Raw genomic sequence first — 288,358 nt, 5'->3', positions numbered from 1 at the left:
GGCTTACTTACAGTATTATGGCAAGTAATAAACTATTGCATGTAGACAATTGCCTTGTGATTGGCTGGCGACCAGTCCAGGATGTCCCTTGCCCAAAGTCAGCTGGGATAGGCTCCAGTATACCCCCGCGACCCTAATTAGGATGAGCGGCATAGAAAACAGATGGATGGATGGATGGATGGATGGATGGATGGATGGATGGATGGATGGATGGACAAATTTTATATAACATGTTCACTGGTGTATAAAGCATACCTTTGTTTGATGAAGTGTCTGATGAAGTATAACCTGCGATAACCCAACATGACTGTTTAATTGGTTTCATCATTCACACACACAGAATAAAACACGGGAGAAATATTTTAGGCAAACAAAAAATATTTGTACCAACACACTTTGGGAACAGTATTTAATACAACAATACAGTAGGGCCGCACGGTGGTGGAGTGGTTAGCATGTTGGCCACACAGTCAGGAGATCAGGAAGACCTGGGTTCTCCCCGTGCGTGGGTTTTCTCCGGGTACTCCGGTTTCCTCCCAAACGCATGTTAGGTTCATTGGCAACTCTAAATTGTCCATAGGTGTAAATGGTTGTTTGTCTATATGTGCCCTGCGATTTGCTGGCAACCAGTCCAGGGTGTACCCCGCCTCTTGCCCGAAGAAGTGCTGTAATAGGCTCCAGCATACCCCCGCAACCCCAATGAGGATAAGCGGTATAGAAAATGGATGGATGGATAATACAACAATATAAGTCAGTGTAACCATATCAACAAAACAATAAGTCAACAAAAGGTCAAAGGACTTATCTCCTGAGTTTGTAAATACTATACAATGTATAAATACATACAATATATTTAAACAACAAAAAAAAAACAGATTTTCTTTGGAAATAAGCACAGACGATAACGCAAAAATATAGATCACGCTAACATTGATCTGTTACCGATACTACCCACCTATCAATAATATTGATATTTGAATTGATTGGCCGGCCACACGGTGGTCTAGTGGTTAGCACGTTGGCCAACACAGTAACAGCCTGGAGATCGGGAAGACCTGGGTTCGATTCTCCCCTGGGCATTTCTGTGTGGAGTTTGCATGTTCTCCCCGTGTTCTCCCCGGGCACTCCGGCTTCCTCCCACATTCCAAAAACATGCATGTTAGGTTAATTGGCGACTCTAAATTATCCATAGGTATGAATGTGAGTGTGAATGGTTGTTTGTCTATATGTGCCCTGCGATTGGCTGGCGACCAGTCCAGGGTGTACCCCGCCTGTCGCCCGAAGTCAGCTGGGATAGGCTCCAGCATGCCCCCGCGACCCTAATGAGGAAGAAGCGGTATGGAAAATGGATGGATGGAATTGATTGATCTATCATCCTATCGATCAGCACATGCTAACCCCAGCTCAAGTTCCTGAACTGTATCAAAGGAAAAGGTCTATAATGATTACAAAGATGCTTGAAGTAAAATTCTATGTGTAAGTGTATGGCGATATCCATAAGCGAACCAATATGTAGTCATTTTGCTTTATCCATCCATCCATGGATGGATTCTCAAGGGTTGGTGTAGTAAGGAGACTAATATCTTGTCATGGCCATGGCAACCAAGCATGAACTATTTTGCCATCTACAATCTTACCAGCCTGGGAAGCTCCTATAGCACCAATGTTTATGTTTAGAGCTGTGTGCAGTGCTTTTATGAAAATGTCATCCCAAGACACAGATGATGCCATAATACCAACATGTTTAATCAGTTTTCTCATATTTTATAGTGGGAACCCATGAGCTGCTAGAAAATCCTTATAGTTGTTTTACAGGCACAGTGTGTTCATTAATTAAAAATACTTTCTTTGAATGTTCTCTCTGTTGGTGATAAAAAAAAGACCAGTGATCCAAGAAATATTTTTATATTTAAACATATTCTAAATAAATCATATGTTTACCTCTCACCATTCATTAAATACAGCTTTTATACATGCACAACAAACTGAATAGATTCAGTCTAGTCCAGTGTGTGCATGCATGAGGTACAGTATATACTGTACAGGGTAAGATGATGCTAATGGGACGAAGAGGCACTTTGATTGTGAGAGATTGTGACAGATAACGCGCTGTAATTGTAAGGGTCACAATTTCTGCCAATTGGAGATACAGGAGTAATCATACTGTATATTGACTGGGACAGATGATGGTGATTTTGCTGAGCTCTAATGACGAGGAGAGGGGAAAATGGAGGGAAATGACACTCCACTATCCCCACTTATGTGATGCTAATTGATCTTGAAAGTGAGTGAAGAGGAGCGCATCAGAAATCAGAAAAATTGTGATCGCTGATTCGTCTGTGAGGCAGGTTTGTTGCACATTCAAGTTGTAAACAACAGTCCTTATGTGATCATTTTGTCTTGATGATGCCTCCCTTCTTAAAAAAAAATACAGTATATATCTCTTTCCTGGTCTAATAATGTGTGTCAATTACTCAATGAAGGCACAGCATTGTTTATTCATGGTTCGCTTCCATATAAAAAACTTATATTTCCCCCATGCATTCTTTTTGCACGGTCTCTACTAATGCCATCACCTTAAGAGGAGATGGTTATACCTTGGCTACTACCTAGTCTTTAGAAGAGGAAAAAATGCAGAGCGTGTGGCTGGATGTCAAGAAATACATTTCTCGTACGGTATGTAATTCTATGACTCCATCACCCTAATTTGTGTACATTGTCTGTTGCATTTATTTTTTATTACCAGTAGATGCTGCTGTAACTCTGCATGAATTACCAGAAAGTAGGTGAGGGGGTGTCGTCATAGCTCTCTGTAAAGGGTAAGGAGATTGGAGCTGGCAGACAGGCTAAAATGGACAATAATGACAGCCGGGTTTGCAGCAGTGTGGCAATGAGATGTGAGGAAGTTGTTTCCCATATTTTCCATTTGTCCGCTCCCATGGGCCTTGTATTACAATCTAGCTCACAATACTCAGTTTTCAATTACTGTGCATCCTGTCATCACTATTATCAACACCAGCAACATTTACAGCTACTCTCCTTTCCATTAGCTAATAAGCGCAGAGAAATGTGTTTCTTCAGGTCAGGGCCAAAATATTGCAAATGCCTTTTGGCCTGTATTTCATTTGTAGTGTTGGAAGCACCGCATGTTGTCCAATTTCCCTTTTTAGTATTCCTGATACTTACAGTCCTCTGCATTCAAAACGAGCCATCCAATTTGAGAAATCAGAGTAAATTTTTATTTTATTTTCAAAGTATTTATGTATTTTTATATCCCTGTTTTATGATCTCTCTCTTCCCTACTGAGACTGCTGCCCCCGTGACCCGGACCAGGATGTGTTTTATTATCTAAAGCGTTAATACTCACTATCTACAACATTAGTTATACACATTACAAGATATGCATAAACCTGGCACTGAGACTGTCGGAGGTGTATTCATTTAAAATTATGTTTATGATTTGCAAAGAAGTAAACTGCATCATTTCATACAGATAGTGTGTCAAAACTGAGTATTATTGCCTTTGTAAAGGCAGAGTTTCTGAAAATCTTAAATATAGTGTTCACTGTGTGTCACTGATATATGCATACTGACTTCCCCTCCATTCAATTTAACAACCTGATATGTTTGCATATGAGCTATTTTACGCCCTAAGTGAAAGCAAGTGAAGTAATATTATACTTACTGCAGAGACTGCATTAGCAAATCATTAGGGTCAAGGTACTCATATTAGAGCTCATTAGCTGCAGAGTTGACCTACACTACCCCATTTAGAAACATTAGAACATTGAGAATGTAAGTCAAACCTGTCACTGAGAACTACAGTATAATAAGCTTTGGTGTATACTGTACTGTATTTTTGTGTGTAAACTTAGGCGGTCACAAATATAAAAGCAATATTATTCAATCTGTACATGTAATAAGTGAGCCTAAACATATTTCAATCTGTATTGTTTGCTGAAATCACTTGATGGATTAATAGATAGATTGACAGCATTTGCCACTATTTTCCATGAACTTAATATTGTACAGTTATTTTTCCCATTTTTGTGCGCCAATGATTGAAAAAGTTTTGAGTGCACCTCAACTTTTTTTGCATTTTAAATTTTGACCTTGTCGGCTTTTTAGTCTGCAGGTTCGGAGAACGTGTCCTATACCCCAGTGCCCGCGTGAGCCCTCTGAGCATGCTGTCACATGCTCCACAAACATAGCCATGTACATGGCCCTCATTTATCGCGATTAATTGGTTCCAGACCTAACCGTGATACGTGAATTTCCGCAAAGTAGGACTCTTAATTTATAAATGGAATGTTTAGTTATTGTTAAAGCATAGAAAACCTGTTTTTTTTATTATTAGAGCCCTTTAGACATGAAATAACAAACCTATAGTCACTTTTACACTCATATCACCCAATATAGACATAATAACAGAAAATAAGCCATTTGAGACATAAATAAGACTCATGCTCGTGTGTGCAGGGACTCCAGGGAGGCGAGTGACGAGTTCAGAGTTGAGTTTTACCTTAGTGTGGGTTACAGTAATCCGTGTTAAGGTTTTATTGTGCCTGTTGGGAGTTAATTCAAACGTGCAATAAAAGCCTGTTCTTTCGGCGATCAAGTCTGGCGCTTGTGTGTCTCACTGAACATTACAGTACCAATACTGACACTTCGTGACCAGTGTAAACACACGTATTCTTTTCCAGGGACGTAGCACCAAATTCTGTGTCTCCCTATTGTAAGCCTTCTGAAGCTAATTTTATTGGTCTGATTAAAACCATGGTATTTTATCAGTCATGCCGGGCTTTAACATTTGGACTAAACTAGCCTTCCTTTGAAAAAATATAGTAAGCATTTAGAAACCTACTTTGACCTTTCTTTCCCTCTCCTGCCTCTCTTTTCTCTTCTGGCAGCCTGATTTTTTTTTCTTGATGCTGCATCATTCAGAGCACTGTGTACAAATGAGTCGCTTAGCAATAGGCTGCAATACCAACCCTTAAGGCAGGGGTGTCCAAACATTTTCCACCGAGGGCCGCATACTGAAGCCTCAAAGAATGCGGGGGCCACTTTTACATTTGTTAAACTCACCCATGTACATGTAGTTGTTTTTTAAATAGTTTAGCCGTCAATATTCAAACTTTATGCTATTTTTGTCTTAATATTATGACTTTTTTAATGACTTTTTAAAAATGATTGCTCTTTTTTTTACATTTTTGCTGTTGTTTTTTTTTTTGTTTTGTTGTTTAATTGTATTTTTAGAATGTCCCAAGGGTCATTTAAAAAAAAAAAAACAGCCACGGGCCGTAAATGGCCCCTGGACCACACTTTGGAATCCCCTGCCTTAAAGCAAACTTTACCGTTCGCGCATTGCATTTTTGTAAGGTGGGTGATTAAAGCACCCTTATTATTAGACGGCAAAATTTAAGAAAAAAACATTTAAGAAATCAGCCTTCATAACTGACATATTTAAATAAAATCAAAAATAAATCAAAACTTTACAAACTTTACTGATATCAGTTATGGATCAATAATTCAATCTCAACTTTTCTTGAATAATGATTTATACATTGCAGCATCTTTCACAAGGCATTTAACATTAATAAGTTTATTGAATAATTCATTTGGTACACAGATGAAAACATTACCTTACTTGCAGTCTAATTTTCACTTGTACATTCTTTAAATGATGCGTGCCATCTGACTGCAGATCAGTATAGTACTTTCTGTGTGCAATGAAATGAAAACATTCTTCATGGCCTGATGCTGGCTTTAGTGAAGAGGTGGATTTGTTTTTATCACCACTTAGACTGGGTGGGTGGATGCTGTGAGCTAACTAGGAGCATTTTGCTGTGGTGGGAGAAAAAAATGAAGACATTATACAAGAATGTTGCATGGCTATACATACTATTCCCACTCTTTTGGTGGGAACAAATATTGTATTGTTTGTAATTAGCCTAAGATTAATAAAAGAAAAAAACATGCCTATACAAGGTCAGACCCTGATAATTGAATGCTGTAAATGTCTGGTGACGAGGGTCAAAACGGCACACCGTTTGTATATGTGATGTTTACTCATCTACTTCTTCATCAGGTACACCTGCTCAATCTAATGCTTTCATTGCCATTAATTTGTTAGGCTTATGCAAACACTTTGCAGAGGTTTGGGGCACAAGCCAAGTCTTTATGCTATTTTGCCTTAAAATGAATTTTTTTATATTGCTTATAGTTTCAGATATGTGGTTACCTTATTTTGCTTTATAAAAAGGACAGCAAACACTTGACAATGTGAGGCAGTGCAGTTCTGCGCCAGTGCAATTTGTTCTGCTCCACGTTCAGTGGTTCAACAAATTGAAATGTGGCCCATAATCGCAAGGAAAATATGGTCCAAATGTCTAACAAGAATGGGGCGAGACGGGTGAAGATGAGACAAGGCGGCCTGACATCAGCATGTCTCCTTCGTCGAGCTATCTGTGTTTTGCACGATTTGTCTTTTTTTTTTTGATAGTGTGCATCTGAATCAGAGTATGTTTTCTTTATGTTCAGTTATGCAGTTCTCATTTACATTGCAGGGTAACGACTATGGGGGAAATTGAAATAAAGAACAACCATTTATAATTAATTGGATAATGTTAATTTAGAGTCACAAGGTTTCTTGTACGGTGGTTTGTGAAGCGTCGAAAGCAACAAATGAACAGGGAGCACACGGTGGAGGCAAGGGGCCATTATAAAGCCATTTAGCAGATAGCTCCCTGCACTGAAAATATATCAGCTTGACAAGAGAAAGCTTTTTGCTGCAAACTTAGCTTACAACCTGAAAATTGAGTCAATAATAATTTGTTAATTCTGTTTAAAAATATTGGCAAGTTTTGAGTTCACCTCAAATTTAATCGCGTTTTAAATTTCGGCCTCCTTGTCAGGTATTTAGTCAGCAGGTTTGGAGAACTAGTCCTATATACCCCAGTGCCTGTGTGAGCCCTATGAGCTGGAACCCACTCCACAAACATGGCCATGTGCAGTAACGCTCGTTTAGCATGGTTAATTGGTTTCAGACCCGGCCGTTATAAGTGCATTTCTGCAAACTAGAATTCCTTATTTATAAATCAAATATTTCAGTAGTTAGCTTAGCAATCAGCATTGAAAACCTGTTTACAAACTTCTAATTACGGTTTTTAACATTATTAGAGCCCTCGAGACATAATACGCCACACTGATATTACCCAATATAGTAATCATGATAAGGTAAAATGAGCCATTTAAGACGTAAGACTCATGCACATGTGTGTTGCGATAAATGTATTCCCAAGGGGAGGTGAGTGGTGGGCAGACAGGAAGTGATGTCGGGGTTCAGAGTTGACTTTTAATCACACAGTAGCCTGTGTTTTTATTAGGGATTATTGTGCCTGTTGTGTGATAATTCAAAACTGCAATAAAAGCCTATTGTTCTGGCAATCAAGTCTGGCGTTTGTGTCTCTCACTGAACATTCCAGTGATATTACTGAGACCATGTGACCAATGTAGAACACTACATCTCATTGACAGGGTCTTTGAATGCGTCTTCTAAATGCCTTATGTATTTTAGTTCATTTAGCCATTTTTATGCTTGAAAATGCTTAATTTTGTGAAAAAAATATTTAAGGTTTGCTTAAATATGCATATTTTTGACTCATAATAAGCCACACTCAACCACAAAACAGAATGATTTTTGAATTAATATATTATTGAAAAACTGTGAAGTAGAGAAATTCAAATCGTGAAGTGAGCCTAATTTACACAGTCATCGCCAAAAACATTGGCGTCTTTGGCCAAAAACATTGGCATCTTTTGTATGCCAACATTTTGGGCATGACTATATGACTTTGATTTGTCTGCTGAGAAATCATGGAGACATTTGAGAGCTATACACAGCAAAAAACACGCCAGAGAGGAGCAACATATATCTGTACGATATGAGCGTCATTATTGACGAAATTGACTCAGCTTTTAAAAAAAATATATTGAAGGGCTTAAAGTTGACATCCCGTCATTCACCTGACGAGGGAATTAACATTTAAATTTGAGGTGCACTCAAAAGTTGCTTATTTTTTGCAGTGTTCAATGACTGCCACATCATAAAATTCTCTGAGTGACAGGAAGCCAGTGCAGAGACCTGAGTACTGGACTAATATGCTCATATTTCCCGGTTCTAGTCAGGACTTGAGCAGCAGCATTCTGGATGTACTGCAGCTGTTTTATAGCTCATTTAGTGAGCCCAGTGAGAAGGCACAAGCTACGCTAAAACAATGCGAGCGGTCCGCATCAAAGCGTGTTTCATTCGCTTGAATGGGTAAGTTTCCACCACCTCTTGGAGCAAGTTGGGGGGAATTCTCAAGTCATTTCTGTAGCCTCTTGGATCTTGCTTGTGAATTTTTGTTCATAAGAGATCATAATTCCCAAAGTGATGTCTTCAAATCAGCAATTCCCTCTCCCACACAGTCCGTGCCTCCTTTTTCTAGTTTATGCCTCCTTCCTGCTCTTTGCACATTCTATTTCTACAATTGCGAGATAACATAGACTTACTCTTTTTTTGTGCAATGAAAGCTTCTTGTCAGGAGTTTAACATCTTGTGGGTCCCTTGCAAATAGAGGAATTAATGAAGCTGGGGTGATGCCTGCTTTTTGCTGGACAGAGTGGGACATAAGGTTAGGCAGTGCCGGGCACCTGCTGCTGCTGGGCGGGACGTGTGCATTCTGTGGCACTGGTTCTCCCTTGGCCTCCCTTGTCCCTTGTCCTTCCTGTTCTGCTGCACCAGTTTACATACATATAGGACTTTGGGGGGTGGTCCACGGTCGGGCGTGGCGGGGGTGTGGGGTTGCCTTGCGGCAGCTCCTTTACCCCTGGCTTGCCTCTGACTCTGTCGCTCCTCAATTTTAATCGCACAATAGATACTTAGGGTTTGGGGGGGCTGGGCAGGTGAGGGGCTCACCATACCTCAGCTGTCCCCCAATTTTAATTGCATCATGAGCTATCATCCACATACATCAATATCATATACATGCACGCACATACACCCCTCAGGGACTCGGAGGCCAGCCCTTCAGAGCTATGCTCTTTTATTTCTTATATAATAGACACAATCTCATCCTATCACATACACGGGTGGAGTGGGCTGGATCGGGGTACCTCCTGCCTATTCCGCGGCACCTGTCCGCCGGGTGGAGTCGGAGCTGTGGCTGTGGACCTGTCCGCTCGCCGTCGTGGCGGCTTGGCCGGGGTGGCCTGGCTTGTTGGCCGTTTTTGTCTGGTTTGCGTGCCCTTCCTTGAGGTGGCCCATTAGCGCCAGTTGATGACGGGGCTTGCACTGGCGGGGGCGGCTTGCGGTGCTTCCCTTGGACTGACCTGGGCCGTGGGAACTTCTGCTAACCAGGGTGTTATTAGGTTGTTGGTTTTATTACAGTGATTTTGATATCAGCAATATGATTATAGTTATTACAATTGTGTGCATTACAGTTAGTCATTCTGTTCACTAGCATAGTTAATAATTTCATTACTACTATTGCTATGACTGTATGACTGTTTCAATGCAGTATTATGATTGTAGTTGTTGATATTATTTTGATATTATTGTAGTGTTGATATTATCTTTATAGCCGTCACAGACATTTGCTGATGTAGTGCTGTTAGTTTCAGTTATTTTGTTATTGTTGTCGCAATTGTTGTTGTTGCTGTTGTCCTTGTCTCTCTCTGAATTGTCCCCATCTTGTCCCCCTGTGTTCCAAATTTGCATAACAACAAAACATCAAAATCATAAATTCTGTATAACAGAGGAAGAGTTTCTCACACTTTTCCCTGGCAGAGCAAGTCTGTTGAGCACATAAGGGCTTTTAGATTAACAATAATATCTGCCATAATGGCTGGACAGGACAAAAAAAAAAAAAAAAAAACATGTAGTTTTGATTACACTGTCAGCTTAATGTAACATTTCTTTATTTATGATACTGGTTTTAAATTCTAAATGTTTGTGAGTAGAAAGGTCTATTTAGGAACATTCAAAAACTATTATTGTTAATTATTTGCCAGAATGCACCTTTCCTACATAAAATGTACAAATGAAAATAACTAAAACACATTTTACCTTTATACATAAATATTAATAATTATATTACAGTAAATATTAGATTAAAATACTATTAGTTAGAAATCCCACAGTTTTTGAATGTTTAATGCGAGCGGTGATTTGTCCTACTTTGACAGTGCTTTAATGCACCTTCTAATGTTCTCCCATGCACAGATGGGCTTCTATGATGTATTTTTCCCCTTTTTCTCTCAGCTCATATTTGGTCCCAAATGCTGATACTATGTGGTAATGCAAAAAGGTAAGATTTGATGACCTTATTGTGTGCTAATGTGCATCTTTGTGGTACACAACCTCTCTGAAAGACAAAGTCCACCAGGCTGGATGGTGGTTCTGTATTTATTTATCTGTGTTTATCTGCATTTAGTGCTTTTAATTATGCAAGATATGCAAGATATGCAAGATGGCGCCCTCCGTGGAAGACGTCTCTGTCTCACTCCGTTTTTTTTCTATTTTTTGCTATTTTATTGTTCATTTTGGACATTCAACGCACTCACGCAGTACATTACAACAGAGAGACACTCTTGAACATCGGCAGGGTTCATCATGATCTTTCATTCAGCCTCTCAGACTTTGGCTTTCTTCTGCGCCGGGAGAACGCAGCAGCCTGCGGGCCTGGTGAACTGAATACCCGGCGAGCAAAGCATCCGAGGCGGAAACGAGGCAAGCGAGCTGGCCTGCATGCTAGGCTAAAAGCTAGAGCGACTAGGCCACCACTACCAAGCCTGCTGCTAGCCAATGCCCGCTCTCTTGAAAACAAGATGGACGAACTAAGAGCACGGATTACAGCTCAACGTGAGATCAGAATATGAATATATATCTATATCTATATATATCTATATATATATATATATATATATATAAAAATAAGATAAATCAGATTGCTATAATGTACATATGGTTTACTGAGGTGTTGAAAATCTTTCCCTAGCTAGTTTGCTGCTAATGCCTAGTGTAGCGTCCGAGGTGTAGGGCGTATAGAGTCCCTCTTTGCAGAACAAAAACTCACAAACTTGTGCTCTTTGGAGAGGACGTGTCTGCTCAGTTTATTCAACACCACATGCCAGCCACACCGAACTACAACAGTCACCTCTCTTTTTTATGACATCATCTGTGCACCCCACTGAACAGGCATGATGAATCAACTTCCGTTAAATCCAACTGTTACATGCGTCCCCTCTCACAAAGAAATGTCCACATTTCTGCAGAAACGAAAGCATCCATAACATGAGTTATGTAGCCGAGAGCAAAAAAAAACCACATATAGATATACACATATAAACATATTAATATAACATGGACAGCAAATAACATACAGAACAGTCATTTCTCTTTTTTATAGCATCATCTGTGCACCCCACTGAACAGGCATGACCGATCAACTTCCGTCAAATCCAACTGTTACACTAGCACAGCTAATGCTATTTGCAGCCACTTGACTTCAGCCATGGTCGTCACATTGACAGCCCAAATAGCAGCTCACAGTTGCATCTAAAAAACACTCATTAGTTGGTACACTCGTATCCCAAGGTACCACTGTATATGGCAATAAAAACAATACCTGCACTACTGCAGTCTGTGGCAGGCAGTTTAATCCGTGATAACTCAAATCACAGCGACAGTAGGTACAAATAACTTTGGTCTTCTTGCAAGAGCCATCTGACAGGCCTTTGAAGCAAAATTTACCAATCAAAATACCATTTTCTTTCTCCATTTCTCATCAATAATGGTTCCGGCTTGTGGATACACAGTTACTGTGCTTCAATCAAACTACTGTGTGGGCCGAGGAGCAAACAGGACGTCTGCACGTTAATCGTGCGTCCAAAAAAATATTAGCGTTAAAAGAAACTTCCGTTAACGCGTCATTAACGTGTTCACTTTGACAGCCGTAGTTAAAACCTGTATTTAAAAGGTCGTACACAGGTTTTCTCTACTCCAACTCGGAAAATATTCCATTTATAAATAAGGCATCCTACTTTGTGTCCAGTCTGGAACTAATAAACCGCGATAAACGAGGGATTACTGTACTTCTGTAAATCTTGAGTATGTTGTGCAACTATGGATTGACATTAGCATAAAAATACAAACGTTCCGGTTTATATTAATCTTATCTGAAAGAATCTGTTGTGGTGAAGAGAGAGCTGAGCGAAAGACAAAGCTCTCAATTTACCGGCCGAGCTACGTTCATACCCTCACCTATGGTCATGAGCTTAGGGTAGTGGAGGACAAGGACAAGGACAAGATTTCGGGTACAAGCGGCCGAAATGAGTTTTGTACGTAGGGTGGCTGGGCTCTCCCTTAGAGATAAGGTGAGAAGCACTATCATCTGGGAGAACTTCTGCTCCTCCTCATTGAGAGGAGCCAGATGAGGTGGCTCGGGTATCTGGTCAGGATGCCACCCTGGGGCGTTGTTCAGGGCACGTCCGAACGGTAAGAGGCCTTGAGAAAGACCCAGGACAGGTTGGAGAGATGACATCTGTCAGCTGGCTTGGGGACGCCCTGGGATCCGTTGGGAGGAGCTGGACAAGGTAGCCAGGGAGAGGGAAGTCTGGGCTTCCCTGCTTATGATGCGACTCCTGTGACCCAACCTCGAATAAGCGGAAGAAGATGGATGGATGGATGGATGGATAATCTGAAGGAATGAGTTCAGCCTGCCTGAAAATAAAATTGTGACTAAAAGGTCACGGGTTAGTCCCAAAGTTATTTTTTTCATATACCCCAGAGTGCTAGCCTTGTAATAGAAAAATCCAGCATCTGTCTGAGTCTGCTAGGCGGCTGTGATCCATCAAAGCACGAGTGAATTTTCTAGTTGGGGCTTGAATCTGTCATGGAAGTTTAGTTTGGAGGTGTTTTGTTATGTCTTGCCAGCAGACAGACTTCCAGGAGGATAATGTGAGGAGTGAATCTCTCAAATGTGATGTCATCCAACTTCAAACTAAAGTCATAAAATTCAAGACTAAACCAGCTTGAAAATGAAGCTTTCTACAACATTTAAGTTTATAATTTTGAGATTTAGGCCTGACATGATTGTAAAAGATTTAAATCGTGGCAAAAATAGTCCTGTCATCAATTGCATGTCCATCTGTTCATCCATTTTCTACACCCATCCATCCGTTATTTGCCGCTTATCCTCACTAGGGTCATGGGGGTATGCTGGAGCCTATCCCAGCTGACTTCAGGTGAGAGGCAGGTTTCTGTTCTCTGTTCTTTCTGCTGCTGACAGGTCCGCCCCGCCCCAAAGCAGTCACAAGCTGTCTGCACACTGCGAGCATAGTGGAGCTCTACACATCCATGAATCACGCATGCATGAGGTGCGATGCTGCCGAATCTCGCCCTGTTTTACAGAGCGGGATCTAAAATGTAAATGTATCTTAATCTTCATTAAATTACTACTCATTGCACTCAAGCCTCATTCGGCCTCGGTTACTTACCTGTCAGTGTGCCAGAATGTGTGATGGAAGAACGTTGCGTGATAAGTTAAACAAGTAGTCCTAACTACAAGATAAAATGTGGCGGCTGGAGGTGACTCCGGATGTAATTATTACATTTTGAGAGGCACTGGCCGGGACAAAAAAAATTACAATTATTTTTATGAAGTGATGGCCAATTTTAAATTAACAAACCAAGAAGGAAATTTATTTGTACTTCTAAACATAATTAAGGTCTTTTTACTCACTTTGTCTCTCCTACGAGGGTATGATTTTTTCCTACAGCATCTCTTACAACACCATATGCAAATAATATGCAAATTAACCAATGACGTTATTTAGTGACTTCTAGGACAGCCAATAGCTGCTTTTCTTACTGAGGAGTTGGCAACAGTGGTTCAGTCAATGAGACAGAAAAAAACCCCATCTTGACAGTATGCTACCCCTGCGGTAAGCTATCCATAACGATGAATATGTCGCCTTAAAGAAAAATATCAGAAGAGAATAGAGAGTTTAATTCTGAATGGACATAATAATTTGCCTTGACTGCCAATGACGCTGACTTACCCACCAGTGTGATTGATATGTGGCGAGAAATAAGGAAACAACGTTGCAAGGCATTTTCAAAACAAGCACTCAGCTTTTTCTGAAAACCTCCCAACTGCAGATGAGCGTGATTTCGGAACTACTATGGAAGACTGAGTAGTTGTGTCAATGCTTTTAGCATTGTGTTGTGCGAATGCATTCACATAACTACAGCTGTTATCGCGTTGTGACTGCACTGAAGAGCAAAGGAGGGAGAAACCTCTCACGGATGGAGAATGAAAGAATCGTTCATACAAATATCACAGCATCTATTCTCCAATTTCAAAAAACAAACAATAAATTATTCAGAAAATGAAAGAAATGCTCCTCCCTGCAATGACAGGAGCAATAGAAGAGCAACATGAATCACCAGTAGGCAAATTGATGACATGAAATCAATGCAAGTACAGTATATTGAAGTGCCTGTGATGAGTCAAGTAATGCAAAGGATATTGAGCAGACAGCACTGATATGTAGACTTGTGAACTCCGATGGACTTTTCTATGTTAAAGTTGGCTACATTTTCTTTTAATTTAACACAAATACAGGTACGACTCAACAAAGCCTACATAGTTCAGTGTTGATTTTTTTTCAAAGTAGGCCTACGCATGCACTCTGCACTTCTGTGAGTGGAATTCTGTTTTTGGAACAGGTAAAATTTGAAAAAGATTAAAACTTTTAAAGGATTATAAGCTGTGTCGTGTTTTGCTGCTCCAGACCATTTTTCTTTAGTGGAAGAGGCGGCAAAACGGCTCTTTTGATGCTCAAGGTTTCCGACAGCTGCACTGGACACAAAAAGCAGAGATTTAGGGTGCCGTACCGAGCCAGTCAGTCTCGGTAGTGACCATTTGGCCACAGACCGGCCCATCTGGCTGGCATTCTGCCTGGTTGCCTGCCTGGCTAAAATGCACTACACCAGAACGCAAAGCTGGTCCCATCACAGCCTGTGGAACATAAAGAATTTCGGTCTGAAAAATTATTATAAATAATTACAAATAAAAACATCCTGATTAATTGAATTACGGTATGTCCCCAAACAACTGCATGTTTATTTTGTGTCGACACATACACAACATGTATGGTACCATTATACAGTACTTTGACAAAAACTTTGTATTTTAGCTTTCTCGCACATGCAGCAACATACACTTGAGCAACAGAATTACTTCAATTCGGATTCCTGGTCATGTAACACATTTGCTCATTTGTCTTTACCCTCTCAAACCGTGCACAGTCCAGTGGTATTCCAAAAATATTTCAACACATTTGCAACAGAAGCAGTATTCTAGACTCACAAGTTGCACCGCAAATCTGCAAAGTAGTCCATGTTATGATTATTATGTTATTAATATTGTGCAAACCTGCAACAAAAGTCTGGTGTTCCAGCGATCAAGTCTGGTTTTTGTTTGTTTTACCTACTGACACCTAGTGACTAGTGTACAATACTGTATATTGAATGCTTCTTCTTAATGCCTTAGATTTCTATTTTGGTTCATTTAGCCATTTTTTATGCTTGGAAATGCTTCATTTATGCAAAAAATACAAAAAATATGATTTGAATATGCGTATTTTTTATTAATAGGTTGTATTCAAACACAAAACAGCACGATTTATCAATTTATGATAAACTGAATGTGAAGCCCCAAAATTTGAACTGTGACGTGGCGAGAGACAACACTGTGAGATTCAAGTTTGCAACTGCATGGAGTTTCAGTGCATTCGCTGCAAAAACAACCATTCTTGAAAAAAAAAAAAAAAAGCCCAAGTTATCTTAAAAAAAGACAATGGGGCAAGCTAAAAAATTTGCCTGGCTAGAATTCTAAAATAACTAGGATGTTTTTCTTGTGACTTCTAAAAATATACTAGCCCACAATCTGTTTTTTCCTCATTTGAATTGATGAAATTTAGAGACTTGTAGGCATTTAAGTAAATCAGTCAGTTTCAGAGTTAAAAGGTAAATACAGTTGCACAGCATCTGCAAAGAAATTATTTTGAGAGTTTGTTTTGTTTTTCTTTTTTTTTTGGATGGTGGCTGAGTGGTTAGCATGTTGGCGGCACAGCCAGGAGATCGAATCTGTGTGTGGAGCATGTTCCCCACGTGTGTGGGTTTTCTCCGGGTACCTCCCACATACATGCATGTTAGCTAAATTGGCGACTCAATTGTCCATAGGTGTGAATGTTAGCGTGATTGGTTTGTTTATGTGTGCCCTGTGATTGTCTGGTGATCAGTCCAGGGTCTACCCAGGGTGTGCTGAATAGGATCCAGCATACTCCCGCAACACTAGAGAGGATACGCGGCATAGAAAATGGATGGATGGATCCCACTGGCAGTACATAGGCCAAAGAAGCTTTGAGGCACCCCACAAGTAAATGGGGATGCACAGCTTATATCGCCATCCAGACATCCCCAGAGAAGCCAGTCGGGTGGAGAAGGGTCTGGAGGAGGGTCTTCGAGCAGGTCGGCGTGGTGACCACGCCACAAGGCTTACACACCAGGCTTTTAAATTGCGTAAGCTCTCCATGAGCCTTCTGGGATTTGATTCCACAACAAGTGTTCTGTTTGGGCTGCAATCTCCAAACAAAAATTCCCAGACGTCTCTGCGATGGTCATTTCTGTCTGGTTCATTCTGTCACAAGGAGCGAACAGCGTAGTGAGTTTGGACCCCAAAGCAGACAGACACCAAGTAAGCTAAAACAGGCTTACTTGAACAAAAAGTGCACGATACACGTGAATACAAGTAGAGCCCAACTGATATGGGATTTTTGGGGCCGATACCGGAACGGAAATAAGTTTATATACGATATGTCAGCCAATAATATACCATATATTGGACGATACATGACAAGAGCATTGATATGCACAGAATATATATACACTGTCCATGAACATAAATTCTTATAACAATAAATAAGCTAATTTAATGAGCAACACTGTCAACATAAGGACATGCCACTTCATGATTTGTTGCCACAAACTTGTAGTGTTCTTTGCTTTGCTGGCGCTGGAGCCCTGGCTAACTTGCACACTGCAGTTGTTGCATCCAACAACACCGGTTGAGTTTTTTTGTTAAGTGGCTCCACAACCTTCTCTTCCCATCTCCCTGTCAAATGAAAATATATACATTTAGTGCATTTTGCTCATTAGCCTCGATACTATTGATAGTGATACCACTGTTGACCATTTTAAAATAAAAACAAGTGGCTGCATTTGGCTGGAAGTGATAATACACAGGCTAATGTGAGGTGTTTTTAAACCAATACCATTATGTTTATAAAAGGCTCATTCACAAAAAACATCTTACCAATGTCAATTAGTCATATTTACTAGCTATTGAAAAGTACCACCAAACAGCTCAAAAACAAATGCTGAAGCAAACATAAAAAAAGTTGACTACCAAAGAAATCACGTTACTAGACTTAACACAAGGGACTAAACTACGTTTTATGTAAGAATGTAGCTGCTTTCAAAACAGCCAATATATCAAATTACAGGTAAATACATTACTTTGAAAATTTTTAAATGATTTTAATGAAGACATTAACTTGTGAATGTATGGGCTCCTGTAAATCCTGCATGGACGTATGAAGTGAAGTGGGACGCTGTGTAGCCTTATATTAATGATGGACATGGGAGTCCACGCCTGCATATATCTTTATTTCACTTTAAAACGCTGTAGTCTTAAATTAGATAATGGTGGAGATATTTGGATTAACAGTTGCATCTGCCTTTGTTTATTTCACAAAGATAATTTACTTACCTTTCAAACGCTGCGTAATAGTCTTGGATAATGGTGGCCATGTGGATTAACAGTTGCATCGAGATGTGATGGAGAGAACCCAGGTGCTCTGGCAGTGGGCAGCACAGAGAGACACACAGGAACGAAGTGACAGAATCTGCGCGCAATAAAAAAAAAAAAAAAAACTTAAAATATCGGTTACATAGTCACCTAAATGTATTAATCGGTGAATGTCATAAACAGCCTGCCGTTAAATCGGTCAGGCTCTAAATACAAGCAAAAAGTACAACAAAAGGTGTCTGCTATAGGTTGCTATAGGGAAAAAAATAAATAAATAAATCACAGCACACTCTGGGGGCAAAGCCACACAAAAAATACAAAGTACAACTCAGGAACTAGACAAAAATACAAAAAAAGCTACTCGTAACTAGCAAAGCTAGGTAGGGCAAAACAAGGCAAAGAGCATGACTGTGGTAACAAGTGGCGCTGCATGGAAGTTTGGCTTGTGAACCTGTTTGAGCCTGATTACAAATTGCAGGCAGGTGGTCCACTCTGCAGCACAGCACACAGAGTCAAGCAGGCGTGAAACACAGTAAACAGGAGACAGTTGCAAAATAAAGGCGCAGAACAAGCGGCAACAAATCCTGTTCTGCGAAACATGACAGATAAAACAGAGTGGCCTAAGTTATGCTTTTTTATAAGAGGCTGCACAACAGAAGGAAAAACTACAAGCAAACACCAACATATTAACATGAGGGCTTTTTAAAATAATCTTTTTATGCCAATTTTTGCTGAATTTTACTAATAGAAAGATAAATGGCAGGATTCTATGTATTTGTATGTATTAAGAGCTCCAAATTAACTTAACATGTAAATCAGACTAAACCGCCACGTGCTAAAATGTATCTCTCGCCACATGTCGCCTCCACTTGTTGTTTACTTGGAAATTAAGTCACGACTCCCCGTGAGGGCACTGTTGCTTGTGAACATCTTATAGGGCACTCATTAAAACAATTACGTACAAGTTTCTTGTCAAACAAGGAAACTTGCAAGATTTTACATGTGTTTTTATTCTGCCTTTTTCACAAGTTGCAGTTGCAGTTATTATCATTATATTTCTGTATAATGGTATATCCTGACCATGTTGTTGTAGTCTATTAAGACTTATTTTTAAATCTCTCAGTTGGGATGTTTGTTGATTCGGGTAAATGACCAACAAAAAAAAGATGCCAAATGATACATCCTTACAACAGTAACACAATCATGCGCGTATGTGTGTATGAGCCGACAAGGATTGCATAAATACTTTATGATAACATGACAAGTTCCAACATTAATGGTCACACCACTGTGAAGAAACTCCTTCAGGAGAGAAAATAGTTGCACCGTGGGATCTGCACTTATGAACTGAGGAGGCATGACATGGATATGAAATGGTAATGACTGGAGACACATGAATGTGACTGAGACAAGACATTTATTCGGTAGTTCAAGTTAAGGTTGATGGGGCATGTGCTCAAGAGACCATATGTGTATAAATGCATGCACGCAAGCATGACCTTTGGACACAAAGCACAAAGTGCACTAGTGCATGGCTGGCTATGACTGCTGCAATATGTGTGCGTTTACATTTATTCAAGCCTAAATGTGTAGTTACTGCATCGAGCTGAAAGATGGTGCATGGCCTTTGTCTTTCTAAGCTTTAATGACCCAGCTGAGGATGTTAATTGCATTGGAAAACATAAAACTGTGCAGATAACTGCTTCAAGACCATCTGCAAAGATAATTGGATTGAAAGCTGCTATTGGTTGAATGCTGTAAAAGAACAATACACACAAATCAAATCAAATCAAAGTTTATTTGTATAGCGCCTTACAACATCCCAATGGTGCCCAAGGTGCTTCGCAAGAGTAAAAACAGATTATAGCAAATAAGAACAGGGGTAAGATCGAATAAGATCGAATAAAAACAGCTAAAACAAAATAAAAATACATGCACAGAATCACAACTAAAATACATATAATCATCATGTGTCAAAAGCCTGTCTGAATAAATTTGTTTTTAAATCACATTTAAAAACTGATAACGGTGTAATAGATCGGCGCGCAGGTGGAAGGGAGTTCCAAAGTGTGGGGGCAAACGGCCACATTTTTTGCATTTCATCCTGCGGACTTCTAATGCTGTATGTTGAGAACAGCGCAGGGCCCTGGAGTGGTGACGGACAGTTAAAAGCTCAGCCAAGTATGCTGGAGCAAGGTCATTTAATGGCCTTGAACACAAATAAAAGAAATTCATTCTGCACTGTACCGGGAGCCAATGGAGAGAACGGAGAACTGGAGTGATATGGGCGTATTTTGGAGCATTAGTAAGGAGGCGAGCAGCTGCGTTTTGTACCAACTGGAGCCTGCAGAGGGGGGACTGATTTACTCCAGTGTAGAGGGCATTACAATAATCAAGCCTCGAGCTGATGAAAACATGAATCGCTTTTTCAAGATCTGGACTTGATAAAAAGGACTTTACCTTTGCCAGGAGCCTGAAGTGGAAGAAACTTGCTCTGACCACAGAACTAATTTTCTTATCAAACTTCAGACTATTGTCAAAAACACACCCAGGTTTTTAACGGCAGGAGCAAAAAGAGGGGTAGGAGTGTTAAAATTGGGTTCACTGTGCGGTGAATCAGAGGTAAAAACAATGTACTCCTGTTTTCCTTCATTTTATCATGTTTGAGCTCATGTAGGCAGCGATGGAGGGGATCTAGTGCGTTCTTGTCACTGAGCATTACTGGTAGGTAGAGCTGTAGATCATCATATTGTGTCTGGAGATGACTGGTCCTAATGCATGTATAGTGAAAATAAGGTAGGCCCTAGGATGAAACTGTCATGATCTGTGTTTGTTGCTCTGCTGCCGCCTGTCTGTCATGTGTTGCAGTACACCACTTTGCCGGCTGGGGCGGAGCCGATCATACACACCTGCAAGCAATCCTCATCTTTGAGTATTTCAGCCTGGTGCCTGGATTCATTCGGTGCCAGATCATCTTCCCGTACACGCTTGTTTCATGTGCTGCTCTAGTCTTATAGCCTACCTAGCGTTGTATACCTCCTGGTCATTACCATGTGTACCGTGAGTATTCCTACACTGTTTGGCTGTTCCATCAGTGGTTGGTTCTGTCTCCAGCTACCAGCAATACCTGGATTTTTCTGGCAGCTTCCTCTGTCGTAATTGAGTGTTTTTCCCTGCTTGGCATTTTTACTGGCAGAATTTTTTGTTATCGTTTTTTGTGGCTCAGCCCAGTGTTTTAGTTTGAACCCTGTTTTGTGGTTTCCCTTTTTATTATTGTGGCTTCTACCTTTGTGGACACTTTTTCTATTAAAGAGTCATCTTTTCATTTTGGTGTCGTTCTCTGCTATGGGATCCAGACCCGGCTATCGCCGATTCGTCACAGGAACCCTAAGGCACGCCATAGGAGAGGGGAGCGGTTGTAGAGGAAAAGTCCTGTTGGTGAAATATGACATGCACCATTTAAGCACAGAGCCACGTAGGCCAACACAGTGTTCCAGGTGGGAGATGAGGACTGACTGGTCCACAGCATCAAAAGCAGTAATGTCTAAAAGCACCAGCACAATGGAGTTTTTACCGTCAAGGGCTGTGAAGATGTCATTGTGTACTTTCAATAACGCGGATTCTGTGCTGTGACGGGTTCTAAAGCCCGATTGAAATTTGTTAACAATATTATGGATAGACAAATATGACTGGAGTTGTGCGAAGACAAGTTTCTCCATGACCTTGGACAGGAAGGGCAGATGTGAAATTGGACAGAGATGATGGGTCTAGGTTCAGTTTTTTAGGAAGTGGTCTAACTACAGCTTGCTTAACGGCAGTGGGGACAATACCAAGCCTGAAGCAGCTATTCATTAAAAGAACAAGGCTGGGACCAATAGTATCTATAACCTTCTTCATTAAACTTGCAGGGATAACGTCTAGAGGGCAGTTGGCGGGGTTTAACTGTTGGACTGATTTTTTAAGAAGAGAAGTCGAGATTGGTTAAAAATTCTCAAAAATGTGTTTTACAGCGGGGTCAGGCAGACCAGCAGTTGAGACCTTTGGAATGGATTGTCTGACTGTTGCGACTCTGTCCATAAAAAAATTGTTGAAATGTATTACATGTGTGTTCAAAAAAATCATTAAAAACAGCAGTGACAGAGTAAATGACAGAATTAATGGTGCTAAATAACACTCTGGGGTAATGGCTATTGCTAGAGGTGATGTTTGATAAGTATTTAGTTTTTGCTTCCTTCACGGTTTTGTGATAAGTGGCAAGACTGTCCCTTAAGATGCCCATTGATACATGAAGTCCATCCTTCTTCCTTTTGTGCTCAGCCTGCCTACACTGCCGTCTCGGGGCGCGAGTGATTTCTTTCAACCACGGGTCAGGGGTGAGTCTGGTAGCTTTGTCCAGAGTCCAGGATCTGGGAACATGTCATATCAAGAATCACGTCTTCAAGGTAAAAGTAACATTAAATGTTCATTTTGTCACGTCATGCGTGACAGCTTACTTCTCAATGACTGTTTAGTTCTCAGTTCCGGTTTTAATGCCCTTATTTTGTAATTCTTCCTGTTTTGTTTCGCCTTGTTTTCTGCTGCTTTTACTTTTCTCCTTATGCACAACTGGCGCAAATTTGTGTTCTGATTATTTAGTTCAGCCAGTGGCATCTTTCTCTGTTGGAGCATTGCATGTTTTTGCATATGATGTCAACGTTTCGTGCTATCTTTGTGTTTTGGCTACATGCTTCTGCAAGTTTCCTTTTTTCTGCTCTGCAGTTATGACAGTTAAAGACCTTTTACCTGCAACGGGTTCCCGTCTCTGCATCTTGGGGTCAGCTCCACACTGACAGAATGCTCCAACTGCAAGATGACCTCATGGAGTACCACTTCTGGACCCAGCAGTTTTTTAAGGCGATGGAGGAGGAATGCGCAAAGTTCACACCGGAGGAGCTGGAGATGAGGGTGTGGGGGCCAGATCGCAGGGTCAGTCACGATGCAGACGCACGTGTTGGCCGGCTCCAGGGAGGGCTCCACGGCGGTCAAAGTTGCAGTCACTACGTCCTCCACGCCACACCAAACTGAGGCGCAGTTGCCACACGCTGTTTCTGAGTGCCAGGCCATAGTGCAGTTTATTACGGCCCCTGCTCAATGTCAGCATGACTTCCAGCTGCCCTTGTCATCAACACAAGTTCGGCCACCAGTGCAACGCCAGAAGGAAGTTGTTTCACAGTCAGCTGGGGTAGGTGCTTCGTTGAGAAGCCTGATGGCCTGTGGGTAAAAGCTGTTTGCCAGCCTTGTGGTCCTGGACTTCAAACTCCTGTAGCGTCTGCCTGACGGTAGGAGTGTGAATAATGAGTGTTGTGGATGTGTGCTGTCCTTGATGAGGTTGTGTGTTCTGCGTAGGACTCTGGTTTTATAAATGTCTTGCAGTGAGGGGAGGGCTGCCCCAACAATGTTCTGTGAGGTCTTGATCACCCGCTGGAGTGCCTTCCTATCACGTGTTGTACAGTTACCATACCAAACAGTGATGGAGGCGGTAAGGACACTTTCGATAGTGCATCTGTAGAAGCAACTCAGGATTGTGGTGGACATGCCAAATTTCCTCAGTCTTCTCAGGAAGTACAGTCTCCTTTGGGACTTCTTCATAATTTGTTGGGTGTTGTGAGACCAGGTGAGGTCCTCGCTGATGTGTGTGCCAAGGAACTTGAAGGTTTTCACCCTCTCCACCTCAGTCTCATCAATAAACAGGGGTCTATGCGGCTCCTTTTCCCTTGTTCTTGGGTCGATGATCATCTCTTTAGTCTTATCTGTATTGAGAAGGAGATTGTTATCACGACACCAAGCTATGAGGTCCGCCACCTCTCTTCTGTATGATGTTTCAACACCACCAGTGATCAGTCCGATGACTGTAGTGTCATCCGCAAATTTAATGATGCTGGTGGTGTTCTGGGAGGCCACGCAATCGTAGGTGAAGAGCGTGTAGAGGAGTGGACTCAGCACACACCCCTGTGGGGTCCCAGTGCTCACAATTCTTGAGCTGGATGTGCGGTTGTGGACTCTGACTGACTGGGGCCTGCCTGTGAGAAAGTTAAACACCCAGTTACAGAGGGAGGGAGACAGGCCAAGTGTGAGGAGCTTATCTGTGAGTTTGTGGGGGCTGACTGTATTAAAAGCAGAGCGATAGACTATAAATAGCATTCTGACATATGTGTCCTGGCCCTGTAGGTGAGAAAGGGCTGTGTGGATGGCAGTGTTGACAGCATCATCCGTGGACCGGTTCTGGTGATCTGCAAACTGTAGAGGGTCCACAGTTGCCGCCGGGATGCTCTTTTTGATGTGGGTCATGACTATTCTTTCAAAGCACTTCATTACAATAGGAGTGAGTGCTATAGGGCGATAGTCATTCAAGCAGGTCATGTTGCTCTTCTTGGGTACGGGCACTATGGTGGTGGACTTAAAGCAGGTCGGTACAGATGCTTGTGCAAGCGACAGGTTAAATATGTCAACAAGCACATCAGCTAGCTCTGATGAGCAAACCCGAAGTGCACGTCCTGAGATGTTGTCTGGGCCTGCTGCTTTTCGTGGGTCCAGCATACCCCCGCGACCCTAATGAGGAGAAGCGGCATAGAAGATGGATGGATGGATGGATGGATGTACAGGGGGTTTCGAAAAATGTTATATCATTTTGCAAGCTGATATCTAAGCAAATTCCCGTTCAAATATCTTCTCATTTTCACAGCATGTTTTTAAACAGGTCGAAATTTGATGTTTAATGTTTGATGGTTTTAACTTTACAGAAATAGATATGCTTTCTGGAATAGACTAATGATGCTAACTGTTTCCACTGTACTTTCATTCTGGGCTCTTGCTCAATATTCCTCATTTATGATAAGAGTCCAGCGCTGTAACCAAATATATCGCTCTAAAGTTTTCTCAGTTTTCTTGATTAATGAATGCATCTTTCTGTCCCTTCTGAAAGCAGCAACATGGGAGAATAAAATAATCACTGCTTCTTCCTACTCCTTTTTGGACATGTTGTATTGTGACTTGTAAACATGTCATGTTTATTTAATATAATTTTATTAAGCATGTTCAAAATAAGCTAAACCATTACTATGACCATAATCAATATGCCTTGTCCGATACCTCTGTGACTCTGACGCTCGAGTGTTTGATATGTAATTTCTTGTTTAACAAAGACAACAGCAGCATCGAGGAAAAAGAGTTGAAATGATTGTGTAGTAGGCCTGCCTAGTGTTTTTGTTGTTTTTGGGTTTTTTTTTTAATCTAAAAAAGATAAGTTGTGGTATCAGGATATATACTATACTGCACAGGAACAAGGTTAGTTTAGAATCAATAGTCTGCCATCATGTTGATTGATCATTACACTGTGTGTATTATTTAGTGTTGCAGACAAAATCAATACATTTATACACAGGAAACATGAGGAGTGTACGTACCTTATCTTTAGGCAAAATAAAAGACAAGATTAAAGTATGTATCAGGTTAAATCTTCTGCAAAAAAATCAATACTGTGCCTGAAATTTCTGTCCTTGCTAAACTGTTGAAATGAGACATTGCAACTGAAAATACTTTCTGCTGGTGTTTGTGGCTTACATACTTGTTGACTTTTCTCAAGAGTCTTCATGCACCTTTATGTACTGCAATGTGTTATGTAACTCATTAGGAACAGTTTAACAAATGTGTTAACAGAAAACATTAGGTTATGTTGGGTAGATGCTGCATTGACCCCGAAGGAAAGGAAGGAAGGAGTATATAAACAAAACAAACAAAACGTAACACTATATGATCCGTGTGGGCTCTGAAAACAACTGAAGTTTGGAAAAAATTATTTTTTAACTTTATGAAATATTTTCCCATGATAATTCTTCATCTACTACTTACTACTAGGGTTGGGCATCGTTTGAATTTGAATGATTCTGGTTCCAATTCCTCATTTTGATTCCGGTTCTGAACGATTCTCGATTCCGATGTTTGAGTTGTTTTTGGATGAAATGTCTGAACTTTTCCATGAAGTGTTTAATGATTATGAACTTTTTTTTTTTTAAATCAACTTTACAATGAATTTCTTGCATTATTTTCAACCACCATATAAATATGAAACCATTCAACTTGAATATAAATGTTATGAAATGTTATGAAATTTGACAGGAGCACACTTTCACAAAAGATGTTTATTTTTGAAAAGTAGTATACATTGTTTGTTGCCTCAATGTTGGTGTAAGTTATTTTTCATGAAACCCTTATTTTGAGAACACAAGTAAACGGGATGTAGCCGAAGCAGCTCTTATTTTGAAGGCCGGAAGTGTGTTGTGTGAGTTGAGAAGATCCCTTGACTGTTGCTAACAGAGACCTGAAAACCTGGCTTACACTGGCATGAGACAGACGTCATTTATTGTTTGACTTCCCAGATACTGACTGCTTAGAGGAAGTCCCACGTAGCACATCAAAGACGACGTACTCTGTTATTCCTACACCATGAATGTGTAAAGTGCCGATCAATCATGTTGATCATGCACCCTTCTCTGCATGATACCATTGTGTTGCAAATGTTGCACTGAGCCGAACGCTCTTTTTTTAATGAAGTTAAGCCAAACTTTTTAGCCGCTTCTTCTTCACTGGTGTTCACCAGTTTCTTCTTTGTTGTTCGCGGCTATTTGGTTGGCGAAGTGGGCATCAAATCTAGAAATCAAAATAAAATCATTTGATCTATCCGGAATGTTAGTCCCGTTTCCCACCGTACTTTCTACTGTCATTACAGTGAAACCTCTGAAATAATATATGAAATATGAAATGTGCACCTGTTAATTTTTTAGAAAAAATATGCCTCTAAATAAGCGCGCAACACAAAACCTCAAGGAGCAAGTATAAAAGAACTGTGCAGAGGTTCTGCTTTTTCTTTACTTTTATCCAAACAAGATATGTGAAGAGCAGGAGAACATGATCAACATAACATGTGGCCATACATGTTACTTGTCATCAAAGTGAAGGTAAAGCGTTTTTATTAAAGTTTCTTAGTGGTTCATTTTACACTTTGTGATTTAGCCCCTTTTAAGTTCAAACAAAAGTATTTTTTTAATCATGTGCTCAATATCAGTGATAGCAATAAAAATGATATATGTTTTAGTAGCTTGACAGTTGTTTAATGACTCTGCTTCATTAATCACCATTGTCTTAAATTTGCCCTCATAATGCCTCCTCTCCTCTTTGCACAACCTTTGAGACATTTTTTTTTAGAGCTGGTCTTCTTGTTTTGGCTGCATCTCTCCAGGTCACTTTTGCTCCATCTGCAAGTTTGCATATATAAAGCTCCAGACCTTGAATATGCAACAACATATTTTTTTCAGACTCTTTTTGTAGGGAAAAACACCTCAAATATGTGATTTAAGTAGCAATAATGTGCTCTATGTTAATACAGGTTGCCCATCAAGGCCATGACACAAACACAGATATTATCAAAAACGCACATTCATCTACACAGTGGCGTTTTAAAACTATGTTTGTCCACACGAATATGCATTCACAGGCTGTCATGCGCATACCAAAGTAATGCCGGCGCTGCAGCCATGGAGTGTGCAGCCTTAGCAATTTTAGCCAATCAGAAGCATCAATGACGTCATTTCCGTAGACGCACAATAACAAACATGCCGATTCTCAAGAGAAGATACATGTGGACTGCTCGTGAAGTAGTGTTACTTTTCAGTAGTTTTTTTCACATTTGTAAGCAAAGTGTATTGAATATACAACTGAAAATGTATGAAACGTATGTTGTTTATGAAAATGTAGCAGATGCCGATTATCACGACATTGCTGTGAAGTTTTACGTGACGCTATCATTGCTGAAATAATTCTATGTATCTGGCAAATTAGCCTTGTTTAATTGCCTCTTTGACAGTAGTTATGTAGCGCAAAACAGGCATATATAACAGGGAAGCTTTCAATGTGCAGGCGAAGCAGCTCAGTCAAAGGCAATCACAATGTCCTTGCCATTCAAACATTCTCACGCCATTCTTCCAAAATAACAGCACGTTTGTTGAAGTTGTTCCTCCAGCTAGAGGTCCGATCGGGTCTTGTCCCAAATTGCCGTCGTTGGCGGCAGCGCCGTAGCACTTTGAGAGCAAAACAGCAGTGGCAGTGTTCTCCGGAGCCCATAATGGTGCCTTTGTTCGTCAACGTAAAGCGAAAATAGGCACACACAAAAAGTCATTTGAGCATGCTTAAAACCAGCAATGTAATGTTTGCCATTGCACACATTAAATTATACTTATCTACTGTAGTGTGGAAATGACGGCACATGATTGTTACATCATTTTCCAAAGCTCAGTGTTTAAGGACAAACATTTATGTCTGCGTGTGGACGAGAGGCCAAAATGCACAGAATTTTTCTTTTTTTTTTTTATCCGTATTTGTGTGGACATAGCTTAAGAGGGTAACAAGAAAAAATATACAATAATGGTTCAAAAATGTCTTCAAATTCTTTTCAAATACTTCTTAACCCCATTTATTTACTTTTTATTACATGAAAAACATCTGTATTTAATCTACATGTAGCCTTTCCTTATATAGGAAAAGTTCTGATACTTTGTTGTAAAAGTCTGTTCACCTCCTGGTGAGTTTGGGTGTATAATCCTCTATATTGGGAGTCAAATTAATTCAATAATTCAGCCAGAGTATAAGAATATTTTGCAGTTGATTTGCTGCTCTCCAGCTGTCAAAAAAACCCTTTGACTTTTCCTCTCCATAGAAGGATGGCAGTATCAAGCACCTTCCATCCCTTCAGAATGAAGCGAGTACTGCAGGCACCTGCCATATAACATGGGAAATACATTTATAATACAGCTCAATTGACAAACATTCATATTTGTCTCCCCTGCCTGCATGTCACTGGTAAGTAGGGATGTTAAGAATGAGACATGAGGCACAGCTGCGACGCCACTCAACTATGTTGCTTCACCAAAAAAAAAAAGTGTTTTTATTGTTTTTTAATATTAACCATTGTTCATTTATTTTTGTTTATACCTGTATCACAGTGAGAGCGGACATGAATTCAGTTAATCAAGGTTTTGCCAGTTTGTCCCTGGAATGGATTATATTTATTCCCACTCCGTGCTGTGGGAAAAAAATATTTCTAAAGCCAAACCAATTTAGGGATCAACCAGAACAGATTATACCTCGTCTCCAATTATTTTAGTCAAAATTTTTTGTGTCTTTCATTCATTCTACATGCCTGTAATGTATAATGTGTTAATAGACATAACAATGGTTCACAAGTTCAACAACAAATAAGCAAACCTATAGCTTCTTTATCCCCAATTTGTTCGTAAAATAGTCAAAGGAATAAAACTCAGTGCCCCACGTTTTGTACAATAATCGTCCTTGTATAATGTTGATGGATTATGTTGAACAATACTGTACAGCAGGGCCTCATATTGTCTGAACCAATCTTTGTTTTTGTGGTTTGTTTCTTCTACCAAGCCCAGAGTGTATGCACCTCATTAAAACAACCATGATTAATAGATCAGAGATTGCTGTGGAAAATGTGGAATCCCATGAAAGACCAACAGTCTCTCATGTATAACGGGAAGGTTTATATATGTCATCTTCATTAAGAAAAATGAATGCAGTTCATCACTTACCGACATTTCCAGAAAGCTTGTATCGGTGTGGTTGAAGTTGTCATGGTGACCATAAATAGCTTATGCCTCTTGAGAATATGAATGAGACTGATGAAATCTTACCATATACCCAACTGATTAATGATAACTTCTCATTTTAAGCATTCTTTAAACAATGGAAATATGATGACTATTGACTGCATTCCAGTAAATAGACAGTAGCAAACAAAGTCAAGTTACATGTTAGCACAAAAAGAGAAGGCTATTGCTAAGATACAGTATTGAAATCTATCAATCACTTGAAGTATTGTTCATGACTGAGCTGAGGGTAAGATGGTGCATAGGCTATGCCAGGTAAAAAAGGGTTTCTCAACAGGATAACTGTTGTACAATGCCGGATAAACCATACCATGAAGTTCTCAGTTTCCTACTTAATTCCAAAGTGCCAACTTCAGGGATGCTTGGAGTGATATGAGAAAGAAATGGTGCAAGGACTCAAAGTACGTATGTTTTTTTTTCCAGAGATACTTTACCACATTGCACACTTTACCACAAAGTAAGAAGTAATCCAAATGCTCTCATAAGATTCCTAAATGCACATAAAATTTGCCTTTATAAGGCTAGATTTAAGCAAAATGCTTTTACATATTCTAGATGTAGGAGCATTATTCTTTAAGAGAGATTTTCCTACAGTGCAAGGAAGCCAAACTTTCAAGTGTGACTGCAAAAACAGCCACACTTGAAACAAGCCCAAATTATCATAAAATGAGACAACTTTTCTTATTTCAAGCCAAAAAATCTGCCAAAGGGGTAAGTAAAGCTTGCTTGGCTGGAATTCTTAAAACTAGAACATTTTTCTTGTGACTTTAAGAATATAATGAGTCCTAAAATAAGAAATCAGGTCTAATTTTAAGCAAGTTGTTTTTAATGACATCACTAGATTTAAATTAAGATTAAGCCAAATATTCTTATTAGATTAATACATTAAGATAAAAGTTACTTTTATGAGGCTAGATTTCAGCGAAATCATATTACATGTTCTAGATTTAGGAAGATTGTTCTTTATTGACAAAAAATGTGTGCTCTTAAAATAGTTGTTTTAATGTTATGCTTGTTTTAAGCAGAAATAGAAGGATTCCTAGATATATAAAAAGGAGATCAATCTAAAAATAGGACAACTTTTAAAGAGGTTTTCCCATTTTACATACTTTATTTAAACAAAAAACAAAATACAACTATGTTGTGTCTGTTAAATGGTTAACTCTGAATGGAAATAAATATACAGTATATTGTCATGATGTTGCATGGTGATTTGATGGCAGTGGCTTCAAGATGCAGAGTTGACCCAGTGCAGGTAAAAATATTTTTATCAGCCGTAGAGCAGAAACCAGAAAGCTTGCAGCAGGAATGTGTAACAAATGACAAAAAGCTAAGCAGATAACAGCCGTACGGCAAACAGGGACCAACCGCACACAAACAATGCTCCGACCAACTAAAGACTAAATAATAAGAAACCAAATTAGCCACACGTGTGTCCCAGCCAGCTGTTTTCCCCTTTCTTACATGGTTGGGTCCCTCAATGTTCTTCTAACGCTCCCTCAACAAGCCCCTAATGATGTCTGTTTGTTCATTTTTGGGTACCTGTTGGTTGCACCATGGTTGCAGTGGCAGGTTTTAGGTACGTTCTACGTTATTTGTTGGTTGTGCTTTTGGTTCTGCTGATTCAGACGTTTTCATGTCCTCATTTTTTCCCAGCTGACCTTAAAAAGAATAAGAAAGAAAAAGTTTGAAGACAAGAATAAATACATATTCACAAAATCATGACAAATTTGCAATTTTTCTGATCACCGCAATTGATTGAAAGATTTCAAATTAATTTCATATTTTGAAAATTCACCAACTGAGACAAATAAAGGAAACATTTTAAGTTTACCGCCTGTGTGAGGTGAACTTGATTGTTTCACAGATGGACTCCTCACACTCGACTTTCTTTCTGGCCGGGGAAATTCTTCTGACAGGTCGCTACAGTACAAAGTCAGAATGAAGCCAAGTTACACAACAAAACCTCATCAGTCAAGCTTGGCATGAAACAAAAGTATACAATAAACACTAACAAAAGTTAGTTTGCAACTTCCTGGTCATGAAAAGGTATTAAACTGGAAATGAAAAAGCCACTGTACCTTGAAGTGTGTCCAGAGATGTATACATTGGTGTATAAGACCTCTCCAATCCCAGGCGACTGGCTGCTTGGCAAACTGGTGTTTGAAAATATGTATGAGGGTGCGTGGTGTTGACTCATCTGAAAATGGATATGAATGTTGTTCAGTTCATTTATGGTCAACATGGTACCCATTCTGTTTGCAAAAGAAGAATCTATGGTGTTACATGAGGCGATACAAAAAAAAACGTAGGAGGTGGAGACACAGAAATCTGCTGAGCTGAAAAAGGCACACAAACACATCACAATTCAATTTATTTATATACGTAGTGCCAAATCACAACAGCAGTTATCGCATGGCACTTTACACATGTAGGTCACAAATTAAAACAGAGACCCAACTGAAAACCCACATGAGCAAGCACTTGGCGACAGAAGCAAGGAATCAGATCAGGAAGGAAAGAGCATACAATGTGCACAGTTAGGGAAAAGAATATTGAATTGTATAAATAATGTAGTCTGTACTGAAGAGGTCTTACTATCACTATAAGTCTGATGCCAACCTCTTTGGGCGTCTACGCTGCCTCGGTGTCGGGATGGTCACAGCATCCTCCATCTTCTTCAGTCTCCTCTGCCAGTTGTAGTTGTGGTTCTTGCAGCTGGTTCTGATGTGGAAGTAGGCACACTGATTCTTGCACACTGCTTCTGTGGCCAATCTCAAATTTACGGAGATTGGCCACAGGCAATCCCTGCAATGAAAATGAAAATAAAACCTCATGTGCGAAGATTTGCATCTCTCTGGATTGCATTGGAGCGCCCCGTACAGCACGTTGTTTTGCTCAGATCACTCAATAAGTCAACGTGACAGACACAGGCTTGACAAATATAACGGGAGGTGAATTGTACTGGCTGTACAGGTACAACCATCACGCGTTGTACAGGCACTCAGTCATATCAACAACCAGCGGCGTGAAAATGAAATGGTCGAGCTGTGCTAACAAGTCACATAATTATGCATGGAGCTCATACTATTTTTGTAACTAGTCAAATTGTAATAAACAGATAGAAGTCGCGTATTCCCAACATAACGAAGGATAGCAGATCATATTACAAATGGAGCAAATATCACTTATAGATGTCACATAGGCTACAAGAACATATGTAAATTCTCTTTTCTTTGTGTATATGATCATTTTGATGAGGGTTATCTATCCAGTTTCTAAAGCCAACATGGCACACACATATAGGGAAATCACACATTTAACATGACAATGGAATGTCTGGAATTGAATACCATTCCCAATGGTTCGCCTAGTCGTCCGGCCACATATACAGTACAAATAAGCAGGCTATAAAAACCCCTTTGTGCTCATTAAGAAGCCGATTTAAAACAGTAATTGAAAGATTGTAGCGAGCATCTCTTCTTGGCATAGTGTACAAGCCCTGCCCATCGTCTGGTGCACTCAGTCAGTTTCCGTGCACTAAATTAGTCAAATTACTGAAATAATTAAGCTTTTCTATTTTTCACACCTCATCTGGCAGAGCAAATCTGTTGAGAATGTAAGGGCATTTAGATCAACAATACTATCTGCCCGAATAATGAACAGGCCAAAAATAACAAAATAAAGCTACAGAGCTACAGTATGTTAAAGGCCGCGTTACGGTCAAAAATTGTGGGGGCTATGACCTAAATTTTGTCAACTAAAAATCAAATTAACGGCACTTCCTGACCTCTTTGGCAGAAGATTTTTGCCAGGCATAATTACATTTTTACTCTGTTACAGAGTGATGTTCTGCATTTCTATGAACACTTGATGAAAGATAATTGGACACCACAGCGTGTTAAGTGCCCAAACCCAGTGGAGGCACTTCATCACTTCCATCTGTGGTACTTCTGATGGCTGCTGACCAAAGGGCAGGCATTGATATATTCATCCTTGTCACATCCTCACCCGCCAAAATAGCCACAATGAGTGATTATTCCTCTGAGTTCTTTCTGTCTCTCTCACACACACACTCAAACACACACACACATACACAAACTCACACACAAATCTTTGCTAAATGTGGCTCTCCATCATCCCTGTCACAATTCAGGTCCTGAGGTTCTGCTGCTGGCTCTGTGTCCACCCCATGAGCCCAACAAGGCCTCTCCAAATGCCACAGTGAACCTCCGTACACTTTCAGAACAATGACAGCGGCTGAAAAGTTTAGTCGTAATTTTCATATAGCTTGTAGGTAACTGCCAATTCTACAATGTTGCACTGTGGTTTTATTCATTTAAAATGATGCATTAAGTAATGAGGAAGATTGAGCTCAACAAATATGCAGACCTCATAACTTGAAAAAAAAATACAGAAATAAACACGACATCGAGCCGACTGTGTGTCATAGAATGTGGTACATTACAGAAAATAAATATATAACATAATTGGCAGAGTGTTTGTTGCAGAGTAGGCTACAGTATATGTGTGCACATGATTCATTAGGGAAAGTCATATTTGGATATGGGCATGAAGCGCAGCTTTGGACTGTAAAGAACCATCAAGTGATTTATCATGAAGTATAGGCTCCAGGAAATTTAAATTAGTATCAGTTTATGTCTTTAGTGGCAGGTTCCTTTCAAAGATGAGGTAATTGATGTTTATTTGAAAAAACGAATGCAGGAGGCAAGCTTCAGAAATAGCTCAATAACTCTTACGTGTGTATGGCCATTATGCTCATCATTTCTAATTGGATTTGGGTCATAATGATGAGATTAAGTAATCATCTAAGCAGGAATGAGCTGCGTCTTGATGTAATTTAGTCAACCTTCTCATATGTCACTCTCCAAGCTGATCTTCTCGAATAAATCAACCTCTCTCAAACAAATTAAAATGGATAATTTTGCATTATCAACACTTAAATGAGTACACTCTACAAATGAGCTATCTTGGCTTTTTGTGTCTACAGTAAACTTACTACAAAAACACTAATTAACATTCGAGGGAACCTTCAACATATGTAAACAAGTATTCAGTAGCAACAGTTTATATATTAACTTATATATGAACAATATAACACTACTGACCAGTGTACAGTAGAATAATGAAAGTCTGACCCTCTTTTATAACTTTATTTTGACCTCATTCCTCTTCACATCATTAATAATCATTAACCTCTTTATTGGCTCATATGACGCACACAAATGACACAAACGCCTCCATAATTGTCTCCTTTCTTTGTGTTGGAGCAGCTCATAACTAACACTGCTGTCTGTGCTGGCCAGGGGCTGTTTACATTTACATGATGATGTCTTCAAATGCGCTGTATAACTCAATGTGGAAGTAGAATTTGCTATAAATACACTCAAAACATGTGAATTCAACTTAAATTACGTGGTGTCTTTGAAGGCAACCCCTCATTGCTCATAATAACACAGAGTGTGATGCTATAGTGTTAGGCAAATACTGCATATTGTAATTATAATTAGAATATACACGTATATAATCCTGTCCTGTCATTTCTCTTTCTGTTAATGAAATACAGTAAAATGGGCATATTTCACACATAGTTGCAAATGGATGTTAACCATGATTAAATAATTTGAAAACTGATGAATCTGATTAAAATTTTGTATCATTTGACAGCTCTATAAAATACTGGATCTAATTAGCCCTGTGATTGACTGTCAACCAGTCCAGGGTGTACCTCGCATCTCGCCCGAAGTCAGGCGGGATAGACTCCAGCTCACCAGTGACCCTAATGAGGACAAATGGTATAGAACATGGATGTCTGGATGGAGCAAACATCTGATTAAAAAGGTAAATTAATTCCTTGCAGCTTCCAGTGCATTCAACCATTCACTCAGCGTCAACATTAAATGAACAGTACATGACAAGCTACGGTAGAATACCACACAGAACAGCTCTCTCACACTCACACACAACCAAGACCCAAAAGTCCTGTTTATTTTAATTGTAGCTTTGACCTGTGCCTGCATACCTTTTCACTAAAAGCCATAACTAATTCCCAAGGAGACTGCTGAGCAAATCCTCACAGTGCAGCACGAAAAAATTACCATGAAGTCTTCTTATTTCCTTCAGCTTTTTAAGCTTTTTTTTCTTCCCCCCGCAACTCTGCACGACTACTACTTTGATCATATCACAAAAGCTTTGGAGATCAAAGTTTATTACCAACATGATGAAAACTGACTCTAAAAATGTTGAATATTTAAGCAGTTATTGATACTGGCAAAGAAAAATATATATATGTGTGTGCCTGGTAAAGTTAGAGATAGTCCAAGTCTAGAGAATCTAAATGGCGAGAGAGAGAAATTGTGATTTTAGTGAGTATAGATCTCTTCCCATATGTCTTGTTTCTAAGGCTCTTTTTTGAACAAAAGATCTTTTACAAGCACTACAGGCTCCCTGGGGCTTTTTTTTCCTTTTTATTCTCAGACAGATTCAAGTAAAGTTGTTTCTCCTGGTCTTCCTTCTTATTTTTAAAGCACAATAAGCCTCTGTATTTCTTGCTCCCTAAATAGCAGAATGACGTGATTATAAGAGAATACGTGTCTCAATGCGCATACAATTTAGTACAGAAAATTACATTGGATTGTCAGGGGCAGTTACCATAATAAGTTATCAGTTGTCATAAAATTGCTCAGTTTTAGCCGATGGTTGTGTCAAACTATGCTTTTTGTTGCTCAATACTGAAATATCAATACAGTAGTACCTCGCATAACATAAACCTCCTTTTACTTGTACATAAATTCCACTGAACATAAAGAATTTATGTAAAGTTTTTGCTTCGTATTACAGGAGAAATTCCATATAACAAAGTGTCAAGTCAGTGCAAGTCTTTTTTTTTTTTTTTTTAAATCAACTTTATTAATGCCTCAAGTCGGTGCAAGTTCAGACTAACACTTGGTGACGTCTTCTGACGCTTCACGCTCTCATTGGCTGATTTTCGAGGCACCGCCTAAGCTCTCATCTCATTGGCTGAGTTATACAGCGCGTACGTGAGTTTGTGTGAGAGACAGGCTTGTCCCTTCAACCTCCTTCCTCTTCGTAGTCCCCCTGAAACTAACTTAAACAATTAAGTTAAGTTACAAATGAAAATTTTGCACACAGCATTATCGTGTAGTGCGTGTGCGTTTGTCTGTGAGACCAGCTGACTCTTAGACTCTTTGAGTCGCATTTCGACTCAAGCTAGTCCTCCTCCTTCCTGCCTCCACTTGCGTGCTCCTGATCAAGACATCTCGTGAACGGTAGGATTGTTTTTGTTTTTCAGTTTTATTCATTTACAGTAATCTTATTTATTACCTTATTTTTATATTGGAATGTTACTGTACTATGTTTATGCTAATGTTTTCTTATATTTTCCCACCATATTTGGAGGACTTTGAATATTTTGAATTGCCAAAGGGCTGAGTTTGGGAAGATCTTGGAACGGATTAGGCTATTTATATGTATTTTACGCTTCGTATAACATAAAATCCCTATAACATAAAGGTTTTCGGAACGGATTATTTACGTTGTAGGGGCGTCTACTGTACTTCCGATACCATATCTTTATGTTCTAAAATTGATTCTCAAATCAAAATCTAGATACTTTAATGCTTCAGTCATTTGAGGTAATATATATCATTAACAGGAACACAGTGGAAAGTAACTTCATTATTCATTATTTATTTATTGTAAATTGGTCCTCTGGATCAATATACTTCATAGTTGAAAACAAATCAATTACTCTGATGTATGGTATTCTTTATGCTATGAGCTACGCTACAGTTTGAAACACACTACTTTAAAATTTACCAGACACTAAGCGACACCCAAATTTTTGGTATCTCTGACAGAAGCCTGAATTTTACTCAGTATCGGATCGGGAAGAAATCAGCGGTATCACACATTGCCACTATTACTTTACTTTAAGACCTTTTAACCACTCAGCCACTGCATCCAGAATGGCTATACAGGAATCTGAACAATATAATGTCTTTCATAAAGTATGCAAAATGCAAAAAAAATTCAGAGGTCGTTAGTTGATACAAGTGAGTTGCCATGTCCATAAATATTTACCAAGAATGTGGTAAATGATCAACAACTGCAAGCTAGGAGATCCGTGAATAACCTCTACATACACCTCCACCAATGCACCTCGAGTCTTTTCTCCCACACATTTGCCCGAGTGCACACAAAAACAAGGACATGCATGTAGTATACTTTGCAGAACTTCGGCATCTTTTAGCAGTAACAATATTTGGTATGCTGCATGAAACAACATTTTATATGCTCTCTGCTTTTAAATAGTAGAGCAGAGAAAAGTGATGCAATATAATGTTTTCATAGAAGAATATCTCGCAGCGGGTGTCACTAAAGTGACGACGGCCGAGGGAAATAATGCGTTTATAGAATTATTTAAAAGTTACTGTTATAGTATTCATCCAAACACATCTAATATTAGCATTCCACAAGCTTAGCCTATCAGTAAATTAGAGTAACCAAGTACCCAGAGTAGTGTGTCTGCTCTCATGCTAGGACAGCTTCAAACAAGCTTCAACCTCAAATTTTACAGGTAGTTCTATTCTGCAAGTCCATTTCCTGGTGGTCTACGTCAATTGTACTTGACTCATAGAAATTCAAGGAAGTTCAAAGGTGGGACTGAAAGTTAGCACCATGTCTTCCACCAGGAGATGCCTTCTACTGGTAATAAAAATATCAACATTTTTCTTAAACTAACAGTGTGGTGATGAATGATGAGTATTCATATAAAAGCACTGGTTGAGATTGATTTCTGAGAAAAGCAAAACTGTTTCAACAGAGTGCTAAAATAACAGATTGACAGATGTGGGCCTCCTGAGCAGAGTGAGAGGTCAAGTATGAATGATAAATGGTGAGTCAGCTGGATACAGACAGTATGGAAAACGTTCCATACAGAGTTAGTTGAAGTGGGAATGTGCCATGAAATGAGTTTCAGAGCTCGGGCATACTTAATTTATTACCAAGCCAGCAGGATGTCTTTTTTCCACTTCTAAAAGTAGCAGGGATGTTCAAGGAAAATTAAAGAATTACTGCAAGTTGGTAATTTAACTACAAACGTGTACCCTCATCCATCTATCCCTCCACCATTACACAAGCTGTTATGAGCTAATGATTTCTCATAAATACGATCTAAGTTTCATCTGTCATATTTAGGGTTGCGCATCGTTTGAATTTGAACGATTCTGGTTGTGATTCCGGTTCCTAACGATTCTCAATTACGATGCTTTTAAGAGGCAGGGTCATAAAAGTTTGCATGGTTTAAACGAGGACGCTAACCAGAGTTCGTTTTGGATGGAATGTCTGAGCTTCTCCATGAATTTTTGAATGATATGAACTTTTTTTTATCAACTTTACTATGACTTTCTCACAGATCTTTGTTTCACAGGAGTAGACTCTGACACAGTTTAAGGTGTTTTTCAGTTTATGTCGAAAATTTATGCCAAAATGACAGTACATTTTCCGGTTAGCGTACAATATGGCGCTCATCTTGTCATGTTATTAATACACTGCATGAGTCCAACTGTGGTCTCAATGTATTTTTTTTATCAGAAAACATACAAACAACAGAATGCTAATAAAATGGCAACCGGAACCGTAAGTCAGCTAGCGTCTATGATGTCATCAGCAGTGGACTCTCAAAAATGTCAAACACATTTTTATTGTTTTATGATTATAGTTTACATGCATACAAATGACGAATGAGGGGTAAATGAACATTTAAGGTTGCTTTTACCTTTATTGAAGACGTGACAGTTTCCAAAAACATGACGTGACAGTGAGATGAAGAAGCACACCAACTTCCTGTTTTGTCATGAGTTATTTTTGGAATTCACTAGTGTTTCTCACCTTCTTTCTTTATCAAGTGCTGTTACTTGCAACTTTCCTTGTCTCCATTTTGGGTTATTGAGGTGAGAAACACGAATGAATAAAAAAACAAAAAAAAAAAAAAAAAACTCATAGCAAAACAGGAAGGTGGTGTTGAAGAAAGGAGCATCTTGTCTCTGGGAACAGTCACGTCAAGAATCACATCTTCTATGAAGGTAAGAGTGACAAAATGTTCATTTATCCCTTTTATTTGTCATTTATATATATTTATATGCATTTCAAATTGTTTATCTGCATGTAAAACTATAATTGTACAGAAACACACTGACAATGCAAAAGAGCATGCTATTATCTGCACCCAAGTAGGCAAATGTTCCTGAAGGTGGAACAGTGATGAATGAGGAGGTCCTGATAAAGGCTGACAGAGACCACACATTATGATGCAGTCAATTGGTTGGTTGCAAGCGTGAAATTGCTCTCACAGATCCGTGGCTAACTAATATGGAGCAGCACATGTTAAAAGAAAAAAATCACACGGCTGAAATCGATGATGATGAATTTTTTAGCAACATGCACATTTCCTGATTGAGACATGTAATTGTTTGCAATTGTATCATTATCAGTCTCTGCTTGAAATGATCAGCAGCATGAAAGGCCCCTCAGCTGATTAGAAAATGGGGTAGAAGTTAAATACATTCAAAAGATGAATCACATCACACTCTCACTTTGGACACTCCATTGCAACGAATACAGACAGCACGTAAGAGACACATGATGAATCCATCGATTGGTTATCGCTTCAGGATGACTGACATGGTTGGCTTCTTCTTTCTCTAACCGTGTTAACAAAAGTGCTATATCCATCCATCTTGTATTCTGCTTATCCTCACTAGGGTCGTGGGGGTATGCTGGAGCTTATGCCATCTAACTTTGGGCAAGAGGCAGTATACACCCTGGACTGATCACCAGCCAATCGCAGGGCACATATAGACAAACAACCATTCACTCTGACATTCATACATATGGACAATTTAGAGTCGCCAATTAACTTAACAATTAGCAATTTTGTAATGTGGGAGGAAACCCAAGTACCCCGAGAAAACCCACGCACGAGGAGAACATGCAGACTCCACACAGAGATGCCCAACGGAGATCCGAACCCAGACCTTCCAGATCTCCTGACTGTGTGGCCAACATGCTAACCACTAGGCCACCGTGTGGCCCAAAAGTGCTATGCTGTACATAAAGTTTATTTTTATTGACTTCCCGTGTTTACTCTTTAACATTACAAACTCTGTTTTAGCATTTTCCCTTTCCTAATTTTGTTTTGGACAAATTAATCCTCAAATGGTAAACAATTCTGGAGTCATATGGGTGTCTGAGCTGTCATGAAGGAAGGGGGCAGCTAATAACAGATGAACAACCATTAATGCAAAATGTGTTATTAGAACTAGCACGGTCAATAGTATTTGTCAGCCAATATTATAGGCCGATGAAAATTTTCGCCTTTGGATTCTGGATTAAATATGCAATTTGCAAAGACTGCAAAGTGCTATGTTTTGCTCTTTGCGGCTCCACCTAAACAGTACCACTTGCTTTCCAGCGATTGCAAAGCTGCACATCACGCCAAACGGGAAACTGAAAACCAAAATAAGAGCACAAAACAGGAAACCTTCTGGCAAAACAATCTTATTCAGTTTGTTTGGGTTGGAATAATCTATGAAAATGAATGTTACACAAAGGAGTAACTGTAGGCCGTTTTCATTTTGTAAAAGTAGCTCTCACTAGAAAAAAGGTTGGTGACCCCTGTCACGATTGCTTCAATCAATTGCATTTATTAAAAACACTGATCAGACTTTCAGTTATTGTAATTGATAGACTTGTGTTTATTTGACATAACTAGAAACTCTTGGTTCATATTGTATACCAGCCATCACTAAATGGTGGACTTCGGTCCCTTGACGAATTCAAGTGAATGGGAAATACAATAATAACATATAATCATCCTCACGGGCTGATCGCAGCAGCAAATTGCGGGCGTAATGATGTCACTCCAAATGAACCAATTAAATCGTTTAGAATAAAAAATGAAATTGTTTTTTTGTGTTTACTTGCCGAAAAGGGAATGAGACAACCATGTCTAGCCAAAAGAAAAGTAAGAAAAGTTGAAAAAAGCGAACATTTCAAAGGGAAGGGACGGACAAATATACGTTCATTCTTCCTGAATCCAGTGCCAAACCACTGTGTCTCATGTGCTCTGAAACTGAAGCGCTGGTCAAAAGCACAAATGTGACACGACATTACCTGACAAAACACAGATCATTCGAGGGGAAGTATCCAACAAAGTCTCATGGGAGAGCGCGGAAAAGTATGAAAAACTCTACGAGAGTCATAACAGCAATGTGCAAATGAGTGTTCAATAAGGATTGTATGGATATTGGAGCAAAAAAAAAAATCCTTCACTGATGGGAGAGTTGTGACGGAGTGCTTTTGCTGCAGAGACCTTACACAAAAGGTAAACAAAAAGAGGAATTGTGTGACAAAAATCAAGCAAATCCCAATGTCAACTACAACAATAACAAGAAAATCTGAAACCTTAAGCGGATGTATTGTTGCCGCTTTTCTTTTAAAAAGACACTTGTGCAGTTTTATTTAACTTAAAAAATAAGCCTCTTGTGTTCATTTCATTGTTTATACAGTCAAACCTTTTATGAATGTGAAATTGGCTCCTGTTTTCTTTTTTTTATTTTAGCATTTATTTAACCAGGTTAGTCTCATTGAGATCAAAGATCTCCTTTACAAGGGAGACCTGGCCAAGAGGGCAGCAGCATAGTCACATTAAAAACAATAAACACCACAACATGAAAAAACTTGCTCACATAAAACACTGGCACACAGACAAGGTAGACTTTTAAATGCAATTTATGTGCCAAAAGGTAATTGGGTTGTACTGAAACAATAGGCAGATGTGCAGGGTTTCATTACATTTGATAGTCATATGAGCTAGTCTGATGCAATTTGAGGCAAAATGAGGTTCGGACCCTTGCTGTGAAAAAAACTGCATAAACGGACCTTATTCAATTAAAATGTAAGTGTTTAGTGTGTGTTTAGTGGATTAGTGTAAGCCAGTAGTTGGACTCCAATGCAGAGAGGACAAAAAACCAAGATGCAGTGGCAGAGCTACGGGGTGGGTGTGGCCACCCTTGGTCACTCTCCAGCCACCCCAGTGGCCACCCCCATGTCTGGGGGACAATTTTGACAAACGGGGGTCAGTTTGACTTTGACATGAAAAACTACCATAATTTTCGGTGTATAAGCCGCTACTTTTTTCTTAAACTTTGAACCCTGTGACTTATACAGTGTTGCGGCTAATTTTTGGCAAAGTTCTAATCTTGTGATATCACCTATACTGTACTTCCGAACTACTACTAATTATTTAAATACTGTGCCGCTCACAAGTCAATGAGGAAACGGGACCTCTTTCTTTCACGAGAGCCAATTACGAGCCAAAAGGGACCGCATAACGAGCTTGTCAACCCATCAAAAATCGCAGGAGGTCATTACTCAATATAGCAACCGGCCTCACGGACAGTTAAAAGTCTGTGAAATATTTTCATGAGCTCCCTGGCTGACGGACACCCGTGGCAGCTGTTGGCCAATGAACTGCTCTGCTGGGAATAATGCATTATGGGAAGAAGTCAAAATTGCTGTTGTTTTTCGTTTTAAACTTGTATTGGTACTTTTCTTGTATATTTGCTAGCTACCTTTTGAGTGTCAAGTTGCTGTGTGATGATTTTAGCTTCATATCTAAGATGACACCGTGAGTCAGACCGTTATATTGAGTAATGACCTCCTGCGATTTGATGCCGGGGCTTGCGGTGCTTCCCTTGGACTGACCTGGGCCGTGGGCTCCTTTGCGCGCTTGGGCGGGATTCGGCAGTCTCCGGGGGGCGGTGCCTGTGCTACTGGTGGCCTGCATGCCTTCTCGGCTCTGGTGCTTGGCCCCAACGCGGCTTGGGGGCGCGGCACCTCTCCTGGGATTTGCCGCCCCGCGGGTGTCGGCTGGCGCGGTGAGGTGGGTTGCCTTGCTGCTCGCCTGCTTGCTCATATGCTGGCTTTCCTCCTCGCCTGCTCCTCTGTCTGCCTTGCTGGTAACGTCCTACCGTTTGGATGGGGGGGACTGGGGTGTTCTTTCTCCATAGTGGTCCGCGTTCTCAGCGGCTCGGGGTCCCCTACTCCCCCGGGTCCCCAACTCCGCTGCGCCCCGGGTCCCCTTCGTGGGGTGTCTTGCTACAAGGTTTCCGGGCGTCGGGCGGTTGACCACGGTCTGTGTGTGTGCATGCGTGCTTTTATTTATTTATGTACTTATTTCCCTTTTTTTTTTAATGGGGATACACAGGGGTTATGGTTATGTCCAAGGGGGCAGGCGCTGGGTGTTACATCTCTACCACTCGGGCCCCCGTCAGGTGGGGGGGAGACGACGAGCATGTTGGCCCTGGGCGGGGCGGTCCTGTGTCGGGGGTCGGGCATGGTGTGGCCTGGGGCAGGCCGGGCTGGCTCTTGGGGGGCTGGTCTTGGTTCTGCCAGCCCCTGTGGGCCCGGTGGCTTTCTGGTGGTGGGGGCTCGGCCTGGTTGTGTGGGGCACAGCTTGCTGGGTGGTGGGAGGCAGCCCCTCTCCCCTCTCCTTTCATGCATTCTCAGTGACAATTGCACATTCACACATTCGCGCACATTTATATAGATGGAGGCATGCACACATACAGAGATACCTGTACACACGTACATATGCACACTCACAGTAGATACGTACTTCCCGACATAACTCACTGAGTTAACCAGGGTGATTGTTATCACTGTATATGTTGGTTTTATTACAGTGACGGTGATGTCGGCAATATGATTACAGTTATTACAATTGTGTGCATTACAGTTATTTTCATTGTGTTCACTGTCATAGTTAATATTTCATTACTACTATTACTACTAATATGTATGACTGTTTCAATGCAGTATTATGATTGTGGTTGTTGATGTTATTTTGTCCTTTCCGTCATGGTCTTTATATCCGTCACTGACATTTGCTGATGTAGTCCTGTTTGTTTCTGTTGTTTTGTTATTGTTGTCACAATTGTTGTTGTTGTCCTTGTCTCTCTCTTTATTGTCCCCCTCTTGTCCTCGCACTCACCCCTCTGTTTTCTTCTCTCTTCTTCTCTATCCCCTACTGCTCCGGTCCGGCCGCTCCAAATTTGCATAACAACAAAACATCAAGTCAAATAAATTCTGTATAACAGGGGACGTGTATGTCACACTTTTCCCTGGCAGAGCAAATCTGTTGAGCACCTAAGGGCATTTAGACCAACAGTACTATCTGCCCTACTGGACAGAACAAAAAAAAAAATAACTGATATTGTTAGAAGTTAGGATGATATGGAACTGTTAGTATATTAGTTTCATACCTGTTTTGCATACCTCTTATGCCGCATGGTGGTCTAGTGGTTAGCATGTTGGCCAACACAGTAACAGATCGGGAAGACCTGAGTTCGATTCTCCCTTGGGCATTTCTGTGTGGAGTTTGCATGTTTGGGGTTTCTCCGGGTACTTTCCTCCCACATCCAAAAACATGCAGGTTAGGTTAATTGGTGACTCTAAATTGTCCATAGGTATGAATGTGAGTGTGAATGGTTGTTTGTCTATATGTGCCCTGCGATTGGCTGGCGACCAGTCCAGGGTGTACCCCGCCTGTCGCCCGAAGTCCTCTCCAATTTACTTATACAAAACTTAAGAAAGTGTTTCAAACTGAGTGGGGAAGGACAAAGTAAAAAACTTAACACTGCCACACGTAATGAGAGGAGAGCCTTTTTTTCATTTGCTGTCAGCCATGGCATGTCGACTTGGCTCTGCTTCAACCATGTTCGGAACACCTCACCAGGGAGGCGTCCGGGAGGCATCCGGACTAGATGCCCCAGCCACCTCAACTGGCTCCTCTCAGTGTGCAGGAGCAACAGCTCTACTCTGAGCTCCTCCCTGATGACTGAGCTCCTCACCCTACCTCTTGAATCCAGCCACCCTACGGAGGAAACTCATTTCAGCCGCTTGTATCCGCAATCTCGTTCTTTCGGTCATGACCCAAAGCTCCTGGCCATATATGAGGGTGGGAACATAGCTCGATTGGTAAATTAAGAGCTTTGCCTTCCGGCTCAGCTCTTCACCACGACGGTCCGGTACAGCAACCGCATTACTGCAGACGCTGCACCGATTCCCCTATCGACCTCACGCTCCAACCTTCACTAACTCGTGAACAAGACCCCGAGATACTTGAACTCCTCCACCTGGGGCAAGACCTCGCTCCCAACCTGGAGGGTGCAGTCCATCCTTTTCCAACTGAGAACCATGGCCTCTGATTTGGAGGTGCTGAGTGTCATCCCAGAAGCTTCACACTCAGCTGCAAATTGTCCCAGTAAACCATCAGGACCACATCTTTTGCGAATAGCAGAGTAGATATACTAAGGCCCCCAAACTGGACCCTCCCTACGCCTTGGCTGCGCCTGGAAATTCTGTTCATGAAAATTCTGAACAGAATTGAATGGCACGTAGTGGCGGGCCACCAATCCCGGATGGCCGGAGCACCCCTTACAGGGTGCCATGAGGGACACGGTCGAATGCCTTTTCCAAGTCTACAAAGCACATGTAGACTGGTTGTGCAAACTCCCATGTACCCTCCAGCACCCTTGCAAGGGTGTAGAGCTGGTCCAGTGTTCCGCGACCAGGATGAAAACCATCAACAGGCTTAAGGAACTCATCGACCCCGGAGCTTTTCCACTGCAGAGTTTTTTTTTTTTTACTACTCCAGATATGTCAACCACGGTAATAAAACTGTCCGCATTCATGTCCTCAGACTCTGCTTCCTCTATGGAAGGTATGTCAGTAGAATTGAGAAGGGCCTCAAAGTGGTCATACTACACCCTCAGTTGAGGTCAGCAGGCTTTCTTCCCCACTGTAAACAGTGTGGACCAGGAGCTGCTTCCCTATTCTGAGGGGCCGGACGGTTTGCCAGAACCTCTTAGAGTCCGACCGAAAGTCACCATGGCCTCACCGAACTCCTCACACACCCGAGTTTTTGCCTCAACCACTGCAAAGCCGCGTGCCGCTTAGCCTGCTGGTACATTTATGCTGCTTCAGGAGCCCCACAAGCCATGCATCCTCGATAGAACTCCTTCAGCTTGATGGCCGCCCTGAACTCTGGTGTCCACTATCAGGTTCGGGGCTTGCTGCCATGACTGGCACCAACCACCTTGCAGCCGCAGCTCCAATTGGCTGCCTCAGCAATGGAGGCACCGAATAAGGCCCATTCGGACTCGATATCCTCGTCCTCCCCCAGAATGCAGGTAAAGCTCTGCCAGAGGTGAGAGTTGAAGAATCAAAAAAATCTATTTAAAAAAATATATTCTTAACTATCACACATGTTTGTTCAACTCCCACTTGTCATCAATATTTTTACGTCACATTTTGTTCAAATTCCAAATTGTGCTACCTTAGAGGCGTTCAGATGTAGAGGTTCAAACACACAAATGTTTCACTTTTGCAGCAAAGGAATCATAGTTGGCATAATGGCATGTACACATGCAAATAAATGGCACATTTATATAATGCTAATGCATATTACAAAACATTTATACCATACACTACATACTGTAACTGTATTATTCAAACCATTTGGAGTGTCTCGACAGTCGACACCTACATGTAATTGTCATCTGTAACGTTAATCAGCACTGTGATATTTAATATTTCAGCTCAATATACAATACAATATTTATTAAACAGTGGGTACGCTGTGCTGTAATTTTAATGTCCATCCCAGCTGGATATGTGCAATGCAATGAGCTTCCTCGGGTATCACTGGCTGCTGTGCGGTATTGAGGCAAGAATCATATGAAGCAATCACCTCTTGAGACTATTAATTAATAAGAGCTTTGCTCGTGAGGCCCTCGACCACTTAGGCTCTGTAGTGTCCTGAAATAAATCGATTTGTGTCTTTCCTGCTGCCTATGTGTCTGGCGGACATCTTTTAGCATCCTCCAGCCAGCACATCATGAGCAGTGTCTCTGCCACAAAAACATATTGTATACTGCCAGATGACACCTTCAGAGTGAAGATCACATTTCTTGCTTCCTATTAAAGTTGCATGGCTTAGAATAGATTGTGCTTCTATTAAGAGTTAGAACATTATTGGTCCTAATATCAGTGATCCCAAATTCCTTATGGAACAGTCCAGCGACACTTGGTTTCCAATCATGACCTTTGGTGTGTTGTTTAACAGTTATTGACTTCTGCTGATAAATGCAGCTGAAGCCACATTAAATGCTATTGACGCTCCAAACAAATGACAAAATCATTAAACTGCAAAGTAAGCAAAAAATCCAAGGGTAGGAAGAAAGTTTATCTGATCTTTGTTTAACAGTTTAATAAATAAAAACGCAGCAAATGCATTTCTGCAGATGAGGTGGACAAATTGGTGATGCTGACTAAACAAATCTTCCAAACATAGATAGTTTTGTTGTTTTTTTTTTATGTTACAATGCATGCATTGTGCATCGCCTTTCCAATCCACAGAACTGAATATGAGAGGATCTGGGAATGATGACAGTGATCCTATAAATAAAATAAAAATTAAATGAATAAAGTGAGATTCATGACCATGAGAGCCGATAATGAAAACAAAGTACAGCCTTGTTTGTCGCGGTTAACTGGTTCCATGCCCGACCGTGGTAAGTGAATTTTCGCAAAGTAGGATTCAAGATTAATAAATGGAATATGTTTGCAGTTAGAGCATAGAAAACCTGTTTATGACTTTCTATATACATTTTTTTCATAGTTTTTTTTTTTACCATTATTTAGAGCCATGTAGACATGAACATCCCTATAGTCACCTTTACACTCATATTCTTCTTTGTTTACACAACATTGATAATGCGCAGGCTACTGCAGGGACACATGAGACTGCCACGGCTGCATAGCATGCTAGCTAGCCTCCATTTGGGTGGCCTAGTGGTTAGCATGTTGACCACACAACATGCTCGGAAGCGGGAAGATCTGGGTTCAAATCTCCGTCGAGCATCTTTGTGTGGAGTTTGCATGTTCTCCCCACAAACATGCAGGTTAGGTTAATTGGTGACTCTAAATTGCATGAATGGTGAGTGAATGGTTGTTTGTCTATATGTGAACTGCGATTGACTGGCGACCAGTCCAGTCCAGTCTCGACCAAATTCAGCTGGGATAGGCTCCAGCATACCACCGACCCTATTGAGGATGAGCGGCATCGAAAATGGATGGATGGAAACTTAAGAAAGGGTTTTAAAAAGGAGTGGGGAAGAAAGACAAAGTAAGAATCCAAAAATTTATTTATTCATAGGAGAACTTTTTTTTTCCACTCTATCAGGTAAGACATGCATGACTGACTATGTGCAGTGTGAGGTAATGTCATGTCTCGTTTGTGTCATTACTGATGTCTAGTGGCCAGAATACTACATATAACCATCCATAACCAACCACCCCTCACCCTAAAACCCACACACGGGGAGAACATGATTCGAACCCAGATTTTCCTGATCTCCTGACTGTGTGTCCGACATGTTAACCACTAGGCCACCGTGCGGCCCGCTACATAAAACTCGCATTTTAATATTTTTTGGCTAATAATGCGTCAACCACGAACCAGTGATTATTAATGAATTAATATATTTTTGAAAAACCGTGATAGAGTGACGGAATGATAGTCGAACCACAATGTAGCGAGGGGCACACAATAGCATTGGCCTTTTGGTGGCCAAGCAGATAGATGCACATACTGAATTAGCTGTTTGTTAAAATGACTAATTTAGGATCTGGGCTGGTACGACACAGGAGTCTTAGTGCACAGTAGCTGTCAAGCAGATTGCAAGACAGATTTCTATGACATTTTCAGTGCTTGTAAAAATTCTGGTTTTGAAAAAGAGATTATTGTCTCAGACAACGCATATAAATTTAATTACCATAATTCTTCATACAAAGACCAGTGGTTATAATCGTGTTTTACATTGTGGTCATCATTGTTGTGATTTAATCTGTAAATTGATGCACTGCTGCCCTGCAGTATGGCTCTCTGCAAAATGCCTTACACTCTGTGTAAAAGGAAAATACTTGCCTAATTTACCAAATGTATGACAAGTCAGTACCATTTAAGTGTAGGGTGACTGTCACGTCTTGGCATTGTGTTGTTGTGGCATGACCCCAGGACGTGAGAGATGCGAACCTAAGTGCAAAAGGTAAAAAGTATTTTTATTATCAGGATCCACAGATGAGCTGTACACGACAATGCTCGCACAACCAAAGAGCGCGAACCAGAACTAAATACAAGACAGTGGACAGGACAGTGACGGCGTGGAGAGCTTCCTCATCACGGAAATCCAACCAGAACTGGACTCGCGTGGGGGTAAGTCGCTGTTGAAGTAGCACACTGCTGACAAGGATGTCATACCACTTCATGTCAAAAAATCCCTTTAAGTGCTAAATTCGAGAAGCTCAAATTAAGTTCACCTGTAAAGTTTATACAGTAGTACATTTTAGGTTCATCCTGAAGCGTATTTGAAATATCCCTAACTTCTTTTGAGTAGTATTTAAAATATTTTCCATTCCATTTTCCTCCGCTTATCCGGGTCCGGGTCGCGGGGGCAGCAGTCTCAGTAGGGAAGCCCAGACTTCCCGGTCCCCGACCACCTCCTCCAGCTCCACCGGGAGGATACCAAGGCGTTCCCAGGCCAGCTGTGAGACGTAACCCTCCAGCGTGTCCTAGGTCTTCCCCGGGGCCTTCTCCCGGCTGGGCATGCCCGAAACACCTCACCAGGGAGGCGTCCGGGAGGCATCCGGACTAGATGCCCGAGCCACCTCAGCTGGCTCCTCTCGATGTGAAGGAGCAGCGGCTCTACTCTGAGCTCCTCCCGGATAACCGAGCTCCTCACCCTGTCTCTTAGGGTGAGTCCCGCTACCCTACGAAGAAAACTCATTTCAGCCGCTTGTATCCGCGATCTCGTTCTTTCGGTCATGACCCAAAGCTCATGACCATAGGTGAGGGTGGGAACATAGATCGAACGGTAAATTGAGAGCTTTGCCTTATTTAAAATATTTATATATGTATAATATATATAAATATGACAGATTTTCTTCCTTTTTCATGCTCATTACACAGCATGTGTAATGTTTTCTTCCATTTTCCCTTCCAGTAGTTGTCCAATACTTTTGTCTATATAGCAAACAGTACTTGCAAATTACAGAAGTATTAATGACCATTCTTCACTCGATTAGCAAGGAGAATGAACTCAATCACACTTGTGAGTACATCGAGATTCTCGCTTTTTGCGGGGGTTAGCAAATGCTGAAAATCTACAGTAATTGAGATGCCAATAATAATGTCTATTTTTGATACACTGCTCCCTCCGCCTCCCCCTTCCAAACCCTCCTGCCAGCTCAAAATTGACGTTTTCTCAATTTCAGATAAACAATTGCCTTAAGAGTGACTGTTGTTATTATTATTATGTTAAATTCAGCTCAATATGCCTCAAACACTTCAAAACAGACACAGGCACATTTTAAAGTATAAAATGTACAGGTCTCACCATTAATGAATGGCAACGTAAGATGGCCGATAAACAGATGGAATGTGAGTCACGTTGCAGATATGCAAGTTTCACTTCTGCTTCCCATAGCGACAAACAAAGTGCAAAATCACAACACTTGATTGAAAAACATTGAAGCATAAAAGACAAACATGTAAAAATTGTGTGTGTGTGTGAGGGGAGGGGGGTTAACAGTGGTACATTTATGCTGTACATGTAGTCATGTATTTATAAATGATTACCGACTTAGGGTGAATTAGATGTGTTTTCTGCAGAAGTAACCGTATGTTTTCGGGGGAAAAAAATACCAAAAATCCACTAATTTGCGGGGACATTAATGTTAAATGGCCAATGTGTGGCAATCCACTGTATAGTGATTAGATTATTCTGTATTACCATGCAGTCACATTCCACTGCAACTCCCCAGTGAATAACGATGTTAGGTGTCCCAGTGGTATGTTTTTTACATCGGTACTGTGATATACAGTATTGCTCTAAAAGGGTGAACCTTGAAAGGAAAATTGCCGCTATTCAAATTGTAGAAAAGACATGTTTTTGCAACATTTCATCATGGACATTTGAATGCATGACAATCTATAAGGGACAACGTGAATGAAGCAGATAGTGATCTCTAAGGGTATTCCATGGAATGAAGTAATCTAAATGCATTTCTTGTCTGACACAGCACACTTTCAACTGGGTCTTCATTTGGTTTATAGAAATGTTGCTATTGCCAAAATGATCAATAACCCCATTAACAGAACCAAAGGAAAACACTTTCTCCTCCTCCCTCCGGGTTTCTCTTCTGCAGGCCCAGTCTAGGAATTTGAATGGATAAGTGTGTCCACTTTAAAATACGTAGGCTTCTCATTGCAAACCTTAATGGTTTCGGGTGCCAAAGCATTAACAGCCTAATGAAACAAATCACGACATATTGCAGTGTAAGCGGTGATAACATCCATTATTTCCTGTAGGTCCAGGTAAAGCAACTTTTTTTAGTTTGGCTCTTTACCCATCTGAACTATATAGTCTTTCTAAAGCAGTATTATCAACCAGTCATATATATTTTAAAATCTTCAACCTCTGAAGGCTGACCTCAAGATGTGTCCTCTCATACAAATACCAAATAGTTTGCCTTTTGACATTTTTCTGTATTAGCGCACATCAAGGTGTACAACAATAAGTGTCATGCTACCTAACAATAACTGAGTCTAAATCATTTTGAAGGTACATTGTCCAAAAATAATAGTATGTCTGCCATGGTTACAGTGACATACATGAGTCTAAAAATAATGGTGGTCTGATGTCATTACTTTTCAGAATTGTTTGCAGTGCTTTTACAAACTTAACCACATTAACCACTGTTCATTTGTATTTACCTCAGTCATTATATATGTCGTCACATCTAGGGATACAGTTAATCCATGTGAATGGTATCGGTATCAGCCAGTATTACTCATGGATTATCGGTATCAGAATCGGCAGCATAACCCTGATCCAAGCATCCCTAGTAACATCACAACAGTAGAGACAGACCTGGAGGGAACAAATCCTTCTCATTATCTCTCGGTGCTGAAAGATCATCCTGTCAGTTTTGCTGCATTTAGTTAAATCTTAGCACACGCACTTCAAAATCCGCACTCATTAAACACCAGTGACCCAGTTTCATTGCCAGCCGTGTGTACATTTTTATGCCACAATACCGCCCCCACTTTGTTTGATGAGTGAATGTGATTCGTGGGATTACGGGCTCTCCCATTCCTTCTTGTCAGTCCGCTTTTTCTTTCAGTCTGACAGTCTGGTACAAATAAATTTTTTGTCCAAAGCAGATTCACACTTACTTTTTAGATGCATTATGGTGACACCACTTGTGGCTCTTGTGGGACTTTATTTACGAGAAGCTGCACATTTTGTACCTACGCCTCCAGTAGGGGGCCTAAAGGACCCAATCCACCTCTTAATACCATCACTATTGCGTCACAATTATACAAACCATCAATAATATACATAAACGCAATATAAAAATGCATGGCATTACAGAATTGGCGAAAATACCATTATCACTAAACCATAAGGGTGTCACGATACACTCAGCTCAGGACGAGACAATGCACAATACTGCGTTCACCAGAACAAGACGAGACGATATTTGAACAACTTTAAAGAAAACTACAATGTAAAACCATTGGATTAGACTAACAGACTTTTTTCTTTAACTGACTCACAAAACAATGCAGGTACACTTTGAAGTGTTTTATAACTTTGCATGCATAACCTAAGCACGATGCTTTTGATTGTTGAACTTTTTTCCACAAATTGAAACAAAAACAAAAACATAAAAGTTAAAATAATGACAGCAGTTGTGGCAGATAGGGATGAGCGAGTACACATATCTGTATCTGTATCTGTTCAACCATCTAAATGATCTGTGTTCGTATTTTACTCGGAGTGGGTGGGGCATAAACAAGAAGTGGGCGTGGTTTAAACAGAAATGGGTGGGGCTTCAATCTGTACATTATTTTAAGTCTGAAATTGACATGGATTGTTCAGAAGTTGCTATGTTTATTATTCAGCTATATACTGTATGTACTGTGTATTGTATGTACTTTATTTATCCCACAGCGGGGAAATTTACTTGTTACAGCAGCAAGCAAGCAAGACAAGTAAAGAGAACAGTAAAGTAAAGTAAAGCATCGTGACTACAACATGGTTCAGGTGGTGCAGATGTTGTAGAGCCTGACAGCGGTCGGTATGAAGGACCTGCGGAACCTCTCCCTCTTACACCGTGGGTGTAACAGTCTGCTGCTGAAGGAGCTGCCCAGGGAAACAACAGTGTCATGTAGCGGGTGAGAGGTGTTGTGTGCAAGTGTGCAAGTTATCTGTAAGACTTTATTATTTAATTATTTTTTTAATGACTGTGTGAAGTTAGTGATTCACGCAAACATCTAATGATGGCAAACAGACAAAAAGACAGCGTTTTTAGTACAAGCAAAGTTTTCCAACATTATATCACTAGTCAATTATAAGCAAGCAGATGAAAAAAAACAAACTTGGCAGTGACTGACGCACGAGCCATATACTGTACAGCTGTCTTGTGAAATGCACCGTGTAGGTTACAAAACAAGTTTAAGATTGCATTGTGCATACTGCAACGTATTGAGAGGGGTGTAATATGTATATAATGTAGTATGTCATACACACAGAATGTTTGATGCAGCTGTGCAGGTGTACCTAATGTTGTGGCCAGTCAATGCATGTTACTGTTACCACTGTGTGTGTACGGCCAACTGAAAGCTCTTATATTGTAGGCAGCACACCTGTTTTATGATGACTTCATGGAATAAGACAAAAGTACATTCCAAGGAAAAAAGCAGTCATGCTACCCCAACTGAGTTGTTGCTCGTGTGACTGACGCAGCACAAGCCTGCACAGCGCTGTCTTGTCAAATGCACCGCATATCTACAAAACAAGTTTACCAAATAACTTTAGATACAAACCGAAATAGAGGGAAGCTGAGGAAACCCTAATAAAGTGGAGGCAGTGGGCAACGCCACAGGAGCCGTTTTCAACTTGCCAATTGCACCGTGTACGTGAATGAGGCACCGATCAGCTCCTCTGTGGCTGGCGCCTGCACAGGCTGTCAGGAGGGGCGGTTGCTGTGTGTGACTGGCCAATCGCAGAGCTTGAAGTGTGAATACATAATGAGGATTTTCTTTCATCACGATTACAGATAATGACGAGATGTACTCGTTTCATGCTCGTATTCGGCAAAAATGCGGATACTCGTTTATAACCAGTGGCTGATACTAGTGGCTGATGCTACTAATCATTTATGTTGATATGTGGTTATGTAAAGAAACATGTAAAAGAGAGAAATATTCATTCATTTTTTTCATTCATTTTCTGTGCTGCTTAATCCTCATTAGGGTCGCGGAGGTATGCTGGACATGAGATCTCGTGACACCACTACTAAACCAACAAATCAAGTTAAACTTCTGTCTTCAAATACATCATCTCTAAACAACTTAAAATCTCTACATTTCAACATCATCTGGAGCAGCTCAGGATTAATATTTATCTAATAAAATGGCAAAACATAAAAAAAAAAAAATCAAAATACAATCACACTCACAGAGAAGCACAGAAGGCTTTGCTGGCCCTGACGGCATACCAAAAGATATTTACATTCATGAACACATCTCTTTGTTCTTTAAACTTGAGCAACAATATGCTCTCCTCCTTAGAAAGGTCTCAACTTTGCTGGGTGAAAGGATTTTGTTTTAAGGAAATAATTCTGTGATCATCCACTTTCCTTGTTTTGTTTTGCTTTTGGAAGATGCTGAGCTCACTAGTGGATTACTTTTATGCTTTTCTAGGCAGACTGCTGTTTTTCATTTGGGAAACAGCAGCTGAGTGATGGATACTCAAGTGCCTGACAAGCCTATCTAATTAGGAAAATAGTGTGAAAAACTAATGCAATTGCATGGTTCACTGCAACTAAACAGACTATGTAATGGAGACAGCGCAAGCTGAACTGACTTGCACAGACAATAGTTTTAAAAGTGATGCAACTTTAAAACAAGCTTTCAATCACCCGTAAAGACACCTTCTGTAGTGTACTGTGTAAGTTGTGTGCAAGAAGTGGTGATTCCGTAATGTCCCTTCTCAGCTGCCGTAGTGTGCGCAGTAGAGTTGCGCAGTGTTGTACGAGCACATGTGATGAAGCAATAAAGAAAGATGGCTACCACCTGAACTCACGCAAGACATGTTGTCAGTACCGCCACATCACTTTACATGGTGTCAGAAGTCTAAGAAACGACCGAACAACTACAAAGAAGCAGAGAAAGTAATGGCGTCTTCACAGTTTGACTACCCGAAGATTGACTGGGAAGCTCTGGACCTATACAAAGAGTTTGAAAGGTTCCGCTAACAGCTAAAAGGAAAGCAGGCTGGCTTGGGACATGGATCGGTGAACAAGGTAGGGAAATCTACAAAACGCTGTCCTGGGCGGATGGAGAACAAGACGACCTGTCAAAAGTTTTGGACAAGTTCGCAAATTACGTCAGACCAAGAAAAAATAAAAGGATAGCCAGACATCGTTTCAAGCAAAGAAAGCAAGGCCCAAGGGAAACTTTTGACGTGTTTCTGAAAGACTTGAAACTTATTCTAATGGACTGTGAATACCTAGACCCAGATGACATGCTAATTGATGCCATAATAGCGGGAGTGAAAGAGAAGCGTGTGCAAGAGAGACTGCTTCATAAAGGAGAAGACTTAACGCTACCTAAAGCCATTGAAATTGCTTAGCAGTTCGAGCTCTCCCGAAAAGAGATGAGGATTGTCAGGGAGGAGGACACACGTGTCAATTGTGTCAACAAAGCCAAAGCACGTTGTTCCCACCAAGAAAATGCACAGCAAAAGAAAGCCTCACAACACGCAGCAAACACAAGTGCCAGTCAAGCATGCTAAAACCTGCACAAGTTGTGGAAAGGACCCCATGCACAAATGGAACCAAGGAAAATGTCCTGCTAAAGGCTCCATGTGTTCTTACTGCCACAAGCCAAATCACTGGATGACTATGTCGGAAGCGTGTAATAAATGCAGTGAGTGTTGAGCCAGAGCACTATGAAGAGGAGGAAGTACTAAATATAAATGTGACGCAGACTGACGATGATCCAGTTAATAAATGGACAGCTGCAGTGGATGTAATGTCACATGAAGTCGTGTTCAGAATAGACACAGGTGCCAGGTGCAACACGCTGACTTTGGACAGGTATCAGCGGCTTGAGCATCAAGGGGAGTTAAAACGCTCCAGTAAAGTACTCCGCTCCTACGCCAACCACAAGATTAAACCTGTTGCTGCAGTTAATTGTCCAAATTGACAAGCTACTAGCTGCTCCAACCAAGGCTGACAAGAATAACTGTGTCACATCCTCTCATGTTGTTCCAGCTGGCCTGAGTGAGTTTCCAGAACTAACTCGCACCACCGGAACCCTTCCAGGCACCTACACAATCAAAATTTATCCTGGATGCCAAGGGCGTGGTCCATCCTGTCCGCCGACAGCCAGCGACACTAAGAGAGCAGATAATATACAAATTAAAAGAAATGGAGAACGACGGTTACATCACGAAAGTTGAGTGGGTGAGTTCCATGGTTGCTGCAGTGCGCAATGGCAAAATAAGAATCTGCATTGATCCTAGCGACCTGAATAAAGCTATAAAAAGAGAACACCACCCCATGCATACCATAGAAGAAGTCATTTCTATGACCCCTGGTGCCAAAATCTTCACTGTACTGGATGCAAAGTCAGGTTTTCTACAGATCAAGCTGGGTGAAGCCGATACAGATGGCTGGAGGCTACCTTTTTGTCCTAAAGTGTGCACCAGAAATATTCCAGCGCATCGTTGATGGAATGCTGGAAGGCATAACAGGAGCCATCAACTGTAGAAGAACATGATGATGATATCCTGCATGGAACCCAGAACAACAGCAAGCCTTCAACACCTTAAAGGAACTCTGCACGCACCCCCTGGTGATTAAATATTTCAACCCTGACAAACCTGTGGAAATATTCTGTGACGAAAGCTGCAGTGGGATTGGCGCAGTCCTGCTGCAGGAAGGCCAACCTGTAGCGTACTCCTCAAGACCACTGACTGACGCTGAAACGCGCTATGCGCAAATTGAAAAGGAAATGCTCTCTATTGTCCATGCTTGTATCAAATTCCACAACTACATATTTGGTACACGTCACAGTTCACAAGCCACTTGAAGACATCTTCAAGAAACCGCTTCTGGCGACCCCCGTGCATATACAGAGGATGCGTTTGCGTCTACGGTGGTATGATCTAACAGTCAAGTACAGGAAAGGAAAACATATGGAACTCCCAGATACACTGTCCAGAGCGCAGCTTTCAGAGAGCTCACCAGAAATGGAAGGACTAGAATGTGTGTCCATGCACAGCTTCATTGCAGTCAGCAATCAGAAGTGCGCAGAGCTGCAGAAGTGCATGAGGGAGGAGCTAGACTGTCTCCGCCAAGTAACTGAGAGCGGTTGGCCAGACCACAAGCGTGAAGTGTCCAGTCGAGCACAGCCATACTGGGACTCACGTAGCCAACTAGTGGTGAGCGATGGAATCATCTACAAGGGTCTCTGCATAGTCGTGCCCCCCACCATGCAAGATCACATGCTCAAGCTGGTACATAAGTCTCATCTAGGGATGGTGAAGAGCAAAAGAGAGCCTGAGAAGTGTTATACTGGCCAGGTATGAGCGCACAAATTGAAGAGATGATCAGGAACTGCAGTAAGTGTGCTGATTTTCAAAATAAGCTACCAAGACAACCACTCAAGCCGACAGAAACACCAGATCTCCCATTTGAGGAAGTTGCGTCAGACCTGTTTGAGTTTCAGGGCAAGCAGTACATTCTAGTGGTGGAGTACTTTTCCAAATACATTGAAGTAGATGAGCTCAAAGATCAGCAAAGCCGCACCACTATAGACACCCTGAAGGCGCAGTTCAGCAGGCACGGCATTCCAGCCACTCTTCGAACAGACAACGGTCCACAATTCTCCTCAGAGGAATTCAGAGAGTTCTGCCAGTGTTACGGCATCGAACATATAACATCGTCACCACACACACCTCACTCTAATGAGTGAGTGAAGCATCGGACAAATACCTTGCCCTTTTGGACTATAGGACTACTCCATTGGAAGCAGTAGGCCTCTCACCAGCCCAGCTGCTTATGGGAAGAAGGCCGCGCAACAAATTACCAGCTGCACATTTGTTGCTCATGCCAAGGACTTATGACCCCCGCTCAGTGAAACGCATACTGGACCGAACCAAAGACAGACAGAAGTTCTACCACGATGTCAAAAGAGCAGCCAAACCCCGAGTCGCTCTCCAACCTGGTGATGAAGTGCGAATGCAGCCAGATCCTGGATGCAGTGAGTGGTCCCCAGCAGATGTCGTCAGAGCCCATAGTGCCCCTCGGTCATACATCGTCAATAGTGGAGGGAAGAACTATTGTCGCAACATCCAACATTTTTGCTCCAGCACGGCAGCCGCCAATTTACACCGACACAGGATTTGTGATGAAGACTGGACTGAGTATGCTGATGTGCCAGCAGACAAAGAGCCGCAGAACCCTGTTCCGGTTTCATCTGAGCTGCCACGGCCCAAAGGTCAAGAGGTCACCAGCCAGTGCAGTTCTTCTGGACATTACTAGGAGAGGCAGGGTTGTGAAGCCTCCTGATAGACTGAATATTTTGTATTGGGTGCGGTAAAGACACCGATGGAAGTGATGTGCTGGTAACCTCTTCTTCCTAGTTTAAAGTGTAAATGTTTGCATAATCACTGTTCACTTATGCAAAGTTGAGTAATTTAAAAAAAAAAAGGAAGCTAAAGAATGTTGAATGTGAATGTTAGTAAAGTGGTAAAGTTACAAGCTATAGTTTCATCTAGAGGGGGAGATGTAATGTACTGTGTAAGTTGTGGTGATTCCGTAATGTCCCTTCTCAGGTGCCGTAGTGTGCGCAGTAGAGTTGCACTGTGTTGTACAAACACATGTGATGAAGCAATAAAGGTAGATGGCTACCACCTGATCTCAAGCAAGTCGTATTGTCGGTACCGCCACCTTATTTTACACCTTCTAACTCCTCCCACGGGAGCGCAATTGTAGGTAACTAATGGCCCACGGTGATGTGCTGAGGTTCACAGTGCTCCCAGGGTGAGCCTGGCTGACATTGGACAGCTTTATAAGAATTCTCTACATTTCTTCTGACGTTCAGTGATGATCCAATGGTTTATGGTCAGTTCTCTTCAGAATATTAAGTGAAGTGGATTGGAAATGCGCTTGATTTCTTCTTTTTTATCTGCCTGGATTATTCATGGATTATAGATTCAGGGCCCACAATTTAAACGATTTCAAGTGTTTGTTTATTTTTACACAATTTGGGCTTCCAGCTCATAAAACCCATGAAAACAGGAATTCAAAAAATTTGAATACTGTGAAGAAATCACCATTTACTTCTCAGTTTTTGCAGGAAAAAAAAAGACAGAAATTAGGATCACATCAAATCAATCAAAATATGGTACTTTCAAAACGATATGTCAATCTTCAATACTTGGTTGGGTATCCCTTTGCCTTAATCACTGCCTCGATGTGACGTGGCATTGAAGCAATCAGCCTGTGGCATTGCCTGGGAGTTATGGAAGCCCAGATTTCCTTGATGCTTGCTGTCAGCTCTTCTTTGTTGTTGGGTCTGGTGCCCCTCATTTTCCTCTTGAGAATACCCCATAGATTCTCAATGGGGTTTAGGTCCGGTGAGTTGGCTGGCCAGTCAAGCACTGTGATGGCATGGGCATCAAACCAAGTTTTGGTGCTTCGGGCGGTATGGGCAGGGGCCAGGTCCTGCTGGAAGATGAAATCTGCATCTCCATACAGATCCTCAGCAGAAGGAATCATGAAGTCCTCTAAAACATTCTGGTAGACTGTTGCGGTGACCTTGGATTTAAGAAAGCAGAGTTTACCAACACCTGCACCGGACATTGCACCCCAAATCATGACGGACTGTGGATATTTCACACTGGACCTCAGGCAGCTTGGGTTCTGTTCCTCACCTGTCTTCCTCCAAACCCTTGGACCTTGATTCCCAAATGAAAGGCACACTTTACTTTCATTGGAAAAGAGGACCTTGGACCACTGGCCAACAGTCCAGTCCTTCTTCTCCTTGGCCCAGTGGAGATGCTTCCTACGTTGGCTCAGGTTCAGAGGTGGCTTGACCCAAGGAACCCCACAGTTGTAGCCCATCTCCCGGATGCGTCTGAATGTGGTGGTTTTGAAGCTGTGACTCCCGCCTCATTCCACTCTTTCTGGATCTCTGCCAGATTCTTGAATCTTCCCTGTTTGATAATCCACTGAAGCCCACGGTCATCTCTTTTGCTGGTGCATCTTCTCCTGCCACATTTTGCCCTTCCTCTAGACTTTCCATTGATATGCTTGGACACAGCACTCTGTGAACAACCAGCCTCCTTAGCTATGAACTTTTGTGGCTTACCCATCCTATGGAGGGTATCAATGATGGTCTTCTGGCCAGTTGTCATGTCGACAGTCTTCCCCATATTGAACCCAACTGAGACAATTGAACCAAACTGAAGCAATTTAATGACACCTGGGGAAGCCTGTGAAGGTGATTTGAGTTTAGTAGATGATTAGTGTGTAACACTCAGTTTAAAACATTCATGCCCTGCAAAATTTGGGCTGATTTCTTCACAGTATTCAAATTTTTTTAATTCCTGTTTTCGTGGGTTTAATGAGCTGGAAGCCCAAATGATGTAAAAATAAACAAATAAATACTTGAAATCATTTAAATTGTGGGCCCTGAATCTATAATCCATGAAAGTTTAACTTTTTGAATGGAATTATGGAAATTAAACAACTTTTCCATGACATTCAAATTTTTTGGAAAGGGTCCGTATATATACATATTTGAACAATTCTAAGCTTCCAACTTTGTGAGAACAGTTTGAGGAAAGCTCTTTTCTCTTTCAGCATGACTGTTCCAAAGTACACAAAGCAATAATGCCCAATTCTGATGTTTTTATTTAAATCAGATTTTTTATGTCATTGTTGACATTGCCAAAAAAATGTGACTTGTTAATGTGAACGCAAAGCATGTGGAAAGTGATGTGCATGCGCAAAACACAACGTCACGCAGTTCCGTGTGTTTACAGTTTACAGTATTTGAAGTATCAAAAGTATCAATATTTTGATTTTAGAATCAACTTTAGAGCATGAAGAGCTGGAATCGGAAGTATCTATATTTCACTAGTGAGGATTTTGGAGGCAGGAGTGGTGAGACATTGAAAAGAGCTGCTTCACTAACATCTTCTTAAAATAATTTTCGGATGAGAAGAACTTTTACTACATCGGTGAGTACCTCAAGAGTCCAACTCTCGCACGATAAACCACACTTTTTGATGACGTATATTGTATGTCGGATATATGCGACCTGACCGCAGTAGCATCGGATGCATGTCGGATTTGTATCTACATACAAGGCTTGAGTCTCATTTGAAAAAATCGGAATTCGGAAAGTCAAATACAGGTCACATATGAGCAAAAAAATCTTAATTGACCTGCAGTGTCGAACGTAGCGTAGGTGTCAGTAATGTTATTGTAATATTTGGTGAGACACACAATCATCAGATTTGACAACAGGCTTTGTTGAATGATCTCACAACAGGAACAATAACACTTAATAACACTGCAAAAACAGCCATACTTGAAAGAAGCCCAAATGATATTAAAATGAGACAACTTTTCTTATTTCAAGCAAACAATTCTGCCAATGGGGTAAGCTAAATTTGCTTGACTAGAATTCTTATAACTAGAATATTTTTCTTGTGACTTTTAAGAATAAAATTAGTCACCACATGAATTTAAATTCCAAAATAAAGAATCCAATAATAATAATTGTGTCCTGTGCTTAATATTTTTGCCAGGCAACATGTAGACTTCCTCGATTCACCTTTAGTTACATTGTGTGTGGACTACACTCTTTACGTTTAACAAGGAGTAATGTTTTGCCAGAGTTTGGTCAAAGTACATGTTTTGGAAGCAGCAAAATGCGTTTGGTGCGCAATGATGTGCTATACTTCGGAAAACACAGCAGCTGAAACATATCTTACACCGTTTTATTATTATTATTCTAATTATTATAATTATTGTAATTTATTTATTACACTTTTATTTACACTATTGATCAGTTTTACATGTCACAAAATGGTGATGTGCAAACAGGCTAAAATTGACATCTGATCATATTTTATACACAACAGGTATGAAGAAAGTATTTGACACCGTTTCCCCTGTTAAAGCATTAAATCACTGGAGTCTGTCCATCATGCCCCTCGAAGTGACGGCACATTCACTGGTGCCCCTTTCAGGAGAATCACCCTTATACAAACTACACTCAACAATGCACTTTATGACGGTAGTAGCAAACTGCACTTTGTACATTATGGTGTGTGTCAAAAGATTCCATGAGCAGTTCCTCTTATCATGACATTTACTGTAGCTTCTGATGTCAATATTACAGATCTGGATAAATTATAGTCACCTTTACAACAGCCCAACAAATGTATGTGCTGGAGACTACAAAACACTTTGAAATGTTCGAGTCAAAGTGCAAATGTAGCTGTATGATTTGACCATTTTTTGTTGGAAACAAATGGCATACAGGAACAGTTGAAACTATGATGCAAATATATGCCTTTGAGTATCAAACATACTACAATATAGATAGTAATCAGAGCAGGGTCTTATATGTACAGTATATATGACACATTTAACGAACCTGCAGTGATCTTTACTAGGATATTCTGTTCTATGTAAATTGTTAGTCATAGTTGAGATGGAAATTCAATGTTTGTAAGTGTTACATTATTGAGGTGATGATAAATTGAATCTTGGATAATGTTTGGTCTTTTCTTGATTGGTCATTTAATCCTGGATATTTGAAAAACAAACGGACACAAATATCATGGTTTTATTGAGTGGCTCTGATACATGTATGAACTGTAATTGCATCCTGTAAAATGATTGCAGTGGAAGTCATTATTGATGTATTGCTGTTGGGTAAATATGCAGAGGAACCTCGGTTAGGTCCGCTGCAATTAGTGTGTTTTTCTGATTTATGCCACAATTTAGCCTCGGTTTGCATGCATTCTCCGCTTACCGTACAATATGGCGAATGTCATTAATACACTGTGTGATTCCAACTGTTTTTTGAAGCATATATAAAATATCTGCACAAAATAAGACTCTTTTCTGATTATTAATTATAAAATCAAATTAAGAATTTTCGAATCTCTGTGGTACATCTCTGTGTGGAGTTTGCATGTAAATTGTCCATAGGTATGAATGTGAGTGTGAATGGTTGTTTGTCTATATGTGCCCTGAGATAAACCCCCGTGACCCTAATGAGGACAAGCAGTATAGAAAATGGTTGGATGTATTAGTTAAAAGTACTTCAGTAGCATTGGGTACCGTCATTAAATGTCTCAGCATCTTCACCTTGACGTGTTCTGAAAAAAAAAAGAACTTGATTATGAAAAAAAAAAGAAATGGCCTGACACTAATGTGCCTGGAAGGGTGGAAACATCAACCACACATTCAAGATTCAGCTAATGAAAGCTACTTAACTGTAGGTATAAAAGGGACTGATTAACAAATGACCCTGAGATGAAGTGAAGTCTTCGTTAAGATATTTCATTCCCGCTATGAGTGGACCTAATCTCTTAATTTTTTTTCAAGAATGTAAAAGGTATTTGCCTCTCGTGCCTCCTGTAGACAGTTAATATTCCTTAATTTCAAAATATATCATCAAAGCTCAAACCCACAGGTCGCCGATAGGATTACGCGATATACGATAAAAACTATGACAATTTGGCCTACAATAGAGATTTGTATTCCATCGTCCTATCGTGATAATGCATGTTGATGACGCAACGTAGCTGTGCAAAATTGAGAGCGACAAGCTGCAACACATCAATGTATTGGAGTGTTAGTGCTAAAGTTTATCCTTCCAGAGTGCAAAGCCTAAATTATTGATCCTCACCTCCAGCGCGGCTCTTAAGGTGTCAGGGAGTGAGATTTACCAATGTAGTTTCGCACAGCCGCACAAACTGATATTCGTTACACTCAGTAACAAATTAAGAGGTCTTCCTGGATCAAAATACCAGGTTGCACCCCAAATGATCTAACCCCATTGTAAATTCAATTTACAATTTAGATTTTCAATTGATGGGCAATTTAAATAAATACTGTGTGAAATAATAAATACATTTGTTGAGCTATTTAAACAATTTTGTCTTGTGGGTTTATTGCAAACTACTGCAAGTTTTTAAACTTTGCAAATATATACAATTTACAATGAGGGTTGTAATCTTTTGAGGAGGCATTTGTTATTAAATAATGGCACAATGTATAGTGTTTGTCGCACACAAAATTCTATCCTAATGGGACACAATTACTATTATATCAGAGCTAATCTGTGTGCAGAATTTGAAAATAAAGAACCATGATTTAAAAGTGAGTTTTCTAAATGGTGCTAACATCTCCATAATCCAAACAACAAATACTGTATAATTAAAATACATCACTCTTGGTGAAGAAGCTGTGATACATCTGGTTCTGCACATCAAGACCTTTCAAGTATTAATAATAAAACTTCACAATGCATTTGATTTCAACTTCTCACCAAGAAAAGCTGTGTGAATAAGTCCTTTTTCAAATATTTGCACCATCAGGACTTCTCAGTGCATTTATGCAACGCAATTCTCACCAATAGTATTTGTGAAAAGGGCCTTCAGTGGAGATATTTTTGCATGTGTTATGACACACATCAGTCAGGCTCTTCTTCTGTCCTTAACAGTAGAATATGACATTGACATAACCTAGACGGATGATTCAAATTGGTCGACTTTGTTTGAGGTTATGCAGACGGAGGAAGAAGACCTCCAATATAGTCTCTGGATGCTAAATCGAATCCACAGTTTAGCATGTCTCTGTTTCTGAGAAAGCTTGCAGAAAGGCATTTTTTTGCAGCAGCATGACACACTGAGTGAAGCAGAGGATAAAGAGGCTAATAATGTCAACGTAGAGCTTTCTTCTCTCCCTGAAGAAGACAGCACTTTAGTATTCCCTGCCCTGGCATTTAAATGGAAAGATGAGACTTGGGCCTGTTGAGGTACATTTCACAGCAGTTGTTACCCCGAGAGAAAGAAAGAAAGATAATTTAGCATAAGGCATGCTGCAAATGTGCTGTGTGTTTATAATGACCTTAAGAGTATGGATATTGCCAGCATACTAATCACGAGTGAGTGCTGATCTGCTGTTTTGCATTCAAATCGCTAGTGCGGCGCAACATATAAGAAGGCAGTGGGTAGATTAGCATGTGATTAAAACGTCATATGAGTCCCATTCAGTATACGTAAGTCAGTCGAAAAACGTACATATTACAACTAAAGTAAATTTTAAAATACCAGATTTTGAGTTGTATAGTATTTACATTATTTGGTATTTATTAGTTATGACAAAAATAACACATTAGGCGGTAGCTAAACGATTTAATTCCGTTAAAATGTTTAACGTAATTGATGCACGTGATCATGAAATAAAGATAATTACACATAATTAGTTGTGTACATAAAATGACTAATATGTCAGTGAAAATAGCTATGTAGCGTTCATGTATTACGTCCAGTTAGCATTTGCTGTACAATATTACAGATATTGTATACGCAAAATGAAAAGGATTATGCAAAAGACAATGCAGCCGCAGTCAAGGCAACATATTAAAAAGCTTTCAGCAATGGGTACCTTTTCCAATTCATCGTGAAATAGTAGTTTGACAAACAAACTTGGAGAAAACATTTCTATAGTTGAGTTCATGATGCGAAGCGCAGCCATGAAACCATTGAAAAAAACCCAAACCTACATGGCCCTGTGTGACAAATTTATGATTGCCCCCTAAACCGAATAACTGGTTGGGTGACCCTTAGCAGCAACAATTGCAATCAAGCGTCATCAACTTGCAATGAGTCTCTTACAGCACTGTGGAGGAATTTTGGCCCACTCATCTTTGCATAATTGTTGTAATTCAGCCACATTGGAGGGTTTTCCAGCATCAAGCACCTTTTTAATGTCATGCCACAGCATCTCAGTAGGATTCAGGTCAGGACTTTGACTAGGCCACTCCAAAGACTTCATTTTGATTTTCTTCAGCCATTCAGAGGTGGACTTGCTGGTGTTTTGGATCATTGTGCTGCTGCAAAAACTAGGTTTGTTTCAGCTTGAGGTCACGAACAGATGGCCGGACATTCTCCTTCAGGATTTTTTGGTAGACAGCAGAATTCATGGTTCCATTTAAAACAGCCCCAGACCATCACACTACCACCACTATATTTTATTGTTGATATGATGTTTTTCTGCAATACTTTTACGCTAGATGTAATGGGACACACACCTTCCATAAAGTTCAACTTTTGTCTTGCCACACCACAGAGTATTTTCCCAAAGGTCTTGGAGATCATCAAGACGTTTTCGGGCAAAATTGAGACAAGCTTCAATGTTCTTTTTGTTCAGTAGTGATTTTCGTCTTGGAACTCTGCCATGCAGGCCGTTTTTGCCCAGTGTCTGTCTTATGGTGGAGTCATGAACACTGACCTTAACTGAGGCAAGTGAGGCCTGCAGTTGTTTTAATGTTGTTGCAGGGTCTTTTGTGACCTCTTGGATAAGGAAGGTGCACCGCTGGTCCATGTTTTCGCCATTTGTGGATAATGGCTCTCACTGTGGTTCGCTGGAGTCCCAAAGCTTTAGAAATGGTTTTATAACCTTTTCCACACTAATAGATCTTAATTAATCTCAGTTAAGTTATGTTTTAACAGAGGGGGCAATCACTTTTTCGCACGGGGCCATGTGTAGGTTTGGATTTTTTTCTTCCTTAATAATAAAAAGTTTAATCAAAAACTGCATAATGTGTTCAGTTGTGCTGTCATTGACTAATATTTAAATTTGTTTATGACCTGAAACATTTAATAGTGACAAACGTGCAAAAAAATAAGAAACCAGGAAGGGGCAAACACTTGTTTGTGTCACAGTAAATGTGTTGTGGATGTCAGGAAGTGATGTCAAAGGCTCAGAGTTGGGTTACGACGACGATTATTATTATTATTATTATTATTATTATTATTGTGCCTGTTGTGAACTCATTTAAAATAAGTCTGTTGTTCTGTCAATCAAGTCTGGTGCTTTTCTCACCGAACAGTTTAATGCCCAGTGTAGAATACTACATTCACAATTTGAAAAGTGCTGAAACCAATGCTTCTTCCAAAACTCCTTCCTGAGCCACCACCTTATCGTGGTGAAGGAGTTTGCGTGTCCCAATGATCCTAGGAGCTAAGTTGCCGGTGGCTTTTACGCCCCTGGTAGGGTTACCCATGACAAACAGGTCCTACGGGAGAGACAAGACAAAGAGTGGCTCAACAGACCCCAATGAAGAGATAGAACTATGGACCAAGATTTCCCTTCACCGGATGCGGGTCACCGGGGAGCCAGGCCATGCAAAGCGGTCTACGCTCTGGCGTTCGCTAAGGCAAAAACGCAGACATGGGAGAAGTTTGGAGAAGCAATGGAGAATGAATTCCAGACGACTTCAAAGAGATTCTGGACCACCTTCCGCCATTTCAGGAGGGGTAAGCAGTGCACGGTCAACACCGTGTATGGTGGGGATGTTGTGCTGCTGACCTCAACTCGAGATGTTGTGGATCAGTGGAAGGAATACATTGAACACCTCCTCAATCCCACCGACACATCTGCCAGTAAGGAAGCAGTGCCTGGGGACTCCGCAGTGGGCTCTCCTATCTCTGGGACTGAGGTTGGGACTGAAGATGTGGTTAAAAAAGTCCTTGGTGGCAGGGCTCCAGGGGTCGATGAGATCCGCCCAGAGTTCCTTAAGGCGCTGGATGCTGTGGGCGTGTCTTGGCTGACACGACTCTGCAGCCTCGCATGGACATCGGGAGTGGTACCTCTGGATTAGCAGACCGGGGTGGTCTGAGTTTGGTTTGCATGGCTGGCAATAAGTCGGACCCATTTGCAGTGAGGGTTGGATTCTGCCAGGGCTGTCTTTTGTCATTTTGTTCATTACTTTTATGGACAGAATTTCTAGGCGTAGCCGGGGAGTTGAGGGGTTCTGGTTTGGCTGCAGGATTGGGTCTCTGCTTTTTGCAAATGATGTGGTCCTGCTGGCTTCATCAAGCCGTGACCTTCAACTCTCACTGGATCGGTTCATGGCTGGGATGAGAATCAGCACCTCCAAGTCCTAGTACATGGTTCTCGCTCGGAAAGGGTGGCATGCTCCGGGTCGGGGATGAGATCCTGCCCCAAGTGCAGGAGTTTAAATACCTCAGGGTCTTGCTCACGAGTGAGGGAAGGATGGAACGCAAAATCGACAGGTGGATTGGTGCAGTGTCTGCAGTAATGCGGACTCTGCATTGGTCCGTTGTGGTGAAGAGGGAGCTGAGCTAAAAGGCAAAGCTCTCAATTTACCGTTTGATCTACGTAGGATCTACGGTAGGAGGCCTTGGGGAAGACCCAGGACACGTTGCAGAGACTGTGTCTGTCATTAAACCTCCCTCAAAACTCTTTATCTGACGTGTTGGCATTGTTTAACATGAGAATACAACATTGGAACAACACTGATAGGTCAAAAAACAGAAAAAGCATAATAGGTCCCCTTTAAGTGATTTAGTCGCACCTTGCAAGCCAACCAACCTTGGTGTTCCCGGTATCAGTGACATGTGGCTGTTTTTTTCCATCTGAGCTGAACAGCTGCATGCAACTTGATGTTGTAGCTTTAGTAATTCTACATTTGATAAATTTTATCTAAGGTTTGTCAGATCAACCCACATAAATGTTCCGACTTGTCTGCACCCTTAATCACCAAGCAGCTCTATTGACGCTCATTGTATTTGCTCCAGCTTTCAAGCACCGGTGATCATCTGCTTCAGCACACCTTATACGTAGAAGAGATCCGTACTGACAATTCAGCAACATGGTCGCTATATTTAGCAAGTCAGGGTGCACATTTAAGTGCTTCTTGTGTCATGCATTTATTCAGTAATTAAATACAAGCAATCCACAAAGCTGAAGTATCCACCAAGCAGGCAAGCGGGAGTGAGCTCCACCTCCGTAACGCCTTGCAATACACGTCTGAAAGCTGTGCAAACCCCTCAACACTGCAAACCAGCCCTTGACCAACAGACTCAAAAAGGCAGAGCTTGGACACACTCGCCTTCTTGGCAAAACACGCATGGGCGTCAAAAGTGTGGAACAGAGGACATCTGTGGAAAGCCGTTCATTGCAGAAATCAAATAAACAAAAACCCAGCAAAAGTGGAAAAATAGAGCAAAAAGGCATAATGTAACTAGAAAAAGCTAAAATGTTGATACTAATAACTAATAAAAACAACGATTTGTCTTTGAATATATGTCTAATGTTTTTGTTTTTTTATCCAATGTAATCCAATCCACTTTATTTCTATAGCACATTTTATAAACACCATTTCCATAGTGCTGCATAGACTAGTAAAACAATGAATAAGAAGTAAAAGTACAAATTACTGCAGTAAAAACTAATAAATTAAATAAAAACAATGACATTTAAAACATTAAAATATTTAAAACAAGAAGTAAAACAATAATAAGTAATAAGTTCATGACTCCACTATAATAATAAGTAAAAATAAAAATAAAAACTAGGATAAATAAAACCTATTAAAACTAAAGAGAAAACAATAAAAGACACAGGACCACACAACTCACGCAGCGTTAAAAGCCAGACAATAAAAGTGGAGACGGGACTTAAAGCATTCAACTGTGGAGGCTGTTTTTACATGAGGGGGAAAGTGTTTCGCAGCTTGGAGTGACTACAGAAAAGGCCCTCCCCTGGTCTTAAGTCTCTTGTCTTGGGCACCACTAGTTGGAGCTGGCGTTCAGACCTCAATGTGCGCGCTGGAGTGTAAATTTGATGAGGTCCGAGATGTATTGAAAGGCCAGTCCATTCAACGCCTTAAAAACAAACAATAAAATCTTAAAATCAATTCTAAAACAAACAAGCAGCCATTGCAGGGAGGCTAGAATCGGGGTGATGTACAGACGTGACAAAATAAAAACGTGCATGACTTTATTTTAAAAAAACTTCTAATCTCCTTTAATTTCAACTGCAAACAAAAGTGGTTCACTACAAAAAGAACACGTCCATTAAAATAAATTGCTAATAAGCCCAGAACCACTTGAAGATTTCCAAATATTTATCATTGTGAACGGTGTCTATAGGAAACATTGATACATGTGTTGATTTTAAGATACTCCAACTTATCCCTGGTTGTTAATGTATTACTCATGGGTTTGAGCAACACAATAAGCAGTTTGTAGATTTTGGGTGGGCCATCATTGGCATTCTTTCAGTAGTCTGCTGGCTTCTCATTGAGTGGGAGATACATGAGGGTGGGGTAGTCCATCATGCTTCCCCTCTTCTGCTAAAAAGCTCTGACATGTCTCCCTGGAGGCCGACAAACAGCCTTGCACTCGCTGTATACAACCTAATGGCTGATGTCACTGCACAACTCATCCATAGCACGCTCAGCAGCAACCCAATTACCAGTTTTTGGTGGCATTTTTGATAAAAATGTTACATTTTACACAATGAAAATCAGTCCCCGCTCTCAAAAGCAATGGTAGTTAGAATACACCAGTGTCCTCACTTAACGTTATACAGCAAGAAATATGTTATGAATCCACACAATTATCAGGGGTGGGCTGATTGACCCAATTACCAATCGTATTAATACACTGTAAAGTCAATGACTAATTAGCTCTTAAAACTAGGCAAAATATTATATGTCCAGAAATATGATTTTAAACCTTGGCAAGTGGCAAATAATTTGCAGTGTACATTCCGAGGTCAGTTGCTTTATTGCCTCGATGGCTTTTGCTTGGCTGAAAAATCCTATTTGTTAGAAATGACTGCACTCCTAATAGCACTGAGCTGAGCTTGGTTTTCTCCCACAAAATAGCATGTTACAGCCAGGTAGGCATCCATGTTGATGGATATCCACATGTCAAAAGTAATGCCAACACCAGATACCTTTTCCACTTTAGCCTTAACCTTCTCTTCAGCTGACTCATACTTGGCCTCCACCAGGGCCTTCAGAGCCTAAAGGAAAAAAAATAGATATAGAACTGGGATCCAGTTTGGACAAAAATGTCCTGAATCCAAAATCACCCACAATACTAAAGGGCTGTGTATCTGTGTATCCTTCACCATGTGGCTGGTTAGAGAGAGAATAAATACAGTGTCTGACATTTTATTTATTTTATTATTTGCACAATAAACAAAAGCAAACATAGAGAAATTGTTTTAGTACATTTGTAATGACTTACTGTAGCTGGGTTAAAGGGGTAATTACTAGGGGTGTCACGAGATCTTGCAAGGTCAAAACGTGACAAGACTTCTCGTTTGGAGAAAAGCTGTCTCCCTAGAACAGGGCAGCCGGAAGCCTATCAAACTGAACTATTGCATTGCTACTATGAATGATAACATAATATGTAAGTGGCAGTGTCAAGGTATTATTGGAGCGACCATTGAAGCGAACATATATCCAAGCAGATGCTGTAAACTCTGAACTCTATCCAAACTCTGAACTGACCGCAACTCTTTATCAAAACCCCACATTTTGATTGTAGCCTAAGGGGTTTATAATGCTGTCAAACCTCGAGGCCAAACCTGACCCACTTCCTGAAGCAGTCACGTTGTGCAGCCGGGCAGCGAGGTTTTGGGCATCACCATTTCCGGCTCCTCTCTGAAATGAAGCAAATCTCGATATGCACTTCATGGAAACGCCCCCCACATTACTCGACACACGCCTCAAAGCCTTGGCACATCTCATAACATCACTACCTCTAAATTATAACTGAAACGAAACAACTGTTGTGTTTGCTTTAAATTTAACTAGTACTGATTTAAATGAGGTAAATTTAATCAACTCTCTACTGACTCTACTGTAATGGGAAAAGTGATGAGTGCTAAACTCATCCACTTTGTCATGTTAGATATTATGATTAGATAATGATATTATAGATTTATTGTAGTAGCTCAGTGTATTTTCTCTGTGTAATAGCTTCTCATAAAAGTCTTTGACACACACACTCACATAGTACAATCAGAGTTGCACAACACATACATATGACTAGGAATGGGTACCTTTCACATTTCAACCGATACTCAACTGTACAAATTTTCTGTAGTTTTCTGTGTGTTTATGTGGTAATAAATGGAAATTTACTCATTTAAATGTATTGTAAATTTGTATTTATCTGTCTGTATATAAACTTTAACAAAAACGTTAAAACAACATCCAGTTGTTTGCATTTTAACATTGCGGTTGTTTCAAAAATTTTGTCAACATGAAAACCCTTAACTACAATTAAAACCCAGCTCTATGTACTTCTATTTCTTTCCTTTCCCCTCTGGAAAAATTGTGTGATGGGAGACGATTGCAAATAAATTCAAAACAAATGAGGAAAAGAGGATAGAGTAAAAATAAATAAAAAAGGTACATTTTACATGCTGAAGTACTGTAATACAACCTCCAAATGAAAGTGAAGCAAACTTCTGTGCTGTGAGCTACACTACTACAAACACTAGGTGATTGTAGTCATTGAATGGCTTGTATGTAGAAGACGACAAAGTTACAGTACATGCTCTTAGCCGTAAAGCCTCCCTCGCTAAGGCCGTCGTTCTAACAGATAATCTAACTTTCCACAGCTCTTTCGTGTTGTCTGTATTGTTTTAACGTGTGTTTAAATGGCATCTGCTATGGTTCGTTTTGGTTGTGGTGGTCCTGAGAGGCATAGAAAGAAATTACCATTGGGGTAGATTAACTTCACTGGTTAAATACGAACTGTCTGCTACAAAGTGAATTATTTCTAATTGCTGGATTACATGTCAATGACATCTAAAATGTTGTATATGGACATTCCAGGCTTACTTTAAAGAATAAAGTAGTACTCAAGATGGGGATGTTCTTTTTGTTACTGTTGTTGTCTACTTAAAACTGACTAATGAAATATAGACTATACAGTCTATTTTAATTCATTTGTGAATTAAAAAAAATGAACTTTTAGTGGTTTGGTTTGGCGAAAATATGGCTATTTGGTCATTTCTACACATCAGGATGCATCCAGACATCATGTCATATGTTTTTAACTTCTTCCGGAACACTGACATTTATTAAACAGGTAAGTTTTATTGTATCCATATACACTCCTGATCGAAATCTTAAGAAAAGTTGAAGAATTGCTTGAATTTGCATTTTGCACATTTGGATCTTAATGAGGTTTTAATTAGAGCTACAATATTCAAAAGCAAGAAGGGGGAGTGAGACAAAAAGCATTTTGAAAAGGAATTTATTGAAAACAACAATTAAACTGAATACGGCTGTTTATCAGCTGATCAAAAGTTTAAGACCATCGCTCAAAAAATAACAAAACTCTCCAAACCATCCATCCATCTTCTACCGCTTATCCGAGATCGAGTCGCGGGGGCAACAGCCTAAGAAAGGAGGCCCAGATTTTCCTCTCCCCGGCCACTTCGTCCAGCTCCTCCCGGCGGATCCTGAGCCGTTCCCAGGCCAGTTGGGAAACAGTCTCTCCAACGTGTCCTGGGTCTTCCGAGGCCTTCTATCGGTCGTGAACACCTCCCCAGGGAGGCGTCCGGGAGGCATCCTGACCAGATGCCCAAGCCACCTCATCTGGCTCCTCTCAATGTGGAGGAGCAGTGGTTCTACTCCGAGTCTCTCCCGGATGACAGTGCTTCTCACCCTCTAAAGGGAGAGCCCAGCCACCCTACGGAGAAAACTCATTTCGGCCGCTTGTACCCGCGATCTTGTCCTTTCGGTCATTACCCAAAGCTCATGACCATAGGTGAGGGTAGGAACGTAGATCGACCTGTAAATTGAGAGCTTTGCCTTAGCTCTCTCTTCACCACAACAGACTGATGTAGAATCTGCAACACTGCAGACGCCGCACCAATTCGCTTATCGATCTCATGTTCAATCCTTCCCTCACTCGTGAATAAGACCCCAAGATACCTAAACTCCTCCACTTGGGGCAGGATCTCATCCCCGACCTGGAGATTGCATTCCACCCTTTTCCGGGCAAGAACCATGGACTCTGACTTGGAGGTGCTGATTCTCATCCCGGCCGCTTTCCACTCGGCTGCGAACCGATCCAGTGAAAGTTGAAGTTCACGGCTTGATGAAGCCAGCAGGACCACATCATCTGCAAAAAGCAGTGACTCAATCCTGCAGCCACCAAACCGGAACCCCTCAACGCCCTGGCTGCACCTAGAAATTCTGTCCATAAAAATAATGAACAGAATTGGTGACAAAGGGCAGCCCTGGCGGAGTCCAACCCTCACTGGAAACGGGTCCGACTTACTGCCGGCAATGCGAACCAAACTCTGACATCGGTCATACAGGGAACGGACAGCTTGAATTAGCTGGTCCGATACCCCATACTCCCGGAGTACTCTCCACAAAATTCCTCGAGGAACACGGTCGAATGCCTTCTCCAAGTCCACAAAACACATGTAGACCGGTTGGGCAAACTCCCATGCACCCTCAAGGACCCTGTTGAGAGTGTAGAGCTGGTCCACAGTTCCACGACCAGGACGAAAACCACACTGCTCCTCCTGAATCCGAGATTCAACTATCCGGCGGATCCTCCTCTGCAGAACCCCTGAATAGACGTTACCAGGGAGACTGAGGAGTGTGATTCCACGATAGTTGGAACACACCCTCCGGTCCCCCTTCTTAAAAAGGGGAACCACCACCCCGGTCTGCCAATCCAGAGGTACTGCCCCCGATGTCCACGCGATGCTGCAGAGTCGTGCAGACACGACTCTGCAGAGCACCCATGGCCTTAAGGAACTCCGGGCGGATCTCATCCACCCCCAGGGCCCTGCCACCGAGGAGCTTTTTGACAACCTCAGCAACCTCAGCCCCAGAGATAAGAGAGCCCACCGTGGAGTCCCCAGGCTCTGCTTCCTCATAGGAAGACGTGTCGGTGGGATTGAGGAGGTCTTCGAAGTAATGTTTCCACCAATTCACAACATCCCGAGTCGAGGTCAGCAGCACACCATACACGATGTTGACTGTGCACTGCTTCTCCCTCCTGAGACGCCGAATGGTGGTCCAGAATCTCTTCGAAGCCGTCCGGAAGTCGTTCTCCATGGCTTCTCCATGAACTCCTCCCATGTCCGAGTTTTTGCCTCAGCAACTGCCAGAGCTGCAGACCGCTTGGCCTGCCGATACCTGTCAGCTGCTTCCGGAGTCCCATGAGCCAAAAATGCCCGATAGGACTCCTTCATCTTGACGGCATCCCTCACCACTGGTGTCCACCAACGGGTTCTGGGATTACCGCCACGATAGGCACCAACCACCTTACGGCCACAGCTCCGATCAGATGCCTCGACAATACAGGCACGAAACATGGCCCATTCAGACTCAATGTCCGCCACCTCCCTCGGAACATGGTCGAAGCGCTACCGGAGGTGGGAGTTGAAACTCTTTCTGACAGGGGACTCTGCCAGTCGTTCCCAGCAGACCCTCACAATACATTTGGGCCTGCCAGGTCTGACCGGCATCCTCCCCACCATCGGAGCCAACTTACCACCAGGTGGTGATCAGTTGACAGCTCCGCCCCTCTCTTCACCCGAGTGTCCAAAACATATGGCTGCAAGTCCAATGATACGACCACAAAGTCAATCATGGAAGTGCGGCCTAGGGTGGACACCCTTATGCTTGAACATTGTGTTTGTTATCGACAATCTGTGACAAGCACAGAAGTCCAATAACAAAGCACCGCTCGGGTTCAGATCAGGGGGGCCGTTCCTCCCAATCACGCCTCTCCAGGTCTCACTGTCGCTGCCAACGTGAGTATTGAAGTCCCCCAGCAGAACAAGGAATCGCCTGAGGGAGCACTCTCCAGTACTCCCTCTAGAGACACCAAAAAAGGTGGGTATTCTGAACTGCTGTTTGGCGCATAAGCACAAACAACAGTCAGGACCCATCCCCCCACTCAAAGGCGGAGGGAAACTACCCTCTCGTTCACCGGGTTAAACTCCAACATGCCAACAAGAATTGCCACCCCTGCCCGTCGCCTCTCACTGCTGGCAATGCCAGAGTGGAACAAGGTCCAACCCCTCTCAAGAGGACTGGTTCCAGAGCCCTTGCTGTGCATTGAGGTGAGTCCGACTATATCTAGCCGGAACTTCTCAACCTCATGCACCAGCTCAGGCTTTCCCTACTAGAGAGGTGACCATGTCCCTAGAGCTAGTTTCTGTAGCTGACGATTGGACCTCCAAGGTCCCTGCCTTCGGCTGTCACCCAGCTCACTCTGCACCCGACCCCTTTGGCCCCTCCCGTGAGTGGTGAGCTCATTGGAGGGGGGACCCATGTCGACTCTCTGTCGACTCTCCAAACCAGAACAAAAAATGTTGTCAGTAGGACTCAGTAATGAGTAGCTCCACCGTTCTTGTTAATGACTTCAAAAATTTGTTTGGGAATGCTTGATGCAAGTGTTTCCAGGAGGCTAGTGGGAACATTGCTCCAAGTGGTGAAGATGGCTTCACGAAGGGCATCAACTGTCTGGAACTGATGGCCCTTTTTATTAACTTCTCTTGCCATCCATCCCCAAACGTTCTTGATGGGATTTAAATCAGGGGAACATGCAGGATGGTCCAAAAGAGTGATGTTATTCTCCCTGAAGAAGTCCTTGGTCAAGCAAGTATTGTGAACTGCAGCGTTGTCCTGTTGAATAACCCAGCTGTTCATTCATTACTTAATTTTGATCCATAAACCAAAATTAAGAACTAACTTATTTCAACACATGCAGCAGAGTGTATGAGTTGAGCTGTATGAGTGTATGAGCTGAGCTGAACAGCCTATTTCAGTTGAGTTTTTTTTTGTTTAAATTACAAGTTCCAAATGTTTTTGTCTCAGTCCCCCTTCTTGCTTTTGCATATTGTAGCTCTACTTAAAACCACATTAAGATCCAAATGTGCAAAATGCAAATTCTAGCAATTTTTCAATTGGTCTTAAGATTTTGATCAGGAGTATACCTAAAAATATGACTTACTTCAGCTTCTGTAGCTTTAACATGTCCCCTTGTTGGTGTAAACATTGCCCGTCCCTCTGGCTTTGTCTTCTTCTCTTGTCAGTTGAATGTTGTAAGGAGCAGCGCCATGACACTCCACGGAGACTGCCATTTTGGTACCGAAACATGGCACCTTTTGATTTTACATGAATCGGTGCTCAGTAGTACTGGTGAAATACAGTCGGTGTCAATAAAAGTGCGGTACCCATTCCAACATATGACTGATGAAAAAATACTGGGAGACACACACTAGATGCATTTATCTCACTCACACAAGCTTAACTCTCACTTCCACACAAACGTAATTTTCACTTTCTACAGGGGCGCAGCAACTGCAATATAGAATCTTTTTACTTCCATGCTGGGCTCTTCTTCAATATTCATCAATGATAGAGTCCAGCACTGTTACCAAATAAATGGATCTTATTTTTATATACAATTGAAAAACCTTTTAAATCGTGTGATCATTGACTACTTCACTGATAGCAATGCGGTCCAGAGAACCAGGAAGAAAGGCTAAAGAGAAGCAATAGCCTTTACAGTCACATGGATGCCGATCTTAAGAATGGTGCCTCTCTGCTCCACCCCAGTCACCAAACAGGAACTCACCAAAATGAAAGTCTGTTGACACAATTCAATTAATGAATATGCTTTTGCATATTGTCATTATTGTTTTTTGATACAGTTCTGGCTCTCATCATATGGTGCAGGTATACCTAATGTTTAGTGTGTGTACAGTATATCCTGCATAGTGTGGTGTGGTCCATTTTTTTTCCCTTTGTTTTAGGTGGTGTAATCCCAAACTCTGTGACAGAATGGAAGCTCCAAGGCAGCATTCAAGGTGCCTGGTAATCTTAAAATCACACTAAAAAGCAGACGAGAGATGTGAAATCCTGCCTTTGATGGTTTGGGAGGATAAGCAATTCTTAAGAAGAAAGCACAGAAGCCTTTCTATAAAGCTTTTGGAGTACACTTATCATGTTTAATGCCCCATTGGGTACAGTACATAAGGCACAACGCCCACTCAAGTGCTGCCCCCCATTGTTTGAAAACATTTTGAATCCCCACTAAGTCTCTGTATAGTATGAATGTGGAGGAGTGGGCTTTACCTTCAAATAGGTGCCATGGGGACTGGTGTGCAGAAAATCAATATCCAGTTAATTTCAAGCCACACTCTGATCCTTCAGCAATGGCTTAGTGATATAGAGCAGCTCTTGGGAGGCCAACTGTCGATGAGTTGATCACCTCCTGAGGCCTTGGGAGCAGGCCAGGACCCCAGACATGTTTTCACAATGCTTTGCTTTTTATTATCATCTTTTATTAGCTTTTGTGACTCATAATCTCACATGAACTGGATTTGCTGGTGCGCTTCATCCAATGTTTGTACCATGGTGCTCCATATATTGTGATTTACTATATCACTTCTTCTGCAATGAGCAGTTATTTTAAATGAAACTATTCAAGTAATTCAATTTAATTACTGGAGTGTACCTTAAGTATATTCAGTTATATCCACATATCATTTTATTGAATTTTGACATTTTATAACGAATCATAATCCTGATTTCTGTTGTTTGTGCAATATATAGACAATGCCAGGTTTGGCAAGGAGCAGATCCATTTACGTGGTCAAGGATGTGGTGTTTATCCTTGATGATAGACATCTCTGTTGAACGGGTAAGCGCAAAAGTGCAGCCAATATTGGTCGGCGTTTCTCCTCTCCTAATTTTCCTTTCCATGATGATAGATTTTCTTTTTCTCAGGCACTTCCACCAGAAGAGCCTGACTCATACACTCTGCTGCATGTGTTGAAATAAGTTAGTTCTTAATTTTGGTTTATGGATCAAAATTAAGTAGTGAATGAATTTACTACGGGGGTGCGTACGTAACCAACCAAAACGGCGAAAGTTGAAACGACATAACCTGAGGACCACCTGCATAGGCAAATGCTAATGGGCACCATGGCCACCAGGGGGCGCCCCAAAAAATAACTTTTACTACAGTAAAATACAGTATATTAAAATTACTGTAGTTATTTTTACTATTATATTATTAAAATTGAAAAGTTCACTGTGATTCAAACATAAGCAATGCCAAATTAACATTAATAGAAATTATGCCAAATAAGTCTGTCTTTGTGGTACATAGTTTTGCATATACATTACAGTAGTTTTATAGTTGTACTACAGATATTTTATATATCCTTTGTTGGAGTTATTTTTTTTGTAGATAGTTTAGTAATTGTATGTAGTTATGGCATTATTGTAAATAGTTTATGTATCGAGTTATTGTGTGCAAACTGCGTAGTTATTTAAATTGTTGCATGTTGATTGTTGTATTTATAATGATTTTAATTGTTTATATTGATATTTAGATATGCTACATTGAAATTATTTATATTTATCATATTTAGATCTATATTTTTATATTTATCATATTTATATATACAGTATATATTTGACAGGGTTTTTATTTTGTGGTAAAAGGTTTTTATAATGGTATTTCAGATCTTTGAAACATCTATTTGTAATTTGAGCATGTAAATTGGGTGAAACTTTATCTTACAAATTAAAGACAATGGTAAAAAAACAGCTAGATGAAGCAATTTCAGTACAAATTGGGTGTGAATGCTAAAGCCGAATTGAAATGAACAATGCATGTTGAAATATCGTAGAAATGTGTTGAAAGCTATTCACTGACTGAGGATCAAACCAGCAACCACCAGTTTGGAAGACAACCACGCTACAACCTGAGCCATGCCACCATGCACAGAAAAAGCAGCATGTTACATGTAATGTTAAATGTAAAATCAATTTCCACCAATAGGGGGCAACATTTAAATGGTCCTTTTATTTTCAATGGTAAAAATGTCACAGAGAATACAGAATTTTGGAAAATTAAGTCATGATAGATAGCCTACATGTCCAGAATGAGATGAACATTTTGATGTTGGAATTATTTGAAGCAGTTAAGAAATATGGGAAGAGTTAGCAAACAAAAAGTGAAGGGGAATAAGAAGAAGTAGAGGAATAATACATTGATGAAAACAGGTGTAGAATATGAAATGTTGCAATGTAAAAATGGAGAATGATTGTTGAAATGTTTAAATACGTTGAATGATTACACAAGGACTGAGGATCAAACCAGCAACCATCGGATAGGGAGACAACCAATGTCCCACCTGAGTCATGTAGAATAAGTGTAATGTTACAGTAATGGAAAATATAGAAATATTTTTCAGTCGGGGGCACAATTTAATTTGTCCTTTAGTTTTTAGCAGACTACAAACGGTGGAATCTGAAATATTGGAATGTAAACATGCAGACTGAATGTTGGAATGTAGAAATACATTTGAATGTGTCACGATCCATGAACTAGCCTGTGTGAAAGTTTAGTTTGTTTCCACTTTTATGCCTTAGTTCCTGTGTTATGCCTTTATTTTGTCGTTCTTCCTGCTTTGCCTTTCTGCTCATTCGCACCTGCTGCTAATTTGTGTTGTTAGTATTTAGCCCAGGGGCGTGCGCCATTGTGTGTCGGACCATTGCCGTATCAAACTAGCAACCATAAGTTTGAAAAACAAATCACTCTACCTCCTGAGCCATGTCACCCTGTATAGGTGGAACAAGAAACATGCTGTAGAATTTTTTATGTGCTCACAAAATGAAATAAAATTTATTGTATATAAGTGTATGTAAAATTGCTGATGGAGTGGGTAGCTATATAAAATCTTGCCTAGGACACCACATTGGGTAGGGCCATGGCTGGTTGCAACGGCATGTTAATGTAATTGAGTAAGTGTTGTAATTTATTCAATAACTATGCATTTGGAAAGCTAACTCAATTACATGTAGTAAAGACAGGGAATTTGGGATAAAAATGTGCATGTTTTCACTCTTTCACCACATTACCCGTTTTCCAGGTGGTTTAGGGATTGAGCCCAAAAATAATAGTTATCTGGGATCCCGAGCCTTTGGGACCTGTAAAACTTACCAAACAGAAAAAAAAAATTACTAAAAAGTTATATGCCCTATAATTGATACAAAAGTACAGTTTAAATAAATGACGCAATGAATCATTACAGAATTTACACTAAAAAAAATTTAGTTTAGTCAGACTTCTTTTAGTACAGTGGTCACCAACCTTTTTGAGCCCAAGATCTCTGGTCTCGGCCGTGAACCTGAATGTGCCATTGGTCCTAAGAAGACCCCTTGGCTGCTTTGCGTAGAACAAAAAAAAAAAAAAAAAAAAAAAAAGAAGTCTTCCCTGAACAGTGCCTGCACTAAATATAAATGTTTAATTAGGGAATTTACAAGAGCGATCAACAGAGCAAGTCTCGAAGATCGACAGGTCGATCGCGATCGATGGGTTGATGACCCCCGTTTTAGAACAATACAATTTACCAGGGAAGAGTTGAATGAAATGCATGGTGCAACAGAAGCGAATAGCCTAATCTGAGAAAAGCAGGATACAACTCAGCTGATTGCCAAGTTAAGAGCTTCTGGAACAATCACACATGTGAGATGGTTGACTTGGGTGTTGTCCAGAAAGTCATGTTATTTTTGACAGCCAGAGGGTAAGCACAATCTTCACACCCCAACCGAGGAAAGCAGTTCAGGGAATTGAGGCGGTTTGAGCTGCATCCATTATTGCACTTTAATTTGCCAAATGTTGTGTCTTGTTTTAGGGGTATGCCTCTAAGAATGCTGTGTTGATGTAAAATTCACTGGGTAAATAGTCCATCTAGCTAAACGTATATTTACATGGTCGTTCCTCACCACATTGCACTTTGAATTTCGCAGCTTCACTCACTGTTTTTAAAAAAAATATTAATTAATAAATAATGCTGTTTTGTGGTTGAAGACGACCTACTGTATTTTTAGTTTTTTAAAAAAAAAAGCATATTTAAGCAAATGTTAAGTATTTTTTGCATAAATTAAGCATTTTCAACCATAAAAAATGGCTAAATTAGCTAAAATACAAATATAAAGGCATTCAAAAGACATAATCAAAGATGTTGATGAATGTAGTGTTCTACACTGCTGGTGTTACTGTAATGTTGGGTGAAACACAAGGACCAGACTTGACCGCCGGAATAACAGGCTTTTTGAAGGTTTGGATTATCTCACAACAGGCACAATAATCTCTAATAAAAATTCCTAATAAAAACACGGCTACTTTTGCGGCTGTTTCCCACGTAAACCTGAAACTCAACTTTGAACCCCCGACGTCACATCCTGCCTGCCTCTCTTTCAGGTCTCATAGGGAACACATTTATACAGTAGTAACACACACCCAAGCATGAGTCTATGATTTAAATGGCTTATGTACTCTTATTTTATCTACTACGTTGTGTATTAAGGGTGGAAAGGTGACTATAGAGTGTTATTTCATGTCTGGAGGGCTCTGATAATGTCAAAAACCGTATTTAGAGGGTCTTGAACAGGTTTTCTCATCTCCAATCATGAACACATTCCAATTATAAATAATATATCCTACTTTGTGCCAATTAACTTATCACGGTCAGGTCTGGAACAAATTAACTGTTATAAATGAGAAATTACTGAACATACAAAGAGAACAGTATTTCATTGTTCATGATTGTCATTCATTTAATGCAAGCTCAAGGAGACTCTACTTAACTCACAAAACATAGTTCCTGTAACATTAAACACAAAAACCTTTTCCCAATTCAATATGAAACTGTACTGTCTAACTTCTGTAAAGTAAGTCCTGAGAGATGATGGCTGACATCAAAACAAGGCTTTCTGGAGATTGCGCAGACATGCCTGTGTCCGGACATAGTAACGTGGTCCACTGAAGGGTGGAAAATAATTCTGTATGGAGGTGGCAGGGTCGTGGGAGGAAGGATCATGAAAAGATCTTGACGTTTAAGCTTATAGTCCAAGGGGGCAAAAACAAGAGATGGCAGGCATGGCTGTTTCCTTTAGAGATTGGCTGTAGAGGCTTGCAGGCTAAATCAACATGGCAATTGTTATCAACTCTTGGCCTGAATTAAAGGACAAACAATCAACATGGATGGTGTGGCCTAAATGAACAGAAATCTTGCTGGAGTAAGTGAAGGTAGAAAATGGATAGTGACTGCTACTATGGCTACAAGGTGAAGTAATCAGACAATTAGGTGGATTATCCCCTCCAGTAACCAAACTTTAAAAAGGATACATTTCCAATAATATAACAAATCATTAATTATTTCACTTTCTCTCACAATGCCTTATTTTTATCATGTGGTATCATTAATCAATGACAGTTTGATGATCAACTTTATGGACAATTACTTGCTTTGGTAGATAACACCAGAAGAATGCAACTCCTTCTGTTTTGTATCTTTCTCTGCGATACATCTTATTACAGTAAATGCCCTAGATTAGCAGGTCATCCAGAATGACAAGCCACTTGAGTTTGAATAATATTGCCTGTCTGTCCCTACCGAAGTGTGAAAAATGGGAGTTTTTCCTGTCACCTCGCAGTTTCTTCATGACTTCTCATATGGAACTTAAAAATGGATGTTTGAATAAAAGACGTTGGGTTTTCCACTTTGTTGTTAGTGAGCTGACGTAAGAATATATGATGGTGAGACAGACAGTTTTAGTGTTTCTGCGAACCAATCCCACGACCACTATTTTTTCATTTTATTTTTTTAACAGCATTCACTGTTCCTTATTGTCTTGGACTGCCTGGATCAGAAGATAAGTCAAGACAACATTACAAAACGAAACAAAGTAGCTGGGGAGAGGGTAGTCTGTGCTTCCCTGCTTAGGCTGCTGCCCCGCAACCTGACTTCGGATAAGCGGAAGATGGATGGATGGATGGGTACTAACTAGTATAATTAAGTATGCCAGATACCAAATGCCCTGATACCATGCAATGAGCAACCTGATGCTTACCGCATGAGCCAATTAATTATAGTGTGTAGTTTTTGTTATTTATGCGAGATTCACACTTCAAATATTGCTTGAAATTTAAAATGGTATTTCATTCAAGTGTTGTTGCTATTTTTGTTTAAAAAAAAATTAACTATTGATGAAAAGCTCCATTCAGGTGTGCTGGCATGCACATGTTGGTGGAGGTGCTGTGACCCAGAAAGTAAGTTGAAGCTTTAGACTTTTTTTTTTTTTTTTACCGTGGTCAATTAAGTAATTCTTTTTTGGTGCAATGAACTATTTGTCTACATCGTGACACTCTACAATAAAATATTTAATTTATGCAACTATATGTACTTTGTGTGAATTACACCTTGACCGGACAAGAGTAAGCCACTACACTTTCAAGAGTAAAAAAAACAAACAAAAAACTACACAGTCTTTACTTGTGGAACGCACTTTATTTGGAACACCTCGACTTTGGAAGAGGACTTCGCTAAGGAGAAGTGAGGGCTCCTCATCAACCCAAGTAAGTGCTTCCATGAAAGACGGTGCATTGCCGTGGAAACTACTACGTGTCAAGTGGAAACACATAATGTTATGCTAATTAACGTCAATCGACCGCTAACGACTTCAAAGACCTGTGAATGTTTCTCTTTGTGGTGTGACTGTAATGGATATTGGAACACTTTGCTGTGTCAAGCTAACAGCAGCTAGCAAAAGGCTTCTAAATCATGGAGGATGATAAAGATTCAGCCACAGTGGAAAAGCGGCAGGTGAAACCCACAGTCAAGGCGATGGAGGATGCATTGCAAAGAAAAATAGGTGCAAGGACGTTTATGTTGGCACAACTGACAAGAAAAAGAATTAGTGGCTTCATTTAATGAATGATGATGGAAATTTGGAGTTGATAAAAACCAAGCTGAGTGCCAATTTTAACAAGCTCTTTGGGTTTTGTGAGCTGAACATTTCAAGAAATATTTGACGATGCTATGAACAGTGATCGACAGAATTGGTTTAAATCAAAGGCAGATTCATTCAAAGTCTTCATTAAACCGGTTGCTGGTTGGATGGAAGAGGTTTATAAAACATATGGAGCAAGCAAGGAAAGTAAATGAAAATGTTCACCCTTAAAACAGCATATCAGAAGGATCATTTAAAAAGGTCAAAAGTATCGAAAAGTGGTGGTGGTGGTGGTTCTTCTTCATCCTCTGCAACTTCAGTACGCCAAAGAGCAGAACTGGAAAAGGCTGCACTTTTAGCAAAGGAAACAGTTCAAGAAAAAGCAAGCCTTAGAGGAACGAGAGAATAAGATTAAAGCCGAGAGGGAGGAGCTTGAGATTCAGATTGCTTTGGCTGCTACAGATGCTAAACCTAAGGTTTTACTGAGGTTTGAGGATTCAGAGACCTCCCGAAAGGAAAACCTCTTAGATCCACAAGAAAAAATCGGCCAACTGTGAAAAGCAAAATTTACGAAGCAAACAACCATGGAGTAACCACTCAGCATCAACAAATAACCACTCAGCAACAACAAAATAAAAGTAACAAAAAGGCCATGCCCTGGTACTGCTGCACAGCCACAAGTAGAGGCATGTGGTAATGAAAATGAAAATAGTTCCTCTTCAGGCAGCAGCAGTGGTGGAAGCTCAGCAGGCTCTGAAGCTTTGCTGAATATAATGCAATGCCAAAATGACATTACAGAATTCCTGGTAAAGCAACAGAGACTTTCTACTTTACCACCACAACACATTCCCATCTTCAAAGGAGATCCATTGGACTACAGACTCTTTGTAAGAGCATTTGAACATGGCATGGAGAGCAAACCCGAGAGCAACAAGGATCGTTTTTATATTTCATGGAACAATACACCAGTGGATAGCCTCGGGGGTTAATACAAAGTTGTCTACACATGGATCCAGACAAGGGCTACAGTGGCGCTTTTAGAACATTTTGGAAATGAATATCGGATCTCTGTAGCATACATAAACAAAGCTTTGAGTTGGCCTACAATCAAGGCAGAGGATGGTGAGACTCAACACACTTGCTCTCTTCCTCACTAGCTGTAGCAATGCAATGACAGACATGGAGTATATGGAGGAGTTGGATCACGTTTCTAACATGCGTGCCATTGTTAATAAGCTTCCATATAAGCTGAGGGAGAGGTGGAGGAGTGTTGCGTACGAAATCCAGGAGAAACAAAAGACCCAAGTTTAAAGACCTTGTCAAGTTTATCAATACACAAGCTAAAGTTGCGCTACATCCTTTGTTTGGAGATATAAAGGACAACAGCAAAGGTCAAGTGAAGAGTCCAGTAAACCTCACAACAGAAAGAAAGAGTGCTAAAACAATTTTCACCACAACAGCGACACCAGTGAGCAACCCACCAAGTACCGGTACAGACTTAGTCAAGTAAAAAAAAAAGAGTTCTCATGGTCCTGCCACGCTTAGACCAAGCCATGTCTCTTTTGCCAAAGTCAACACAGAATGGCGGAATAGAAGAAAATAAGAGAGGCTCTGCACAAAGAGAAGATAGATGTCCTTTGTGGAAAAGGACTGTGCTTCAGCCGTTTGAAACAAGGACACATGAGCAAGTTCTGTGAAGACAATTTAAACTGAAGTCTGCTCAACGACTCATCCCACTGTGTTGCACATTAAGAGCAAAGACAAGATTACACCGAAGGGAGGATCATCCGACGAAGGAGAGAAGCAGTCTGTGATTAGTGGATTTGTTGACACAACAAACAAAATATGTTCCGGTACTGGGGCTGGGGAAACGGACAGTATTCTTGCCATCGTTCCAGTCCAAATAAAAGCAAAGAACGGCAGCAAAGTTGTCAATTCATATGCCTTCTTGGATCCAGGCAGCACTGCAACCTTTTGCACCGAAAGGCTGATGAATGACCTCAACCTGATTGGGAAGATCGAAATTTTATTAACAACTATGGGAGAACAAAACACAGTTCCTAGCCGTTTTGGAACAGACTTGGAGGTAAGCGGTGTTGAAGGCCACAACTTAATTGAACTACAGGAAGTGTTCTCTCAAAAGACCATTCCAGCATACAAAGGCAACATTCCACTGCAAGGAGGACGTAAACAAGTGGCCTTATCTGGAGCAAGTGCGGATTCCCCACATTGACGCAGAAATAGGTCTGCTGATTGTGACCAATGTGCCAAAGGCTATGGAACCAGAAGAGGTAATCAGTGTGGATGATGGACCTTATGCACTCAAAACTGCACTGGGATGGACAGTTAATGGACAATTGAGAGAAGGCAACTGTGAAACAATAGGAGATATAATATGTGTTACGTCAAACAGAATAAATGTGGCCAAACTGGATGAGCTATGGAACCAACAGTTGAAATATGACTTCCCTGAAGGTAGCCAAGAGGAGCAGATGGAAATGTCCCAAGAAGACCTCAAATCCATGGAAAGTGTGTCACAGTCTACCAGATTGAAATAGGGACATTATTGTGTTGGTTTGCCACTAAAAAACAAATAATTTAAAATGCCTAACAACCGTGCTATCGCAGAACAGCGAGCATTGAACTTGAAGAAATGATTCCTCAAGAATCCCATATTGCAAGAAGAGTCATAAATGAGTCATATGATCACGAAAGGCTATGCAACAAAGGTTGCTGAAGAAGACTTTAAATCGTAACAACAAAAAGGTTTGGTACATTCCACACCATGGTGTGTATCATCCCAAAAAACATAAGCTTTGTGTTGTATTTGACTGCGGTGCCTCTTGTCAAGGGACTTCTCTGAATGCACAGCTTCTCCAGGGGCCAGACGTCACAAGTACCTTGATTGGCGTCATCACAAGATTTCGCCAAGAACCGGTGGCTATAATGGCTAATGTGGAAGCCATGTTCCACCAAGTAAGAGTACCACCCGAAGATGCTGACCTACTTAGGTTTCTATGGTGGCCTGACAGAGACATCAGCAAAACACTAATGGAGTACAAGATGGTTGTAGTTTGGTGCTACTTCATCACCGAGTTGCACTACCCACGCTCTCAGAAGATTCGCTGAAGACAACAGGAACCTGTTTGATGCTTCTGTAGTCAGCACAGTACTGCACAAGTTTTATGTGGATGACTTCCTCAAGTCAGTCAGCTCTGAGGACAAAGCTGTGTTGCTATGCCAAAATCTGAAAGTCCTCCCTCAGAAAGGAGGCTTCCATTTAACAAAAAGGATTAGCAACAGCAGAGTGGTGCTCACAGCCATACCTGAAAAGGAAAGGGCAGATGAAGTGAAAGACCTTGACCTGGATCAAAATTTACTTCCTATTGAGAGAGCTTTGGGAGTACAATGGTGTGTTGAGTCTGACCAATTCAGATTCAGAATTGTCATACCACCCACCAGAAGAAACATTTTCTTTGTGGTGAGTTCCATCTGCGATCCTTTGGGGATCTTGGCTCCGGTGGTGCTGTCAGCTAAGAAGATCTTGCAAGGAGCTATGCAGGATGAGGCTCGGCTCGGATGACATGAATCCAAATCATCTTGCACAGCAGTGGTTAGACTGGATTAAGGAACTGCAACTACTCTGACTTTGGAGTTGACCGATGTTACAAGCCAGCAGACTTTGGAGAGTCTACATTGGCTCAGCTGCATCATTTCTGTGATGCTAATGAAGATGCCTATGGCACAGTCACTTACTCAGTCTAGCAGAACAACCAAAATCAAGTCCATTGCAGCTTTATCGTGGGAAAGGCAAGGGTTCAGCAAACCACCATCCCACGATTGGAATTGACAGTGGCAACTATAGCAGGGCGCATGGACAGGATGCTGAAGAAGGAGCTGGAGCAGCAGGCTGTGGACTCAATGTTTTGGACAGATAGCACAGCTGTGCTTAAGTACATTAACGATGAGACAACAAGATTACGCACATTCATAGCTAATAAGGAACAGAAATACTATAGTAAGTCAGTGGAGACATGTCAGCTCACACTTAAATCCAGCTGATTATGCATCAAGAGGACAGAAAGTGGAGTACCTTGTACAAAACAAAGGCTGGATCTCTGGACACCAGCTTTCTCACCCAATCAACCGACAACTGGCCAGAGAACCAGAGAGGACCTGAGATGAAGAAAACTGCTACCATTAACGCTCTTACATTGGAGGAAGTAGATGCAATGCAGCAACTAATCAACTACTATTCCTCATCGATGCACTTTAAAAAAGCAGTGGCATGGATTCTTAAGGTTAGGAACACATTGCTCAATCTGTTTAAACAAAGAAAGGAGCAGAGTACAAGGTCTGGTGCTGACGAGAATCAAAAGAAAAGACTGCGGCACAAAACCAAGTTGACAGGCAAAACCAACCTGAGCAAAAGAACCCTGGCAGTCGATGAGCTGAAAGAGGCGGAGCTGGAAATCATACGCCACTGCCAGCGAAATAAATTTCAAACTGGAGGTCAACGCTCTACAAAAAGGGAGACACTGTCAAAAGAAGCAGCTACATATACAAACTCAATGCAGTCCTTCAAGATGGAATTCTAAGGGTTAGAGGAAGGCTCAATCGTGCAGCCATGCCAGAAGAACCCAAACACCCTGCCATCCTGGCCAAGGACCTACAGGTGTCAGACCTCATGCTACAGGAAATCCATCAAGACACAGGTCACAGCGGCCATAACTATATTCTGTCCAAACTGCTTCTAAAATACTGGATCCCCAATGCCAGTGCAACAATCAGGAGAGTCCTGTCCAAATGCGTAGTTTGTCGACAGCTACATGGTGTTATTGGACAAAAACAAATGGCAGAACTGCCACGAAACAGCGTCATACCTGATGAACCGCCCTTCACTAAAACTGGCATTGACTATTTGTCCCTTTGATTTTAAATGTGGAAGATTCACTATAAAGAGATATGGTGTTATCTTCACCTTCACCTTCAATATGAGCTGTGCACTTGGAAGTGGCAGCATCCATGGATACAGGCTCTTTCATCAACGCCCAACGTCGATTTGTTACAAGAAGAGGTCAGGTGGTGGAACTATGATCTGAAAATGGTAGCAATTTAATTGAGAGTTCAAGAAAGCCATCCAAGAGGGAAACACCTCCAAAATTGAGGACACTATGCTCCAACGAGGCATTAAGTGGATGTTTAACCCTCCAGCTGCCTCTCACCACGGAGGAGTATGGGAACGTTTAATCAGATCCATCAAAAAAATCCTCAATGCCACCTTAAAAGACACAGAATCTGGATGAGGAGAACCTCCAAATATTTTTGTGTGAAACTGAGGCCATCAATAATAGACGACCCATTACGACACCCACTAAAGACCCCAACGACCTGGAGGCGCTTAGCCCAAATCATCTTCTGCTACTGAAGACCAAGTCCTCTCTACCTCCAGGAGTCTTCCAACAGGAGGACCTTTATGCACGCAGAAGGTGGAGGCAAGTCCAGCATATGGCGGACCTTTTTCGGAATCGATGGATGAGAGAATACTTGCCTGAGTTCCAAGTACGTCAAAAGTGAACACAGAAGAAGCAAAACTTTGTGGCTGCAGATATTGTTTTGCTGGTGGACGAGACTGCGCCAACAAACTCATGGGTCTTTAGTAAGATCAGAAAAAATAAATATGGCATATCTATTTCAGGTGTGGTAATTCTTTGTTTGTGTCTGCCAAGATATGGTGAAGTAGAGGTCTATCACTGACCCACCAAACATGAAATATGGAAGAAATTGGATTAGCTGACTAGTATTGCTTCCCAGTGATGGTCACTTAGATAAATGAGTTTGATATCCTTTACTAAGGCATTGTAATATAATCCTTTGTGTTGTGATTACAAGTGGGACTTTTCTCAGAAAGCTTTGTCTTATTTTATAACATTAGTTTTGTGGAAAGCAATCACTTCCTTCTGATATATTTACTGGTGGGGGAGATAATTGTCTTGCAATAGACAAGAACTATTAACCCACCTCTTCAGTTTTCCATTATGTTTCACTGGACCTCGGGGATGCTTGCAGCTGACTTTTTTTTTCAGCACTGTAAAGGAATACTTAAATATAACTCTTTTTTCCAAATGTCCTCATAACTATAAATGTCCCTATGGTTTTCATGTTGTAGCAGATCATAGCATAAGCACAGACCCTATACTAAATAGAATTTTATAAAAGTAATAAACTTTTATATATTTGAAGCTGTTAATCCCCTTTTTTTTTTTTTAACTGTCAAGTAAGGGGCGAGATAAAAAATTGATGAGATTTTTTGTTCAGGACAAGACTGTCTTGCAATAATAAATAAATTAACCACAAATGAATATTAATGGGATCATTTTGCCCGCCTCCATGTTTTGCCATGTGCACCTATTTTCCTCACGTCTCACCTCCAAACAGGTACGATGAGAGTTCACTCTGTGCATTGGTTTCAGCACCTAGCAGTGAGAACTCTTGTCAACCATACAGTCATCTTATCTATGTGGGAGAGCCTCGTGGGGAGCAATGCAATGTAACGTTGTAGAAATTAGGAAAAAAGATGGTTGCCAAGCCAAATGCCACTGCTCCCGCGTGGTGATGAGCAAGATGGAGGAGCCCATCAACACGAATGAGTCAGTATGCCAAATTTGTTTGAAAGTGGTAGCAACATAAAAGGCAACAAAACAAACCCAGTTTTCCCATCTTGGGAAAAAAACTACTGTAATTTCCGGTGTATAAGCCACTACTTTTTTCTCCTGCTTTGAACCCGACAGCTGCAAGTGATGTAGCTAATTATGGCCGAAAACTACATTACCCATGATGCTTAGAGTGCAGCTTCATGAAGTAGTGGAAGGTAATATCAGGTTTTGAAGTCTTATGCAGCAATCTCTTCCATATCTTAAGTTTGATCAAGTGTAGAATTATTAAAGCTACTTGGACCGCCAGCCGTCCACTATCACCATCAGGTTTTGAAAGGCTGGACTGAATGAAAAGGATAGCTAAAGCGAAATGGCTAATTTGCCTAGAGACGGAAGAGCGTGAAAGAGAGCGAGACTGACAAAGTGTGTGATGAAGGAACTATAAGGCTGTTCAGTTGTGATGCTTGTCAAGACGACTTGATTGGTGTTAGTTCCCAGCAGGAGGACGCCGATTAATTAGCACTGTTCTGTACTGTTGCAAAAAATGCATTCATTTAATCAAAAGTTTAAAAAAAATCTTTGTGTAACATTTTTCTGTGTATTTAAGATCCCATGTTACGACATGGACACCTGTGGCTTATAGACAGGTGCGGCTTATAGATGTACAAATAATTTTTGTCTCTTTAAATTTAGTGGGTGCATCTTACATACCGTTGTGGTCTGTAGTCCGGAAATTACGGTACACACTGACAGTCAACACTCATTGAGACGTTTGGTCGGCAAAGTAAATACAAACGGAACAGCGCAAAATGGTGTGTGCGTTGACAGAGAGTGTAGTTTCCTCCATCGCAAAAAAAATACTGTTCTTTAGTACAGTTGAAAAGGCTGTGGGAAAATAAGTCACAAAAAGGGCAATTCCACAACTTTAAAGAGTGAAAGATGACATATTAAAAGGAAATACTCAATTATTATGACAGTATTATATATTCATATATAACATCGTATTATGTTATATTCATAACAGTAGTGGTTTATTTGGTCACAAAAAATGTTGACAATAAATGCCGGTTAGCATCAATTTGTGGAACAAAAAAACATTTACCACAAAAATACAATGTACCTGCATTGTTTTGTGACCCGGGTAAATAAAAAGTTTGCTTGTACAGTCATGTTTTTTCATTGCACTTTTCTTAAAACGAATGCTAAAATCTTGCCTCGTTCTTGCAGACCCAATCTTGTGCATCATCTCACCTCGTGAGTCGGGTGTCTCGTGGCACCGCTACTGTCAGGTATTTTTACTGTACGTACTCCTGGAGTTGCAAAATGTCAGCAAAACTAGTATGTTCCATTTCAAAGTTTGTTTCTTGCCATGAATTGTCAAAATGTTTTGATTCTTTGCAAAGATGCAACTGGTGCATTGCCTTGTTATGTAGTCGAGGGCAGCATTCCAGTCCTGTCTAGTTTCTGGCTTGTCCTATTTTCTAAGATCATTCAGGTTTTCCTTTTTCTAAGTTCTTTCTACAAAAAAAAAAAAAAAAAAAAAAAAAAAAAAAACTTTGAGATTGAGACGGGACTGTGATGCTCACTAGTCATAACCCAGACTCTCATTTGACCCGATGACACCAGGACAGTAACTGTCAACCTTTCCCACTCCTGTCATACCCAACTATACCACTCTACTGAGCTTCTCACACACACACACTCCAGGATGCACTCTCTGCTGTGCACCTGGTCATTGTCACAGGAGTAAGTATAACACTTCCTCTTTGTCACCATGTTGGCGATTGTGTATCGAGCTTCATTGTATCCTGCCTGTGTTAAATGTATACTTTCTAGCCTGCTGGCCTCAGCAAAGCCATTGTTTTCACATTTTCTGGAAGTAAACCTCACAATTTAATGCGTCTGTTAACGTCTGTTAACGTCCGACACCTTCTTCAGAAGTACAGATGACGTCTCAAGAAGCCTTTTCCTCGACTCGCAATTTAATGTTCTGAATCCTCTCAGAATTGTAACAAACAAAAGAGAGAAAAAAAAAAAAAACACTGGTTTTCAAATGCCCCAGTTGAACAAAAATTTTCACCAAATTTTGACTCAGTTTTGTACACTGTCTCGGTTAATACTGTGCGTAATAAACTGTTGTGCTTTACCTTTTAATACATTTAATGTTGTGGTATTAAGATGTGTATAGACAATATTACCAGCATTTCGTGTTTATTCAGCCATCTTGGATCACACACCCAACACCAAATCTCACAATACTTTGTTTACACAATACCTAAAACACAGGCTACTGTTGCAGCAGTAACCCACGCCAAGCTAAAACTCAACTCTGAACCCCAGATGTCACTTCCTGTCTGCCCGCCGCACAGCTCCCATAAGGAACACTTTTATAGCAACACACACAAGCTTGAGTCTTGTGTCTCAAATAGATAATTTAAAATGATTTATTTTCATTATTATTTGCTTCCTCTTATGTCGACCGTATTGGGTAATACAAGTGTAAAAATTAATTTAAGGCCGTTATTTCATGTCCAGATAACTAATGTTAAAAAAAACATTTAGAATATACTAAAAAGGTTTATGTCTATGCCATAAGTATGAAAATATTCCATTTGTAACGAAGGAATTCTACTTTGGTCGGGTCTGGAAGCAATTAACCTCGATAAATGAGAGATTACTGTATATTTTATGTTGTTTTTTTATAATTTTTCATCATGACAATTGAGGGTCTTCCTCAATTGCTGTCACTGGTAAAATGTGTCCCCATTCAAAGTATTCAACTAATGTGACCGTTATTATGGAATTTCCACCAAGTCAACATACTTTCCGTTTGAATCTGCCTCATTGAATGCATCTATTAATGTCCAATCTGTCAGGATTGGCCAGGGCCAATTAAACCAGGATCCCAAGACGCAGTTGGCGTCCGTGTCACAAAAAGATTTAATAAACAAAAATCCACCACAAAAGTGCAACTCAAATCCTCCAGGCATTGCCACGGGTAAAAATACAAAAGACAAATAGACAGTGATAGCAGGAAAATAAAAATGCCAAAAATACAAAATAGAAACAAACAAAAAAAACACTGCTTAAAACGAAGCAGGACTTCCGGGTGTTGGCGGAATAAGGCTAAGCTAACTCAGGATGCTGCTGAATAACAACTACACAAAGTATAAGTACTACAGAAAAATAAAACAGAAAAGTAGTCCATCCATCCATTCACTTTCTATGCCGCTTATCCTCATTAGGGTCGCGGGGTTATGCTGGAGAGGCGGGGTACACCCTGGACTGGTTGCCAGCCAATCGCAGGGCACATATAGACAAACAACCATTCATGCTCATACCTATGGACAATTTAGAGTCACGAAGTAACCTAACATGCATGTTTTTGGATTGTGGGAGGAAACCGCAGTACCCAGAGAAAACCCACGCACGCACGCACGGGGAGAACATGCAAACTCCACACAGAAATGCCCAGGGGAGAATCAAACCCAGGTCTTCCCCAGCTCCAGACTGTGTGGCCAACATGCTAACCACTAGACCAGGGGTCACCAACGTTTTTTCTTGCGAGAGCTACTTTTAGAAAATTAAAATGGCCACGAGCTACTCATTTTTGAAGAAATGATTTTCATACCTTATTTCAACCCAAACAGATGAAATATGCTTTTTTTTTTTACCAAAACATTCACAAAATGGCATTCACAACTCACATTTTATGTTTCAGAATACTTTTCTTTCTAGTGTTCTCACATTATTAACTGAAAACCTGAATGAAAAGCAGGCCTGCGGGCACCTTATGTGGTCGTGGGGGGCTACCTGGTGCCCGCGGGCACCACGTTGGTGACCCCTGCACTAGACCAACGTGCGGCCCACTGCTGGGGTATTCAAGCAGGGAAAATACTAGTACTCACGTGTAGCAGGTGTGACCAGAAAGCTAGGATACAAGATACAAAATCCAAGACAGAGAGAAGCATGAAGCAAGCATGGACAGAAAGACAATCTGGCAGCAGGTGTGTGTGATGGCAGGGTATAAGTAGTCCAGCTCATAATTGAATGCAGGTGTGTAATGAGCTCCTCCCATGCCAGTGGAATGTGTGCTGCAACGGATTTCAGGGAGAGGGCGGCAAAGCAGCAACACAACTCATGACACAATCAGGTTTAAGAACAAACAACTAAGGTATGGATTACATTACAGTGCACTAAATCCTGAATACTATGTCAGTATTTGTCAAATGTAATACATTTTTACATTGTTAAAATGACATTTTATTTGGTAGACACTAAACAGTGCTTATGACTTTTAAGGAGTCAACAATTTCAAGCCTATGACTTAGTGCTTGACTCAACTTGTCTTGACTTGAGACTTGACTTGGACTTGCACATCTTTGTTTGAGATTCGATTTGAGATTAAAGACTTGAGAGACATGAAAACTGCTGACTTGGTCCCCACCTCTGGTACATACTAATTTTAAAGTGTTGCAGCATGCACCTATCATATTAACAAGTGTAATTAGTGGCTTGATGATAAAGTGACGCTAATTGTGTCACAGAATGAAAATAGTGTTTCGAGCATGTTTCATTAAAATGAATAGCGTGTCTTATGTGGCAAATACTCTATTTCACCTGAATCTTTGTTTTATATTTAGCATGAAAACTTTGTTGACAAATTTTGAATTACAGTTATTTGTTTTTTTCAGTTGAAACATACACTACATTTTACCATCATTTGACTATTATTTGTTTGACTGTTCTTTAACAACCATTGTGGAGTTTTTAAGCATTCACAATCATGCATTTGAAGTTCGAGACAAGGTTCTTGCATCCCCTGTTGCTTTTCTAAAGGTCAGCTAAATTCCCTGGGTTGGAAAGACGATCTGAGACTTGCATGTTTTTCAGTCACTGAGAGGGAAATGTCAACCTTGTAACTGGGAAGGGTGTAAATGAACGAATCCTTTTTCATATGAGACTAAATCAGTGTTTCTCAAATAGTGTGGCTGGCCGCCCTGGGAGGGGGCAGTGAACTGTCGGGGGGGCATGAGAGGAAGTGAGGACTTTCAATATCAGTGCTGACCTGCCAACATGTATGAATTTGTCGTACTCAGCATGCAATTTGACTCTTGAATATGCTTGTATGCTTCACTGCTGTCCATTCTGTTGCATTGTGGTGGTTTCAGTTTCAAGTTCAGTCTGTACAGTACAGATAGATAAATAGACAACATAATAGTTTCTAGCTTACCTATTACTATCTTAACGTGAGGTACAACATAGGCTGGTCACCAGCCAATTACAGGGCACATATCATCAGACAACCTTTACACTCGCATTCACACCTATGGACAATTTAAATTCTCCAAGTAAACTAACATGCATGTTTTTGGAATGTGGGAGAAGGCCGGAGTACCCGGAGAAAATCCACAATGGAGATTCAAACCATCAACCTCTCCACTGAGAGGCCGACATGCGAACCACTAGGTCACCGTGCGTCCCACTGTTTGTATTAATTACTTAAAAATACTGTAAATTCAAAAGCAACGGTAGAATTAGCATGATGCCGAAAGTTGAAGGACGTCAGTCATGAATGAATTAAATGTCATTTTGACTTGTCAGGGCATTGACTCGACTGTAATCTGTCTTAGAAGACATTTCGCCTCTCTCAGTAGGCTTCATCAGTTCGTGCTCATGACTAGATAGGACTGCTCTTGTCTGAGGGGACGGCACAGGACGCAAAGTATTTGTCATTTAAGGTAGAGGCATGCACGCATCCACGGACGTAATTTATGCATTTTTTGCAATCGGATTCCAAACTGTGTGGAAGGTGTGTGTCCCATTACATCTGGTGTAAAAGTAAAGCCACATTTCAGAAAAAGAACGTCATACCAATAGTAAAATGTGGCGGTGGTAGTGTGTCGGTCTGCGACTGTTTTGCTGCTTCAAATCAGTACATGGAAGACTTGCTGTGATAAATGGAACCATGAATTCTGCTAGCTACCAAAAAATCCTGAAGGAGAATGTCCGGCCAGGACTGTTTGTAATGTGTGTATCATCAAATCACTTATTCAAGAATTAAGTAATGTACCGTTTTAGATACGGGTTATAACGGTCTTACATATATATGTATGCCAAATTCATAAACTGAATGTATGCACTTCACTTATCTTAACACCTGTAATGGAAACACAAGGGCAGTCACAAAATAGTGGTCAATTGTCCATAAACCTAAATGGTCATACCCACCTCCTCAAGTGATTAAGTGCTGAAAGTTCATCCTGCAAAAGGTTGTTTTTCTTTTGCTGCTATGCCAGACAGAGCAACTTGTACACAAAAATATGTAATTTTATGAGTCACACCTGGCTTAACTCAAGAACCGAATCAAGCAGAAAGAGTATAAATTGCAGCTTAAAGAGTTGGCGCCTCGCTCCATACCTCAAAGCGACACATTTTCCTTTATCCATTATTAAAACACATCAATACAAGTAGGGGCAGAAAATCAGTTTTTGATGAATAACCACAGTTAAGCTGTCGAGCCTTCATGAACGTTCACACGCCGTATGAATACATAGCCTGGCTGTGTGTATACCGTCTGTGTACAAGCGCTGCTTTTTTAATTGTTGTTTAATTTATCTCATCGAATGAGAGATGACTATAGGTATTACCCAAAATAATTATAACCGTTGACTGCATGAATTACTTTGCCTATTTACCTTACCACATTTAATACAAAGCAATATAATATTTATTACAGTATTAGCATTCCCAAGTGTTGTATATCATGACTGGTAATCAGTAATAAAACCAGGTAAAATATGGTTGTACCAAGATTACCAGAAGAGACTCTGGCATGGCCTGTGAATTTTAATGATGCACTTTACTGGTAAGGTTACAGGCGTACGTAGGGGTTCTGTTAAGTTTCTCTTCTACGTATGTATATGTATATGTATATGTGTGTGTAAGTATGTATGTAGCAGGCTCGGAGGTGGGTAGAGGGAGGGGTGTTGGTGGGGTTAGTGCACATACCTACCCTATCCACTGTCACTCATCTTGATTAGCCGTCATTTTTCAAACATCATTTAGAGTGACGTTCAGGTTGCACATCAACTGAAGAGTCACTTCACCATGCTTTTAATGCTAGTGATTTTGCACTGAAGAATGCAGAAAAAAGGCTTAGTTAAAGGTCACCGTATAAGGATAAACAATTTTTGAGAATTGCTTTTTGTTTTTTCATCAAATAATGTTGAACGAGGCTGAAATTGTGGGTCATAACCGAAAAAATGACAAATGTATGTGACGAATGTAAGTACAAGTACCTTTATATATACGTGTGTGTGTGTGTGTGTGTGAGCGAGAAAGAGAAAGTGTTTGCCCCCCTCCCTGATTTCTTAATTTTTTGTATGTTTGTCACACTTAAATGTTTCAGATCATCAAACAAATGCAGCTTTTAAATGAAACTCTTTTTTTTATTCAGGGAGAAAAAAAAATCGAAACCTTCATGGCCCTGTGAAAAAGTGATTGTACCCCTGTAAATTAATTATTAATTAATTGAGATCTGTCAGTCTGGAAAAGGTTATAAAGCCGTTTCTAAAGCTTTGGGACTCCAGCAAACCATTATCCATAAATGGGCAAAACATGGAACAGTGATGATGCAATGAACTGTCAGGCACGAGTTAAGGTTATCTAGTGCTTGACCCCCAGTATGCAGAGATGAGGCAGTGGCGTGCAAAAATAAAGAGTTTTTAATAATACAAATCCAGTTACTCATTGCGGCAAAACAAAAGCGACAGAGGAAAAGGCTCTGTGGAAAACAAATACAAAAGGTAGAATCAAGATAAGTAAAGTGATCTACGTGACAGCACCGGTAAGGAAACGAGGTACAATAGGAACCGTGGTACACAGCAACATTAATGACAAAATCAACAATGAACCAGCGCCGCACATTCGACCACGCTGGCCTTTTATCCGCCACAAATGTTAATTGGCCACAGGTGCGCGGCCACCAGGCGAGAAGCGGCTGCCTCTTCCTCCCCGGAGAAGGCACAGCCCGCCAAAATAAGAGTGCAGGACAGGGGACGCTCGCTCCTGTCCTGCAGAACGTCACAGATGAACCAAAATTACCCCAACAGCACAGTGATGACTCATCAAGAGGTCACAAAAGACTCCACAACAACATCCAAGAACTGTTGACTGATGACTCACTTGCCTCAGTTTAGGTCAGTGTTGACCCCACCATAAGAAAGACACTGAACAAAAGGAACATTAAGGCCCGTCTCGATTTTGCCAGAAAGCACCTTGATGATCCCCAAGACTTTCGGGAAAGTACTCTGTGGTCTGACGAGACAAAAGTTGAACTTTTTGGAAGATGAAAAATAAGAAATCAGGAATGGGGCAAAAACCTTTTCACACCACTGTATATACACTTCAAAAAAGACCTGGCCAAATACAAGATAAAAATACTACTTAAAACTAGGGAAATTATCTGTCCACGCAGCAAGTAAATTTCACTTGGTAAGAAATCCTAAATTGAGATTTCTATATCTAGAAATAAGCAGGACCGAAATCCTAGGGTAAGGTTTTTATATCTGAAAAAATGCAGGACCTTTAAGCTGGAAATACTTATTTCAAGAATAAAATATTATTATAATAATAATAACATAAAACTTAGTAACAGGTATCCTTCTGTCTTGAGAGACACACATGGTATATAATAAGGTGGGTGAAGTGTCTTGCCCCAGGGACACAACTACAATGACTGGGTGTTTTCTGGACAACCTGCTCTACCTCCCGAGTGTCCACGGAGTACCTGGAGTGTCCAGAAGTACGGTACATGGTCTTCAGTGCTCAAAGACATGGCCAGTAAGAGAGGCTGAAACCCGACCACCACTGAACAAGACCCACAAGTTGAAAGGCTATGACTTGGCCAAGAAATATCTGAAGACAGAGTTTTCAAAAGTTTTAAGGACTGATGAGATGAGAGTGACTCTTGATGGACCAGAGGGATGTTCCCGTGGCTGCATCAGCAATGGACAGAGAGCTCCACTCCAACTCAGACGCCAGCAAGGTGGAGGTGGGGTACCGGTAAGGGCTGGAATTATTAAAAGATGAGCTTGTGGGGCCTTTTCAGGTTGAAGATGGACTGAGAATCAACTCCCAAACCTGCTGCCACTTTTTTCCACACATCGGTACAGGAAAAAGTTACCTGTACCACTGACTTAAACCCTATTGAGTACTTGTGGGCCTTTAAACGTAAGATTTACAGTGAAGAAAAAAGGTACACCTCTCTGAAAAGTGTCTGGGATGATTTTGTTGCTGCTGCGCAAAATGTTGATGGTCAAATGATCAAGAAACTGACAGACTCCATGGATGGAAGACTTTTTCCGCTTTATTGAAAAGAAAGGGGGCTATATTGGTCATTGATTTATTTTTGGAAATGTGTAAAATTTGTGTTGTTTGATTATCATTCTGACTTTAAAAGTGAAAATAAAGAAGTGAGATCGGATTTTTTTTTTGTTTTTCTTTTGAGTTGCCTAATAATGTGCACACACAGATATTCTCAACAAAAGCCAAAACTAGGTACAAACAGTATATTGTAGGTAGCACGCTTGTTTTATGATGACTTCATGGAATAAGACAAAAAAATATTTCAAGGAAAAAGGCAGCCATGCTGCCCCAATTGAATTTCATAAGTGACTGACGCAACACAAGTCTGCAAAGCGCTGTCTTGTCAAATGCAGCGCGTACTTTACGAAACAAGTTTACCAAGTTTGTAACGAGTATCCGGCTCATCCCTAGCCAAAACCTCACTTTCACTTCCTTAAATATTCAAGTTTCGTGTTTATTAACATTTTGGATTGACCAAGAACACTGTTATTGTTAAATAATACAACTAATAATCAATAATACAAATTGCCTAATAATTGTGGACACAATGTATATATTAGTAATATTAGTAGTCCATCATTTCGGGGCCCAACTTAAAAAAATAAAATTGTTGCATTGTTAAAATGGCTTATTCTAATCTAATATTCTGATATTGTGATCTTATTTGGTAAACACTATACATTTCTTATGACTTGGAAGGACTCGAATATTTCAAGCCTACGGTGGTTTGAAAACACTGCCCACTACCTGATTTATTTTTTTTAGCATGTTTGTCACACATAAATGTTTCAGATCATCAAACAAATTTAAATATTAGTCAATGACAACAATACTGAACACAAAATGCAGTTTTTAAATTGTATTAAAAGAGAAAAAAATCCAAACCTACATGGCCCTGTGTGGAAAAAGTGATTGCCTCCTAAACCTAATAGCTGGTTGGACCACCCTTTGTAGCAACAACTGCAATCACAATAACTTGCAATGAGTCTCTTACAGCGCCGTGGAGGAATTTTGGCCCACTCATCTTTGCAGAATTGTTGTACTTCAGCCAAATTGGAGGGTTTTCCAGCATGAACCGCCTTTTTAAGTTTATGCCACAGCATCTCAATAGGATTCAGGTCAGGGCTTTGACTAGGCCATTCCAAAGTCTTTATTTTGTTTTTCTTCAGCCATTCAGAGGTGGACTTGCTGATGTCTTTTAGATCATTGTCCTGCTGCAGAAACTAGGTTTGTTTCAAGTTTAAGGTCACAAACAGATAGCCGGACATTCTCCTTCAGGATTTTTTGGTAGATAGCAGAATTCATGGTTCCACTTATCACAGCAAATCATCCATGTTCTGATTTGAAGCAGCAAAACAGCCGCAGACCAACACACTACCACCACCACATTTTACTATTGGTATGATTTCTTTTACTCACTGTGGTTTGCTGGTGTCCCAAAGCTTTATAAATGTCTTTATAACCGATTTCCAGACTGATAGATCTCAATTAATCTCAGTTAAGTTATGTTTTGATGGGGACGGGGGACGGCAATCACTTTTTCACACAGGGCCATGTAGGTTTGGATTTTTTTTTCTCTCTTAATAATAAAAAGTTTCAATTAAAAACTGCACTTTGTGTTCGGTTGTGTTGTCATTGACTAATATTTTAATTTGTTTGATGATCTAAAACATTTTAATGTGACAAATGTGCAAAAAAAATAAGAAATCAGGAAGGGGGCAAACAGTTGAGTCGACCTGTTGACTAGAGAATTGACTTGGAGTTGCATGTTTTTATTTGAGACAAAACTCGAGACTTGGGATTAAAGATTCGAGGCTTACTTAAAACTTTCAAAACACTGACTTCCTCTCACCTCTGCGCCTTATAACGTGGGCGGGGAATTAAGAAAAACATTCATGGTGGTTCCTGGGCTGCATGTATTGTAAGTGAACGCTGATTGTCAAGATAATGTACACTGCAGCATGTGTGAACAGGCAACATGTAAAGGACAAGACAAGCCATTGTTATATCATTTCCAGCAAGACAACACATTTTCCCACAGAATCTGCCGCATGCAATGCACAGTTCCGTCTTACTGCTCTGACATTTGCTTTAAAATGAACACGGCAGGATTCATTATAGTATAAACGCCTGTCTCTGTTTAATGTCTCTGCTATTTGTTTAATGGTAGTACATACAGGTATATTAGCATTTCCTCTTATAGGTTTTCAGTAATGCTGTTAAATCGGTTTATGTTTCAGTGAAAATGTAATTAGCCTTGCCATTGTGATACGATGGACATAGGGATCGATATGTTGTCATTGTAATTTAGCTTTGTTTCGAGGAAAAATAGGATAAATTAAAACTGCCCTGAGAAAATAATGAGGCCAGAAATGTACATTTCCGAAGCCTCTATGAGTCAGCTGTGTAACACACAGCCACACTTTTTATCAGGTACCATGAAATCTTATAGAACAAACCTTGGCATCCACTAGCGTTTTTTTTATGTTTTTATTGTGCGAGTGCTTTCCTTGGAAATTGTTATGAGGCCTATTTTTTAAACCATCTTTGTTCTGTAGACCTTTATTTTGAGTAGTGTTTTTGTGGTGCACCTCAAACTTTAAAAACTTATCAAAGATTAAGCCTCCATTTTTGTAACCTCCAAGTGTTTTGTAACTGTACCAGTTTCAAACAAAACTTTGTAAAATAAAATGCTCCGTTTCCCTTTAAGTACTGAAGTGTTGTCATTTAAGGATGCATTCATTTATGATCAGAATATCCCGCATAACTTTTAAAAAATGTTTCTTCAGATGGCTACTTCACATATAACCACACTTTTTATATTATATATTTATATAAGCGCTCTGATCGATAGGCTACCGATCTCATATCTCAATAAATGCCTTTCAACTACGATCACAAAAGCCGATCACCTGTGGCTTGTACTATTGCAGCCTGTAGCCATTACCATGTGCAGTGTAGTGTCTTGGTTAGCTTCCTCCTCCCACTTTCCTTCACACTGCACAGGTGGGCCAAAACAAAAAAACAATCACGCCATGTGGAACTTAGCTGCCAACACCTGCCACGAAACCTCGTAGGGCTAGCGCGATGGAAATCTTTAATTGAATACGGTGTTTTAAAGAACAGAGTATGGTGAGTTTCCGAGGCTCACTGTGTGATCATCAGTCAAACGGCCAACGCAGCCAACACCCGTATATGCCAGTATGTGCGTGACAGTCAGAATGCTAAGCAAATAATCCGAAAAATAATTGAATTCATCAGCCTTCGTCAGCGGTGTCCTGCTGCTTCACCAATGTACTCTCACAAATAAAGTCTCATTAACTCAATTCAATACCAATGACATAGTTATAGTTTTTTATAAACCCGAACGCCTGATCCCAACAATGTACTTATACGTCTTTTACGTTTTTTTTGCGCAAGAAGCTAAAAGAGGTGATGGCGCAGCTCCCCGCTAATGCATTTAGCTTCAGAGCAATTTTTAGCCATTAAAACAACTAGGTGGTAGAAGTGCATTTGACAAGCTCGGCAGAGATCATGTGGGCAGAAGAATCACACATGGCAGAAAGGAGGAAGTGGGGAGAGTGTGGAGGAATTTAGCATGCAGAAGGTTACGTATTGTAAGGGGAAATTTTAACGAATGCACACACACACATATACGCACACACATGCACATACATAGTTCAGTTCCAAATGTGAAAATTGTAAATAGTTCATGGTGTTATATTTGTAACTAAATTGTTATTTTGATGTAAGAAAAAACAACCTGTTTTGTGTTGTTTATGTTGTGATGTAGTTGTTTAGATATGTGCGCATCCACAAAAGCAACAAATATTTGTGTCAAAGTGAAAGTTATGCTTGAAATGTAAATTTTTCACAAAAAGTTGTTTTTCTCACTTTTCTAGTCAGGAACTGATATTTTCCTGAAACTTACCTATGCTCTACTGCTGATTAATAAAGAACGGAAAAAGGTAGAAACAAACCTTTTTTTCTGATGAAAGACGAGAGTAATCTTACTTTTGGTAGATTCTTTGTTTATACAGCCATAGAACACAATATTCTGTGTGCCTTGAAAGATCAGTAAAAATTGTCTAAAATGGCTGGTACTCAAGGGGTTGTGTTTTGAAAAATGGCTGGGATTGAATGAGTTAAAGGTGTCTCATCTTCTGTGTCATGACTGATATACAGGTATGTTCTCTTGAAAAAGAAAGTAAAATATGTGTTTGTCTAAATTAAGGTGATTTTATGGTTCCTTTTTTCACGTCATATAGCAATAGCAGGAGTGCAGCCAGGATTTCTGGGCCCCATGGAAAAAAAAAATCACCCTCAAAGGGGGACGGGCTTTTTTATTAATTAATTATTAATTTTTTATTAGTGATTACCTATTTGTTGGTCTCCCTGGCAGTCAGGGGATGTTGGAATTGTCATGACTTTTCTCCTTTATGTGGCACCCTTAGCCAATAGCACTAATCATAAATAAATAGAAATATAATTATAATCAATCCATGTGATCAGTATCGATATCGGCCGATTTCACTCATGGATGATCAGTGTCGGAATCAGCAGCATAAAACCCTGATCGGAGCATCCCTACTTTATATTATTAATCTCACGCTATGACTAACATTGAAGGCTGAAGTGATCCATCATTAGATTTTAAACAATGGTCATTCTGGGTAAACAGCATTCTGAATTAAAATGATTAACAATACATGAAAAGGGTTATAATTTATAAAGTAAAGGAAATGCCTCATGTTTTGGTATGTTAAACATTTGACTTGAATACAAATGTGAACACAGAGCATGCAGATGTAACCATTGATTAGATGCAGACATTCTTACTGCTTAGTATATGCAAAATGCTTATGCTACATTTTCTGGTGCCCTCACTCTCTGAGGTGAATTTCAATGGTCTTGTTCTCCAAACAAAGGATTGCACCACAGACAGGAAGGTAAAGGTGAATCATTTGTGCTTGTGTTTCATCTAAATAATTCCAAACAACCATGGACGGACACTCGTCTGACATGACCTTTTCCATGTTGTGTGAACATGATTAAGGAATGGACAAACTGTGATTTAACATTTGGGTCAGCATGCAGGCTATTGATTATGTCTTCCCTTGGAATCATTAGGAAGCACAGACCTCGTGGACTTAAAATTTCTCAAATGATGACTGTTCATGCCTCATATTACAGTGCATCGCTGCACATTTGCGATTCAGCATTCACCACCTTGCAAATTCACAGATGTTTGGTCCAAAAAATATTTCTTTTATTTTTTCCTTCTAAAATAGGCAATTTTTTCTGCAACAAAACACATCTTGTTCATCATTAGTTGGTAATGATTTATAAATACGCGATAATACAGGTAAAATGTACAACGTACATGTTGGAAAGCCCACAATTTTTATGTGTTTATTTCTTTGTGCTTCACTGATATGGTTTTTTCATAAAGCTTTGCAATTTCACACTATGTTCACGTCTCATCATTGGAGCTACGACTGCGTGATGAAAAAGACAGGCCAAGCTAAAAGGATAATTTGACTTGAGACAAAAGTGACGCAGAGAGAGACTGACAAAGTGTGTGATGAAGGAATTATGAGGCTGTACAAATCTGACGCCGAAGAAGACAGTTTTGGTGGTTTTAGTTCCCAGTAGGCTGAAGACGCCGATGAATGACTTTTCTGGTAGGCTACTGTTTAACAAGATGTGTTACACACACTGTTCGGCGCTGTTTGGAAAAAAATGATTTACCTACAGTAAGATTAAAAAATCTTTCTGTGTACTAAAAATCCCATGTTACGATTTGGACACGTACGGCTTGTAGACTGGTGCAGCCTACAGTATATATGTACAAATGTTTTTTCTCTTTAAATGTAGCGGGTGAGGTTTGTACTGTATACCCGTGCGGTCTATAGTCTGGAAATTACGCTACCTATACAATTTATACTAAATGGGGTAAGTGTGTGGGGCATATTTAAGGATTAAACTTTGGATTGCATCATGAGTGAACAATGGCAATTGAGAAGAGAAGGGGAGGGTTGGGAGCTGAATCCAATGTAATGATAAAAACAGTCTTTGACAGAAATTGGAGAACAACGTCAACGTCAAGCCAGCAGGAGGGTTTTTTTGGTGGTCAGGGTGATCCTTGTGTTAAAAATAGACATTTTTATATGAATTACTTGTTTTATGCCATTTGTGAAAAGAGGGGATTTATTATATTTATTATTTTGTGGAAATACGGTATTGTAACTGCGCTGGGCTTTAATATGCAACAAGCCACTGGAAGTATGATGCATTTTACTTTTTTTTTTATTTCTAGTCAAACATGACCCCACCATTATTTAGTAGAAAACTGCCAAATAAGATAAAGTTACAAGTTACAGAATTGAGCCATTTTCCAGCAATATGAGCATTGCCTCAGAAGTACATGCATCCAATCAACTTGCTGTACTGTTGTAACTGCACATGTTGTCTTGTGTTGCTTTGAATTAACATGTGTAATGCGTCTGTGTAGGCTCTCAGTCGTACAGGAGTTGTCCATCGAGGAAAAGGCTTCTTGAGACGTCATCTGTACTTCTGTGTAGAAGGTGTCGGACGTTTCGCTCCTCATCCGAAGAGCTTCGTCAGCAAACTAATAAATGCTGGTAGCTTAGGCCTTAAATACAGTAAGAGTGGGCGGAATTGGTGTGCCAACACCCTCCTCCTATTGGTTCGTTACACTAAGCCTGGGCGGAGCAGTGGTATAATCCTATCCTGTTATTCACACCTACGATAAAAGGGAAGTGTCGCTCCCTGAATTGGGTATGAACGACTCTGATACTGGCTTGTTAGCATCTATTGTTCTGGCTCGGCCCTGCCTTCACCTCATTTGCAAGACTAAGAGCTGTGGGTTTTGGTCTCAGTAACCTGCTGAACACAGGGTCCAAATTAAACCTCAAACCACCATTCCGATTCAATGATGGGTTCTGTTGTTTGACAAAAATAGCTTCCTTAACTCCTCTTTCAAACCATCTGTTTTCTTTGGCCAAAATCTTAACCTCGCTGTCCTGAAAAGAGTGATTGGTAGCTTTCAGGTGTAGATGTACTGCTGATTGAGGACCACTAGCATTGTCCCTGCGATGTTGATAAAGCCTTTTTTGGAGCATTTGCTTAGTTTCCCCAATGTAGTGCTCTTTGCATTCCTCATCTTTACAGTGGATGGAATAGACCACATTGCTCTGTTTCTGGTTTGGAGCCTTGTCTTTAGGATGCACTAATTTTTGTCTCAGGGTATTTACTGGTTTGAAATAGGTAGGAATTTTGTGTTGCCATAAGATCCTCTGGAGTTTTTCGGAGACCCCCGCTACATAAGGGACTACCACTCCTCTCCTTTTTGCTTCTGTGGGCTTTTGGGTTTCTTTCCCTACTCTCTTCTTTTGACATTTGTTAAAAGCCCACCGTGGGTACCCACAGGTTGAGAGCGCTCTCTGGACATGTTGTGTCTCCTTTTTCTTTCCCTCAGCACTAGTTGGTATTTGTTCCGCTCTATGTTGGAGGGTCCTAATAACCCCTAGTTTATGTTGTAGTGGATGGTTTGATTCAAAAAGCAGGTATTGGTCAGTGTGTGTGGCCTTTCTGTAACGAACCAATAGGAGGAGGGTGTTGGCACACCAATTCCGCCCACTCTTACTGTATTTAAGGCCTAAGCTACCAGCACTTATTAGTTTGCTGACGAAGCTCTTCGGATGAGGAGCGAAACGTCCGACACCTTCTACACAGAAGTACAGATGACGTCTCAAGAAGCCTTTTCCTCGATGGACAACTCCTGTACGACTGAGAGCCTACACAGACGCATTGCGACCAACTTTGGGAGAGACATCCTTCTGCTGGTACGTAGCTTAGAAAAGGCCACTCTTAAATTAGCAGATTTAAGGAACCACCTCAGATTTAATCTTAGATGCAGGCAGAGTAGGTTAATCCCCAAATGCATGAGGCAAGCGTCCCTTGAGCAAGGACACTTGGCAAGGAAAATGCAACAAAACTACATCAGAAAAATACAGAATTTGAGAATTAGGAGGCTTAACATAGAGATAAAAAATAAACAGTCTGAAGTAGAAACCTTCTATCAGAGATTGCAAACCAAGCTTACGCACGAAACCTATCAGGAGGTTTGTGAATTTACCAAATCAGGTTATATGAAGCACCATAGCAAAACCAAAGAAAGGCATAAGGGAAAATTCCAGAAACTTCTATTGGAAAATCGACCACAGCTTGTCGTAAACACTAAGGATGGGGGGAATCAGACCAATACTAAAGAAAATTGGATCAAAAATCTGTCAGACAGAAGCCTCTCGGAGACAGAGAAGGCAGTATTAACCAAGGGTCTCAACTTCTCAGTGACTCCTAAAACGATACCCACAGTAGACTATATCACAGCAGCTGAATCGGCCATCAGGAACAATAACCTTTCTAGAACAGAGGCAGGGGACCTTCGTCTGAGAATATCGGCCCTTCTCAGTAGTGCCAAACCACCACCGTCCAATATCACGTTAGGTGAGAGGAAAGCATTAGCGGCTCTGCAGAAAGATGAGAGCATCACCATCTTACCAGCTGATAAGGGCAGATGCACAGTGGTTCTCAACACATTGGACTACGAAGAAAAAATAACAAGTCTAATTAGTGATGCCAACACATATGAGCAACTTAAAAGGGACCCATCCAGTAGGTATAAGAAAGAAATCATACACTGTCTCCAAAAGTTAGAGAAGGAAGAACTAATTGACAGACAGATGTATCATAGGTTATACCCTGGGGAGGCTACACCATGTATCTATGGCCTTCCAAAAATCCACAAGGAAGGGTTTCCCCTCAGACCCATTGTCTGTAGCATTGACTCTACCACGTACAATGTAGCGAAATATGTAAAAACAGTCTTATCCCCATTGGTAGGCAACACTGATCATCATATAGAGAACACAAAAGGGTTTGTGGCGAGCATCAAAGACCTCAGATTGGAGCCAGAGGAAACTTTGGTGTCTTATGATGTGACTTCACTTTTCACATCTGTCCCCACCTCAGCAGCAGTCTCGGTGGTGAGGAAGAGACTGCTCGAGGACTCAACTCTGCATCGGAGAACAAAACTTAGTGCTGACCACATCTGCCAATTACTGGAAATTTGCCTTAACACCACATATTTTCAGTTTAGAGGGAAATTCTACAGACAAATTCATGGTTGTGCTATGGGCTCACCAGTCTCACCCATAGTGGCGAATCTGTACATGGAAGAGATGGAGAAACAGGCTCTCACATCCTTCTCAGGGACAAAACCAAGGCACTGGTTTAGATACGTGGATGACACCTTTGTCATAATCAAAAAACAAGAAATTCAGTCTTTCACAGATCACATCAATGCGGTGGACACCAATATCAAATTTACTCGCGAGGACACTAAAGAAAACCAACTAGCCTTCTTAGACTGCAAGGTAATTATAGGAAAGGACAGACAGCTACTTACAGAGGTCTTTAGAAAGGCCACACACACTGACCAATACCTGCTTTTTGAATCAAACCATCCACTACAACATAAACTAGGGGTTATTAGGACCCTCCAACATAGAGCGGAACAAATACCAACTAGTGCTGAGGGAAAGAAAAAGGAGACACAACATGTCCAGAGAGCGCTCTCAACCTGTGGGTACCCACGGTGGGCTTTTAACAAATGTCAAAAGAAGAGAGTAGGGAAAGAAACCCAAAAGCCCACAGAAGCAAAAAGGAGAGGAGTGGTAGTCCCTTATGTAGCGGGGGTCTCCGAAAAACTCCAGAGGATCTTATGGCAACACAAAATTCCTACCTATTTCAAACCAGTAAATACCCTGAGACAAAAATTAGTGCATCCTAAAGACAAGGCTCCAAACCAGAAACAGAGCAATGTGGTCTATTCCATCCACTGTAAAGATGAGGAATGCAAAGAGCACTACATTGGGGAAACTAAGCAAATGCTCCAAAAAAGGCTTTATCAACATCGCAGGGACAATGCTAGTGGTCCTCAATCAGCAGTACATCTACACCTGAAAGCTACCAATCACTCTTTTCAGGACAGCGAGGTTAAGATTTTGGCCAAAGAAAACAGATGGTTTGAAAGAGGAGTTAAGGAAGCTATTTTTGTCAAACAACAGAACCCATCATTGAATCGGAATGGTGGTTTGAGGTTTAATTTGGACCCTGTGTTCAGCAGGTTACTGAGACCAAAACCCACAGCTCTTAGTCTTGCAAATGAGGTGAAGGCAGGGCCGAGCCAGAACAATAGATGCTAACAAGCCAGTATCAGAGTCGTTCATACCCAATTCAGGGAGCGACACTTCCCTTTTATCGTAGGTGTGAATAACAGGATAGGATTATACCACTGCTCCGCCCAGGCTTAGTGTAACGAACCAATAGGAGGAGGGTGTTGGCACACCAATTCCGCCCACTCTTACTGTATTTAAGGCCTAAGCTACCAGCACTTATTAGTTTGCTGACGAAGCTCTTCGGATGAGGAGCGAAACGTCCGACACCTTCTACACAGAAGTACAGATGACGTCTCAAGAAGCCTTTTCCTCGATAACATGTGTAATGTTAACAGCCATGCAGTATATCATTTTTGGAGCACAAAATTTCAAGTCAGTTAATCATTTAACATGCTTTGGGATGATGCTGAAATTCTGCATCTAAAGTATCTCAAATTACACGTTTCTTCCACGTAGTCACTCGCAGTAAAATGAAGTCAAATGACATGGATGTCACTTTCCATGTAAGAGAAACCTGGTTTTATTCCTTCCTCACTTTGCTTTTTAAAATATTTAAATCCTAAACCGAGTCATCTGAAAGACAAGGTCATTCTTTTGAAAACGTTTTATTTCTTTTCTGTAATAGCACATATTTGTCTTAAACATCCATGAATTATAAATATATGATTAATTATTCATTCCACTGCTGACTGTGCTAATGTGAAAAAAGCTATCTTATTTTTTTATCTGCTTACTGTGGGCTTCACATACAAGCTATGACATGGATACTGTGTTGTTTTTTTAAAACTGTAAATCATTTATTTGTAGGTGCTCGTCCAATCATGATTATCTGAGACTTTAAATGAACTTTTAGTAGAATTTTTTGACGTACTCATTATCGTGTTTACTTTGCAAATCTGCCTCCTTTTAATTTACGTGCTTCAGTTTCAGTGTGTCTGTTCCAGTGCGTGCATCTATAAAATCATTATCTGTCCAACTTTTTCAGTTTCAGTTCGAATCAGTCTAATGTGTGTCTTAATTAGGACATTTTGGACATTTCTCTGTTTCCAACATTGTGTGAATCGTTTTAGGGAGGTTCTTTGTCTGTCCAAGCATGAATGTGCAAAGTTCATAAAGGCATGCTTGGGTGAGTTTGATGTGGAAGAACTTGAGAGGCCTGACCTTTAAGGTCTTTTGGATGAATAGCTCCCACAGACACATTGCAAAATATGGTAGAACGTCTTCCCAGAAGAACAGAAGTTAGAACTTCAAAAGCAGGGCCGACTCCATATTTTTCTGCACTTTCAGTCAGTGGCGAGGTATCCCAATACTTTGCCCATATACTGTCGGTTACCAGCTATTTGGAACCTTCAGCTTCTTCATTTATACTTGGCCTATTTGTCTTGCAGCAGATTTAATTTAACGTTAAAGCAAGATTTAAAACAACTGAACTACGGATGTGCCAAACAGGGTTTTATGCTGCCAATACCAATACCGTTCACATGGATTAATTATACATTTATGAATTTATTTATGGGGCCGCACAGTGGTCTAGTGGTTAGCATGTTGGCCACACAGTCACAGTCAGGAGATCGGGAAGACCTGGGTTTGAATCTCCGTTGGGCATTTACTGTGCGGAGTTTGCATGTTCTCCCCGTGCGTGCGTGGGTTTTCTCCGGGTACTTTGTTTTCCTCCCAAATTCCAAAAACATGCATGTTAGGTTAATTGGTGACTCTAAATTGTCCACAGGTATGAATGTGTTGTTTGTCTATATGTGCCCTGTGATTGGCTGGCGACCAGTCCAGGGTGTACCCCGCCTGTTGCCCGAAGTCAGCTGGGATAGGCTCCAGCATACCATCATTCCTAATGAGGAGAAGCGGTATAGAAAATGGATGGATGGATGGAATTTATTTATGATGAGTGGTATTGGACAGGGGTATCGTATAAAGGGGAAAAGTCGGGCCAATTCAAATTGTCCCAATTGCCCAATTTTTTGGGCAGGGGGCCCAAAAAATGGTAATTACCAATAAAACTATGAATTAATTAATTAATTAATAAAGTGGGGGCAACATCAGTTTTTCATGAGACCCAGAATTCCTGGCTGCACCCCTGCTACTGGCTATTTGATATGAAAAAAGGAACCATAAAATCACCTTAGACAACAACATATTTTACGTACTTTTTCAAGAGAACATATATCACTAATGAAACTTACAGAGGATGAGACACCTTCTTTATGGAGACTTTGGATGTGAGAGTACATTGGTGGAGCTCTAGCAGGATTTCCAAGTAAGGGAGAGAGAGCACTCGGCGAACCCGGTGTCTTCCACCGCTGAGAAAGGCTGGTCATCTCGTCCGATTAATTCAGTTATTTTTGGGATTATTTGCTTAGACTTCAGACTGTCACGCACATATGGTCGAGTGTTGTCCACATGTTTTTTTCTGTGAGCTTTGAAAACTCACCATGCTCTGTCAAGTGTTTGTTCGTCAAATGCCATATTAACGATTTTTAACGTGCTACCCCCGCAAGATAGTTTTTGTGGCATGTGTTGGTAGTTATGTTCCACACGGCAGACATGATTGTTTTTGCATGCACAGTGTGAAGGAAAGTGCAAGGAGGACGCTGCTCAAGACGCTAGTTAGGGCAAGACACTACATGCTCGCAGGGATCGCTGCAGACTGCAATAGTACTAGCCACAGGTGATCGGCTTGTCTGACTGGCATTGAAAGGCATTTATCGGCATATGCCAATCACGTGATTTTTTTCACGGGAATCAGCCGATACTGATCCCCGATCAATTGGAGCATCCCTAAACTGAACGTCACCAGTTGAAGAAAGAGCTGGTTTTATTCTTGGAAGCTGAGTTGTCCCCATGGAGAAGCTTGTGTGAGTCATGATGAACCTTGTGCTGACTCCTCATGGTGAGCTATCGATCCACAACTGGGATCACCTTCTGGCCATCAACGTGAGGCCTCATTAGCAAGGGCTTATTAACTCAGTTGTTGCTGTGCACATGAAACCATGGTAAAAAGAGAAAATACATTTGATTTGGGGCATACACTATTTGCCTTCTGGCAGTTTGATGTGAGATATAAAAGATATATACAGGTATATACAGTATATATATATATATATATATATTATTGATGGGCTTTGATTGGTGTGAGCCGACATTCATTCAGTTGGATGTGGCAAGTATAAAGAGAATTCAAACAGTATTGTCAGATACATTCCTAATACAGGAAATTGAAACAACATTATACTTCATAGGAGCGGAATAAATTATTTCTTCAACTTCTTATTTCTACATATCTAATCAATCATGAAATGTTTCATTTTCACCATGGTGCTTCACAATCTATCAAGGTCAAAATGTATTACTTCTTACTCTTATCAAACAAATGCATTCTATTGCATGAATATTCTGAGGCTACATTAATTTGATTTTCCGTTTCATTTAAATCACACAAGTGACTGAGTCTATCTTCCTCAGCAGTAGCAACATAATTTCAAGATTTGACACTGGCAATGAATATCCTCAGTCTGAGTTTGGGTAATGCTTAAAAGGACCATACTTGGACATAAAGAAATCCAGGCGTGTGTGTGGGGGGGTGGGTGTTGTAATAGTGATGTCTTTTTGTAACACAGCACATCAGCAACTGTACAGCACATGTGATAATAAAGGCATGCAAAGCAGGAAACTTCACGTTCCTCCGTCACTTGCACAGAAATGATGTCACTAACCTGCACTAACTCGTGGTTTAAACTGCTCTTCAGCCCATGACGTACGTATCACATGAAACACCACCATGTATTATTCCTGCATGTTCACAAAATATGCCCAAACCAGATTTCCATATTATATTCACAATACTAATGGGCACACATCAATTTGTTTACCACCAACATGAAGTTATAAGCATGACTTTCCTTACCTGTGACACAGACTGCATCAGTAACTATTGCTGAGACTGAATGTTACAGGACCCTCGTTCCAGGTTCAGAGGACCCTATAGTTGTCCAAGATGCCTTTATGAGCATCCATCCATCCGTCCATCCATCCATCCGTCCATCCATCCATCTTCTACGCTGCTTATCCTTACAAAGGTTTCGGGGGTATGCTGGAGCCTATCCCAGCTGACTTCGGGCGAGAGGCTGGGTACATCCTGGACTGGTCAAAATTTATAACCTGTTTTCTCAATAATTAGCCACCGATATTTTCCTGTAGTCTCTGCACATAAACATATACACAATAATTGCACAAAATAAAATATATGTGGGTATCTGACAAACCCAACATTGTCCGTCAACACTATTGTAGGTCCCACACAGCCTTGCCATGCTGGTTGTTGTTACGTGACATGTAAGAAGCTGCTGACACAAGTTGCAACTGACTTACTCTGGGTCATCTTTAATTTTTTCAAAATACTTTAACATTTTGGATGATTTTTTAGTAGCAATTATGAGTAAGTCGGTGCTGAAGGTCTTCCTAGCGCTCACCTCAGCTCCTTTGGATTGTGCAACTGCAGCGTATGGTTTTATTAATGATTAGTACGTGTAGCTTTTCTTTTTAAAGTTAAACACAAATGTCAAATTTAATTATGTATTAACACAAATTAGGTGGCAGATTTTGTGTCAAAATAGGCTATGTATAACAAAAAAAAATGTTCTATGTAAAAATGTATGCTCGGCAGCAGTAGTAGTCAGAATGGTACGATCTTGATGCCATGATATTTTAATACGATTGGACCATGAGGTCGACAGTCGAATCTGACTTCTCTGAATATAAACGGCGAATAGTTTACTATTCTAAGACACCCCAAATTGACAAGATAAAGGCAGAAGAGGTCAATGTTGAATCCATTTATTATAACACTGATATTGGTATGATGTTTCTGGAGCCGATGTATGTGTATGTGTATTTTCTTTAGTGATTACATTCAAGACTGGTACTCATGGTGGTAGTCAGCAGAGACCATTTGATCAATACAGATCACACCCATGCAAACTGTATTGGGATAAATAATGTCTTGTTGGTGCTTACCAAATTAACACCAGCTTGCTGTCTGATTGCTTGTGCACTTAGTTTCCCTCAAAATTTGTATTCCTCACAGTCTTTTGATTATCTTTATTCTGTCACATTCAAGATACTGTAGTTACCATCTAACATTTGTCTTTGTTGTAGAGCATCATTAATTTTGTCTTGTTTTATCAAATCACTTTTACACTTCCATCGTCGACAAACCTCAATATATTAAAGCAGAAAATATTTTCTTGCATCCTAGAAATGTCATTCTCTGATGCTACTACCTTAAAAGTTGACAAAGACAGGGACAATCTGGATGGCTAATTACATTTTCTACTTATTATTCATGCGTTTGTTTTTATCATAGCGCCATCGGGGCTGGTAAACCCTGACTGTCCTCTCTCCTGACACGTACCTGTTCTGAAAATATTGGATTTTTTTTTTCATTGATTTGAGATTAGGGAGACAAAAGTAATGATATAGCATGAATGTCATGACATTGCCTCAAAACACTTTAAAATAAGATTTCAATTAGATTGTTTTGATGTCATTCCTGCTCAATGCTTCTAGGGGGCATGATTACGTTATATCTAAGCATTGCTTTATGCTGACCCGCCCTGGGTGCACTGCATCTCTTGCCCAAAGTCAGCTGGGATAGGATCCAGTTCATGCGTGACCCTAATGATTATAAGCGGTATAGAAAATGGATGGATGCTATGATATGCTTAGATTTATAGACCCAAGCCCCCAATTCCTTTCTATATTTGGCATTTCAGCCCTCACATGCATTTATCAGCACTACAATTGCAATTTCTTAACTTTATGTTAATTATTATGGTTGTAGTAAAGCCATTAATGTCATGAGAATGCCAGTGAGTACAGCTCTACGGTAATTTTTAAACGTCACTGAGCCTGGTGGCTCATGAGTAATTTTAAAACACTTAATTATACTGTTGCATCAGCAGTGCTTGTGTGTGTGTGTGTGTGTGAGAGAGAGAGAGAGAGAGAGATATCAATTAACTACAGGTGATAAAACATGAGTAAAGGCAGGGGGCTGATTAGGTAGTGAAATACAGGGGAAACAGTTCTCACAAGAGGAAATTAAAACTTGATCACACAAGTGAGCACTGTGTGATGTGCAAGACGGGTTACAATAGGGTTACCCTGTTGAACCTATCTTCTTCAAGTCAGTGTCAAAGCAAGTACGGTAGTGCGTTGACAGGAATCATAGCAGCTAAAACACGGCCTAGCTTGGTGAAAGAGCTGTTGTTAGTACCCTTTTTATTGAATGTTTTGAAAGATTGTTTCTACTGTATGAAAACTTGAATTTGACGCTGTCTGATCCAAGATACTTGAGGTAGCTACAAGTTCATGTACTCTCAGTCTTCCATCTTGGCATTCAATCCAAAATGCTAGAGAAAGTTGGGGGTCAATGGTCATATCAGTACCTTACATGTTTGTTTTTATAAGCTCTAGTTGCAACTGTTGTTAAAATTGTTAAAGTTTTGTTAAGGAGGACTACACACTGTTTCCTACGGCAGTTTTCCATTTAACTTTATTATCATCTCTGGGTATTGCAGCATCCACCCACATCCCCAAAACACACGATAGCCTGATTGAAGACTTTAAATTGTCCATTGGTGTGAATGTGAGTGAATGGTTGTCTAAATGTATTCTGTCCAGTCCAGGATGTACACCGCCTCTCGCCTGCAGTCAGCTGGGATAGAGTCCAGCTCATTGGATAGACTTGAAGACAGGACCTGTAAATTAATACTCGTTTGAAAACATACACGGAAAGCTCTGTATGTTGATCTGACACTATTGACAAAATTAGACAAATGTTCACATTGCAACTTTTAATTAATGATCCATCCATCCATCCATCTTCTTCCGCTTATCAGAGGTTGGGTCGCGGGGGCAGCAGCCTAAGGAGGGAAACCCAGACTTCCCTCTCCCCGACAACTCATCTGGATCCTCTCAATGCGGAGGAGCAGCGGTTCTACTCTGAGTTTCTCCCAGATGACAGTGCTTTAAGGGAGAGCCCAGCCACCCTACGGAGAAAACTCATTTCATCCGCTTGTACCCACGATGTTGTCCTTTCGGTTACTACCCAAAGCACATGACCATAGGTGAGGGTAGGAACGTAGATTGATCGAGAGCTTTGCCTTTCGGCTCAGCTCCCTCTTCACCACAGTGGACCGATGCAGAGTCTGCATCATTGCAGACGCCGCACCAATCTACTTGTCGATCTTTCGTTCCATCCTTTGCTCACTCTTGAGCAAGACTATGAAGTACTTAAACTCCTCCACTTGTTGCAGGATCTGATGACACTCCACCCTTTTTCGGGTGACAACCATGGACTCGACTTGGAGGTGCTCCCATCCGCTTCACACTCAGCTATGAACCAATCCAGTGATAGCTGAATATCACGGGCCGATGAAGCCAGCAGGACCACATCATCTGCAAAAAACCTGCTGTTTGTCCTGCAGCCACCAAACTGGATCCCCACAACACCCTGGCTGCGCCTAGAAATTATGTCCATAGAAATAATTAACAGAATTGGTGAGGGCAGCCCTGGAGGAGCCCATCCTTCACTGGAAACAAGTCCGACTTATTGCCCGCAATGCGGACCAAGCTCTGACATCGGTCATACAGGGAGCAAACCGTCTGAATTAAGTGGTCTGGAACACCATACTCTCGGGAGTATTCCCCACAGGATTCCTCAAGAAACATGGTTGAATGCCTTCTCCAAGTCCACAAAACATGTGGACTGGTTGGGCAAATTTCCATGCACCCTCAAGGACCCTGTCAAGAGTGAGTTGGTCCACAGTCGCTTTCGGCTGCCACCCATCTCACTCTGCATCCGACTCCTTTGGCCCCTACCTTGAGTGGCGAGCTCATGGGAGGGGGTTAATTAATTATAATGCATTTAATGGACTTATCCTAATGAGTGCATTCTGGAACAAGCTTTTAATACTCTAGGTCAGGGGTGTCAAAACTCCTACTGAGCGCGGCGTACAGAAAAAATGAAGGATGCATGGGGTCACTTTGATACATTTTGTACATTAAAGATGCTAAAACCAATCCATCCATAAGTCAATATATGCTATCTAAACAAAACATCCACATCTTAGCTGTGAGCTATCGGTGACAAAGTAAAGTAGTGTAATATTTAATAATTTGTCAAATTGAATTTATGTATTTTTTGCAATATGCAGAGGGCCAATAAAAATATGGGCTAAAAATGGCCACACTTCGGACACTCTGGCTCTCGGTTAATCAGCATCTAAACCAGGGGTGTCCAAACTATTTCCACTGAGGGACACATCCTGAAAAAAATCTAAGAATGGCCTTTTGTTGCTTAATTTATTATTATTATTTAATGTTTCTTATGTTCTTATTCATTTTCTTGTTTTCTTTCTTTTTTGGGAGAATGAACAGAAAAAGAATTTCATTGCATAGCAGAACTACCTGTTTACCTGTTCTGCCTGTGCATATGACAATAAAAGTCTTGAATCTTTATATTTGTATATATATTTTCTATTTTGTAAAAGGCTAAAAAAATATATATTGTATATATATTTAAAGACTTTGTCCAGCAGGCAAAAAAAATAAATAAATAAAAATTGACGCTGGCCGGAAATGGCACCCAGACCGCACTTTGGACACACCTGATCTAAACAGTGCTACCTTATTTTTTATTAGTATTATATATATGTATTATTTGCTACCTTTTTTTTAGTTTTTAAAGATAACACTAAAAGAGATGTTTTAAAATAATACATGTTTGTTTGCCAGGGTGTAAAACTAAAAATTATATTTTGTCTACATTGTTTAAGTATTAGACCGCTATATATGTATATACATATGAATACCTCATGCCAATAAAAATGGGCATTCACATAATTATAAGGCTGATTTTATGTATACATTTACACAGCTGTTGTACGGCGTGGGGTCTTGATTGCACAGGTGCATCTAATGTTGTGGCCAGTGATTGTAGTTCAACACCTTTAAGACAGAAGGTGTTCTGATATCTTTTGGGTCGCCGAGATGTCCACCACCACACCCAGAAGCGTGTGCGCACACCAAAGTGCGAATGCGCAGCTGTGCGCATTGAGGATGCACAAGCTTGAAGGACAGTGTGCGCCCGTGGACTTGGGCTGCTTCTACTGCTGCTGCTGAAGTCGCGGCCACTCCACTCCATGTTTTGCCCTGCCCTGGTTTGCGCTCTGCCCACTGTGCGTGTCTCATTTCCACGTCGCCCCACTCACACTGACACATCGGCGACGGCACAAGTTGGCATCGCTGGGCTGCCACTATTTTTTCCCAATCGGAACTAACGGGTGCCTCTTTTCGAAGATGACAAGGAGGGGGACGTGTGTCAAGTGACGAGTGATTCCTTGCTTTTGAATGCAGCTCATGATTGGAGACCCTTCTACACAACATCCTTTCTAGATTTTCTTTTCTATCCTGGTGAATTATTTTCCGCTCTGAGAGACAGCATCAAGAATTCCACACTGGTGTTTGCGATGTGGAGACTGCAAGGGATTGTGTGCACTTTGTGGCTGCTGCTGTCCACGGCTGTCGGTGGTGAGAGCAAAGCGCGGAGCTGCAGCGAAGTTAGACAAGCGTATCACGCCAAAGGATTCAGCCTTGTCAATGTACCTCATCAAGAAATATCAGGTAAGAATATCAGACCAGCGTCATCATGACCACCATCCTTCATCTACACGTATCATGTCATGTTTTCATCCACATACACACGCAACCTGACCCCAGCATCCTCTTTGTAACAGAGTCCAGTTATCCTCACATGGAATATGATTGGCATAAAATTAAATAGCTGCCACACTAAAAGCAATTGTTAGGTGTTGATATTTAAACATGATCAAGGTAAAGCTCTGCTTGCTTTATGGGAATTTTATAAAAATATCCATGACAATATAACTATGCCAAGTGCTTATATTAAGGCGTTAAATAAGGTGCTTTGCTGGTTTGTAATAACTCACGATCTGACAATGCCAATTGTCTTATTTTATGATTGGATATACCACACAGCTAACTTCACCACAAATCATCATGCTGCTTTTGCGTAAGTGACATGTTCCAGTAAAGACAACTCATTTGTAAGATTTCTGAAAAACACAAAACTTCAGAAGACCGCAAAAAGTGTTTATTGCACTCAGAAAATGCATCCTTAGATTATACATTATATTAATTATATTAATTAATATATATTTATATAATGTGGTCCACATGGTCTCTCAGCCTGAGTTGGTTGTCTATCTGTAAGTCAAACATTTTCAAGACATTCTGTTGAAAGAGCTGTTACCTCAAGGACTGGGATGTTTGGTTACAGCCGTAATGTAGAATTCCCAATACCATCTTCAATCTACTAGTTGCTTCAGTAGACCAAGTGAAAAAGAGATACTGAATGGTTTGGTGCTGGCTGAGAACCTGTTGCACACACTCAGCAGAAGATCCTCCAGCCTGCTGTGTTATATTTGATGAAATGCAGGACAGAATATTGTTTACCAGTAGGGGGCTGTATGCACTCAGCACCAAATATTCTTTCTGCTGTGGATTCTTAGCTTTTTTTTTTTTGATAGTCCTCAAGGCTACAGCTTAGTTTTTAATTCATGCACAGCACAGATATGAGGTTTTATTATCTCTTATGTGGCAGTAATCACATTTATGGTCTAAGCAGGGAAGCAGATTAGTCCATAAAGAGTGTATACTTCACATGTGGAAAAGCGGGGACAGAAAGAGGCCAGAAGTTAATTACTGTATTGCCTCTTACTAAAATAAAAATACCACATTGATAATTGGCAATGTTAGACAATAATGATCACAGACAGGGATGGGGTTTCATTGCATTTTATTGAATCAAAATCATAATCCACTGAATCCAATTGATCTTATTTTCTGACGCTTATCCTGTTTCTATTCACGGGTGAGTTGAAGCCTATCCCAGGTGACTTTTTGAATCACAGGGCACATATAGTCGCACAACCATTCACACCTATGGAGAATTTCGAGTCCAGTCATGTATTTTGACAAAAGGAAACCCACACAAGCACAGAGAGAACATGCAAACTACACTCAGAGATGTGAGAGAGGATTGAGCTGAGATTGGAAGCTACAGTCGCTGCCCGTGAGGAAAATGTGCTAGCAACATGCAACACTCTGCAGCCTACTGAACCAAATTTGTTTAACGTATCATCATTTAGCATAAATGAAGTGTGGATGTGTGTCTATTTGTACTAAGATGAGATGCATCATGTTGAAATGCTTTATGTTAAACATCCAGCACACTCAGACAGGAGCTGCAGTCATCAGTTTCAAGGAAGCGTAGAATGTACATCCGAGCAGGGAGACTGTCGAACCGCTGAGCTGAAGTTAACGTTGCTGTTTATACTCAGCCGACTGAACATTATTCTCACTTGTGATGTGTTTCATCTGATAATGTGTGTTTTCTTCATATACGCCTGTAAGCCTGTGTTGTACTGGTCACTGAAGTCATTCACCAGATGCATCTTTCGGGATTCAAAGACTGATCATAAGGCAAATCATCCCATTTTGTCCCCCAGTTAAGCATAGTGTTATTCATTCTGTGTAACTGGTCCACAGTCAGTCCAGTCCTTATGGAATCTTGAGCGGGATAGTAAAATATTCATCCATCCATTTTCTATACCGCTTGTCCACATTAGGGTCGTGTTTGAGCTGGAATCTCTCCCAGCTGACTTTGGGCGAGAGTCAAGGTACACCCTGGACTGGTCGCCAGTCGATCACATACAGAAAACAACCATTCGCACTCATACTCACACATTTAAAGTTTCCAGTTAGCCTAACATGCATGTTTTGGGGATTTTGGAGGAAGCTGGATTTCACACAAGCATGCAAACGATACTATCTAAGTAATATTGTTGTGATCCAGAATTTTGTTTTCATTTATGTTAACAGGTTCCCTAATTTGTCAGTGACTAATGTATCACTCTTAATGACAAAACTGGAGTACTGTATGTGCGTGAACTCCAATAAAGGTATAGCAGTTGTGGCTGTATGGGCTTACCAGTGTTCATCTGACTGCCTTCCTAGTCAACCGATATTTGTGATGTGTTTAAAAGGAAATGATATTTGGCACTGTTATTTCACCCCACCATTATTTACCATGTTTTTGAGGCAGTGATGAAATCAAATAGCAGTCCATTTACACCCTGTCAACAGTTTGTTATTGGATTTTTTTTGTCTCTGAATAACCTTTGCTTAAATACAACACACGTCATATATAGGCCTCAGGAGATGGGGTAGTAGAAAGCATTCAATTACGCTTAATTAGCTGTGCTCATGCAAACGTGTGGTAAGCAGCATGAGAAGTATTAGTGTTCATCCCTCTATCAGTTGCTATGTCATGCCACTGCTATGAAAAAACAATGGTTTGATACATTTGCATAGGTGGCTACCTCAGTTTTTAAGCTCAAATTTGCATAAAATAATTATTTTGGACAGCCCAGTGCCATGGATCATTATGGAACAAGCAACAAATATCTGCATGAGTCTTTGGTAATTGACAATATCCCATCATTTATCTCTATTTAAATTAAATATTTATCAATATATTACACAACAATTTGGTTGTGGTTTAATTCTAAAGTAAATGAATAGTACAAATACTGAATTAGTGTTTCTGTGGGTTGAGTTTGAGGTTGGTTCACTGTTCATGTAATTTTTTCTTTCGGTCCTTTTGACCTAAGCACATTCCCAGTGCATCTATTTAAATTCTGAACTTCATCTATTATGGAAATATTACAGCAGAGTTGGATGAGTCTCTTGGGCTCCGTCATAAAACCCATCTAGAACATAAAGAACCTCATAAATGGCAAGAGCAGAAACCTCAAATTGATTTTTCCAATGGCCTTTTACCACAGCCTATAGGTTTGACTGTCCTTTATTTCAGTCTTCAAAGGTTGTATGCACATTCACTTTACATCTGCAGCACAAGAGCTGCACAATATCATATCACATCACATCATATCATGTAATTCCATATATATTTAATAGTATGGTTTTATATAATAATTAAGTTTGAGGTATTCACTGAACTCATATATTTATTATTGTTATACAGTTTTGTGTGTGGACATTCACTGCATCACCCAGAGAGCATTTTTGATAGTTTGGCCTTTCATAGCCAAAACAAAGTGTGGTCTGGGCAGTGAGGTTCCATTCCAACCTTGAATCAGAAAATGGTCTTCTTTTTTGTGTACATTTAAAAGCCTTGTTAGAGCTTAATTCAACCCATTTGAAAACATATGTTGAAAATAATATGATTATTTATTGAGAACACACAGGAATGCATTTTTTTCAAATGATCGAAATGACAGAATACACTGTCTGGCCAATAAAATGTCATCACCTGGATTTAACTGAGTTAACAGGTAAGCGCCTTCCACTGGATAATTACTGCATGGGTGATTATGTTTCAGCTGGCAACAAGTTATTTCAGCCTAACTGCTGCAGTCAGTAGCTTCTCATTTGTTAAACAATCATGTCGAAAGACACATCCGGTGGTCGTGGAAGATATGTTAATCTGTTTCAGAAGAAACAGAAATGTATTGACACGGGGAAACATCTCAGAAGATTGCAAAAACTTATAAAATCGTGTTAAGAACTGTCCAAGGCATTATTAAAAAGTGGAAAGACAATGGGGATACTTTGTGGTTCTGAAACAGTGGTCCGAATCTCTGGTCATAAATTCAAGATCATGGTGAAAAATTAATGCAACTCTGGACAGAAGTAAATATTGCGATGCTGCAGAAGCTTGTGGAAATGATGCCACAGCGAATGCATGTCGTAATGAAAGCTAAAGGTGGTGCAACCAAATATTAGTGTGTAACCTTCATTTTGACAGGTAGTATATAATCATGTGTGTACAGTCGACCCGTGATACATCGCAGATCTAAATTTGCGGCTTAACTCTATTCTCTCTCTATTCTCTATACAGTCTTTTCAGACATATATTAATTCATAAATCATGCTGCTTTTTTGGTTGAATATGATTTATTAGATAAAAAAACGTATTTAAGCACATTTTACATATTTTTGCCTAAATTAAGGATTTTCATTAAAATGGCTAAATGAACTAAAATACATTCATTCATTCATTTTCAATGCTGCTTAATCCTCATTAGGGTCACGGGGTATGCTGGAGCCTATCCCAGCCAACTTTAGGTGAAAGGCAGGGTACGCCCTGGACTGGTCTCCAACTAATCGCAAGGCACAACTAAAATACAAATCAAAGCCATTAAGAGGACCAATCAAATTGTGGATGTGGTATTCTACATTGGTCATTCGATGTCAGCAGTTTTTCGATGAGACAACCACCACACTTGATCGGTGGAGCAGCAGGCTTTTATTGCAGGTTATAATTATCTCACAACAGGCACAATAATATCAACATCATAATCATCCTAATAATAACACGGGCTACAATTGCGGCCAAACTCGCGGCAAGCGAAAACTCAACTCTGAACCCCAAACATCACTTCCTGTCCTCCACGCATTTGGAACACGTTTACGGTGACACACATGAGCGCGAGTGTTTATTATGTCTTAAATGGCTTATTTTCTCTGATTGCATATACTATCTTGGGTAATAAGAATGTAAAGGTGACCATATGGGTGTTACTTCGTGTCTAGAGGGCTGTAATAAAAATGGTATTTAAAAGATTGTAAACAGGTTTTCCATGCCATAACTACAAAAATCTTCATTTTATAAAGGAAATTTTGGAAATTCACTTATCACGATCGGATCTGGAACCAATTAACCGTGATAAATGAGGGCTTTCACTATAATCATAAGTGACCCTGGTCCAAACAGACGTAATAATATGACAGTGATGTGATCCAATTGTATTTTTTGAATGATACACTGATTAATTCATAATTAGTTAATATGTAGTGTATACAGTGCAACTCAAAATTGTGGGTGATTTGAGGTAATAGATATTTAGTGTTTAAATGATGGAGTGACCCAAGGCCTTCAGTCAATGTGTGGCAATACCAGGCTAAAAACAGCAAATATTTATCTAAAAATTATGTAGGGCATTTTTTCCAGAGCCCATTAAGATACACTTGGCTCCACCAATTTGGAAGTAAGTCTCTTGCCAGCCGGTACACATCTTAAGAGAGAGCAGTTAATGAGATGTGAGGGAGATTAGTGTGTGTGTGTGTGTGTGTGTGTGTGTGTGTGCGCGTGTGTGTGCGTGTATGGCAGTCTCACTTCCTGGGTCTTTCGTTATTTTTTGTTTTTCATTGCTGATGTGTTGGCTTATTTTGTTGTTGTTCGTTTGCCTTTTCCCCACAGTGCAGACAGGCTGACCGTGTGGTTCATTTAAATTACTTCAATTGTTTATTTGTCTGCCACAGCTTGATTTGTTGAATTGGCATATCTGACAATTGTTTTGAGCAGTAGAACATGTCAGTGTTCTGCAGGCATTCATGCCTGTAATACATAGGGTCTGAAGGCTTTCTGGAAGCTTACCTCAGCGCTAAGAATTTTTTCCCTGAGTAGTGCGAAAAGCCTTCAGATAGCGTATGGACTACTACACGACATCACTTCCCTGTTTTCATTCAACTGCTGGTCTAAACCAGTAATGGATCAGGGATTACGTCTCTCTGCCCTCTCAAGCCTCAAGAGTAACTAGAAAATATGCAATATGGTGGGGGAAACATGATTGTATGCTTAGGGATTAGCATGGTGAGAGTAAAGAAAGGCTAACATACATATGCATTTGCTGCGTACAAATAAGCATATGGTATCCTTCAATACTGAAAAAGTGCAATGGCAACTTTTACAAGAAGGCAGTGAAAGAAGGGATGTCAGGTCAAATAAAATGACTGAAGGGATTTGGTGGGAAGTGGAAATGGTTTGATTTTGCTTATGTTGCACAGATCCACTGTTAGACGAATTGCTTTTTTGCAACCTCTTTAAAATGGAAGACACAATCAGCTATACAGTATATCAGACAAATGCATTGTTGTTGATATTTGTTTCCTGTGGAAAGTGTTTTTCCTTGGTATTTGTCTTCGGGGTATTGAGGAAGAGGTGTAGGAGAGGAAGAGGATTGATAATGATGACATTTTTTTGGTCAGGTAATGTTTTTTTTTTTTTTTTTAACTTTCATGATTATTGAATTCACGCACCTGTAAGTGAAGGTAAGACACTGACCTCAAAACACATTTAACATTGGCTTCTCCCCTGATAATTCTAATGGTTTCTTCGGGGTGTATATGGTCTCCATGTTACTCGACAGGGTTGTGCTTGTTTAAGATCTTTCTTTGGGCCCTTGGAACCTTTACACCTCTGGAGGATCTCTGAATAGAAGTTCCATGCTTGACACCAGTCTTGAGATGCAGTGTGCTGCTGGGAAACCTCATGGGTTCAACACATCGAGGTGTCAAAAATGCAAATGCCTTTCACACTAGGGACTTTTTATTTTTGTTTTTCAGTGCCCATGGCTGCCTTCACATGCCAAATATGAGTCTCCTCGGTGACTTTGAAGTAAACAAGCATTAAACACAAATAAACATGGTGTGTCAAAAGTGCCAAGGAAACAGTACAGTGGTGATTTACTGTTAGTTCAGCATACTTGATGATGCATTGTGTTGAAGAGACGTACACTGATATTTGCCTTTGAGGTTAAGTGTAATGAAACCACAGGAGACTTTTGATGTTTCCAACAGCCACCTCTACATGGAGCTGCAATGTACTGGTGTTGCAATAAAGTCATCTCCTGTTGCTCCACTGTACACTGGCGGAATGCTCCGAGTGAGTGTTCCGATGACCATGCACTCTAAATGCAATTAAATGGCAATAAACGATTTATGTAGTAGATTACACCTGTGCTAAAATCAGCACATTATTAGCATCAATCTCAGCGTCCGTTATAACATTTATTAATTGTTGCTTTAGTTGACTGATTGGACACAAAATGATCAAGCGAGTTGTGGCCAAAATCATTTTTTGTTTTGGATTGCATTGAAATATATACAGTAGGCAGTGACGTGTGGGGAGGTTCATGGCTGGTAAGACTCTTTGGAGCTTTTTTTTAATGTTAACAGTTTGCCCATTAAAAGGATAACAAGTAAAATAAGAGAATAATTGACTTTTTGGTGAAAACAATGTCTTCAACTTGTTTTCAAATGATTTTTAGTCCCATTTAATTTTTTTATTAACTGGGAAAACATTTGTGTTATCTTTTCTGTTTGTGAAGTACGTGCACCCGATCCTTCTTCAGGAAAAGTTCAGATATTTTGGTATAAAAGTCTGATCACCTCCTGGTGAGGTTGAATATATATTCCTCCATCTAGGCAGTCAAATTAATTCATTCAGCTTAAAAAATAAATTGCCTTGACTTGCTGCTCTCCAGTTGTATTTTACTGTCCGAATAGCAGAAAGCAAGTCATGATGCAAACTAAATGTTTCTGCAAAACTGTATTATTAGCGACATGCTGACAAACAGAAACTGGCAGGCGCCATGATACAACTCGGACGGAAGGAAGGGCTTGCGCACTAATTTGAGATTAAACACTCGCGCCATCTCACCTTTGGTTTCTTCCCTGTATTCGATCAGGAATGTGCAAATTCAGTCATTTTTACATAAGAAAATGTTAAAACCCATTGATTGATGATTTATTAATATATTCTTTAAAAAAACCTGATAGCGTAAAGGCGCGAAATTCAAGCCGTGAAGTGGCAAGGGACGAATGTACAATTCAATGGACAAATAATCTTTTTTTTATATATTTGGGTTTTCTCCAGGTACTTCAGCCTACGCCCACATCCCACAAATATGTATGCTAGGCTAACTGGAGACTGTAAATTACTCATCTGTGTGAATGTGAATGGTTGTTTGTCTCTATGCACACAGCGATTAACTGGCAACCATTCCTCTCAAAATTAGCTGGGATAGGCTCCCGCTCACCCATGACAAGTGGTATAGAAAATGAATGAATGATGAATGAATGATACATAGCCTACATACGTACAGTATATGAAACAGTACTATTAAAGGGTCAATGACATGATTGTTCAACTTTGCTTAAATATGTTCTACATTGTTTGTCATTATGTTCAACATTGTTTTTTTTGTTTTTTTTGTTTTTTAAGCAAACGTTAAATTTGTAAAAATTCCAGTTTTGTATGTACCAAGCCGCCATTTTGGTCGGAGCTCATCAGAAGGGGCGTTTCGCAAGTGACGTCTGTGAAGGAGCAGGATTATAAACAAATGCTAGCTAGCCTACTTGGTTCGGTATATTTTTCATCAAAAATACTAGTCATGCCAAAACGTGTTGCCGCTTGTTGTTCACTTACAGTGAGTGTTACTGTAAGTTTGTTTTCTTTTCCAAGAGACGGAGGTTTAAGACTACAATGAATGAAGCAAGTACGATGGCCACCTGCTGAGGAAAGTGCTTTAAGACTGAATTAGGGCTCACTCACATGCTGTGAGTATCCTCAGGTGCAGCTGTGAATGCCAGGAGAACCACACAGGAAAGCGGAGACTGAGCTACCCGCCGTGGCTGAGAACGGTGCATTGTATGCTAACACATTCTGTGAGCAGCTCCGGGTAGAGCTTGTCTGGAGAACAAAGCAATTACTGCTAAATTTTGGTGTATGTGATATGGACCACTGCCGTGCGTTCAAGACTGCTATGAAGAACTACCTTTACAAGTACGGTATAAACACATTTTTGATGCCTAGAAGGTAGCAACAGGACTAAAGGAGGAGACCGGTGTCAAAGTTGCCACAGAACACACTAAGTCATGTCTCATTTGCAGTACAGAGCCCTTTACTCTCATTAAGAATTTGATTTAAAACAAACAGGATAAGCAACTTCAAGGTAATTTACACTTACCATTTTGTGTTTGAAGCCGAACAAACTTCATCTCCATGTCTTTGTCACCTTAACATCAGACATATAGTGCCATCGTCGGTGGTTCCAATAAATACAGCTTAATTCCATGTTCTGCAAGTTGTCTATTTCATCTCCATATGTTTCTTCCTCCTTGAAAACTAATGACACATCAAATCTTTGCTATAATCACTGTAAAAATGTTCTATCTCGACCATTCTCTCATGTTTTACTCTGCTTAAGAGTGCCCTTCTGGCACGCTCCGACCAAAATGCCGGCCTGGGACATAAAAAGATGTCATTTTTACTAATTTAACGTTTGCTTAAAAAAAAAAACAACTAACAACGTAGAACATACTGTAATTACAAACAATGTAGAACATCCATCCATCCATTTTCTATACCGCTTCTTCCTCATTAGGGTCGCGGGGGCATGCTGGACGACAGGCGGGGTACACCCTGGACTGGTCGCCAGCCAATCGCAGGACACATATAGACAAACAACCATTCACACTCACATTCATACCTATGGGCAATTTAGAGTCGCCAATTAACCTCACCTGCATGTTTTTGGAATGTGGGAGGAAGCTGGAGTACCCGGAGAAAACCCACACATGGGGAGAACATGCAAACTCCACACAGAAATGCCCAGGGGAGAATCGAACCCAGGTCTTCCCGATCTCCAAGCTATTACTGTGTTGGCCAACGTGCTAACCACTAGATAGAACATATCCCCAATATAGAACATATTTAAGCAAAGTTGAAAAATCATGTCATTGACCCTTTAAGAGAAACCTCTATACATAATGCAAAGTGACCGTTACTGCCATACGATAACTGTATTTTTTGGAGATATGTGTGATGGGACAATCAATCTGTGTGTGAGTGCAAATGTTTAAAAGATGATGAACAGGCAAGAGATCAAAGTCTGAGCAAATTACTGCAAGGATGCAATTTGGAGATTGAGCAGAGCATACAGAAAGCAAGCCCATATTCTTTTGAGTGGGAGCAAAGGATTTTAAGGGAAAAACTGAGAATATATTTAAATTAGAAGTGCATTAGTTATACAAAACAGGAAAAAGCTAGTCAACAGTTCATTGTTTTTCACTTGTGTTTTTGATTAGACATACATTTTTCACTATTTTATTTGGACTCCTGTTGCCTGTGTGTTGGATGAGTTCCGTTGCATCTTCGGTCAAAGTTGTTTGTTCCCGATTATTAAATATTGTGCTGCTCGTGCGCATTCCTTTTTCCACCTCCCTTAGTGAGTTTTATATTACTCCGAAGTTTTTGCTATTTAGATTGTTTTGTGTGCTGTTTCACTCTGTGAGAGCTGATCTTATGTGTTTATGAAATACAATCCTCATTTGGGGTAAAACTAAATGCAAGTATTGCAGAACGTAAACTGATCTCTAAACTGATATGGAAGAACGGGGTTCCTACAGATTTGACATTTAAAAATTCCACACTTTTTCTAGACTCAAGAGATGTGTATCATTAGAGCTGCAACAATTAATTGAATAATCGATGATTATAATTGATATATATTTTGTTTTTTAATTAACTATTTTTTAAATTAAAAAATGTAAATATCCTCTGATTTCAGCCTCTCAAATGTGAATATTTTTTTTTATTTCTGTAGTCATCCATGAAAGCAGAACTATTACCTTTTGTATCAGACTAGGACTGTCCTACCGAGTCATGAACATGTTACCTTGGCAATAACATATTACTCAGTCATTGAACCAACACACGTCAGATGAACCTACGAATAAAATAATCGTTAGCTGCAGTCCTAGTATCATGTAAATAAATGATGGAACTAATTTGTTTTCACTATTCTGAATACAGTATATATGCCATTATGTCACCATATAATTTCCAGGAGATTATAGCTAGGTAATGGAACTCATACAAAGGGTTGGAGGGGGGATAAGAGCATATGGCTGGGCATTCAACCTGTCAATCTTCCTAAATGTTTTCCGCAATACGTTGCCCATTGTGTGCTTTCACAAACATCTTAGCTGCCCTAATAAGCGCCTTTTTAGAAAAACAGATCAAGCCATTTATTATTATTTTTTTAAATTTATTCATAATTTTACATATTAGGAAACAGAACAGATGCAACAGTCTTGAAAACATGAATATTTTTCCATACTTGAGTTTCCATTTTACATACTTTTCCAGACCTGGGAATGTATGAAATCAAATTCCATACTTTCCATACTTGTGTAGGAACCCTGAAAGAATCTCTCTGAAAGAATCTCTCTCTCATTTGCTAATGGATCGGTATCACCAAGCCAAAATTGAATAAAACAGTCCAATTCCAAATATAGTGGAACCTTGGTTAGCGTACAAGACACAATGTGGCAACACACCACAACAGACACACACTGCATTCGTGTTTTTCCATGAGATATTTCTTGAATTCCATAATGTTTCTCACCTCAAGTCTCTGTTTTTTTTTTGGTCACAGCTGCAAAATAACCTAAAATGGAGCAAACGAAAGTTGCAAGTGTCAGAGTTTTGATAAAGAAGGTGAGAAACACTCTTGAATTCAAGAATTAACGTAACTGTGTAGTTAGTACAACAGCGTGTTAGTTAGTCCTACAGAGTGCACCACTGATAACATCATAGACGAACGACAGAGCTGACTTCCAGTTTCTTCCGTCCATCGCGGGGGTATGCTGGAGCCTATCCCAGCTGAATTCGGGCGAGAGACTGGGTACACAGTGGACTGGTCGCCAGCCAATCGCAGGGCACGTATATATGGACAATTTAGAGCGGAGATTCGAACCCAGGTTATTATTTTGAGAGCATTTTTTCATTAATGTAATGTTAATATCTGACATAATGTGACTACACTATCAAAAGCAATAAACTTAAATTTCTCAAGAGTATTTAACGTTGGAATTGGAACGTCAACAGCTTTTAAGTACAATTAGTTAAACAAACAAATGATGTGTAACGTTTTGTCGGAGTTTGGTCAAAGTACATGTTTTGGACGCAGCAAAATGCGTTTGGTGCACAATGAGGTGTCATACTCGGAATCACAGCAGCTGAAACGTAAGTTTCACCGTTTTGTATTATTTCATTGTCTTGGTCAAAAACATTTGCATGTCACAAAATGACGATGCGCAAAGGAGCTGAAATTTACAGCAGACCGTATTTTATACACAACAGGCATGGAGAAAGTATTTGATCGTGTAGCACACAACACACACAGCTAGCGCTCCGCCTCTCCCCACTGGGACAAAGAGAACGAATGACTGACAGGAGGGTTCGCTCACTCCGTTCATTCCGCGATAGAACCAACGCGCCCAGGTGTTGAGACAGACGTAAAGCGTTAACCCTTTTGTCATCCAGCCTGTGTGGTAGAGTGGCGGTCATACTGTACTTACTGACAGAAATACCTGCCAGAAATGACAACTACAGCTAGTGTCTTATTTAACATACATTTTGTCATGGTATTAAGAAGTGAATCCTTCATTTTGCTCATTTGGTCATGACTAAACAAAGCAGCATAACCATCTATTGACTACAAGGAATGGTGTGACACAAAAAAATAGAATGCATTCTTTTTAGACTGGATACAAAGAAATTAAAGAATGTGGGGAAGCACTTTAACTGTAGGCTATATTCCATCAATTGCACTCTGGACTTTCAGCTACATCCGTGTCAAGTGACTCAACAATATTTACCTAAAAACTCAGGAATAGAACACAATAGAACACACAATAGAACAATTTGTACTAATTACATGAGTTCACGACCCATTCTGGTGTAATTGCCATTGTGACCCCGAGGTGAGAAGATTAATTGTGATCATCATAAGCATAATTGGAGATCATTGTTATTTTTATGTTGATGCTAAAAGGTAGTGGATTTATCTTAACCTTAGGTCAGATTACTCTTGCTTTAATTAAAACATTTAATAGCAGGCTTTGCTGGGAATTCCTTACGGCTTGTGATGCTCCTAAGTACATCAGAGGTCTGGTGTGTGTTCTGTCACCCCGTGGTGCCTCATTGTGATTTTCTCTGTTCTACTCAATGACAAGCAATGAGAAGCATAAATTTTGCGATGGATTTTTATGGTGATTTATTTGTATCTATTTTCAACATTGGAATTGAATAAGATCCAGTACAATCATTTGCCCCTCTAATGCGGCTTACTCTATACTGTGAACAGTCGTCCCTCACCACTTCGCAGTTCGAATTTCACAGCTTCACTCTTTTACAGCTTTTCAAAAATATATTAGTTAATAAATCACGCTGCTTCATGGTTGAATATGGCTTATTAGTAAAAAAACATGCATATTTAAGCAGATGTTACATATTTTCTTGCCTAAATTAAGCATTTTCAAGCATAAAAATAGCTCAATGAGCTAAAATAAAAATATAAGGCATTAAAAAAACACTTTGTGTTACAGTTGAGTGTAGCGGAGAGTTGAACCCCGGAAGCTGAGACTGGAGGCAAGGTCAAAGCTCAAAGTAGAAAAACAGTATTTAATGACAAAAATATATAACGCAAAACAGCGGTGTAGAAGCAAAGTGTAGCAAAAAGAGCACCACTAAGAAAAAAAAAGAATGAAAACACAAAAAATCAACAAAAAACGCTGCTAGGCGTAACCAGGAGCAGGAAAAAACTAATCAGTAGTATTGGTAATACTAACAAAGGTACAATGCTTACAGAGTAGTATTAGTAGAGTAGCATACATCAGGTACAAATAAGTCTGCAGGCAAGTAGCGTAGAAAAAGGCAAAGAAGCAGGCAGGGAATAATACTCTAACACACAGGAGCGCGGAGACTAAATAGTGCAATTGTCAAGTGGCACCAGCTGCAGCAGCTCGTGGCTCCGCCCCACGCTAACCTCCCAGAAGTTTGCAGGCACGGAACACAGGAAGTACGAAGCACACCAAAATAAGAGCATTCCACATGAAGAGGCAGAATAATCCCTATTAAAAACAAGGGCTACGGGGATGTAACCCACAGCTAGCTGTCACTCAATTCTGAACCCCCAACATCACTTCCTGTCTGCCGCTCACTTTGCTCTCCCAGGGAACACATTTATAGCAACACACACAAGCATGGTTTATTTACTCTTATGTCTACTATATTGGGTAATACGAGTGTAAAGGCGACTATAGGGGTGTTATTTCATGTGTGGAGGGCTCTCATGATAATGTTAATAATGTATTTAGGGGGTCGTAAACAGGGTTTCTATGCTGTAACTACGAAAATATTATATTTATAAATAAGAACCCTACTTTACGGAAATTCACTTGTCACGGTCTGGTCTGGACCCAATTAACTGTGGTAAACGAGGGATTACTGTATTATTATGTATATCTAGTGTAATAGTAATCTATTCTTGAGTCTCTGTCTGACGTCTACGTCGTCAATAAGCATACAGTACAATACTGATAAACTAATACCTCCCTGGCAGTGTGTTGGATGTCATTTAGTGTGCGACAATAGCTAATGTGAAAGCTGAGTAGTAGTTGTGACACTGCAAATTACTCAACGTAGACATTATAGTCTGAATACCTGGCAACACATGTGAGTACTAAAATAACTGTCTTCCGTGTAGTCGTTTCATGGTATGTGGCTGTATGAGTGCTGCTGAAACTGGAAACTGGAGCCTTGTATTTTGTCACAAGTCAAATGAAACATTTCACTTTGCGATGGCTCTTGGCACATCCTTGTTCTTTGGGGTTTACTGGAATTTGTAAAGAGGCCAGGCTTTAACTGCTCTCCGACTCCTGCTGTGTCCTACCTCCTGTGTAGTGGGCTGGTCATCTCGCACCCTGGGGCTCTACCCCAGGCTCTTCAGACCACCAGCTGTTGTGTTCAGACCTGTGTGAGTCTTTAACCTCCCCATATGTGTTGTCTTCTTATTACCGAGATAATGTTAAACAGTTCTGGTGAATGGCTGAAACATTCTAACACTCAAATTGTATTGCTGAACATAAGTTTTCTGGAAATAAATATTGACTGGGTTACTAAACGGAGTAATATGCACTGCTTTCGATCTATTCATTTAAATGCAAAAAACTCAAAACATAGCGGAATACATTTTACGCAGACATGAACCGAGTGATCAGTAGTTCTGCGTTGTGTGCCAACAACTGATATTATTTTTTACTTTTTCTGGTCAGGATTATAAATTGGAGACAGTGTGCCATGGTCATCATGTCGTGGCGTGAGGAAGTCCAATGTCACTATATTGTACACGTCATTTTGCTAGCTTGTGTGTGGTAAAGCAGGGTTGCTCCCACTTTTTTTCAGCCTGTGAGCTACTTTTAAAATGACCAAGTTCTAAAGATGCCCACATGGAAACGTTTTCACATTTCAGTCTTTCATCCACACAGCAATGGCGTTCTAGGTGCCCTGTATTTTTTGAAAAGACCTTACATATTGGGAAAGTCTGATAATGCCGGCTTGACGTTGCTGTGTTGACAAGTAAACCGCTACTTTCTGAACACGATATCACCGTTCCTTCGTCGTCACGTGACCAGAAGAACAAGTGGGAGCCCCGCAGGAAAAACACCAACAATAATAGTGGACTCAAGACCCGTGTTTGTGTTGCAGTTGGTGCTATTAGCACTACTGCAACAAAACCCTGCCACCCGCTATAAACTACACATGGAGCAGAGATGCATACATATTGAATTCCTATTTTTGTTTGTGTGTAGCGGAAAATGACTCATGAGCGCTCGTTCTTTCGTCTTTCTATAGTTTTGGTGTGTCACGTGTTTCTGTCTGTGTGTCTGTTCACAGTGCCATATGGAGGCATGCCTTATGTATTACATAGTTTCCACACAGTGATCTGACCTGAAAACGTTCCCGTGTGGATGTGACTATTTACTGACCTGAAACTGTGTGGATGCAATTTTTTCAAATGAATTGTGCTCTATAAATAAACTTGCCTTGCCTTGCCTATTAAAAAGCTATATTTGTTGACAAGTTTTATTTGGTATGAAAATTGAATCACTGACTGACTGACTAGTATTTTTCAGCACATAAACCACACATTAAGTCGATAAAGTTTAAACCTCCACATGGCTAAACCTCCAATAACACAGCCATCATATATTGCTGTGTTGCACTGTATTTCATCATATTAAGGGTTTGCTTCTGTTGAAACCTCTGCAATATTTAATATTTCCATCTTTCTAGTGGTTTTTCATTGTTTTGAACAATCATATTTGCATACACTTTAGACAAAACGGCACATACGTTGAGTAAAGTTTATTTTCATTGTATTGCTTGATGATGACTAGTAATATGATGCATTTTCAACCCTGGCTGAGGTACATGAACATTGCTTACGGTTACAAGTGAAATTATTTAGTCCAGTGAATTCGCCTTTTCATTATTCCAACTTGGTAATAATATCTCATTTAGGGCAGCGCTTTGCACAGCAAACCCTGGGTGATGTAATTGTGTCACAGCACAAAATGAAATGCCTTTAGCGTTTACCATCTTTGGGGAAATTCCAAATGCACTGTAAAAATTAGTTTAGGTGGATGGCGAAACATATGGTAACTGTATAAAGGCAGTCTGTGAAATACATCTTTCATTACATAAAGTCAGCGCGCTAGTGTAGTGCAGTGCTTAGTGTGCTGCGAGAGATTGTCAGGTGTGCCGTGGGAAATTTGCCCATTTGACAGGTTGAGCAATTAAATATTTCTTCACTGGATGGCAGCAGGTAGCTAATTACCAACCAATGGAATTAGTGAATGAGAATCCGTGACGCATGGAACGACACGACAATGACAAAGATGTATGAACATCTGAAAACGCAAAATACTACAGGTGCACGATAATTTGAGGAATTATGACATCATACCGATACCATACCAAAGGATCATGTGGGACTTCTCGCTGTTTCAAAGGAAGACATTTCACTAAGTGCTCTAAACATTCCACAATGAGGGAAAAACATATCGAGACGCAACTCATCAAACCTTATCAGCCACCTGAAATGCCAGCATCGCTACAAAGCCCGGGACCCTGGGCTTGTTAGCGTTTGAAAAGTACAATAAAGTTTGCCAGAGACAACTCGACAGCTAACATGATCTGTTATTTCATCATGGAGATGACGGGTCTGGATGACCAGCCCTTTACCATCGTTGAATATACCAGCTTTTGTCGGCTAGTACAGGGCTCCCCAACCACTGTGTGGGAAACTTTCAGGGGCAAAGATAAAAAAGTAATTAAATAAATATATTTGTAAATAACAGCATAGAATTTTATGTAAATGCGTATCAATTTTGGAAGTATGGGCCATTATTTTATTAAAAACATAATACAGTTAGAAATGTCACAATTTTTGCATGTTTATGTTGTTTGCGACCCAACACACTTTTTTTTTCAATGGTCCCTGAATGCACCACAGTCGTGTGCCAACTTTCTAAAACACTGCACAGATAGACTACTATAATTTATTTTTCCCATTTTTCTTTCACCTCATATTTGCTTCCAAATGCTGATACTATGTGGGAATGCATAACGATAAGATTTGATGAGCGCTTACGTGCATATTTGTTCATTGCACAACCTCAAGTTAATGCATGCTAGCACACTGCCTCTCACCACACACATCAAACAGTGGCAGTATAATCTTCTCTCTGAAAAAGAAACTCCAGACGCGTACTGGTGGATGGTGGGTCTGTATTCATTTTGTGCTTTTAATTTGATGTTGTGCCTGTCTTAGTTTTATACAATACATAACAAATAAAATAAATCAGATTGATATAATGAATAATAAACATATGTACGTGAGAACACGAGCCGGTCCATGGGTCCAAAAAGGTTGGGGACCACTGGGCTGGGAGCCACAGTTTGTAATTCTCACCCGACGCTATGTTTTGTTAATTGTAGTGATGTCATGATATTTGGTAAGGACAAATATACTTAATTCTACTTGGCCATTATAATATTTTATGGACAGATTTTTTTGTGCCATAATGCTATGGCATAATAGGATGGATTCTGTAGGTTAAACCAGCCTCCATACACTTTGTAGAAAGGCGCTTTACTATATTTGGTCCATTTTGTTGCATTTGTTTAAGGGGCAGATCTGCCACATCCAAACATATCACTGCAGAGGGCCAACCATCTCAATGGGGTGTTTGCTTAGTACGCATATACTGCATGGGAGTCTTCGTGCGAGTTTTTTTTTTTTTTTGCGCACGTGTGCTGTGACACCTGTCTCAAATGAATGGAGTACTTGTTTCACTTTAGTGAGTGACTCATAAAAACTCCAATCAGTAAAAGGAATCTGAGTTTACCATCACCAATGTTAACAACAGATGCATGCATGCATGCATAAATGGGGGGATTCAGCCCTGGAAGTAATTTGAAAGTTAAAAAACCTCTTAGCACCTTCCAAGTGTGGTAACATATGGCCAGAGTCAATCGTGGGAGTTATCTGTGTCATCTTATTTGGACATATTTAATTAGGATCTCAAGCCCCGGTGGAGTTAGTTGAAAGAGGGTGATATGGGTGATGGAGAGGAGATCCAGATGGCAAAGCAGCACCGAGATCAATCAAGCTTGATGCATTTTTCCCCACTTCAACATGGACACAGATGTGATTTAGTGCAGTAATTGGGTCTCTTTCCAGTTGTTGCATTTCAGTTGACAAGTAATAATGTCTCATGAAGCATGTGTGCACACTTGCTTGTAAAAAGTCAATCTTCATGTATCTAATGGAGCATATCCGTCAACAGTCAGTGTAAGTAACATGATCCTCTGACAATACCACGACAATGCCTCATTGTTGTTTTGATAAAATCTTGTCTTGACATCTGCTTGTAATTTATTTTAACCTGTCCTCCCAGAATATTGTACACTGAAAACCACCATTATGATTAAGAAAAAAATCCTTCACCAGAAAATGTTAAAAGCTGATGTAATTTTGTTTTTATGCCAGTTGTCTTGTGTAGCTATATAATATAGAAGCCAATTGATCCTGTGTTCATGCAACTTCTTTGAAACATCTGAACTTTGTCTTCTAACCAAGGTCACTACAGGTAAATAACAGGGCCTATTTGGCCAAAAGCCAAAAGTCGGATCTCAAACGTGAGAGGAGCCAACACTGCGCCTGAGTCAACAGATCTCAAAGGCAGCAGTGTCAACCTTTCAGTGGCTGCCGAGGCTCAGCATGCACTCGAACGATACCATTTAGTCCAATCATAGCACAAAACTGGATGACAGCAATACGAAAGTCAGAGTGAAAAAGTGGGGCATAAATCTGAAGTGGGTGTGGTTTAACCGGAAATTTTGTGAGAAATTGACATGGATTGATCAGAAGTTGCTATACTTATTGTTTATTATTCGGCTATATGCGTACTCTGTATGTGTGTAAGTGATCTGTAAGACTTTATTATTTAATTATTTTTTTAATGGTCTGCGTGAAGTTGGTGATTCATGCAAACATCCGTTGATGGCAAACAGGGGAATAATCTGTCAGCCTTGTTCACTGTGATTTTCTCGAAAGTACAGTGTTCCGTGCTACGAGCAAAGTTTTCCAAGTGACATTATAACACTAGCCAAATTTAGAAGCAAGCAGATGGAAAAAAAACCAAAAAAAAACCACCGTCAGCGACCGATGCAACGCGAGCCGTTTATAGCTCTTTCTTGTCAAATGCACCATGTACGTAATGAAACAATTACCAAGTAAATTTAGATACGAGCTGAGATGAGGAAAACCTATAAAAAAACCCCGTCCGGAGTGGAGGCAGTGACCAACGCAACACAAGCGGTTTTCAACTCTGACTTGTGAAATGCACCACGTACGTAACAAAACAAGGCATGGCTCCTCTCTCTGGCTCTAGGGAGTCTGTCTAGAAAGGGGTGGTCGCTGCGTGTGACTGGCCAATCACAGAACGTGAAGAGTGAATACATAAGTAGTTTTCCTTCATCTCAATTACGGGTAATTACGAGCTGTACTTGTTTCATGCTTGTACAGTACTTGGCAAAAATGCATTATCCGTAACGGATACTCGTCTAAAGCGAGTATCCGGCTCACCCCCAGTAGTTACCCCTTCTGCCTCAAAGCAAGGGTGTTCTGGTTTTGAATCTCAGCTCGGAGCTCTGTGGACTTTGCATGTTCTCCCTGTGTCTGTGTGGGTTTATGCCAATAACATGCATGCTGGAGACTCTAACTTGTCAGTAGATGTAAATGTGAGTATAAATGGTTGGTTGTCGAAACGTGTCCTTTGCTTGATTGCTGACAAGTCCAAGGTGTACCCCGTCTTGCCCTCAGTCAGTTGGGATGGGGTACAGCTCACTGGTAACATTGAACAGGAAACGAGGTAGAAAATGAATGAATTAAAGAATGAATGATTGATTTTGGTTTCTCTCATAACCTCATGATCTATTGGAATTTTTGGCATTACGGAAATCTTCCCTTTATTAATGCAGGCAGCAGTGGTCAAGGGGTGCACCAGATGGCATGAAACATATGCTTGTTGCCCTTTGCCCAGGTAGACTAATGAATCCTTGTGGGAGTTAATCACACTGTTGATTTCCACATCGGAGAATAGAAGCTGCTGTTTTCCCATAGCAACATACTTTTTTAAAAGCTGTTTATACCGGTCCAGCAGTAGCTCCGTCCGTACAGACTTTTCAAGAGGACAGGAAGGTTTCAGAGAGAGAATATGGAGTAGTTGCTGTGGAAATACCAGTTTGCTTCCTGAGCACTGCTAATGTACCCTTGAACAAGGTACTGCGTATCAAATTTTTGCGTGCTCTGTCCTATTAAGGTATACGTACAGCAGTGGCAGGCGGTGCATTACCTGGTAGCCGGGCCTTCAGTGAGGACTTAACCAGCCAGACACTCTGAGGGCCAGTAATGTTTAAAAATTATTATAATAATTACAGATGCTCCATATTGGCCTTTTACTGATATATATAATATATACCGATCTTATAGACCAATATTGTCCAGCACTTCATTACTGATACCGATATTGGCAGCAGCTCTTCCCTCAAAACTAATGTTAGGTTACATTTTGTGTAATGAATGAACACATTATGCTTCTTTTACCGTGACGCCACTAGATGCATTTCACAAATAAACACTGTTTGTGCAAAATAAGACAAACACTGCAATATGAAATACAAGTTATACAAAAAGTACCGTATTTCTTTCCAATATTTTGTCTCAACACAAATCATTACAAAATCATCACTAATTAAATGAAAAGACCTTATTTCCCCCTGGCATAGGCAGTGGTTTCATTGCAAATTGAAATTATTTTTCACCTTTACGTTGACCTTTATTTTGTTAGATGCCGTCTGACAGGATGTAAAGCGCAGCGTTTTTGTTTACTATAACTGTATGGTGTGACGGTGAGAGTAGCTGAGTGCTAATGAGCTGGGTGTTGAGCTTGCACAGTGTCAGCGGACATCTCATTAAGACCCTTGCTTACACATATTTACAATCTAAAGACGAAACTTGGGATAATTCCAGTCACAGTGGACACACTAACAGAGTTACGAAGCATGTAGCTGTGTGGAGCACGTCATCACTCGTGCTGATGTCATTATTGGCCGATACCTGTATAAACCGGTGTCATATCATTATGCCAATATCGGCCAACATTAACAATCAGTCTATTTATCAGTTGTCCGGTATTATACATGCTGTATATACTCCTGTACATTGCCATTTACTCTGCCTGGGATTCTAACCCTGGTCCCCTGGGCCAAGCCCATTATCCACTGCGCCGCTTACAAAAAAAACCAAAACAAATTTAACACTATGCAAAACTGGCAGGTCCCTACAATACCATCATTAATAAAGCAAGACACCCACTTAACCTTTCATCTTCAAGCATATTGTCACTGATATGTGTAACCTGCCCTGCTTCGCACTGCCCGCACCGGGGCTCGAACAAAGAACCTTCGCAATGGGAGACGAGCCGCTGACCACACGGCCAAAAGCCCGGACTGTCAACTGCGTGTTCAGCGCAGCTCTCAAGGCAGAGGGAGTGAGGTCTACCAAAGTATACTTGCACAGCCTCACAGGCTGGCATCCGTTACATATGCCTGACTTTCATGTCTGCTAGTAACTTCGAGCATTTGTAACACCCACCGATGATTGACGGTGCTAGTAAATTTGGCCCTCAGCCAAATGTAACAATCGTAAATGGATCAGGTGATAAAGACAACAAGTCAATAAACAAAGACAAGTCAGTATTTATCTAAAACCATGACAAGCAATACAACTTAAAATACAACTACACACCAGAGATGTCAATTTCACCTCCTCAGTCAGAATTTGTGGGCTTAACTTGGCTTGTCAGAAAGATATGCTATGGTCAACCAATCAGATGACTGACGTCATTGCAGGCCTATGTAGCAAATCTGAAATATGATTGGTTAAAGAAACAGACCTATTGCTAATAGTGTTCAAGTGATATGGGCCAGCACTCCTGTTTCTGAAGTCTCTGGACAGTTTGCATTGACATAGCAACACAAGCTGAAATCTGATTGGACAAAAAACATACACTACTGGAAGTACTGCAGCCAAGATCCATGCTACTAAATGAAGATAACAGATTGTTGGGAAGAAATGAATACAATGTCATTGAATAAATACTACAATTTACACTCAACAAAAATGCTCCCATTTTTTATGACCTGAACTCAAAGATCTAAGAGGTTTTTTTTATGTCCACAAAAGGCCTATCTTGCTTCGTCTTTTGCCAATCCTTATCTTTTTAGCTTGTTTCTAAGAAATAATTCAAGTACTTTAATGGTTGCTAGTGCCACATTTTAAGTGCCGAACCTACAATGTAAAAAGAGCTTTTACAGCCCAGCTTTTGCCTTTTACATATGCTGTACTATAACTCACAGAAAGTAGCAAGCTGCACAATTGCGGCATATTTCACACATATTCTTCTAAAGTGACAGTTAACACAACACACGAACATGCACTTAGAGTAACTGCTCCATTTTGAGCTCAACAAAATGTAAGGGGGCAGACTGGTGTTATCCAGTCATAACAGCAGGCTTGTATGTACTCACACCTCTCAAAATATACACAGCATGAAAGCTGATAGTTTCAACATAAAAAAAAAAAGATCTGAAAATGTAGTAGCAGTCAATGTGCATTCACTGACATCCAAGTGGAGAAAATAGCTAGTCATAATTAGTCATGGGATTTCGGCTCTTTTAAGGGAACTGGTTCTTTTAGTTTGGCTCCCCAAGAAGTGCCAGATCGTTCGGCTTCCAAATGGCTCCTCTGATTTTTTTGTTGCTTAAATTGGTTTATTACCAAAATACCTGTAAAATGAATTTCCAATTTAATAATAATAAAATTATAGCAAATGCTTATTATTTATATTTCCTTATTGCTTTATTTTTTGGTCAACATGGAACAGTTTGCTCCAAAAAATTTTAAAACACAAAAACAAAGACGCATGTCAGTTAGACAAAAAGGTCTGATCATGTGTATTATGTTTCCGGGTAGTCACAGTGAAACAGCACAAAATCAACAAAACATCGCACAAACAAAATATAAATTAAAATGTTTCAAACTAAAAAGAAACCAAAAAAAAGAAGCAGCATCCAGCTTGCTGATGTTCAGAAACAGCTTTTGTTTCCTGCTGCTCATTTTACCTCACCTTTCCGGCTTGCTTGTGTGTGCAAACCCTCTCTCCCCCGTCTGTTTAGGGTTGACACACATGGCACCACACATTTTGACCAATCATGTGCGACTTCAACAGGAAAAAGAGAAGAAAAAAACTTTGCTCATTCATTTCAAAGAGCCTGCTTCCATCATTTACGTCAAAGAGCGAGCTTTAAGGCTATGTTCACACTGCAGGGGATGATGCAAGTTAGAATTGAAATACAATATTTTATGTGGTCGTTCATATTGGCAAAAAATTTGACGTTTAATGAAATGTGTCCAGGAAATGACGCGTATGCGCAAATCATGACGTCACACACATTGCCGTGTATGGCATTTCCCCAGTTTGTGCTCGCCATGGTCCATTTGTGGCAATTTCAAAGATTTTGTGCAACAGGAGTCAACATTTTCCTAACCAAATGATTCCACGAAGTAGATTAAGAAGGGCAGTTCATGGATAACTTGCTGCAATGTCTTCTCCGAGGCACATGTGGGTGGATGTCGCTCACTGACATGAGCCGCTTCACTAACACCTTTTAAAAATAATTTTCAGATGACATGAAGAACTTTTGCCCACATCTGAGTACCTTTTATACAAGTCTTGCACGAGCAAAACACATCTTCCAATTATATATAGGTCGGATATATGCAACCTGACCTTTCAGACTGCAGTACATTGAATACATATCGGATTTATATCTCCATACGAATGCGGTTGGAGTCACATTTGAAAAAGTCTGAATTGTACTGTTCACATAGACATGAAAAAATCCGATGCCATATATGAGCAAAAAAATCTGAATTGACCTGCATCGTGAACGTAGCCTAAGATCCATTTCATTCGCGACCAACACGCCACTAGTCTTAATTTTGTGAACCATTATACGCATGCCACAACTTTTCCCTCTTTATGAGACATATTCAGTCTTAAGGCACCTCATCCTCTCTTTTAATCACATAAATCTTTGTTGACAGTGACATACAGTTAGGAATTGTCTTTGCTGTCTTATCCTGCGAGTATCAAGAAAGTGAATGAATATGGACAAAGTATAATCGGAACAAAGTTGATGAAAGGCGCAATTTAGTTCAAACTCAGTGCTGCGTGTCACGGAATATACGCTTCATTATTTGATCTCATCATACAGATGCCTAACAAACAGTTGGGTCAATTGTCGGTTTTAATGAGAGACTATTAGTAGGGAAGGATAAAAATGTGTTGATCCTTTTAATGTATGCATTTGCTTGCATGTAGATGCGTAGTGTACATGGCTTTTACCATAAAAAGAAAAGAAGCCTTATAATTTGGAACTATAGAAAAAAGGTTTTCCTTTAATCTCTTCATGATCATACCTTGAGGTCAATCCACTTGCTTCCAGTGAGCTGGATATCCTACTTTTTATTCACCATGACCACACGAACAGATATTTTTATAAACGCACATTTGACCCTCTCCGGTGTCAAAAAAATCTCCACTTACACAGTGGCGTTTTAAAACCATTTCTATTCTATTTGTCCACAGGAATACGTATTCACATGCTGTCATGCGTATGCCAAAGTAATGGCGGCACCGCAGCCATGTACTGTTAAGGAAATGTTAACCAATCAGAAGCATTGATGGTGTAATTTCCGTAGACAGCACCGTAACACACATGGCGATTCGCAGGAGAAAACACATGTGGACCGCTAGCAAAGTAGCATTACTTTTCAGCAGTTTATTTCACATTTGTCGGCATTTAAAAAAAATATATAAAACTGAAAATGTATGAAACATGTTCTTAAAATGTAGCAGATAGTATTTCTACACTGCTGTGAAGTGTAGTTCATGTCAATGGTCAAGACAGAACGCCATCGTCTCTGATGCTATCATCGCCGAACTAATTGTGTCCCTGGCAAAATGTTCTTCTTTAATTGCCTCCACGACAGTAGCACTAGACAGGGATATATAACAGGGACGCTTTCAATATGCGGGCGAAGCAGTTCAGTCAAACGCAATCGCAATGTCCTTGCCATGCAGACATTCCCATGCCATTTTTCCAAAATCACGATGTGTTTGTGAAAGTTGTTCCACCAGTTCCAGACGAGAGGTCTGATAAGGTCTTGACCCAAATCGGCATCTTTGGCAGGAGCGTCGTAGCCGTTGTAGAGAGCAAAACAGCAGCAGTAGCGTCCTCCGAAGTCCATAACGGCGCCTTTGTTCGTCAGTGTAAAGCGAAAGTAGGCTTATACTCTTTACTCTTATACAAAAAAAAGAAATGTTTTCATGCCCCCCCCCCCCCGATTGGAAATACTATTGAGAAACTGACAATATCTATTTATTTATCTGTACTGTAAAGACTGAACTTGAAACTGAAACCAGGAAAAGCAACAAAATGGAGAGCTGTGAAGCATACAAGCCCCTGACAGCCCCCCCACCACACCCCCACACCCCCAGGGGGCCCACCCCACAATTTGAGAAGCACTGTTGCACACATAAAATTATAATTATCTCATGTGAAAATAACCAGAAGCTTCGTCTTTAAGGACAAAAACCTATGTTTGTGTGAGGATGACGGGCCAACACGCATGGAAAACTATGCGTTCTTAAAAAAATCTGTATTCATGTAGACATGCTGTAGCCTCAGTACAGTATATTAAAATGTTAATGTTGGTGCTGTGGCCAGGTGGTTATGAATTTGACTTGTACCTGAAGTGCCCCCGGTTTGACTTTTATTATACAAATATGGAATCGGGAAGCGATACTGGCGACACTCTGCATCCCATTCTGATGAAATGCACATGCATACCTGTACATTCTGGTGTTGTGACAATACAATACAAAAGTCATGAAAAAGTAACTCAAAACAATACTAATGCACCAACACCAAACAAATTTGGATCAGTACCAGTTTGTGCATGATCTAGATATCCACCTCATGCCTATGCTGACATCATTTAGTAATGAAGGCGTTAACATGAGTGGGGAAAAATGTGTCAAACTAAATAAAGTATTTGCAAATGCAGAATGTTTCACACAGCTCTTGCATTGGATCAGAATGTGCAGGTGTACCTCATGATGTAGCAGAAACATTTGCACTTTTCTTTCATTGCAATCTTCATGCTGTTTTGAGAGGGGCACATCTGGACATTAAAGGCTTATGTTTTCCTTTAGAATGGATTTGAGTGGACATTTGAGCTCATGCCAACAGAACATGTAACTGTAAAATCCCCACAGAAGAATACGATTTGCTCATAATTTGCCCAGTGAGAGGGAAAGTTGCTTTCTGATATCAGTTTCAAAGACGGTGTGCGCAATGGACTGGAAGTGACACCTTTTTTTTCATATTGCCATTTACTAGTGTGCTAAAGATATGTATGAAGATAAATAATGTATATGTGTGTGTGCGTCTCCGTCAGTCTTCATGTTGATCCATGAATTCATGATCAAGTAAAGAGTGTAATGCATCTTGGATGTGGGTGGAAATGGAAAAACCTATTGCATAAGATAAATCTGTGTTGTCTGGCAGCTCAACAAAGGCGGCCTTCCTGAGCTGACACGTGTATCTTCTTTTAGTACATCACCACTTCCGTCGGTGTTGTCACTCCAGTAAGAGCTTACATACAGTTTGTCTTTTATGCTCACTCATTTAAATCTAACTTTACACCCTCCCACTTGGACTTCGCCTGTTGTTTTGTCAAAAATATATAAGCTGACATTCAAAACACATTTCATGCGTCAAATCAGCACAAGTAAAAAACTGTAGTGGCCTTTTGGGCGATGAATGAAGTATACAGGGAAAACAGTGGTCACAGCAAAAATGTACAGGAGTATGCTATTCGACAGATGCTGATGATCTGTTCTGGGACGTCCCACTGTCCCCTTGGTTGTCAGTGATGTTCATGTCAAAAACGGCTCAATGCTCCACTTACTATCAGTTCTAATTCTTCAAACCAGATTTGTCTTGATTTTAATATTGTATATTTAAAGGTTTTATACACGTTTTATACATTTCTGCTTTGTTTATAGTGTACAATGAAAATGTACTTTCAACCATACTATTCTAAGTATAATAGTAATGTTAAAAAAGGGTTTTTCATAATAATAATAATAATTAGGGATGTCCGATATTGGCTTTTTTGCCGATAACCGATATTGTCCAATTCTCAATTTCCGAGTCCGATATCAACCGATACCGAGATGTGTAACATCACATATATTTTTCTTGAGTAAAATTGTTGTAAAGTAACAATACTCTTAAATGAGTACAGTTGTTTTTTGGCTGCTCCACCTATCTCCGAGTAGATAATTAATGTATTACATATTTTATATAAGAATGCATTTGTGTTTCTTGTGCCCTTATTTATGTTGTTTTTGGAAAGGTTTAATTTAACTTTAGTAAATGGGATACCGTTTAAAATACATCAATTTGCTGATTATTATTTTGATTGATCCTAATGAGGATAAGCAGCATAGAAAATAAATGGATGGATGGATGCTCTCATTTTATATTCTTATTTTATTGCATTAAAACTACTCATTAAAACTGCTATACATATAATATATATATATATATATATATATATATATATATATATAAAACTAAACTAACCCTGTGTGTGTGTGTGTGTGTGTGTGTGTGTATGTATGTATGTATGTATGTATGTATGTGTGTGTGTGTGTGTGTATATATATATATATATATATATATATAGTTGTTTTTTTTTTATAGCTCAAATACATTGTTTTTGGTGCCTAACTATTCCCCAAGTGTATTAGTGCATGTGTGAACGTATAAACGAGAGGCATTAACTTAAATTTCTTTGTAGAAAGGCGCTTTATGAAAGTAAGTACATTTACTTGTATTCACTTACCACGCAGCCTTGCCACATCCAATATGGCATCGATGTTCACGTAAGGCTCAGCGCTCAATGCAGCGTCTACGTATATGGTTTTGACAGCAGCACTTACTGTTTCCCAGCATGCTTTCCTGTACTGTTGTTGTAAACAGCTTAAAAATTCCTTAATAGAAATTAAATATTCAAAAAAGGAGTCAGTAATGAGTAGCTGTGCCATTGTTAATCACCTCGAAAATTGGTTTGGGCATGCTTGATGCCAGTGTTTCCAGGAGGCTCGAGGGAATGTTGCTCCAGGTGGTGAAAATGGCCCACGGAGGGCATCCACTGTCAGGAACTGACATCCATTTTTGGACTGGGTGATGGTGAATGTTAAATGAGATCAAGGTGATTCAAGAATGGACTTGCATGCAGTCACATCACATCTGATAGCTTTGAAATGGTAACAGAGTTCGAAGTGAAGCATGACAATAGCTTATCAATATGCTTTTTCTGGAAGTCAATTTGATGCAAGTGCACTGGTGTGCAACATGAGCACACAACACCATACTTCTGCTTCAAATTAGTGAGACTAAACTTTGAAATCAACTAGAATATCCATAAATGTTAAATATAAATATCCATAAGTGTTGATATACTGTACACAAGTGAGAAATAAACATACTATAAACAGAGAACATTGCATTTACTATGACTAAACAGGACACAGTGGTTACTCATAATAACCATCATTTGAAACACAAGCAAAAAAGTTGTGAATATTAATATGTATGCTACATTAATGTATAATGTAGTAGTATGAGAACAAAAGTGACCTTTTGTTGTGACACTGTAACACTCAATATGTGCATGAACCTACAATAGCGATTTACGGTCAGCATTTACGTTGATCTTACAAAGAAAGTCACTTTATTATCTACGTGGAATGTCTGGGACTCATTTTCCATGAAAATGGAAACATGATTTTAGTCAGTTTCCACATTTTGAAAATAATAAACTACCCAGGCTTGAGTTGGTCTTTCGCGGCCCTATGGAATCCATTGTATTTTTTCCCCCAAATTCCGCGTTAGTTTTTTTCCAAACTTACATTGCGTTATTAATGTAAGCTATTTTTTATGAAAACCTTTATTTTGTTTACACAATTAGAGGGGATGTGGTGAACAGCGCTCTTATTTTGAAGGCCGGATGTGTATTGAGCGTGGTGCAAGAATAACCATCCCTCTCGTCCTTATTTCACTCAGAACTTGCACGACGTCAGCTGGCATTGTAAAACGCTCGCTTAGGTTAACAAGCGGTAAAACACAACACGGTGTAAACACACTCATACAGCCTGAGCTGGACACACATAGCCGCACTAGCATGCGCTGCTAAACTAAACTAACCCAGCTAGCTTCCATTCACACTGCGTAAGAGATGAGTTTAGAAGTTTTTACGCCAACTTTTTTACACCGGTGAGTAGGGGAGAGGGCTGGTTAGTGTTTGTGATGAGATTCCGACACAATTGAGCACATAAAAAAGCCAAGATACACAACTGTGGTTGTGTATCTGACTAAGTTGTGTATCTGACTATTGTGTATTGCCATATTGACAGGTTGGTTTCAAATTCCATCTTTGGTGCAAAGCAGTGCAAAGTACAACAAAGCAGACAGGGTCGATCGAGTGAGATATTTTTCTGTAATGTAATTCGGCATCATTGGTATTTATCTTGCAATTTAAAGTGATGGCAGTGTCAAGGAGCATAAAAGAGTCGCACATCTGCCTCACTGGAAGAAGGCTCAAGGTTAGACTCTACTCAGACCTCTCTTTTTGGAATTTGCATATTTCCTCATACTTGGGTGAGTTTTTTTTGGTAGTCTTGCAGTCCAATGCATGTTAGGTTCAGAGACTCACAATTTCATGTTCATGTGATCTGTATTTCCATAGGTAGCAATTGTGTATCTGTAGATTACATGTATGAAAATTTAGAAGTGATTCCTAACAAAATTAACTAGAGCTGCAACAAATAATTGATTAAGCCTTTAAAATATGAATATTTTTTAATTTCCTTTGTCATCCCTGAAAGCAGACGTGCTATCTTTTATATTTTAGGCAAAACAAGAAATTGACACACATCCAACAGTGGTCGATATTTTGCCCTCTTCTCTGAGATAACCACTCACTGTTTGTTTGGGTTCATATTAATTTGGTCCGACTAGGAACTAACCAATTCTAACTAACCAATTCCTCGATTAATCGAAATAACAAGCTTCAGATTAATCGACAAAGAAAATAATCGTTAGATGCAGCCCTAAAATTAACATTGTAAAGACTAATTTAACAGTTTAATTGTATAACCATGAGCACCATTGATGATCTCCGATAAATACTGTTTCTGATTATCTTCCAAGGCAGATAACATTGCAGATTCCTGACAGCCTTTTCAGAATTTCAGTAAGTGCATGCTACTGAAAGAAAATACTGTATATATTTTTGTAAGGCATTATATCAACACTTTGACAAAGTATATGTAATTCATACTGTCTCACCCAAAGTATTCAATTGACTCCATATTTCTGACATGTCAGATAAAAATAAATAAAAAGGGATGTTGTTGCACAGCCTGTGAAAGATAAAAGGCTTTCTTTCAAATGTCATCATACTATGTCATCACCACTTTGTCTTCTTTAGTGTCCAGGACTGATGAATACTCAATGTATTGCACTGACGGACGCGTCAAACTAAAATAGAATGATTTAAGAGTTACCCAATGTGGCTGAAGTTATCCATCATGATGCCAATATAAAATATTGAGTTACAACCCCTCAATTGCCTTTTTAAAACCTGTCATGAAAACCTGTATCTTATGAAAAGGTGGTGAAAGAGTGAAAGGAATTCATCCATATATCCATCCAACCAATTTTTATACCTCTTGTCCGGTGGGTTACACCATGGACTGGTTGCCAGTTGGTCACATTCACACTCACATTCACACCTGCGGACAATTTATAGTCTCCAGCATACATGCAAACTCCCAGTGTTTCATTTATATTACATTGTTGCTTTGTAAGAAAATATGATTACAAATCTCTAATCAACTGCTGCATTTTTAATAAATGCGTTGTTTTGTACAGCAGCTGGTTTTTTTGTGGCTACAAGGAGTTTGCTTTGTTCTGGAGGAAAAATGTATTTGTGTTGAACTGTTGTGGTGATGTTGTTCCTCATTACAGTAGCTTGGTGTCTCTCTAAGGACTTATTAAGGATTAAGTACATCTGAGAGTGCCAGCATGTACCTACAGCATCCTCTGTGGTTCATTATCTATGCACAGCTTCTTCACCTATAGATCCCTTTTATATGCATGTAGCTAAGCAGCGCCGACCCTGCCCAAAGCGGTGCCCTAGACGAGATTTTATATGGCGGATTTCTTATAAAAGAAACTGAGTGGCATTGTTTTTTCTGCAAATAAATAAAAAAAAAGTATTAAATTCAATATAAATACTATTACCAATAATAGAAAGCATGTTAATAAGTGATTAAATAATAATAGTAATAAATTATAAATACAACAATCAACAACTTAAATAACCATACAGTTTGCACACAATAACTCTCGATATAATCTATATTAACACTATGCAATAATTATATCCAAAAACAATACAATAAACTATATAAATCTGTATACAACTGTCTGCAAAATTTTGTATAAAAATGGTGGGCGTGGGGAGACTTATTTGTTATTGTTTGTAGTCACATAAATTGGACATTTGAATCAATGTGTACTTTTCCAATGTAAAAGTTCATAGTAATAACTAGTTTTAATATACTGTAATTATATTGACGCATATTTGTTTCCCGATTTTTTTTGGGGGGTATGGAAGAACTGAATACATTTTGGGGCTGAGCCTGCTCGCCGTCTGTATGCAGGAATTTTTTAAAGGATTCTTTAACATTGCGAGACAGGACAATTTTCGTCATTTGTGCATATAACTCCACAAAACATGGTCAGGACACTTCACTTCTACAAAATCTCAAAGGCTGATCCGAAAAATGTAGGATTATTATTTCGGTGTGAATCAATATGGGAGGAACTATGGTGCTTGGCGGACGATTGCTCTCTCCGGGTGCTTGTCTAGCTTAGCCTGAAATTTTCAGCACTTGTATATTTCTGCATATTGAAAGTATTAAAAACATTATAACTTTCTTGTCCTTTTAAACCAACATAATGAATGAAGCACACTCATATGTATCATCTCTGCACACACAGATGCTCATTTGAAGTTTGAAACATTACAAGACATGCCCCAATAATCCAGGCTAAAACAATAGTAGTTACTATGGTCAAACTTTGAGAACATTTCTCATTAGCACTGACAACTAGATAAGTAAGCAGCCTACCCACCATTTATCCCGGTTCCCCACGCACGCAGTGCTGGGATTGGAACATACTATATAATGCACCCCTCTGGTTTCATTTTCAGGTTGGGACAAAAAGCACATGATAGCTGGTAAATGTGTTTTTATGTGGACATGCATTTCTTTTAAACTTCACTTGTGTGGATGGACGATTTTTTTTACATCAGAGTGGGGGAAATGTGCATTTTTTTAGAGTCCGTTCATTCTTGCATGAAATTTCTACTTTCCAATAGTCCGTGGATATACGACTATGGTTGTTTTGGTGTAGTTGTTAGTTTCAATGAAGTGATTGTTGATCGACCACCTCTTCGTCATTCTCTCAATGTCCGGGCAAAAGCGACATTATTTTATATCAACACAAAAACATCACAATCCGCGAGATGTGTAACCTGGAAGAGTTTGCAGATGTGGAATGGGCAGATTACGCATTTCCCAGCATGCTCTGGTGAAGTTAAAATGATCACTTTTGACTGTTTTATGCCTTTGTAAGGTGTTATTTTATACAGACAGGGTGTAATAGTAAAGTGCTGCCATTTTTAGTTGCGTACAGTTCAATTATTTTGACTTTTGGTCTGGATCAGGCACCTTTTTATTAAGAATGGTTGTGAATGTCATGCCATATACAATATTGTTTCCACTTTTAAAATTAAAATGCCAGAGGAGTAGTTTATACCGGAGAAGTCGCCGCTTAATTATGCAGATTGCTGTAAGCAGTTTGTTTGATAAGGTCTGTGAGGCGGGCCAACTCAATACTATTTTCCGAACAGTTCTGCAGGCCGGATGAAATTGCAGCACGGGCCGGATTTGTCCCCCTGGGCCTGAGTTTGACACATCTGATGTACAGTATCAGTGGGTTGTATGTGTAAGATTGGAGAAGAAGTTGGCTTGCATTGAGTAGTCTTCCTGTGGTGCTTAGTTTTTTTGTGTGATCCATAAAAATAAAAATGTACTAATACAAGAAAATACATCAATTGAAATACTATTGAGAACCTGATAATTACGTATTTATCTTCTGTACAAACTGCTGTATGAGTTGCTGGGACAAGCATTCTTGTGTTTGTTGTCATTCTACACAGATATTCAGGTCAGTAACCCTTTGTAGTTTGTTACAGTATCCCCCATCTGCTACATCAGTGAAAAACAGACGAGTTATGATCAAACACTCTGTTCTGCCATTTGAAAAAGTGACTCCCGTGGTAGTGATGAGTGTAAAAACAGTGCTTCCTGTGTTTGTCTCTTAGGTGAGCACCTGCATGTCTGTCCTCAGGGATACACCTGCTGCACGTCTGACATGGAAGACAAACTCAACCAGCAGAGCAAACTGGAGTTTGAGAAATTGGTGGAGGAGAGCAGCCACAACATGAGGGTGACATTTGTTTCCAGGCATAAAAAGTTTGATGGTAAGCAGGAGGAGTTCGTTTCATCTGTTGGATGCAATAGCCCAGATGCATCAGCATTAGTTTCCCAGACACTCTTAGCAAATGCATTCAGGCGAAGACTGTCAAATCTCATGTCAGACTTGTATATGCAGACTCCTGATGGAATGATTAATAATTACGATGACTGGTATTAATAAGATATGCGCAGACTGCTTAGTTTTAAGGGTTCTCCCTCTTTCATTAATGTTTTCTGTCCTCTTTGATACATTTGTAGACATGTGTTCCTTTTTAGACCTTGTGCGATGTGCTGGGTTGGGTGAATTATATAATTATGTAATTGCATTTTCTTTCTTTACCTCCACCCATTGCTGAAATATGACAGGCATAATCTGCTGTATTTTTGTTGGCTAATGGGCTCTTGATTTTACAAAACTTTAAAAGATTACAAGAGTCTATTTATAACAGAGGATAAAATGCTCTCTAAAGGGTCATTGCACGCCGAGTATAAAATGGCTATTTTTAAAATACCTTTCAACCACAGTATACAGTATCATTGGTGTGTTATCCTGCCTAAAATGTGAAGAATTGGTGCAAGGCAAGGCTCCAAGTGAGAAAGCAGTCAGTTCGACCTGGGGTTTTCCACACCTGAGAAAGGCTGGTCATCTAGTCTGATGAATTCAATTATTTTTCAAGGTATTTACTTAGCCTTCTGACTGTCACGCACATATGGGATATGGGCACACATCGTCAGCTTTGAAAAGTCACCATTCTTCACCAAGTGTTTGTTCTTAAAATGCCATATTAAATTAAAGCTTTTTAAATATAAAATATGCTCTATCCAAGGGGTTTCAAACTGAATCGCGCAGTGGGCCAAAGCCGACTTTTGGTGAAACAAGACTAATACCCCCATTTTTTAATTTTTTTATTTTATTTTTTACATTAGAGCGGGGGAAATGTGCATTTTTTTTTAAATATCCGTGTTCTTATCCATTCATTCGTGGTTGAAATTCCTACTTTCTGATAGTCTCAAGGTCCGTGAATGTGTCCTGACTGCTGATTGGATAAGGAAAAGGAAGGGGGAGCTGGATTGGGATATACAACTGTTTTTGTTTTGGCGTGGTCGTTCGTTTCAGTGAAGTGATTGTTAATCCAGCACCCCTTCGTCATTGTCCGGGCAAAAGCTACGATATTTTATATCAACACAAAAACATTACAATCCACGAGATGTTTAATCCAGAAATGTTTGCAGCTGTGGAATGGGTGGATTACACATTTCCCAGTATGCCTCCTTAAGGTGTTATTTTGTCCAGACAGGTTGTAATAGCTTTAAAGTGGTTTTGTTTTTGTTGCATACAGTTAAACTATTGTCACTTTGAGTACGAATCTGCCATCTTTAAGAACAATAACTGTGCAATTAGTGCACTATATGTTACCGTGGCCACTTGAGTTCAGCAGCACGACAGAAATAGTTGAGACTGACAGAATTACTTAATTCTGCAAATGAGTAAGCCCAACTTTAAATAATGTGGCGGGCCACATTAGGCCCACGGGTGTTCAGTTTGACACATGTGCTCTCTATTGTCATGTAGCTATCATGCACTGAAAAGCACAATGGATTTCGTCTTAAAACATGGAACTTCAAAATTTTAAATTCCTTGAAAATCTTTGAAATTCTTTGTGCTGATCCCAAAATTGTGCAATATGGGCAAATGACCCCAGTAACCAACAGACTAAGGCCATGTCCGTATGTAAATAATATGTACCGTAATTTCCAGTGTAAACGCTGCTACTTTTTTCTTAAACTTTGAATCCTGCAGCTTATACAGCGGTGCGGCTAATTTCTGATTTTTTTCGAAGCTCGTGACATCTCCTATACTTGAGCACTACCACTAATCATGTAAATTGTATGCTGCTCACCAGCCAGTGAGCAAACGGTAGCTCTTGCTTTGGCAGAAGCCAATCATAAGTTACATTGTAACCACGAGCTTGTCCACCTATTTGGAAATTGCAGGAGGTCATTACTCAATGAAACAGTCTGACTCATGATGTCAACTTAATAAGGAAGCTAAAATAATCACACAGCAACGAAGACTCAAAATAACACGCCGTGTTGGGCGCTGGACCACCAGTGGGAGGTCATGGGCTCTGGTGGCCGGTGCCTGACAGCCTTTGGCCAATGAACGTCTCCGTTTGCAGTGATGCATTGTGGGAAGAAGTTAAAATAACTTTTGTTTGTTATTTTAATGTAATAATTGATTTTTATTTTAATGTTATGTTATATTTATGTTATGTTATGTTATTTTGAGTCTTAGTGGCTGTGTGATTATTTTAGTTTCCTTTGTAAGTTGACACTGTGAGTCAGATTGGTTTATTGAGTAATGACCTCCTGTGATTTCCAGTGGGCTGACAAGCTTGTTGTGAGTTGTCATAAAGCTCATACTTGACTCCTGTCAAATAAAGAGCTACCGGACTTGGTCCTGAAGGACTCGTGCATGCTGCCACATCCCAATTTATGACATGTGCAGCCTATAGTGCGGCTTATATAAGGACAAATCTGATTTTCTCTCTCAATTTGGTGGGGGCGGCCGAAATATCTGTGTGTCTTATACACCTGAAATTACGGTAACTAATAATATGTATGTAAATAAAGAAATACAGCCACATTTTGTACACATAAATGTACATGTATATCACTATACTGGCAAATGAGACCAGTCAGCTGATTTTATTTCCATTCAATTAAATTCCTTGGGGTTATAATAGATGAAAAAATGATTGGAAATCTCATATTAAATATATACAACAAAAGGTGGCGAGAAATATCTCTATATTGAATAAAGCAAAATATCTTCTTGATCAAAAATCACTCCACACTCTGTACTGTTCCTTAGTATTTCCATATCTAACGTATTGTGTGGAGATATGGGGAAATAATTACAAAAGCAATCTTCACTCACTCACTGTACTGCAAAAAAGATCTGTGAGGATAATTCATAATGCCAAGTATAGAGAACATACAAACCCTTTATTTTTAAAATCACAGATATTAAAATTCGCAGATTTAGTACACTTTCAAACCGCTAGAATAATGTATAAAGTTAATAATAACTCGTTACCCAAAAATCTAATCAAGTATTTCTCAATCAGAGAGGAGAAATATGATCTTAGAGGAAAATTAAACCTAAAACATTTATATGCGAGAACAACGCTGAAAACCCACAGCATTTCCGTGTGTGGAATTAAATTATGGAACGGATTGAGTAAAGAACTCAAACAATGTACAGAGATGAGCAAATTCAAAAAACAATACAAGCAGTTGATGTTTGCTAAATACAAGGCAGAAGAGTCCTGATTGTTCTGTCAGGTTTGTTATTTTATTTTATTTATTTATTTATTTATTTTCTATTTTATTTTATTTTATTTTATTTTATTTTATTTTTTATTTATTTAATTAAATTTTATTTTTTATTTATTTATTTCTATTTATTTATTTATTTATTTTTTTATAATTTTCTTTGTTGTGTTTAAAAAAAAAAAAAAAAAAAAGGAAAGGGAAAAAAAAAAAAGCTTTGTTCTTATTTATTTATTTATTTATTTAGTATTGTCATCATTATTATCATTATTATGAATGTTCTCTCTTTTTTGGGGGGGAGGGTTATCTCACCGTTATCTATTATGTGTTATCCTGACTATCACTGAAAACATGACATGGAATCCAGGAAGTGAACTACATGTACTGTACTAGATGTAGAATGGATGGGGGGTAGGATTAAATAAGCTTTGCTTCTTCCTACTCCTTTTGGACATGTGGAACTGTCAAAAAATGATTCACGAGATGTATTCCATTGTAACCTTCATGTTCAAATAAACTAAACTAAACCAAACCAAACCAAACCAAACCAATACTTCTGATCAAAACCACAAAAACCAGTCATGTTTTTTATATGTACAGAAAATGTATTTAAAACACTGTTTAGTTGTAGATCTTTTGTGACCCCAGAAGTTGGAAAAAATATGTTTGAAAAAATATCTGTGTGGACATAGCCTACAATACACTACAACAATATATAAGTGTGGTTGTTCTGTTAAACTTGGTGTTCTCCAAAGGTGAAAAACATACTGTTTGTTTGAAACACAAAAAATACATTAACCAAAAACTAGTAGCATTAATAGCGTCTACATTTGCATTTTGAACACATGCCTGTAATACATATTGCAAGCATGCAACACTGCTGTTCAAAATCCTAAGACCTGTTGAAGAATAGCAAAAAAAAATACATTTTGCACTGTTGGATTTTAAGGAGGTTCTATGTAGAGCTTCAAAATGCAAAAAAGAAGAAATGGGAGTGAGACAAAAACATTTTGAGTAGGCAATTTATTGAAAACAACCGTTAAACTGAAATAGGCTGTTCATCAGCTAATCAAAAGTTTAGACCATAGCTAAAAAAAATTGAAATCCTCCTAAAATAGAAATGCAATTTTCAAAAAAGGAATTAGTACCTGCGCCATTCTTGTTAATCACCTCAAGAATTGGTTTGGGCATGCTTGATGCCAGTTTTTCCAAGAGGCTAGTGGGAATGTTGCTCCAGGTGGTGAAGATGGCTTCACGGAGGGCATCCACTGTCTGGAACTGATGCCAATTTTTTCCATCCCCAAATGTTCTCAGTTGGATTTAGATCAGGGGAACAAACAGGATTGTCCAAAAGAGTGACATTATTCCTCTGGAAGAAGTCAGTTTTCGGGCAAGCATTGTGAAGTGCAGTGTCCTGTTGAAAAACTTAGTCATTACCACAGAGACAAGGACCTTCAGTCATGAGGGATGCCGCCTGCAACATCTCCACATAGCCTGTTTGACACCCCTGCACAACCTGAAACTCCATTGTTCCATTGACGAAAAAGCACCCCAGATCATGATGGGGCCCCCTCCACTGTGCCGTGTGGAAAACATCTCAGGTAGGGATGAGCGAGTACACCACTATCTGTATCTGTATTTGTATCTGTTCACCCATCTACATTATCTGCATCTGTATCAGTACTCGGAGAGGGTGGGGCATAAAGAGGAAGTGGGCGTGATTTAGTCAGAAATGGGTGGGTCTTAAATTGGTACATTATTGGTATATTAAGTCTGAAATTGAAATGGATTGACCAGAAGTTGCTATATTTATTTATTAGTTTAGTTTATTATTCAGCTATATGTGTACTGTGTATGTGTGTAAGTGATCTGTAAGACTTTATTTAATTATTTTTTAAATGATCTGTGTAAAGTTGGTGATTCATGCAAACATCCAGTGATAGCAAACAGTGAAACAATCTGTCAGCCTTGTTCGCTGTAGTTTTCTCAAAAGCACCGTGTTCAGTACTACGAGCAAAGTTTTCCAACTGACTTTATATCACCGACCCAACACGAGCCATTCACAGGACTGTCTTGTCAAATGCACCGCGTATGTAACGAAACAAGTTTACCAAGTAACTATAGATACGAGCTGAGCTGAGGAAAACCTAAAAAGAACCTGTCCGGGGTGGAGGCACTGACCAAGCGATTTTCAACTCTGTCCTGTCAAATGCACCACGTACTCCTCTCTCTGGCTGTAGTGAGTCTGTCTAGGGAGGGGCGGTCACTGTGTGTGACTGGCCAATCACAGAGCGTGAAGAGTGAATACGTAAGTAGTTACACAATGAGGATTTTCCTACAACACGATTATGGATAATGAGCTGTACTCGTTTCATGTTCATACTCTGCAAATGCATTATTCGTCACAGAGTATCCGGCTCATCCCTAATCTCAAGTGGGATCTCCTTGTCATGCCAGTAACGTTGGAAGCCATCAGGGCAGTAACAATCTTCATTTGGCCCGAGGCTCATCCAGTGTCTAAACGGACAGCCAATCAGATCCTCCGGCTTTGGGTCGGTGACATTTTTTGGTCTGCCAACTGACTTTTCTGTTCTATAACCCTCGGGATCTTTTAAGAAATTACTGCGGCCAACCTCAGCAATATCACACTGCAAGAGGCCTTGCTTATGCAGCTCACCAATTTGACCACGTCCAAACAGAGAAAGCTTTTTTGCCTTTGCCATCAAGAGGTCATGATGGTGTGAATACCTTTTAAAGGCTGTGGTCTTAAGCTTGTGTTCAGTTGATGAACAGCCTATTTCACTTTAATGGTTGTTTGCAATAAATTGCTTACTCTTTCTTTTTTTGTCACACTTTATTCTTCTTGCATTTTGAAGCTCTACTCAGAACCCCCGTAAGATGCAACAGTGCAAAATGTAAATTCTTGCAATTTTTCATCTGGTCTTAAAGTTTTGATCAGAAGTGTATTACAATCAGTCATCATCACTTTACTCGTCATTGTTTAAAAAAAACAAAACAATAACTTTCTTTTTGTTCATTAGGTGTTTCTCCTTCAGGCTTGTAGGCTTTGATACATTATTGAAAAATTCCCAATGCCACAAATGACTGTTGCATAGCCAAATTAAAATGTCGTCTCTAGCGGAGAATTTCAGAGCACAGTGTGCTTGTACTTTTTACAGAACTTTTACAACTTTCCAGCTTTGCATTTGTTTGGCCTCAGTAAAAGTTTGGCATGAGGTGTTATAGCCCAGGTCTCACAGACTGAAAATGGATTTCAATAAACTCAGACTCAAAAAGTTAAGGGTTAGTTTGGTTAGTGGAAGACTGAGAGCTCAAGTGGAGAATCCTAAGGCTAGCAGTAGCAGTTCATTTCTATCTCTCAGGGTACAATCTATGCGAGCTCACAGGGCTATTCATTTAACTCTCAGGTCACAGACTGCAACCTTTCCAAAAAGAAAAATCCAGTGTCAAGGGTACAACACAGTGACAGGTCAGGACCTGCAGTACGAAAATAATAATGAAAACAAAATAACAAATAACAGGAGCTATATGCTGGGTGAGGCAGCAAAGTCTCAAGCCTAATCTCATCTGCAGACACTGTGTTAATGCATGCAGTGGGTGTGTGTCTGTTGCTGTCTCTCTTTGTGTCACCAATACAATGTTTTCAAAAGTGTTTATTATGTATCATGACTTGAACAGTCAATAATGAATGTTTGTGACATATTCTTGTAGATCTGACACAAAACCGAAAAGCACAAAGTGAGGCAAACAGTACTGTGCCGCACTGAAGGGGTCAGATGTGAACCCAACAGGTGCTTGTGGCTGCTCTTCTATGCAGAGGCTCTAGCGGCAGCTACAACAGCATCTGTGGAAAGGTCATTTTTTCTGCATTAAAAAAAAACTTGCAGTCTGAGTAGGATGAATTCAGGAAGCCATTCTTCCTCAGTGGTCATTTCAGGAGAGATGACAGATTTTAAAGCAGTTGCTGTTCTTCTCGTCTGTGTTAAATTGGTTAAAGTGTCATACATTCTAAGCTTTTTCAAACAATAAATATTTCACTTGAGGTCAAAATTGATATCATTATTATACAGTATACTTTTATTCGTACTGAATGAGTATGGATTGTGGAATTGCAAATTTAGAGCATATGGTGGGCACAGCACAACTGTGCTTTATTTTGTTATAGCCAAAAACTAATTAGCTACTCTTTGGTCCATACATTTGCAAATCTGACTGATGGAGTCAATTCCTCCTGTCACCGCACATCAATGGCACAAAGTTAGCGTCTTTTCGGATACCAGTGACCAGTGATAATCCACTGCTACAAATGGTACACTGGTGTACTTTTTCCGATTATAAAGGCCCAAATTAACTGCTAGAAATTATAGATATAATGGAACCCACTTATCTCAATGCCCTTTGACTGTCTGACTGATGTTGACAAAGGCTGTTGACATAGCTGAAATCAAAACTGAAACTAACCATTCCTTGCATATTTACTTGTGACTTTGGCCAGAGACATAAGGAGAATTGGTTTGGTTTGGTTTGGTTTAATTTTATTCGAACATGCATGCAGGTTACAAGGAATACATCTCGTAAATCATTTCACAGTTCCACATGTCCAAAAGGAGTAGGAAGAAGCAAAGCTTATTTAATCCTACCCTCCACCCGTTCCACATCTTGTGCAGTACATATTATTCACTTCCCGCATTCCATGTAATATTATTCCATATAATAATCAGTGTTATAATAAATAAATAATAACAAATAAACACAATGAAGACAGAACAATAAATATAATAATCAAGACTCTTCTGCCTTATATTTAGCAAACATCAACTGCTTTTGTTTTTCAATTTGCTTATCTTGGGACATTGTTGAGTTTCTTGCTCAATCCGTTTCATAATTTCATTCCGCATACTGTAATGCTGTGGGTTTTCAGCGTTGTTATTGCATGTAAGTGTTTTAGGTTTAATTTTCCTCTAAGAATTGGCCTTAGTAAAGGATTTTTTAACCTACAGCTGTTTGCTGACATAGATTTTCTCCATTGGTGCAGATTTTTATTCTGAATCTTCTGTTTTAATATTTTTTTAGTAACAGGAGTGTTGTGTATGGTACTGAGTTGTGATTCAGGGGTTTGGACTATAGGAGTTAGTGGCATTTGTTTGATAGTTACGAGCCAGCCCAAAGCACTTGCATGAATTTTGTTCCTGCAGTGGTACGCAATTTTGTGTGCCAGAGGCGTGTCAACGAGTAAATTTGGTATAAAGAGGTGTGAAGTATGTGTAAACTGTGGCCGAGGCTGCATGCCAGTGCGCAAAGAAAATTTTGAAATGTTTTGAAATTTCTGGTACGCATAATCTTCATGAAATCGTCGAGAACGAAACGCAACTGATGTGCAAATGCAAGCGGTGCTTATCAAAATGTGGCTCATTCACATGAATGGGTTGATCTTTCTACCGCCTCTTAGAAAAAATTGGCAGGAATTTAAAAAAAATGTCTGTTGCCTCTAGAATATTCTTTGTGAAGTTCGGTTCATACCTGCTTATCATGCCCCAAGTGATGTCTTCTAGTCAGCAATTCCCCCTCCCACACTGTTCGTGGTTTCCTGTTTTTGCAGTTAGGGTTACACCTTTTTCCTGTTCTTTCTGCAGTTGTGAGATAATACAGACATACCTTTTCTTTTCCGTAATGAGAGCTTATTCTCTGGAGTTCTTGTAGGTAAGTCCCTTGCAAATAGATGAAATGATGAAGTTAGGCGTGATACCTGCTATAGTGTGGCATCAAAGTGGGACCAAATAATGCCACGACTGCTTCACGGACACGGGAAGTAGTGGTGACAATGCCTACCGATGCCGGAACAATGCACATCACTCGTACTATGTTGTATACGAGAAATATGTGGGACCGCAGAATTTCGTGCCAATCCACACTATATTTGTTCAAAAATTACGTGCAAAGTGCGTAACGTATGCGTAAACAGAACGCAGACAGTGCACAAACTAGTCTTGACGCTCTTTACACGTACCATCTAAATGACACATTGCCACGGCGAATGGCAGGACAATGCTGGGGCAAAATGCGTGCAAGTGTCAAGACCCTCTGTGTTAATTTCATTGTACTGTATATCTAAAATGACAATAAAGCTTTCATACATGTGCAACTCTTTCTTGCCGTGGCTAGCAAAATAAAAATAAATAAATAAATGGGTGTAGAATCCAGGTTCATTCTGCTATGCTTTTATTTTGAAGCTTATGTGTGCATGGCTTAATGCTTTGTAACTACACAGTAGTTGTGTTGCTTTGCAAGAATGAGGACGGTAAACAATGTTAAAAGCGCCTGTCAGAAGAAGAATACATTATACAGGAAATGTATCATTCAACAAACTTGAAGCAGAAAAAATATATAAGACATAAAAATAAGTTGACAACAATCTTGAGAGTGTGCAAGAGGGAATATTATAGTAATTTACTTGATAAGAATAAAAATAACATCAGATCAACTTGGGGCACCTTAAACAGTATTAAAAGGAACAGCACTAAGAAAGCAGATTACTCTCACTATTTTATGGTTGGAAACACGAATAAGGATGATAGGAATGAGGTGGTTGGAATTTTTAACAACTATTTAGTAAATATTGGACCAAAACTGGAAGAAGAAATTCCAAAACTCTCGACAATGGACGAATGGAATGAAACCATAGATAGGAATCTTAATTCTATGTTTCTCACTGGTTTAACTAAAAAGGAAATCACTGACATTGTCAAAAATTTTAAAGCAAACACATCTACTGATTGTAATGGAATTGAAATGGAAACAATCCACCTAGTGGATTGGCCCACATAAATTCCTGGCTGCTCAGTCATGACTGTTTCGTCATCATTGAACAGTCCATTGTAGTGTGGAGGGAGGGGGGCAGATAATATGAATTTAGCTTTCAGATGGCTTTCCTTTTTGTTCTGTTATTTGTTTGTTTAGAATGCTAACATAATTATTCATGAATATAGTTGGGGGTGCTGTTGGCTGTGGTTGCCCTGGTCCGTGCTGGTTGGTGGCCCCCTACTGGTTGGTGGCCTGAGGCAATTGCTTACTTTGCCTTAATGGTCGGTCCGTCCCTGACTATTATTAGTAGTAGGGGTGTCATGAAACACTCAGTTCAAGAGACAAAACGATACACGAGACTTGGCTACAAGGAACAGACTAGACGTAAAGTTAAAAGTACAATTAAAAAATATTAAACATATATGACATTACATTTCAATCTACAAATATAATTATTACTACGTTACACTATTCTGCACTCTGTGTATATGGTACTGGCCCCGCCTCCGCCCACCAAGACAAAGAGACTGTATGACTGACATAAGGGCTCACTCCGTTCATGCCGTTGTTCTATGGGTGTTGAAACCAGTGCACAGATTGAACTCTCTTCCTGCCAAAACAGGAAACAGCAGAACAGAATGAAAGCACAAAATGTGAACTAATTGTAAGCACAGCAATAAACACACAAAAGCAGGGGTAGGCAAACTACGGCCTGGGGGCCACATCCGGCCCACCAAGCATTTGAATCCGGCACGCCAGTTGCTTCCAAAGTATTTAATTTAAACGTTTAACACACAAGCTGGCAACATGACTTGCAAGTAGTCAGACTCAGTCAATCCACGTGGACTGTTGGAATAAACTTAAACTAGTGTGCATATATCAATATAGTCTGGGCCCCCCCGGCCAATTTTGTTAACTCAATGCGGCCCGCGAGTCAAAAAGTTTGCCCAGCCCTGCACAAGAGGGTGCAACTAAGATGCACTAATGATTTTGCTGAGTGTGTTTTATGAAGACTGGCAGTACTGCTATTTGCTGCATTTACTATGCTATTCTGGGTCTAATGGTTTCTTGTAGTCTAGACAGCTAATAGGTTCTGTATTAGCTGTATTATAATATGATTGCTGCCCTTGTTTTGTTGCTTGAACTTTCTGTTCTATGAAAGGTCAAAACTGTACAGATTGTTGACAGCAGGGGCAGTTGTATCCAATTATCACCTGAGTTGACGGTTTTAAGCAGAAAAACGTCTGTGCAATGTATGCAGTACATTTTCTGTCAAAATTGTAAAAGAGTACACTTGTGAAAGAGCAATGCTTTTGGACCTCCTCTTTAAAAAGAAGTTTGTGTACACATAATGTCACCAAAGAGCGTCAGTGTTACACTGGATTCGATACATGGATTGCTTGTTGAATCCTGTTGTCAAATGAACGTTTGAAACTTTTTTATATCTCAACTCACCTCAGTTTGGAGTGGGCAGGCGACCACAGTATTGCTTCAGCAGCTGCAGGAAACGGAAAATCAAGCCTCATTGAATACATCAGTCAAAATAAGACCTGCTTACAAATGACAGTGGATGAAAAGGATGGTTTCCTGTGTTTTTTGTGTAGAGTTGGGGCTGTTGTCCACAGTAAGGTGCTAATTGTATTTCAATTCAAGATTGAAGGTGACTAGAAAATGTACCACTGCAGCAAAGTGGAGACTGGTATAGTCTCCACAACTAGGGTAAAAAAGGTGAAACTAATGTTAGAATGTGTTTTTATTTTGTATAATTAATAGTTGTGTATCCTCAAATGGTACATTCAGGTGGTGATGCAGAATTTGCTTGACTAATGAGAGACCATCAGTGGTCTCCCATATGGTATTGCCATGGTACACTTGGAACCCTCACAGAAGTGAAATTATTGATTATCATTCCCGATAAAATTTCCCCAAAACTATGTAAAAGCTCCATTTGCCAAACTAATTGCTGTAATATAACTGGTATGATGCAATAAATGTACAAGGTGAGTTTGACGCCACAACACTTCATCCATCCATCCATCTTCTATGCCGCTTATCCTCACTAGGGTAGGGTATGCTGGAGCCTATCCCAGCTGACTTCGGGCGAGAGGCAGGGTACACCCTGTACTGGTCGCCAGCCAATCGCAGGGCACATATGGACAAACAACCATTCCCACTCACAATCATACCTGTGGACATAGTAAAAAATATAGTAAAAAATGTTTTGTGTGTTTGTGAGGTTTTGGCATGATTTTAACTCCATAGACCAGGTACAGGACAAAGTAGGGGAGAACAGGGTTGGTCGTCGCACAGGTTGGTTTTTACACTCATTATTCTCGCCAGCAGAGGGCGCTGTCGCTGAAATTATAGGAGGAAAATTTATGAAATTGGGATCACAGCTCACTTACATAATCATCTCTGGAGTAAGACATCTGAATTTGACGTGAGAGGGCTTTTTGTGTTTTTCAAGTCAAATTGTAAATATTTAGCTCCCAAGTATTTGTCTAGGCCTGAGGTCCTTTATCGCTGGGCCACAGCCTGGGACTGGTCCGTGGGCGGGGCCAAACTGGGTCACGGAAAAGCAATGATGAAGCAATGATTTTTTTTTAAAAAGACGCTTAAAAAAATACTTTTGTAAATAACTACGTCCAATTTAATGCATATGCATTTGAGTGATTTTGGTGATTATTTTATTCGGAAAAAAATATATTTATCGTATATTTATTTTACTCTGACATCACAACGGGGTCAAAGTTTGGTGCCCGTGATCATGTCACTCATGTTTGTTGCTTCCATGCTAATGAGCCAAACTACTTTTGTGTTCGTTGTGTGCGAAGAGGAGTTGGTTGTTAGATATTCGCATTATAATGAAAAAGAGAAAAACTACCCAGAGTTTTCCACAATAACACTGAAGATATCATTGGCATTCACATCCAATCAGGGAAAAACACCCACACACATCAAACCACACCTTATTGTACCGGTGGTGAGTTTTGTGGTTTTGCCATTTTGTTTTATACGTCAATAAATCCGCCTGTGATGCCCAACACAATAAGTATATCCTGTGCAGTAGGAAAAGTGGCATAAGTTTGTAACAATACACGCTGACCTGTTTTTCCACTGCAGGTTTGATGTGGCCGGTGCTTTACTGTTCTGTCTTCTCAAAGGAGACAGAGGCAAGAGATTAGTGTATGAGCCTGGCTGGCTGAAGTCAGGGCTGAGCAGCAGCTTTGGTTGAATGAATTCTTTGATCGTGCCCCAGTAGTGATTCGCTGCTCAACGTTGAGAGCTGCTGTACCCCTCTTTCACGTCAACAATCCCTTATTCACACCCGACTTAAACTAAAGCTGACTCGAACACAACACCCAGTGCTGGCTAATCTGTGGTCTCCACAAACCCACAGCTTCTAAGAGGACTGTTTATGCCTGTGAAGAAATGTGGCAAAAACAAGACAACAGTTATCCCATTTTACTGCATTGTGTTACATTTGGCACAGTGATGTGTCTCAGTTAGTGCTAAAACTTTCTCGCAAATTTTGGTCAATCATTGTCATTCAAGTTAGATACCACTTTTTAACATTTGTGCCATAAAATGCAGCCTTTTGATTCAGAAAGTATGAATGGATTTGTCACATTAAAAAAAAAAAAAAAAAAAAAGTGTTTTTAGCTTTTCAATGGCCGCAAGTGAGACTTACTTTTGGTAACTGTTCGAGGTAAGTTAAATACACTAAGCCAGTGATATCCAAAGTGCGGCCCAGGGACCATTTGCTGCCTGGGGCTGTTTTATTATTGGCACGTGGCACGTCAAAAAATAATTGAACAAGAAAACAAAAAATGTACTTTGTCATGTTTTTGCTCAGTGTCTTTCTTATGGTGGAGTCATGAACACTTACCTTAACTGAGGCAAGTGAGGCCTGCAGTTCTTTGGATGTTGTTGTGGGGTATTTTGTGAATTCTTGGATGAGTCGTTGCTGCGCTCTTGGGGAAATTTTGGTTGGCCGGCCACATCTGGGAAAGTTCATGATTGTTCCATGTTTTTGCCATTTGTGGATAATGGCTCTCACTGTGGTTCTCTGGAGTCCCAAAGCTTTAGAAAGGGCTAAATAACCTTTTCCAGACTGATATACTGTATCTCAATGAATCTCAGTTAGTTAAGTTATTTTTTAACGGGGGGCCATGTAGGTTTTTTTTCTCCCTTTTTAATAATAAAATGTTTCATTTAAAAACTGCATTTTGTGTTAAATTTGTTTGACAGTCTGAAACATTGTTTTTTAGTAATTGCTAATAAATTACTTATGGTTCAACAAAAGGAAAATTGTATTGCAACTTTAATTTTCTCCCAAAAACACTGCAACTTCCATGACAGTTTTGGAAAAAGCTCCTGCAAAATTAGCCATTTAAGGCCACAACAATCTCAAGAGAGGCCTGTGAAACCCTTGAGGGACTTGGAAGTGAAATAGCTGTCCTGCAGCAGCACACCACTGTCAACGTCTGTGACTTGATCAGTTATAGCTACAATAATTTCTATAATCATAATGTTTATATTTCAGTAGTAACCAGTACTAATCATTCTTAACAGCTAATTAAGATATAACATAAATATAACATGATTTCTATTTCACACAGATCAACACAGATGCCAAAGTGAGAATTGCATCATATTACTAATAATCACTTGCACACTCACATGTGTTTTAAATCACTGACACTACGATCATGTGCAACCCCCACACATCAGTGACCATTCTACTGTAGCAACTTACTGGAAGCACGTTGTTTACTCAATGACACATGGGCCTGTTCTTGACTCACAGGACCACATAACTGTCACCAGTGGCTGAGGACTCTTGCTGACATTTCATTAAAGTGGATGATATCACAAATACTGTCACGCCCTGTGTGACTTGTTGGATCATGTTTTGTATTTCCTTGGTCTAGGCGCTTATGTTGTTAAACTTCCCATTTGGTTCCGTGTTGTTTTCTGCTGCTTTTACTTTCCTCATTAAACACACCTGCCGCTAATTTAAGTTTCCCTTTATTTAGTTCAGGCAGTGGCGTCATTCTTTGTTGGAGCGTTGCATGCTGTTGCATGTACTGTATGTGAAATGTCTTGTGCTTTCTGTGTGTGTTTTTGCCTGTTCTTGGAATAAATTCCTTTTTTTTGCTGTGCGTTTCAGTAATAATAAAATTATTTTATTTTTACTTTTATTACTGGGTTCCCGTCTCTGCATCCTGGGGTCATCGCCACAACAGTATGTGACAAATGCAGGAGTTCTCATTAAAAGTATAAGGTCCAGTTCAGGACTTTGTTTTTTTTTTTTCAAGACAAAGTGAGACGTTGGTAAATTACAGTTCCATTACAATTTAGGAAGGACAGTTGTACTGTAAAAGTATGACAGCATACTGCATATGAATGGCCGTAAATATACTCTGTTGGAATCTAATAAACCTATTAGTTGTCCCTTGTTCATTGCAGTTAATTGGTTTCAGACCCAACAGCAATAAGTGAATTTCTGCGAAATAGCACCCATATGGTCACCTTTAGACTTGTATTACCATACACCCACATTCCCACATACCATATAAATAAGATAGACTTATACATTCTCATGGACAGCATAATTTCCTGACGTGGATATTGTTTCAATGTAACCTTACTGACACCTAGTGACCAGTGTAGAATGCTGCAGCTGTTTGTGGTTAAGGAGAGACTCACGATTCACTTCAATCGCTTTAACAAGCAAGGAACACATATGCAGTGAACTTGTCACACAGGAGCTGCTGTCGGCCACTTTCTACACTGCTAACCTGCTGCTAGCACTCAGCTACCAACTCTAACTTGCTGACGTGACACACGTCCCTTCCCAGGCCCCGGCCGGATCTTATAGGTGCACACAAGTCACAGATACTTTATTACACTTGATATCACGTCTTCTGTATTTCTATTTGTATTTTTGTACATTTACCGATTTTTATGCTTGAAATTACGTAATTTAGGCCAAGAATACAGACAATTTGCTTAAATATGCATTTTTTTTTTTTTACAATAATACTCTCAAAAATAGTGATCATTTATTAATTAATTGTTTTTTGAGAAACTGCAATAGAGTGAGGGAGCGATGTTCAAGCCGCCATGTAGCGAGGAACGACTGTACCATGTGAGAGTAGAGTGGAAGGTGTCCATTACCAAGCTAATTTACTGTCTATTAAAATGCACCTACCACAGGTGTGAGATGTGGACATGATGATAATCAGAGGCTCCGATGCTGTCATGACAACACCTTCTGCTCAGTGGATCTAATCCTTATGTGGCATTTTGTGTTTTTAATCTAAAAACTGTGTTTGGTTATGCTAATTAAAGGGGATTAACTCTCCTTTCAGACTTCTTTGAGAAGGCCCTGAAACAGCAGAGCCTCTTGTGATAGATCACTCTACATAACCTTTACCTAACGTATGTACTCCAGTCTAGTCTGTCTAATGATACATTTCATCCACATGAGTTGTCAACTCACCAACTGCTACTAGCAAAACGATCACAGCCGTCACATCCAAATTTGTTCCTGCTGACTTCATAAGATGGATGCTTTCAATTAGACCTACAAGGCAAACAGGTTTATTCAGACGGAATGATCGCATACAATGGATGGTGTGTCCCTTCTTTCATCGTGCAATCTCTTTGCTTGGCCATTTTAGAGCTCTGCTTGCTTCGAAGAGAGACTGTGATATTGTTGCCTGAATGCTAATAGTTTTTGTTGAGCAATGTCACTGTTTTTTTACAGTAATTTATTTCTGTAAATTTGGATGAACATTTTATTTTTTTTTCAACTGGCTCACCTGTCATTTCACCAAGCAGCTGTGACAATACGTATCGAAAGGTGAGAAGAGGTAAATTAGAGAGTAATTTGATACCCACATGCTAATTTAATGTTAGTTATTGTAAAGTCAGCTCTGAATTCTTTATGTGTGCATGTCTAAAATCATTGGTAAGAGGGGTTCTTAATTCCCCAGAAATTGCCATCTTACAAAGTCTTTGCTCTTTACATTTATTATTCATGCTTAATGTTCATTGAAGTACTTACCAAGTCAAATTTAGAAAATGCCAACAATTCATCGCTGAACATCAAATGGTTACATCAGTCTCAAAGGTCCTCATTATGCTACTTCCATAGTTTAGCTCTGAAGCTATGAACTGGAATTCTAATTACCCATTTTGTCGTAATAGACTAAGCAAATGATTTGTTGACATTTGGATAGGTCGTTCTGAATGTTTACATTTATTCTTAACTTTGGTTTCTTCAGATATGAATTGTTACACGTACCGAACTAACAATGATCTACACTATGTCAAAGTTTTTGGACTAATTACCAAGTACCATAACAATCTGTGCATAGTATTGCTAGTATCCATAATTTATGAAATGAATACATTGATTCACGATACGTGAGGCACAGTACAGAAATTTGCGTCATTGGGCAATATGCAATAAAGTCGTCTCTTGCTACATCACAGTTCGAATATTGTGCCCTCAAGCTATCGCATTTTTTCAAAAATTTATTAATATATGTTCTGTCACTCGCTGCTGTGACACTGGTTGTATGGTTTTGTTATTTTCTTACCGTTACTGATTTTGTTGTGCCTTTTTACTTATTCTTCTTTGCCCTGCACCTAGACCCTGGCCACTCCTGTTTTGTGCTGCAGCTGCTCTTCATTTACCTTACCCATTTAAACTTACCTGTTGCTTCTGGAGGGAACTCTGCTATTCCTTATGGTCAAGACGCCAAGCCACGCTTCCTGCTATTTCCCTCCTGGTTGACTAGTTAGCAGTTTTGCGACATGTCCCGTAGCTCCGTCAAGCCTGTTATAGTTTTTTCGTCTGTTTATCCATTTGGTCGCTGTGCCCTTTTGTTTGTCTACAGGCACCGTTGTTTTTTGTTCCCACACACCTGTGCAGCAGAGACTATTGAAAGCCTGTTCCGCACCTACTTTTGTCCTCCGCATCCAGATTTCCACGTCACATGTTCACTGTTTTGTGGTTAAATACAGCCAATTAATGGCCTGAAATATGCACATATATAAACATATACATATATATAAGAAAATTGTACATATTCTTGGCCCACATTAAGCAATCGTAAAATCATAAAAATAGCTTAATGAACAAATACAAATATAGAAACACAAATATAAGGCATTCAGAAAGATGTGATATGTAGTGTAAAATCTGTGACGTTGTGTGTGCCTTTTAAGAGGCGGGGCTTGGGAACTGGCATGTATGACGTCAGCTAGCTAGAGTTGCTGAGTGTTAGCATGGTTAGCAGTGTGGAGAGTGCCAGTGACTGGCGTGACTTGTGGCCAAGTATGCTGTCAATGCTAAGGTGCGAGTCTATGTAATGGCCTATTTATGTATAAGATGTTTTATTTTCTATTATTATGTCTGGTTTCCTCCCACATCCAAAAACATGCAGGTTAGGTTAATTGGCGACTCTAAATTGTCCATAGGTATGAATGTGAGTGTGATTGGTTGTTTGTCTATATGTGCCCTGTGATTGGCTGGCGATCAGTCCAGGGTGTACCCCGCCTGTCACCCGAAGGAAGCTGGGATAGGCTCCGGCATGCTCCAGCGACCCTAATAAGGAGAAGATGTACAGAAAATAGATGGATGGATGTCATTTATGTCATTAGGTCAAACAAGTGTAAAAGTGACTATATGAGTGTGATTTCATGTCTGGAGGGCTCTAATAATGCTAAAAAACACAGAAGGTCTTAAACGTATTTTCCATGCTCTTAACTACAAAACTATTCCATTTATAAATAAGGAATCCTACTTCACTAATTCAAATTTGAAATTCACTTATGGTCTGGTCTGAAACCAATTAACAACAATCAACAAGGGATGACTGTATTTGGCTTAATTTGGTATTTTTACTTTTTTTTTTTTTTTTTTTTTTTTTTTTTTTACAAGACCTAATTTACAATGCAAAGTTGATTGTCCCATTGTAGGAAAGATGTGTACCTTTCAAGCTAAAGGGTGAGTCCCTATGGAATCCATGACACATTGTAATGTTGATGTGCCTGGAATAGAAAAAAAGGATGAAGCGGACATTTTGTCTTGAAGATAAACCATGGCATAAAGCTCCATGTAGTCCCACATGAAATGGTAGTATCATCCAGGGATTAGGGTTGAAAATTGTGATCCCAGTGGTTCCAGGCTATAATCTGGTCCACTTTCTTTGAAAGAATCTCGTGGGATCTCAGGACCTTGAAATGCCATCATTAAAGTAACACACTCAATTAAACCTTTGCGTTATGTTGCCTACTGTCTCTGTTTCTAATTAATGGTATGAAATGTATTGCTTTCAGGCAACATTTGAAGCAACATGTACTTCATATTGCAAATAATTTGTGATATAAGTGGAGTACTCCTCTTTAACTACAGCTACTAATGTACAATCACATGCATGTACTGTGGAGTGAAGGGGCTTCAGTTTTAAGCATCAGCAAACTTCTTTTGTGACATTTCAAGAACTTCTGAACCTTTTACGAGAATGATCTTGGAAAATCAACTTTTTTTTTGCATTTTGTGAAAAGTTCCACACACACAGTCACTCTTAGTTTTTATTTAAAACAGTCTTCTGTAGGCAGCACCTAAGACTGTGACTAGTCCATCACAGTTTGTACCGGATATAATTTACAATCATTCAAGAGCCTTGAAATGATCCCATTGTGAGCATTACAACAGAGTGCCAAAAGAAAAAAGTATATGGAACCAGTTCTGACTACCACTCCAAAGACAACCCATAAAACAAATGAACAGTGTAGAAGGCCAGGGCAGGACACAATAGCCAACTAATGGCACAAGGCTGTCATTACACCAGAGAGGACACTAAATAAGACAAGGGCAGCACTGAGGACAGGGCAGCCATTGATTTAAACCCTTCAGTCCAGCTATGAAGGTGAAACCTCTGTGACAGTCCCATGTCCATTTCTAATGAAATGTAAAACCATGTGCAAACACAGTTCCTGGAAATGGTCATGAATAAATAACCTCTGTTTTGGTGTCCATGTGTTATACTAAGTGAATGTCAGGAAGATAGAAATTCTCTAAGGACAAGGGAATGGGGATTTGTCCGGCAGTACTTTAACTGAGAGTTGGTGGCAGCTTCCATCAACTGGCACAGACCGTAACCCCGTGTCACTTTTGTACTTCAGGATGGATGGCTATGCATAGCCAGGCCACACTAACTCTGTCCCATTGGTGAGCTTCAAGGGGAGGTTATAAGAGGAATACTCTTCTACAAACCACTTCAGCAAGAGTGAGGGCAAAATCCAAGGGCTTACCGAAATGTGATACTTCTTAATTCATTTATTAAGCTTAAATGCTCGGTCAAACAGTGTGGAAACTGATTAAGATCAAATGTATGCAGGGGATATCAGGTTTGCCTGAGCTCTTTATTTCTTCTGGGATAGATGGAAGATGTTACCCTCTGCCCTCAAATGTGGTGATATGCTACCCTAATAGATCCACACTGTTACATTTCCAGGCATCCTGAATGCACTGAAACTAGAGACCATGAGGGTTGACGTGATTTATCATTTCACATTCACTTCAACTTGGACAGGTGGCAAGTTATTCCTTATAGAAATACTAATGGTTGCTGAAACATCAACAATTCTATAATGCTGCTAAAGAGAGGCTGGTGAATATTATGGTCTTGCTGGTTGTTGCACATTTATTCAGCATGGAACAACAACAGCACTTCTGCCCGTGTGCTATCAATCAACTCATATTGTCTTGAATGTTTCTGCACGTTAAGTATATACACACTCAACAAAAATATAAACGCAACACTTGCTCCCATTTTTTATGAGGTAAACTCAAAGATCTAAAACATTTTCCATATACACAATATCACCATTTCTTTCAACTATTGTTCACAAATCTTTCTAAATCAGTGATAGTGAGCACTTCTCCTTTGCTGAGATAATCCGTAATCCATCCCACCTCACAGGTGTGCCATATCAAGATGCTGATTAGACACCATGATTAGTGCACTGGTGTGCCAGTGCCCACAATAAAAGGCCACTCTTAAATGTGCCGTTTTATCACACAGCACAATGCCACAAATGTTGCAAGATGACAACAGGAATGTCAACCAGAGCCATTGCTCGTGTATTGAATGTTCATTTCTCTACCATAAGCCGTCTCCAAAGGCGTTTCAGAGAATTTGGCAGTACATCCAACCAGTCTCACAACCGCAGAACACGTGTAACCACACCAGCCCAGGACCTCCACATCCAACATGTTCACCTCCAAGATCGTCTGAGACCAGCCACTCAGACAGCTGCTGAAACAATCAATTTGCATAACCAAAGAATTTCTGCACAAACTGTCAGAAACCGTCTCAGGGAAGCTCATCTGCATGCTCGTCATCATCGGGGTCTCGACCTGACTCCAGTTCGTCGTCGTAGCCAACTTGAGTGGGCAAATGCTCACATTCAATGGCGTCTGGCATGTTGGAGAGGTGTTCTCTTCACGGATGAATCCCGGTTTACACTGTTCAAGGCAGATGGCTGACAGCGTGTGTGGCGTCGTGTGGGTGAGTGGTAACCCTAACCCCCCCCACAATAAAATAAAACTGCACATTTCAGAGTGGTCTTTTATTGTGGGCAGTCTAAGGCACACCTGTGCACTATTCATGGTGTCGAATGTGGGAGGTGTGATGGATTATCTCAGCAGAAGAGAAGTGCTCACTATCACAGATTTAGACAAATTTCTGAACAATATTTGAGAGAAATGTTGATATTGGGTATGTGGAAAACGTTTTAGATCTTTGAGTTCATCTCATAAAAAATGGGAGCAAAAACAAAAGTGTTGCGTTTATATTTTTGTTGAGTGTATATGACACATTCTCCGAACCTGCAGAGATCTTTACAAAGATCTACTATTCAAATTGTATTTTTTTTTATATAACCTGTCATGTTCAGCCGCTTAGTCATGCAGTATGAGTGAACTGTATGATTGTTTTGCCAGAACAGTTTTGCTTTACAACCGGCGAGTCTGGTATACGTCACCTGTTCAAGTTGCATCGAAAATGTATTGTTAAGCCCACCAAATAGAATATTGTTAGAGGGAAAGAAGAGAGAAAGAGGAAAGAGAGAGAAAAACAGCGTTAGGTCACATCGTTAACTGGGATCGGTTTCTGAGTAGGGGCTATTGGGGAAGGATTAGGGGAAGAGAGGGGACCAAGATGTAGCCACAAATGGTGAGAGCAACCACTTCATTGCCTGTTTCTGTAGTGCTGGATGGGCCAGATAGTCAGCTGGTGCAGGAATAGTAGGGCTGTAGTTGTGAGAACCAGGGGACTGGATATACAGCCTAGTGGGAGAACCTGGTGGTGGACAGGGAGAAAGAAGAGAGGGTGAGACATACCAGAAGGCACAGGAAGAAGTAGTTATTACTCCTATGGTTTCTGTTGTTTACTGTAATAATAATAATATAATTGCAAAGACAGAAACAATGGTGATAACAATAATATTAATAATATTCAAGGATCAAATTAAAAAATGAAAAGAAACATTACGTGGCAGTCGGGAACAATACCTCTGGATTGGCCCCCCTTTTCACGAAGGGTGAACAGAGGGTGTGTTCCAAATATAGGGGAATCACACTCCTCACCCGAGGAAGGCTATTCCAGATGCTGAAGAGAATGGTATGACTTTAGTCAAACCTCGGCTGCAGGAGGTGCAATGTTTTTGTCCTGGTCATGGAACGCTAGCCCAGCTGTACACCCTTGCAAGGGTACTGGAGGGTACATGGGAGTTTGCCTAACCAGTGTACATGTACTTTGTGGACTTAGAAATGGGACTGTGGGGGTGCTCACGGAGTACGGGATTGGTGGCATGGTATTATGTGCCATTCGATGTGCCATTATGTGCCAGCAGTAAGTGGAACCTGTTCCCAGAGAACATTGGCCTCTGCCAAGGCTGCCCTTTGTCACTGATTCTGTTCCTAATTTTTATGGGCAGAATTTCTAGGTGCAGCCAAGGCGTTGAGAGGGTCTGGTTTGGGGGCCATAATATCCCGTCTCTGCTATTTGCAGACGATGTGGTCCTGATGGCCTCATCGGGCTGTGACCTTCAGCATTTACTGGGGAGGTTTGCAGATGAGTGTGAAGATTCTGGGATGAGACTCAGCACCTCTAAATCTCAGGCCATGGTTCGGAAAAGGGTGGATTGCGCCCTCCAGGTTGGGAGTGAGGTCTTAAACCAGGGGGAGGAGTTCAAGTATCTCGGGGTCTTGTTCACGTGTGAGGGAAGGTTGGAGCATGAAGTCGACTGGCGGATCGGCACAGCGTCTGTAGTAATGTGGTCGTTGTTCTGGACCGTCGTGGTGAAGAGAGGGCTGAGCTGAAAGACAAAACTTTCAATTTACCGGTCAATCAATGTTCCCACCCTCACCTATCGTCATGAGCTTTGGGTCTTAACCAAAAGAATGACATTGTGGATACAAGCGGCCCAAATGAGCGTCCTCCACAGGGTGACAGGACTCACTGTAAGAGATAGACTGAGGAGCTCGGCCATCCGGGAGGGGCTTAGAGTAAATTCGCTGCTCCCTTACATCGAGAAGAGCCAGTTAAGGTGGCTCGAGCATATAGTCTAGCCTCCGGGAACCATCTAGCCTCCTGGACGCCTCCCTGGTGAGGCATGTCCAGCCGGGAAACCTCGCGAGACCTAGGACACGCTAGAGGGATTATGTCTCACAGCTGGCCTGGGAATGCCTTGGTGGAACTGGAAGACGTGGCTGGAGACCGAGAAGTGTGGACTCCTGCTGAGACTGCCCCCGCGATCCGAAACGTGGAAGAAAATGGAATGGAAATTAAAAGATGCTGAAAATAGACCATGCATGCATGTTAGTGTGTGTGATTAAGTGTGTTAAAATTTGTCGCTTGGAGCCGGAGCTAGTTCGCTCTGGGGGGGTGCCCCCATGCTCCGGAGTGCACGGAGGGCTCAGACGACCCCGGTCCCCCCAGACCACAAGAGTGCAAGAGACTTGCGGAAACCCTGCCCCCCCCCCGGCAGCCCGACGGCCAACCGACCAAGGGACTCACTGCGGAGCGTGAGGATGCCACCCCCCCAGCGAGGCATCCCCCAGGAACGGGAAGGGTAGGGGTAGAGAGAGCCGGCTGCCAAGCCGCCCTGCACCCGAGGCCACCAGAAGCAATGCCCAGCAGGCCCTCAGACCCGGGACCCCCACAGCCAGCTAAACCCCGTATTAGGAAAAAATATTTTTGCTAATTCCAGAGTGTGTTGTCAGTATCTGAAAAGGGATGAACTGGTTATTCTGAGTGATATGTTCCATGTTAATAATGTTTTTGATTTATAGGATGTCAGGATTGTTCCAGATGGGTGTAAGTCGGCATGGGTTGAGAGAAGACCTTCTTATTTACAGAAATTTTTGTAAAGTCTTTGAGCTGACACGCAGTGGTTTGCTTTTCCATAGGAATTTATAAATAAATGAGTCTAGGGTTGTAAACCAGGTGTGAGAGGGTTTAACCGGGATCATTGAAAGGAGGTAGTTGATGTTAGGCAAAATTATCATTTTTATTGTTGCTACTCTACACATGAGTGATAATGGCAGGTGATTCCATCGTGTAAGATCATCTTCTATTGTTTTGAGTGTGGGAGTGTACTTCAGACACATCAAGTCTGACAGCCTGGAGGTAATATTAACTCCCAGATATTTAGTAGTGTCTGACTGCAGGAAAATAATGCGTAAAGACTTATTTTATGATTTATCTTTATGCTTATCCCCTCAATGTTTTTACTTTGTCAGAAGGCTGCTGCTAATGGCTCAATGAATATTGTAAAAAGGTATTGTGAGAGGGGGCACCCTTGCCTATTGTCTCTCTGGAGATTAAAGCTTGACGAAGTTTGACTGTTCTTCGTTGACAAAAGCGCGGGGAAAGTTGTATAATATATTAATCCTGTTTGTAAATCCATCCATCCATTATCCTCATTAGGGTTGTGGGGGGTATGCTGTAGCCTATCCCAGCTAACTTTGGGCGAGAGGTGGGGTACACCTGGCAAAAAGAATTTTCTAGTTCACCCTGTCAAAGGCTCTCTGTGCATCCAATAAGGCTACTACGGCTTTGAGATTTTGATTGTTGCAGTAGTCTATTATGTTAGTCTGTGTGAGTTGTTAGCCGAGTGTCCTTCCATAAATCCTGTTTGGTCTGGATTTATGATATATGTAATGTTTTCCAGCCTCCAAGCCAATCTTTTGCAAATGATCTTAAGATGAACACTGGTGAGTGATACTGGATGGTAGCTAGAAGGAAGTATAGGATCTTTGTAATATGATATTCAAATTGTTAGTCGGAGGTAAAATGCAAATTCCATGGTTGTAATTGTTACATTATTGAGGTATTGTGATGATAAAATGAATCTTGGATAACATTTGGTCTTTTCTTGATTGAAGATTTAATACTGGATATTGGAAAAAATAACACACGAAGGACACAAAAACCTGACACGAATATAATGGTTTTATTTAGTGGGTTCTGATATTACCTGTAATTGAATCTTGTAAAATGATTTTCTGTAGAAGTCATTATTGATGTGCTGTTTGCAAAATATACACACAATTCCTGCTACACAGATAATATTGACAAAGTACAGTACCTTTCCGCTGCCATTACATGCATTAACTAGCATCAGAGGTGCCTTGAATGCCTTCTGTTTGGCTTCACACAGTAGCTGCAAAGCAAGAAACTAGGCTGTAGTTATGGGTGCAAATTACTCCACGTGAACAAAACATTATTAATTTAGTTATGTATTGATATCTAAAAATCATGTGGTGTCCAAATCATTAGGATTGTTATCACTGAAAAATATTTCCGTGAGTACAAGATTTTATTTGCCACTATTTTTCATGAACTTAAAATTGTACAGTTATCTTTTTGTTTGTTAGGGTGTCACATGATATCGTGTCACAAGACTCAAACGTGACAACATTTCTCATTTGGAGAAAATCTGTCTTGCGAGAACAGGGCAGCCAGAAGCCAATCAGATTATGAACCATGGCATCGCTACTGTTCATGATAATACACGTGATATGGAAGTGGCAGTGTGCAAAGCATTATTGGAATCGCACATTAAGTGCTTTAGGCCCACAATAGACCTTGCAATCCTACCTACCTCAGTGTTCTCAGTGTCAGTGAGTGATGTGTGGCTGTTTTTTCCATCTGAGTTGAACAGCTGCAGTGCCGTGTTATGTCCAAGCAGAAGCTGTAGCAATTCTACATTTGATCAAAATTACTTAAGATTTATTAGATCAAGACACATAGAACCGAGTTGTGTTCGGTTTGGGGTGTTCAAGAAAGTAGGTCCGGCTAGTTGTTGGGGTCTGTTAAACGCTTTACTTAACCTGACCCCAACAACTAGTCAGACCTCACAATCGCTCCCTTCATATCACTGTGCGCTGCCACCAGCCATCAACTGACGCGCACGATCCATCACATGTTTCACACTGTTTATTGCTGGGATAGTGAAAGTAAACATGTCTGACTACGAAATGTGATGGAGACACTCCTTTTAATGTAATATGCAGAACCTAGTCACATGGAGTTAGAATGGGCAGCGAGAGTGAGAGATGTTATGTAGCTGGGGGTATTCTGCGAAAGTGGCTCAACCAACACAGGCTTTATGCTCAAGATGCAGCTCAACAAAACCAAAATTCCCCAAGCAGCACTAAACGGTGCTGCAACGGTGGTTATCAGCTAACTTTGTCAAGTCAGATTCTCCGCTTTGTTCTCAGTGCGCGTTCACATGAAATAGGGCATTTGACGTCATGTCATTCTACTTCCACTCAACAAAGTAGCCATCTCGGCTGGTGTATTTTACAAAAAATGAGTAAGTAATTATTATGGAGCATTATGAGGATTTAAAAGAATATGACTGCTAAAAGCAACACTGTCGCCGCCAATAGAGCAAGGGAGGACCGCTGACAGAATAATGCTTAGCATGTATGTAACACCGACTGTCCTAACTATACCCTACTAGTCTTTTCCTTTATAAAAATTTTACCATTTTGATATTTTAACACTTAAAAATTCATTAAATTAGAGCAACAACTGTCTTTTTTTACTCTTTGAAATATGTCAGCGATCACTGGTTTCGATTCATACGACACGACATGGTTGATATATTTAGCAAGTAGGGGTGCGTATTAAAAGTGAAAGTCAGGAAGTGTTTCTTGTTTGATGTTTTTGCTGCGTACCGAATGTACATAAGCATCGCCATGAAATGCCGGTCTGATGCTGCTGTGAAAGCTGCATCAAGCCCTCCACAATACAACCAAACACGCATGGGTGTCCAAAGTGTGGCGCAAGGGCCATCAGTGGAACGTGGCTCATTGCAAAAATAAATTCAACAAAAACCCAGAAAAAGTGGAAAAATAGAGCAAAAAGGCCTTAAGTGAATGGAAAGCTAAAGTGGTGAGGCAAATAACTAATAAAAACGCAAATATTTGCCTTTAACATTTTTATTCTTACTTTTTTTATGATAATTTAAATTTAAATTCTAAATATGCGAGGATATCTGGACAGCCCTGACGTAAATTGACAAAGACAAATAGATAAGACAAAAACAGTGAACTGGCACGGTTCAACTACAAGCAGGAACTATTAATGCTGTCACCCCTATGGAAAAGCCAGCATTTCAAGAAACGCTGCAAACGTTTGACAGTACAAATTGTAAGAAAATGCGTGTATGTCACAAATGGCAATTCTGCAGTGGCTTATTTGGTCTCAAACATCCATCCATCCATCCATTTTCTATACCACTTCTCCTCATTTCGAGCGACAGGCGGGGTACACCCTGGACTGGTCACCAGCCAATCGCAGGGCACATATAGACAAACAATCATTCACACTCACATTCATAGCTATGGACAATTTAGAGTCACCAATTAACCTCACCTGCATGTTTTTGGAATGTGGGAGGAAGCCGGAGTGCCCGGAGAAAACCCACGCATGGGGAGAACATGCAAACTCCACACAGAAATGCCCAAGGGAGAATCGAACCCGATCTCCAGGCTGTTACTGTGTTGGCCAACGTGCTAACCAGTAGACCACTGTGCGGCCCTGGTCTCAAACAATGTTGACAATAATACTGTCAATTTGTGGGACCTGCATTGTTTTGTGACTCGGTTAAATTCAAAAGTTTGTTTGTGCAGTCATATTTTTTCATTGTACTTTTCTTAAAACTTAAATTGTTGTCTTGTCTCGTTCTCGTGGACATTGTCTTGTGCATCGTGACACCTGTAGTTTTTTTTTTATGATGTGACGGTGATTGAACACTGCAAAAAATAATCATGTTTTGAGTGCACCTCAACTGTAAATTCTAACTTCCTTTGTCTTTTAGTTTTGAGTTAGTCGGTTTGGAGAACGTGTCATATACTTGTTGTACATGCATCAAAAACACATCATGAGGCAAATCAGACACTCTTGATGTCCCATTAGGTTGTGGCAATTAGAATGAATTTAAAAATGTGTTTTACTGTCTCAGTTGTTTCATATAAAACACTGAGAATACGCTTTGGAGCAATACAGAGAAAACCAGCAAAAAACAGTTTACTTTCACATAGAAAGTAGAAATAAACAGTAGACATTTGAATTCAATAGCATACACTTGCATATTCTCATTACATCCGATACGGAGCTGTATCAAAATTACAAAGTATAACAAGAGAAAACACATTTTGCTTAATTCTGCTAAACACACAAATCAACCAACAGGGGCGCAAATCATACCTCTTGCTGTCAGGTTTTCATGTTTGGCAGAGGTAGTAATGATACATTTATGGTTTCTTATTATTATTATTATTATTACCATGTTTCTTTTTCTATTAGAATGAAATATTATACCTGTTTCCTGTGATGTACAGTAAACAGCTCACTACAGGTTGAGTGCAGACCTTCGCTGTTACATCAGACAGCTTCAGTGGATCACCTTGTCCTGCATATTCAAATACATTCAAAATGTATTCACTGAGATATCGAAAAATGAGCCTTATCTTGTAAAGAACATTTAAAACACTTTTATTCAGAGCTACGCCAGTATTTGATTGATTCTTCCTTGGCTTATGCTAATGAATAAGTAAATAATGAAAGCAAAGACTGTGTACAATTCTGCATGAATGGAGCACCGTGTTTTGTCTGTTTCTATATTTGGTCAGTGAGAGGCCACAGGAAATTTCCACCCTATTTTTGACTGCAAAAAATGTCCACATCTCATTAGAAATGACATTTGTGACATGGACAGACAGGAACATAACACACTCTGTGCTTCTCTTCTGAGATCATCACACCACTCTGCAGGAAGGATTAGTCAGACAAAGCACTGCGTGGAGCCTTTCATGGGCAGACCCCAACACTTCAACAGCCAGGTTGAGACAAAGCTGCTTATCTTCAGGGTCACAGTAAAGAAACAGTGTGTGCAGCCAATTTGCTCCTTTCAATTCAACGAGTTTGAATATAATCCGCGAAGGAAGTCACTTTGATTCTCTGAGTTTGGCTAATTGACTTCCCCACTGTCTGTCAGTAGTGAACTCTGTGTCAGACATAGAGATGCCCCCAGCAAAAGGTGGCATATGACAAGTTAATTAATTCATCAGACAATCGCAACAATTTGCTTTGCCTAAGAGATCTGGTCAGGATCCAAGTCTGAAAGAGGGTATGATAGTAAGTAAACCAAAAATTCTTTAAAAATGTGCTTTTCTTGCACAGTGCTTACCAATTAATAGTGATGTGCGATACCACTGATTTAGTTTTCGATTCGATACTGAGTAAAATTCAGGCTGGTATCGGTCACACAGAAACTTTGTGAAAATTCACCTGTGTCTGGTAAATTTAAAAAAGTTGTGTGTTTCATATCATAACATAAAGAATTCAAGACATTATTTTTTGGGGATTAAAAGAAATATTAATGTAAATAAATTGATAAATTAATAGTTGAATTATTTATTTTAAAACTGAAAGTATTTTGAGGTAGCGGGGTGATTTACAATATAGCCAAGCTAATATACAACAACAGACAAACATTACCTGAAATGACAGAAGTATCAATAGTATCAATATTTTCATTTTAGAATTGATTTTAGAGCACGAACAGCTGGTATCGATGTATCAGTATCGATTTGCACATCACTACCAATTAATGCAGTATCATTAGATTAGGTTGGAAAGCCGATTCAACCAACACTGCGGAGTAGTACTTACTGTATACTGTAGCTTTGTATACTCCCATAGCTCACAGCTGCTTTTGTCCAAAACAATGGACATACTGTAGTGATGGGTTGCAGTGGCCATCCAACCCTCTTTAAGAATTCAACAGATGGAGAAATTCCTCTGGGCACCATATATTCATTTTTAATGTGAAAAAGGCAGCACAACAATACAGATTGGACATTGTTCGGGTGTTTAAGGAGGATTACTACATCACAAAAAGGCATGATGCAATTCTATTGCAATTGTTTGAGAACAACCTTGCAACCTCACAGAAACAATGTTCTAAGACAGGTCATTGGCGTGTGTGGAATTCTACAAATACATCCAAGACACTCCTAGAGATCCGGTCCCACACGGCAAATCTTTCCGATATGCACTAAGACGAGATGCAAAGTGAAAACAGGTGAAATAAACAATGGACATTGATGGGCGGAGGCCGGTGTGGTTTTACTGGTGAGAATTTGAAGAACAAGCGAGAGAAAAGGAGCAAAATTAACAGCACATGTCTGACTGCGTCTATAATACAGTTGTCTGAAAATCTTCATTAGCCGTCCGCAATCCAACTTCATGAATTGCCAATCTCTCTGTGAAAGAGGCTTACGGTATGTAACAGCTGTTTGAAATTTGACCTATGCAACACACTACATGTAACTTAGACGTCCAGATATATAGCTTCCAAATTAAAGGTTACAATAACCTGTTTAATGTCTTCAGGTCTGCCTAGAAGTATGTGAGCTCTTCTTGTGTGAGCTGCAGTCAGGGGAGGCTGATGAGCCTCCATTGTCATCAGGAAAAAAAAGAATAACATCAAATCGGTGATATTGTTGATATATATACAAACAACAGCATCAGTCTCAAATGCAATAAAGTTATTTTTATGCTCTGTTGAATAAATGAATTTATTAATTTGACTGCCAAGATTGAGGATTATATTACAAAGCTCAAAAACGTCTCCAAACCGGACTTTCAGAAAAAGCGATCCGAATTTTATAACAAAGTATCACAGCTTTTCCGGGAGAAGGATAGAGCGCATGTACTTCACATAGAGTACAAATAAAAGGTAATATCACAAATGTTTTTCAGTTCATGAACAAAATAATAAATGGGACTCAGAAGATACATATTTTTTCCATTTTTTAATGAAAATTACATTAAAAAAAGGAGTCAGTGTCTCACTTGCCAGGAACCTCCGTGCACATTACTGAGTGCATTCAACATTTTTTTCTTCAATTTGGGATGGTTGTTTTTTAACTATTTATAACTGTCTTCTGCTAAACAAAAGCAATCATAAAATGATTATACAGTTCTATAGAATGAATATATCGATTCTGAAATATCACTTTTGTAATAATTGAGCATTTTGGGTTAATGAGTTTGCAAACACATTTGCAAACAGTCTGATTGTTTTCTTGTTCTGCAAATGAATATTCAGAGAATGGAATAATTACATACACCATTTTAGAGCCAGGAAAGATGTTCTATTTTAGTTTGATGCCGTTATGAACATTGCAGCATGACTAACTTAAAGGTTCCTTAATTTTTACATTTACATCAAAATAGCCCCATTCTAAATAATTAATTAGATTTTTCTAATACCTGATACTTGGGTATGAACAAATCTTTGCTCATATTTTATGTACCAGAATGGCTCACAAAAATAAAGCAATAAATTGTCTTTTTATATCTGAAAGAAATGTTGACCTTGTACCGAAACTGACTAATTTTGTCAACGTCTACCTGCAGCAGTGAGGTGTTACAAAGTGTGCTACTTTTAGCTTGTAGCTTCTAAAACTTGTCAAGCCTCATTAACTAGAAAACATGTCGGCTTCCTGCTGTGAATGGTTTACAGCATTTGCCTGAGCCAAGAAGAGACGCTTTGCCTTGTTGAGAGACATGACATCCATGCTTGACAATCACTGAGGCAGACCACATTGCCTGTTTGTCTTATGCTCTCAATGTTATGGTTTGTTAGGCAGCCAGACTTTTTATTGCTATGTGTTTGCTGTTTATCTCTGAATTTGTATAAAAAACATGTCTAGTTTTTTGGCTACAGAAGCGTGACAATAACGGACAAAATATTTGACGGGTTGAACCATTGGAAAATAGTGCTACAATGCAATCCCTGTCTTTCCCAAGTGGAGCTACCAAACGTATCAAGTTTATAATCTATTTTTTAAATAACCAATGTAACACTTACAGAACCCTCCAACATAGTTCCATAGAGTTTATCTTTTGGATTTTTTTTCACACTGATGAACAATTTCCTGGTACATATAGGTGTTGCTTTGGTGTAGCTAGACAGGAGGCATCAGTACTGAACTCGGAGATCATGAACATGGTGTTGGGAATAAAAAACAGGTCTGCATCCACAAGGAAAATTAATTCCACCAAAGGTTAAAAGGCCAAAGAAATGTCATCAAAATGCCACTTAAACATGATTTGGCCTTTTGGGTTCTTTCATCACATCAAACTTTGCGCTCATGCTGCGACTTGAATATAAGTGAAAATGCTGGGTGGTCTTCCAAAAGGTTGATCAAGATATGTCTTGAAATGGAACCTGGACTTTTTAGATAAACCATAGAGGAATGTGCTCTATCTCTCATGAGAAATGTGTTCAGGCAATTTACTGTGTATTTGACATTGGATCTGTTGAATGCTATCGGTGGAATGAAACAACCGTTCTCTTAAAATGCAGCAGCATTTCCAATTCACATCATACATTTTCATATTTAATAAGAAAGACATGTCATGTTACTGCCTTTGCTTTCATTTAATTCCAACATCAAAAGAATATGTGATCTATATCTTATTGAGACAAACATACTGTACGCAGTAGATAGAAGTGGATGTTTTGCGAGTACAGCAAAAAGAGCCTTTGCAGACTGTTTAGAAAAGGATGGGGACTTAATGAATAACAAAATGGTTGTGTTCATCATGGCCAATTACATCAACAAGTAGAAGAATAAACTTTATAGTGCCAACTTGACAAGATTCCATTGGGTCATGTGGAAACCAATCAAAAGATAAATTAAACATGCTTTCCTTCTGGAAGAGCCTTCAGTGACCTTCGTTCTTTGTTGCTTTGGTGAAAAAGCACTATAAAGTTCTCAAAAAACTCATATGGCTGGATTTTAATCTGGTTTATAATGACAAACTTGCAGTTAGTTCTTGCTTTTGATGCATTGAAACCACACATTTAATTGTGGCTTTCTTCTCCTCAAAGAGCAAATACTTAAGTCCGTTCTGAAGCATGGCCAGATAGAATCAGGAGGCTACATACAGTACTAATAATTAGAATGGGACTTGGTGGTGTAGTAGTACACACTGCTGCCTTTCAGTAGACGGCATGGGTTTGTTTCTCAGCCAGCCCCGCAACAGCCACTCATTGGAAATGTCCAAAGCCTGGACAAATGGGAGGGTTGCGTCATGAATGGCACCCAGCGTAAAAACAAAGTCAACTACTCATGTTATTGAATCTCTGTGGCCACCCAAAAATACTGGAAAACAGAATCAGGCCCGTCGGCAATAAGAAAAATTAATGAACTGAGTGACATACTTTATGTACAGTACTGCTTCAAAAAAACTGACCTTACAAATACATATGCATTATGGCCCAAATTATTACGAAGCAGTGGGATTTTATTGGTCTCTGAGTTACAGACTCATCAAATTTTAAGACTTTCTTGGGCGCATGCTGAAAAACCGTATTCCTATGATCATTTACATGGCTGCTTGGACTTGACATTACTGTATATACCATATTTTCAGAACTATAAATCTCTCCGGAGTATAAATTGCACCAGCCAAAAATGCAGAGATAAGACAAATCCATATATAGGTCGCACTGGACTATAAGTCGCATTTTTGGGGGTAAATTTATATTATAAAATCATAGACCAAGAACAGAAATTTCATATTCATCTTTTTTTTTTCCCTCGACTGGGAAGGACGTGTATGGCAGGAGCTCTGTTGAAGATACTGGAAATTTTTAACTATTTTGGTGCTTTCCTGACTACACTTCATGAACACAAGATCAGATTACTATTATGGGTCACCACAATTTGTTACTTCCATGACAGGAGATATGTGACACATATCAGTTGATATCAGAATTGGAAATTAAGAGTTGGACAAAATCGGCATATTGGTTTTCGGCAAAAAAGCCAATATCGGACATCCATATAAACAACATAGCATAACTACTTTACTTGCAGCTTGTAATCTGCAGAATATGAAATTCTTTTTTGGGGGCATTTGTGTTCCGTCTTTCTCAGTTGTCTTTATAACTTGATGTTTACATTGTACATTTTCAGTGGTACAGGAGTGATAGGAGTAGCAGATACTGGCACACAAGCCTAGAGCGCCCTCTCGTGGCTGTCAGTCTGAAAACAAAACACATATACAGTAAGTAGCTCCTGAGTATAAATCGCACGACCAGCGAATCCATGAAAAAAAAGTGTGATTTATAGTCCGTAAAATACGGTAATTAGTCCAGAAAAAGTTGTTTTGAACATTTGTTCAACATTTGTTCAGTTGTTTTAAACATTTTCTTGACATCTCTTCTCACTCCAAGGCAGTTTATCCCACATTTCTGCAAGACAAAGCAGAAAGGGTGAGCAGTAAGCGCCATCATTTTTTAGGACCTCGTTTTGTTCACTCGGGCAAGGAACAGTTCTCCCCAAAATGTTTCCTCAAAGTTGGGAGCATAGAATTGTCCACAAATTCTAATTAAGTTCTAATTGCAACCAAAACCCCCATGGAATAATTACTAAAGGTTTTTTTTTTTTTTGTATTATTCAAAGACTTTCCCCCTGATATTGTAGAGAGTTAATGGATTCTCTTTCAGGGCTCATCCTACAGACTTCCACCAACCTTAGTGAATCTGTGTAGCTGTTGTATTATACGTACTTCGAACCAAGTGACAGTCCATTGACAGAGCATGTCTGTTCCTGTTTTTGTCTGGTAGCTGTTACTATTTTTGACCGCAACAAACCCATTCTGCAGCCACCTTGGCTTCTTTGCCTTCCATTGGCCTGCAGACAGAACACAGAACAGTCACTGAAATTGGAGGATTTCATCCCTCCATGTTTAAGCCTCAGGCTGATGGACCTTATTCACAACAAAGAAGAGGATCAACCTGCAATAAGTGTGGTGCACTACGGTCACTCAATGCATTAGGAGGAAAAGAGGACAGTGTCTGGAATGTTATCGTCTAAGTTGAGCAGTTGAATTTAGGTGGAGCATCCCAAATTATTTTTTTAGTCTGGTTACTTTGTTTGGACTTTCTTGTCAGGTTTCTAATACAATAAGTGGAATCACCTACGTTTGCTAATCATTTTCAGAGAGATCAATTCCAAGCTGCTCTCAACTTAGAAATGTTCATTTTAAAAGATTCCCACTCACTCCTCACCCAGTCCTGCAATTGAAAGGCAAAGCTCCAGCTCACACTGTACAGACAGACAGAGTCACAAAGTGATTGCACTTCTTGTATTTGGTCCTGTTCCATTCAGTCCTGTAGGTGTCAGCAATGTACATTCCTATAGAAGTGTCACGAGACACCCAACTCACGAGAAGACACGATGCACGGGACTGGGTCCATGAGACGAGAGAATATTTCAACAGTAATTAAAAAAAAAGGTACAATTAAAAAATATGACTAGACAAACTTTTTTTTATTTCACAGAGTCACAAAGCCATGTGGGGGCGGGGGGTTGAAATGTTTATTGTCCCACAAATTGAAGCTAAATGATATTATTGTCTACATAAACCAAATAAGACCAAATAAACCACTGTTTTGATAATACTGTATATAATAATATAATATATCAGAATTTTGCAATATTTCCTAGAATTACTAGAGCTTCTGCTTGGATATTAAAACTCAGCTGTTTAAAGCCGATGGATAAACATCCACACGTCACTCGTTGATGCTGACACTGGGAATTGAATTGCAGGGTTTAAAGTGTGTGTAAAGCACTTAGTGTGCACTTCCAATAAGGCTTCCAACAATGCCTTGCACACTGCTACTTCCATATTGTGTTTATTATCATGCCATAGTTCACAGTCTGATTGGCTTCTGACTGCCCTGTTCTCGTTAGACAGCTTTTCTCCAAATGAGAAATATCGACACGAGATCTCGTGACACCCCCTATTTATAACATTGTTCCAACTGTCAAACCAATTCATTCAGTTAATTGCCTACTATAGACTTGGAGTTCCAACAAAATCTCTTATCATTTCAGCCATGTTCTGTGCCAAAAACACACAGAGAAAAACTCGAGCATTGGCACAGACATTATGCCGTGTTTTTTCCTCTTTATCCACTTATGGAAAGGCTCAGGAAATCTTCATTGCTGACAACCAATCATCCATCTGTCCTGTGGCCAGTCGAGACGTGCCAAACACGTTTTCTTCCCCCGTACACTGCACAACAAACAATGTCCAACGAGCCTTGAAATTGGCCCTGATTCAAAAGTAAGCTGGCTAACTCCAAATCAGGTTAGAAACAGCCTTAATTTTCCTGGGTATGCTTTAATCAAACTGCTGATGCCAAATGAGTCATTGTCAATAGTAGGTTTACTGTAAAAGACAACTAAGTATGTAATATAACATGTTTAATTCCTGCAAACTTATTAAAGTCACATGCCCAAAGAGGTCACTTTATGCTCAAGGCTTAATGTACCTGCTATGATATTTTATACATTTGTTGCATTGTATGGTTGGTATGATGCTGGGAGTACTCCATTGTTTTGCAAGCACTGAAAATGTGTACTTGAAGAAGATCGGTTCATAAATCTACATTCTCATGTGCACAAACAGTGAGAGACTCAGTGGACCAAAACTCCAACCAGAAAAAATTAGTGTCAGTGAAAGATATGACACTTTTTTTTCTCAGCATTTATTAACTCAGAAGCACTTTCCACAGAGAGTGGCAGTGCAATAAGGTAATTAATTTCCTCAAGGACAATTATTCTAGTGCTTTGAGATGCGATGATAGGACATCAACTATCGTAGATAGTTCATGTGAAAATTATCAACATCAGTTGCACCGTTTAATCTATTCTGTTATGTGGACTTTATGGAAAAACAAGCAAGCTTGTGTAAAAGTTTGTTTAATTATCACGTAGATTAATTTCTCACAAGTAAAACGTCACATGAGTCTCTGCAGTAGTAGGAGCTTTAAAAGAAGGCTGGACCATTACACAACTTGGAAAAATTGACATGAATGGGCAAACTGTGATGTTGTATTGATCACAGTTAAATACCATAATTTTCGGATTGTAGGCCGCACCTGTCTATAAGCCGAGGGTGCTTTTTTTCCAAACGTTGCCAACTAGTGTGTGTAATATGACTAGTGAAACAGGAGCTGACCAGAAAAGTCATTCTTCACCGTCCTCCTCCTCCTGGGAACTAAAACTACTAAAGTTGCATGACAGCATCACAATTGAACAGCTTCATAATTCCTTCGTCACACACTTTGTCAGTCTCTTTTTCTCTCTCTCTCTCGCTCTCTTTTTCTCTCCGTTTCTCTTTCATTGTCGCTCTTGGATTCACTTTAGTCTTGAGGTAAATTAGCCATTTAGCTTGTGCTATCCTCTTCATCACGCAGCAGTCTAGCCTTTCAAAATCCGTTGGTGTATCTAAGCATCATGGAAAATGTTTTTTTAGCCATAAATTAGCCGCATCAATGTACAAACTGCAGGGTTCTAAGCGTGAGAAAAACGTAGTGGCTTGTACATCAAAAATTACGATATATTTAAACGAAGTAAAATATATACAATTTACAGATTAGTAAAGGTGTCGTAATTAGGCATTGTAATTAAGTTATGGTTTGTATTTAAGTAGTAAGTTTGTGTAAGTGGTCCTGGACTAATGTTGTATGTTAGGGATTAGCGAGTACACCACTATCTGTATCTGTATCTGATCACCCATCTAAATTATCAGTATCAATAGTAGGAAGCAGCATGGCTCAGGTGGTGGAGAGGTCGTCTCCCAACCTGAAGGTTGCGGGTTTGATCCTCCGTCCTCCCGTGATCCCGACCAACTGCCTTGAGCAGCTGAACCCCCAGTTGCTCTTGATGCTGCATCATCAGTAGGTAAATGTTCTACCAGTGTCAAAGCGCTTTGAGTGCCTCGGAGGTGGAAAAGCGCTATACAAGTGAAAGACCATTTACCATTTATCTGTATCTGTACGAGTGTGCGGGGCATAAACCGGAAGTGGACGTGGCTTAACCGGAAGCGGGTGGGGCTTAAATCAGTACATTATTTTAAGTCTGAAGTTGACATGGATTGATCAGAAGTTGCTATATTTATTGTTCATGATTCACCTATATGTGTTCTGTGTAGCGTGAATGATTGTTTGTCTATATGTGCCCTGCGATTGGCTGGCAACCAGTCCAGGGTGTACCCAGCCTCTCACCCGAAGTCAGCTGGGATAGGTTCCAGCATACCCCCGTGACCCTAATGAGGATAACCGGCATACAAAATGGATGGATGGATGTGTACTGTGTATGTGTGAAAGTGATCTGTAAGACTTTATTATTTAATTATTTTTAATGATCGTGTGAAGTTGGTGATTCATGCATCCAGTGATGGCAAACAGATTTTCTCAAAATCACCACGTTCAGTACTATGAGCAAAGTTTTCCAACTGACTTTATATCACCAGCCAAATTAGAAGCAAGCAGATGTAAAAAAACCCCAAAAAACACCAGCAGTGGCCAACGCAAAACGAGCTGTGTATACAGCTCTGTCTTGTCAAATGCACCGCGTACCCACCGAAACAAGTTTACCAAGTAACTTCAGATACGAGCTGAGATGAGGGAAACCTAAAAAAACCTGTCCGCAGTGGAGGTAGCAACCAACGCGCCACGAGCCGTTTTCAACTCTGTCTTGTCAAATGAACCGCGTAGGTAACGAAACAAGGCTACCAACTAACTTTAAATATCATACAAACCAAAATAGAGCAAAATAGAAAATGTGAGCTGGAGACGAGCCAAGCAAGCAATCAGAGAGTCACTGTCTGTATTGTGTTTGTGTGTCTAAGAATGAGAGGCATGGCTCTTCTCGCTGGCTGTAGCGAGTCTGTCTAGGGAGGGGAGGTCCCTGTGTGTGACTGGCCAATCACCGAGCGTGAAGAGTGAATACATAATAAGTTGTAACAATGAGGATTTTCCTTCATCATGATTATGGATAATGACGAGCTGTACTTGTTTCATACTCGCACTCGGCAAAAATGCATTATCCGTGACGCATACTCATCTAAAACGAGTATCCAGCTCATCCCTATTGTATATCCTTTGTTTAGTGAGTCTGTGTTTCTGGAATTCTATCACATCCTACTGCATCATGTTACTGTTGGTGATACATGCTACTGCATTTCGTGCAGTCGATGAATGTCTCATTCTCGGCCAGTATCGCAACACCCAGACATTGCAGCTCTCTAGTGCCAGTCCAAGCCTCCAGGCCTTCAGAATCAGTAGTGCTGGGCCATGTCACTTTTACACGCCCATGTCACTTTTACACGTAAGATCAAAACATGACGAGATTCTCGTTCAGAAAAAAACTGTCTTGCAATAAAAAATAAATCATTAAATCACAAATTAAAATGAGCTGGATAATTTTGCCTACCTCCATATATTGCCATGTGCATGCGTGTCTATTTTTTCTTATCTTTTGTCTCCAATGAAGCAGAAAGAGGGTTCACTCTGTGTATTGCCACAGCACCTAGACCAGGAGTCACCAACGTGGTGCCTGCGGGCACCAGGTAGCCCCCAAAAGCCTGCTTTTCATTCAGGTTTTCAGTTAATAATGAAAGAACAGTAGAAAGAAATGCATTCTGAAATACAAAATGTGAGTTGTGGACACCAGCATTTTGTTAATGTTCTGGTAAAACAAGCATATTCGCTTTGTTTGGGTTTAAAATAAGCTCTGAAAATAAATGTTACAAAAATGAGTCGCTCTTGGCCATTTTCATTTTGTAAAAGTAGCTCTCACAAGGAAAAACGTTGATGACCCCTGACCTAGACGCTAGACACCTAGACGCAAACAACGGGTTTCAAACAGAGTGATACTTCTTGTGTTGTACAGTCACTTTGTCTATGTGGGAGGAGAAGCGGGGCCACTAGCAAGCTGCATGCACACAGCAAAAAAATGGAGCACAGGAGCAATGCAAGACAATGAAATTAGTAGAAGTACAAATCAAAAGGAAAAAAATTACACAGCTTTAGAATGTGCAAGGAGACAATCAACATGAACGAGCCAGTATGCCAAATTTGTTTGAAAGTGGTGGACATACTCCTGATCAATATCTTAAGACCAGTTGAATAATTGCTATAATTTGCATTTTGCACATTTGGATCTTAATGAGGTTTTAAGTAGAGCTACAATATGCAAAAGCAAGAAGGGGGAGTGAGACAAAAAGCATTTTGAAAAAGTAATTTATTGAAAACAACAATTAAACTGATCAAAAGTTTAAGACCATCGCCCAAAAAACAACAAAAAACTCTCCAAACCAGAACAAAAATGTTCTCAGTAGGACTCAGTAATGAGTAGCTCCACCGTTCTTGTTAATCACTTCAAAAATTGGTTTGGGCATGCTTGATGAGTGTTTCCAGGAGGCTAGTGGGAACATTACCCATGTGGTGAAGATGGCTTCACGAAGGGCATCACCTGTCTAGAATTGATGGCCATTTTTATAAACTTCCCTTGCCATCCATCCCCAAATGTTCTCTATGGGATTTAAATGAGGGGAACATGCAGGATGGTCCAAAAGAGTGATGTTATTCTCCCTGAAGAAGTCCTTGGTCAAGCGAGCATTGTGAACTGCAGCGTTGTCCTGTTGAAAAACCCAGCTGTTACCACACAGACGAGTGTTGCACTGAATGAAAAAGCACCCCAGATCATGATGGACCCCCCCTCCACTGTGCCGGGTAGAAAACATCTCAGGTGGGATCTCCTTGTCATGCCAGTAACGTTGGAAGCCATCTGGACCGTCAAGGTTACATTTTTTTTATCATTAGAGAATAAAACTTTTTTCCACCTTTCAATGTCCCGTGTTTGATACTCCCTCGCAAAGTGTAAATGGGCAGTTTTGTGGCGTTGAAGGAGACGAGGTCTTTGAATTCGTTTTTTGTTTTTTTAAACCCTTTTCCCGCAGATGCTGTTTGATGGTTATTGTGCTGCAGTCGGCACCAGTAAGGGCCTTAATTTGGGTCGAAGACCGCCCTGTGTCTTGATGGACAGCCAATTGGATCCTCCGGCTCAGCGCATGTGTGATTTTTTTGGGTCTACCACTTGGCTTTATTGTTCCTTAATGATCAGGATCTTTCAAAAATGTAGAATGACTGTCTTACTGCACCCAACGTCAGCAGCAATGGCACGCTGCGAGAGGCCTTGCTTATGCAGCTCAACAATCCGACCACGTTCAAAAAGAGAAAGCTTCTTAGCTTTAGTCATCAGGAGGGCATGACAGTGTGAATGCCTGAAAGAAAACGAAAATTTTGAGCAGATTTTGGCTTTTATAGCCTGTGGTCTTAAACTTTTGATCAGCTGATAAACAGCCTATTTCAGTTTAATTGTTGTTTTCAATAAATTACTTTTTCAAAATGCTTTTCGTCTGACTCTCCATTAATGGTTTTGCATATTGTAGCACTACTCATTAAGATCAAAATGTGCAAAATGCAAATTTTTGCAATTTTTCAACTGGTCTGAAGATTTTGATCAGGAGTGTAAAGAGGGCAATAAAACTAACTTGTCCACCTCAAACATATGCACCCGACCCAGGTTTTGCCCAGTGTCTTTTCTTATGGTGGAGCCATGAACACCTTAACTGAGGCAAGTGAGGCCTGCAGTTCTTTGGATGTTGTTGTGGGGTCTTTTGGGACCTCTTGGATGAGTCGTTGCTGCGCTCTTGGGGTAATTTTGGTTAGCCAGTCACTCCTGGAAAGGTTCCCCAATGTTCCATGTTTTCGCCATTTGTGGATAAGCTCTTACTGTGGTTTGCTGGAGTCCCAAAGCTTTACAAATGGCTTTATAACCTTTTCCAGACTCGTAGATCTCAATTAATCTCAGTTATGTTTTAACGGGGGGGCAATCACTGTTTCACACAGGGCCATGTAGGTTTGTTTCATTCTGTTTTAAAGTTCTATTTAAAAACTGCATTGTGTGTTCGGTTGTGTTGTTTTTGACTAACATTTAAATTTGTTTGATGATCTGAAACATTTAAATGTGACAAACATGCAAAAAATATATATTTGTTCACTTCCTGTATTTAGCATTCACTAATTCACTGTTTACATTATTCTTCCATACCATAAAAGCAGTTGTTTGTAAACAAAAACAAAACAAAAAAAGGAGTTTTCCTTTTCCCTTGTTGTTGTTTGGATCTATACCTTTCTCCAATCCAATCGTCTGTGGTCTGGATAGCTAAAGGTTTACACTTCCAGGTCTTCCTGTCCTGTCGTCTTTCGTGCTGTACCGTGAATGTCATTGAATGTAGATACATGGGATCCTAATGCAGTACTTCTTGTTGAGCAGGCCCTTGCAACATGGTAGTGAAGACAAATGTCAAATGATATTGAATGTAATCCTCCTGCATCAACTGCATCGTTCTTTCTTTGTAGGTTGTATCCTGCATTTTTTCCCTATTTTTCGTTGTGATTGTTGTTATCTTTGACAACAAGCACTCTTGCTTCTACTGGTCCTCTGTTTAACTTGATGTAGAGTTTGCCATTGGTGCTCCAAGTACTTTGTATCTTTCCCTGCTTACTCGGGTCGCGTGCTTTTTTGGCGATGTCAGCGTTGCGTTTTGTCAGATGCTCATTCATGTAGACGTTTGTACCTTTCAGCTTCTCTCCCTGTTTCAGCAGTGCGGTTTTGAATTCGCTGTTGGTGAGCCTAATGGCAATGATGGGTGCGGTGTTGTTTCTGTCATACAGTGGGATGCAAGTATTGATGGTGTTGATTTCTATATCCAGCTCCTTTTGATTGTAGGAAATTGGCAATTTGCATTGTTGACACAACATCCATTTAATCTGTTTCTCTGTTCTGGACTGCCCTGTCTTTTGTCCTGGGTATACAGTGGTGTGAAAAAAGTGCTTGACCCCTTCCTGATTTCTTATTTTTTTTGCATGTTTGTCACACTTAAATGTTTCAGCTCATCAAACAAATTTAAATATTAGTCTATGACAACACAGTTGAACACAACATGCTTTTTACAAATGAAAGTTTTTACTATTAAGGGAGAAAAATCCAAACCTACATGGCCCTGTGTGGAAAAACTGAAAGAAAGCAATTGAGATCTGTCAGTCTGGAAAAGACTATAGAGCCATTTCTAATGCTTTGGGACTCCAGCGGACCAAAGTGAGAGCCCATCCATCCATCCATTTTCTATGCTGCTTATCCTAATTAAGGTCGCGGGGGTATGCTGGAGCCTATCCCAGCTGACCTTAAAAAGGCGGTTCATGATGGAAAACCCTCCATTGTGGCTGAATTCCAACAATTCTGCAAAGATGAGTGGGCCAAAATTCCTCCACAGCGCTGTAAGAGACTCATTGCAAGTTATCGCTAGATTGCAGTTGCTGCTAAGTGTGGCCCAACCAGATATTAGATTTAAGAGGCCAGTCACTTTTTCATACAGGGCCATGTCGGTTTGGATTTATTTTTCTCTCTTAATACTAAAAAGTTTCATTTAAAAACTGCATTTTGTGTTCAGTTGTGTTGTCATTGACTAATATGTACATTTCTTTGATGATCTGAAACTTTTAAGTGACAAATATGCCAAAAATAAGAAACCAGGAAGGGGCAAACACTGGTAAAACTTTACAATAAGGTACACAAAATTACCGTAGTTAATGAGGAGAAAACCTACCTAACCCTAACCACTACTCATTAGTTCCTCAGTAACTACTCTAAATTTATGTGTCTTATGTGTTCCTCAGTAACTACTGTACTCCTTAGTTCCTCATTAGTTCTTTATTCGTTCCTCAGTAACTACTGCATTATTGTGTACCTTATTGTAAAGTGAGACCCATACACTTTTTCACACCACTGTAATTCAGAGTCCCGTGAGGCTCACATTGTAAATTTGTGCATTCTGATCCAATGCCATCTCATCAGTTGTATTTTTCATTTGCTCAATGATATTTTCCTTTGCTCCTTTCTCTTCCTCAACAGTGGCGCGCAAGGCGGCATTATCATCCTGTAGTACCTTTATATCATACTGTAGTACCTTGATATCATTGCATAGTGCTCTATTTTCCTCCATAGGGTTTTTAACCTCCTTAATAGCAGCATGCAAGGCAGCATTATCGTCTTGTAGTACCTTGATCCCATCTCATATTGCCTTGGTATCCTTGCGCAGTGCTTTATTTACCTCCTTAAGGTTTATGACTTCAGCATGGATCTCAGACAATCTCTTCTTGAGGTTGTTCTGCGGTTGTGCATTTCCAACCTGTGTTAGCAGACCTCATAGAGCTTGCCTTATATGTTCAACAGTTTCCTCCCGTAGCTTTTTCATCTCCTCCTTCAACATCCAGTGTTTGTCATCTACAAGTTCATATGGTTTTGGACTTTGCATTCTTCCAGGTACCATTTAATATCAAATCCTCCTCATTCAACAGCTAGAATGGCCCTGTTTCTGATTGTGAACCCAGTTTTTCAGGACCGGTATCGTTTTGCTTTTTGTATGGCATTGTTGCTAAGCAACCACTTTGAACTTCAGCTGTTAGCCGCTTGGCTTGTCTTGCTAGTTGCTGTCAGCACTCGTAACTCGTTTATTTCAAAGAATCTGTACCTCTCGCCTGTCTGAGTTCAAGTTGAAGGTGTTCACAAGCTGCTCTGATCTTGTGTTCTCGAAGTGTAATCAGTAAAGCACCAAATTAGTTCAAAACTCTAGTATCAACAGGAGACCTCTTCCCATGTACATACTTTTCAGTCAACAATATATATATATATACAGTATATATTTTTATGTCATAGAAATATACTTAAGCCCTTATGTTTCCAAATTTCAATAAACAGCTTTCTGTGAGCTTCTTTCTCAGATTTGACCTGTCTTGGAGACACCTTTTAGACACAATTTGCTATATTTTGGCAGCATTATAAATTCACAGTTCAAATAGTCACCTTTAATAACAACAGAGATAAGTTATCATGCTTGCTTTGATTACACCGCAGTGAGAAGTTCTGCTTTTGTACAAATGCTTCCAGATTTTCAAAGAAATAGCAATAGTTTTATCTTGTCCCTAGCTGTTCAGATCTGTGGATTGTGTTTTACTGTATATCTTTTTAGAGGATGTAACAATATCTGTTAATATGCGACATTGGGAGCCTTAACACGGCTTTCCTAAATACAGTCATTCCTTTAGATATCAAAGTATATTTGTGGCAGTTCGATTTAAAGGCCACAAATGATCTTGCAACAAACTTAGAAATCTGCTAACTGGCATCAATATCCACTCATCCTTTATTTACAGGGCCAGATGGTAGGTTTGGACAACGCTGAACGGCTTCTAATATAACAGATGCTGAATTGTAAAATGCCTGTGTTTTGGCTGGCTGGCTGTGCACCATTAATGTCTAAAAGCCCATTATCCAAGGCAAATATCCACCCCCCCACCCCCCGCCTAATTCACGGTTGCTATCAGAGAGCATGAAGTTATTTCTTTGAGAACTGAGAGCAGGCTTCTGCTCAATTCAGTCTGTCATTTTTCAACTTAAAAGTCTAGTAATGTTCTTTTTTCACAGAGATTTTAGCCAATATTCTCTCTGCTGTCAAAAAAACAATTGCTTTTGGTAAAAAGGCAGTGGCTGGAGCAACTTTAATTTTAAAGATGCTTAAATGAGCTGCCAAACTGTGATTGATGGACTGTGTGAAAGTGGCCTCCCATTCCTCTGGATCCTATAAAAGTGGCTTTTAATTATGAGACCCTCATATTGATGTTGTCAGTTATATTGCTATATGCAGCTTATATGTGAGGTGAATGCATTTCACCACTAGTAGCATTGCACACAATTACTGAAAATGCATTGTCATCAAAGTCAAGTGACTATCTCATCTATTTGCTCTCTCATTGTGTAAAGGGAATTTATTTATGATTGATGAGCAGTGCTTCATGAAATAGCCTACGCTGTCCTCAAGAAAAATTTTATGTATGTATGTACCTGTATGTCCTTCATAAATGATGCTTCTGAATAAACTCCAATAAGGCAAGAACAGTATTCATAACATTAAATCCTGTTGTACAATGCATTGGGACTGTCTGGATCAGTGATGTGCAGTCGGGAGGATAAATAACAACAAATAATTAAAATGTAAATATTGTTAATATTTGTATATTGAATTGTATTATAAATTTATTTTCTGGATGATTCCAATTGTTTTTAACATTTTCTTAAGTAAAAATTGTTGAATTTGCACATTTCCAAATCAAATACAGGGCAGAAACCTAAGATGAGGCTGACGTGAGCGGCTCTTTTTGGCTTAGTGTGCAAGCTCTGCCCACTGCCTGCCAGTTTCTGTGCTTGTCACTGCCGTCCTTCCATAGAGGGGAAAATCCAGCTGTTTTCCGACAACAGAAGCAGTTGGAAAGCAGCAAGTCAATTGCAAGATAGTGTTATGCTCTGTTGAATGAATGAATGAATGAATAAAGGAATTTGAATGCCAAGATGGAGGATTATATCCCCGGGCTCACCAGGAGGTGATCTGTCCTTTACAACAAAGTATCAGAACTTTTGGGGAAGGATAACATGCATGTACTTCATATAGAGACAAAAGTTAAAACCACAAATGTTTTTCAATTAATAAAAAAAAAATAATAATTGGGACTGTATACACAGTATAATATCAACAGTGTCTAATAATATAATATTTCACTTAAAGTGACGTCCCTGTAGCACCACTAAAAGTACAGTATTTGTATCTTGTACTACACAGAAATACACAGAAATGTCGTACGGGAGGCACTTGCAGTACCGCTGCATCCTGAAGAGCTCAAGCATGCATGAGCTGTACAGTGCTTGTCATTACTGTCCTTGCATAGAGGAAAAGTCAGTGTTTTTTGAAAAAAAATGATTGAAATACGCAAACACCATCAACTCCCCACTCTTTACTGTTCTTTGGTATTACCATATCTAACTTATTGTGTGGAGATATGGGGTAATAATTATAAAAGCAAAAAAGATCGGTGAGGATAATTCGTAACGCCGCGTATAGAGAACATACAAACTCAAACAATGTACCAAGATGAGTGAATTTAAAAAACAATACAAGCCGTTGATGTTTGCTAAATATAAGGCAAGGAGAGTCTTGATTATGATACTTATTGTTCTGTCGTGCTTGTTTTTACTTGTTATTATTTATTTATTACTACACTGATTATTATATGGAAAAATATTACATGGAATGCAGGAAGTGGATAATATGGACTGCACAAGATGTGGAATGGATGGGGCGTAGGATGAAATAAGCTTTGCTTCTTCCTACTCCTTTTGGACATGTGGAACTGTGAAATGATTGATAAGATGTATTCCTTTGTAACTTCATGCATGTTCAAATAAAATTAAACCAAACCAAACCAAACAAGTCAAATTATATTATCATATATTTATGCTCTGCTGAATGAATGAATGAATGAATGAATGAATGAATGAATGACTTTAACTGCTAAGATGGAGGACTATATACCCAACCTCACCAGAGGTGATCAGACTTTTGCAACAAAGTATCAGAACTTTTCTTGCAGGAGCGTGCATGTACTTCATATACAGATAAAAGCTAAGAACACAAATGTTTTTCAGTTCATAAAAAGATAAGTAATGGGACAAAGAAGTATGTAAAAAAAATTGAAAACATTTTTTAACCAAAGTGAATTGTTTTCTTCTTTTCTTTTGGTTATCCTCTCAATGCGCGACCTGTATTAACATTTTAAAAAATCCAAAGGAGTCAGTGCCTCACCAGCCATGAACAACACCGCACATCACGGGTGGTTAGATTTTAGTCTAGCACCATTTCTTGATGAGCACTGGAACTGACCAAATAGAATATACTTATTATTAAATAGGAATTAACCCTGATGTAATGCAAAAATATGGATTATTTTCTTGCAAAAAAACTACACATAGAATTTTTTGTTGTGAGTTTTTATTTATTTAACATACAAAATTGCTAAACGAGATAAAGTAATACGTTTTTTTAGTTTGTTAGATTAAATTACGTATATAAATTAGTGTGACCAAGTGTCCTGTTTTCCCAATACATGTCCTGTCCTGGCTGCCGTGTTTTTTTTGTTTTTTTTAAGAAAGTGATGAAAATGCCCTGGTTTTCATTGTTTTTCAACTGGTCCATTAAATTGACCAACAGGGCACTTTGCTGCATGTGACGTAATTCCAGAGAGGCTGCGGTGTAGGCAGCTTTTTGAATTAGTGTTGCCAAAAAGCTGCAAAAAGGCCCAAGAAAAAGCAAAACACACGCTCAGAGTTAAACCTTTGACGCTTCCCAAGTTGAACTCTTGTAAAATTGGGGCCGTCCTGGACAAAGGCTGGTCAAATTCCCAAGTTCTTACAAATTTAGAGGTCACATTTTTCACAAAAAATATTGATTACATTCCAAAACTGAACAAACATTTGACATCTGACATTACTGTGTCATTCTGGAATCATTTTCTTGCCAGTTTTTGAATGTTCTTCTTTTGGAATTATATAGACAGTATTTTGAGTATCTCATTTTCGGTTATGAAAATATGGCTACCCTAATAAAAATACTTAATATTGTCAAAGTGAATCTGATGAGGGAGCGAACATAACATTCACAATACACGTCACCTTCTATGATGTGTGTGATCTTTACTGCAATTTTGACATGACAGTGATATATATATATATATATATACATACTGTATTATATTGTCCATAGTTTCTGATTAAAACATCTGGCAATTCACATCTCATAGTATCAGATATTATGTTTAATCCGATAAAATGAAAGTAAGGTGTGCTGTTTTTTCCATGATAACAAAAAGGTCACCTTTATTACTTACTGCAATTATATCCAGTAATTATGGTAATGTCCATGGACCCCTTGAGTTGTTCATTTTGAAATTGATTCGTCACACTCAAAATGGCTTTGAGTGTTCAGTGTTATATATTCTGTATTGTATATGAATGCTGCCCTTCCTGTTGTAATTATGATGGGATTTATTGTGCTATAATGTTGTTGGTTTTTTTTACGTATTAACGTTACTTGTGCACATTTCAGAGTTCAACAATCCTGTTGTATAATACTAAAACAGCATACTATAAATACAAAGTAAAAAAAAAATCAAATAAATAATCCTGAGATGATTTCTAAAGGCTTAAGGAAAGAGCAAACTGTTGTTTCAGAGTTACTCAAGGACTTGCCATTGTTTTTTGTGCTTTGTCTTTTTTATCTTTTTGATATTTTCAGACTTGGGACATTCCGTGCTCATATTTGCTGTACAAGTGAAATTGAATTTGAACTGATTCCTAAATGTATCACGTCTTATCAATAAGGACACACCCATGTGTTTTTCCAATGCTGCTGATTGCTGCGCAAGGTCAATAACTCTCAGTTGTATAATTCTGCGGCCAGATATGAGTTGGCCAGCTGCAGCAGCTATCTGAAACTCCCACTGCAATATTTATGAGGGACCTGGCCTTGAAAAAAGCTAAATAGTTGCGCAACAGAAGAGTGGTGGTTAGCTAAAAATACTATTTAGCACAGATTATGTAAATTGTAAAAGGCGATCATTGCGTAAAAAAGCAGTTTAACTCATAATGCTTTAATGGTCTGAAATGAGACTATAGGATCACAATGTTTTATAAGCATCATTTGAAAATGCAAACAAAATGATCACGTTTATTTGCTGTATTTTTGAAATAGTAATACTTTAAAATAATTTGTAAAGATGAAATTGCACCCACTCACTGGTTACAAAGTGGCCAAAAAGCCTTCTTGTAATGCTGTAGACCAGCGGTCACCAACCCGTCGATCGCGAGCCACCAGTCGATCTTTGGGAGTTTGTCAGGAATGTTAGGGAAAAAAATGTATTGTTACATGAGTGCCATCACCTGCCGGAGAGAGACCAACAGGCATGCATTTTGACTACTGAACACACCCGCACGCCGACCGGAGGTACCATGAGCACACACACACACACACACACACACACACACACACGTACACCGGCTCTCCTCGCTCCGCAGCGTTCACAGGATGAGCGACAGGGAGAGAGAGAGTGACAAAGCGCAGCGATGTGCCTGCTCACGCAACAGTAATTATTGCACAATAATGTGACTCAAAATCTGCCTTTGCTACCTCAAAATTAAGGCACAAATATAACTCCATAAATGTGCACCTCCAAAAAACGCTGCTCGTTAGAACTGACTGTTGTGGCGCAGCCCCTGTCTGCTCAACCAACATCGCTATGAGATGCGCCAACAAGCCAAAAAGAGCTCTAGTTCGTTCATACAACCGACACTACAAACCCGACCCTGACGAAGATCCATAAAAGTACGGTTGCCCAAAGTGCGGCCCATGGGCTATCTGTGGACCATGGCTCATTTGTCACTGCATCACTACAGAAACAAAATAAAAATTTAAAAAAACAGTAAAAATGGAGCAGAAGGCACAATGAGAAAAAGCTGAAATGTTGACGCCAACTACCAATAATAACACAAAATTTGTATTTAAAGACAAAGCTTTAAATACAGTGTCTGTCAATTTAAAAACCTGTCTACAAAATAAATAAATGATATACATATAATTGAAATATATATACAATATATATTTAAATATATTGTAAAAAGCTAGCACATAACATTGACAGCCCTATCAGATACGTTGTTGAGTTTTCAGTTCAAGCAGAGGGCTGTAGGACCTCACCTGAATATTTAAAAAGTGAAAAGCAAAAAATAAAAAAATAAATAAATAAAAAATGTGAAAAGCATACTAAAGGCCGTTCCGTACATGACATCTGAGCTGCATGATCACAATATCTTGGACTTGTCTGAAGCTGATTAAAGTTAAAATTCTCAACGAGGACATCCAAAATGGGTTTTATAATTTAAGAATTTTGTTCTCTGTTCATGATGTGTGTTCATGCATTTTATCCATCCGGAAAACTTTTTAGATGCTTGTACAGAGCCAACTTTACATGCTCAGTCCACATGGGACTCCTTGTCCTTGATTTAGGTCCAATTGGAAAAAGCCCCACAGGCTTTCAATATTTAAACAAAGGTAGGTGTAATGGCAGGTCACTGTGCTGCAGAAATAAAATGAGTGACTAGGGACTGGTTCCCCACCCCTTTCGGGTGGATGCTGATTGGGTCAAACAAGGGAACAGATTTGGCTTAACATCCTACTAAAAAAAGTATACATTGCAAAACAAATTGAACAGATTCCACAGTAATTTTTGCCACATTTTGCCGAAGTAAGTTTACTAGATTTTACTATCAATATATCCTAAATTAATATGTCATATATAAGATCCTCATAGTCTGTTTTTATCAAACCATCTTTTTAGTATAGTCATTTAATCTGTATCTTTTTTATTAGCTCTTGTGTACTTTCTCCAGAACAATCGTCTTGCAAATAACACTAGCTTTAGGTCTTTCGTGGCTTTACAAATGTCATTTATATGTAAGTTGAACAGTTTTGGTCACAGTATTAACCCCTGTGGTACGCCAGACGATATATTTAAGCATGCTGAAGTACACTGCTCAAAAAAAACACTTTGAAAACACATCAGATCTAAACTGGGGGAAAAATGATCTTGAATATCTTTCCTGATAATAAGTGGGTGATGTATTAGTAACAAAATGATGCCACATCATTTGATAGAAATGAAAATGCTCACCCTATAGAGGGGGGAAATCAAAGACACCCCAAAAATGAAAGTGAAAAAATGATGCAGCAGACTGGTCCATTTTGCCAAAATGTCATTGTGGCAACTCAAAATGATTCTCAGTAGTTTGTGTGGCCCCCACGTGCTTGTACGCATGCCTGACAACGTCGGGGCATGCTCCTAATGAGACTACGGATGGTGTCCTGGGGGATCTCCTCCCAGATCTGGACCAGGGCATCACTGAGATACCTGGACGCATGGAGGAGATTCCAGGAGACAGGTAGTTACTCCAGGAGAGCTGGACAGGGCCGTAGAAGGTCCTTCAACCATCAGCAGGATCGGTATCTGCTCTTTTGTGCAAGGAGGAACAGGATGAGCACCGCCAAAGCCCTACAAAATGACCTCCAGCAGGCCACTGGTGTGAATGTTTCTGACCAAACAATCAGAAACAGGCTCCATGAGGGTGGCCTGAGGGCCCGACGTCCTGTAGTGGGCCCTGTGCTCACTGCCCAGCACCGTAGAGCTTGATTGGCATTTGCCATAGACCACCAGAATTGGCAACTACACCACTGGTGCCCTGTGCTCTTCACTGATGAGAGCAAGTTCAACCTGAGCACATGCGACAGACGTGAAAGGATCTGGAGATGCCGTGGAGAACGTTATGCTGCCTGCAACATCATTCAGCATGACCGGTTTGGTGGTGGGTCAGTGATGCCCTGGTCCTGCTCTGACTCATGGATGCCCTGGTCCAGTTCTGGGAGGAGATCCCCCAGACACCATCCGTAGTCTCATTAGGAGCATGCCCCGACGTTGTCAGGCATGCGTACAAGCACGTGGGGGCCACACAAACTACTGAGAATCATTTTGAGTTGCTACAATGACATTTTAGCAAAATGGACCAGTCTGCTGCATCATTTTTTCACTTTCATTTTTGGGGTGTCTTTGATTTCCCTCCTCTATAGGGTGATCATTTTCATTTCTATCAAATTATGTGGCATCATTTTGTTACTAATACATCACCCACTTATTATCAGGAAAGATATTCAAGATCATTTTTCCCCCAGTTTAGATCTGATGTGTTTTTGAAGTGTTCCTCTAATTTTTTGAGCAGTATATATTCTCCTAGCTTCACATATTGCTTCCTGTTGGCTAGATAGCTTTGAACCCAATTCAATACTTAGTCTTCTTAGTCCATACCTTTCTAATTTTTTAATTAGGATGTTGTAGTTAACTGTATTGAAAGCTTTTATCAAATCCATAAATACTGCAGCTGCGCACTTTCTGTGGTGTATAGCGGTGGTAGTTTCCTCGATGCCAGTCCATGGCAATGATTGAAAGTAGTATTTTGTTGCACACCCTTTTGAAGCAATTACTGCAATATAGCACTTTCTCAATTAGACTCCTGCACCTGTCGACAGGTATTTTGTTCCACTGCTCATGAGCAAACTGCTCCAGCTCTGTCAGGTTTGATGGGTGCCTTCAATTGGTTTTATATCAGGGTTCAAAGAAGGCCACTTCGCACAGTCCAATGTTTGGTCCCTAGCCATTCTTGTGTGGTTTTAGTTGTGTGTTTTGGGTCATTGTCCTGTTGGTGGACTGACCCATGACCTGCGACTGAGACCAAGCTTTCTTATACTGGGCTCCAGGATGCCTTGAGATTTTTTGGTACCCTGCACAGATTAAAGATCCCTTGTCGGATGTAGCAAAGCACATAGAACACATAAAACAAAACCGAGGCCCCTCCGGTTGTTTTGTCTGTAGGCTTCATTTTTGCGCAATTATTTTAATTATTTGTTTTTGTCTGTTTTGAGTTATTTCATTGGCCTTTGTGGATTCTTCTTTCTTTCTCACAGATGGGCACCAACAAAAAACAAACCCACAACTGTGTTCATTTGAACTTTTCCGAGCAGCTTATTTATATTTGGTCTGTGTTCACACAATTACTGTTGTAATAATCAATTTCTACTAAGCAATACAATGCAATTACATACCAATGTAAGAGAAGAGGTGCATTATAGGTACTAGGTATGGGTGGAAATGTTTTTCTTCAATACTGTCAAGAAGCCAGCAGTGCCCCAGAATGGTTTATTATCAGGCTTGACAAGTGAAATGTTGACTCATGTCACATGCTTGTTTACATGGAAGGTGGGAAGAATAGTTGACATGGAGCGATTAATTATGAGCTCACGCTTGTGCATTAAGGACCATGGGATCCTATTTACAAGGCATCAGTGACGCTCCCCAGCTGATACTTCTGCTTTTCTAGAAATGTTCTGTGTTCATGTCTTAATGCTCGTGCCTGCCCCCACACTGTTGGTGCAAACTCTTTTGAGTAGTGATGTCAACAGAAATATCTGACAGAGGTTAGTACAGTATTTGTTAAAAAAAAAAAGCTGCTGACTGAGGATCAGTCAAAGCTTGCACACTTGCTGAAATGACTTTCCTGGCATTCTCTGTCTAAATGGTGTTGCTCTTGCTGAGGGCGATGGACCGAACCGCTGTGGCACAAAATGAGGGAGTGGCGATGTAAATAAACAAATATTATTTTAAAAAGTAGAAATTCATACTAAGGTGACATTTTTGCGTTTTTTTCATATCATACACAACATGCAGTTGCTTAATCTGGCGTTGATTCAGTATAAAAAAAAACACCTTTTTTTAATCTAAAGTTTCGTCCTGTACTTTTCTCATCAGAATCTGGGGTTAAATGATGGAGGCTTGCAGCTATTCACTGTTCTAATAAAATAAAATAAAACTCAAAAAAATACAATACATCATATTCCAACGTTGGCGTTGAATGACATTTGCTTTCTTTCTGTACTTTTATGGTTATGGGTTAATTTCTTTTGAACATGCATTCAACTTACATTATAATTCCACATGTCCAAAAGGAGTAGGAAGAAGCGAATCTTATTCCATCCTACCCCATCCATTTTACATCAATTACACTACATTAATTCACAATACAGTAATTCACCCCCTATATTCTAAATGTGCTCTTTGCCAAGATACATAGGAAAATGGTAAGACATTCCAACAATGTGGTCAAATAGGAGACAAAGTTTGCAGTCACTGTAAATAAATTATATAACAATCATAAACAATAAGTATATAATAGTACATTGTAATAGCTGATGAAAGGATTAATAGTTTGATGATGACGGAGTACAAACAATGTCAATTAATCACAAGTGCAAGAGTGATTGGACACAACATTGCATGTACACAGTCGTACAGGATTCTGTCTCCTTGTACTTTGTAAACATCAACTGCCTGTATTGTTTCTTGAAATCGCTCATTTTAGTGTATGGTTTGAGTTCCTTACTCAGTCCTTTCCATAATTTGATTCCACATACTGATATGCTAAAGGTTTTTGGCATTGTCCTTGCCTATAAATGTTTTAAATTGTATTGGTATCCTTCGCGTCAACTGATTAAACACTCATTAAAAATATTATAAATCATACACACTGTGATTGTAAGGGAATTTAAAGAAGAAAAGTGATCTTAAAATTTTCTTTTTGATGGAATCAAAGGAAAATATGCTTTATACTTTCATTTGGGGCGTAACGCACCTTATATCATATCTACAAAGCTGGAATGAATGGAGCCACTTTTAAAAATCTGCAGTCATAAGTCTCTTGGAACTGCTGATATAGTGCTAACGATAAATTGTTTCAGAAAGAAAACGCAAAATTGGAGTATTACAGGCTGATTAGAATGTATACAGTGCAAGTCTCTGTGTCTAAAAAGTAATGATGGAAGATACAAATTAATGCTGTGGACTTTATTCCCATAATCATGCACCTGTACATATGCATAAAGTGGGACAAACATTACACCCGGCTAGAACACATTGCCCTTGAAAAGTTCTCTCTGGCATCTCATAAGTAAAAACTTACTGGATACTGTAAATGTCTGCATTAAGACTTTAGATTGGCGTCCTCTCTAATGGTCCTTCCTCTTTCACGTCAATCCATACAGAGTTTTTCTTGGAGCTCCTGGACAATTCTGAGAGGTCTCTGAACAGCATGTTCACAAGGACATTTGGGAAGCTGTACATGAAGAACTCAGAGGTGTTCCAGGACCTGTTCACCGAGTTAAAGCGCTATTACACGGGGGGCAACGTCAACCTGGAGGAGATGCTCAATGACTTCTGGTCCAGGCTGCTGGAGCGGATGTTCCAGTTATTGAACTCCCAGTACCACTTCACAGATGATTACCTGGAGTGTGTCAGTAAATACTCAGATCAACTCAAGCCCTTTGGAGATGTGCCCAGGAAACTGAAGGCTCAGGTCACCAGGGCCTTGATTGCTGCACGGACATTTGTCCAGGGCCTCATGGTCGGCCGCGAAGTAGCCAACAGGGTCGCCAAGGTGAGTTTCCCTTCCGTTTCTATTGTGACTGTAGTTGTTTCTAATTCTGTGTTGTTGAAAACGGGTGCAGTTTATTTGACTGCAAAGAAATAAATTTGAAATAGACTTCATATACTGTATGTTGGTAGAAGTTGTTTCTTTTTAGTTCTTGAATTTGCTTTAATTTTGCCAAAAAAGGTTGTTGTGTTTTGTCTGCCAATTGTGTTCCACTATCCTCATGTGCACATTATTCCTTTTTGTTCTACTTTTCCACTTTTGCTGGGTTTTTAAAAATTGTATTTCTGCAACGAGCAACGCTCCACAGATAGCCCCTACAGCACACTTTGGACCCCTATTTGAGTTTTGTGTGTCCAAGCTCTACCTTCTTGGCTTTGTTGGTCAAGGGCTGGGTTGCATTATTGAGAGATTTTTAAAGCTTTCTGACGCATGCATTTCACGACGCTATGGAGGTGGAGCTCATCCCGCTCGCCTACTTGGTGGATAGTTCACCTTTGCTCATCGCTTGTATTTAATTACCGAATAAATGCATGATGCAAAAAACACTTAAATACACACCCTTACTTGCTAAATATGATTTAGCGCATGTGTAATATTGCTAAATTGTCAACACGGATCTCTTCTATGTATAAGTTGTGTTATGAAGCAGACTATCTCCGGTGCTTGAAAGGTGGTGCTCTGTGAAACCCCTCTGTGATTAACTGTGCAGACAAGTCTGAACAGCTACGTGGGTTGATCTGACAAATCTTAAGTAAAATTGAACAAATGTAGAATTACTACAACAAGTAGCTAGCAGCTGTTTAACTCCGATGGATAAACATCCACACATCACTCGCTGATGTTGACGCTGGGAACGCCAAGGTAGGTTGGATTGCAAGGTCTGCCTAAAGCACTTACTGTGCAGTTTCAATTATGCCTTGCGCACTGCCACTTCTATATTACCGTATTAACATTCATAGTAGTGGTGCCATAGTTGACAGTCTGATTGGCTTCTGGCTGCCCTGCTCTCGCAATACAGCTTTTCTCCAAATGAGAAATCTCGTGAATCATCAACCCTACCTTTCAGTGTAGTGTAGTGTTTTACACCACGGCAACAACAATAATATATATTTAATACACATTTATTATAATTGAATGCTATTAAAACTGAATAAAATTAGCAAAAAAAAAAGTCCAAACAGAAATCAAGTCAACTCCTCACTCCCATCACTCTATGCAGAAACCAAAATAGAACTTTCATTTACATTCTGTATTAAGTTTGTGAAGGATTTTTTTTTTTTGTTGCCCATGAAAATATATTTGCTGAAATTTAATCTAAATTATTTATTTAAGTAATGATATGATGATCAAACATATTCCTACATGAATACCTTTTTTGGTTGCACTTAATCTTTGGGGCTATGTGCATAGAACGCTGCATGTTCCCACATTTCAGTAAAATTCCCCTGCAGAGAGCAAAGCTTTTCCAAAGGGAAATGATTAAAGAGTATTCCCTTAGAGATTTGTGACATGACTTTCTTATCAGCAAGACTTTGTTGTTGTCATTATATTCCTGTTGAGGCACATATGAGTCCCATTTTCTGTTTTAGTATTTGACCGTGTCGCTTTTCAGTGCTGTTGCAGTGTCAGTGTCTTGTGTATTTTAAGAAAATAGTTGTTTACATTAGAGATACAAGTGAAGTGATACATCAACAACTCTGCAGAGTTCTCACTTTATTAGGGCCCTATGATTCCCAATGAACTGAATTGCGGAATAGTCCAATAAAAACAGAATCTACAGTTAAATGGGGAATCTCACGGAAATTGATCTATAATGTGAATGAAATGCTGTCATTGTGAGGAGAAGGAACGTTTGTGTGGGGAAGTATTTCCCTGGTGGACCGCTCAGTCTCATCACAAACACTAGCTCCTGAACTAAACATGTCGAGACAAGGACCTGAAACATCGGCAAAAGTTGGCAAAAAAAAACTCCTCTCTTACGAATGGGAGCTCGTGGGGTTAGCTTAGTTTTGCAGGGCATGCCATTGCGGCTGTGTGTGTCCGACTCAGGCTATATGAGTGTGTTTACACTGTGTTGTGTTTTACAGCTTGTTCATGCAAACAAGTGTTTAATGATGATGACCCTTGACTTTGTGCAAGTTCTGAGTGAAATAAGAACGAGAGGTACGCCTATTCCCAGCTCGTCTTAGCCGTCAATGGACTTTCTCAACACACTTCTGGCTTTGAAAATAAGAGCGCTGTTTGCCACATACTGTCTAATTGTGTATACAAAATAAGGGTGACATAAAAAAATCTTACATTTAATAATGCAATTACAATTGAATTGGTGACTACGTCTTCCTGAATTACAAGCACAGGTATTACAGTTTGTTGAGGATTTTATGTGCAAGGTCTGACATGCCGATAAAAGTTAGCCAAACTCCATCTATTTCGTAATTACTTGACAAAATTGTCTAATGATATATTGCATCAATAAATGTAAGATTTTTTTTGCATTTAATTAACTGGCCTTTTATTCACTGTCACGAAAGTACACACTCTATGCTGGTAAATTAAGTGTAAAAAGTAAAACAAGAGCAGTTTAAAAAATTTAACAGAAAAAAAACTAAAGAAATAAAGAAAGAAAGAAATAAAATGAAATTTGGAAAAAATAATAAAACAGATTTTATACGGCCCTACTTTTATTACACTAACAAAATAGGTGCTCACCGGTTCTTAAAATCAGTGCAGCTATCAGAAAGGTTGAAATGAGCAACACATCTGTCCTAGACCGAAAATGCACACTCTGTCAGGATCAAATCCCACATTCCCTGCCCCCTCATCAATTATGAAGTGCAGCCAGGAAACAGTGTGGCATTGCTGAAGGCTGTCAGGCTGGTGAACGCCCATAAACTGGAGGTAAAAAGTAGCTTGACATGAAAAATCACCTTGACCTAACAATTACAGTACCTTGACTACTCACTGCTTCCGGTGTACAGTGACTTTCTAGCATATCTCTGTATAGATGGATATGCAATATTTCCAGTCCGATTTCAAGTTGGGCAACTCCCTCTGGAATCAGAAAATTTTAAGTCATGACTGGAATGAAAAGCAATTGGCATTTCGACAAGTTTGTACACCAATCAGATGAGTTATTGTTATATCAAGAATGTGGTCGGCAGCGACAATGATTTTGCAAATTTGCACACAGTGTGAGTGTAAGTCAGCAGTGTTCTGGGCTTACCTTACCTTATGTCAGCTGGAATAGGCTAACCCATGAAAGGAACTTGCAGTTGTGTGAATAAGTGTTTACCCCTTCCTGATTTTCTTATTTTTTGCATGTTTGTCACACTTACACTTTTAAATCATCAAACAAATTTAAATATAAGTCAATGACAACACAACTGGACACAAAATGAATTTTTTGAATGAAAAATTCAAACCTACATGGCCCTGTGTTAAAAGTGATTGTCCCCTAAACCTAATAACTGGTTGGGCCATCCTTAGCAGCAACAAATGCAATCAAGCGTTTGCAATAACTTGCAATGAGTCTCTTACAGCGCTGTGGAGGAATTTTGGCCCACTCATCTTTGCAGAATTGGTGGAATTCAGCCATATTGGAGGGTTTTCAAGCATGAACCGCTTTTCTAAGGTCATACCACAGCATCTCAGTAGGATTCAGGTCAGGACATTGACGAGGCCACTCCAAAGTGTTCATTTTGTTTTTCTTCAGCCATGTGTGTTTTGGATGATTGTTCTGATGCAGATGGCCGGACATTCTCCTTCAGGAGTTTTTGGTAGACAGCAGAATTCATGGTTCCATTTATCACAGCAAGTCTTCCAGGCCCTGAAGCAGCAAAACAACCCCACACCATCACACTACCCTCACCATATTTTACTGTTGGTATGATGTTCTTTTTCTGAAATGTGGCGTTACTTTTACGTCAGATGTAATGGGACACAGACCTTCCAAAAAGTTCAATTTGTGTCTCTTCAGATCACAGAGTATTTTCCCAAAGGTCTTGGAGATCATCAAGATGTTTTCTGGCAAATTTGAGCTGAGCCAAGATGTTCTTTTTGTTCAGCAGCGGTTTTCGTCTTGGACCTCATGCAGGCTGTTTTTGCCCAGTGTCTGTCTTATGCTGGAGTCATAAACACTGACCTTAACTGAGGCAAGTGAGGCCTGCAGTTCTTTGGATGTTGTTGTGCGGTCTTTTGTGACCTCTTGGATGAGTCGTCGCTATGCTCTTGAGGTAATTTTGGTGGCTGGCCACTCCTTGGAGTTCCATGTTTTCGCCATTTGTGGATAATGGTGCTCACTGTGGTTCGCTGGAGTCCCAAAGCTTTAGAAATGGCTTTATAACCTCTTCCAGACTGATAGATCTCAGTAAATCTCAGTTATGTTTAAACGGTGGGGGGGGCAATCACTTCTTCACACAGGGCTATGTGGGTTTGGATTTAATAATAATAATTAATAATAAGCATTATAACAATAATATTATAATAATAAACATAATATAATATACATAATATACATAATAATAAACATTTCATTTAAAAACTGCATTTTGTGTTCAGTTGCGTTGTCACTGACTATTTCAGGCCTAAATATGGCACACACACTTATTAAATGAATTAAATTTTTTTCAAATGTCCAGGTACTAATGAGGCACTAATGAATGATAATGCAAGATGATCGATAAATAGATGGAATCGAAGTCACGATGAAGCCTTGAGACTGGGCATCAGGCTAGCACTAGCGTGAGCAGGGCAGAGAAGGCCTTTCTCCAATTTGTGTGTACATAATTGTGTACTGTTAGTCTGTTTTAACTCCAGTGACAATTTACGGTCATATTGTCAACTTGTGTTCATCTCACTGCAAGTTTTGAGGCTTGATTGACAATCGAGTCTCGTACTTCCGTAGCCAATCAAACCTTTGCATCTCACAGCACACACTATGGTGCATGCAAGGACCGCACATAAACATGTCAAATTTGTGGACTTTCTAACAGTGGTACATGTATGCTGTACATTTTACCTGTATTATCACGTATTTCTAAATTATTATAGACCTATGGTCTATAGACCTGCGGAAAAAATAACTATTTTTGGAAAATAGTCTGGAGCCGCAAAACATTAACATACCGTCTGGCGTATAAGCTGCACCGGTGTATAAGCTGCACCCACAACATGTAGAGGAAAAAACAGATTTGTTCCATATAAGCCGCACCGGTGTATAAGCTGCACGTGTTCACGTCATAAAGTGGCATTTTGTGGCGCTCACAAGTCCGTGAGGACCAGTCAGCTCTTTATTTGACAGGAGCCAATCATGAGTTAGGAATAAAGTCACAATGAGCTTGTCAACCCATTGGAAATTACAGGAGGTCATGACTTAATATAACAGTCTGACTCTGTTTCATCTTACAAACAAACTCGTCACACAGCAACTAACACTCAAACCAATGCCTTATAGGAAAAATTCAAACGTTGGCGTTTAAAATGTTAAAACTTCAGCACAGTCAGGGCGGACAGGGACACAAGCGCCTGTGGACAAGCGTCAAGGAGGTGGGCTTGCACTATATGTTAACAAAAGGTGTTGTCATCCTGGGCATGTAAACATTACAGTGTCTATCTGCTGTAAGGACATCAAACTCCTGTCTGTACGACATGCCCAGGGAGTTCAGCCAGGCCATGGTTGTCGTTTTTTTACATGCCTCCGCATGCTGACAAGGAGGCTGCGTGTGACATCATCCACTGCGCGACAGATAAACTCCAAACACAGCACCCTGAGGCTCTTGTTTTGATCTCCGGGGATTTCAATCATGTGGCACTTGACAAAACACTGGCTTCCTTCTCCTGGTATGTGGACTGTAACACTAGGGGCAACAGGACTATAGACCTAATTTATGCAAACATCAACGATGCATACAGCGCTGCCCCCCTACCTGCACTGAGGAAGGCAGACCACAACCTGGTCCTGCTCAAACCTCATTATATATCAAAAGTGAGAAAATTACATTCAGGAAGTGTTCTCCTGAGGCTGAGCAGGCCCTGATAGACTGCATTGCAGGGCCCCCACAGTGACAATATGGATAAAATGGTCGCCTGCGCCACTGACTACATCAGCTTCTGCATGGATGTTGTGCCAGTAAGGACTGTACGCTGCTTTGCTCACAACAAGCCCAGGATAACAAGTGACATCATAGACCTTCTGAACCTGAAGAAGACCTTCAAAAATGGTGACGCACAAGCACTTAAGTGGGTATAGAAGGAGCTAAGAGTCCAGCTAAGAGCAGCAAAGGGGCAGTACAGAAGGAGAATAGAAGAGAGGATGCAGAACAAGGACACGAAGGAGGTCCTGGAGGAGGAGGAGGAGGATGGCAAACCAGTTGAACCAGTTTTTTTATAGGTTTGCCCAGCCCATCCTACACACGGCAGCCCCCACACAAGTCACCAGCACAGAAGGGGACACCTCTTCTCACTCTCCTCCCCCCACACAACCCACAATAACAGCAGCTCAAGTAAATGTGGAGCTAAGGAGGCTGCGCCCCAGCAAAGCAGCAGGTCCGGATGGAGTGTCACCTCGACTACTGAAAGCCTGCGCATGGGAGCTGGTAAGACCCTCTGCAGTGCATCTTCAACCTGAGCTTGGGGTTGGGGAGGATTCCACAGCTGTGGGAGACGTCCTGCATTGTTCAAAGAGACCACATCTTGGTGAGCTGAATGTCTTCAAGCTGGTAGCCATGACATCGCATGTGATGAAGACCATGGAACAGCTGCTGCCCTATCACCTGAGGCCACAGAACCTCCACACTCTTGACCTTCTGCAGTTTGCATACCGGGAGAAAGTGGGAGTTGAGGACACCATCATCTTTGTGTTCCACCGATCTGTCGCTCACCTGGACAGAGGCAATGGTGCTGTGAGAATTAAATTTTTGGATTTCTCCAACGCCTTTAACACCATCCAGCCTTAGCTCCTCGGGCAAACTGACGCAAATGGGTGTAGGTTCACACCTGGTGGCATTGATCACAGACTACCTGACCAGCAGACCTCAGTATGTGCTACTGGGGAACTGCAGGGACTGTGATAGCTAGTGCCCTTCTGTATGTAGTAGTGTGCTAGGGGAGCAACCTCGAGAAGAAGGATGCCACACGCCTGGACAAACTGGTGAGGAAGGCAGTCTCTGTCATTGGCACTGAGCTGGACAGCATGACATCTGTGGCAGAGCAAAGGACACTGAGGAGGTTCCTTTCCATCATGGACAACCAGCATCATCCAATGCACAGCATCATCTCCCAACAGAAGAGCAGGTTCAGTGGCAGATTACTATCACTGTCCTGCTTCACTGAAAGACTGAGCAGATCATTCCTCCCCCATACTATGTGGCTTTTCAACACAACAGAGGGGGAGTGACACACACAGGACTGGACTTATTACCTTATTATGTATTATTATTATTATTTATTATGTATTATTACTCTACAAATTTGACGTGATCTGTTCTATATTTATTTGTTTATTTGTTCTTTATCTAGTTTCATATCTCTAATGGCTTGTTGTGGCTAATGCCAAAGAAAGAGCTATCATTTCCTCACTGACTCACAAGCAGCACAGTATTTAAACAATTAGTAGTAGAGCTGAAGTAAAAGAGTTGGCTCGAGATTAGAATTTAGCTTTAAATTAACAACACCGCTGTATAAGACGCAGGGTTCAAAGTTTAAGAAAAAAGTAGCGGCTTATTCAATTTATGGTAATTTATGGTTTATGGAGATGCATGTTTCTAGTAGTTAAGTTACCTAGAAATGGAAAAGAAATGTGGAAATTAAGTTGTTGATTCTGCCAGCATGACAAAAATTAGAAAGTTGCAACTTTCTCACAGGGTTTAAAAGTCTATAAAACAAGTTATTCCTCATTACATAGAATCTCAGAAGCATTTCTAATCAGCTTTTCTGCAATACCTTTTAAATAGAATTGCATGTCTCCTCTCTTCAATATCTTCAGAATGTTCGGGAACACAATGAAATAAGACTTTACAAATTACAACATACTTGATTGAGATATTTTTAACATCTGAATATGTTTCATGTCCATCTTAATTTTTGCTCAGCAAATTGCCACTCATGGTTAGCACCTCCACCGGGTTCAGGGGTCGAATCAAGCCTGTCTGTGTGGAGTTTGGAACATTCTCCTCATGCTTGCGTGGCTTTTCTCCAAGTATTCTGCTTTCCTCCCACAGTCCAGTTGCAGTAATTGACCATGCACGTGAATGTGAGTGTGAATGGTCGTTTGTAACCCATGCTTAACATTTAAATAGTGGCACTACAGAAAGATGTTATTTTCTTGTTAATGCATTGTAAGTGTGTACAGATGAAAATGTGAAAAGCTGAAATGACTATCATCATTATAGTATATATTGCGTGATGTACATGTCCTTTGGGGACTAACTAGCCACTGTAAAGGTTTTAACATTACTGAAGTACAGGTTTTAAAATTGCAGTACATAAAATGGCCATTTCTATTCAAGGCAAGCTTTCAACCATCTGTCTGTTCAATTATCTGCCTTTCTTTTGCATGGAATGATAAGCTCACAATGAGGAGCCATACATAATTGCTGCTCATGCAATGAAGTCAGAACAGGAAAGATATCACTCCATAAAATGGGATCGCATTGGACTCGCAGTGAACACTCTCCTGGACCGTGTTCCTGGATTAAGCGCAGAATCTCTCTGGATTACAGTTTATGATGGCCATTAAGAGTTTTATCCAGGGGGTACTTAAAACACAGTCCAACCACATTAAGACCTGCTCAGAAAAGATTGTGGGGATTTGGACCTTTCGAACGGTTTAAAGTTTAGGCATTTAGAGCACTTATCACTTACTCTTGGCATGGGAAGCAGCGTTGTGCCTGGTGCATGTTTAGTCATGATGATGGAAAGAAGTAGGGTATTTTGTACGGAGGGATTTGTATTTCCTGATGGTTTAATGCTGATCTAATTACCACGAACTGGCAGATACTTTATAACAGTAAGCTTCAAGGCACTTTCTAATGTTTACACGCAAAATATACTGTATCTTAGATTATTTTCAGGTTTTTGCCGACAAGGTAAAAATAAATATACTTTTCCTTGTGTCTTTTTCAAAGTGCAATTTCATCTCACACAGGCTCTCAACATGACATTTAAGAAATTAACGACTGAAGGTGGTAGTCGTGATTTTACAATGTAAAATGTTCCTTTTTTTGTTGTACCAGCTCTCTATCGCAACACAGTCAACACACACTTTATTAGGTACAGCATAAGTAAGGTGTTACAATGAATTTCTTAACACTAACACACCTGCCAAGGTTGAAGACATGTTATGAATGTTCCTCCGCTCCCTCACACATACCCAATTGCCCACTGCCAATGTGCGCCGCACCATTGCCCTCCCACCAGTACACAGATTATACTGTAAACAATCGAGATTTGTTGTCAGAACACATGTAAACTGTTTTGAAAGCTTTTCACCTCACCTCTGTATAGATTGCTGTCAATGTGGATTACGGTTCTGGGTCGTCTTGACTCTTTTATACAGGGGTCTAGTGGTTAGCATGTTGGCCAACACAGTAACAGCTTGGAGATTGGGAAGACCTGGGTTCGATTCTCCACTGGGCATCTCTGTGTGGAGTTTGCATGTTCTCCCCGTGCGTGTGTTGGTTTTCTCCGGGTACTCTGGTTTCTTCCCACACCCAAAAACATCCAGGTTAGGTTAATTGGTGACTCTAAATCGTTTGGTTGTTTGTCTATATGTGCCCTGCGATTGCCTGGCAACCAGTCCAGGGTGTACCCAGCCTCTTGCCCAGCTTGAATAGGCTCCAGCATCACCCATAGTGAGGATCAGCGGCATAGAAGATGGATGGATGGATGTTACTGCGAATGTGAAGATTGATTCCTGAAGACAGGAGCGAAGCAAACTTGTTGGTGCGGAGTTACCCCAGTTTAGAGGAGAAGACGAGAAGAAAAACAACAGTTTTTACTAAAACTACCAAAGATGTCAACCTTTTTCACAGTCACAACAAACGTAGTCACAAGGACAGTGTCAGCTGAGGAGAATGCAATAGATGAAACTGAGAGTGACACTTTTCATCACAAAGATGCGAGTGTTAAAGTGGTAAACAATGTTAAATGTCACTTAATGTTCTTATCAATTACAGTAAAAGCATTGAGATGATTCACTTGTTAGGTAATAACAATCCCCCAGGAGGATTTAAGGAATTTTCTCATATTCACACTTGTTAGTAGATGATAAACATGAATATTTTAAATTGTTTTTGGGGGGGTATATACTAGGCTCCAGCATACCCCCACAACCCTAATTAGGATAAGCGGCATAGAAAATAGATGGATGGATGGATGAATGGATGGATGGATGGATGGATGGATGGATGGATGGATGGATGGATGGGATATTTTGTAAAAAAATTCTATAAAAAAAGAAGGATGTGGAAGGCCCCAATGACTATTATGTTATTAAAAGAAAACTTCCACTACAAACGTAGTTAAACTGTGATGCATTAAACTTGATGTATTAAAGTTGAACATTTCTCAGCTGAAGCTCTCCATCCAAAGATTCACCACGCACACTTGTCTCTCCCCGTTTCTCTCGGCGTCTGTCTGGTCCTCTCTAGCTGGCTCAGAGCGCTCACAGCTTGGTGGGGATGAGGCCTCGGCCTCATGCGCTGTGACGGCAGATGGCAACTGGCTCAAAAAGGTTTGGCACATCATTGGGAAATGTGCAGCAGCAAAGACATCCTTTTTAATTAAAAGATTTTGATCTGTGGTGAACTGTAGAATATTGGAAGAATGACTGACAGCATGTGCTTTGAACTGCAAAGACATAATATAAAGGCATAATAAAGAAATGGACTATGGACTACTCGCTACACAAAAAAAAAAAAAGTTTTTGCGTCTTGGGATGTGAAGAACCGCATTTCCCTTATTTTCTCTTATTTTTCTGGAACTTGCCCTATTTTCAAATGCAAATGTTGACAGGTATGGATGAAAAAAACCCATATATTTTTCCTGTTTAATAATTTGCGTCATTGTCAACATTTTTATGCCTTGATTCAAGCTGAATACCACCACAGCTTTATTGAACATGTTTTTAGAGCAGATTGTCAGCGCCAATGTTGTGACATTTGTTCATGGATATCTGGTAAAAACATGAGATCTGTTTTCCTCTAACAGTATCACAGGTGGACAGAGAATGCTCTTTTATTCGAGAGGCACTGAGGCAGATGGACAACAATGTAGTCTATACAGGCCTTGTAACCACAAGAGACAGTAAATAGCTTGTGGTGCTGTGCCACTAGCACAGGTCTGGCTTTTGACATGTTTGCTCTTGTCTTGCTAAATTAAAGAAACAGTCCCAACTGCTGCTCAAGACATGCCACATAACATGGTTCATGTCAGGTTAAATCAGCGGGACCATCCTTGTCCTGCACAAAGGCCAGTCAATTTAACTGACTCATACAGGTCGCGAGGGGGACCTGTGCGGTTTCATCAACACACGTGAATTATTGTGACAGACTCAGACATACATTGATTTGGCAGCAGCCTTTCTAGAATCATCTTAGGCTGCATCTTACATTGAACATTAGGACTACAGAGAGACTCTCAAATCAAGGATAAGTGATTGATGAAATAACAGTGGTGCAGACCACTTGTGTTCTTATATTAAAAAAAAAAAAAAGAGTGAAGCAACAGTCACTGGGGTAGGCAACATACCAGGAAGTCTACATTACTTTCCTTTACAGTTATCTGGTGGGGGTTTTTGATTGAAAATGGTCTTCCATTGGTCACATAGAAATAGGGTGACCAAACATAGTATTTTCCCATTTTCCTGTTTTCACATCCTGTCCTGGCCATCGTTTTTAGAAAGTGATGAAAGTGTTTTGGTTTTCATTGTTTTTCAAGTAAATACTGATATGTTTTGAGTGTTGAAGTAATATCTGTTTATTTACATCATCACATTAAAAGGTTTGTGAGAGCTATATTTGTTAAAGGTGGATTTGCTAATATGACTAATATTATTTCATATTTTTTTAGATATTTATTTGTCCAGTAAGACTTGAAAAGAGAGCTATTATTGTTACAGGTTAATTTTTCTAGTACAGAAAAGACGTTAGTTCTGTCATTAATTCATTCTAAAGATTTTTTCTAGAGTTGAAACTTATCAAACCAATATTATAGTAGTGGGGCATTGTAGTATGTATTACTTTAATATGAATTATTATTGTATAATTAAAAGCATTCTATAATTAAATTTAATTATTTAAATTAAATGATCTAATTATTTGATTATTCATTTTATATGAAAAACATGTTGAGTAACTTCTCAGGAGCCTATCTGAGTTTGTGTTGTTGGTTACAGGTAGTAATTTGTAATATAACCATTTTCTACCCATGCAGAGGAGGCATACTTTTAATGTATTGAAATGATAAGACATATTTGAGTAAACTTCGACTGTCATTTGAGTATGTCATTGTCGGCCAAGTGTCCTGGTTTTCGGTAATCAAAATATGGTCACCCTACATGGAAACATACCAAACTTTAGCAGGCTCAATCTTAACAGTCCTGAGAAATGGTTCACCTATCAATCCTTACACCTCTAGGCAAACTAGTGGCTGATGCTGTCATGCCTCCGGACAGAAAAGCCCTGTTAGAAAGAGGAAGTCACTCAGACACACACTTAGATACTAAATTGAATATGAAATACATTTTGGAAAGGAAGAAAAACATTACCATGTGCATTTACAGCAGTGACTGAAATTTCCTCTAAGCTCTTTAAATAGTCTGAGATAAATGGAGGAGTGTAACCTGTGATTTGTTTCAGGCGTAGAAATAAAATCTAACAACCCATTTAAATTTCATGAGACAATTTCTTCCAACTTTAAAGTGCATGTATACAGTATAATTCAGCCAAGAAATCTTTATTGTCACCGAGTGATACAGTGAAACATAAAAGCCTTGTAAAGCCACATAATAGCAAATCAAGTCTAAAATGTAAGAAGTCATAATTAGTTTATATCAGTGACGTGCGGTGACGTTCATGGCGGGTGAGCCACAGTTTTTGTTTTTTTTAAATGTCAATACAGGTTGCTTATTAAGAGGATAACAAAAAAGAAGAGAGTAATTCACTTTTGTTTATAACATTTCTTCAAATTGTTTTCAAAGACTTCTTAGTCCCATTTATTTTTATTATCAACTGGAAAACATTTCTATTCTTACCTTTTTTCTGTGTATGAAGTACACGCAGCCTTTCCTTCTCCAGGAAAAGTTCTGATACTTTGTCGCAAAAGTCTAATCGCCTCCTGTTGAGATGGATGCATTCATTCACTCAGCAGAGCATTAAAACATCTTGAATGCATTTGACTTTCTGCTAGCGAGAAGCTGCTCTTGTCCAAAAGCTGCTCTTTTCCTCTATGGAAGAATGGCAGTGACAAGCACCTTCCAGCTGATGCTGGAAGTGCCTCCCTATGATATTTCAAGAAATTTCATTGTCCTATTAGCAAGAGTAATGATGTCACACTTACATTAAAAACATTACATGAGCTGTAAAAAGGCCTAATGTATAATACATGTTTAAATGTTAAAATACATTTAGAATACAGTTCAATGGACACATATTTATTTTACATTATTTTTTTTACCATTACTGGTGAGACTCAGAGAGTGTTTGGGCATTATATCTTTGAACATCTAAACATTATCCTAGCTCTTTTTTTTCTTTTGCTGTGCTGAATTCTCACAGTATGATTAAACAGCTCACTTCAGTGCAACAGAAGGTAAATGTTTGCAGAGGATTCCGGGATTTACTGTAACCTTCTGTGAGCATATTCGAGATACTTGTAGGGAATTACTAAGGGAAGAGATCTATTTTTCTTCCAATATCCAGTCGTGATCATCATGGAAAGTCACGTTTCTACAAGACATTGTGTGAGTCATGTTTGTCTTTGAAGCAGATGGCAGTCTGTTTTGCACAGTGGCAGATCACTCATATTGCTATTGACACTAATGGCTGTGTAATTGAGTGAGGCCAGTAGCTCAGCAATACAGCCCCACACCCGTGTCCAATCACTGTGAGCAATGCACTTGGAGACAAAAAATTATGACGAAATGACTGAGACAAATCTTTCGCATCAGTCCGATGTCCCACCAGTGTTGTCCTTGATGGGCTTTGGTAGTTTACAAAGATATGGTTATTTCTCACAAGTGGCTCCAAGCAATTTTCAGCTGTTCTCTAAAGGGAGTTAACGCCATATGTGCATGACAACACCCAGTCGGATAGTTTCCGAGAGTGCCTTTGTGAGTCTGGTCTTGATAATATGGTTTGACTTTTTTTTTTTTTTTTAAGAAATCATGATACCAGGTAAGCATATCATCTCCTGACTTGGTTTTATCATTGCTCAGACTTTTTTTTTTACGTTAATCAATAATAAGGATACATTATTGGTCGCTTGACAGATGAACGTCTCATATGAGTTGATGAGCATGCTGCTCTCTCTGCTTCCACTCTCATTATAGTATTGCTTAATCTCTCTCACACACACAATTACCCACAACATGCAGTGCTATCATAGCACTTAAACATCAGAAGAGTAGATTAGTGCCTGTTAATCTCACACTGAATCGGAGGCATCCTGTTTCCCAGAACTGCCCTCAGCCTGCTGTGAAATATTCCAGTCACTCAACTGTAAAGAAGTACTAACAAGATTATCAGATTACCCTTCATGCTGGGCACACAGCAACTGTCGTGCACAGCCGCGACAACGACATGGCCCTGCAAGACCACCGTGTTTGAAGACTGCGTAACATTTTGCATTTATTCCCAAAGCATATCTTGAACATATAAACTGCTGATCAAAATTTCAAGACTTTGCAAGAATTGCAAAATGGCAAGAATTTACATTTGGCACTGTTGGATCCTAAGGAGATTCTAAGTAGAGCTTCAAAATGCATACAGAAGAAATGAGAGTGAGACTTATTTTTTTTATCAGCAATAATTTTTTTCAAACAACCATTAAACTCAAATAGGCTGTTCATCAGCTGATCGAATGTTTAAGACTGTAGGCAAAAAAACAAAAAAACGAAACCCCCTAAAATAGAAATGAAATTTTAAAAAAGAAAAGAAAAGAGGACTCAGTAATGAGTAGCTGTGCCATTCTTGTTAATCACCTCAAAAATTAGTTTGGGCATGATTGATGCCAGTGTTTCCAGAAAGTGAGTGGGAATGTTGCTGCAGGTGGTGAAGATGGCTTCACGGAGGGCATCCACTGTCTGAAACTGATGTCCATTTTTATAAACTTCCCTTGCCATCCATCCCCAAATGTTGTCAATAGGATTTAAATCAGGGGAACATGCAGGATGGTCCAAAAGAGTTACTAGACATTATTCCTGTGGAAGAAACTCTTTGTCTGGCAGGCATTGTGAGCTGCAGTGTTGTCTTGTTGAAAAAGCCAGTCATTACCACACAGACAAGGGCTTGCAATCATGAAGAATTCCCCCTGCAACATCTCCATATAACCAGCTGCCGTTTGACGCCCTGCACAACCTGACGCTCCATTGTTCCATTGAAGGAAAAAGCACTACACAACATGATGGTGCCCCCTCCGCTGTGCCGTGTGGAAAACATCTTAAGTGTCATGCCAGTACAGTTGAAAGGTCAAGGTTTACATTTTTTTTCATCAGAAAATAAAACTTTCTTCCACCTTTCAATGTCAAATGTTCGGTGCTCTCGTGCAAATTCGAAACTGACAATTTTGAGGCGTTGAAGCAGACAAGGCCTTTGTTTGTTCTTAAAACCCTTCTCTCGCAGATCATCTGATGGTTATTGGACTGCACTCAGCACCAGTAACAACCTTCATTTGGGCCGAGGATCGTCCCGTGTCTGATGGACAACCAATCACTCAGGGTTGATAAGTGTTTTTGGGGTCTATTACATGACTTTTTCGTTCCATAACCCTCTTTGAAGAAGATTAAAATGAGTGTCTTACTGCGTCCAACCTCAGAAGCAATCGTGCGCTGCGAGAGGCCCAATTCGATTGCGTTCAAAAAGAGAAAGCTTTTTTTGCCTTTGCCATCAAGAGATCATGACAGTGTGAATACCTGATAGAAAGTAATATTGAATACTTAATATTAGAGCCTATTTGTTGTGACGACATGAATGATGGGCGAAAATGGCATGCGGTAACTGGACAATGTACGCAAATCAAGGCAAAATTGTGGTATAAATTGTCTATGTTAACCGAAAAACACGGCAACCGGGGCGGACTCTAACCGAGGTTCCACTGTGGTTGTCTTTAACTCATTGACTGCCAGCCATGTTCAGAGCAGAGAGCGCCATACTGCCAGAGTTTTCTGGCATTTTTTGGCAGTTTTAGGCGTACATAAACATTGAAACTATCGAAAGAAACTTTAGACTAAAAGTTTGTTTCTAGCCTTTTCGGGTCTTTAGATATTGGCTTCTCTCACTCGTCAGAAGAATCAGAACCAGAGAACGCTAACCACTAGCTTGTTTCTTCGGCTGCCATTGTCAACTGCATTTGTGTCTACATCACCTACATCACCCGTGTTACTTCTATCTTTCATGATTGCGTCACTACTAAAGGCAGATCCACCGCCAGACAAGCTCTGTGACAGTTTTAGCTGCCTGTATTTTTTTTGTCTTCGCTCGATTTCTGAATGTGTTTCGCCATTTTCCTCTCTCAACCCACAATCCGTCTTCTTCATAGACAATGTCGCTGCCGGTTGGAGGAAAAGAGAACTGTTGCCCCCTACTGGGACAGAAATACATTGCCTACAGGTCAGAAAGACTTTGATCTGTAGCTCCCGCGAAAAAAGCAAAAAACGTCAATGGACGTCTTTGGCAGCCAACGTTACGTCAACTTGGCAGTGAAAGAGTTAAAAAGCACGGGGAGCACAGCTGGATCGTGTCCAAGAAAACTGTGTTCTTTTTAACTTGATTTTCTTTTAATAGCCTGTGAAGCATGGAAGGGCATTTAGATCTATACTAGCTGCCCTAATGGCTGGACAGGACAAAAAAAAGTACCTGTAGAAAAATAAATGAATAAAAAAATAATAGCCTGTGAAGAAACTGGGAGACGTTAAATGAACTGATGGAAATAGATTAGTCCCAGCATTTATTTGATGTTACTATGAATGAATACTGCACTTTATGGGAAAGTTAAAAGAAAATTATCATGTCGAGTCATTTGAACTGCTGTGAAAATGACATAAAAAGACTAAAAAGAAAAAAGAACAATGGCATAGTATTGACCGCACTGGTGAGGCACCATTACTGGAAATTTAAAATGTCATTTACCATATTCATTGGCATTTTAAGATTACTGTGACTGATGACTGCCTTACAACTGTGTTTGGGTTGCTTTTGAAATATTCAGTGTAGATGGCTAACAACTTCAATTGCTTCAACTCAGTGCGGCGATAGCGATGTTATCCTTTTTTTTGTTTGTGAGTGTTTTACCTTGTTTCCCCACCATCTGTGTAATTCGTATCTGTTGATGGTGGGGTGGTAGTTGGTGTTCGTCTGTGTGTCACTGATTTTCCCCAAGCCATTTATTTTGAAGCCCTTTTTTTTCCCCTCTCAAACTATTTCTGCCCTTATGTGAAAGGATGTCATGGTACGCTAAACTAGCTTGTATTCTTACCTCAGGATGCCGAGACATACTGGCTGGTTTGGTCAATAAAGGATTTTATTTAAGAAAAGAGGAGCTTGCAAAGAGCGGCACGACTAGCAAAAGGTACAACGTAACAAAAAAAAAGGCGAAAAGGAATTAAACGGAAGCAAAAACCTGGCTGAAGCATATGCTGTCAAACAGGAAACAGGCATACAAAATAAAGGTACAAAATAAGAAATGACTACAAAACATAGGAAAACCCAACATAGTCAAAATTCAAACCTGCAATAAAAGCCTGTTGTTCCGACGATCAAGTCTGGTGCTTGTGTGTCTTTCACCAACATTACAGTCACACAACTGACACCTAGTGACTAGTGTAGGATACTACGTCAAAGTCTTTGAATGCATCTTTTGAATGCTATATATTTGTATTTTATGTCATTTAGCCACTTTTATGCTTGAAAATGCTTAATTTAGGAAAAAATACATAACATTTGCTTAAATATGGATATTTTTGACTAATAATAGGCTGCAATCAACCACGAAACAGCATAATTTATTAATTATTTTTGAAAAACCGTGATAGAATGAAGCCACAAAGCTCGAAGAGCGAAGTTGCGAGGGACGACTGCATTCGATTTTTTTAAATGCAAAAAAATCATGTATCTGCTCACCTGACTTGCACTAAAATTGTGACATGATGATTGATACTATTATGTGTAAATACTAGCTACGCTTGCAAGATGAGATGAAACCTCGCGTTTTACGATTGGATTTTGTTGTTGGATTAAAAAACATGTGTGGTGTAAGAACACACATAATCACATCTAAAAGAATTCTCACTATAATTTATATTTTAAAATATTTTTCTTACGGTGTAGGCTTCAGGATTTTAACATTTTTCTCTCAAAGTCAGCTGTAGATTTCAAACCCTTTAATAAAAATAGAAAGCTGTGTCCCACAACCATTATATAACCATTTTTATAACTGCTATATGTCGCCACGTGACACCGTACAGCTATAGTAATACTTCCAACAAACCTGCCTTTATGACAGTTGCTTTGGAATGTATTCAGTGTAAGCTGTTTGTGTTTGTTTTGTGTGGTGTGTAATGTGTACAGCAATGTAACCACTTAACCATATTCTGAGGGTGAACAATAAACAATTAGCCAGAACACAATTAGATGACATGGAGCAGTGTAAAGTAACGTTGAGCATAAGAACGGCTTTCTTATAAGACATTGCGTGATGTCAGTGGCAGATTGCAAATGTCAAAGATGTTGAATTTGATCCTTGCTGCCAGCTGACAAACAGTGGCGGCACGTGTGCTAATAGCACCATGTCACACTGGTTGCCTCTTTCCTTATTTTCTTTCATCTCCTTGATTTCCCACACAATAACACACACACAGGGTCTGCTTATTGTACCATATCAAAGACAAACTGCAGCGATAAAAACAGACAAGAAGTTAGACAGAGAGTCAGATGTTGACACTACTATTATGACAGTAGGCAGTCGTATTTTTTTCCCCATTTCTTTTCACTTTTAACTTTAGTTTGTATTTGTATCACTGGGTTTGTGATATGCACCTGTCAGTTTCTTTTATGTTTCCTTTAATGTTCTATCTGCAACACTGACAACGAGAGCGCAACATCAAGCACTGGAACAGCAGCAGTCGTCTACTACACAGCCACGTGCTGTGAATAGCCCAGTTATAGTAATACTAGCTCATGTGTTGTTTTCCTACCAAAGGATATGGTGTCCACGGATTCACTGACTTGTATTCTGAAGTGTGCTTTTAAAGAATTTTTCATTTTTCATTTATAGGTGGTCGTTGAGTTATGTACAATTTCCGTTCCGAGAGAAGTTTTGGTGTAGTCAGATCTTATACCTAAATTATACCTAAACTAACTCTCAAAATCAACTAATAAAATATCAAATATAAAAATGAAATGAAACAATAATAAAAAATAAAAGCCAAAGCACTAGCAACCGATCCATCGCAATAATGGTTTCACTACACTGCCTAGTTATTACAGTTGCTTTCAGAGGATCAGCAATCTGGCAGTTATGTGTACTGTTGTGTTAAAGAGTCTTGTGATTTCCGTCTGTGAACGCGATATGAGTCCTTTTTTTGTGTGTGGGTGCGGGCCGAGGGGGACAGGTACGTACAGAGGACAGTTGAGTTTGCTGATATTGTTTTGGCATGGTAGCCGACAGTAGCCTGTTTTATTTACTTATAAAGAGATTGTTGATCAACCACCTCCTCGTGATTCTTACAATGTCCGATTAGACATTACAATTAGGGGTGTCAAATTGTAGCATTTATTGTGATAAATTAATTACAGTCATATTTAATGTGTTATTTTTAAATCACATTAATCACATTTTTAATCTACAATTTTATAGTTTCTGTATGCAAGTGGACTTTTTATAAAAAATTATTTTTATGCGTTGGGCTTCTTGTGCGTGAGCTGCTCGGGGTGGAAAACCAATGGTTAGTCACAACCTGAAGTGGATACTGATTGGATGTTATTGTGTTTGGGATTGTTCAGCTGATAGGCTTCCATTGTAGTTGGGAGGGCAAGGTGAAGAGCGGTGAATAGCGGAGAGGAAACATGAAATTGGAGGAGCATGAGAGTTGTCGGTCTAATGAATGGGACATTAATAGGGGTATCACGGGACACCCAACTTACGAGACGAGATGATGCACGAGACTTGGCCCATGAGAACGAGTCAAGATGAGATTTTAACATTCATTTTAATAAAATTACAAAGAAAAAATATGACTGGACAAACAAACTTTTTCATTGAAGTGAGTCACAAAATAATGCAGGTACGTTTTGAAACGTTTATTGTCCCACAAATTCCCGCTCAAAGATATTGAAGAAGATATTGTCAACATTTTTTGAAACCAAATAAACCATTGTAATAATATGATAACAATAATAATGATTAGGGCTGAGCCGAGTACGAGCATGAAACGTGTACAGCTCATTATTATCGGCACTCTTGCTGAAGGAAAATCCTCATTGGGTATCTACTTATGTAGTCACTCTTCACGCTCTGTGATTGGCCAGTCACACACAGTGACTGCCCCTCCCTAGACAGACTTGCTGCAGGCTGCAACCAAAGAGGAGCCGTGCCTCAGTCACATACGCGGTGCATTTGGCAAGACAGAGTTGAAAATGGCTCGTGTCGCGTTGGTCACTGCCTTCACTCCGGACGGTGTTTTTTTTTAGGTTTTCAAGAGATTCAAGATTCAAGAGAGTTTTATTGTCATGTGCATAGTACAACAGCAGTTATACTATGCAATGAAAATCTGATTCTGTTCATTCTCCCAAGAAAAGAAAGAAAACAAATGAAAGAATAAGAACATAAGAAACATAAACACATAAACATATATACCAATAAATTAAGCAACAACAACAGAAGAGACATTAATACAAATAAATAATACAAATAAATAAATAAAGTGCTATGAGTGTGTGCGTGTGTTGCGTGCAGCGTGTGCGAGTGCTTCGTTGAGGAGCCTGATGGCCTGTGGGTAAAAGCTGTTTGTCAGCCTTGTGGTCCTGGACTTCAAACTCCTGTAGCGTCTGCCTGACGGTAGGAGTGTGAATAATGAGTGTTGTGGATGTGTACTGTCCTTGATGAGGTTGTGTGGCTCTATTTCAGTTTATATCTAAAGTTACTTGGTAAACTTGTTTCGTAACGTACGCAGTGCATTTGACAAGGCAGCTGTAAACGGTTTGTGTTGCGTCGGTCACTGCCTGTGTTTTTTTTTTTTCGTCTACTTGCTTCTAATTTGGCTGGTGATATAAAATACAGTGAACAAGGCTGACCGATTATTTCCCTGTTCCCTGGCCCCAGCACCACACGTTGGACACCCATGCTTGTTTCACCAAGAAGGTGAGGTGCTGCGAGGTGACGGAAAACTGAGGGAGGCATGGAGGTGAAGCTCACCCCCGCGCGCCTACTTGGTGGATATTTTACCTTTGTTTAAGGCTTTTATTTAATTACCAAATAAATGCATGACACTATATGTGCCCTGCGATTGGCTGGCGACCAGTCCAGGGTTTACCCCGCTTCTCGCCCAAAGTCAGCTGGGATAGGCTCCAGCATACCCCCGCAACCCTAATTAGGATAAGTGGCATAGAAAATGGATGGATGGATAAATGCAAGATGCAAGAAACACTGAAATGTGTACTCTTACTGGCACCCTTACTGACAGTATAGCGACATGGTCGCTATATTGTCAACACAGATCTTTTCTATATATGAAGTGTGTTATGAAACGACACTGGTGATCGTGGGTGCTTGCAATTTGGCCCTCAGCCGAATGCAATGAGCGTCAATAGAACCACTCGTGATTAAGGGTGCAGACAAGTCCGAACATCTACGTGAGTTGATCTGACAAATCTTTAAGTAAAGATGACCAAATGTAGAATTACCACAGCTTCTGCTTGGACATCAACAAGTAGCATGCAGCTCTTTAATTTCGGTAGAAAAAACTACCACCCATCACTTGCTGACGCTGGGAACACCAAAGTAGGTTACATTGCAGGGTTTAAAGTGTGTCTAAAGCACTTAATGTGCGCTTCCAATTATGCCTTGGACAGTGACACTTCCATATTACTGTATTATTCACAGTAGCGATGCCATAGTTCACACTGCGATGGGCTTCTGGCTCACCTGTTCTCACGATACAGCTTTTTCCAAACAAGAAATCTCATTGCGTTTTAATCCGACAAAATTTTGCGACAGCCCGATAAATTTACATTTAAAAAATGCCCCAGCTGCCACATTGATAAAAGTAGAGTAATATGCCTTCTTTGTAAGAAAGAGTTTGCTTACCACCGAAGCAGCTGGACAAGAGCCACACAATATGCAAGCTTTGGCATACAAGCTTAAAATATTTTGGGAACACGACAAATATGAAAAACCACATAGCACGTTTCCAGGAAAAACAGCCAGCTGAAGTTGCTGGCAACCAGAGAACCATCAAGCAGGTGATAACTAATTTTCCACCCAACTCGGAAAAGGCGCTGTTATGTCACCGTAACAGAACACTTCATTACTGATGACTGGAAGCTAGCATCTCATGTGCTACAAATGAGAGGAATGAATGAGAGCCATACGGGTGCGAATATGGCTGAGCTGTTCAATAATGTTGCAGAGCCATGTTGATTTCTTGTGGACTATTCATTCGTATTTTTTGTATCATTTGTGAATAAGGGCAGCCAATTTTTTTTTTTTGCTTATTCATAATATACTGAAGTCTGCAAGCATTATTCTTGTGTGAGAGCTGCCGGTACAGTAATCTATATTTTGCATGAAAGCTGTTTTTGACTTTGCTCTACAGCAAAAATGTTATTTTTGTCAGATATTCTATACTCAGGATTTTTGTTTGAATTCAGAAGTCTTTATTATTCATTTGTGAATAACGGCAGATTTTTTTATGCTGGTTATTCGGAATATGCTGAAGTTTGTGTGTGTCACGTTTCGCAGGACAGGAGCGAGTGCTTCCTGTCCTTGCTCTTATTTTGGCAACGTGTACTTCCTGCCGGGTGGAAGAGGCAGCCGCTTCACACCTGGTGGCCAATTGCCATTAGTGGCGGTTAAAGGGCCAGCGTCGTCAGACGTACGGCGCTGGTTCATTGTCGTTAATGTTGTTGTTGTCATTGTTCCTAATGTACCTTGTCTCCTTACCGGTGCTATCACGTAGATTAGTTTACTTACCTTGATTCTACCTTTTGTATTTGTTTTCCACAGAGCCTTTTCCTCTGTCGCCTTTGTTTTGCTGCAATGAGTAACTGCACTTATATTATTATAGACTCTTTATTTTTGCACGCCACTGCCTCATCTCTGCATACTGGGAGTCAAGCACTCCGCAACCTCAACTCGTGCCTGACAGATCGTGACAATGTGCATGCTGCTGGTTCTGTACAATGGGAAATATGTTGGTAGACGTAACCTTCCAATTATTAATATAATGGAAGTAAACTCATCTGTTTGATGTTCATTTTAATTGTGGATCACTACAAATATGCTTTGTTTTAGTAGTACAGTGATTAAAATGAAATTATAATTAGAAAAAATTACGCATACAAAATTGACAAACTATTGATCACAAAAAAAATGCATCGAGATGCATCGATAATCGTTTATCATCGCATCACAGGCCTCTGAATTTTAATTGCATCGAATCATGAGGTGGCCAGAGATTCCCACCCCTAGCGCTGTAACTAGTTATCAAGCGAGTCTTGTGTCTACGGACCAAAATTCAGTTTTTAATTAATTTATTGGAGTGCATAGGTAACCACAAAACGCCATAACACGGACCACCATAAGCCAAAGACCACTTGTAGTTGTGTGTCTTGGTTCTTCTGTCATCAAGGTACAGTTTTTTTAACCAGTCAGTAAATAAAATAGTTCTTATCACACAATATGCATGCAAGTAACACTTAAAATGAAAGCAGGAGAATACCTACCATGATATTGAGCCATATAGTATAGAACTTTATTGGCCAAACTGTCACTGAAAATAATGTGTGTTGGGTAAAGTCGAGGCTTTAGAATGCAGGCGGTGGTCTCCCATCTTATGACTGCCGCTGTCAGATGTGCTACCACTCTTAACACAGAGGCGCACACCAGTCTCCAGAGTACATGCTGGACACCATCTAAAGTCAAGCATGAATACAGAGGCTGACAGGCCAATTATCAGATGTACTCTCCGTTCTGCATCCCCACCTCTGAGGGGAAGCAGATGTGAGAATCCTGTCACTTTCACTCAGGCAGCTGCAGTGACATGGCCCAACAACAAAAGCTACAGCCTTCATAAAAGATCAAGATGGACAGACTTGGAGACCTCATGTTGTCACACAGTTTGATCTAGTGACGTTCACATTTCCCTTTATTTTAAGGGTAACGATGTTTTGTTATAAACCCATTGTGCAACTGCATAGAAGAAAAATACTAAGTTCTGGTGTCCCGTTGTGTGTATCGCTGTAATGCTTCTCTACAGTGTGGTTCACCAGGATGTGGAAAGTGAGAGGCACGTCGTCCATGTTGGTGATGTAGTAGTAGTTGTCTGCAATGTTGGATGGATAGATGGCGGCATTTCATAAAATATACTTATCTAACTACTGGGGCGTGCCTTTAGCGTCCTCAGTAACATCCACATCCCTTTCCTCTTTACAAGCAGCGTGTCGGCAGGAGACGCTCACAGTCAAGCAGAGCGCTCATAAAAGTCACACAGCAACATTTACATATTTTGGAACTCGGTACACACATACGGCGCACCGCATTATAAGGCGCCCCGCCCATTTTGGACAAAACTGAAGACTTTTAAGTGCGCCTTATGGTCGTGAAAATACGGTAGCTGAATAATTACAATTTGACATGATAAACAAAAAGTCATCTCCAGTCTTACTCCAGAGAAGAAGTCATAATGTTTGTCAACAGTTGACATGTATATGTCATTTGTCGTACTAATTTCCATTGGGAACTGCGTGGCTTAGCACTGATTCTTTGCTTGACAGCCTTGTGACAAAAAAAATGAAAATGTCACTTTTGATGGTGGCTTTGTTTGTGTTCACTACTCTCTGCATGTTCAGTAATCCAAATAGATTCTTGAGTTGATTCTTGAGAAAACCACGTGTTAAATCATGTCTCTGTTCCGCAGGTGAACGTTGCTCCAGCATGTGTCAGAGCCTTGACCAGGATGCTTTACTGCCCATACTGCCGCAGCATGCCTGGGCTCAAGCCCTGCCAGAACTATTGCCAAAATGTCATGAGGGGCTGTTTAGCTAACCAGGCGGACCTCGATCCTGAATGGAACGTCTTTATCGGTAAGTCGAAAAAAAGTCTCATGTCTGGGCAACCGTTTCGCTTCTGTATCCGTGCGTGTGCTTGAGCTCACACTTTTAAGTCAACACGTTACTTTTTCACTGCTCTGTCTTGGAATAGTCTCTGTGGGAATTCAGTCGGATGTGCTACGTTTGGTTCTGCTCTGAAGGATTTACAGAGACAAAACTGAAATCGTATTTGTGCGTCTATTCCCTCTTTTGTGTGTGTGTGTGTGTCTGTGCAATGGTGTTTTCCATTGCAGGGACCTAGGCTGAGTGCTTAAAGCTGGCTGTGGTCCCTGCTGTTTGGGATTGATAAAGGAGAGCAGATCCGAGGCAAACATATTTTCTGTTGAGTTTCCAGCAGTGCTTGGTGAGTAATAGAGCACTGGAGCACTGTGGCTATAAGTAGCTGCTTGCTGAAAGCCTCACTGTTAAATGGATAAAAAGAAGGCACATTGAATGATCCCTCTAGATTTTTTGCACACTAATGCTTTGCTGTTTGTACACCACCATCACACTAGCTTTTTTGTTTAAATAAGGTGAATTTTAGTGAGAGAGATGTCTGAGCACTGTGTGTCAAGAAAAATGTACTTCTAAGCTGCTGGTTGCTTTGTGACAGGTCTGTACTCCAAAAAGCCGACAGACTACATAGCACGTGTTCTCTCTGGTGGCACTTCTGACTCCTCATATCAACACAGCCCCCCTGTGCACTGAATGAAATGTCTCTCGGCTTCATGACATCTGTTAAAAAGTTAGTGTCTTGTTCAGTTGTGAAGAGGCAAATCCATCGTCGCAAAGGGACGTTGTTCTTGACAGTAATGGGAAACGCTGCTGTTGTAACAGAATGTTGAATCCAGTTAGAGGAAGAGCACCCTTGAGATGTTGACAACTGTGTAATTTAATTGTACTCATGTTTTGTTTAGATGTTGTTGTCTTTTCTTGTTCCAGTAGAAAACCAGTGTTGAGGAAATTATTGATTGCAAATTGACAATGTCCCTTTATAAAAAGCAGCGCCCCACCAGGTCCAAAAGATGCCAAAAAAAAAAAAAGTTCCATTATGCCTTTTATAGTCAATAACATTATAGTCAAAGAAGTGATTCAATTATAAAAATAATATGTACAGAGCAAACCTGTCTCCTAATCCCAAATGCTGTAATTTGAACTATCATTAGTAGGGATGATCGAGTACACCACTATCTGTATCTGTTCACCCATCTAAATTATTTGTATTCGTATCTGTACTCGGAGTGGGCGGGGTATAAACCGGAAGTTCACGCTCATACTCGGCAAAAATGCATTATCCGTAACGGATACTCGTCTAAAACGAGTATCCAGCTCATCCCTAATCATTAGTATTATATGTTTCTCTGACTTGTTCTGACTGTTGACTCTCCCTGTTCTTTCTCTGCTGTGTAGCAATTGGTGGTGAGTTGCTCAGAGAGAGAGCATAGAGTTTACTGAGCAACAGCTGTTCATGCACATGAAACAAGGTGAATGATTCCAAGAAATTCTGTTGATATACAGTAGTCGTTGGTTTGAAATATATTCATTGTGGTTGACTACAGCCTATTATTTGTCAATATGCATGGTTAAGCAAAATTTACTTATTTTTGACCTGAATTAAGCATTTTTCAAGCATAAAAATGACTAAATGATCTAAAATACAAATAGTAGTTTTCTGGTATTGTTGGTTCACTGCCATATTTTAATCACTAAAAAGAACTATTTTGTGACAGCTGAGATAAGGAGTAACATTGTGAACAAAATATAGTCATGGAAAAATGATTAGACCACCCTTGTTTCTTCAGTTTCTTGTTCATTTTAATGCCTGATACAACTAAAGGTACTTTTGTTTGGACACATATAACAATGACAACAAAAATAGCTGGTAAGAGTCGTATGTTCATGCTGGGATAGGCTCCAGCATACCACAGTATAAGTTCATGTAAGAACTTATTATCAAGAAAACCATGGAAATTGCTAGACATCAGCTCTTAAATTAAGCTATATTTGTTATTATGATTTATTTGTCCAAACAAATGTACCGTTAGGTGTACCAGGCATTAAAATGGATCAATACACTGAAGAAACAAGGATGGTCTAATAATTTTTTTCCATGACTGTATAAGTTCCACACGTTTTTAGCAAATATAGAGACGTTGTCACTCCATGTCTTCATTCTTTTAAATTTAAATTAATTTACTTTCTGGGCCTTTTTGGCTGCCAAAGAACTTTGAATAGCTTACTATGCAACCTGTGGAATATTGATCCGCCTTTCAAAATCCAAAATTAAATGTACATATCACAGGTCAGCACAAGAGGAAAACTTTGTATTATACAAGTTTATAGATCATGAGTAGACAGTCTGTCATCACCATCTATTCAAATAATCAGATATTAGAAAAGGTTAGAGGAGAGGTGTAGACTTCAATTTTTCTTCACAGGCACTTAATGGCATTTATCTGTGGACTTTGTTCATGCTGAAATGTCACAATCAATACTATTGATTGGTAAGACCACAGGAGAAAAGAGTTGAGGCTTTACTTCCACAGCATGACAAAAGTAAATTGAGATTAAAAAACTGTAGATGGTATTTTAAGACTCATTAACATCAAATGCACATACAAGTTAAATACATTCCTGAAGTAATAATGTAATCGTTTTACATTGTGTTTCTCTCCCTCCCATAAAAACAACACAGAACACATAAAAACAGTCTTGAAGGCCATTTTACTATAAAAAATCATGTACTGTTTTTGAGATGAAAAATGGAGTGGGCAACAGCAGCCGTTTTTCATTAGCAATGCTTTTTATTCAATTTGAGTGTAATTTCAGGCCAATCATAGTGCAAATCGTTGATGGTAGTGCTTCCAAAGAGATCACTGTGAAGCTGATAAAGGCTGGTGCTGCAAACAGTACAAAGACGACGGTTCATTTACCAGCTAAATATAGCAAAAGCAGTTGGGAAATGTATAAATTATATTGAATAACAAATGTATTTGCAAAATGGCAGTGTTTCAGTGCACATGCAATACTGAACGTGCTCTGGACATTGTGCAAGACTGGTACACAAGCACAGAGGAACGTTTAGACTTGTGTGACAACTATGAATGTTAAAAGGTGCACCTTGCATTATGCCTTTTCACTTTTACAGTATGACCATTTTGACTGTTCACACTTGGGCACTTAAAATGTTAAACTTAAAATCTGGACAATTCAGTGCAGTGGACCAGGGGTTTTCAGAGCCACATTTTCCAATCGTCATGAAACCATCTTTATTTAAGTCAAAGGAAGCAAATGTTTTTTGTTTTTTTTATCGGCTATGTCATCTTTTTAAACATTAATACACATAATTACTAGGGATGAGCCGGATATTCTTTTTAGACGAGTATCCGTTGTCGATAATGCATTTTTGCAGAGTACCAGCATGAAACAAGTACAGATCGTCATTATAGGAAAATCCTCATTGGGTAACTACTTGTGTATTCAGCCAGAGAGAGGAGTACGCGGTGCATTTGACAAGGCAGAGTTGAAAACAGCTCGTGTCACGTTGGTCACTGCCTCCACTCCGGACAGTTTTTTTTTTAGATTTTCCTCAGCTCAGCTCGTATCTAAAGTTACTTGGTTAACTTGTTTCGTTACGTACGCGGTGCATTTGACAAGAACGACTCGTGTTGCATTGGTCATTGTCATTTTTTTTTTGTCTGCTTGCTTCTACACTCAACAAAAATATAAACGCAACACTTTTGTTTTTGCTCCCATTTTTTATGAGATGAACTCAAAGATCTAAAACTTTTTCCATCCCACCTCTCAGGTGTGCCATATCAAGATGTTGATTGACACCATGATTAGTGCACAGGTGTGCCTTAGATAGCCCACAATAGAATACTGATTATTTCAGCAGCTGTCCGAGTGGCTGGTCTCAGACGATCTTGGAGGTGAACATGCTGGATGTGGAGGTCCTGGGCTGGTGTGGTTACACGTGTTCTGCGGTTGTGAGGCTGGTTCGATGTACTGCCAAATTCTCTGAAACGCCTTTGAAGACGGATTATGGTAGAGAAATGAACATTCAATACATGAGCAACAGCTCTGGTTGACATTCCTGTTGTCAGCATGCCAATTGCACGCTCCCTCAAATCTTGTGACATCTGTGGCATTGTGCTGTGTGATAAAACTGCACATTTCAGAATGGCCTTTTATTTTAGGCAGTCTAAAGCACACCTGTGCACTAATCATGGTGTCTAATCAGCATCTTGATATGGCACAACTGTGAGGTGGGATGCATTATCTCAGCAAAGGAGAAGTGCTCACTATCACAGATTTAGACAGATTTGTGAACAATGGTGATATTGTGTATATGGAAAATGTTTTAGATCTTTGAGATCATCTCATAAAAAATGGGAGCAAAAACAAAAGTGTTGCGTTTATATTTTTGTTGAGTGTAATTTGGCTGGTGATATAAAGTCAGTTGGAAAACTTTGCTCGTCGTGCTGAACGAAAACTACAGTGAACAAGGCTGACAGGTTGTTTCCTTGTTTGCCATCACTGGATGTTTGCATGAATCATCAACTTCACACAGATCATAAAAAATAAATAATCAAACAATAAAGTCTTACAGATCATTTACACACATACAAAGCACACATTGAGCTGAATGATAAACAATAAATCTGATCAATCCATGTCAGTTTCAGAATTAAAATACCAATTTAAGCATCACCCATTTCCGGTTAAACCACACCCACTTCTGGTTTAGTCTGAGTACAGATACGGATCCAGATAATTTAGATAGTGGTTCCATATTCCACCGTGATCAGTGAATTTCTGCCAATTAGTATTATTTTTTTATAATAGAATATTTTCATTGTTAAAGCACAGAAAACCTGTTTACCACCTTCTAAATACGTTTTTTTTTTTAACATTATTAGAGCCGTCTGGACATGAAATAGCACCCCTAGAGTCACCTTCACACTCGTATTACCCAATATAGTAGAAATAATTAGAGAAAATAAGTCATTTAAGACATACCGTAATTTTCAGTGTATAATACGCACTAGTCGTTAAGCCGCACCCACTAAATTTAAAGAGGAAAAACAGATTTGTACATATATAAGATGCATACGAACTGTAAGCTGTGTATGTCCACGTCATAAAATGGCATATTGCGGCGCGCACATGTCCGTGAGGACCAAGTAGCTCTTTATTTGACAGGAGCCAATCACGTGCTACAAGGAAACTCAAATGAGCTTGTCAACCTAGAGAGCTCCCTCCATAGGGCTCCCTCTGGTGCTCATCATGATTTTTCTTGTAGCTTGTGATTGGCTCTTGCCAAAGAAAGAGTTACCGCTTCCTCACTGATTCGCGAGCAGCCATTTCATAAGTATCGGAGAAGCCTAGCAGGCCCATTTCAGGTCATTTTGGATTTTTATTTGTATTTGTCATTTGTCATTTGTCATTGTCGTTTGTAGCATTTGCTTTACATGTATTGTTTTTTACTAATAGGTTGTATTCAACCACAAAACAGCAGGATTTATTGATTTATATATTTTTGAAAAACCATGATAGAATGAAGCCATGAAATTCTAACCGCAATTTGTCGAGGGACAACTGTATAGTCTTACAAAAATGTAATAAAAGCCTGTTGTCATCAACTTCTTCTTGGACATATTATTATAGATCCTCATTGTTGTCATCTCCAAGGCACATAAAACAAGTCACTGTTGTCACAGTAACGCATGGTGAGGTTCATGGCTGGTGAGGCTCTGACTCCTCAATACAGGCCGCTCATTAAAAGAATAAGAAAAAGAAGAGATTTATATGATAAATCAGCTCTGCCTCACCTGCCTCCCCTGACCGCACGTCATCAACTGCCTCTGATAACCTGTCTGGAGATGAGCGCTGTTAAAATTAACAACAAACAAACAGGTTAGTCCTGAGATACCACAGTGATTTTGTGAACATATTGCATTTTTGTGTTACTCTGTGAAAGTTTCAAAAGCCACAAACAAATGTTTGTATTCCATGCCACATGAAAAGATGAAAAAATTGTGACTAAAGAGAAATAATAGAATTAGTAAAAGGGGATTATCTTTATACACAGTGACTGTGCTTTGTCCCTTAGGCCTGGTCATAAAGAATAAAAGTGTTTTACGTCCCTGACAGTAAAACAATGTTGAACTTAGTGACTTGTACTTTTTTATGTGACCTACATACATGATCACATGCAAAAGTAAGATGACTGAAACAACTTGTGAAATAACCATTCCTGTATAATCTTCTATCATAACAAGACAATGTCATCTTAGATGCAAGGAGATGTTTGACTATGAACTATATATATAAACCTGAGGGAGGCTGGGATACACTTGCTTGTGACTTTGGTGTGTGGGTGGGTGTGCGTGTGTGTGCGTGCGTGTGCGTGCGTGTGCGTGTGTCCAGTGTGTGATACCAGACCATCCGTCTCCTGCCATTGTGACAAATATAGCCAGCTCTGCATCATGACGGACACATCATTATCATTTGTCTTGCCAGCCCGTTGTTAAAATACCCTCAGAAAGACAAGATGAGACACCCTGTGCTGTTTTTTCCCTCACTGTTTCAGAATGAGCTCTATTTTTGACAACAACATTGCAAATTATTCATAATAGCTACAGTACTTACAGTACAAGCAAAGAAAAGATCGTCATCTGTCCTACAATAAGATGTATTGCATTGCCATATTGTGTATACGTGTCCCTCTCAACACATTATTTTTCCTAATTAAGATCTAGGGTTGTGTTGCCCTCTGTTTAGTCCTTTGACACGACTGTGTAAATGATCCTCATTGATTTCATTTGCTCATTTCTTTTTAATTGCGTGGCTTGCTTCCAAGTGTAACTTTACCTCCCCACAACCCCTTAGACCCTGAGTATTGAAGCCGATATTGTTTTTTCCTTCTTCCAAGCAGGGATCTGGGATAGCTGTGAAAACATGAAGACAAAGACCTTGCCAGTGCTTTACATTAAATTGTATGGCTTGTTTGGCAGAAGATGCATACTCCATACTGTACTAACTACCCTGTCTACATAACGAAAGTTCCTGCTGCTTCAAAGACTTATATGAATTCTACCGTATGTACCGTAAGTGTATAAGCCGCTACTTTTTTCTTAAACTTTGAACCTTGTGGCTTATACAGCGCTGCTAATTTATGGCTAAATTCTAATCTCGTGACTTCTCCTTTACTTCAGAACTATAGTAATTGTTTAAATACCGTAATGTACCGCTTGTGAGTCAGTGCGGAAACAAGCTATCACAACGAGCTTGTCTACCCACTGGAAATCGCATGAGGTCATTAGGGTCTCCTCATTAGGGTCACGGGGGTATGCTGGAGCCTATCCCAGCTGACTTCAGGCAACATGCGGGGTACACCCTGGACTGGTCGCCAAAAATATAAAAGTCTGACTCATGGTGCCATCTTGCTAAGAACACTAAACTCATCACACAGCAACTTAACTCTCAAAAGTTATACCCGACAAATATACAAATATGTACCAATACAAGTTGACAAACAAAATGATAAACATCTCATTTAAAGTTTTCCCATAAGGCATTGCATGTGAGAAACGCATTCATGACGTCAGAATCCCTCTGGGCTCCTTTGGCTCCCTTTGGTGGACAAAGGCAGCATTGCAGTGCCATCCATCCATTTTCAATGCTGCTTATCCTCCAATGAAATGCTTTGCTCAAACGAAATGCATTATAGGAAAACTTCATTTTCAACTCTTATTGGTACATGTTTGTATATTTATTAGGTATACCTTGTAAGTGTTAAGTTGCTGTGTGATTGGTTTAGTGTTGCTTGGAAGATGACACCGTGAGTCAGACAGTTATATTGAGGAATGACCAGCTCGTGAGTTTTTTCATAGCTCATGATTGGCTCCTGTCAAATAAAGAGCTGCCTGGTCCTCACGGACCACTGCGCACCACAATATGACATTTTATGACGTGGACACGTGCGGCTTATATATGTACAAATCTATTTTTTCCGCTAAATGTAGTGGGTACACAGGAATTTACGGTATATATGGTATATAGATTCCATAGCATTTCATCATTATCATGAGTCACAACTTCACATGGAGCCGCATTGTTTTTTTTAACATGGCTGTTAATGGATCAACACTCGATTTCACACAACTGATGCTATATGTAGCAATACATTATATATACAATATGCCTCTGCAGTGGGGTGTCACAAGAGCTCATGGCACAAGATCTTGCAAGATTAAAATGTGACAAGATTTCTCATTCACAAAAAAACTCGTACTATATAAATAAATAATTTAAAAATTACTTTAAAAAAATACAGTAATTTGTAAATAACTACATCAAATTTAATGCAGAGGGATGTCAATTTTGGAAATATGGGCTATTATTTTATTCCAAAAATAATATACAGTTAGAAGTCCCACAGTTTTTGCATGTTTATTGCAAATTGTCCCACTTTCTTTGACGGTCATTGAACGCACCATCTAACTTTCTCCCATGCTGCACAGATAGACTGCTATCTACACTGCTATGTTTTTCTTTCAAGCTAGAAATGGTAACATGTCAAAGTTAGCATGGCAAGTGTTTATACAGTATAATAGTCTACCTACAGTATGAAAATGGCTACTATGCTAATGTTACCATGCTAGCAATGCTAACATGCTAACATTAGCATGCTAAAACATAGCATAATAGTGCTAAGTCTTTATATAAGTGTCTACCTATGAAAATGGCTAAAAATTTTGCTATGCTAATGTTAACATGCTAGCAATGCTAAAATGCTAATATTAGCATGCTAACAACTAGCATGATAGCGCAATGTACCGGGAAGGCTAAATGTCTCGAATGAGTTGAGAATTTTGACTTTGGAACAGTCTGAATCTGTTCAAAAATGTGGAAGTAGTTAGAACTCTTTCGAACAAAGGCATTTTGCGTTCCGAAAAATGGGAATGTCAAGAAAAGTGGGAATTCTTGTGGAAAATGGTATGAATGTCCTTAATTAGTGAAATGCTTTGATGTTGGAACGGTCTGAATTGGTTGAGAAATGTGGAAGTAGCTAGAACTCTTTAGATCAAAGTCATCAAAGGCAAGAAAACGTTTGGAAATTTTTGTGCTGTGGCTAATAGCATGAATGTCCTGACTTTGTTGAATGAGTTGATGCTGGAATGAGGTGAATCGGCTGAGAAATGTGGTAGTAGTAGTAGGTAATGCCAGTTTTACGGAAAAAATTTTGGGAAAATTTGGATTTTTTTTCAGGATAAATATAAGTACCCTGAATGTCCTGAACGTGTTGAACAGTTTGATGTTGGAATGGCTTGAATCAGTTTGAACCCACACATATACAAAATACAACAGAATGGAAGTTGGACTACCTCAAGTTCTCACGTTGTGGACGGGTGTGATACCACAGTGTGCATGTCTGATGAATTCATGTCAACATGTCTAAAATGTACACATATAGGGTTATGTGCTTACGCATTAGTTCAACAGCTGCAATGCCAGGTGAAATCCACACGGTACGGGATGCAGAGCTCTACACGCGTCATTACAAGTGGTACCACTCATTGCTAACGAGGCAGCTAACGTCGGTGCTACTGTATCTATGCCATAATGACTAAGTTGTCCAACTTTTGGCAACAAAGCCCAATCACATCAAAGCCCAATTCTGGAGGAATAACACAGGACTTGACAAAGTATTTCCACATACCTGCACTTTGTCTCATACCGCAGGAATCGTATGATAGAAAATTGTAATGGTTTTCAAACTTACTTTTTCATACTGTGGTATCCCTTATGGCTACTGCGGAGCTGGCAAGCTTGTTGCTGTGTGGAACACGACGTCATCACTTGCGCGCTGATATCATTATCGAAAGTAAAACTGACAACGATATTAATCAATATCAAATTTTTATGCCAATATCAGCCTATAAAATTGGTCGGCCAATCCAAGAAGGCGATATAAACAAACCGCACCCATTTTGAATGGCAACGAAGCGGGCAAACGCAAACCGATTTTTAGCAAATTTTTGCAAGTTAACCGACAAACGCGAGGCAGACGTTAACCGAGGTACCACTGTACTGTACTGCACTGAAATGTTTGCTCACATTAAAGTATATTTGTGTTGATGTGCTGCATATTCACACACGAGTGACTGTTTTTCTCCTAGAGACTCTGTCAGTAAGTTGTCAGTCTTTCCAAATCCCCCTGGCCAAAACTATTACAAAATAACAAGCAAGACGCCTGAAGCTAAGAAAAACAAATTACCATCATTCAGTTATAGTCAAAATCAAAATGAAATGTGGCTCATTGTTTTTAAAAGCAAAAAGTTCCTTTCAGCATATGTAGTGATAAAGTAGAATCATGCTGTTTATCCAAATCATGAAAAAAAAGAACACTTCATTTCACTCCTATTTCATAGTTGTTTATTTATCCATGACAACAGTATGACAAAAAGGTTTTTGAAGTGAGTACTTTCATTTTGTTTTTGGTATCTCTAACTTTTTTTGGTGTCATGAGCACTTTAAGTAGGAATCGTGTGACCAGATATGGACTAGTCACGCTGGCAGAATGGGTCATTTCTTTTCCCTTTGCCTTTACTGGCCAACTTGAGCTGTCATGTAAATGCAATGACAAAGAGCAAATAGAAAAGACAAAGACAAAACAGGAAAAAGCGATGCCAGAATGGAAGGAACAAAGACAATACGGAAAAAAACAATGACAAAATGAAAAAAGACTATAACTACATTTGTATATTTTTTAAATTATTGATTCTCTTTGTATTTCCGCATGTATTCCCTTTTAATTTTGGCACTCCTGTGATTCCATAATTTTACAGCTGTACTAAACAAAAAAACGCTGAGATTTTGGTGTAACTGTGTTAGTTACCAAAGCATTACAGAGCCAACCACCCCTAATGTCATCGATGGGAAAAGGAGCTGTAAGAAAATGACTTATAGGTGGGAGTTAAGAGCAGGCTAACAGGCACATTTTGTAATAGAAACACGTTATGAACACAGTTGGACTGACTCAGTGCAATAATAACACAACAAAGCTGAGTCACCAACTCGTGTGTAACATTTTCATGTGAGTTTGCCAAATGAATGTGCCTTACAGTAGTGATCCCCAACCTTTTTGTGTCCTGGAGCGGATGGCGGTTAATGTTATTTATTTATGATGTGTTGCATGTAAAAAAAAAAAAAGACAAGCACAATGTAAGCCTTCACAATAAACAACATCAAGCACAAAATATATATGGACTCACCATCAGTATGAGCCTGGAGTTTGTTTCCAGAGAGAAGATTATTACATCGTTGTTTGATGTGTGGGTGACAGTCAGTGCGCTAGCATGAATTAATGTGACAAAGAACAAAATCCGAACACTAGCACTCAACACATACAATAATAACTAGAGATGAAAATGCAGTATCCGTAACAGATACTTGTCTAAACCAAGTATCCATTACGGATACTGCATTTTTGCCGAGTACGAGCATGAAACGAGTACAGCTCGTCAGTATCCGTAATCGTGATGAAGGAAATCCTCATTGGGTAACTACTTATGTATTCCCTCTTCACCCTCTGTGATACACAATACACAATACAGACAGTGACTTTCTGCTTGCTTGGCTCGACTCCAACTCACATTCTCTATTTGGCTGTATTTTGATTTGTATGATATTTAAAGTTAGTCGGTAGCCTTGTTTTGTTAGGTACGCTGTGAATTTGATAAGACAGAGTTGAAAACGGCTCGTGTCGCATTGGTCACTGCCTCCACTCCGGATGGGTTTTGTTTAGGTTTTCCTCTGCACAGCTCATATCTAAATTTACTTGGTAAACTTGTTTTGTTGTGTACGCGGTGCGTTTTTTCCCCCCCGTCTGCTTGCTTCTAATTTGGATGGTGATATGAAGTCAGTTGGAAAACTTTGCTTGTAGTACTGAACGCGGTGCTTTTGAGAAAACCACAGGGAAGAAGGCTGACAGATTTTTCCCTGCTTGCCATCAGTGGATGTTTGCATGAATCACCAACTTCACGCAGATTATTAAAAAATAATTACAGTAAATAATAGTCTTACAGATCACTTACACATATACACACTACACATATAGCTGAATAGTAATAAATATGGCAACTTCTGATCAATTCATGTCAATTTCAGACTTAAAATAATGTACGGTTTTAAGCCCCACCCATTTCCAGTTAAACCACTCCCACTTTCGGTTTATGCCCCGGCCTCTCCGAGTGTAGCTACAGATAATTTAGATGGGTGAGCAGATACACATACAGAGAGTGGTGTACTCGCTCATCCCTAATAATGTCATCAAAGCTCACCTTTATACATTCACACACAGCATCAGCATTTGCGAACAATGATGAACCGGAAAAACTTATAAAAAATATATTTGTGGCAGCATCAGAGAAAGTTGGACTTTCACTTTGTCTCAGAGCAGACAACTTCTGGTGCGTTGAAGGATAGCTGGAAATAAACGCTCAACGCTTATACTGTAACGGCCAGATTATTGATCATACATTTGATTTGATTTAACATGATAACAAGTTTGCTTAAAATAATATAAAACATTTCATAATATGTCAAATTGAGTATATGCTTTAAAACAATTGGCAAAGTATTTGATCGTTTTAGCCTTCCATCCACATGAAAACAGCATTCTGGGTGCCCTGAAACTGTATTTTTTAAAAACGGTTTCCTGAATGGGAAAAAACGACATTATATCTGAATATTTGAAATAACATGACTCACCCCAGTCGACAATCTCCTGATATTTTGGTTGTCTTATAATCCAAAATGATTTGCAGAAGTAATTCCACTTCGTCATAACTCTAGATGAGCCCTGGAAAGTGGAAGACGACCGACTTATAGTTTGGTGTTTTACGTGATTCCGTCTTTGTGTTCACAGCGCCACATATAGTTATGTCTAGATGCAACTATTTACTAATCCGGCACAGTGTGGACGATCATTTTTTTTCCCACAAACGTTTCCCTGTAGACAGGGCCTAAACCTTGCAATCCTACCTCCACACAATGTTCCCAATGTCTCTCGTTAGTTCCAATTATGAGACGTGAGGCACCTTTTTTAATCGGGAGTTCAACAGCTGCTGCGGTCCAAGCGATCACTGCATAATGGACGCCACACACAGGAGGCGACATGGCCTTTATTCAATGGAAACTGCGCGATAGAGCGATTATTGCGAGTCACAGCCAAGCGACATGCAAAATTTGTGTGTGTGCAACGCGATCCCAGAAAGTTGAAAAATGAAATGAAAAAACTTTTCATCGCTGTCGCTCAGACGAGGACCAATCAGCGTGAGTTTCATTGATCGACCAATGAGAGGACAGGATGCTAATCAGTACGTTATACTTGCTGTGTCAGATTTCCCGGAGCTAGTTGACATTTCTAAAAAAGAATATATAGATATAACGAAAAAAGCTGCATGGGAACTCGTTGGTGCCAGAGTAAACATATTGGGTAAGTTTACGTTCATTTTACACTGACAGTTATGTACGTTTATCTTCAATTCCCTCCACATCTGACAGCCAATCAAAACCGTGGAAGACTCCTACAATTCGCTCTGGATGTGAACATGTCGCTCATGGTGTCGCTGGTTACAGACGCTCGTCGCCTCCCGTGTGCATGGTTTGCTACGTGTTGGCGATGGCATGCCCGGAACACCTCACCAGGGAGGCATCCGGGAGGCATCCGGACTAGATGCCCAAGCCACCTCAACAGGCTCCTCTCAATGTGAAGGAGCAGCGGCTCCACTCTGAACACCTTCCGGATGACTGAGCTCCTCACCCTATCTCTTAGGGTGAGTCCAGCCACCCTACGGAGGAAACTCATTTCAGCTTGTATCCTTGATTTCGTTCTTTCAGTCACGACCCAAAGCTCATGACCATAGGTGAGGGTGGGAACACAGCTCGAACCAGTAAATTGAAAGCTTTGCCTTCTGGCTCTGCTCTCTCTTCACCACGACGATCCGGTACAGCCACCGCATTACTGCAAACTCTGCGCCGATTCACCTGCCGCCCTCATGCTCCAACCTTCTCTCACTCGTGAACAAGAACCCGAAATACTTGAAGTCCTCCACCTGGGGCAGGATCTCATTTCCAACCAGGAGGGTTCACGCCACTGTTTTCCGACTGAGAACAATGGCCTCGAATTTGGAAGTGCTGAGTCTCATCTCAGAAGCTTCACACTCAGCTGCAAACCACCCCAGTAAACGCTGAAGGTCATAGCCCCATGAGGCCATCAGGACCACATTGTCTGCAAATAGCAGAGACGAGATCCTAAGGCTCCCGAACTAGCCTAGAAATTCTGTCCATGAAAATTAGGAACAAAATCAGTGACAAAGGGCAGCCTTGGCGGAGGCCAACATTCATCAGAAACGGGCTCGACTTACGACTGGCAATGCGAACCAGGCTCCTGCTCCGGCCGTACAAAGATCAAGTGGCATCAATCCCGTACTCCCGGCGCACCCCTCACAGGACACCGCGAGGGACATTTCCATATTGCATATTATTTGCATATGACATAACAGATGCTGTAAGAAAAAGAGAGACAAAAAAAGTGAGTAAAAACACGATAATTATGTTTACAACTACAAATAAAGTTGATTCTTGGTTTGTTAACTTAAAAGTGGTTATCACGTCATCAAAATAATTTTCATATTTTATCTTGGCCAGCGCTTCTCAAAGTCTAGACAGTGTAATAGTTACATTTGGACTCGCTTCCAGCCTCCACGTTTTATCTTGCAGTTAGGGCTAAATGTTTAATTTATCACAACGTTTTTCCATCACACATTATGACACACTGACAGGTAAGTGACTGAGTCCAAATGAGGCTTGAGTCTAATAAGTAGTAATTTCATGAAGATTAAGAAACATTTACATAATAGATCCCTCTCTGTAAAACAGGGTGAGATCCATCGTGCCTCGAGCATGTGTAATTCATGGCTGCATCGAGCGCCACTATGGTCTCAGTGTGCCATGGAAGCTGACTGTGCACTGACGGCCTGTGACTGCTCTGGGGCGGGCCTGCTGCTGCTCAGTGAGAACAGAAACTGCAGAACAATACGTGCTTCATTTTAAGTCCCCAAATACCAGAAAACTCTCCAACGATGCCAGAAAAAGTTGCTAGGTTTGTTGCTCGTCGCTTTTGAAAAAAATATGTTGCCAAGAGGGTTTGGAATGTCTCCAGATTTAGTGACAAAGTAGCCAAGTTGGCAACACTGGTCAACATTTGCTAGTTTTCTCCTTCTACGGACTTGTTGCCTCAAGCTTGCTCTAACCCAGCATGCAGAACATGACTGCCATCTATAGCCCAAACACTGAACAGCAGCTCAGAACTACACAATATTGTCCACACAACGCTGCAATATGATTTGACGGCGAGATTTATAGTTGAATCAGACTCCTCTGAATCACATCATCGCATCGAATCATCGCATTGTCGACTATTCTAAGATACCCCTACAAAACGGAATGATTTATGAATTAATATATTTTTTAAACTGTAAAACAATGATGCGGCAAGGGACGACTGTATTTGCTGTTTCCTTGAGGAATTTGTATCAGTGCACCCAATTTCCCAATTGAATCAATTGCTAGCTTGTATTTTTACAATGTACAAATCATGCTTTCTGTGTGTGTCGTATCAAATTCATGATTGACAGATGCATGTCAAAGGCTGAGAAAATAATGAATATATTTATGGGTTTGTCGTTAACTTGTTCAAACAGATAAAGAGATTCTCTCATCATTTTCTGTCATGCAGTATCTACGGTATGTTTTATGTTCTTCTGCATATATGCTGTTTGCATGAGTAGTACACTGAATGGTTTAGTTCTGTGTCTGCCGTCCTTTTGGAATGGAGAAAGATGTGAGACACAGACACTCATATCTAGCTTCCAGTCTTTCACTTGCATTGTGTCTCTTTGAGATGAAGGCACAGGCAGGTACCTTTTGTGTTCGTATGGCACTTGCCACACTCGGAGAGGACAGCAGCTGTTGTATTTTTTAGTTGGAATGATGTCATAGAGATTTGCTTGGGCATGAGCATCCCCTGAGTTTTTCATTGTCAGTTGTACTGCTTCAACATTCAAGGAGGAACATACTGTGCGCACAAACACAAATGTTTGTTGTGTCCTTAATTTACCTGAGTTTCTATGTCTTTTTTGTATCACGACAGATGCCATGCTGCTGGTGGCTGACAGACTGCAGGGACCTTTCAGCATTGAAGCAGTTATTGAGCCAATTGACATCAAGATCTCGGAAGCTATCATGACTATGCAGGACAACAGCGTGCAGCTCTCAGCCAAGGTAACTTTTCAATCTGCTACATCAACGTGTTTATTGCACGTCACAGATATTAAAACCAATCCAATGTAGGTCAAGATATGCTCCGCTATACGAAGAAAAATAATGACAGCATTTGTATTATAGTAGGGTGACCATATTTTGATGACTGAAAACCAGGATACTCAAATGAGATATTGAAATGATACTCGAAGTTTACTCAAAGATGCCTTAAAATTTCAGTACATTTAGAGCAGGGGTCACCAACGTGGCGCCCGCGGACACCAGCATTTTGTTAATGTTCTGGTAAAACAAGCTTTGTTTGGGTTTAAAATAAGCTCTGAAAATAAATGCTACAAAAATGAGTAGCTTTTGGCCATTTTCATTTAGTAAAAGTACCTCTCACAAGGAAAAACGTTGGTGACCCCTGATTTAGAGTATGCTTCTTCTGAATGGATAGAAAATTGTGATCTTCCAAAATACTATCTAGGCTTCTCAGTGGTTACTCAACATGTTTTATTTATGCGTAAACTAATATCTTTGGTAAGCTTTAATGGTGTAAAAATAACTTCAGATAATGCTAGAAATGTCTCTTCAGTATTAGAAAAATCATCCTGTAAGAGAATACCACGTGTCTTTTCAAGTCTTACAGCACAAATAAATATTAGCAAATCGGGTGGACAGGACACCAGTCAATTTAATGGCAATATAGAAAACAGTGAAAACCAGGACTTTCTTAAAAAATATAAAAATGGACGACCAGGACAGGACGAGAAAACTGGACAAGTCCTGGGAAAACAGAATGTTTGGTCACCTTTAGTTAAAGGTGACAAAGCAAATAGTTATGGTCTAATATCTAATAATATATCTTACCAATAATTCATTAATACAATTTTTAAAATATGCCAAGGATCCAAAATGGCCCCTGAGCACTGCTTTAAAATATTATAGGATTTGAAGCCAGGATTTACTTATTACACTTTGCCCACCAAATATCTTTCAGCTAATTTACTTTAATGTCAAAGAAATACACCAAACGCTTTTGTGATTCATTATTAAAGATGACTTAGATGACTTCTGTTTAACCTACAATGTAATTGTCATCATTTATAGAATATAATTTATTCTTTAACCTATTTTGGTTTGAAATTTCTAACCATTTTTGTAATACAATAAGTTGAAGCTGGAAAAAAAAAAAATTCATTTGAACTTTTACACTCTGGTGTATTTAAGCCCATCTTCCAGCTAGATTCACACAGGTCAGTATGCATTAGATGTCCCATTCCTTCCCATATCAAGCCTGTTCCAATTTACAACTTTAGCCATTGTCTATGCACCTGAGGCGCCATTCCTGAAAGATTGTGCTTACCTGAAAGATTGCTATGAGATTACGATATCTCCCCACATACCTTCGTTCTCACGGCACCGGCCGGTGGAAAATCTGTTTGGTTGTGTGACGCACAGGATATAAGAATTGTAATCATGATGAAGGATTGATAAATATTAGACAAAAGACAGCCCTCGTCACACTGAGCCGGGGGCCAGCAGACAGGCCACAAAGGAATGCTGATGAGCTGTGGTGGTAGAATTTATGTTGCTTGGACCCAAAAACCCTGTAGAGACTAAGTCGTCAACAATCGTCAATCTATTCCCTCAATAAAGCACTATGAAATTCAAATGCATTAATGCCAAATTAATTTATTTATTGCGTTACACTTATTCTTTTCATCTTATAAATTAATCTAAAATCTTCCTCAATGTTTAATAACACAAATTTGTCCTGTCAAAAGCTAGTGTATCAAAAAGAGCATTCATATAATTTATTGCAGTAGTTCAATTCAAAAAGGGAAACTTATATATCTAACTATGTAGACTCACTACACACAGTTCTTACTTTTTAATAACCGTGACTATGTCTTAAAGCTAAGAAATACCCCAAATTATACCACAAACATAATATCATAAAATATGAATATTGTGAAAAAGTTAAATATTGTAAACTATTGGTGTCCCAGTATAATGAAAAAAAGCTTCCTGTGCCTTTAAATGGTGTCTTAGTTTAAATTGAGTTGCTGAAATAAATTACATTTTGCATGATATTCAAATGTCTTGCGGTCACCTATATATTGTGTTGCAAGCATTACACCACTTAAGAACCAGACCACACACAAGAAGGGATGCAGGCGAGGAAAGATGTCAGAATAATCCGGCACACAAGTGATGTTGCGCCCCTCAGCTGAGTGTGGGGGCAGACTAGCATCTCCCTACAATATATTTGTAAATTTGGATATACCGTATATGGAAACAAAAGCCATAGCTTAGCATTGCAAGACATACCTTAACAAATTAAACTACCACAATTGTTACTCTTGAGAATGACGGAACGCATTGAGCAAAGAGTTGTACAGTGGAACCTCGTTTAGCGTCTGCCTCGGTTAGTGTGTTTTTTGTTAACATAGCAAATTTACGCCAAAAAAAACAAAATGTTGCCTGTTTTTCCATACATTTTCTAGTTAAGGTACAATATGTCGTATTATCAATACACTGCGTGAGTTCAACTTTGTTCTGAATATATTTTTTAGGGCTGTCAAATGATTAAAAATTTTAATCAGATTAATCGCAATGTTTAAAGTAATTAATCGTGATTAATCCCCATTAGCAACTATGCCTGAAATATGCCCATTTTTACTGTATTTAATGAACAAAAAGATAAATGACAGGACAGGATTAAATATATTTGTATGTAACAGCTCCAAATGAACTAAATATGTCAATCAAGCTAAAATATACCACACAAGTCTAAAAATCAAGTCTAAAAACACTAGTCTCTTTATTGGTCGCAGACCATTTGAATCACACTTTAAACCTGTTATTATGAGCAGTGAAGATTTGCATTCAAAGACATCACGTCACTTAAGGTAAATTAACTTGTTTTCAGTGTATTTTTCCAGCATACTTAAATGTAGCAAAATGTACAATAGAATTAAGAGTTACAAAGTGAGTGATAAGAATATCGACATGTTTTTCTTTATCACCCAAATGTTTATTTACACATAAACACACACATTATAAAGCCGTGAAGATGTGACTGTTCTCAAAGACACGATGTAGCAGCGAGACACCACACGTTTTGTCATGAGTTACTTCTTGAATTCAATCGTGTTTGTTATCATAATTTCATAATAATATCATAATAATTTATCATAATGCTGGCACTTGCAACTTTCTTTGGCTCAATTTTGGGTTATTGAGGTGAGAAACAAGGACGGTGGTGCACGTGTGGTGTGAATCACGTCTTCAATGAAACTAAAAGTAAACTTAAATAAAACGTGTTTTGTGTTCACATTTTTGCTTTCTACAGCAGATGAATTGGATTTACATTATTTCCTATGGGAACATTTGATTCGGTTAGCGTTCCTTTCGGTTAGAGTCGGCCCTAACTAAGATTCCACTGCGTGTATGTGTGGTTGTTTTTATTTATTTTGGTTTTCATTGGTTTCTTGATCTGGAACCTTGTCGTTTTTGCCCATGCTATTATGAGCGTCCTTTTGGACTTCTCTAGTATGTAGCCATCCCCTGAGTCATTTTGTCTCTTTCATTTTAGGTTTTTCAACGCTGTGGGCCACCAAAAGCTTCAGGGACAGGCAGATCTGCTCGTGGCATTTCTGATGTGTTCAGTGCTCGTTTCAGACCTTTCCCTCCTGAAGGAAGGCCAACTACAGCCACGGGTACAAGCCTGGATAGATTGGTATGTATTAAGACAATGTAATTACTGCAAAGATACTGTATGTGGGGAAATACAGTACAGTGTAGGAAAATTATATACTATTATACAATGTATTCATTTGGTTATTTGTGTGTGCAAATGCTTATTTTTTAAATAAAAACAAGTAGATTGTACCTCATAAAGAGGGTTTCATTTTTATCAAATAAACACTATTATAAGTGCGTTTTGGACACATTTCCCACCTTGTGTTGTTTGCATGCACGCCTTCATCTGTGCATTCATTATACCGGACGGCCGTATGTGATACTGATTTCACAAGTGAAATGAGGTGTTTGTATGGAATAATTATTAGCACCATTTATCATTTAACTTTTTGGCCCACTAGTTGGCATCTTTTTTCTATTACTTGTCTGTTCAACTTCTGTCCGGTGAAAAAAATAATAACTACTTCTTTATTTTTCCCTGCTTCTCCACCAAGAGGGGTGTCTGGAGGACAATGCAACACAGTGTAAGCCTTCTATTTCATTGTTCCTTCACTAAGTCACATGTCTTGTAGCCTTTATTCCAGTTGATATTGACTCTCTATTATGAACCTACTTGTTTTGCAAGTTTACCTCATAAGGTTGTGAGTTTGAATCTCCTGTGTTTGTTGTTTGTGTTATTTCCTAATTGTGCACCAGATTATCCCAACCACACATTCATGGTTTTGGATTTGAAAATGTCTTTAAATTTCATGAACACTTTAGTTTTGGCCCCATAAGAACTGTGATTGTCCTTCCTGTTTACAAATGATTTCTATTGAATCTGTTTGTTTTTTTGGCAGCCTAATTTGACAAAGAATCAACAATTCGGTGTTTCTTTCAGATAATTATATTTTAACATTCTGTTCTTCCGAATAGTCACATGACTGCATATACGGAAGCTGGTTTTTACTGCAGATTAAATTGCTGTCATTTTTATAGTGCACTCTCTGTGATGTCACCACAAAATGTAGGTAGTTATATTACATAGTAACAAGTAATTTTAATTATGCAATTTTACCAGAAAGAGGTTACAACATTTGTGACAAGTACAGTAATCCCTCGTTTTTCGCAGTTAATTGGTTCCAGACCTGACCATGGTAAATGAATTTCCACAAAATAGAATTCCTTATTTAAAAATCAATATTTTCGAGCAGAGAAAACTTGTTTATGACCTTCTAAATACATTTTTGAAACATTATTAGTAGCCCACTAAACATGAATACCCCTATAGTCACCTTTACACTGTGTGTTGCCATAAATGAGTTCCCCCGTAGGGGAGCTGAGTGGCAGACGGACAGGAAGTGACGTCAGGGGTTCAGAGTTGAGTTTTATTGGATACGGCCACAACAGTAGCCTGTGTTTTCTTAGGGATTTTTCTTAGGAATTATTGTGCCTGTTTTGAGATAATTCAAACCCGCTATAAAGCCTGTAAAAGCCTATAAAAGCTGAGGGACGATTGTACACACAACAACAAGAAGTATATTAAAAAAAAACAGTTTGGAGCAAAGCTCGGTGAAGAAGTAGAGAAGTCCATAGTTTAACTATAACAGTTGTTGGTCTTAATGTACGTTAATGTAGATTATTTTACCTCATGATATGGGCAGAATAGTGGAAGTGAATTAGGTCAACTTAATGTATAAACTTCTAGATGTCATTGTCAGAATTTCAAATTGAGTTCTGTGATGCTAACGTGATGAGGCTGCTATGTGTATAAAAAGACAAATGCAGACACTAAATTTGAGAAAAATGTTCGTCAGCATTCCGCTCATGTGTATTTACAATCTGTATTTACAAAAACGGTATTTGTCTATTTGAGCAAGTGTCATCTGCACCCATGACTGGAGTAAAACTGTTCAAATTTATTGACCTATTTCACTGCAGTGGATGGCTTTAGAGAATTGGTAATTCCACTTTATACATTTACATGAAGTATGCCTGACTTATACAGTGTTGTCCTTGCACCACCTAGTCAGCAAATTCAAGATTTATCCACATGAACAGGTCACAAACATAGAGCGTTTGGTAAATTCCGGTCAGGGTGACGATTTTCAAACTCCATCTTCTGAGTTTGTGAGTAGATGGGTAAAATTGAGCTTTTTGGCTCGTGTCACAAGAAATGTGCGACATTATCTCATGGATTTCAACCTTATTTAACAGAGCACAAGTGTTAAGTTATTGACTTATGAGTGCTGATTTCATTTTTGACTTCCAATACGCACAAGAGATTAAGAAATAATCATTTGTGCTGTTTCCTGGGCTCTATGTAAGTGGGCGCTTATTTTAAAGATAGTATTGCGCATCAACGAGAACATATCTGACTATATCACTATTACAAACAGAGGAAATATAATATGCAACCATGTCAGCTGTGGCTGCTTTTTCAGGCTTTTTATTAGGTCAGATTGCACATGACAGCCGGTTAATGTTTTTTTATTTGGATAGACTTTTTTTTAAACTCCACTCATGTGGATGGAGATTTTTTTTAACACCGTATTGGGGAAATGTGCCTTTTTTAAAACATCAGTGTTTTTCTGGACAGGTGTTTTCCTTACCTTTGACCTTGGGTGGTCATGTTTGTCAACAGAATTTAAAAGTGAAGGAAACTCTTCACATGCTGAGGTTTTCAATTAGAAAAGATTGCATTCAGGGAGCAGGCACATTCCCACAAGGGCAATGTAAAATTTAGCATGCCGTCCTCGATAAATTGAATATAATATTCATCATCATCTTCTCAGTAGTCTATAATCACCTCAAGATAACAATCATTATGTTCTCATTTAGCGTACTCATGCAAAAGAGACAAGCTGTTGAAGCCCAAGCAGTTAGTATACCTCACTACCAAATACCTCGAGAGACAAGCTGCCATATGTTTAGCTTCTTCTCAAGTGTTTCCACCTACAGTACCATAGTGGGACCTTAAACATCCAGGACTGGTTTGGCCATGTGTTTACACATAGAATGAGCCTTTTATTTCCATGAACAGAGGGAGACCTGTGATCAGACCCCAGCCAATCATTTGGTTGTTTAAGGTGTAATCCAGTCTGTTGCTGTGGACTTGTAGGAGTCTCCAAAAGCCACAACCAGGGCATTCATTGCTGCTGTGATGATCAAAATTAAATTTGTTCATATAATAGTCCTTTAATAAACCTGTGAATGGCAAAGTAATTGAGACGCTCATAAATATGTCTATTTTGAAACACGGCTTGCTCCTCCCCCTCCAAACCCTGCTGATGTTCTCTTCCGATTTCTGATCAACATTTGCAATAAGAGTGACTGTTGTAGTTATGCATAGAAGCACAATCCAGGTTTAAGCCAGAAATAAGCCTCACGCAATTACGAAACGTATTTTAACTCTCCTCAAATGAATGACAATGTAAGATGAGTGATAGAATCCACATTCTGGCCTTTATCCTGGTTGTCAGGCTATCGCTACAAGCACGCTTTCATTGCCGTAGCAGCGCCTCCATCTCCCTCTAAAGCTGCTAGAGGTAGTACACAGCTCCACAGGCCACTGGGTCATCTCAGATGGCTGTCAGAGCTGGCGTTTCTCCTCGGCGCGTTGATAAATCCATGCTTCTTGCTTGTAATAATTGCAGTAACAACTAATGATTATATATTAACCTGTGCTCACCTCGTTGCAAGTTTTGTAAGAAAGTTGACTGTAGAAGTTAGTGCTGCTGTAGCAACACAAACAGGGTGCCGCCATTTTGCACGTCATGTTGTCACGCTGTAGGTATGCTGTACATTTTGTTTTGTCATCATGTATATAGAAATCGTTACTAACTTATGGTGAATGAGAGGTGTTTTCTGGGGAAAAAATGAGATGAAGGATACAAATTTAAAAAATGTATAAAAATGAATTTTTTTTAAACAAAAATCTACAAATTGGCAGGGCTGCGGATGCTGAATCGCAAATATATGATAGTGTATACTGTATATCACTGATGAATGCATACAAGTAATATCTGTGTGAACACCATTGCTATCTAGCACTGCCTAATTTATTTGGCCATGGAATTCACCAGAGCTTCCCAGGTTGTTATTGGAATCTTCTTCCCCTCCTCCGTGATGACATCACTAAACTGGTGAATGTTAGATTCCTTGTGCTCAATTGGGTTCAATTGGGTTGGAGACGTACTGGACCACTCCGTCACCTTCACTTTCAACTTTCTCAGCAAAGCACTCGCATTATCATGTTGGAAAACTGCCATGTGACCTAGTTTCCAAAGGGAGTGAGATAGCTTTTCTTCAGAATGTCACAACACATGTTGGAAGGTGTCCGCAGCACTCATGCAGCCCCAAACCGTGTCACGACCACCACCTTGCTTCACTATAGGCAAGACATTATCTCTGTCAATAATTGCTGTATGTTTAGTCATTGTGAGTGGATAGTCAAGCTACATTGCTATAAAAATTATACGCTGACTACTCTAAAGTATGTCAACGTTTCATTTCTGTAGCCTTTCACTTGAAAAGATATACCATAAAAATGTTGGCTGAAATTTGAGTATATATACTATAGCCTTACATTTTTAAAAAGAAGATTTTAGACACTTTTCTGTAGGGAATAGCTGAAAAAATAAGCAGGCCATCCTTCACTTTATTAAGTGGGAATAGAGATGGTCATTTCAAGCGAGTGCCTTCATGTCTTTGAGGAACCATTCTGCTCAATGGAAATGCAGACGGAACTGCAAATTATGACCAATGGCAGCATAGCCTCATTGCTTAAAGTCATAAACTGTGCCATTAACCGAATTCAGTTTCAGCTCAAATTAAATTTGTACATGCACTGAAGATCAGTTTTTCAATTTAGGTGTCCCAACTGGGTGCAGATCAGCAGGCAAAAACAGAATAAGTGTTAAGACCGAATTATTTCACTCTGTCAACCACTACTTCAGTATATGATGCATGCTGAGCTAATGTTTAAATTGCAGGAAACAAGCGGCGCTCTGATTGCATTAGAATATGTTGGCAGGTTAGTGGACAATATCTGTTTTTATGTTGGCAGATGACTGAACAAATGTTTAGTCTAGCTGTTTCGGCTGTTAACACAACTTAATACGTATTTATTGGGCCTTGGACCAACGAACCAACTTATCTGAAATAAAAAAATGGATGTTTTCCGCATGTCTGTAACCTCTCTAACTGTAATTCCAACAGTTAAGGTCAGGCCTTATTATACTTTATGTCCACTTTAGAGGCTCCTTTATGTGTTCCTCTTTCATTCCTTATCGAAGTATCTTAAAAGAACTGCTCACTCTTCCAATTAGTCTCATTTCCAATAGCTTTTCAACTGAATTAGTGATGCTTTTTCCAAGTGAAGCAGCTCAGGAGGCTGTAAAGCATTGTGTCCATTGTTTAAGACTTTATTGCTTCACTCCCACACAGTTGAATGAAGACAAAATACTACATGGTATAGACACCAATTATAGTGGACAGCTTATTCTTTGTCGGGCACAGTATGATTTGTCAAATCCTAAAGCCATTGTGAGTTTTAAACTCACTCTACTTTGTTTGCTATTGTTCAGTCGTATTTATGGTCTTGCGCCGTAACAGTTCAGTTTGATTTTATGTTGACAATATCATAAAATTCTGACTGAGTTGACACAAAGACTTCCTGATAGATTTCCTGTCTCGTCTGCTCAGGCGTCGTTCACACCCACTGTTGTCATTTTTTGTGTGGATTTCGCCTGGGCTTTCAGAAACCACACTGCGAAAAACACATTTGAAATATATTTTTCTTCTCTGCACAGATCCTTTCATCCATAGGGATGGTGCTGCAACTGTTATTACCAATGTTTCTGTTAAAGTATTACATCAAGCTAAATATAAGTCGTATGCCTGCTGAACATCTCTTGCTGACAACTGATACCTACCAATCTGCTGTCATACATGATAGAAACAATTACAGTTTGGCGTTCTGGCTGTTTTGAATCATCATTTTGATGAACAGCAGCGACCGATTAAGTGTTTTTATACCTTCCATCAGATATAAATGGTAATGGTGGTTATAAATATTGAAGAGTAAGTAATACGTCCGACAACAAGGTGGATGCCGGAGACATAATTTTCCCTCATGACTACCGTTAATTATTATGGCCATCAATATATTTCACCATGAATATTTCTATTGCGTCTTGGAGAGCGATATATGATAGAGGGAGGTGAATTATGATCACCATGCACGGTAAAGGCTGTAATTTGAGGTGGGACAGACATTTATTTCCAGTGTCCAGTGATTACATATCTGTTCGTAGAACTGTGATTAATAATCTCTGAGCCAGTATTAGTATTATTTCTTGTTATAATCACCAACACATTGGATCTAATTTAGCTTGCTGCAGGAAAAGGTCCTTCCAGTAGTTACAGCTCAAATCTGCCTGTAACTGTAAGTCCATGAAGCAAATAAGAAGCATTTTCACAGTTTTAGTCAACCCCGTGGTAGTATTTAAGTAGTAATTGACAACACATCCTAGTGCACCTGCTGCACTAGGATGTGTTGGTATTTAAATCTAAATACAACCTCAACACAGCTTCACAACTAAATGGGGAGCAATTTCCCATTTTGGGCCCTTTGGACCTAAACAGGTGATCCATCAAACCTGTCTGCTTCCACCCCAGAGGAGCTTGTCTTCCAGGAAGCCACTGCCTGTTCATCAGCAAGCTCTTACCTCACTGTTTCTCTGTGACAAAGTATGGATAACACAATCCGGAGATGGGGAAAATTGATTTTCCATCGTTACAGTATTGCAACTTACATCATTTGCATTGGTCGGCAGGCAAGTTGAAATATTGTAACAAACTGTAAGTTTGATGAACCCAATGCAAGATCATCTTGTGCAACGCTAACCTCGTTGCCATGTCCTTGATAATGAACTGATCATTTTCAGTTCTTCTAACTTCCCCTTTGGTTGTTTTCTTGCTTTTCTAAGTACATCTAAATTAATTTTATTCATCTAACATCACCCTGTGGCAAGAGGCAGTCTAACTCCCAACACTATTAAGGTGTTCCTTTTTTAATGGGTTTGTGGCCTAGAAATGCTAGCTAGAGCAGGGGTGGGCAATTTGTTTTCTCAAGGGGACACATGAGAAACACAAAAGATTGTGGAGGGCTGGGCCAACAGGCTGAGCTAAACTATGCATAATAACAATTATGACTGTTGAAATTCATTGTCAAATCTTTGAAAGACCTGCATTAAATCAGCTTTATACAAATTGTAAAACGTTGTGCTTGAAGTCCTCAAGCTCATCTCATTTGCTGTTTTTTCATTTTCTCTTGTTCAGTGAGAGATTGTTAGTCACTGTTGGGCTTGAACAAGTTCATCGAAGTCAGGCTTAAAGGATTGTTTGCAACTCGCTCCAAATTACATTCGTTTTAAAGCAAAAGATAGAAAAACACCACCGCCGGCTGGCATATGTTACCAATGATGCTTTAAATAACAGATTACAAATAACACAATTACAAATTACAGTCATCCCTCACCACTCACTATCAGGTTTTTTCAAAAATTAATTAATAAGTTATCACTGTTTCATGGTTGAATACGGCCCATTATTAAAACATATATGCATATTTACTGCGCTTATTCTTCACTTCAGCACTTCACCATTCAGAGGGCGCATGGCAGCAGCCACCTTCTCTATTAACCGGACAGATAAATGCCTGGGAGCCGTATTTTGCCCAGGTCTGAGATATTATATATATATACTGTACATATATATACTGAGCTCTTCTGGAAGGAGATGTCTGATGATACCTGGAGAAATATCAGACATCTCCGTCCAGAAGAGCGCAGTCCTAGGAACAGCTAAGATACTGCGCAGGACCCTCAAGCTCCTAGGCCTCTGGTAGAGGACCGAAGCTTGAGATGAACAGACCACCCACCCTATCAGGGGAGATGGGGGGGTGGGTGAGGGAAGAGTTATATATATATATATATATATATATATATATATATATATATATGTATAAATTATTATATATTATTATATTATATAGTATTGTGCAACCTATATGTGTCAAATTCATCATTTTTTCACAACTGCCAATGTGGTATAATGTCTGTCTTGTCCATGTGTGGCAGGTTGGCACATAAGCTCGACATTCAGTTTAATTAATTTAACAATGTCTTTATTGTATTTAGGGAAACTGTAACCAACTTTTCCTTAAGTTGCTTTTGAAACTTTACCTTGACAAGAGCCATCTGTTTGTGAAGCCTTTTCCCCAAATGGAATTTTCACCCTTGGGATAAGACATGAAACCAGTAGTGTTTGAAACTTCCATCTGTGCTTATATTAGTCAGGTCATGGTTTGTTTAGCATGAATATGCTGTGCTAAAAACAGCATCCTCATTTGAGGTCCCTGCGCACTGGGATGCGGTGCAGTATTAATATTAACAGTTTGAAAGTGTTCAAATGGGAAAGTTACATACAGCGACAAACTACAGCTGAACTTGCAAGAACATTATGCGTTGTTTACTTTTCTTATCATTTTAATTAGGGTGAATATATTTTGATTACCGAAAACCAAGACACTTGCCCCGGCAATTAAATAATCAAATGATAATCTAAATCTCCGTTTGGGCATCTCTGTGTGGAGTTTGGATGTTCTCCCCATGCGTGCCTTTTTTTTCTTCGGGTACTCCGTTTTCCTACCACATTCCAAAAATATAAATGTTTAGGTTAAAATGGAGACTCTAAATTGTCCATAGGTATGAATGTGAATGTGAAAGGTTGTTTGTCTATATGTACCATGCGATTGGCTGGCGACCAGTCCAGGGTGTACCCCTCCTCTTGCCTAAAGTCAGCTGGGATCGGCTCCAGCATATCCCCCCACAGTGAGCATAATTGGCATAGAAAATGAATGGATGGATGGATGGTACTCAATACATTTAACTCATCTGTATTTATTACAAAATACTATCTATAACCAAAGACACAAATTCCAAATGAAGAACTTTCAAAAGACGTCACGAAAATGCTTTCAAAAATAGAACAACACCGGAACCTGAGGTCAAATGCTTGTTAAGTTTTGGGAATGTAATCATCATTTTCGGGAAAAAATGTGCCCTCTCAAATCACAGGAAGCGTTTGAACCGTTGTGCACGGTGTCCTCAATTTTACAAGACTTCTACTCGACAAGCTTTTCTTTGGCATTTTGCGGCTTTTTGGCAAAACTAATTTAAAAAGCCCCACACGGTAGCTTGTCAGTGATTACGTCACATGCAGCAGAGTGCCCAAATGCCACTTAAAAAAACAATCAAAACCAGGACATTTTCATCACTTTCTTAAAAAAAAAAAAAAAAACCCAACATGCCATGGTAGGATGTGAAAAAAGGACGTATCCTGGGAAAACAGGACATTTGGTCACCCTAACATACAGTAAACTGTGTATATGTCTTGTTCTCAACACTTGTGGCGTCAAATTCAGATGACTTTATTGGTAATGATTAGTATGTGTTTCCTCCAAGCAAAAAATTGTTATCTTTATGTTGCGCTGCCCTAGGATGTTGTTTACTTCCTCCAAAATTAGTTCTCCAGTGTGCAAAACAAAGGCCCTCTTTTTCATAGCGGAAATTCAGTCCTCTGCCTCCAACACGAGCATACTCCTTCGTGACTTCCCTTCTACATTTAACTGCTGCATAACAGCACTTCACCATTCAGAGGGCGCATGGCAGCAGACACCTTTTCCATTCTCTTCATTCTTCTTTTATCTGCTAGGCTGCACTCCTCAACTTCTCCATCCTTGTTCTGCTGGGTTCTAGTTCACATTACACCTACTCAATAACTCCTAAATGGCAAGATGTATAGCATATCCACAATTTCAACCCTGGTGTTCCTCATAGTGCAACAGATAAATGCATTTTTTCACTAAAATACTTCCCTGGTGATACCTGCATGGAAATTGACATATATCTTCTCCATAAACCACTTTTTGAAAATGACTGGGTGTCCACTCAAAATTTCAAAATAGCTGCCATTTTTCAAGCCAGTTACACTTATTATCAAAGGTTTCGCATGGCCCTAATCATTTGTTTGTGCAGTTTTGCTTTGGCTGCACATACTCATGGTAGTGTCAACAAGGAAAGGTCAAATGGATGTGTTTAATATTTCATAGAGCATACTACAAACTAAGTTGGCGTCCAGTATGGCCCCCACAAACCTTAAACATTATGTTTCCGGATACAGTAGGCACAGAAAAAATTGTCTGTTTTTCTTCTGTCCGAAAATTTGAGGCTATGTCTATACACAATTTAGGTGGTGGTCTAATACATGTATAATTATATATATGTATATTTACTATAGGGATGCTCCGATCAGGGTTTTATGCTGCCGTTTCCAATACCGATCTTCCGTGAGTGCGATCAGCTGATACTGATCACATGATGAGTGCTATTGGCCAGGGCCACCATTAGACAATTCTAACGGCCACACGGCAATAGGTAATGTTCATTAAACAAGAACTCACAAATAGTGTTTATAGAGCAAGACATATGGTATAATAGACACTTGAAAAAGTTAGTACGTAGCCTGTAACATGATATCCACTTCCCTGTGCGAGAAAAGTGAGCTCCAAACTAACAGCATTGCTTGTTTGTAAACAAAATGTCACTGTGGTAAAAATTCACATTTGGAGTCTGAAGACAAGAAGCTAGGCGGATAATTCTAGCTATCTAGTTAGCTGCGGACAGCTAGGCAAAGTGTGTGTGGAAAGATGCAAGAGAAGTCAAACACCAATAGGTTTGACAAGGGAGTGATCAAACACACTGGCATCGACTAGCGTGGCTTGCGTCAAGCTGTCAAACTGAAACCATTGGAGGTTTTACAGACTAGTGTTGATTCTTGCGGTAATACGGGACAAAGTGCATTCCTTGTCAGCTCAATACGGGTGTTGTCAACCCCCCCGTGACACAGCAAACATGCACATTCATGTCACCCCTGTGTTGTCATGACATGATTTGTGAAGTCACGTGGCGATCAGTTTTTGTGATTTATCGGCATATGCCGATCACATGTTTTTTACGGAAATCCGCCGAAACTAATCTGTGGCCGATTTATCGGAGCATCTCTAATATTTTCATATACTTTTTTTAAACAGTGAATGGTGACTTCACTGCTGTGTAACTTGGCATGGGGTTCAGTGTCAACTAATGCTGGACCTAGCTTTAGTTTGTGTGGAATAGAAGACTAGGTCTTGTCACAGTGTTTAAGTTTATTGTCCTAAATGCTGTTATTAGCCCCATCCCAATAAGTTGGTAAAAAATAAGATCTAGTTAGACAGCCGCGCCTGAATTGACACGGCGGGAAAATGGTTAATTTAGTAGTAGGAAATGCATTCAGATGTCCAGTTAACATTTTCACCCCAAAACACATCATTCCAACTATGTATCATGATGGATTTTTTGCACAATGGTGTGCTCAAAGTGGCAGAAATCTGAACAACTGCTGGCCATCATGAAGTTTTTTTGTGGACACCCAGATTTTTAGGCTTTAGTGAACACTTGCACCAAATGCCATGCTTGTATCACAAACTGAAGTATTTTTCTACTTATCTGCTGCGCTATTACTAATGGTGGCATGTTCATTTTCCATTTTCACTAAATCTGCCCATCTCTCATCACCACTATTCCGACAACACTCATTTGTACATCCCTTCCCCCATTGGGCACAAAAAGTCTTGAAAGTGTCAGTGCTGGGATTTGTGTGTACCACCTCAAACTCAACATTGACAATACAGAGAGCAGTTATCTTTCCACCGGAAATACAGCCTTCTCATACACCTGTCAAACTTCACAGTGCTACCTTTTTCTTTGCAAAAAAAAAAAAAAGAAAAAAAGTCTTGGTGTGCCTCCTGACAATCCATTTTTCCCACGTTTCTGTGACAACTTGCTCCTGCAGGTTTTTCCTCTACAAAAGTTCCTGTTTGATATTGAACTATTCCTTATGATAAAAGGTGCACAGATGTGGCTCCAGGCTCTTGTTGCCTCATGTAACACAGTTAATTCCTTTATTGTTCTATTTTAATTACCTAACCATATAATGCACCCCTTACATGTTTTTAGTCCCATAGCTGCTACAACTGCCCAGGGATAGATTTTGTGATTAATGGGTGTACTTTTTACCCCATCCCTTTATTTATTCTACTGTTTTACATTATGTTGTTGTTTGTTATGCCTAATAACTTGCAGAAAAATGTCAGATATGTTCAAAAGAAAATGAAATTTCCAATTGGTCATGTATAAACTATTTTGTCCAGCACTCGCTTTGATCTTATCCCTGAGAGTCAGGGATATGTCAGAGTTAACTTCCAAACATATTTCATATGCTCAGTGTAATGTTGAGAAAGTCTCGGGCCCCCAGGCTCTTAGATATCTCTCTGTGCAGATATTACCTTGACCCGTGCTTCTACCCTGTCATAGCATGAAACTTCCCCTAAGCCAAAGTATCAACATTTCACCAGTTCTTCAGACGTCAGCTCTGGTTATCAGAAACATATCTCGGAAAACCGGAACTCATATTCACTTGTCTGCCATATGTACAACACACACATGCAAGCCCTACTTTTTCTGTTTAAAAAAATGTCAAATGTAAGTACAATTGAAAACAACACCCACGTCATTCCTCAATTTTGAGGCAACCATATTTAGAAAATGTTCCCTGGAAGATTTGTGCCTGTCTCAGCACAATTGTGGAACTAATTGGCCATCAAAACTCAAAAATGGTGGTTGTACATCTTACAGTCAGATCTTTCGAAAGCTTGCGACCAAAGATGGGTACAAAAGATGAAGAAATTCTGTAATTTTTAGGTTTTAGAGGTTAGTATGTCGGGCTCAAGAGATTGGGGGTTGAAATCTCCATTTGTGTATGGAGACAACACTGAACTAAACAATACTGAATACATAATAAATATACAGTATATACTGTTACATACTGTTTGGTTGGCCTGGACTGACTTGTCTCCCCATAGGTTTACATTCAGTTACCCCTTGGCATTGCAACATTGGTCGCTGTCAGCAAGCGATGTTCCTTAATGGCCCGTGCATCTACAGTATACCTTGCCCATTGCTTAGGGCCCTGTCACACCTTGACGATTTAGCCAGCTTACGCCAACATATGAAAAATTTGTACGTCGAATAAGTTCTAGGTAAGTTTTGTATATGTTAACAGCATGCGGAAGCATGCCGGCATACATCGTAGTACGTCTAAGTCGTCCAAAATTTTGTGCCTGCATAAAACTTTTCCACGTATGTCAACGTATGATTCATTCGTCCCGCATCCGCGGGCAATAAGTTATGCAGTGGTTGACACCCGTTCACACACGTTATTTGTAAGTTACGTACAAGTCGTGATACGTCAACATACCTTGAGACAGAACTGTCTTCTTGGCGAGGGGAGATGGTGATGGAGGCTGTCGTGTTTGCATTTGCAGGTAAGTTTGCAGCTTGACCAGTAGAGGGCACTGTGACACTGGGAATGGAACCAACTTTTTTTTATTTTCTATCAACTTTATTAATAAAGTCACAAATCCATGAGTGGTAGCGTATGCAGCCTACATCAGGGTTCTCAGAATCGGCCCCCGTGACGATAGTTTGCGGCCCCTGTCTTAATATGAAAGATTAATATTTGTGTGGCCCGCAAGTTTGATATGAATGACACTTGTCGTGTGCGGAGCTGAACGAACCAATCACGGTGAGGTATATGGTTCTCGAGGGCGGGACCTCAGCCGGGCAGTACGTCCAACGCCTTACTCTGACGTGATCATTTTGATGGCATACGTTGAACTGCAGACGTTTTTTTTTTCAATTTTGGGTGTATACATAGCATATTCATAACGAGTTAGACGTAAACATGACATATTAGTAACTTATATAGAACGTTTCTCTAACTTATAGACAACTTATATCAACGAATGCGTAGCGTGTTGCTGGTGTTCCCGATATACTGTATGCCCAACGCCCAACGCCTGTCACACCTTGACGATTTAGCCACCTTACGCCAACGTATGAAAAATTTGGCCAATACGCTGGCGTACGTCGTAGTACGTCTAAGTCGTCCAAAAAATTTTGTTGCATGCGCTGCCTAAATCTTCAAGGTGTGACAGGGCCCTTATATGTACAGTGGAACATCGTTTTTTGGGGTTAATCTGTTCTATAATTTGGTCTAAAACCAAATTATACAAAAACAAACAATTATTCCCATAGGGAACAATATACAGTAATCCCTCCTTTATCGCAGTTAATTAGTTCCAGACCAAACCGTGATATGTGAATTTCCGTGAAGTAGCATTACTTATTTATAAATTGGATATTTTTCGTAGCTATAGCATAGAAAACTGTTTATGACCTTCTAAAAATTAATGTTTTATTATTAAAGCACTATAGAAATAAAATAACTCCCTTATAGTCACCTTTAACTTGTATTACTCAATATAGTAGACATACTGTTATACAAAACAACACATGAAACAGACTCACACATGTTAGCATTGGGAGAGTTCCTTGTTGTTTCTTTTTTTTACTCCTGGGACATCTTGCTGTGGCTAATGTAATATCATGCTCTTTTGGAGTCACACAGAGTCTGACATTCTTTTAGAGTTTTATTGCCAACCTTAACGCCAATAGGAGTGCTCGATTCCAACACAAAACTCCTCCTCACTCTCTCTCCCACAACAACACTTCGTCCAATAACATTAACAGTGAGGTGCGTTCATGAGCATCTGAATTTAGAACATCAGCATTACACCAACAGGTCATTACAGCAACATTACTGACACCTAGTGACCAGTGTAAAGTACCTACTGTCTTTCAATGCATTTTTATATTTGTATTTTCGTTCATTTAGCCATTTTTATGTTTGACAATGCTTAATTTAGGTAAAAAAATATGTAAAATTTGCTTAAACATACATATTTTTTAATAATAGGCTGTACACAAATCAGCGATGATTTATTAACATATTTTGAAAAATTGTGATAGAGTGAAGCCGCAAAATTCGAAGCGCGATGTAGCAAGAGACGAATGTACATCCAATTAATCCGTTCCAGAAACCCAAACATGTCAACACAAAACTTTTAATCAGTGACATGTGGTCATCATGAAAAGTAAAAAAACAAATAATGATAAATTGAAATAAATGTTCATATTTCTCCATTGAAGTTATTTTCCGTATAATTCCAATGACAGAATTACAACAAAAGTAGGAGACCCTTCTCCAGCTTTGATTCTAATAACAGGAATTAAAGGAGGAGTTGTCGTATATTTTCTAAAATTGTGTCCCTTTCATTGGGCTCCATATGATAACCGAAAGACAGAACACCTCTCAGTAGGCAGTGTAGGTTTACGCTACAATTTTAGTGTTACAACCCCAAAAGTAAACATTTTGCGAAACGAATACCTTCCTGACAGTGTCAAACAAAACTGAACCGATTGGTTTTAATCAAATTTTCTTTACATACCTTTAGCATTGGACCTCATTAGATTGTACAGGTATAATGTTGCTGGTCAGTGACAACATTATCAAGTTCCTATCAAGTACATTTCCATGAAAAAGAGAAAATAAAACTCCACTCAAAACCCCTGAACATGAAAGAAAAAGCAGATGTCCCTGGAGCCAGAATTCAAAGAGAGAACTCCCCTCTTGAGACCGTCGCCTATGCATTGTGAAGCAGATGGTGGAAAAGTTGCATTTGCAAAAAATGAACACCACCTTGGAATCATTGCTAGAAATACAAAAGCAATAGGATTATAATTCTTCTTGAGGATTATATTGTATGTAGTGCTAATATAGAAAATCCAGCACACGAAATCCAATATACTGTAATAAGCGCAACAAATTGAACCAAAATGTAGAAATGAAGCCAAGGAAAAACGTAAGCCAATCCTAGCACACCCAAGAACAGCTAGCAGATGCAGATCATAAACAGTTAAATATTTTGTATAATACTTGCTTTTTGCTATAATATATTTTAAAAAGTAATGAAGCACACCTCAAGTATGTATGAGAATGTGTTCACTTAGTTCTTGTGCGCTGAAATGTGAACACTGCATGGACCAAAGACTCAGATCATTGTTAACATGATCAAATCATAGAGAAATGGCCAACATTGGTCACATGCTTCTTCTCTCTGCTGTTATTACAGCAGTGTGTGAGTGCGTGTTATATAAAAAAATATTTTAAAATTAGTGATGTCCGATATTGGGGGTTTTTGCCGATAACCGATATGCCGATATTGTCCAACTCTCAATTTTCATTTCCGATATCAACCGATACCGATATGTGTAACATCACATAACTCCTGTCATGGAAGGACTGGACTGGACAGGACTGGATTTATTAGCTGCTTATGTAGTATTATTATTATATGTTATTATTTATTATATGTTTTGCGCTACAAATTTGATGTGATCTGTTCTGTATTTGTTTATTTATTTGTTCGTATTTGATATTCTTACTTTTCTATCACTCATGTCTTGCCTTGGTTGTTTTATTTTGTGATTAAATTAATTATGACATTTTTGCAGAGCTGGTGGAAATGTGAATGTTTTGGAGAGTAATAAAGTATCTATCTAGCTATGTATATATGTATGTCGTGGAATTTACACCGCAGCCACAAGTGGCTACCTTTCAAGCAGCTCTGTTTGTTTATTCAAGCACGTTTCCGGCATGGGTGTGATTCCCTGTCTACCCATTGATATCAAGGCGGCAGCACCGGGGCTAAGATGAAAGTCAAGTGGCTCGCAAGGAAGTGGAGATTTAAGCCTTCGGTGCCTTTTATCATGGTTTGGTTTGGTTTGGTTTCATTTTACATGCAGGTTACAATGGAAAACATCTCATGAATCATTTCACAAGGAGTAGGATGAAGCAAAGCTTATTTCATCCTACCCCCCATCCATTCCACATCTTGTGCAGTACATATTATTCACTTCCTGTATTCCATGTAATATTATTCCATATAATAATCAGTGTAATAATAAATAAGTAATAAAAAATAAAAACAAGCATGACAGGACAATAAATATAATCATCAATATAATAATAAATGAAATATAACAAAGGCAAGCATAATAAAGCAAGTTCAAGACTTATCTGCTTTATATTTAGCAAACAAACTGCTTGTATTGTTTTTTCAATTCGAGTTTCGAGTTTGAGTTCCTTGCTCGGTCCGTTCCATAATGTAATTCCGCATACTGAAATGCTGTGGGTTTTCAGCAATGCTCAGTTTTTAAGTTAAAAATTTCTCTAAGATCATATTTCTCCTGTCTTATAGAGAAATACTGTATGATGTTTTTGGGTAACAAGTTATTGTTAACTATATGTATGATTACAGCAGTTTGAAAATTTACGAAATCAGCAAATTTTAATATCTGTGATTTTAAAAATAAAGGCTTTGTATGTTCTCTGTTATAGCCTCTTTTTGACATTTAAACTGTTAAAAAAATTGCACGTTTTAGTATAAAAACAAACAGCAGATGATATTTTTGTGGGAAATTTTAGTTTCCTCACATACAGATATTTACGTAATATTATCCTGTCAATTCAGTTTATACCCTTTTGCGTCATCCAAACCACATGTGTGTACCATGCATTTTTATTTATTTATGTGTTTTTTACTTTCGGACCACAGTAGCCAACTATGCAGTGTAAGACAGTTACAGGATAAAGAAATGCTCAATGCTTCTCTCTTCTCTTCTGAAATAAAAGAAGCCTTTCAGTACATCACAATGCATATGAACTATTGTTGAAAAAAAAAGTATTCCCACATTTCATTCATACTTAACATCTTCTTCTTGGAATGTTGACCAGAGAGGATTATGACTTATCCGAGGCTTGTCCTAAAATAGAAAAGATGAAAGACACTAGCTAAGGGGATTTAGCAAAAGCGGTTACTAAATGAGGAGCTCTAATGTTAAAATTCATTAGGAAACATCCTGCATTAGAAGGTGTCCCGGGGATTTAATATGTGTATTACATTTTAGGACCACCTATTGTATTCCAAGGCTCTGATTAAATACAGCTATACTTTAAATACTTTTACCTTTATGAAGGGAGTACTTACTCTCGTATTTCATCTCATTAGATTGTACTGGTGTACTTGTTGGACCATGTTTTGTGTTTTCATTTTATTTCCTTGGTCTTGGGATAAACTCCAGCATACCCCCGTTACTCTATTCTTACTAGGGTTGCTGGAGGCTATCCCAGCTAACTTTGGGTGAGAGGCGGGGTACACCGTGGACTGGTGGCCAGCCAATCTCAAGGCACATACAGTATAGACAAACAACCATTCACTCTCACATTCATACCTATGGACAATTTAGAATCGCCAGTTAACCTAACATGCATGTTTTTGGAATGTGGGAGGAAACCGGAGTACCTGGAGAAAACCCACGCACGCACGCACGGGGAGAACATGCAAACTTCACACAGAGATGCCCAACGGAGATTGGAACCCAGATCTTCCCGATCTCCTGACTGTGTGGCCAACATGCAAATTTTTAATTTGTGTAAATTCACTTATGATGGTTTGGAACCAATTAACCGTGTTAAACAAGAGATTACTGTCTAAAAAATCACAAAAGAAGTAATAGCTGCTCAGATTGGTTAGCCGATAAACTTGTGTACTGTACTCTCTTGTCATGATATCAGACAGAAAGACAACAACACCCTTCAAGTCTGTTTGTGATGAATGCTTGCTGTTCACCCACTCAAACTTCCTGCTGAGTCCAGATGGCGGCAGTCAGGGGTGAACACTCATTCCAAATATCCAAGCCGAAACCTCACGTCTGTCTTGTATGAATCAAAGACAAACACAATATGCATGCAAGTGGACCAGAGATGTGGGAAGAAAAAGAACCACAAACTCTCTTAAATGAATAAATAAGATAAGATACGACGAGATATGCCTTTACTACTAATGCCATTATTATAAATCACAAAAAGGCTGATGCAAGTACAGAAGGTTTCTGCCACTTAAACGTTACATACTGTATATTCTTTTATAGCCTATTGCTTTTTTGCTGCTATTTGTGTATGTATATTACCATCTTGTTTTAGTTCATTAATTGGTTAACTGCACAAACACTCTTAGGGACTCTTAGGGAATTTGTTGCTTGATCTGTTGACTTTCATCCCTCTTGGTGACTTAAAGCAACCATTTCCAACTATTTACTACTTTTCAGGTCTTTTCGAAGCTTTCAGTTACAAAATGACTCGTGCACAGGGATTTCTTTTAACGTCTTTTAGGACAGCAAATACCCATTTGAATACTGAATAAGTAAGGTGGGAACACTGGACACGTGTGGGATACATCTGCACAATCTTATGACATAAAGAGGTCTATCAAAGGTTCTGTTATGAGCGGAAAGAGCAATGCGAGATGCAGGAGGTTTGTCTGCTCTTGTTAATAGCAAAAAAAGTGATAATCATCTGTCGATCTGGTGCAGTGCAAGTCAACACCAATGCAAATTATTATAAAACATTTTAAATGGTGTTACAGATGGATAAATTCACAACCAAAGAGAGGCTTTACTGAGTCAAGCAGAAGAGGGGAGATGGATCCAATGGTACAGGAAGTCTGGGAAGCTGATTTTCAGATTTGCATGCAAATTAAGCTATGGTTTAGAAAGTGAAGGTGTGGAAAAATAATTGCGGTGCTCGACGAGCAGACGAAATCTACCACACTCTTCCCTTTTCCTCCTTTAAATACAAAAACCACAAGATAGTAGAAGCTTAAGCTTAGACGGACTGCGCGAACAGTCTCAGGTCCAGATTTGGCATCCAGTATTTAAATAGGCAAGGCCTGATTGCACACAGCTGCCAGTCATCTGCACACTTCGATGCAGCAATTAAGGACACAAGAAGAGCGAAAAGCAAATAGGTGAGAGAAACGTGTGTGATAAATCTGACAGTGAAGCCGATCATAGTAATTATTAGGTTTGTCCCAATTTCAGCTGCCGATCCGCTGTATTTTAAAGATCGGATAATATCGGCTTCCGCCACAAGATCGGGCTGATCCGGTTGCCGTATAGCGTTCGTAACTCTGGGCCACACTCCAACATGGTAGGTGCGGTAATGCATCTTAAAGCTGGTTGCCACATCACTCCTGGCACCCGCAAGAAGAAGAAAAGGCAACACCACCATGCTGTCATGCCCGCGGTGTACCATGGCGAAGTTGGTTTCAGTTGGACGTTGGATATTTGGCTCCGTAGCTACAGCGGTAGGTCCTCACTGTGCCTGGACTGCTGTGTCATGGTGCCGGGAGCTCCTACAGGAAGTACCGCTGTACAATGGCAGAGTTACGTGGCGGCCAATGGTGGCCGTGGCCACCCTTGGTCACTCTCCAGCCACCCCACTCTCCATCTAGACATTATAGGTATCAACTTATTGGCACCCCTATGTGAGTAATGATCTTACCTTGGCCACCAGAATGAAAAACCTCTGCTTCTGCCAATGCTGCTGTAACCGCTGGTTGTTTATACTAGGGACCGTCAATAAATTACTAATGTGTTGAAATACTGTAAGTCACATATTCAAAATCACACCACAAATTGATCTATAACCATGTCAAATGATTAGTCCTACCCTAAAAGTATTTTGCATGCCCATTTTTTACAATTTTATCTTTTATTGGATGGACTTTTATTGGAGTAAGGATGGTTTTGTTGGTTTGTTATAAAAAAAAACAAAAAATTTTGTTGGTCATTCTGTGCAATAAAGTCAATTCAGCAATACTTTGGTTGCATTATTTTTAATGCTTTGAAGAGTTATTTTTATAAGAATATACAAATTCATGTCAGTAACAAAAGCTTATTATTAAAAAAAAAAAAACAACAACAAAGGATCAGCACCGGATCCAATTGGATTGGCAAGACTGCACAAAAAATCATATCGGATCAGAAGCCAAAAAAATGTGGATTGGGACATCCCTAATTATTATTTGGTAAAGGCACACTTGTTCATCCAGATTTCTTCTATGATTGTTTTTTTTGATGTACAGCAATTCAAACAAACTAAATCCACCTTATTCTCAGCCTTAAAATTTCCCCGAAAACACCTTCTCACCCTAAAAATCATGTTAATGTATTTCTGTGGTCTGTTTTGGCCTGCGGCAGGTGATTGACATCAAAGAGAAGTTGAAGGTGTCCAAGAGGTTCTGGTCCAATTTACCGGACGATGTCTGTGCCGAGGGCAAGCTGACAGAGTCTGACGAGGAACAGTGTTGGAACAGCCACACCAAGGCCAGGTGAGGACTTGTGGGACTCTTTACAACCACAATAAAGTAGGTCAGATGTCTCGCTATCATACTTTGTCAAGGATTAAAGTAACCACCCTGTGTTACTAGATTAACGCTCACTCTGGAAGCAGAATGGGTAGTGCTTATATGGAGAACTTCTATAAGCTCTAAGATTGTAATACCCAGGGGAGTGCGGACTTTTCACTTATCACCACTGCAGTGTGGAGACTTTCACTGAGCTGTGCAGAAGATTGGTCTGGCTGCTTCCTTTGACGGAAAGCCAGAGAAAGAGGACTATGAATTATACCACCCCATCCTTTGCCCCCAACCTGCAAATAACAAAATTGCCAGATGGTGTAATAAAAGATGTTAATTCGCTTGCTTGTGCCAGCACTGTTTTTAAGCACCACTCTAAATCTGGAAGGTAAATCGATTGCTTAGCGACAATAAAACACATTAACAGTCACGATGTGAGGAGCGTGTAATTAAATGATCTGCATCTCCTTTTTCTTCATCACTAACAAGGTGTACTTTACATATATTTTATAAACGCAAAACAACACATGAACAAAACAAAATGACATGATCCGGATAGTAACTACTGCAGATCTGTTTCTCATCACATCCGCTGTTGCCTTTGACAGGTTGTTCATTATGTGACTGTCATCAGTGAATGCATTTTGCAGCAAATTATTCTGTCAAAATTCAGTTACAAATGGGTGACCTCACTCACCAGGATCAAGAGTAGATCTATCAGAGCCATTTTATTATTCAAGAGAGAGCATTGCAGTGCCACAGATGCAGATTTAGTAATACGTTATTTGTTATGCATTAGCTGTTGATGTTAGATGCAAAATATTTTGAACAGAACACAAATGACATATATTATTTCTTCTGTTCGTATGATAATATTTTATATTACTGGACCCATCTTTAAAATGGGATGCAAGTTCTTTAGAAAACCCTGACGCAGATGTATTTATAAGATTTTTTCAAACAATCAACACACCATCATGTTAAACATGCAATGCCGCATTTATCACATAATACTAAATGTGTTGGGTGTTATTTTTTCCAGATATTTTCCAGAGGTGGTGAAAGAGGGACTAACCAACCAGGTGAACAACCCAGAGGTGAACCTGGACATCACTCGGCCCGACACATTAATTCGACAGCAAATAATGGCTCTGCGAGTGATGACCAATAAGCTGAAAAATGCATACAACGGAAATGATATCTACTTCCAAGACTCCAGTGAGTTTTTCAATGAGAATATACCTGTATATATCATATTTTATATATATACATGAGTAAAGAGGAGGAAAATATATTCTCCCTGTTTGAGGTTTATGCTGGTTTTGAAATGATAAACCATGCACACACAACCATTAAGCTCATAAACCCGTGCACAAAATACCACCACTGCAGAAATATGAGCCATCGCCTCTGAAGGAAGATCTCAGCTGTTTTTCCAGGTAGTAACTCATCATCAGCAACTCCGAAGAATCAGCAATTTTACAATAAAGCAAGACTGGCATCATTTGGTTAACAGACAGCTGTTGTCATAGTGACAAAGGTAATGCATGTTGTTTGTTTATATAAGAAAATCTTGGTAAGAAATGTTATGGCTCGGTTGTCATGGTTACAGTAATAAGCAGTTGTGTCACACAAACATGAGATGTGCATTTACTGTAGAGGACTAATTGCTACAGAATATACAGTATAGACTGCAGCTCCCCTGTGAATCCTTCCTGTTTAATTCTGAGATTCACACAGACTAATTCAATAAGTCTCTACTACCTCTAAATGTATCTGGAGCCTTAACTCGGGTTTTGGGGATGTTTTTCAACAATTACTTTTTTCTTTTTCTTTTGCTATTCGTTTAACCTCGGACACCTTAAGTGCAGGAGCACTGAATTTGGAATTGGTTGTTAATGGCCGCAGGCATACAGACCAACTTAAGCAGTTCTCTGCTTGGTTATGGGCCCTGGTCTTTGGATTCATTTAACCCAGTTTTACATGTTTACAGTATTTTTAGTCTGCGAATAATTAAAGAGACTGTATACAACACCCTCCAAATGACATTTAAAAAAAAAAATCTAACAACACCACTCCCAGCTAGCATATGTTCCAATCTAGTCCACTTCATGTCTATAGCACACTTTATAAGCAAAGACAAAGTTTCCAAAGTGGTACACAGTATTATAAAAAAACAATAATTAATAACTAAAAGTTCAAATTTAGAGGCTAAACACTAGTAAATAAAATATGAACAATTTACAAAGAGATAAATTAAAATAAAGTAAATTTACACTAACACTAAAATAAGTAAAAACAAGTCAGTAAAAGCCAACAATAAAAAACCACACAGGACCACACGACTCACAGCACGTTAAAAGCCAGCGAATTAAAGTTTTAAGAAGACCATCGAAACAGTCGACTGTGGGTGCCGTTTTGACGAGGGGGCAGAAGGTTCTGCAATTTGGAGCTGACCACAGAAAAGGCCCAGTTTACTTTGGTCTTTAGTCTCATCTTTGGCACCACCAGTTGGAGCTGGCCCTCAGATCTCAGTGCTCGCGCTGGCGTGTGAATTTTGATGAGGTCCATGATTTACTATTGGGCCAGTCCAATTAAACCTTTAAAAACAAACAATAAAATAAAAAAAAAACAATTTTAAAACTAACAGGAAGCCATTGCAGGGAGGCAAGAATTACTTTTATTTGGTTCCTGTTAAAAGCCGTGGTGCAGAGTTCTGGGCTAACTGTAAGCGTGAAGGTGCATTGTGACCTATTCCAGTGTATGTTACCAATAGTGTTTTAAAGTACAGTAAAATGGGCATTTTTTACAATTAGGAATTAAAGTACATAAAAATGGCCACAGATTTTCATTTGGCCTGAATCAAATAACTGACCTTTATGGCTGTCACTCACAGCTGTGTCCCAGAATTTACTTGCCACTCCTAGAATTTTTAGAAGTAGAATGGCAGGTTGCCTTTAGTAATTATGCTTTTCTGTTATGGAACCATCTCCCCGACACTGACACCCTCTCTCTCAAACCCACTTTACCTTTTTGCTAAAGCATGTAGTTAGAGCTGACCCCTGATACGCTGATATGTATCAGAGACACCCCCTATGTTCACTGGACCAGATAAAGACTCTCTTATCTGGCTTGACCTACTATCTATCCCTGTACTCTATTTGTCTATCTCAACCCAACCGGTCGAGACAGACGGCCGCCCCGCACAGCCTGGGTTCTGTTCAAGGTTTTTCCTTGCCTCTGTCACCAAGTGCTTGCTCATGTGGGGTTTCAGTTGGTTATCTGTTTTCATTTATGAGCGTGACCTTCACGTGCCATGAGATAACTATTGTTGTGATTTGGCGCTATATAAATGAATTAATTCAACGACTTGTCTGTAGCGCGTACACCAGGGGTGTCAAACTCGTGCCATGGAGGGCCGAGACACTGCAGGTTTTCTTTCCAGCCAGTCACTAAAGCAGGTGATTTTAATGATCAACACCTTCAGTTTGAGGGAAGGAGCTCATCAATTAAATCACCTGCTGAAGAAACTGGTTGGAGAGAAAACCTGCAGCGTCTCGGCCCTCCAGGGCACGAGTTTGACACATGTGGCGTACACATACACAAAATCAGCCTCAGAGAAGCAGCCGACAATTTGGAGTCATTGCGTGGTTGTGATAGGCTATACATTCAATGATAGTTAACCTTAGTAGCTAAACTTTGCCAAATTGCTATAATTTGCTGACTACAAACATGCAGTGTGTGTTACATCGACGTAGCATACAGCAGGAAGAGGCGGCATTTAGTGCTTGAATGTTGGCATCTGAAGGAACTTGTTGCATACAGCCCTTTTAACAATGATTGTTGTTGTAGGGCTGCAACAACAGCTGTTTCCCTTCTCATAAAGCGACCGCTACAAACTGAGTGTGATTATCTTTGTTTTAAAAAGCCCAAACCCTACAAAGGATGCCATGAGACTGTTTCAGTTTAGTGAGACTGTGTGAGTTCACAGTGCATTACATGGTCACACACACACACACACACACACACAGTTGAGTCAATATATGTTTTGGTATTACTATGATGTGTGTTTGTTTATGAGGGGTTATAAATGAAATATAAGCGTTGTAGAGAGACACACAATTTTCAACTCCCACTCACAGCATATAAAACATATAATTTGGATGGATTTACAACAGAATAATATTGTCCATTTGTTGTTACTAATTGTTGTTGTCACATTAGAAGCTGGGTTCGTAATTATAATATAGAAGCCACTGTTTTTTTTTGATTACCCATGTGAGAGCCTGGTCTTCTTTTGTCCATGCAGGTGACGAGGGCAGCACTTCTGGAAGCGGCAGTGGCTGCTCTGACGGTTGCACTACGGAAGCTGTTCTTGTGGGATCTGAAGCTCCTGTGATTGGAGCGGACAGAAGTGATGAACACACAGCAGCAGCAGGCAAGACGCTCTCCCACAGACCGTCACTACTATTGATGGTGACCACCGTCATAGTGACATTCATTGCAATACAGCCCAGATGGAGATAATACACTCGAGCTGGCTGCTCACTGACTTCTATACTGCTGCGTACAGTATGTTCTACAGCTGCTCCCTCACTGGACCTGTAGAAGTTTGTGGAAACAACGCTTTGAGAAAGCACTGACTGACTGTGTGCTAAGACTGAAGAGTGAGAACTGTGGTGCATCCTAGTCATCCCCCAAAGCGTGGTTGCTGACAACACTTTCACCTCTTGGAACAAAAATGGCGGTGTTTCTCATTGTTTCGGAGTGCATTTTTTAAACTATTACTGGTGACAATTCACCTTGTAACGGTTCAACCAATGATTTCCCAGATCACGGCGGGATGTGTTTAACTTTCCTTTGTACAACAACTTTGTGACAATGTTGAGTTTATCCTGTTTGTCTTTTGAGAGAGAAGAACAAAAGGCTTACTGTGTGCATGCAAGGAAATAAAGCTCAAATATATATATATTTTTTTCAATGCAGTTTTGGATTTCAAAGTCGGATTTGAGTTTCTATTCAGTCATATTACTTTGAATTCCGGCGACAGCTTTCCTTTTACCATTTTATACGTGCACATCTGCTCTCCAAAATAGACTCACTGCACTTTTTTGCACAGATACATTTTGTTAGCTTGCTATGTTTCAGAACTACAAAAAATGAATCTGAATATATCTATTTTCAGATCATTTAAATGATGATCACGCTGTACCTTTTACAACAGTTACGTATTTCATTGGCTTGTGCAGCAATGTAATGTTATTGGTTTGGTTAAAGATTAATTTCATGTATTGTTTGTTTAAGCGCATTTATCACCTGAAACAACAAACAGCAGCAAGCCATTCTAATAGTCTGGGATCATTGTTTCATTTCCTTCACACAATGTATCCCATTAACTGCCTCTTTTAGAAAGCCGACACATTTATTTGCTTAGCCATCAGGTCACAGCCTCCAAACATAAATCATGTCAGGAGTTACGGCCTTTGCAAGATATCTGCATTCTAAGAAAGCCAGCCATTAGAAATGAATCCAAGTGCAGAGGTTGGAGGATGGGTTAGTAATTAAAGCACGAAGGTCACTACAAAGACTCCTGTGTCTGTGTCTTACATGACTGACCTCTAACGTGACATAGATCTCATGGGTCAGGGACAGATTCATGTGCCAAAATGTCATTTATGTGATATTTGGCAACAAAAAGCCGACTTCTAGATATGTTGCAGGGATGATCTAAGGTGGCAAATCACCAACCAGGACAGTGTGTTTGGAGATGAATACCTGAAAAGTCAGTGTCTTTCCTCAGTGGAGACTGTCTCTACAGTATAGCCCTCCGCTAGCAAATTAACAGCTGCTGTGAGCATCTCAAAGAGATTACACGTTTCATGTAGCAAGCATGGAACATTACTCCTCTCTTTATGCTGCACACCAGAGAGGAAAAGCACTTTCCCTCACAGCCGTTGTCCTTAAAAAGTTCTTAAACACAAACGACAAGCGCAACAGCAATGTGGTGCTCCTGTTGTCCTATCCAATGAGTCAATATTTGAGTGGCTATCCATAGGGACAACATTTGCAGCTGATTAAAAGTATTTCTGTTGGACCATATGGCTTACCAGAGAGAGCTCAACAAAAAAAGCTTGCACTGCAGACAGACAGAGAAGCAAATGAATTCTGTCGCCTCACTCTCTGCAGAAAGTGTGTTAGCAGGAGGTGACCAGCAGCTTCCCAGCAAACTCACCATGGTGCAATTGAATCAGTGACAAGACCCCCCAGGGTGAAACAGTCCAATAGTGTGAGCCATACAGGAATGGATGAGCAGAACATTGCATGGCTGGGGACATAATGCGCAAATTGTTGAGAAATGTACAGGTGGTCCTCAAGTTGTCGAATTTTAGTCGTAAGGGAGGCGGAAGTCGAAGCTGCAGGAGAAGCGTTGATTCTGGTCTTCACGAGCAACCTTTCCATCTCCATATTCTGAGCATACGCTGCTTAGCTATTACTGTCTCTTTCAGATTGACCACCTCCTCGTCATCCTTACAACGTCTGGGTAGAAATTACAATACGATTTTTATCTTTAATGATGGTCGCAACAGTCGAATGTTGAAACCAAAAGTGCGGCCAATATTGGTGGGTGTTTCCCTCTCTCTGAGATATTTATGGTGTTCATTTTTACTTCCATGGTGATGGCTTTACTTTTCTTCAGCGCACTGCGTGCTTTACGCTTTGGAGACATAACGAAGTGCGGAAGTTAAGTAATAAACAATGTTGTCTTTCCTCAGTGTTGCTGCACATAGTGTAATCTTACGCCACATGTGCTATAGAGTAACTACTCGAGTGAGTCTTGTGTTTAAGGACCAAAATTATGTTTTTAATTGAGTCATGGGAGCATCTTTGTAACCACGGAACATCGGAAACCGAGGACCACCTGTATAATCCTTAATTAGACATCGCTTAATTCTTTTCTGCCTTTGGCATTTTAGTTCAGTGACAGCACATGTCAGTTTTCATACACATTTGTCAAGTAAACCGCAATATCTAGTTTAAGTTAATCAACTATGAAAAAGAGTAAAAATACAGCGCAGGGGTGTGACTTTGATTTAATCATTTAGTAATGTAATCAAATCTGGCCTCAGATGATTTCAGCTTTACTGCATTAACAGCTGTGCGTGTGAGCATCTGTGGTTGTGCAAAGGTTGACTGCGCTACTAAGAGCCCAGGCAAGATATGTGTCTGCAAAAGCAGTTCTGGCTGAATGAGAATAAGATAGGTCTTTACTGTTGTCCCTGAAATACAGTGAAGCAAATACACAGACACTTTCTCAAGCTGGTCCAATTTCTCCAAAGAGCTTGCATCGGTAAACAACACTCTCATTATGTTGAGAAGGATGTTTGCCCTTTTCCTTTGCCTTGTGTGTTCTCCCCTGACAAGCTATCAGACCATGGTCACACATACAGTATCAGTGTCGGAGATGCTTCAGTGCTTAACTTAATTTGTTGTGAGGCTTTTTTCTCCTTTAGTCTCTTTGGCATTTGAAAAGTGAAAAAAAGAAAAATGTACCACCCGTGATTGAGGTTTGTAGGTTTTTTACAGAATGTTTCAAGTTAAATGTGTTATGCAAGGTTCTCTTCATTTTGATGTAAACCGTTGAACGCACTTTTGCTTAAACACATGCTGTGAGCGTGGTACTGTTGTCATTTGCAAAATCAGATGACCAAGGAGCAGATGATGATTTTCACAGCCGTCAACTGACGCTGTTTTAAATGTTTTGGAACTGAAGTTGTTGATACAAGCGGACATGCCTTACCATTTTTTAAAAGAATTGAATGGATAGCTCATTGGCTTTTGTTACAGAAAATGAATACTAAACATTTTATTAAAAAAATGAAATGAAATGTGGCTACGTTCTCATTATTGTCTATATTTGTATTTCAGCACAATGTACGGATGTCCATGTGTCGTCTTTGTCTTTGAATTTTGGAGGACATTGGAGAAGTATAAATAATATAATATGAACAATATAAATAACAACTAGGCTATTTTCCTGGATCATTTTACCCACATGCATAAAATCCTATAGTGCAGGGGTCCCCAACCACAGGGCGAACCGGGCGGCGTTCAGGCGCAATGTTAAAAGAAATACACTTTAAAATTATACATTTGTAAATAATAATAACAACTTTGGAAATATGGGCCATTTATTTGTTCAAATAATATACAGTTAGAAACCCCACGTTTTTGCATGTTTATGTTTTTTGTTGCGAGTGGCGACCCGTCCCACTTCAACGGTCCTTGAACACACCATTGTGTGCAAACTTTCTCCCTGCTACACAGACTATAGTGTGTTTTTCCCATTTTTCTTTCACCTCATATTTGGTCCCAAATGCTGATACTATGTGAGAATGCATAAAGGTAAGGTTTGATGACGTTACCGAATGCTAATGTGAATATTTGTTCGGTGCACAACCTCAAGTAAGTAAGTGAATAGTTCAAGTGACAGCACTGACCTGGAGACAAGAAGCATGGATAACAAAGACAATGGCAATGAACCAGCGCCGCACGTACGACGGCACTAGCCTTTTAACTACA

The 288,358-nt window shown here is 39.8% G+C and overlaps 1 protein-coding gene across 2 annotated transcripts; it reads left to right on the top strand.

Annotated features, from left to right (window-relative positions):
- Window positions 1–121,236: 121,236 nt before the first annotated feature.
- Window positions 121,237–287,625, top strand: gpc6a (glypican 6a). 2 transcript variants are annotated; one of them, XM_054769774.1, is made up of 10 exons: window positions 121,239–121,743; window positions 156,084–156,242; window positions 212,526–212,917; window positions 238,260–238,425; window positions 254,657–254,787; window positions 258,368–258,511; window positions 258,969–258,998; window positions 279,621–279,751; window positions 280,821–280,996; window positions 284,088–287,625. In XM_054769774.1, the coding sequence occupies exons 1-10, from the start codon at window positions 121,590–121,592 to the stop codon at window positions 284,303–284,305; spliced, it is 1,701 nt and encodes a 566-aa protein (XP_054625749.1). In that variant the 5' UTR covers window positions 121,239–121,589; the 3' UTR covers window positions 284,306–287,625. The 2 variants fall into 2 exon arrangements, with proteins under 2 accessions (XP_054625750.1, XP_054625749.1); XM_054769775.1 differs by lacking the exon at window positions 156,084–156,242 and having other exon boundaries at window positions 121,237–121,743.
- Window positions 287,626–288,358: the final 733 nt, after the last annotated feature.

The sequence above is a fragment of the Dunckerocampus dactyliophorus genome, chromosome 3, assembly GCF_027744805.1.
Source record: "Dunckerocampus dactyliophorus isolate RoL2022-P2 chromosome 3, RoL_Ddac_1.1, whole genome shotgun sequence".
Classification (NCBI taxonomy): domain Eukaryota; kingdom Metazoa; phylum Chordata; class Actinopteri; order Syngnathiformes; family Syngnathidae; genus Dunckerocampus; species Dunckerocampus dactyliophorus.
This window is presented reverse-complemented; position numbering and strand designations above follow the sequence as displayed.

Coding starts and splice junctions, on each gene's coding strand:
- gpc6a (XM_054769774.1), top strand. CDS start 121,590: ATGTGGAGACTGCAAGGGATTGTGTGCACTTTGTGGCTGCTGCTGTCC. Junction 156,243..212,525: donor CAGGCATAAAAAGTTTGATG/GTAAGCAGGAGG, acceptor CAATCCATACAG/AGTTTTTCTTGGAGCTCCTG. Junction 254,788..258,367: donor GCGTGCAGCTCTCAGCCAAG/GTAACTTTTCAA, acceptor CTTTCATTTTAG/GTTTTTCAACGCTGTGGGCC.